A 288,358-nucleotide genomic window follows, 5' to 3' on the forward strand; every position below is an offset into this window, starting at 1 on the left:
TGGCTTTGGTTCACCTCTCACCCTGGGGCATGTCCTTTGCTCTTTCCCACATTCTCTCTGTACATGTGGCCCAAGCCCCCCTGCCCTCACCCTGGAAGCCTAGCACATTTGCAGATCCGTGCTAATTACACAGCAACGTAAAACTTTATATGTGGTTTGTTATTTTACATCCAGGAACATGGTCCGCAGCTTTCATTACATAAAGCAGCTGTGTGTATATTTGGGGTCTAAGTGCCATTTAGTGGTCAGCTTGATGGTGTATTTTGTTTCAAGCATCACATTTCCTTTTTCCCTTTCCATACTTCAGTAGGGTCCTAAATAGAGGAATGGAGTCTGGCACAGCTTGGGTTAGAGTGACAAGCAAGTCCTAAATGACAATTACCCTCTATCCTAATTAGATGGAAGGCATACAGAGCCCAGAGCTGCCATCTGTGGTGTGGATGTACTCCCTAGTGACGGTGTGTGCACAAGTGTGTTCTCAAGCCAAAGTGTCATCTGCCCTGCTACCTGTGGCACACTCTCCCCGTTTGTGTCTTGGAGCGAAGGAAGGGTTTGGCAGACGTTTAGACAGATGACTTTCTAACAGTCAGCTACATGACTGGAGTGTGCCATTGCTCCCCTCTGAGACACGTCCTCATCTTTTAAAATAAGGACAAATAGCTGGAGAAACGGTACAGATGGTAAAGCGTTTACTACACAAGCAGGAGGACCAGGGTTCAGATCCCAGCATGCACATAAATCTAACATACACCTGTGATACCAACCCCGGGGAGGCAAAGACATGAGGATCCCTGTGGCTTGCTGGGCAGCTGGGTGAGCTACTTTTTTAACACCACCTCTTGGTCCCTAGCCAGGACACTCTCCTTGCTCCTCCATCTTGTCTCTTTCACCACTGTCCTTACCTAGAATGAAAATAAAAGTGGGTTTTCCTCGGTTGAACCAGTTTGACTTTCATAGACCAGTTCAAATCATGTCCACTCCAAACAAGTGCCCTGGAATCCCTGGCTCTCACTATCCCTGGATTTTTATGAGAGTACATCACCCAGCCTTTATATGACTCTTATAGATGGTGCACAAAACGCCTAATCATTATGGTTTTTTCTTTATTTTAAATTCTTTTTCCCTTACCATGAAATATTTACTGAAAAGATTATAAGTGTTCAAAGCAATGATTTTAAAAACATATAGACAATGCCTAATAATCATGACAGTTAAACTCAGAAGTACACACCATGCTATGGGAACTACATATTATTAGGTCCCCAGAACTTATCTTGTAACTGAAACTTTGTTCTTCTGACCAATCCTTGCACTTATTGCTATAAATGTTAAGTTAGTTCAGCCATTATTTGTTTTAAAGCCTGAAGGTTTTCTTCCTTGCTTCCTTGCTTGTTTGTTTTTATAGCAAGGAAGCAAATATCACTTTGGAATGTGTTTTCAAAACAAATTAAATCATCTTCTCAAACAGATCTCAACCCTCCAGGACATTGCAACAACACTCACTGAAATGCCTCTGGACTCTGGACCTACAGGTGTTTCTTGTTCAAAAGTCACAAGTAGCTGGCAGAGGGCAACTCAGTTATACCACCAAACATAGGGAGACGGTACAGGAAAGCAGAGTCATGGCTATCCCTGAGGGCTGCTCACAGGCAGCTAGCCTTGCACACCTCCCATCTGGAGCCTGCACTGTCAACCACGCTCTGGGGTATCTGCAGTTTTTGCAGAGCTAAGATTGTCTCTTCTGATGGGCAGTGTCAAACACTTTCCAACTTCCTGCATAGTCCTTGCTGGTACCCATGGATTCTGACCATGTCTCTTCTAACTGTCCTTCATCATTCTTTCCAGTTCCCCTAAAGCACCAAACACAAACTCACTCTTACTCCTGTGTACATGCAATTCCCATGGGCCTTAACACCCTCTTTTTCTTGCCCAACTCCTGTTTATTCATTGGTTGATTGCGATTTGGGGGTGGGGTAGAGAGGCTCTATATGTTCAAACTCTCCAGCCCAACTGCTTCTGCTTCCAAGTGCAGAGGTTACAGGAGGTGTAAATGCCTGTGTTGTGTTTTGTTTTGAGCAGGGTGTCCTGAATTCATCATGTGGTTGAAGAATCTTGAATCCCTGATTCTCCTCCGCCCACCTTGAAAGTGCTAAGATTGTAGGCACTCACCACCATACCAGTTTCCTACTCACCTCTTAAAGATTTTTTTTTTCACTGACTTGATTGTGAGTTTGAAGGGAAACACTGATTGGACTCAGTAAGTCAAAAACAATACCAAAGGGAGGACACGGAATGGAGAGGGAGATTTCTTACCCAACCTCACCGTTCTGGCAAAGATCTCTGCTGATATGACTTCTACTTGCTTCCCCAAGCTCTGTTTATTTGTCTCTCTGTCCTGTCTACTGGGTGGCAAGCTCCCTGAGGGCTAAATCTGGGGTTGATTCCTTGTATCCAAGGGTTCTCTACTGAACTGAGCAGAAGCAGTGTTAGTTTTAATGAATGCCATCCTGCTTAGTAATTCTGATGATCCCTTCCTATACTTCTTTTTCTACTTCGGTGACAGAATGCCCTTTGGCCAGTCATCTCAGTGTCTGCATTTTTCAGGTGCTTTATCTCACTCTAGACTGTTTTCAACACTGCCTGTCCTTGTCTGATTCTTCTCCCAAATCCCAGATGCAACCTTATTCTTTATTCATCAAGAATGAACTTCCAAGCAAGGCTGAGATTAGAGAACACAGAGCTTGGGGTTAGGGATACACGCTGGCTATAGGAGCTTGAAGTCAGAATATTGAGACGGCTACTTCCCTTGATCCGGAGGCTAAGTTCCTCATCTCTCACCCTGGAAGGGACACCCATCAACAGAGCAGGGCCCCTGAGGCCAACTTTGTTGGTTTAGTTACGCTACAAGGCTTCTGCTTCTGCCCCTGCTGTTACAGCCTACAGATTCCTGGTACCAATCTGATTGAACAACTTAATTAAGATGCAATAAAAGAAAAGTGGTCCGGATGTGCCCCGAGGGAGATCAGTCTAGAGTCTGCAACCACTGCCCCCTCTCTTGAGCCGGGAGCCCTTTCTCACCCAGCCTAAATGCCCCAAACTGGCAATAGCCCCCCCCAAAAAAAGAGCTTTAGTGTTTGGTACAAAGACTCTTAAATGTTGGTCACTTCACCAGCTTGTCTATGCTGGTTGTAGGTCACCTCAGGTCATTGTCATGTCCAGAGAGAATGTCCAAGTGCCCTGGTCTCTAGTATTTAGTACTTAGCACAACCCAGGGTTTATCTCACAAGACCAATGGACGTTGGGGAGGGGGGGTGCCTGTAAATGGCACACTGAAACTGAGGGAGAGATGGCTCAATGGCTAGGACAGCAAACCCTCCTCTAGCAGAGGATTTGAGCTCTAGCTCCCATATCACCTGAAACTCCAGCTCCAGGAAATGCAACAAATGGCCTTCATGGGATTCTACACACATGTGGCAGACACACAGATACTCACCCATAAATAAAAATCAATTCTTTAAAAGACCCATAGAAACCCATGATCTTGTTTATTGTTTTGGGCAGCAGCTTCAGAAAACAAAATTCATATACCATACACCTATTTAAAGTGTGTTTTGCTTTTTTTGTCTGTTTGTTTATTTTTGGTCTTTTTTGTTTGTTCAAAGTTGGGTAATCATCACTATTTGAGATTTTTTCTTACTACCCCCCCAGACCCCAACATTTCTTTGGTACGATCTCTCCATCTCCTTATCTAGCCTTGTTCCGGGTGATGGCTATCCTGTTTTCTGCCTCTGTACATATGCTCACTTCAGTACTTTCTGAAGTCAAGTAATATTGTATTTTGAATATGCCTCTTATAAAAAAAAAAACTTATGTCTTTCAAGTGTATAGCCTGATGTATTGACACATCATAGTTGGCTTTCCACTCGCTAGCTGATGGACAGTTAGGTTGTTTCTCCACTCTGGCTGCTTCGAGAAACACTTTAATGCATAGAGATTTGTATTGATATATGTTTTCAATTCCCTTGGATTGACACATTTATTTTCTTATCACACACATTGAGTCACTGAAAAACAATGAGGCCAACAAGAAGGCTGGAGAGAGACTCCAAAAGGCTGTGGTCTAAGCCTGTTGACTGCCGTAGTCGATGCAGTAAAGGAGGAAGTTACAGCATCTACCTCTGACAATCAGCTGCCAAAACCTTTATGGTTTTAGGGGAGAAGATCCGGTCCAAGAGAACTTTTATTTGACAGACAGGGTGAAGATGTGAAAAGCTACTAAGTCATAGTCGTACATACCATCACTCTAAGTTTGATCTCATCGGATTTGTAGTCCCTGTCTGCTACTTCTACTTCCCCGGGGAAGACCATATCCCCGCTTTTCCAGAAGCAGACCCTCACTCTCTAACCAGCTTACTCTGTTCTTTCCAAGCACATGGGTGACTTTGTAGGGGGGGGGTGGTCTGGGTCTGGGCAGTATCTCTCAAGGACTTCTCTTTCCCTTTGTCACAGCTGCAGATCTCAAAGCTCCGTGTGTGTCAGACAGAGCTACTACATTATGCCCTTGTGCCCTGTTTGCTGGGCACTCTGGCTCTACCATACACCAAGTAGAGGTGCGTGGCTAGGAGGCTGAGCAGAACAAATTGCCCTGATACCTAGCGGTTTGAACTGTAGGCCGTTGCCAATATCCATTCTCCTCCTCCTCCTCTTCCTCCTCCTCCTCCTCCTCCCGCTGCTGCTGCTGCTGCTGCTGCTGCTGCTGCTGCTGTTTCACTCAAACTTTGAGCATTCCTTTCTCTAGGGGGCTCCATGTGCAACGGAAGCAGGAGTGGAGAGAGGGGAGAAGAGCCCTAGGATCAGGCCTTGGCGCCCACTGGTCACACCACCTCTACTCTGTTCCCTCTATCATGCCTCCCTGTAAGGAGCGATAGGCCCTAGCCACTTGCAGCTTCGAATCTGGGAATAACTTCCCATGACGCTATACATACAAAGGCAAGCTCTCAGGCCTGGCATGAAGACGCAGGTTTCAGCCACCGTTTCCTGTAGGCAGTTCCTTGGAGTCCTTTTCTCTCACTTTTACCCCTTGGCACACGTGGTCCATGTGCTTCACCCCCTTCTATTGGCTACTGCCAATTTAAAGATCTTAAAGATCACCTCCTAGGGCTCTGCCCTGACTCCAGAGCCTTGAAGTGTCTACCCAAATCCTGTCCTGCTGACTGCTTTCTCTCACTAGGCCTTGCAGATGTGCTCTGACAAACTGGCTCATGTCCCCAAATCTGTCTCATCCTGATAATTGGACTTCTTAGCTTGAGGTGCACTGTGCCTGCATTAGGAGCCTGTCCTCTTCCTGCCTTTCCTCAGTCTTCAGCAGTGACTGTATTGTAATTGTCTATTTGCATATCTGATCTTGTCTGTCAGCTACAGACTTCTGACAATATCACCTAATTTATCTTTAACCTCCAATGCCAGGATAGAGCAAATCTTGTTTAACAACGGCAGTGTGTGTGTGTGTGTGTGTGTGTGTGTGTGTGTGTGTGTGTGTACACATTCAGAGAAACAGACAGGGGATGAGTGGCTGAATGGAGCTTCCAAGGAATTCTGATGACGATTATTTTATGTTCTTTAGACATGTTTTACTTTAATGAAGTGAGTCTTTGCAGGGTGCCTAGGAACACATATGCCAGAGTTAGGCACAGCAGGATGACAAAATGTAAGTAAATACCACCATCTCATTCTCTGATATACCTCGAGGTGTCTACCCAAATCCTGTCCTGCTGACTGCTTCCTCTTGCCAGGCCTCGCATATGTGCTCTGAGAAAGTGGCTCGGTCTCCAAATTTGTCTCTGCCTAACCACTGGACTTTCACCTCTTAGCCGGAGGGCCACTGAGCCAGACGCCCTCTGGCGGTGGCGCTCAGGAGCTGCGTCCCGGCAAAGAGCTGGAGAGAGGAAAGGAGAGGGAGGAGGGAGGAGGCGCAGGCAGGGGAGGAGAGGAAAAAGTTGCGCTGGGAAGTTTGGAAAGTTGGGAAGTGGCTGCTGCGGGCTTCGCCTCCCTCCGCGCGCGTGCGAGAGAACGAGCGAGCGAGCGAGCGAGCAAGAGAGAGAGAGGGAGAGGGAGGGAGAGAGAGCGAGCGCGGAGCCAGCGAGCGCCTGCTATGCCCGGCAGACCCCGCCTCGCCGCGCCCGGGCGCCGAGCTCGTTCCGACTCCCTGCGGCCCGGCCCGGCCCGGCCCGCCGCGGCCCCGGCCCCCCGCCCCCCGCGCCGGGTCCTCCCCTCCCCCGCCCGGCGGCCCCAGCCCCCCGCCCGGCCCGGCTCCGCGCTGCTCTCCCGCCCTCCTCTCTCCCTCCCTCCCGGCCGCGGAGCAGCATGGCGGAGCCCGGGCAGCGGCCGCGCGGCCGCCCGCCGCCCCTCTGAGCCGGGCTCGGGGGCAGCCTGGCACCTCAGAGCCGACCCCCGCCCCGCCGCGCCCTCCGCCGCACTTGTCCCACTGCGCGCCCCCTGGAGCGCCGCGCACCCCTGGGACCTTTGCGCGCCCCGGGTGCCCAGCATAACCTGAGTTCCCCTGCTCACCCTGGGATCTCAGGACTACCCCAGGAGCCCCGCGTACCCCTGGACCCTGACGAGGCTCCAGGACCCCCACGCGCCCTAGGACCCCTGCGCGCTTGCAGAATTCCGGGGCTCGGCCAACCCTGCTGCGCGCCCTGGTGAGGGGCCCCGCCCCAGAGGATCCCCCTCTTCCAACAGACGGAGCCCCGCCCCAGAGGGACCCCCAGGTCCGACAGGGACATCCAGCCACGCCCCAACGGGCTCCCAGCATCTCGCGCCTGGAGCCCTGTGCTCCAGAAGATCCTCGGTGCCCAGCTGGGGGCTCCCCGCCCTGCTGAGGGGGCGCTGCCCAAGAGGGTCCCCCGCGTCCCGCGGGCCCCGGCAGGATGCACGCCGCCTTGGCGGGGCCGCTGCTAGCCGCCCTCCTTGCCACCGCCCGCGCCCGCCCGCAACCCCCCGACGGAGGACAGTGCCGGCCGCCCGGATCGGTGAGCGAGCGCCAGCCCCGCCACTCTCCCGCCTGCCTGGACTCTCCTGCGTGAGGGCCAGGGTTTGGGACCAGCCTTCTTCATTCAGCCCACTCGCTCCACCTCCGCCCTCTGGGCACAGCCTGGGCTCCCTTCCCTAGCATCTGTCCTCCCGGGCTCCAAACTCTGAGCCCAGCCCAGCCCAGATGGTTCCTTCTCCACAAGCGGACAGTTTCCTCTAGACTTTTGGTCTTGGTTGGACAGTCCCCCTCTCTGTGCCAGCTTCTGACTCTCCTCTTTTATCCTACCTTTACCCCTTGGTCTCTTTCTGTCTTCTGACTTCATCTTCCCAACACATAGTGCCCTTTTCTACACCCTGACTTCCAACCCTTTTGCTGTTTCATTCACGCTGTACCCCAGGCCAGGCTTTCCTCCCTCTCCTCGACCCTTTTGCTGGATTCCCTGTTGCTGATTCTCACTTCTCTCCCTCTTACCCAAGACCCTTTACCAAGCACCTATTGTCTCAAGTGCCCCTGTTTCCTGAAAAGTGGCTAGAGACCAGAGGGAAGAAACGGAAATGACAGAATGAACTTGCTTGTCTAATACTTTCCCTAGGAGACCAAGTAATTATTGCTTCTCCCAACTTTCCTCTCCAAACTGGGAATCTCTTGATTTTTCCTACAATGCCCTTGTCTTCAAATATCGATTAATGCATTGCCAATCATCCTGAACTGGAGGCCCAGAGACCAGAATACTGTTGCAGGATCTTTCTGTGCTACCCTATTAGCAGGGCATGGGTTGGCCTTGGGCAAGGTGCACAGCTAACAGCCTCCTTGTGCAAGAAACCAGCTGGATAGTTAGTAGGCACTGTCTATTGCGAATTCAGTTTTATAAGGTTTGTTGGTAATGTATGGTTCTGTTTCCACCAGCCACAATCAATACTTTAGTTTGTGCCCAAATCAGGTAGGAATATCTTATGAGTAGACCTAACATTTGTTAGTTGTCATTCCAGGGACTTTTATAGAGGGAAAATGGCTTTGCTTGGGAGATAGTCCCCTACTCCTGTTTCTTTCTAAATTCTAATTGTTTACAGGGAACGGGGAACAACCCTGGTATTTGGGCCCCTACTCGAGATACACAGCCCCTGGTGTGTGGCTAGGTCACAAAAAACGATAGACTTGGAAGTGGAGAGCCAGGTATCCATTTTTGGTGGGGAAGTTCAGAAAGCACCCCGAATATGTACGTTTCTTGGGGTTAATTTTATGAAATCCTCCCGGCATCCCCAAACCAGCAACTGAGACTTGATTTGGCTTTGCAAGGTTTTGGAACACTTTCTCATCTATGGTGTCTGCGAGTGGAACAAAGTAGCTAACACCAGTGACCTGCCCTCCAAGGAGAAACCCACCTACTCGATGAGTGGGAAGTAGCTGCTGAAATAGGTGTGCTATTTTTAATAGGAGCTCTGCGTTCAGAGTGCCCTTGGCATGTGTCTTCTAATGGCTGTATTTAAAAGTTATATGACTTCCTCTTTTCTTGCCAGAGCAGGACTCTTGGTCCCCCATCTCCCCACCCTCCACACGAAACACCCTGGTGAAGGTTTGGCTTGGCTAAGCATGAATGTTCTCAGGTGGTGTGGCAGTCCTTCCTTGGCTTTCACAGTGAAAGCTAGTCATAAAGAGAGGCTCCTTTCGTTGCCCACTTCCTCTGTGCCTGGCACCGCTCTGAGGGCTTCAGATGTGTATATGTTCTGTTTTTTCACTCCTACCAATAACTCCCATTCTCACCCCCATTTTACAGAACAGGAAACTGAGTCTATGGGAAGTAAAATGATGCACTGCAAATTATTCAACCAAGAAAGGACAAAACCAGCATTTGAATGTGGAACGTTTAGCTTGGAGAGCCCTTGCCAGGTGGCCTCTGCCTTCTGGCCCCATCTACCCCACCATCTCTCGGTGTGCCAACCCCGGCTCTGCTCTGCTGCCCCTGGCCTCACTGATCTGCCTCTCTTCTTCTTTCTCCTTGTAGCAGAGGGACCTGAACTCCTTCCTGTGGACTATTCGGCGCCATCCTCCAGCCTACTTGTTTGGCACCATCCACGTTCCTTATACCCGAGTCTGGGACTTCATCCCCGAGAACTCCAAAGCAGCCTTCCAGGCCAGCACTCGTGTCTACTTTGAGCTGGATCTGACGGATCCCTATACCATCTCGGCCCTGGCCAGTTGCCAGCTACTGCCCCACGGCGAGAACCTGCAGGACGTGCTGCCAAGGGAGCTCTACTGGCGCCTGAAGCGCCACCTGGACTATGTGAAGCTGATGATGCCTTCATGGATGACACCGGCACAGCGAGGCAAGGGGCTGTATGCTGACTACCTGTTCAATGCCATTGCTGGTAACTGGGAACGCAAGAGGCCCGTGTGGGTGATGCTCATGGTGAACTCCCTCACAGAGACAGATGTGCGCTCAAGGGGTGTGCCTGTGCTGGACCTCTACCTGGCACAACAGGCTGAGAAGATGAAAAAGAGCACCGGGGCCGTGGAGCGGGTTGAGGAGCAGTGTCACCCTCTCAACGGGCTCAACTTCTCCCAGGTAGGGACCCGCTCGCTCGCTCGCCAGCTGCCCTTGTTGTCCCACAGTGTCTGGCTCTCTGTCATGCTCCAGCAGACAGCCTGAGCCAGGTCCCATCCTCCCTGCCCCCCCCAACCCCAAGAGAAAGCAGCTCTCTCTGGTCCTGGATAGGAGCTGTGCTGCCCTACTGGGGTCAGGGGAAACTACTTCGTGCCAGAGTTTGGGTGTTTCTTTCCGTTTCAGTGGTTCCCTGTTGGGGATATCCACTCTCCACCTGCTGTGCTCGCCTGAGCAGAAAGAATTTCCCTGAGAGCATCAGAGTGATTCAAAACAGAAAGAGGGAGTTGCCCGTTTGGGGCAGTCTTCCCCATGCCCTGGGGGCTTCAGAGCACAAGGCTGTCCTGAGGCTGTTTGGACACACACCTGTGGGTGTGTTTATAGAAACCGGGCGAAGGCGTGGTGATTAGGCTGTGCTGTCAGGGAAGGTTTTGTGGACTTGGCCTGAATCAGCTACTGCTTTGCTGATTAACACTAAGTTCTTCATGATTCTCTGGGCCTTTGCTAAGCTCTGGGGCTCTGGGGCTGCCTCCCTAAGACTGGGGGGGGGGGGACTTCCAGTCAGCAAGGAGAGTTTATGGGTAATAATTTCAGAGAAATGTGTTTGCTGAAGTTTGACAGTTCTGATTTCTGAATCTAGGGAGTAAGAGAGAAAGGAGGGGTTTAAGAGGTTTAAAGTCTCTGGCTGTTAGAGACCTGATTCAGCAAAATGTCATTAAAAGCCTGTCTCCATGGGCAGAGGTCATTCGCAACTCACTAGTCTCAGACTCAACTCTGAGGCCCTGGGAACAATGAGTTCACATCTGTGCCTAGAGAACAGAGCTGTCAGCCCACGATGGGAGCTCCAGGACTTGTGGCTCCTACACGGAGGCCCCAGTACAGGATCTGGTTTGATGCTCTAAGTGAAGTGTGATCTCAAGACATGTGTCCTTATCATTAAGGAGATAGACTCATAAAGAGACTGGACCCCAGACTCTATCCCTGGAACCAGACCCAATTGCTCCAGAGATGTTGCAAGTACGGCACCAGGGAACTGCTGTTGAAGCTGATCTCCTTTCCGAGATCTCTGGCCTTTGTTTTTCCAGGGGAAATGCAATATTGTCCCCAGGGAGGTAAGAAGCCAGATTGATTTGCCGGCCAAATGAAAGCCTGGTTTGTGAGTTCTCCTGCTGGCTCTCCCATAATTGTGGAGTCCTTACCCAGAGGGCCCGGTGGCAGGAATATTGGGGCAGTTAGTCACGCCCCGCAGGGTTCTGACTATGCCTGCCTCCATCTCCACGGGGAAAATCCTGTGCATTCTCTGCCCCAGCGCCAAGCCCTCTGAACAGAGCGGCACTTTGCTTCTGAAGTGACTTTCCCCTCGACAGCCCCATAGCTGATATTATCTGTGGCAGAGAGTCCTCAGCACTAACCTCCCATCTCATTCTGGGGGCAATTTTGTGGGAGGCCTCCCTGCCCGTAGTCCTCATGTCTGGCCCCCCTAGATATCTATTTTAGGGTTGGGAGGTGAGGGATCCACTATCATTCTCTTTGTACCAACTGCAGGGGAACCTGACAGGGGCCTAAGGAAGCACTGGAGCTCTCTGGTTAAACAGTCCCTGGCTTTAATCTGTCTCTCTTAAAACAACAAAACTATCTTTCTTCGGGAGTCTGGAAACACTGCTGTTCACCCAAATGACGGCTCTGGTGGGTTGAAAACATTTGCTGCAAAGTGTGTGAGCTTATGTTTTAGGAAAAGTTACTGAGAGCCGCTCATCGGCTAGCAAGGAGCCTGCTGACAGTCTCCAAAGCCTATGTTTGAAGATCAAACAGACTCCAGTTTCTGTTGCAAAAACACTCCCACCCCACCACCAGCCTGGGCCCGCTCTTCAGATTGTTCTTGGGTCCAGCTTCTTGAAAGGACTGTAACAAACAAATCTCAGGCAAAAGAAAACAGGAGTCCACTTCTTTCCTAATCTACACAGCCTTCACCACCTGCTCCAGAGCCTGACAGCACCAATTTGTTCTCATACCATTTTGGAAGGAGGTGATGAAACCCCTCCTTCATCCTCTTGGGCAGCCATGGGCTAACTGGGAAGAGTGGGAATCCAGAACCTGGGCAGATGTGGTTGGTAGAGATCTCCAACCTGGAAGTCAGAAATGCAACTGCTTTCTCAGTAAAGTTGTATGCATGCACGCGCAGTTTGATAGGAACATCTGTGATGCGTTATTGGGCTGAAATATCTGTTATGTGCATCAGGTTTTTTTTCTTTCCTCGAAGCATTACTGTTATTGCAAAATGGGGGGGGGGGGGTTGAGCAGTGAGCAAAAGGAAGATGAGGAAAATGCTTAGAAGACAGCTTTTATGCTAAAACCTGAGATTTCAGTTTTAATTTTATGTTTTTTTTTTTCTGGGTAGAAATATTCATTTTGCTTACTAGGTAGAGAACAAAGTTTTATTTGGACTTATGGACAGGAGGACAGGGAACCTTGGGAAGCTGGTAACTACTCAGTTTGCAGGAAGAGCTAGCAGGTCTACTGGCAGGTTTTGACCTTAGATTTCGAAAATAAACTCAAGGTGCTAAAATCAGTATCACCAACATTTTACCATGTGACCTTGGGCAAGTCAGTTCCTCTCCTTGGGCTCAGTTCACCCTGCCTGTGAAATCAGACACCAGGATTAGGTCATCTTTCATGCCCCTTCCAGCCCTGACATTCCATAGGACCATTCTAATCAATTGCATGTGCCAGGCACCCAGCAGGAAGCTCCGCGTGCATTTCCATTTCATTGAATTCTCCTTGTAACCCTTTGGCTTTCTAAGGTGGGCACCTAGTATGGTTGAATGACTTGCCCAAGGCCACATGGCTAATAAGGAACAGAGCCAGTCTGTGAGACTCTAAATGACTGAAGAACTTCCTATATGTGGTTTCTGTTCTTGGCAGGGAGTCTTAGTGGGCTCTGGGGCAGGAGAAAAAGAGATCTACATATGAAGTGGGCATGCCTGTCTTCCTGCAGCTATATCCACTGTCCAAGCGTTGCTAGACAACATGAAGCCAGACTGTAAATGGTGGGAGAGACTGCAGTTCCATAACGGCAGTGCTCCAGCAGGCTGAGGGGGCAGATCACAAGTTCAAGCCTACCTGGGCTGCAGAGTGAGTTCACAGCCAAGGCAACCTACTGAGACCTTGTCTCAAAAAGCAAAGTAAAGAGATGGTTAGGGATATATAGCCCAGTGAGAGGTACTTACTAGGTGTAAAGCACTAGACTCCAGATTTAATCTCTAGTACTACAGAGAATGTGATGGCGGCAAGCCCCTGCTTTTGGAAGCCTAGGGTGTGTAAGCCTTCAGGCCAGATCTTTTGACAGTCTTAGGACCTGGAGATCCTTATCAGCTTTGCTTGCTTTTTCCAGGAACTGATACTGGCTGCCACTACTTTCTCTGGGGCTGTGGTTCTCAACCTGTGGGTGGTGACCCCTTTGACAAACATGGATCTCCAAAGTTATGATTCTTAACAGTAGCAGAATCACAGTTATGAAGTAGTAACAGTATGATCTTACGGTGGGGGGAGTCACCATAACATGAGGAACTGTATGAAAGGGTCACAGCATCAAGAAGATTGAGAACCACAGTGGGACTCTCAATCCTTCCTCTTCTGCACACTATATGGTAGAGGCACTGATGGAGAGCACTCTGCTGGTCTTCCTAGGTTTGGGAAGAGAACAAGTCTCACACTGCCCTGTCCGTCGCTGTGTTTTACCATCATGCCCTGGCGCTATCTGGTGTCTGAGAACCTGCCTGCTGAAAGTAAACAAAATATTTGTAAAATTCTTTAGTCTCCTCCCCAGGGAATTAGAAATCACAGAATCAATTGCTGAGCTCCATCTCTGTGCTGGGTGCAGCATTGGACCTCAAAGGATATTAACTCCAGTCCCCAGGGAAGTGCTAAAAGCTTTATTGTCATATCTATCGTAAAGACAATAAGCTGAGACTTGGAAAAGTCAGGTTATTGGCTTTGGTTACATAGACAGGATCAGGGGATTAAGAACACCCATTGCTAAAACCTATACTCTTTATTCTACAAGGTGGATTGATTTCGTTTTGTTTTTTCATAGTTCATGATATTATCTGGTGAATATATACATTATATATGTATACTATATATATATATATATACATGAATAGGTATATGTTGATAAAGTAAAATATAAAATACAAAAAGAAAAATAATTTGAAAGTACTAAAGCTTTTTCTCACTGACTTAAAAATTAAATCTTAATGTATTTTAATATAAGAGTTCCTAAAGATGTTCTGGGTACCATCTTCCAGAAGTTCATCTCCAGCTTCCCACGATACTCCTATGAATATAACCCCTAATTTAGGCTAAGCCTGTAGAGTTGAGTACTAAATGGTCTTCTGAGTTTACACAGATAGTCAGAGATTCGGTAAATGTGTCTGGTTCATTAACAGATAGAAAGTGCGTTCTAAATAGTTTCCTGATGAATAATTACTGATGGCCAGTAACTATATGCATCTTTTATCCCCTTCTGTAACCCAGCATGGGTAAGAAAAATGAATGTGTGAAGAAAGGTTGCATAAACCACAGCAACAGACCCCCCTTTTGTAAAATTTACCAGCTTCATGGCTTCCTGTAGGGACACAAAATAGCAAAATCATCAAGTGACTTGTTCTGGTTCCTTTGAGATACTACAACAAAACATCTTGTACTGAGTTATTTATAAACTTTGTTCATGGTTCTAGAGGCTTTGAGGTTGAAGATCAGGGTTCCAGAAGATTCAGTATGTGATGAAGCTCGTACTTCAGAGATGGGATTTCTCTGGTGACATAGATGGGACTACATGGTGTCAAGGGACAAGAGAGAGTGGTGACTTTCCTTGGGCCTCTTTATTAGGTCAGTAAATCACAAGGCTCTGTCATGAGTCAATCTCTGTCAGTCAGAGCCCTATCATCACTCCAGGGGTGAGGTGTGAGCTTATGAATTTTGAAGAGAGGCAGCCATTCAATACATATAGCATGGGGAGTTCTGATTCTAAACTAGCACCCCATTTCTACCTTGTCAGTGACTTCAGACTAGTCGCTTTCCCTCCATGATCCTATGTTATCTCTTTCGTTCCCATCACTGGATAGAGCTAGGCAGTGCCCAGTGCCTGCTTTCTTCTGCTGTCTGTAATTCTCATGTCTGGCTCTACACCTTAAAGGGTCTGAGCCAACCCACTCCACAACTTTAAGCTTGACTTATTCATCTTTGGCAGGCTCATCTTTGGCTGGCCATGGCCAGTGCTTACCTGTCGGGAAGCTGGTTGGTTCCCAGGAGTGGGTGTGAGGGATCCTGCTGCCAGTCTGCAGAGCAGAGAGTGCCTCTTTACTGTGGCATATTCTGCTTGACCCCTGCCCAGGCTTGATTCTCTTCTTCATTAAGGTTCACCACTTTCTTCAATTTTTTTTTTTTTTTTTACTCATTAACTAGAGCAGCCACAGTGCAGTGCAGTGCAGTACAGTGCAGGCAGGATCTGGGCCAGAGACCTGGAAATGAATGGCATAGATTTTCACCTGCTAAGAACCCATGACCTCTGAGTGTGCATTGCTTTTGTACCCTGAGAGGTGGGTGTGGCTAGTCCTGCTTTATGCTAGAAACTCAGCTACACAGTATCTGAATATTAGTGGTTTCTGTGTCTTGGTTCTTCCTCCTTCACAAGACCCTGCTCTTCATTTTGCCCCCGTCACGTGTCCAAAGCTCTCAGAACCAGTCACTAGCTCCCAGATTCTCCAACGATGCCTATTCCTGAGGGCTGGTGCTCTCTCTGAGCTTCTGTGGCAGGCAACCCTCCAGTCCACATTGTAGGCCCCTCAGCTTGCCTTCCATGAGACCTGAGTGCTCACCTTTGGGTGGAGGAAATAAACACCGGCCATGCAGCCTGGGCACTCGGGGTGGACCTCAGGTCGCTGTCTTGTCTCTGACATTCTTAGTCAGGGGGTAGATTTACCCCAGTCTGCTCTCAGGGAGCTTACTGTAGCTCTCGAACCAGGCCTAGAAAACAGGATTTCTTATACTTAAGCCCACCACCCCTGCCATGCCTCCCACTCACAGCCCTGTGACCAGGAGCTGTTCTGGAACTGTCACATGGGGAGGCTGTTCCTATGTTAACACAGCTTCATAGGTAAGCATGGAGTGCTTCTGGGTCTAGGAGGCAATTTGCAAAAAAAAAAAAAAAAAAAAAAAAAAAAAAAAAGGAAGGCTTCATCTTTCCATCTTTCTGGTCTTTTTGACCTAATTGACCCAAACCGTGGTATTTATGTCTTGTCTGAATGGAGGCCAGAGAGTCAGGTGGCAGACACAGAAGCAGAAACACAGGACAGCTTAGGTATCTCCATCAAAGGACAGTGAGTTCCCAAAGCTGAAGGTGATGAAGCTTGAATCGTAAACTCACAGTAAAACTTCCAGGCTCAGGACTTCTCTACCCAGGAGCCCAAGCTCTGAGGCTCAGAAAACCAGAGAATGGTGAAATCTTAGAACCTTCAGCTCTGAGACATTTTTGGACCGGAAGAATCTTCACGTCATGAAATCCTAGCCTCTGAGCTTTGAAGCATTTTCAGCTCATCAACGCAGACTTCTAAAATCTTGGAGTTGGACGGGGCCATTTCTCAAGAATTCCAAGAAGCCCCATCTGCAAGCATGTCTGATCTCCTTCCCCCACAAGTCACTCTCCGCTCCGTGGCCAGAAAGCCATCCTTACCGCCAAAGCACTTTCTGATGGAGATAAAACTGTGCGCGTGCCTTTGTTAATAGTTCCCATTTGGACTTCTCTCAAAGCCAGAAAGGGGTTGCCTAGTAAAGCAGCTTTCCTGGGGAGGAAACTGAAGAATGCTGGCAAAGCACCACAGCTGCCAGCCCAGGGGCTGACGTTCCTTCCCCTCTGAATTTGCTTCTAAATATTACCCACTTCACTCCCTTTTATCTCCCATCACTGGCTCTCTGTCCACCCACTTAATCCACAGGCAGCCGGTGGCCCAGCCTTCAGCTCTGCTTCATGGCTGCCAAGCCGTCTCGCCAGGGTGCTCCTCCAGAATCCGCAGGCTTTTAAATCTACGCAGTATATCCTCCCTCCCTTAGAAACACAGTGGCTTCTGCTGAACCCCCTCCCTCTCCAGGAATTTCCTCCTTTTCTCCTCTGCTTCCGAATCCCCTGATTTTAAAAAAAAAAATTTTTTTTCAGGCTCAGCTCAAAGCTGAACCTCTTCCAGGAAGTCTTCCTAGAATGGCTTGAACTAGTGAAGACTTGGCCCGGAGATTTCTTTTATGGCCATGCCACATGTAACGTTGCCCTCTGTGGAATTCTTCATACACTTCTATATTTGACTTTATTACTTGGGCAGACTTTCTTTCCTGATTCTAACCTAGTCCAACATGTATTCACAAACGATTGCAAAACTGAGCCAGGTATGCTCCAGGTTGGAAGCCCATCTCTGTGGGGTAGCCTGGGCTGGGTGTTGGCTACACTTGCTAAAAGGTGAGGCTTCGCTAGCTTCTGTGTCTCAGCATCGTCCCTGGCATCCATGAGTCCCTGTCAGACTCACCATTCTCTATCCTAGTAGATCTTGTCATCTTCTCTTCCTTATTTGCCATTTATGATCAAAACACCTCTCCCCCACACCAGAAGTGCCACAGCATCTTTTCCAGGCTCATCTCCCTGCAATGTCTTTTGACATCCAAACATCTAATTTTGTCCTTCTGTGATCCTTTGGTTTGGGAGGCTCCGATAACACTGAGATAACAGCTTTCTCTCCTCCCTCAGTACGATCCTTGGTCAGTTCTCCACATTTTATCTCATCCTTCCCCTGCTACTTGAGGACCCTCCTCACTTTTCGGCTGTCTAGCTCCTGACCTGAATGGGCTGGCCTTGTTTAAAGCCAGCACTTTTCAAGCAAGGGCTGCTTCATAAAAAGACTTATCTTTGGTCACTGGGTTATGGAATGGCACCATCTGATAGTTCAGTAGTTTACGTTTAGGTGCAACAATCTGGCTGACTATGAGCACTGAGTTTTGAAAGGCCTGATAGATAGGTTGTACTTGGCCCACAGGGAATGCTGGGCTACCCTTAAAGAGAACCAGGAAGTCATTAGAGGAGGCCCATACATGCCTGGGCCCCATGGCTGTCTCTGCAGGACAGCCTTGAACTTGGCATATGTGTACTCTACACCTATTGCTGGGGCTGTTCCTCCTTACTGATCCAGAAGGAGTTTGTCAGCACCTCACCAGCATCCCCTGTCCTACAGGCAGTGAGCATGCACATCTCTCTACCCCAAGTGCCCAAGCTTGCTCTCTCCTTATTCCTAGGCTTCTTTCTTTCCTACCCACTGGGTCAAGAAGGGCATTAAGAACACTGAAAGTTTTCTTTCCGTTTGCCATGACCTGGGAACTTGTGTTCTTTGCATAAGACTCCCCTGTTCTTCATCATCTCAGCAGCATCCTGGTTAGATTTTTACCCTCAGAAGCCCATATTCATTCCTACCAAAAGTCACTTAGACACCATGGGAAAGATTCAGTTCAGTAGTGCCCTTCATTGGGAAGTATTCCATATGTTTATTAGGACCACAAATGACCCCAGGCAAGTTACACACCCTGTCTTTGTCTTTGTTTCCTTGTCTATCAACCTCATGGGGGTACTTTGTAGGTTGATTGCTCTAAAACACTGTGGTGTGGTATTTTATTTTTCATTTTTAAAATCCCAATCAGTGTACAGTTCTCCAGAAATGTTTCCAGCTCCTATGTGTGCCTGACATAGATGATATGAACTAGAAGTGGACATGAGGAACACCCACACTGATGTGTGCTGGTGTATGTGTGTGGGGGGGTAGGCATGCAGAACACCCACACTGATGTGTGCCAGTGTATGTGGGGGGGTTAGGCATCCAGAACACCCACACTGATGTGTGCTAGTGTACGTGTGTAGGGGGGTGGACATCTAAAACACCCACACTGATATGTACTGGTATGTGTGTGGGGTGGTAGGCATCCAGAACACCCACACTGATATGTGCTGGTGTATGTGTGTGGGGGGGGGTAGGCATCCAGAACACCCACATTGATGTGTGCTGGTGTATGTGTGTGGGGGGGTGGGCATTCAGAACACCCACACTGATGTGTGCTGGTGTATGTGTGTGGGGGGGTGGGTATCCAGAACACCCACACTGATGTGTGCTGGTGTATGTGTGTGGGGGGGTAGGCATCCAGAACACCCACACTGATATGTGCTGGTGTATGTATGTGGGGGGGTAGGCATCCAGAACACCCACACTGATATGTGCTGGTGTATGTGTGTGTGGGGGGTGGGCATCCAGAACACCCACACTGATGTGTGCTGGTGTATGTGTGTGTGGGGGGGTGGGCATCCAGAACACCCACACTGATGTGTGCTGGTGTATGTGTGTGTGGGGGGTGGGTATCCAGAACACCCACACTGATGTGTGCTGGTGTATGTGTGTGTGGGGGTGGGCATCCAGAACACCCACACTGATATGTACTGGTGTACGTGTGTGGGGGTGGGCATCCAGAACACCCACACTGATATGTGCTGGTGTATGTGTGTGTGGGGGGGTGGGCATCCAGAACACCCACACTGATGTGTGCTGGTGTATGTGTGTGGGGGGGTGGGAATCCAGAACACCCACACTGATGTGTGCTGGTGTATGTGTGTGAGGGGGTGGGTATCCAGAACACCCACACTGATGTGTGCTGGTGTATGTGGGGGGCGGTTTCCTTTGTCAGGCAGAGAGAAGTCAGAAAACAAGCTTGAGAACACAGCATGCACTGAACAGGTTCCTTCCCCACACTTCTGACTGCAGGATACTTCCAGGAGCCAAGAGGAACCCCTGAGAGTACAGCCCTGCCCAGAATCCCTGGTACAAAGATAAAGGGCAACACCTCACAAACCCCATTTAGTCCTTCCCCCCTTCCACCCTATCAAGGGTATTTATGGTTTTCTGCTGTACATTACTATCTCTATGGACTTAATGTGCCTTAAGTGTCATTTAAACCTTGAGTCCGATTTGAAAGACCCATTTAGGAATAAAGATAGAGTGGGGAAAAGCCAATTAGAAATCAGGCTCATTTTAAAAGCCTTATTTCTCACAAGGCTCCATTCTTTGAGCTAGTTGGCCTTAAGTTTGAGAAATGACAAAAGTCTACCTGTCAATGACCTTTCCAGCTATTTATGTCCCAGTTGCATGTGCTCCCTTGAGCTTTTTCTCCTGTCCTAGAACAGCTAAGACACCCCAACCCCCCAGTCCCTTCCCCCTTGCATCCTCCACACCCCATGTTTCCCTGTGTGGTTACTGAACTCAGAAATGGTGCTGGATTTGCTTTCCGGTCACACCAACCAGGTGTTGGGACTATGAGTGTGTCCCCCCATCTCCATCGGTGTAGATACAACATCACTAGATACAAGCACTTTTGAGCACTAGGCTCTGCATGCAGCTTGAAGAACTGGAGTCTGGTCACGGGTTGGATAAACTGATATACTTTGGGACACCTCCAGCCACAACACTCGGTCACTGAGCTTGATCTTCACTGGGATGTTTAGCTGGCCCTGCTGTGGAGTCCCCATGCTGAGGCCAGCTGCTGGTCTTGGAGGTGATTTTAGGTTCTTGGCTTCTACCAGAATAGTTTTGCTGGGAGGGTGGTGAGAAAGGAATGCCAGCCTCTTGGTGGAGGTGGCTTTGAAGTGCTCTTAGAAATGGGAATGGAAAGGGTGGTCCAGGAAGAAGGTGCCAGAATGGGAAACTGTAGGAAGCAGGACTAAGAAATCCTTCCCACCCCCACCCCCTTGCTTTATCTTTGCCCTATCTCTCCGGTTCTCAAGATGGCTGCTCTGAGGTACTCACTATTGTGTGCTAGGGTTATCACAGTAAATTTCTAAAACAGACCTGGGAGGTATTATTTCTCCAATTTTAAGGAAATTGAGAATAAAATTTCTCACAAGTGAGGACACCTAGGTTTAGACTTAACTGGTTTGATGCCTTAATTAAGAAGCCGGTCTGGAGTTCTCTGCTTTGACTTGGTGAAAAGCATAGGACTCACCTCACTGAGGACGCTGTGAGGGCCCAGTGATACCTGCAAGCTCAGAGTATTAGCTGTGGTGGTCTAGTGGTCATTTTCATTAAAACTGCTGCTCTTTTGTCAGGCAGCCTGTGTACTGAGGTTCAGAATTTCATCCTAAACTAAAGACAGTCCTCTGTCCCCATGCTTGGTCTCCCATGCTCACACACTGTGTTGGCTTGGTCAGCCTGAAGGGATCTGTGTGGTCTGACCACCGTGTGGCCATGACCATCTGTGGCCTGGTCTCCAGGACAGGGACAGGGTGATAGGAGGTTTTGAGAGGCTCGGGTTGGAGGCTAAGTGGTGTCATGTGTTCTGATGGTTATGAGGGAGGGACCCTTTCTTTTCTAATCATCCTTTATCTCCACAAGTAAATAAACAGCATCAACTCAGAGTTCCTGGGGGCAGGGGGAGGTAAAGCCTGAGGCTCTTTATTAACAAGAGGCCTCTGCTCTTAGCACTGCTCAGCCATGTGTAGTTGCTTCTTCTTCCTCCTCCTCTTTCTCTTCACTCTTTCCCCTCCTCTTCCTCCGTCTTTTCTTTTTCCTAAAGTGAAGTTCCTAGAAATACTTCCTTGACCAGATTAGTTATTTTAAAATGTTTCATCTATCCATGTTTTCTTCATTCTTCTTTGGCAAAAACCCATGGGAATTGGCCAGATTCAATTCCAATTACTTGGGGGGGGGGGTTGAAGATGACTGTGGGAGTGCTGGGAGGAGGAGGAGTTGATGTGACAATGGTGGTGTGAAGAACAGTCCAGAGTTCTTTCTATGCACCAGCCCACTTCATCCTTAAATTAGGTTTTGGGTAGATCTCAGCCTCCTTCATGGATCATGAAGAAGGTTCTGAGAGATGGTTCACTTGCTGGAGTCATGCAGCAAATGAACGGAGGGTCTGGAATTGAAGCCATACAAGTCTGGTGGTTGGGAGACTGCTGAGTTCCATCCTGAGGAGGTCTGCTTGCCCAGAACCGGGTGAGGGGACTAAAATTCAGGGCTAAGAGCAGAGGCAGAATCTGGCAGGCAAAGGAAGACAGCTATGCTCAAGACAGGAATGTAGAGGACATGAAGACTGTCCTTCCATAGCTACTGCTGTGTGGATAACTAGGATGCTGCCCTGAGGTGTTGTGTGGCATAGCAGTACGGACCATGAATGTCTGTCTCCCTGTGACTCCCCTTGAGATCTGCCAGATGGAATCTACACGTGGAATCTACCGCACAGAGTGTTGCTTCCCACCTGTCAGTCACTGTTAAGTACTACTTGCAGATGGCAGGGGCTTGACTAGGGTTCACGTCATCTAGAGGTCCTATGTCTGCTTCCAAAAGGGCTAAGGCTGCACCGTGTTATCCAGGAGAGTTTTATGATTGCAGATACTTCCGTGACTATGGCAAACAGCCCCCCATGAATGCTTGGGTGGGCTTTAGTCTGAGACTACCTAAGCTCAGTACTGAAGGGCTAGTGGCAATCTCCAGGTTCAGAAGCAGTTGCAGAGACACACATGACTGCATTGTGGAGCCCTGTCAGTCCTGCTAAGGTCAGGCTTAAGTGCATTGGCAGGAACCCTACTTCACTATTGTGTTCTGCATTTCAGAAGTTCTTCTGGTTAATGACTGGCTCACTGGTTCATTTATTCATGGGTCTCAGACTAGAACACCTCACCCAGGCTTGCCCATGCATTCCTAAGCCCTTTGGCCAGAGAAAGCCTCTGTTCTGTGAGACTGTGTCACCTGACCTTTTGTGCCCACTGTTGTCCCACAGCAGACATCCCAGCTTCTGGAAGTCCCAGTCCCCTTAGATGGTGCTGCAAGGTGGTGTCTGGATGGGTCCAGCTAAGCTTATTTATTATAGTGCCTTTGGGGAAAAGCCTGACTCTGTCACCACCATTTCTAGTAAAGCTGCAAGAGATCACGCAATCCATGAATTTCATAGGATTTGCTTAAAAGCAGGCTGAGGGGAATGTCACCTTTTCACAGTAGGAGTGACCTGAGCCCTATTTTTTTGAAGGCTGCCTGAGCAGACGTGGGATACTGGAGAGCCTGCCATCCACACAGAGTAGGCACTCTGGTTGTATATCAGATGGCGTGTACCAAAGCGGGCTTTCCCTTAGCTAAATCCCTTTAGTGCTGTGGGGTTGGTAAACCTGAAACCACACCCTGCCTGCATACCCTCCTCCTCGGTTGACTCTGAACTGCCCAGGAGAGTGCCATTTTGTTTGCTATGTGTTTATGATGTTCTGACTTCTCCAGTGTACTGAAGTTCTTTGAAGATAGGAACCTCATTTAATGACCTTGAGTTTTGTCGGGGCTTGGCTGTAAGCACATCCTCAGGGGTTCTGTGCAAAATGAGCAGCCACATCTCCATATCATCCCCTGAGTATGTGGGTAAAAAAGCAGAATGCCCCCATCAGCACCACTGATGCTGCAGATGTTCAGCTCTAGATGTCAAGAAGGGCAGTAGTCACCTGCATGTTCTACTTCGGCACCAGGCATTTGAGCTTTGAATGGCTCTAGCCACTGCAAGCGCTCTCCCCTTCTCATGCTCTGATCGTTCCATGCATGGAAGGGATCTTGCCAGCCCTCCCCGACAGTCTTCTTCTTCATGCTTCTGTGTTTTTTTTTTTTTTTCCCAGGGCATGGATCAGAGCTTCTGTTTGCTGGTCATTCCACGATCCTCACACAATATAAATGAAATCTGCTAAAACCAATAAATTCAAACCATGTGTGGGGCGTTTGGGAGGAGCCAGGACGTCAGAGGGCCACAGTGTGAGGTGATGTCAGCTCTGACGGCACCCAAGCTGACTTGTATATGAGAAAAGTAAATATCCAAAGCCGTAAACAGCCCTGGGTCTCCCACTCTCACTGGGATTCAAAGGCGTTTAATAGGAACACACACTCTCTGTTTCTTATAAACAGAGCCAGAGCCTCTATGTGTGCTGACCTAAATTCTGTGTTTTCAGTCCAGGCAAGCCAGCCAGGCATCCTAGTCATAGGCTGCAGACAGGCTGGGCCGTCAGCTTGGGTTCCTTCTATCTGGTTTTGGCAACTGGACTAGCATTTGTGCTTTGTAAAGAACGGCTTCTCCTTTTCTTTCTTGTGTACAGCCCTGGGTGTTTGCTAAGTCTGTCTGTGTTGCTTTAACAGAATGCCCTGGGCTGGCTATCTCGGAAACAGCAGAAAAGATGTTTCTGTCTGTTCTGGAGGTTGGGAAGATCAAGGTGTCAGCATCTGGCATGCCTGCTGAGCAGTGGCTTCCTGGTTTACAGATGGAAGCTCTTCGAGGAGTGCTCACATGGTAGAAGGCAGGGAACTCAGGTCTCTCCAGTCCTGTTTAAGAGCCCTAATCCCACTGCTACACACATCCCCAGGCCCTGCTTCCTAATAAAATGCAGGTTAATTTTAACATACAAAATGTTGGGTGAAGCATTCAGACTTTGACATGATAGCAGTGGCTGGAATGGGGGGGGGGTCACTCCCAGCCTTCATGCACAGAATTGTCCATGACTGCACATTAAGCCACAGCTTCTCCATTTCTTCTTTAGAGCCCTGTAATGTTAAGTTTCCTGTAGATACTGACTCAGAAGCCCAGCAGCATCTTTATAGACACTACCTGCTTCAGTTCCTAACCCTGTCCCCTGGAACCTGTCTTTTTCCTTGTTCGCTAAGTCCTTTGCTGTTTTTCTTTCTATTCTGCAGCTCTTGGCTTCAGAAGGAGTCCCCCAAAAGAACAGTCAGATTGGAGGTTAGGGGTCTCTGCCTGTCAGCTGTGGGGACTTCCGGGAGTTTCCACTGTGTTTTCACATATGTGAGATTAGGATGAGCACGCTGCCTTCTCAAGATGGCTGCCCGGATAAGTGGAGCTCAGACAGGCTGACCAGCCAGGGTCATTTCACCCTGCTTTTTCTGCAGCTCTAAACCCTTCAAATGACCCCTTGTAACTTGGACATTGAAGAGAAAACACCCATTCATACTGCCTAGAACTGAGTGGTCCAAGCTTACACAGTCAAATACATAGTGAGGTCAACAAAACGGATGACACCTGCCCCATGTCAGTGGATGATAGCCTTATCCCCTTCCTGGTTCTCATATTTTGCCACAGTATGTAAATCATCACCCTGAGAAATATACACACAGAAGGGAATTATTCCTTCTATGTGTATACGGCCTTATGATTAGCTTAAGCTGAAATTTTTAGTTAAAATAAAGGAATTAGAACCGGTGATGGGGCTTATCCAGGGTTTGCAACATACCAAAAGTCCCAGGTTTTATCGCCAGTACTGGACAAGGAAGAGGAAAGAAGGAAGGCGGAAGTGAGGGTGGAAAGAAGAAAGGGAGGAAGAAGAAAAGATAAAGAACAGTGGGTTAGCCTTTCTAACACCCTCCTTCCTTAACTCTGTCCTGCCTGCTGCTCGAGGGCAGGAACTGTCAGTGAGCGCCAGTGACACCATTCTCCCCTCCATCTCCTACAGGTACTCAAAGGAGGTTTCCCGGGAAAAGTCCATCCATCTTCCCTTTGCTCCCGCGGCACCCATCCACTGGGCAGCCTGTATATTACACTTGCATATCGCTTCTCACCACACCAACTGCACTAATACAGAGATTTGTGTCCTGTTGTCCTATCTGTAGCGCCTAGGACATACCAGGCACATAGCAGGCAGCCAGCTAATGTTTGCCAAGTGACTGAGAGGTGACAGACAGGAAACAAGCAAGAAGTTTGGGGAAGTAAATGAAGAAGACAAACCAAGGACAGGGTGGGGAGAGTGACTGTAGCTGTCTCTGCGAGGCTGGAAGAGTAGAAAAGTAGGGTCCCGGCACCTTACATCCACTCTTGTCTTCATCTACTAGCTCTGAGCTCTTGCTATGTGCAGGGCCCTGTGGCACAGGTCGAGATGAGGCAGTCACAGCTTGTCCCAGGAGGTTTGCTAGTCAGTAGAGGAGGGGACATGGACAGAAGCAGCATCTTAAAAGGAAGAAAGAAGAGGTGCTTTCTGGTCTGATCTGTATTCAGTGGCCAGAACCCAATTTACCGGCTTTCTCCTCCCCTGCCCATCTGTGTGACTCCATAGAGCTCTAATTTGACTACTCTCTGCAGTCTAAACTCTGGCCTTCCTAGAGTGTGCTCACGTTGCCTCTCCAGGTCCTGTTTCCCAGTCTTGCTCTTTCTACAGAAAGCCTTCCTTGGCTGCCCCAGCTCCCAGCGTCCAGCTCCTCTCTCTGAGCACTCATGCTGTCTGTAGCCTGTCCTCCATCATTTGACCCCAGCAGAGAGTCTTGCATTTATTCACATACAACAGAAGCTGCCTGAGAAGCTCCACCAGGCTCAGGTGCATAGTGGGCCTTTGGCAGCATGCTTGTGGCTGATGGGTTTGAGAGCACAGGAAACAGTGACTCATCATCAAAGAGGGCTGGCTTTGTTGTTTTTGTCATTGACCCAAGCTCCCATTTAGCCACTGGTGGTTCAGTTAGGGGATAGGCTGAGACAGCCTTTACTGCGGTTCAAGTGCGTTTGTGAACAAAGAGATCGTGCAAACGATCTGCCCCAGACAATGTTTAACAGACTTCAGGAGCTGGACTGTTTGCTCAGAAAAATTCTTGTAAAGCACACGAAAATATCGGTGCAGTGTTTATTGCTGCACATTCGTTCGCTGAGCAAACGTGTTTTGGAAATAAACCTCTGACTGGAGAACAGCTTGGAGCTGTAGAGTTATTACTGGGGGTGGCACTGATTGCTCCTCCCATCCACCTTGCCCATCATTAGCATCTTACATTAATTGCGTGCATTTGTCACAATTAGTGACCCAATATTGATAAGCTGTGATTTCCTAAACCCTACACTTCACCTTCATTTTCTTAATTTTTCCCTAATGTCATTTTTTTTTCTCTATTGTACAACCTCCCTTGGGTGCCAAAGCCCACCACTGTCATCTTTTGGACTCTCCTTGAGAGTATGAAATGACCCTGAAAGTTTTAAATGTTGGCCCGATGCTTGTCCCTCCAGTAGGGTGTGGAGGCTGTTGGTATAGTTTGCTTCTTACAGTTAGACTGAAATTATGTTTTATGGGAAAGGAAGGCCACAGAGGCAAACTGTTGCTCTCACCATAACACGGCAGGGCACTCACAGGAGATGGATGCTGTCTTTTGTCACCTGCGTGAGGTAGTTTCTCAGGAGTCTCCCCAGTCCTCCCGTACTGTGCACTCTGGAAAGAGGTTGCTGTAAGCAGTCCATGCCTGAGGAAAGAGAGGAGTCACACTCCTTCAGCAAGTGTGATCTGAAGCCCTCACTGTGTGCCAGGCACCATGATGGGTGATGGGGGGAAACGCAGGAACGGAGGAAGTCTTCCTCTCTGTAGAGCTTTCTCTTTAGTAAGGGTTTAACAGTGACAATTCAAATGGTTCTAGGACATGAATACTGAAGGCCAAGCTCCTCAGACATGTACAACACAAAATGAACGGAAATGGAACCACATGTGCACAGAGTAGTGTCAGGACATGGATCAGAGGGGACATTCATGGGACCTCACTGGGCCTGCAGAACAGCATTGGGTTTTTATTCCAGTGGTGGAAACCATTGGTCTGAAGCATGGAAGATATTCATCATCATCATCATCATCATCACCGCCGCCTCCACCATCATTATTTAATTTATTTTTTAAAAAGATGAATGTACCCTGGGGTACTTAGCGGGAGTTGGGGTGCATTAGAAATCAAAGTGGAGAAAGCTAGGAGACCAACATGGGTGACACAGGAGTTGGCCAGGTAAGGGATGGGGGTGGCTTAGACCTGGGAACCAGGTCAGTAGAGCTGCCTTTGTTTTGGAGGTAGAGCACACAGTGTACCTGGTGGATCACACATAGGGAGATTAAGAAACTGCTGCAGTGCTGGCCTGTTTGGGCCCATAGTGGAGCCACTAGCTAAAATATGGAGGTGGGAGAGGAGTACAACTAGAAAATAAAAGTATGTATTTATCTGGTCCACCCAAACCCCCTTTGTTGGGTAACATGACAACATGTCTAGCAGCTCTCTAAATTACATCACATGCTGGGAGGGACTAGAATAGTTTTCTGTGTTGGCTTGTGTGCCATCTTTCTTGGTAGTCTACATTTTGAAAAATGGGCTACAAGTGTGGAATGTTCATGGAGAGTGATCCTGGATCCTAGTTAAGAACATACCGGTCACCAGGGGCCCTGGCCTTAGGGATCACATCTTGCTGGACTGAGGCTCTATGTGCTAGGCAGTAAGCACAAGGACTTCTGGCCTCTCCCAAAGACCTGCACAAAGGAATTTCTTTTCAGTAAGCAGATTGGTTTGGGCTGATGTATGTTTCCAGTAGATTCCATCATCAACTCTTACTGACTGCCAATGGCAGTGTTGTGCTTTCTTAGACATGGACCCCTTTCTAGTTGGGTACATGAGACATCAAGGAAGTAAAAGGACAGAAAGCATATAGAGCATGTCCAGCAAAGTATCCACAGCCATAAGAACAGTTAGCCTCAGGACAGGAAGCCCTTGTCTTCAGAGATCAGATCCCAGAAGGGATGAAACAGAACCATCACCTTGAAGGGTTTCAAAAGCACCAGGTTATGTGGACAGGGTTTCTCTTAGGAAATTGGAGAGAAAGTGGATGGCTTATCCAGCAGTGCCAAGGTCAAAAGAAATGCTTGTTTTCATCTGAGCTATTGGAATAAAGTGCCAAAGACAAGTGGCTTCGTGGCAACACATATTTATATTTTACAATTGTCTTAGGGTTTTTATTGCTGTGAAGAAACTCCATAACCAAAGCAACTTGGGAAGGAAAGGGTTATTTAGCTTATATTTCCACATCAGTGCTCATTATGGAGGGAAGTCAGGACAGGAACTCAAACAGGGCAGGAACAAAACCTCAGGAACCGATACAGAGACCGTGAAGGGGTACTGCTGACTGGGGCCTGGCGATAGGGTTCAGCCTGCTTTCTTATAGAACCCAGGACCACCAGCCCAGGAATGGCTGGTCCCTTCCTGTACTGGCTGGTTTTGTGTCAACTTGACACAGCTGGAGTTATCACAGAGAAAGGAGCCTCAGTTGAGGAGATGTTTCCATGAAATCCAACTGTAAGGCATTTTTCTCAACTAGTGTGGGGTGGTGCCATCTCTGGGCTGGTAGACCTTGGCTCTATAAGAAAGCAGGCTGAGCAAGCCAAGGGAAGCAAGCCAGTAAGTAACATTCCTCCATGGCTTCTGCATCAGCTCCTGCTTCCTGACCTGCTTGAGTTTCAGTACTGACTTCCTTTGGTGATGAACATTTATATGGAATTATAAGCTGAATAAACCCTTTCCTCCCCAGCCTTCTTCTTGGTCATGATGTTTGTGCAGGAATAGAAGTCCTGACTAAGGCAATTTCCTATCAATCACTAATAAGAAAATGCCCTATAGGCTTGCCTACAGCACCATCTTATGGAAGCATTTTCTTATTTATTTATTTATTTATTTATTTATTTATTTATTTATTTATTCACTCATTCATTCATTCATTCATTTATTTATTTATTCAATTTGGACTAGGTGCATCCTCTCCCAACTGAGGCCAGACAAGGTATCCCAGTTGGGGCAAAAAGATCCCTAGCAGACAACAGAGTCAGGAACAGCACATCTGCTACATATGTGTGGAGGACTGAGGGGAGGGGAGGTTCATCCTTTGTGTGCTCTTTGGTTGGTGGTTCAGTCTCTGAGAGTCCCCTGAGCTCTGTCCAGTGTTTGGCTATGGGGCTCTGCATCTGTTCCCGTCAGCTATGGGTGGAGCCTCTCAGAGGACAGTCATGGAAACATTTTCTTAATTAAGGTTCCATTCCCTCAGAGGACTTTAGCTTGTGTCTAGGTGACATAAAACCATGCATCATGACAATCCCGAAGGCTGGAAGCTTAGAATGAAGGCATCAGCGCTCTTTCTGATTGTAGGCTGCTGTCTACTCATGACTTCACGGGTTAGAGAACAGAGCAAGTTAGCTCTCTGGAGCTGTCTTATAAGGGCTCTCTAATCATTCACAAGGGCTTTACCCTTATGACCTAATCCCCTCTCAGAACCCTCCCCTCTCAATACCATCTAGTCAAGGAGCAGTGCTGGAAAATGGGTTGTTGAGCAGGTGAGTGATTGAAAACTAGATTTTTACCAGTGCCTGAAGGGTCTGCAATGCAAGATTGGGCGTCAGTGGTTTCTGTGAACAGAGGGGGGTCCACCATTGGATATGACCAGTGTGTAGAGGAACTGGTGGAAACCAGATCTTGAAGAAAGATATTTGAATCTCTAGCCAGTATTTAATTTATTATAATAATAAGGATCCTGCTAATAATAACAATAATTTTTATAACTACTTAATTACTGTTTTTTTTTTCTTTCTTTTTTTTTTTTTTTTTTTTGCCAGAAAGGCCTGGTTAGCTTCGTGCTTGGCCAGCTCTGTATGTGATTAGAGACTATTGACTTATCTTGAGATTCTGTTGTTTTCTTCTCTTGCTGGTCTCTCCGGATAGTCCATCTCACTGTTGGCTCTTGGGCCTGTATGTACTCCACAAGATACCACAAAAGCACAATCTTTGACAAGGTAAATACGCCAAATCCTTATTATAACATTTAACCACTTAGGGAGGGTTTTGGTGTGGGGAGGGGGTGGGTGGGGCAGTGGGAATGGAAAGAAAAGCCCAGATTGCTTTGATTAGCTGCATTTTTCTCTCTGGGTGAATGGGAAGGCTTTGGTGGGAACCTCAGCATTTGAGCCTGTTTCCAGGAAAGTGAGGGACCTGGTGGTGAAGATTCGGGAATCTTTGTCCAGAGCACCCAGGGTGCTATGACACTGGGTCAGGTTCTTTCAGAGATGTAAAAAACACATGCCCATCTCTTCTTCTTGCTGGAATGCAGTGTCTGTAAGGCAGCTGAGAATTTAGGCTGGACAGGCATCTGTAGTACAGACATCCTCATTGGTTGGATCAGCCTTGCATTACACGGAGACTCAATTCTTAAGAACTTGGGTTGGTGACAGATCATTTCTAGGGCAATGCTGGACTTAACTCAAGGCCAGCTTCCTGTGAGTTTTCTCAGGTTGTTTGTTTGGTTCTCCATCTTGGGCTGGGAAAAATGAAACTCATATGATACTTAGGATTAAGAGTTTATTTGTATGATCAGGAGAGCAGACACACTGCAGCTGCATTGTTCAGTAGTCTGGGCTAGGATTTAGCATATTTCTGTACATAGATTCTTAGTTCATGCACTGAATGAAGTATTGGGGGAGTACACTGTGTCCAAGCCCCTCAGAAGATAGGATATATAGCCATAATACAAATCAGCCTTTCCATTTCTTCTCTTTATAAATATGGAACACTTTACAAATTTGCATGTCGTCCTTGCACAGGGGCCATGCTGATCTTCTCTGTATCATTCCAATTTTAGTATATGTGCTGCTGAAGCGAGCACCAGCCTTTCCATTTTCAAGACTGACAACTTCTTTTATTTTTTCCTGAAATGGTATATTGGAATTTAATGATTCTCAACCTGTGGGTCATGACCCTCTTGGGATTACATAGCTGATATTTACATTATGATTCATAACAGGAGCAAAATTGTGGTTATAAAGTAACAATGGGATAATTTTATAAATGGGGGTCACTACAACAAGAACTGTATTAAAGGGTTGCAGCAGTAGGATGGTTAAAAACCACTAGAATTAGATGACATTATTGTTCACAAATATTCACACACATATACACATTCCTCCAGTCTCCAAGGATGTGGGATTTGTTCATGTGACTGGTTTCATTACTTTGGTAGATGAAATGTGTTCTCTTGCCTCTTGACTTTAGCCTTGGCCAGGCAACTTACTTTGGCCAAACATTAAAAAGCAAGCAGAGCCTTTGATGTGATGTGCACACTCAGTTGCGCTCACCCTCTCATGCTACCACTTGCTCTGTCTCTTCAGCCGGAGTCCCAGAATGCAGATAAAAGGTCTGAGTCCAACCTACATGGGCAAACTCAGGCCAGGGAATGCCCAGCTTGAGTACAGTCTATCCCCCAATTGATGCATGGGTTAGAATAAATAACCATTGCTTTCTGTCAGAGCCTTGGACTCATTTTAAGCAAAGCTGACCAGTATGTCGCAGCCATGGAGTAGAACATAAGTAGGCTGTGGATAGAAGAGGAAGTGGGGACATATGAGGGTAAGAACACAGACTCCAGCTCATTCTCAGAGCATCTTCAATGCCAATACAAAAAAATTGGGTGATATTCCAGCAGGTATTGAAAGTCATTGAATGGAGAAGGTATGAGATCCCAACCCAGTTATAGAGGGCAAGTCTGAAAGTAAACAAAGAAGGGTTAAGTGGTCCCAAAGGACCTGTTGGGAAGTTGTTAGTGTTTGCTTTCTAGTTGACCCTAGCCCCTGCACTAAACCTTCTAGTAGGTACTTCAGAAACATTTGGTAGGTGAAGAAATGTGTAAGAGAATTGTCTAGGCATTTGAGAATCAGGACTTAGTGTAGATATCTCTAATAATTTATGTCTTTGTTCACCTATTCACTTCCCTATTGAATTCTTACAGTTAGAAAGTGCTTGTTTGGGGGGCCTGGGCTAGATAGCCTAGAGGGAGAGTCATGGCTACCTTCCCTGTGCTCTTTGAAAAGGGGCTCAGGTCACAAAGGAGACAAGACTGGAATATGCCAATGAGGAGTAATGGCAGAAAAAGTTGGCTACTAGGAAAGGAAGCTTCCAGAAAAAACATGGCGGTGGAGTTCCTGTCATCTTTGGTGACCCCACTGGGAGCAAGACAGTGTTGCCTGTCCATCTGCTGAAGTCAAGGGCTAGTTCTGCAGGGGCCCCAGGTCTAAGAATGATTACATCCGACTTCCCCTTTAGGCCACATTTTTAATGTCTCACTGCCCTAGCTCTTTAGTCTATGTGTCTGCTTTGGCTAGGTCCTGGGGTGTGTATGGAGAAACATGGATGTCTGAGGAGTTCACGGTCTCATGATTCCTAAATTCTGAAAGTATGCTGCTCAGCATATTGTAAACCTCTCCTAACCCATGTCTTCATCTGTGAAATGGCCACAGGAAAGCCTGAATTCAAATCCTATCCCACTACTAGTTATGTGACTATGAGAGAGTCACTGTGAAAGGTGGTATAGTTCCCCTGCACAGTGACAGTTCCAGGGCATAGATGTGTGACAGAGGTGTAATATGACCTTAGAAATTCCATCTTGTTAGAGAGCACCCAGGACTGCTTGAGATGAGAATAAATTCCCAAGTCTATGCCTTGCCTGGAATTACCAGAGTCCTTGCTTAGATGACCTGTGAACACTTCTTGAACCAACTCTAGGTTGAGAAACTTTAAGTTCCTGTGTGTAGATCTCCTTGGGTATAGTGTGTATCATCAAACAAAAGAACCCTCAGGCTTCAGTGCTTACTGCTTAGCTGGGAATGCTAAGTATCCCACTTCCTGTGATAATTGAAGAGGGACGATGCTTGGAGCTTAAGGTGGATGGTTCTCAAACTCCAAGGGATTTATTAGGACAGAGGTCTGCAATAGCATATGGGGCAGATCCACAGTGGACTGATACGATCTTTAGGTTACAAGAGCAGATTTATTATTTGTCATCTATTCAGCAACTTCTTTCTGAGCACCTTCTCTGTGTCAGGGAGGGTCTTAGTTGCAATGTTGTAATTGCAGTTGTCAATCTGTACACTGTTCAGAGCCTTTATTAAACAGACACTTTTGGCCAGTTCATCCTCTAGCTGACAAGACAACTATGAGTTATTGTTCCTCCATGGTCACTCACATCCAGTATTCTGGCCTTGAGCACTTGGGGACTGGGGTCATAGCAGTAAAATGACAACCATTGCTGCAGGAATACACATAGTTTACCTTCTTAGAATCTCTCAGAAAATGAATTGCTGAGCAAATTAGAATGGTAATTACAGTGTGCATCTGGGTCATGAACACAGAGTTATCACAAGGCAAGAATGTTGTTATGAATCAAATATTAACATGCTAATTGCAAGAGTTCTTATCTCTCTAAAAGCAGTTATTAGAAGTGTCTCCAGCAGGTGATCTTTCTGCCTAGTTCTTGTTACCATGGGAATCAGTCATCCAGGGGTAGTGCCCAGCGCATGCCCATCACGGCACTTCACATTACACTCACCAGTATCATTTGTCCTTGAAAACTGTGCTGTGCACTGGAAGATAACACACATTGAAACTCAATTAGGCAGCCTCAGCATAGAATGAGCACCTAATAAACCATAGCCCCTAGTTATCAAGATGTTAGCCAAGGCGCTGAACGGACAGCTTTTAAAAGTATGTTTTTACTGTGTTCAACATCTGACTCTTTTCCTTGGAGACTTGGTGTCTCCAGTTGCCTTGGACCTCAAACAATGAAGAATAATAGAGTTGCCTCTTCTCTGGATGACCCTAGGTGGCTGTTGTTCTCCGATTCCTGAGGCCTTTCCCATCAGAAACAGACAGATCATTTTTATTTCTTACAGAAGCTGTCATGCTTCCCAACTGCCTCATTGCTTTCAGTCTTCAGTGCACTTAGAAACCAGAGAACCAGTTCTATTAAACGTAAATTCAATCCATAATTTCAAATGATGCTGTGGCATTCTTCTGGAAGTAAAGGACATGAGTGCAGTGGGTTAGTAACTTTTTGTCTGTCTGTTTGAACATTTGTTCTTGATATAAGAAGTTGCTATATATGGGACTTACTGATCACATGAGGTATGTGTGTGCTCATGTTAGTTCACATACATACATGTGATAGGAGGTGATTAATTCAGCTAATTTAGCTTCAGAAGGATTCTCTCTATCCACAGGAACTCAATCCATCCCTCGTGGCTCTGTTTGGTCCATGAAAGTGTCTGGTGTCTTAGAAACCAATGTCTCATCTCATTAAAAGAAGATTTGGCTGAGTGACAAGTGTGGTCTTAGAATAGCTGCCTTGGGGACCTGAGTTCCTATCACAAGAGTAGCACCAGCAAAGGACAGGCACCAACTCATTTAAGCACATGATTGATTGAGAGGATCTAAATATTTCTGAACTAATTGATCCAGGTTTTGAACTTTGAGGACTTTGGAATTATGCTCAAAACACACTAAACTATCTAACTGAATGATCAGCTCAAATGTTTTTCTTTTCTTTTCTTGGATATTTTTTATTTACATTTCAAATGTTATCACCTTCCCCAGTTTTCACTCCTCAAACCCTATCCCACCCGCCCTGCTTATATGAGGGTGCTCTCCCACCCACCAACCCACTCCCTCCTGCCTCACACCCTTGCACTCCCCTACACTGGGGCATTGAGCCTTCACAGGACCGAGGGCCTCTCCTCCCATTGATGGCCATCCTATGCTACATATGTGGCTGGAACCATGGGTCCCTCCATGTCTACTCTTTGGTTGGTGGTTTAGTCTTTGGGAACTCTGGGGAGGGGTCTGGTTGGTTGGTATTGTTGTTCTTCCTATGGGGTTGCAAACCCCTTCAGCTCCTTCAGTCCTTTCTCTAACTCCTCCATTGGGAATTCATTTCTCAGTCCAATAGTTGGCTGCAAGCATCTGCCTCTGTAATTGTCAGGCTCTGGCAGAGTCTCCAAGGAGACAGCTATATCAGGCACCTGTCCGCACGCACTTCTTGGCATTAGCAATATTGTCTGAGTTTGGTGACTATATATGGGGTGGATCCCCAAGTGGGGCAGTCTCTGGATGGCCTTTCCTTCAGTTTCTACTCCACACTTTGTCTCTCTATTTCCTCCTGTGAGTATTTTGTTTCCCCTTCTAAGAAGGACTGAAGCATCTGCACTTTAGTCTTCTTTCTTCTTGACCGTCTGTGAATTGCATCTTGGGTATTTCAAGCTTCTGGGCTAATATCCCCTCATCAGTGAGTGCATACTATGTGTGTTCATCTGTGACTGGGTTACCTCACTCAGAATGATATTTTCTAGTTCCATCCATTTGCCTAAGAATTTCATGAAGTCCTTATTTTTAATAGCTAAATAGTGCTCCATTGTGTAAATGTACCATTCCTCTGTTGAAGGACATCTGGGTTCTTTTCAGCTCTGGCTATTACGTATAAGGCTACTATGAACATAGTGGAGCAGATGTTCTTGCTTTTTAAAGTCCATTCCCTGCCCCCTTTGAGATTGAGCAGTGATATGTCCTATGATACACACCATATGTATATGTAGGGTCTGCATATAGTTCAGGTGAGTTGACCTCTTGCCAGTGGGATGGACTTGACTTAGGTTCCTGCTGCTTCTCATCAGGAGTCAGGTAAGTCTCATCCTCATTGCATGATAACCTAAATGTGACCCTTCTTGCCTTAGCTTTACCACACTCAACTCCAAATTCCCTCTGACTGCTGGGCAAGTGTCTCTGTCTCCCTCCCTCCCTCCTTTCCTCCCTTCCTCCTCCTCCTCTTCTTCCTCCTCCTTCCCTCCCTCCCTCCCCCGCCTTCAGTTTGAAAAGTTAATTTTCATCATTTTGGAATTCATGGTGAAGGTCATACAGTTCTTCAGTGTGTCCATGGGTAATTTCTGTGGACTCACCCACACCTCCAATTGTGGGTCAGCCCAGGTTTGAGTCTGGAACATGCTAAGATCACAGGGGGAGCTCAAACGTGCCTCCTTAGCCCCCACGCTTCACTCAGGTAGACATCGAATTCATAATGTGACCATAAGGCTCCCTTTGCATCTGTTAATTTCCAAATTGGCTTGTTAAATCTATACATTCCAGAGCCGCAGTCCAACATTCCAGGGAACCTTTCCACGGGCGATCAGAGCAGGCGTTCTTTCCACCAGAGTTTGTTTAAGGGAAGGGAATGTTGGGGGTGGGGAATCCCCAAGAGCAACTTGCCTTCATGTCTATAGAGACCTCAGATTTCTGCCTCACAGTTCCCAAGGCCCCTGTCCCTCTTCTGCTCTGCCAATTATCTCAGTCTGTCCAGAGCTTGGGTCTAACCCAAGTTTGCTTCCTCGAATGTTCCTTGAGTCCATACTGCAGACAAGATATTGTCAGCTTGCACTCTTGCCAGAGCATCAGCACAGTGCACTCCGGGAAGTTCTTTCTGTTTCCTCTCTGCACTGTTGTTGGGGACACAAACATGCAAGCGTGTTTGAAGCATCAGCCGGCTGTTGCCAAGGGAGGTGTCAATCTTGCTGCCAGATGGGTACAGAATGTACCGCACATGTGAGCTGGGCATTGGAGATTTTTAGCTGGAATTAATAGTTGCGCAAGAACTATAACCAAATAAATAAATAACTCAAGAGTTTGAAGCCTTTGTATCAATTCCCTTGATCTCTACCGCTGAATGCTAGTTTCTTTCCTGACTTCCCTTCCTCTTCCTCTGCCTGTCAGAACTCCTTCCCCCTTTCAGGACTGATTGAAGCTTCTCTAGCATTCTTACAATTCTGTTAGAAAAAATAGCCTGCTCTTTTTCTCTGAGTGCTTGGGTCCCTAGGAGGCAACTCAAGGCAGTGTGATAAGGCCCTGGCCTGTGAGTCAGGAGTAATGGGTTCTGATCTCCAGCCTTTCTGGTCTTTGGGCACCACCTATAACCTGGGTTTTGCAGAAGATCATTAGATGATGTTTGAGTCTTGTCCATGTACCACTGATTACACGCCTCCGTCTTTAGCATACATACCCTGTACGGGCATAATGGACGTCATCAGTTTTAGTAGCAGTCATTAATATTAGGAACCTGCTTATTACCATTTGGGAGACGATGCCTCAGATAATTGCATATGCATATTTAGGTCAGTTTGTACTCAGCACTCGGAGCCGCCATAGTAGCTACCGGTGGTGAGTGTATAATCAGCACATAGCAAACAAATGAGTCAGTCCTCTTAGTACGACAGAGACACAGGTCTGCTCCGAGCACCCAGCTCTGAGGTCAGCTGGGCTCAGCTAGTGCTGGGCAGCAAGTATAAATCCCATTATGTGATACACACGTAGGTACTCCTTCTCTGTGTGTGTGCAGCCCCAGCCTGGGCTCCTAAGCCCCTTATCCATGGGAAAATGCTATAACTGAAATTCCGGGGCCGTGTACTGTTAACAAACAAACAACAGACCAGCCAAACCAAGCAAACAGCAAAACTGTGGGGATGCCTCACAGGGATGAATGGCTTGTCCTCCTGGGTGCCCTCAGCAGGGCTCAGGCTGTGCCACCGTGGTTCTACTACGTAGGATAGGCGTAGACATGTAGAGGTAAAGAGCCAATAGTCTGAAGTCCATACTCTGTTCTTGAGGCAGCTTCATTGCTTTGTGCCAGACTCCCCGTCTGGGAAGATGTGATAGGACCCACTTCAGGAAGTGCCGTGGAGAAAGCAACACATACCGACCTGTTCCCTCCCCAGGAAGCTCTCAGCAGCCATTCTCCTGTGTGCCTGCAGCCCCTATCTCTGCACGGTGCTTCTCTTTCAAGCACCTTCATCACCTTAAGGTTTACAGGTCTGAGGCCTCGGTGGCGCCATGACTGTGGCGCCACAGAATGAGACACTAAGTGGGTAGCAGCTGTTTCCAGAAAGAAGATGGAGCAAGTGGAGTCTGAAGAGAGTTTGAAGTGTTTGCCTATGCTCTTTGTTGGAGTAGAAGGGGAAAAAGAAGAGCCACCGAGAGAGGCCGGCCGGCCGGAATCATCCCTGTGCTCCTAGGAGCCTGTTTCCTACTGTTACCACACGATTTCAGTTCAGCTCTTCTGCCTTTTCTGTGTTTCATGCATCTCCAGTCACTGAAACCCTTTAGAGCTGTAACTTGAATTTGTAACTTGGTATAGAGTAGGCCCTCAAGAAACGCTGTTTGATGGAGATGTATCTGGCTGTAACACGAGGATCATTAAAAGAGGAGAAGCTGTCACTATTCAGAGAGCAGAACTGTGTCTGCCTCTAAGAAGCTGCTTAAGCACTAAGCAAGACTCCAGGGTGGACCACCCTTATCAGTGCCTAGCTAAAATTTTCATTTTCTAAGTTGTTGCCAAAGTCAAACTAAGCTCAGCACTGGTCTGACTTCACTACCTTATCTGGCAAACTTTGGGGGTGCTGATTCATTGGCTTTAGTACTCTCTTTAGCAAGTTTTGGGGGTGCTGATTTGTGTGCTGTTACATTGTTTTATGTCTGTCTAAGTTCTCCAATGAGAGAAAGAAGGGTGTGGGTTGGGAGGGTGAGGAGGAGGGAAGAATCCGGGAAGCAGATACTGTGGTCAGAATATATTGTAGTAAATCTTAAAAAGTCTATTTTTAAGATTTTCTTTTGAATATGGGCTCAGAAATTTAGAGGAGCAGATCCCCAGTTTCCCAAATGAGATATGAAAGAAAAGGGGCCTTTAAATGCCAATAGCCAAAAAAAAAAAAAAAAAAAAAAAAAAAAAAAAAAAAAAAAAATATCGGGGAAAAAAAAGCTGGGGTGGAAAACTCAGCAGTAGGTGAGTACTTCAAGTAAACAGGCACACGGACACAGACACACACACATACACACACAGAAACACAGACACACACACACACAAAGAGAGAGAGAGAAAGAGAGAGAGAGAGAGAGAGAGAGAGAGAGAGAGAGAGAGAGAGCGCCTTGGAAAGTGAGAATAGTGAAACACAGGTTGCCTGATCACATGCAGGTTCCTGAGACTGAATGGTCCTCTGAAGGCCATCATACCTATCCAGTGCTAATGCCCTGATTACTTCTGTAAGCAGAGAAGCATCTGTCTGAAGATGGATGAGGAATGAGACTTCAGGAAGGTCCAGCATTAGCAAACTTACCATGTCCATTTGAGGCCTGTGATTCTAAGAGCAAGGATGTGTGGCTTGAGTATGCAGCAATATTGAGGGCCAAACTCTGACAGGGACACCATCAACATTTGACAGTATGCAGCCAAAAAGCTACGAAAGTGTCTCCACCGCTCCAGGGAAGTAATTGGGCCTTTGCATGTATGTATACGCTCAATTTCCAGCTGTCCTAATTTTTCTCAAAAGCTATTTCTTCCCCAGAAATGATCCAGGGTGCTCTGTGTCTCTTCTGTAACAGGATAAGTCCTGGATCCCTGGCCCTTATTGCTCCATCTCCGTAGGCTGGAAGGGTGGCTCTCTGTACCAGTTTTCAACCACATACTGCCAGGACTTATGAAAATTAAAATAGGGCATGATGACCATAGCCCAGGGTGACCGTGTGCCCTGAGGCTTGAGCTTAACCCAGTGATAGACAGACTGTCTCTCTGAGAGCATGCCAAGGCTTTTCTTGTGAGATGGAAAGGAGAGTCTAGCCTTGCAGGGGTTACTGTCCCCTAATGAGAACAGTTCTGTAAGAACAGGGTGGTTGGACTTACTCTTTTGATGTCCAGCAAAAGAGGAATGAACAGAGAAGCCACAGGCTACAGGTGCCATAGTGGCTATCACTATGCATTGCATGCAACCCTTGAGGGGCTCACTGAACGGTGAAGGTGACAGGCGCTCTCTCTCTCTCTCTTTCTAGCTCTCTCTCTCTCTCTCTCTCTCTCTCTCTCTCTCTCTCTGTGTGTGTGTGTGTGTGTGTGTGTGTGTGTTTTGAGTGCTATGATGAAGGGGTGTGTCTGAAGTCCATCAGTGTCAACAAGAGTCTTAGAGGAGCAGGTTGGGTGGGGGGGCAGGAGTGAGAGAGAAATTATTTTAGTTGCGTAAGGCAGATCCAGTGGAAGGTACCAGAAACCTGAAGCAGTCAGCATGCTTGGCTTGGAGCAGGGTAGGCTTAGCTGCCCTTTGTACCCTGGGAGCCCATGCCTCAGTGGAGCTCAGCTGTCAGGACGCAGCAGTGGCTGTTGTGGTCTGGCTTAGCAGAGGTTAGAGGGAACAGCAGCATTCTCAGAAGAAGCACTGAGCTGAGGCCTCCATGAAGGACAGAGCTGGACATGAAGGACAGCAAAAAAAAGAAGCAGAGTAGCAGGCCAACAGCAAGAACCAGCAGCAGGGGCAGCACAGCACGGAGGGGTCCTTCGGTGGCACACTGTGCCATGGCCGGTACCTTTCGGTAGTCAAACTCACTCCTCTAGGCATCAACAAGACTCAGCTGACTCTGAGTCAGCAGAGATGCCTGCAAAAGGCATGGCTACTCTAGTCAGGGCACTGTGGATGTCAAGAGCTTCAGGCATCTGGCGACAAAGGGCCTGGCACTAGGTGGATTCTTTTTGCCACTCTGGGCCTCAGTTGAGCCATCTAGCAAACGAGGTGTGAAAAGACTTGCCACTCCATCAGCATCTTACCTTGTAGCTTGCCACAAGGCCCATCACTCCTGGGATGTCTTTAGAGTTGGGTGAGGAAATGCTGCTTTTTTCTCCCCTGGGTGTTTGGAAGAAGTGTGCAGATGGAGACAGGAATGGCTCCAGAGCCAATCCCAGACAAGATGCAGGTGAGGAGATACAAGCTCATGGAGCCTTGCTTAGCCACTCTCCTGCTTCTAGACCCTCTCCTCTGGGGGAATACCTTCAGCATTTGTTCCTTTGAACTTGAGAACTGCCCTTTGGGCCAGGCCTGCCCCACTTCCAGACTCTTTTAGGTCAATGACCCTGTGCCTGGTACCTACAGATATACCATAGGCCTAGGACAGGAATCCAGGCAGGCCCACCTGGCAGAGGACCCTTCCTTACCCAGGGAGGACAGCATCCAGTCTGCTGAGGGCCCAGGGTCCTGGCTCCAGTGTTCAGAGCTCACTGAGGTTTATTTATTTATCATTTGTTTGGGGTGAAACGGGAGAGAATCGGATCCATTGGGCTCCTCTAGCAGCAGTTGGTGGAAGAAAGGCATGTCTGTTTCTCGCAAAAGAATCCCCTGAATTGTGGCCCCAGCCCCCTTGGTTGGGTTTCAGCAGACAATGTGTTCCTTTCTCCCTTTGCCTGTGGCTCACCCTGCCTGCCCGCCGCCTGTCTGCCCTTGGTCCAGTAGGCTGTCTGCTGCCCACTTGGCTTGGCAGTGGGAAGGGCAGGGCAGAGAGGCCTGAGACCTGGCCTATCAATCCAATCTGCCTCCTGAGCTGGCAGGGTTTCTGAAGTCATCCTATGTCCCTGGGACTCTTCCATAAGAATGTCAGTTTCTCTGCTTTAAAGATGTGAAGCCCCCTCCCTCCTTGAGTGAAGACCAAGGTCTTGGGTCTCAGGTAAGTCCGGGTCCAGGCCAGCCCTGCTACCTGCTTTCCATCACCGTTTTCAGATTGTAAAGTAGAGATTCCAAAGCAGTGCGTGATGTACCAAATTTACATAGCAAGATGTTGGCCGAAATATTTCCCCTGCTCTGGTTTGAGATAAAGAGGCCGAGGGTGACGGATGAGTTCTCTACCCCTTTGCCTGCACACAGACGTGGCTTCCTCCTTTTGTAACCTGGCAGAAAAGCACAGAACCACACCTCCTCTCGGATTCGTTTCCTGTTAGCCTTTCCATGGTCAGCAAATGCTTATTCCTTCATTTTTTCCACTCGCCTCACTCCATCTTTGCTGTTCCTTCTGTTCATCCCACTCATTTTTGCCCGGGGCTCCCCTGGGGCCTTTGCACATGAACTTACCTGCTTGGGGCTCCTCTCTTCAGCAGTAATAGAAAATAAAAATAATACCCACCCTTTCCCCAATGCTCAGACTCCTCGATGCCTTACTTCTGCTTCACTTGTGGCTTCCAAGAATGGCCTGTGAATATCTTAGCCTTTTAATATTGTCACAAGAAAGACATATAAAAAGTGCGCAAGAGCTTTGCTAACTCATGGGGGCTGAGGACCTGCAGACAGAGGAGGGAGATGCAGGGTAAGCGAAGGGGCCTGCGGAGGCCTGGCTCAAGGTGGGTGGCCCAGCTAAGAGCTTGTGATTGAAAAGCAGAGAGCTGGACTGTAAGCAATGGAGGGGAAGGGAACTAGCTAGGAATTTTGAGGAAAGAATCCAGAGATTAAGGGGGGAGGGAGGAAGTGAGGGAGGGAGAGACAGAGACAGAGAGACGGGACAGAGACATTGTCTTCATTTGTCACTTAGGAGGATCTGGGAAATATACAGAGGCAAGAAGACTTCACTCCCCCTTTCAGCATGCCATGTGCAGAGTGAACCATCTGGGTGAGGTCTGAGACTGGATTCCCTCTCTTCTGCTCTCTGAAAATGAAATGAAATGAAGACTGTCTTGTTTGTTGAACCCAAAGGGTTCAGACGAGCAGGGAGGTCTAGACATTCGAGCTTTTTAAAAAGAATCTGAAGGATGGGGCCTGGCGAGACAGCTCAGTGACTAAAAGTGCTTGCTGCCAAGACTGAGGACTTGAGTTCAATTCCCAGGATCCACATAATGGTAGATGGGCACTGACTCCACAAGTGTCCTCTGATCTATACACACATGACATACATGAATCTATTATGGTATTTCTAAACCTTAATTTCCTCACTATTAATGTGCAAAAATAAACACACACACACACACACACACACACACACACAGACACACACACCTTCCGTAACCGCAAGTTTGTGCTTTCAAACACATGTACAAACACATATACTCACACAGCATCACAACATAATTAATAAAAACAAAAGACAAAATCCCTGAAGGCTGCATTCTGCTTTTTAGTGTTATCTCCTAGCCTTTTGGAGACAAAATGCTAACAGCCTGGTGGAGGTTCGAGTTCCACCAGGGACTCAAGGGTCTCAAGGGATTCTCAGACACTGCAGGTCATGGGGGGAGCATTCTTGCCTGTCTAGGAAGTTTTATGTTTTGCCAGTCTCCTTCCTACCTTTTCAGTGCCATTTGGTTTACTAGCCATTAGCTGGTCTATCTGCTCCCCCTAAAGGCCATTCCTAGAGTACTGCCACCCAGGACATGTTCTTAGGATGCCAACAACAGCCTAGAGGTGTAGTTCCACTGTTCCAGAGCCCACTGTCATTGTTTCCTAGTCTTTGACTGCAAGATGTTACAGCTCGCATCATCTGGGTTTCCAGCCACTCAGCCTCAAGATGCCAAAGCCCATGACTCCAAAATCCCAGTTTCCTCACTGTTTTAAGGGTCGCGTCACCAAGGATCAGGAGCCATTTGAGGTGCTGCTATGACCTTAGTCTGTGGTAGCTGGCCTGCTCTGTAACTTGCTTTCTGCCTGAAGGGTGTTAGACTAGAAGTCTGCTCTGCACCTGGGCTTCTTCTACAAGCCACCCCTTCCTTCATGGGCTCAGCGTCCTCACTTGTCAAACCCAGGCAGGAAGGAGAGTGCTCTGCAGATGTGGGTGAGTCTGTGCCGATGCTGTCAGCCCTGCTCAGCCTCAGTACCAAGACACGGAAAATCCAGCTACTACCCTGCTTGTTTTGGCTTCTGTTTGTGCCATGGACTGTTTCCCATCCCTTGCTGTTTACCAAAATTTTTCACTCTGTAGACTGGACTCCTCCAGGTCTCTCCTTCACTCTCCTCAATTGCCCTTTCCCTGGGTACTTTCCATGAGTGCCCTTGTCATAAATCAACCCTCTTCTGCCTTCAGACCTGTTTAGAACTCTGCTTATAAAATATGCCTTCTACAGGAATCATACATGTATTTGCTATATAATTTGTTACCCCAGTGACTGTCACTCATCTGGGTGTTTGAGATCTCATGGCATTGAGTGACCTTGGGTGGGTCTCTTGGCCTTTCTAAACCTTAGTTTCCTGAGTACTATTGTGAAAAAAATCAACACACACACACACACACACACACACACACATACACACACCCCTTTGGTATCTGCATTAATGAACAATGACAGAGAGTAAAGCATTTAAAGCAGCTGCACTTAGTAGGTGCTCCTCAATATCAATAAAGATTAAGATTTTGAACTTCTGTTTGGAAGTCCCTATAAGAGGGAGACCACCTTAGATGGGGTTGCTTAATGGCTCTAAGCAGTTTTGTGTTTGTATTCTAAATACATAGAGATGCATTTAGAGATGTAAATGAGAGATGTAAATACTCAAAAGAAGACGTAAGATGGCAGATAAGCACAGAAAAGTGGTGAACATCTTTAGTTATTAGAAAAATGCAAATCAACCTGCCAATGGGATAGTATGTAAGTACAGAAATAGCTACCCCAAGGGTTGGTGAGATCATGAAGTAGCTACAAATGTACACAGTGTGTCTAGGGATGCAGTGTTGCAAGCATTCTGGTAGACACTTCTTCAGAGTCCAATAAAGTTAAACATTCACTGACCACACTCAGAGGTTCCAGTCCTATGTATTTACACAAGCGTTATAAAGACTTAAGTTCAAATACATTATATTTTATATAAAAGTGTCACCATGAAACCCATTACTGTGTGCAATTAACATATACTAATACAAAAAGCCCTTGTGTGCACCAGGTAGAGTGTTGTACACTAATGAAAGCCATCAAAATGTCCCGAAACCAGGAAACTGGTAAACTCTGGTCCATTCACACACAGGAGTGCTGCTCTGCAATGGGAAAGATAGAATGATTGACAAGTGCATCGTGTCTGATATGTGTGATGCTGTGTGAAAGAGTCAAATTCAAACAGCGACGTGCCATATGAGTCACTTATGAAACACTGTGGGAAAGGCAAAGCTGTACATAAGAGAGAAAACAGAAGTGGTTGCCAGGTGTGGGGACGAGGTTAGGGTTTCCTACAGAAAGACACAGGGGAGTCTGGGGAGGGCGTGGGAATTCCTTTATGTGTCAGTTTGGGTGGCAACTTGACTATGTTTTATAAATCAAAACTTACAACTGTGTGCTGAAAGGTATACCTAACCATGTGAATTATGCAAAACTAGAATAGTGAAATTCGAGGGTTAGGAAAGGCAGAGGCAAAGGCAGATGCTTGTTGGCCCCAGTCAGATCCTTCCTCAAGATCTGTCTCTGAGACCAGCCCCAGAGCGTCCAACCTGGGATGCGTTGGGAATTATCACCATGGCTGTGGAACTTAGCCACAGCCTGCTCCTGTTCTGTCTGCCTCTCTGTCCCTTCACCTACTTACTGTACTACCATGAGAATCTAAAACAGAAATATATGCAAGCTCCTTCCTCCACTGTCTCTCTTGCCTGTACCATGAAACCTGAATCCATCCTGTAGCCCATAGATCTACTGAGATTAGTTCCCATGCCCACCTGATTTCCTAATCTTTTCTAAGGTTCAGGGACATGAACCACTACTACTGTGCCAGGCAGACTAGTCCTCATGTTGGTGATTTAGGGGAACTGCTGCCTATATCAAGAGTCCCAGCCCTCTTTCTCTAAGTTTGTTTGCAACCTCCAGTTCTCCCCCAAGGTTCTTCTTCCAGGGGCAGAGCTAGAGACTTTTATTATCCATGCTGGTCACACACCTCTGCCTATAGCATCCATAGTCTTCTGCTCCTCACAGCTTCCTTCAGGGACATCATGATACCAGGTGCAGGAAGACTTGCCAGTGTCCCCTGCCAACAGCACATGTCAGCTTAAAGGCATGGCTATCCCTGCCCAGTTACTCCAGGGGCAGCCTTTGCTTTGAATCTTCTTATTGGCCTATGAGATACTGTGAAAGCTTCAACATGCAACTTTTCAAGCTTGATACTTCTGCCTTCCTCTACCCTCTTCTCTTCCTAGAGTAGGGCTGCGTCATAATCTGAAGGTGTTCCCTGTCTGCATGTATGCCTTGACTTCATCTTGTATAGGCATTGCTCAAAGTTGACCACTTGTACCTCTGACTGCCTTGGCGTTTGCATCCCAAACACTTCCCAGTAATTACTCCTTTCCCCCATCTACTGGTCTTTTCTTCTTCCAACATCTCTGAATTCTTGCATTTATTCATTTACTCAGCAAGTTAGACTTGCTATCTAGGATCTATTATCTGCAGCTCAGTGCCAAGGTTGTCTTTTTCCCACGAAACTCAACAAGATCTAACTTCTACACACACACACACACACACACACACACACACACACACACACACCCCACACACACACACACTCACAGAGAGAGAGAGAGAGAGAGAGAGAGAGAGAGAGAGATTCACTAGTTTTGTATCCTGTGCATCCCATTCCTTGACTCATGTGTTCCCATGTCATGCAATGGCATTCCTGTTCCTTCATTAGCTTCCTTTAAGGCCTTCTACATAGCCTGCCTCGGTGGCACTTAGCTTTCACTATTGCTCACAGCAGTATATGGCATGCACTAGGTTGCACAAACTAGTTGAGTTGTCTTGACTACATATTGTCAGGATTGATCAGAAAGGTTAATGTGGGCTATCAAGCAACGTCACACGGTGAATGCTCAGGGTTGCTCTCTGAGTTCTACTTAATGGCGTGGCTCATCAGCTGAAGGTATTGTTGTCCTCAATACATAACCATATGTAGTTGGAAGAGACAGAAGTGCAGATGTGTATGTCTCATAGGGCCACACACTAGGCTGGAGCCAGGAGGATGAAGCTCTAGTCTGGGGTCTCTGCTGATGTAATGCACTTCCTTCCTGGGACTTAGTCTCCTCACATCTATTTAAAACTTAACTTGTTTCCTGGGATCTTACAGGAGTAGGATATTTCAGTATGAATAGACTCTTCTCCACGAAGCTTGTGATATAGAAAGTAGAACATCATTGATCACTTTATTATGATGTTAGTTACAACTTACACTTTTTCCTGTGGAGCTGTATAGATATCTTCCATCTACAGTTGGCATTGTCAAAAAGGGAAAGGAAAAGCTAATATTTATTAAAGGGTAGCTATGTGTCATGATCTTGTGTTAGAGTACACATCTAGGTTTTCATTAAGTCTCAAAACTCTATTCTTCTATTCTTATTTCTTTATTGGTAGGCTAGAGTCAGAAGGAGGCAGAAAAATTGCTTCAATATTCAGAAAAAAAAATAATTAGATCCTGAGCTCACTACATCTGGTCCCAAATATGGGTTTGAGTTCTCAAAATAGAAAACTAAAGTCTAGTGAAAACTGAATCTCATGACACCTATAAATATAGAGGTCTGAAAAGCATAGCGCAGGAGCCTGCTAGTACCCTGTTGTCCCCATCCACTCTGCCTAGTCATCCGGTGGTTTTGACCTCTTCCCCATCCATATACCTGTGGAAGGAGCATAGCAATGCATCTGCCCCCTGGATCATTAACAGCTTCAAATATGTTAACAACCAAGGAAGGATCAATTAATTAGTGCTTGCCTGCTATCTAATAAGTATGCATGACTATTAGTAATTAATATTATTACTGTCTTAGCCTAAGATGAGTAGAAAATGGTCTTCCTTTGTTCAAGGAATGGCCCATTGGAGAATGTCACTGGGATGCAGTTCCAGCCCCTTTGACTTCTGTGTTGCCTACACAGCTTGCTGGAGTAGTGTTACTGGGTGTTCCAGCAAAACACAGAACAAGTAATAGCAACGGAGCTGTGGAAATGCCACTTGCCTGCTCAGCCCCTTCACCCCACACCTCCTAGGACTTTGCTCTGACGTGCCTCAGAGCTCTGGGCCCATGAGCCAGATATAGCTCTGACGGGGGTCTCCAAAGAGCGTTCATTTTCATCTGTTGGTGGGACTGTGCCAGCCTGGATGGAACATTTGTCATCCTTTAGAACTAGGGAATCTGAAACAGAAGTGGGAACTTCACACTGCTTCTCCAGCACCAGATGGGCGTAAACTGGATGGTATCACCTTCCTCCCTGATATTTGCTCACAAGAATGGCAGTTACTGAGGTGGGGCAGGGGAGCTAGTACTAATTTGAGAATAGTGTTCTTTTCGCTCGGAATGATTGAGCAGGTGATATTCCAGCCACTGTCCCAAGAACTTCCCAACCATCCATTCATTTAATCCTCATACTAGCATCTGTGAATATCCTACCTTGCAAATGAGAAGTTTGAGGCAGAGATGTGGAATTATTTTGCCCAAGGTTACACAGACAGTGTGTAGAGAGAAGGATCCTCTCTGGAGGCCAATCAGCACAGTTCACATGGGGTTCTTCCAACCCTTCTTCAAGCTTCACATTGCCCAGAGAGGTAACAAGAATTTGTAGCCAGATTTATAGGTAGGCGAATTTGAGCCATGAAGAGACTTGGCTAGGTTTATACAGAATATCGGTGGCCTATCAGTTTCTTTGACCCATTATGGGAGTTGCTTTTTTTCTCCACTAGAGTGCACGTGTAACTTTGCCTGAGTGTGTCTCCAAGTGTGTCCATGTGTTTTCATGTTTCCTCAAGTGTGTCTATGTGTTTGGTGTTTGTGTGGGCTTCACACACACACACACACACACACACACATATATACACACATACATATGAATATATATATATATATATATATATAATTGTATCTGTGTATGCCTATGTAACATGTTAATGAATACACATGTATCTATGCGTGTATATTATGCTCACATGCATGCAGACATTGTTTAGGATGGAGCTGGCGGTTTAGCAGGAGGAACTTTATACCGTGTAGCTGGTGAAGATGCAGAGGGACTTTGAACTATGAGTTCTAGACATTCTGCTTCCACCACTAAGGACTTCAGTAAGTCCCCTCTGCTCCCGAGTCCCTCTGATACCATGAAGCCAGTGCCATGTGAGAAGCTAAGAATCATTCTGTGCAACCCAGGCTTGCCAGTGAACAGTGAGGGGTCTTCGAAGAGGCATACGATGTTTGGGACAGAGACAGCCAGCCCGGGATTGGCAACTGCGGGCAGAGAGTATCATTCATGTGCCTGCTGCTCTTCTGGGCTAGGGTCCAGAAATAGCTGTGGTGAGAACTACATTTTTAAAGTGGGTCTTAATGTTTTTCACTGCTGGAAAATATGCCATTATGGGCATTTTCCCTCCAGATTCCTGGACCGCCATGCCCCCAAGTTCCTGCCCACATTGCTCACTTTATTTGCTCTGACTGAAGCCTGTCTGTTTTCATTTCTGTGTCTGTCCCGCCTCTGTCCCTTGATCGTGTGCAGAAGAGCTGGGCTGTGGCCTCCCTGTCTGTGCTGAGCCTTGCGGGATGAGACTTTGGTTGTAGCTGGCAGGCAAGGGCTTACCCAGGAAGCCATCCTGGCAGATAATGGCAGAGTGCCACAGCATGCTCGGGAGGCTACTCTGCAGTTGGATAAAGGAAAGATAGAGGCTATTTTGCCACATACAGAGTGCTTCGGGAGATGGCAGTAATAACACAGACATGTGTCAGTCTCAGGCTGGTCCTTGCCAAGGTGTGCAGACCGCAGCAGACACCTCTGTGACTGTGTGCCTTTTCCCTCAGGTATCCAGTGCTGTTGCACTATTATCTGTCCACAGAGCACAATCGGCACCCACCAGGTTCCATCCTCCTCATGACCTTCACTACCACTTGAAGACACTTGCTTCTGAAAGACTCATGGAGTTCATGGACCACCTGACTCCCTGTAGCACAAGGTGCCTGTGATCCTGGAGTATAGTCCTATCTTGGTGGGGGCCCAGTGCTAATAAGCACCTTCTTCATTTCACCTAGAAGCCAGGGCAATGTCCAAAAGGTTTAATCTTGAAGCCAAAATCATAGGGAAGAACAGTGGTTGAAGGACATTGAGAACCTGAAGCCCACAGCACTGGCAAGTCTCCAGATGGAGGCTGTATGGTGACTTGGGGTCAGAGCGAAAGAAATGAATGCAGTGGTATTGACAATGGGACACCAGGTATGGTGTGAGACAACTGGGTGGAAGGTTAGAGTGTGACAGATTCTCCATGACAGTCTGAGCCACATAAGCTTCTGATTTTGTTTGGATCTCATAGGCTTTGTTTTGGATGCAGTGTGGAAGACAGAATAGAGGCAAGAAGGCCAGTGAAAAGGCTTTGGGAGAGCCCAGAAAGGAGGACTAAAGCCTAGACTAGAGAAAGGTCTGGTGCCTAGAAGTCTTGAGTAGACACTTAAGCGAATGACTTGGGCAGAGACTAAGTCATTTTGGCCTTGACTAAGTCATTTGTCCTCCCGGGGCATCCACACTCCTGTCTGTAACCATGACACAGAAACTGTTAATGTGAGTGTTAAGACTGTGAGCCGGACTTCTCACATAGATGACCTGGGGTTAAGAAACCTAACCCCTCATGGCTGCAGTGATCCTCTCACGGCATAGCGCCTCCTGGACACAGCACCGTTCGCAGATTTGTCCAAGAGACCACAGACCTAGCACAGTGGCTGGAACAAAAGCAAGTCTGCGTAGCTGTAAGTGAGCACCCATGCGACTTGTTACTCTCACTGTGCGATTTTTGTTTCTGTCAGTTACAGTCTTTTCTTGGGATAGAAATGGCTGCGTGCTATGCATGTGCCATCTCAGCACTTAGGAGGCTGAAGCTGGAGAACTACGAGTTTCAGGCCAGCCTGGGCTACATAGGCACGCTCGTCTGAAAACGGCAGCAAAGGTCTCTCCTTACCATTCCATGGGAACAAACATTTTAAGTAGAATTGTGTACATGGTGCTCGGCACCCATCATAAATACTGCGTGCAGCTGGCTGCTCATGCAGTGACCACTTTCCGTTGACATTTTGTCGCCTTGAATACCTTCAGAAGCTTTCTACCTGCATTTAAAATGCTATTTTTAGATGCCAAACCCCTTCCAACTCGGGTTTGATTAATTGATGGTAATCAGAGAATTCTGGGGGAAATTAAGAATTCCAGATTCTTCTCCTGAGGTCACAGCAACCTTGTTACTTCCTTCAGCATGTCGCCCCCAGGCACCAACTGCTGGAAACCTTTCCAGCTCCAGGTTCTCAAGCAGAGCCATCGTTTCTTTCTCCTAACCCTCTGTGTCTATAAGAATCTAAATTCATCCACATAAGTTTCTTATCCAACCTTTGCAGAGAAATTGTCCTGGAGTTCTGCTCCGAGATGAGTCTCCTGGCCTCAGCCAGGACACCTTTCTGTCTGTCTGCAGTGTGGCTTCTGTCACCCGGAGCTCTGTATGCACGGCTTCTCTCTATAGGTCTCAAATGCTCTGTTCCTCATGCTTCCTTGAATGGAATTCAATCCAGTCCACTGACAAAGGGGGCACAGGATCCCAGTGGGAGGAAAGTGGGAAAACCCTTCTGGCCCCTCCTAACCTCAATTGCGGAGAGCTTCTCTGGGGACCCCACTCACCTTCAAATAGTGACACAGAAAACAGGCCATTTCTCTAAGCAGGAGATAAAAATGTCTTTCCCTTTGTTCCCATGGCTGCAAAACAAAGACCAAAGCAAGTAGAGCATGCGCCTTCTGCTACTCTCTGTGAACCTTCACTGCCTTAACGTCCAGCTCAGGGTTTGAGACAAAAGGTACCAGTGTTTTTTAATAAATGACTGAAGATATTTTTACAGGACCATATTTCGGAGCTGAGAAAAAAAAATTTTTTAAAGCCAGTTCTGACACTTCAGTCCCGAGCTCTGTCTCACTTGGCCTCTCACTTCCTCTTCTGGCCTTTCAGTAACGTCATCTTTGAACCCATTCACGTACCCAGCACCCCAAATGAGAAGTATCCTGCAGACAGCCGGTGTGTGCCGTTTTTCTCCTTTCTTCTTCCAGGCCTGACTTCCCCTCGGCCTCACCTAATTTCCCTCAAGTCTTGTTTTGTGGATCTGTGCCCAAGGTTTGGTGGCTACAATATGTAATTTAGGTCCCATTTGCGGCTGGCAAAACATATAATGCCAACAGAACTGGAAGCTGATAATATAGTTGCCGACCGCTATGGGATTGGAGTAAGAAGATGGGTTTTTCTTGTTTCCTCTTTTAAAAAGGAAGTTGTGGATGTGTGAATGCCCAAAGCCTTCATTGAATCTGGGACATCAAATTCCTCCCTCTCTGAGTTTGGGATAGTGCCTCTTGTCACTGACTACAGTTGAAGGAGAATTGGCACCAACAGAGAAGAAAGATTGTCCTCGAGAGAAATACCTATGTATAAACATGGATGGCCAGTCTCCATGACAACTCCTTCCTTATCAAGAGTCTCTGGGATCACACTTACATCAGTAAGCTTGTTCTTAGAACTCCCATGCTAAACAGTAAATAATAGGTTTGAGGCTGCCTCAAGCTCTCCAGGTCACCTGGACAAACCCCTCCTTTTTCTGGATGCACTTTCCTCGATGATAATGATGATGATGATGATGATGATGATGGTGATGGTGATGGTGGTGGTGGTGTTGATGATGGTGGTGGTGGTGGTGGTGGTGGTGGTGGTGGTGGTGATGATGATGATGACAGTGGTGGTGGTGGTGATGGTGGTGGTGGTGGTTTTGCTGAAGGTGATGACCGTGATGGCCATGTTGGCAATAATAGTGGTAATTATTATCATGATGTGTAAACACCATGGCCAAAAGCACCTTGGGCAGAAAAGGGTTTATTTCATCTGACAGTTGTAATCTGTTATGAAGGGACATCAGGGTAAGAACTCGGGGCAGGAACCTGGAGGCAGGAACTGAACCCAGCAGAGACCATGGAGGAACACCGATAACTGGATTGCTCACTCCTGGCTTGCTCTGTTTACTTTTTTATACAGCCCAGGACTAACTATGGCACTGTCCATGGTGGACTGGGCTCTTCTACATCAATGACAATTAAGAAAATTGTCCATATAATTACTTATTTAAGGGTCTTCTTTCCAAGGTGGCTGTAGCTTGTCTCTAGATGACCAAAAAAAAAAAAAAAAAAAAAAAAGAAACTAGCCAGCACAGTGGTGACGATGATGATGGTGGTGGTGGTGATGGAACTGATGCTAATGGTCTTTATTAATTGATCAATATATTGTTAATGTTTTCCACATATTCATTTCTTGCCATATTCCAGATTTGTACATCCTATTAGAAAAAAATCAAGTACTAATGAATTAACATAGCAAAGATCAAACAGCCCCCCCCCCCAAGTCAAATAGCAGGATGCCTTTGTCAAAAGAAGGATTTCATATATTGTGAATGTTCCCACAGGTCTCAAATATATTGGCAGTGTGGTTTGAGGAATTCTTGTCTTCTCTTATGCCTTCTCCTTGTGGGGCTAGAAAGACTCTGTCCTCCAAGTTTCAGGCTCAGCTTGTCCACAGGTCTCTGCTGACTTTTCCCCAGAGGTGGAACTCCTCACCTGCCTTTTCTTCACCCTCAGTCTCCAGGGACCATGTCTTCTTCTTTCCTGCCATGCACACATGCTAGTCTACTGTGGGCCCTTCCATGGAGAGGCAGAGTTTGTTCATTGCTCTCTTGCTGCCACATGATAGAGTTGCTTTTAAGGTGACTTGCTATTAGATCACAAGCAGTCAAACATCTAAATAATGATCTCTCTCAGCCCAAGAAATCCTTTTTCTCTCTCATTAGCAGTTTTTCAAAGACTCCTTCCCTATCTGCTGCTATGACACCACTTAAGAAAGGGAGCGCGTCCCTGCCCCATCCTGATTGTTCTTCAACCCAATTTCCTACTCTTAACAATTCTGCGTGGCAGCAGCTTGGACCCCTGTGTGTATGGCATCCTCAGAGGGAGGAAGTAATTTTTCCAAGATCCCACATTAAACAGTAGTATTAGAATTTGAACACAAGTCTTCCTGTCTGTAAATTCAATTCATTCTCTGTCTGTGTCTGTCTTTCTTTCTCTGTCTCTGTCTATCTCTCTCTCTCTCTCTCTCTCTCTCTCTCTCTCTCTCTCTCTCTCTCCCTCCCTCCCTCTCTCTCTCTCTCTTTCTCTCTCTTTCTCTCTCTCTCTCTCTCTCTCTCTCTCTCTCTCTTTCTCTCTCTGTTTGTATGTGTGTGTGTATGTGTGTGTGTGTGTGTGTGTGTGTGTGTGTTTGTGTGTCTCTGTGTGTCTTTATTTCTCAAATTCCATATTATATAACATGATTGGACTTTGGGGATTTCTCCTCTGCCATGAGATATACTTTTAGACATAGACATACAGATACTGGAATTTCTAGGCCACTCCAGTGTCAGAAGAGGCTAATGAGAGATGACATTTAAAATGAGGACAAAACCAGGAAATCCAGGTCTTTGTGTCCCTGTTGAGATGCAGCCCACAGCCCTGATTTCTGCAGTCACATCTGGCTCATTCAGACCTTTGTCTATTGCATCTTTGAGTCTGCTTTAATGGTTCACCAGTAATAAGAGGCTGCCCTAATGTGTTACCTATTGTGTCACAGTAAGGCTTTCTTTGAACAACAGATGCCCAAAGGTCTATACCCTTCGAGAATATGTGTGAGTGAATGAAGAAGATGCTGAGGTCAAGTTCAGTTACAATCATTACAGTTCAAGTTCTGCTTCATTATTTGACTGTGGTTTGACTTTGGGCAAGTCACCAAACCCCTTGGAGATTTTTTCCTCATCTATAAAATATGTCTAATGACCATGACCTACTGAGAGAGATGGAGTTGAGACAATGAGTTATGACACATTATGTTTGGAAAGGAGGAGACCCTTGATAGATATTAGGCATGACTGTTATTGTGTGGAGCTTGATGGGAATTACAGAGATGGGGTCTGCTTTCTACCTGTGGAAAATAGAGAAGTTGGTACAGAATGTGACATCATTGCCATCCACCCCTACCCCACCCCACTATGGTTTGCTGGGTAGATGGAGAAGAGGATGTGGGCGGGGTGGAGCCGTGTGCTTTGGTACTGCTTCTTCACTGTGTGTGTATCATCCCTTAGCTCAGACCTGACCTTGCTCTATCCATGAGACACGGGACAGGCTCATCCTACCATCATTTCAGGACCCAGACTCTGACTTTTAGGGACCACCAGGTCCTTCCCCTTACCTCCCCACTCTGAACTCTGAGTCTAGCCTTTGACCCTCCTCCCTGAGAAATGTGGCCGGTGACAAAAGAGACACAAGTCCTATTTGTGGCTTTATCAACTTTGGAAACAGATCATGGGAATTCTCAGAATCTGGGCCCCCTGCCAGAGGCATTTATAATCAGACATGGAGCAGTCATTAGAGCAGAAACAGTAAATTATAACAACACCACCATAACCCCACCCCAGAGCTGATGCACATGAGAGGAACCCAGTGTGCAGTGCACCCAGAGACTCTCAGAGGCTGGCTTTTTCTCCTACAGCTCAGTGCCCCAGCCTTGCCATATTCAAGCTGGACCCAAGACACATACTGTAAGCAACTGTAGCTTTCAATATAGGGTGGAGCTGGGTATGGAGTGTGGAAGGGGGCTTGGGTGGAGAAAGGGTTCTCCACAAGAACATTCCAGATCAGGCCTTAAAGCAAGGTACAGTTAGTGAGCACTGTGGGGAAAATAAGAAATGTGGTGACATCTCTTATTCTGAAATGCAGTCTACAAGACACTGCCTTTCCTTAAGACTAATTTTTCATGCTATAAAGTGAGAACAGTAGCAGTAGCCATGACACACGATCATTGTAAAGATTGGTATGTCATTCAGTGTTAGCGGCCAGTAAGTAAGCACGGCGATTCTTTTCAGCTCCTTCCTACCCTCTGCCTGTGCTGTCTAATACACCAGGCACATTTTAAACTCAGAGAAATGCTTCAAAGATAGAGGGGCCAATAAAGAACTTCTTAAAGAATTCCAACAGCACAGAAAATAATCCCAATAATTGATATACGGGATTACATAAAATTAAGAAGCTTCTGCATAGCAAAGGAAACAATCGCCAGACTTGCCAAATATGCACACATGTGGAATAAGTACCAATGATATGTAGAGAACTTCAGAAATCAAACATCAATATATGTCATACATATATACAGATAATCCCACTAAATAAATACGGAAAGGGAAAACCAAATGGCAATGTTGCTGGTGAGGACGTGGGAAAGTGTAAGTGTGGAAATGAGCGTGGAGGCTTCCCCAACAACCTAAGACAGGAGGTGCCAGGTCTGGGCATATAACCAAGGATTCCATATTCATACGGACACTTGCGTATCCATAGTCAGTGTTGCAGGATTCACAGTAGCCAGGAAATGATCTAGCCTAGATATCAGTGCAACAAGAAAATGAGGTATGTACTCTCAATGGATTATAGGCAAATGAAATGAAATCATGACATTCACAGTAAAAACATCATGTTGCGAAAAATAAGCCAGACTTAGAAACATTAGAACATTAGATTTTAATATAAGTGTGTGGGGGTGGTATTTTTTTATACTTAATTTAGTGTGTAGTTGGAGGAGGTCTGCAGAGGTCAGAAGACAACCTTCTGCAATATAGTCTTTCTTTCTGTCATTTGTGTCCCCGAAACTGAACTCAGGATGTCAGACTTGTCTGAAAATTCCTTTAGCCACTGAACCATCTTGGTGACCTGAGGAAGAGAGCTTAAGGGAGGTGGGGCATTGGGAAATAGAAAAGCAGTGAAGAGAACAACTGGCAAAGAAGTGAGCCAGCTGGAGGGGAGAGAGGGCAAAATTTAGGGATCAGGGAGAAGAGCATTATAGGAGGAAACTGTATGAAGATGCTATGGTAAAACCCCTTTTTGAATGCTAACCTGAAATTTTAATTAATTAATTAATTAATTAATTAATTTTTCAGAAGTCAAATACTTTAAAATCATTATCTCAATTACACCAGCATGTTTCAAGGACCCAGTAGCCATGTGCCTACGTTACATGTATTGGACATCTTGGGCCCAGAACATTCCTGTCCTTAAAGAACTAGACACTTTTGCCTCCTTCACAGTTTGTTTACTGCCTAGGAGAAGTTTGGGCCAATCAATCCCCACTGGGCCAGGTTACCAAGATGTTTCTGACTCTTCTGCCCCTCAAGAGGCCTATTGTGCACCAGTAACGGCAGGTAGGAAGCTCAGGCCAGAGACAAGGCCACCCAAATGAGGATAGAGGGAGTGATTTTCTGCAGGGCCACATTGAAATCCCGAGTTAACATTTAAAGGATACAAAGTGCAGGGTGATGTTCTCAGTGGAGTGGCCTGGATGACAGTGTGTCCTACAATACCAGGCTGATGGCAGCATAATGTGTTTGCACACGGGGTACTGCCAGAGGCATTGCTGCCAGAGCATGAGGTCAAGGCAGACAACAGGGACTCCCTCGTGAAGGGCATGGAATGGCTGCAAGGTGAGAGCCGGGCTTCCCTTCTACTCTACCGACTTCAGGCTCTGCTCTCAGAGGGGCTCAGACCCAGGGACTATGCTGGATGACCAGATCACATTGATTTGAGCCCCAGTTCCAGGACTACTAACCCCAGTAGTTGCTGGAACCCCTGTTTTCTAAGCTGGTTACTTGGCAGTTTGGAAGTTGTACAGCCCTCCTGCCACTGCGGCAGCCCTGGAGAGATGGAGACAGTTTATCCCTATGCAAGAAGAAACAGAAACGTTCTCAGAGTCCCTAACCTCACCAATGGTCGCTCGTCTCTGACCACTGCAAGTTCTCACATACCATGGCTGTGACAGGATGAGCTACAATCACGTGGTAGCCTGCTACCTTGCTCACAGGCTCCTCCCTGAGATATGGACCTCTGCTCCTCTGCTGAAATTTTGCATCATTACCCATCCTGGGTAGTCACCAGCATGTGAGCTGTGTGGTCCTCTTCTAGAAACTTCCTTCCCAAGTCCCCTCCCAGGTCCTCCTCTATCTCCCTGATTTCCTATAGAACTCAAGTTCAGTGACTTGAACACCCTCCCACTTTCTTCTCACCTCCCCCACTCTTCTCAGCTCTGTTCCACCACTGCTGTCCTGAGACCACTTTTCATAAATCTGATCATGCATGCCCTGATTGACAGACCCTCCTTTCAGATACTCCCACCCCCTTCCATAGCCTTCAATCCCGTGCTGGTATGTCACTTGTTTTGTGTGTTTATATTACGGACACCCACAAAGGTCTTGGGATTTGGGCCAGGATTCACGGGAACTAGATAAATCTGAACCAACTGGCAACATGGTTGGTTACACCTCATGTTATATTGCTAGTGTTGAGCTGACCACTAGGAGCCTTAAATTTTACATGCTCATTACCAAACTTCCGTTCAGGTTTCCCCTCAGGTTTCTCGAAGCCTCCCCTCCCCAAGTTTAATCTTGGTGAATGCCTCAAAGCCGAAGTGCAGGAGCTCATCTTGAACTTTTCCTCTCTGCTCCAAGACCAGACTGTGTAGGTAGGTCAGCTGCACTGAATGCTACATCCGCTCTCTGCTAACTTCCCCAGCACTGCCATCTTGTCCTGGCCATCTGTGATCATGGCAATGGCCTCCTAGTAAGTACCCTCCACAGTTATTTTGTAGAATCCACAGTGGTCCAGCATTGAGCTCGGTCAGATCTCCCTTTACATGGAGAATCAAGCCTAAAGCCTGCTGTAGGCTCCAGGTTTTCTGTTGTTGGAACCTGGTGGATCTCTCTGTGACTTGCCATCCTCCCCCCCAACCCCCGGCAGCCTCTCCATCGTCCTCCAGTTCTCTTGCTGTTCCACTGCTCCTCACAGGAGCTCCCATTCCTCCCTCTAGGCCCTCACCTGGCAACTCATCTCTGAAGCCTCCCATGTCTGCCCTTCCTTAAAGCCTGTAATCAAAATTATCTCCAGAGACATCCTCAGAAAGTAGTTTTCCTAACCCCATGTCTCTTTTCTCTGCTTCTTCTCTCCTGGGAAGGAAACAGATGGGGGAGGGGAAGGGTTGTCATGACGTGGCATTTTGAACTATCTTTTGCTATCATAATGAACCATCCCAGTTCTAGTTTCTAAGCTGCCAGCAAGGCATTGATGCAGTGGGGCGCTCATCCTGTGAGGTCTCTGGTGTACTTGGCTGTGACTACAATGACACGGAAGCTATGTCCTAGGGCATACTCTCAGGGGATACTATCTAGTGCCTCCAGAAACATGGCTCCTCACTCCAGAAACCACTCCTCAGAGTGCTTCCCAGGAATCCAACAATGCAAATCCCACTGATGTCAGAACCATTATTCTTGAATTCTGAGCCAGAAAACATGAAGAGTTTTACGTCCACCCCAGTCACAGTAGAAAACTAAGATCCCAGACACAGAAGGTGCCTCTTGATGCGAGTAGCCCCAAAGATCACAAGTGGTCCCTGCAGTCTGCTTCCCTAACCCCTGCTCATCCACTGCTTTGGGTGTTTGCATCATTCTCTGAGATGCAGGCTCTGAGAGGGCCACAGACTTTCCTCCCTTATTAACTCTTTCCTGACCCTGTTCATAAATTGCTTGGCAAAATTGTAATGAATAAACCAGTGGCCACATGAAGAACAAAACACTTGTTTCTTTCAAATGTTTGGTTCCTTTGAAAACATTGGAAATAACCATTTTTTTGTTGTTGTTGTTTTTGCTTTATTTTGTGGAACCCTGGAAGGCTCCAAAGCTAAAAAAACACTAAAGAGGCTCCATTTTTGGCTCTAAGAATCTGAAGCTGTGCCTTTCTTTCCCCACCAGAAACCACACCATGCTTTTATTTCGCATCTGGACAATTGTGTCAAGAGGACCCGTGCACACGGTCTTTGGAAGCCCCACAGTGAACAGGGCACATAAGGAGTGTTTGTGTTCTGTCAGGGCTCTGGATTAGTCCCTCTCCCCCTCTGGGCCTTAGCATGCTCACTACTCAGGGCCCTAGACGTGACAGAGGAGTCGATGACTTGCAGCTTTTCTGAATTCTTCTCCAGGACTAGGGCTGCCTAGAGGTTCTAAATGGGGAATTAGGCTCTATATGTATGCTGCCAACAACAAAGTCACACTGTCACACAGCTGCTTCTAAGTCTGTCCTTGGTGGAGCCTTAGAGAGGAGGGGAGGGAGGGAGGCCTGGCTAACCATCACTAGCATCTTGTTCCCTCTTCACATCCCCAGGCTGACAGGGACCTTGGCCTGTACAAACTGAAGGACAGGGGATTGCCAGAGTGAGCCAGGAGCTAAACACTGGTCCACAGGGCTCACGATTCAGAGATGTGGAGAAGTCCACACCCCCGAGGAAGGAGCTGCACTATGCTCCTGCCCATCTCTGAGGCTATGACTTTGCCCAAGATGACTTTCCTCATAAATCTTAGGCCCCCTGGTCTTTCTCTTTTTTGGCGTCTTCTGTCTGACATGGCAGGCGTTCGGGAAATTGAACTCTAAACCTTTGCTGGCCATGTCTTACACCTTCAGGTAGGAGGGCTGCTGGTGTGGGTTATGGGAATCGTACAATATAGTTCAGTCTACACTGCACATGAGCACATAACTGCCTGGGTGCTGAGATCTGGAAGAGAAGTGAGAGTCAGAGTGGGGGGGGGGAGGGAAGGAAGAGGAGAAAGTCTTGATTCAGGTCCATTTTTATATGAAAACACTGCAGGGAATCATAGCAGAATGTAGCTCAGGACAGCCAAAGGAGAAGCAGTTTCACAAGCACCACTGAGTGATAGGAACTTCTTATAGATAGAAGGAACCGCATGTATGAGAGCCCAGAGGACAAAGCGGAGTATTGGGAAGCTCCTGGAAAACAAGGAGATGCTGGGAGACACAAAAAGAGGCATGGGGGAACCATTCTGAGAGAGGGACTATGTGGGTAAGGAAGATAGAAACACAAAATGCTGGAGGAAGGATGTATGTGGGAGTGGGTATGGATACAGTGAGCAGGGAAGGAGAGCTCAGGCCATAGTGACAAGGACCTAGTGGGAGGCAGCAGACATGGTTTGGAGAGATGGGAATTATGACTCCAACTAGTAGAGGGTTGCTTTGCTGTTTCCAGACATTAGACAGTCTTTTTTTTTTTTAACCAGGGTTTGTAGATGGTAGGAAAGAGAATGGTGTTGGCCTTTTCTCATACAATCCAGTCCCAGCCTCACACAGGGACAGAGGTTCCTCGAGTCACTTAAAGTCTCCCCCCGCCCCCGCCTCGTGCATGTGTGTTTGTATGTGTGTGTGTCTGTCTGTCTTTGTCTGTCTCTCTCTCATATGTATGTGTGTCTGTCTCTCTCTGTCTCTCTCTGTCTCTCTCTCTCTCTCTCTCTCTCTCTCTCTCTCTCTCTCTCTCTCTCTCTCTCTCTCTCTCGTGTATGTGTGTGTGTGTGTGTGTGTGTGTGTGTGTGTGTGTTCAATGTCTACCAGGTCCCAGGTTGGAATGCTAAGCCCACAGACGAGGACACTGGCTCACAGCACAGACAGCCGTCTGAGGGCAGCTTTGTAAAGTGGAAGCAAAGGATTCTCAGAAGAAGGGGACCGAGTGGTACTTTGTATGCATTAGATGGTGAAAGATGCCTGCTGTCCCAGGCTGTGGCGATCATGTGTGGAAGCAGACAGGAGTGGGCATGCCAATGGAGAGGGGTAGACTGAGGTGTTCCTAAGCTTCTCACGGTCTTCTTCGGGAAAGACATGATGAGGTACAACCCAGGGTAGGGCTCTGAGACAGCGAGACTCCAGAAGATGGGGATGAGCTAGCTGGGTGAGGCCACCACCACTCTGCACTCCCTACTGAGAGCCAGGACTTCCTTTACGTCTGTGTTCTGGCTTAGCCCTGGCTGTGCAAGAAAAAACTGTAACATAGTCAACAAGCTGAAGAAAAGTCTGGACAGACTTTATAGGAAGAATGTCTCAGACAAGAACAAAGTCCTGGAGGAAGAAATCAGCCATGCTCACAGACCTGCCAGCCATCGGGTTTAGCCAAACAGGGCAAATGTCAGACCGAGAGACTCCATCCTTTTAAGTTTGCTCTTAGGGAGTTGCCTGGACATCAGTTTCAAGACAGATGTCAGCATTTGACGTGTTTGAGGAGATGGGGTTTTTATTGGGCCTTGAAAGGGGCCAGAAGTCAGACACATGGATGGACATATAAGTGTACCAGCTCAAAATGAGGGCCAGAGAAATATCTCACCCACACTTTCAGAGCGCTCCATGTGCTGCACCTCAGTACCAAACTAACTAGTTTGAAGACTGACTTCCTTCTAGAAGGTTCCACTCAGACCTTTTCAAAATATAAGCCTTAAGTGTTTGAGTGCCCCCCTGTCTGTCTGCATTGCTGGAGGCAGAAAAGCAATCTTTTCAGAGTCTTGGGCCCCACCATTCCAGGTGTGGAGCCCAAAAGCTGAGGGAAACCGAGAAGGCGAACTCTGTGATCAGGAAGTATGTGAGGGGGACATATCATACAAGAGATCTGCTATGGAAGATCATCCGGTCCTCACCAACAATGGAGTTTATCACCCCTATTTTACATATGGCAACGCTAAAGCTGAGAGAAGTTACCCAGCATTCTCCCCAGGCCACAAAGATTATTGACGTCACTGAGGGAGGAGTTCCACTTGGGTCGCTCTGATTTCTGTACTGCACCACTTGCTGGCCCCATACCTGTCATTTTTAACTGTGGTGTGGAAGAAATGTACCATAGCCTCTACACTGGCAATGTGAGAATGACTGCATACTTGGGACTAGAAAAGTATCTCTTGAATTTGACTGTGGCCACGAATCACTTGAGGACCTTGTTAAATTACAGATTCTAGTTTATAAGGTCTAGGCTGAGGCATGCCCACGTGCCCAGGACACTTTCAGTCTCTAAAGCACATCCTGAGTACCAAAGGCCAAGCCATCTTTAATGGCCTCTTGACTACCAATATAGATGCTGACCGGAGTGAGGAGCAGAAATTGTGTTCAGACCACATTGATTCTTGTGATTCCTGCCTATTCTATCCAGCTTCCTGGAAGAGGGCAGGCAAGAAAGAAATGTCTCACCTTATAGATGAGGAGTCAGGTTTTGAGTTAAAACAAGGCTTGCCCTACTATGTCACAGCCTGGTCCTGGCTCAGCTTCCTCCCTTGTCATTCCTGCTACTGGAGTCTCTGTATTTCTCCCTTTCAGTAGCCCTTTCTTAGCAACTAGTTGGAGAGACAGCAACTCTACTAGGTACACCCATCATAGGTGCCCATACTTTTTTCCTCCTAACAAAGCATCCTTCATGGCTTTGGAGATTTTCTGCTACAGGTGGCTTTGGCATGTGTCTGTTCCTTACATGAAGCCTGAGACTGAATGGAGCCTTGCTTTCTGGAGGGAGGTTCCAGAGCAGGCGCCAGCTCCACCCGGGAAGCCGGTGCTCCTGCCTGCAGGCTGGCTCCACCCCAGGGCTGGGCATACCATGCTCACACTCTTGGGATAGCTTTGGGCTTGTTACTTGGAAGCGTAGATGTTTACAAATGGATTTATGGGTCCCATGTTTACCATATTGTCAGGGAAACGGGGCTGTGAGAGACTGAGTCACCCAGAACAGGAAGACAGAACCTAGCATCTCGGGTGGTCTCTGCCACCCAAGCCCAGGGGCTACTGTTCACACATGCCAGAGAAAAGTCCAAGTCAGCCCTGTCCTACAGCTCTGACTGGGACAAACCCCATTTACAAAGCCCTTTATCTTCTTGCCTTTCTCCATTTTAGTTTTCCATAGGCTTCTGGGATACTTAGAGTTCTTTCACACACACGCACACCGTCTGCTCTTTCTGTGAAGGGTGTCTGCCTCATGGTCATGTAACCCAGCGCTTGCCTGTATTGTGCCTGTACATATATGCATGATATGTTGTCTTGATTTTGTGTGGATTTCGCTTCCCATCCACTTCTTGATCCTAGGAGCAAGGTTTTATACCCAGCTTGCACAGTGGGTATACATTCTCAGTGGAATACATAGCTTCTAGAATGAGCCTTCTAGAATAGGAGGAGGGAAAGGGCAAAAATTCTGACCTCATGGAAGTCACCTTGGCTTTTTTCCTCTGTGAAAACCATTGAGTGCTTTGATCCCCCCCTTTCTGCCATCCTCTTTAGTCCTCATGAAACCACGAGTTTCTGTGGCTGTACCTCTCAACAGAAGAGGGAATGGGTACTCAGCTCTTACCCATAGCTAGAAGCCTCTTGACAGAATCCAGAAGTGTGAGTGAATTTTCAGTGAAATAGTTATAGCAGGACAGGTCCCCATAGGGGCTGACTGGACTAGCAGTCCTACTATGTGAAAGCTTTCTAGCAAACCAAGACAAGTGGAGACGAAACACTCCATTCCTTCAGCCTCCAGGAGCCATGACTTGATCAGACATATGCAGAGAAGATAGTAAACATAGAATTGGAGCTATGCAGCTCCTTGTATGGGGTACAGTCATCCAATCCCCAATTACCTTCAAACTGTGGTTTCTTTTTCCTCCAGAATGTAGTAAGAGCTTAGTGGATAAGGATCCTCTTGTTTTCTTACCTCTTGCTTTCCTTTGAGGGACAATAATTTCATTTTTATTATCCACAGCTAAACATGGTTTGCCAAACACATTCAAAGAAACATACAGACAATTTACGAGAATTATCAGGAAAGTTTAGGAAAATGACCTTTTATATATTCACATATCAAAATCAGTTATGTTTCTATGTATCAGAAACAAGTGAAGCGTGAACGTTATATAACTTTAGCATTTCTGATGTCACATTTACATAGAGAAAAGCTTAGCAAAAGAGGTACACTTATCCCAAAGCCCAACGTTAGTTAAGCTAAGAATTAGGCAAAAACATTAGTCATGTTTAACACATGCTATGTAGTGACACTTTGTGTGTGTGTTTGTGTGTGTGTGTGTGTGTGTGTGTGTGTGTGTGTGTGCATGTACACAGGTGTGTAATCCTATCTTTTAAGCCCTCAGAAAATCTTTATAAAACAAATAGCACAACTCCAGGGTTTCTGTGTCCTCTGAGTTTCTGAGATCTGCTCTCAAACACACTAGGGTTTAAGTTAAGGTCTTTGATGCATTTTGAATTGACTTTTGTGCAGAGTGGAAGAAGATCTAATTCCATTCTTCCGGAAGTAGCTATCCAGTTCTACCAACACTGTTTGGTTACTAGGCCTTTTGCTAGCAAGTGAAGTATTAAGTGGCTATACTCCCATGAGTTTATTTCAGGGTCCTCTGCCCTGTTCTTTTGCTCTTCATGTCTGGTTCTATAATGTCTGTGGCTTCATACTGTAACTTGAAGTCAAGTACTCTATAGTTTCCTTCAGCCATGTTCTTTATGTGCAGGATTGCTTTGACTATTCATGGGAGGTGGATTTTCTTTTGGTTGTTTGTTGTTTGTTTCTACAGGAAAATTTGGATTTCTTTTGTGGTTCTCTAGAGCATGTTATTTGGGATTTCAATGGAATTGCTCTGAAACTGGTTACTTTTGGTAATATACCCATTTATACAGTATCAATTCTGCCTATCCAGGAGCATGGAAGGTACTGTATCATTTAGCATCTTCTTCAATTTCCTTTTTCCATGTCTTAAATATTTTATTGAAAAGCATTTTACTTGGTTGGGTTAGTCTTACATAATTTGCTTTTTCTTTCTCCTATGCTGTTCCTAGCTTTAATGGCATATGTAAGTGTGGCTGCAGGCATAGGTATTGTAACCAGGAAGGGGACCGCACAGGGAGGGGGTGTTGAGAAAGAGGGAAGATAAATAGAGCATGTATAATATAAAATTGGAAAAGAAGCTGCTGAAGCTAGGAAGGTTCAAGAATGGTGGCCACTAAGCAGTGGATAAATGTATACTGGAATGTTCCACAGGCTGTTGGAAACTGTGGAAAAACAATCCAGGAACAAGATCTTTCATCTTCAGATGAGAAATAGTACAAGGGTTAATTTTGTGTGTCCACTTGCTGGGTCACACAGATTTGGTCAAATGATACCCTTGTTGATCTTACTAGTGCATCTTTTCATATGACACTAAATCAGCAGGGCTTGGGTAAAGTGTATTACCTCCTTAATGTGAATAGGCCTTACTAAATCAAGTGGAGGCCTCAGGGGCAGCAGACAGACTACTTTGGAGAGGGATGGAATTTTGCCAAAAACCTTGGCTTCTTGCCTGGACCTCTGGTCTGCCAACCTGCCCTGAAAATTAGGGTATAGTCTCATGAACCAATTCTTAAAACCAATCAATCAATCTCCATTTATGTACCTACCTACCTACCAACCTATCTATCTACTTATCTACCTATCTATTTACACACACACACACACACACACACACACACACACACACACACACACATACCACATCAGTTCTGCATCTCTGGAGAACTCTAACTTATACAAGCAGAATCGGGATTTATTGTCTAGAATGTCCTTGGCCCTGAGCATTTGATTCACACTCAGAGGGGAAGCATCATAAGCTGAAGCCTACAAATAAAGCAAAGTCATGAGATTGCCCTTAAAGATGTGAGTAGCATCGTACCAGAGCCCAGTTGCAATCTCTTAGGTAAAAGATGGTTTCAGTGAAGCCTGCCCTACTCACGGCTCCTGACAACTTGCAGGAACCAGACTTTGGAAGGCCATGCTTTCCATCTTTGGAACAGGACTAAGGGATGACACTAGATCACCCTGAGCAGGTTAGGTTAGAAGAAACTCAGATATACACGGAGCACAGAAAGTAGTGCTGTGCAGATAGGCCAAAGGTAGACTCTGTCCTAGAGTCAGTGAAGAAACTAAAAGAGCAGCTGATCCAGCTGTGAGTAGGACTCCAGCCCATTCCAGCCTGGTCTGGTCCTTCTCTTGTCACATCTGCCCCACACCCAGGTGGCTGCTACCAGGATTGAGGTGGCCACAGTTGTGTGGCACATACTTGCCACCCTCAGTGCTCATGCTCTTAGTTTAATATAATACCAGTGACTAAATGGAGGATACAGAAGGTCCAGCCTCAGAGTGTTCTGCAAGCAGAGCAGCTTCTCTCTGTGGAAGGAACATTCCCCGGGACCTAGAACCTCGACAAACCTGCCTGGTGTGTACTGGGTATAGACTCTATGCACCCCTTCGTCAGTCATGTCCTCTAGTAACTGAGAAGTGTGGCGAGGGAAGATTAGATCTGGACAAATGCAAACTTCTAGAAAGCTCTCGGGATTGTGACATGCAGGGGAGAAAACACAGAGGCCCTGTCTGTCCAGGATCTCCGGAGTCCTCTTTACACCCACCTTTGAACTGCTTGTTTGGATTTCCGTTGTAGTCGTGAAGAGGTTTCAGAGAACCTGATATTATTAGGTGCTGCAAAGCCGATTGTCTCCGCACGTCTCTATTATGTACAATGGTGAGTGCCACAGACTCTAACACAATGCCAGGAGACTCCGGCACTCTGGTTATCTTAGGTCTCTAACAAAAGTCTACACAGACATATACATAATAGAGGCCTAACATATATATATATATATATATATATATATATATATATATATATATATATATATATGTGTGTGTGTGTGTGTGTGTGTGTGTGTGTGTGTGTGTGTGTGTATGTATACACACACACACACACACATATGTATACACACACATATCGAGAAAAGGAAGGGAGCTAACACAGTGAGTACCTTGTATGTGCCCCTTCTAAGTCAGCACTGGATACTTAATACTATACACTTACTCTTGTTCTCAAATACGTAGTGGGTTTGAGGTCAACCTGGTCTACATGAGACCCTGCCTCAAAAAACTAAGCACAAATATGCATCACATTTTGAAATGTTTCTTGATCAAAGTTTGTCTCACTACTAGCTTCTTAAGAGGGAAAGTTATAGAATGTCTTCAGAAGCTAACCACGGGCCTGATACGGGCCAGGGAAAGTGAGTCACACCTTTCGGACCACACCTAGCCAGCCTCTTAAAGGGGTGCTTCCAGTAGGCAAACACTAAATGAAATGCTCTCCCTGAGTTTCAGTGAGGACAGTGTCTCCAGACTGTTCTGTGGTTTACTGGCAATTGTGCCTGACAGTTAGGGGTTCAGAAACTTAGGCTTTGTGATGTGACCTTTGGCTCATCTCTTCCCCTCTGGATGTCACTATGTTTGGTGTATAAAAAAGATATTAGCACCCACTTCTTCACGTCTTAGAGACACTTGGGACCATGCATGGGCAATGAATTATGTCACCTGGTTCTCAGAAAAACTTATGATCAGGCACTATTATTCCCTGTTAAAACAGCTTTCAGTGAGGAGGCTCTTGATGGAGTTGAAGCCTGACTGGTGTCTACCTCCCCCAAAAAAATAGTGAGTTGCTGACTGGGTTGCTAGTCATTGTTGGGTTCCAGAGTGCCCCCTAACACTCTCAGCTTTCTTTGTCTATTCCCATTCTCTGGCTTTCTAACCCAGCACTGTACTCCTCCCCGGGAAGCCCTGTAGACATCTCCTTTTGAGAACTGGGTACTTAGTACTACATACTTAACTCAGGGTGTATGCTAGAAGAAGTGATAGAGAGAGCCAGTTGGAGGGAAAGCATTTCCGTCTACCAACCTCCTTAGAGATCTTCTGAGTTTGTTCTACTAAAGTGTCCTGACAAAGTACGTGGTTCAGCCTAGGTCTCTTGTTTTGCATCCATGAGGACTGAGTCCCATACAAAAGCCACCACGGGCAAGCAAGCAACTGTGGAACCAATGTTCTTTGCTCAGTTTCCCACAAACATAGAAGGTGGGGACTCCCTTGCTCTCTTCTGCCCCTTCCTGGCTCTGCCTGTAGCTCAGGGCAGCCTCCAAGATGGATTTACCCATCCTACATTTCTGGAGTTCCCTGTAGTAAGAGATTTGTATTCTTCTGGGGTGAGTAGCTCCCTGTGGTGGGGGCTGAGACATATGGCTCATCTACTGATCAAGCCGGGCAGCCACTCTTTCCAGTAACACATTCCGTCACCCCCGCCTTCGCTGATTATTTACTTCCCTTTCCATTAGTTCATTTTCTTGTGTATCCATTCACACGAGCATTGACCCATTCATTCGTTTACTGGCCCATTCATTTCACGAGCCCAAAGAGAGCACCATGACTGGCCTAATTAGGAATACTCATAATAAGCAGAGAAGCATAGCACAAAATGACTAGAGGTCAGGCAGCCCTAGAGGATCATAGGCTCCAGGGGGCATGACCAACTGGAGAATAACAGGAAAGCCACCTCAAGGGTGAGCAAAAGCGCTCCAGATAAAGGAGGAGGAAGGAGAAGCCTGTCCTTCCTGGGGCCACTCATGTCTGTGGAGTCTTGCCCCCTCTGACCCTGGAAGCCTGGAAAGAACCACAACCCAATCCGAGGATCAGCTAAAGCTCCTGAATTATGTTTCCTTCCCTCAAGCCCTGGCTCAGTGACCTTGGCCCGTGGTTTCTCCGGGCTGCCAGTATTGTAAGAGGGAGTCTGGTTGGGTGTGAAGAGCTCAGTCTACTTTCTTCCCAGCCCAGTTTGGCTCATGGCCAGTCTTGAAGATTATTATCAGGATGCAAATTTCCATGAGACTGTTACTACCTCTGTTTGCCTGCCTTAGAGGAAGAAAAGAGAGGGACAAGCGTACTAGCAAGTCACTGAGAATCTCTTTCTCTGGAGGACAGTAGTTAAGGCTTTGAAATCAGACAGACCTGGTTTCTGATTCTGTTTCCCTGACTGGCTCTGAAGCCCCGGACAGCAACACTACCCAGGCCACCCCCAGAGGCTGTGTTACATAGTGAAGCATCACACTCACAGGCTTGATTATGAGTTTCATCCACACTATTGACTGGTAGAAAGTCTGCCAGCTTATGTCCTATTCACCCACTTGCTATGCTTGGATGGTGCTCTGGCTCTGTGGCCGGGCAGGGACTGCTTCAACTATGGATTCCCAGTACCTTGGGCTTCTGTGTGACCTCCTGAGGTAGTCCATGTTTGCATTGTGCAGACAGTATAATAAACCAGAATCGGATACTCCAGGAGGTCCCAGAAGCTCAAGAGAGGGGACATGGCAGGAAGGTGACATTCTCATCAGCATTCCTGAGAGGCGACTTCTTTCAGAGGTGAAGCGACATGTCTGGCTGGTCAGTTACTTTATTCTGACTCTTAATTCATCCACATGCAAAATGGAAGTAATACCTGCTTTATGAATAAACAGGATATTGTGTTCACTGGGTGGTGTGAAAGGAAAAGGCACTGCTCACAAACACAGAACTGAACCCAGAGTCCTAGCTAAAGCAGTCACCTTGTGGCACATGCCGATGAGCAGTGTATGTCATAGTTTCTAGTAGAAATTCAGAATCTAATGGGAAGAGGCGAAAGGGGGGTAACAGTACTGTTTCTATCCCCTTGGACTTTAGAAGAATGCTCTGAGTGACAGAGATAATAGTTTATCTTCTCCATACCTCCGTACCATCACTGGACCAGACACTGTAGCAGAGTCCCCAAACTATTGGACAAGCATCTGGATGTGAATATCACTAATGGATTTAAGAATTACTACCCTGCCCAGAGGCCTACCATGAGCCTGTGGAACTCTCTTCACACCTTGCTGGCCATGATCTTCCAACAGAGTCCTTGGGGTTGGTGTTCCGTGCGATGGACTCAGTTTATGACATCTAACCCAGTCCCCGAGTCTGCTCTGCCAAAGCAGTGGCCCACTTAACTGCTCAAAGCCTGTTATCACATCTATAAAATGGGAGAGTTGAGCGTGCTCCATAGCACAGATTTCAGTGAAAGAATTAAACTACCCAGAGCTTCGACAGAGGTGGCTGAACGTTCTAGATTGTACCTCTTAATCACAGCTGGACTGGGGAGAGGGGAGAATGCTGAATTGGATGAATATGAAGAATAATAGGAAGAAGAGAGCACTGAGCAAAGGGCGGTTTGAGTAGAAGAGAGAAGGACATTAAAGGGGGGGTGCAGAGTCTCCCATATAACCCTGTCTAGTCGTCCCATGCCTGTGGCTTCCCATGCATTTCTCTTGACACATGAAATTTCTCCCCATCTAGCCACTATGCAATTTCCCCATTTCCTGTATCTTGTGTACCATGGCTTTTCAGCTGTGCTTGACTTCCAAGACTCAAGGAAGTGCCCCTTCTCCTGAAAGCCCTCATTGACAAATAGAGTTCCCAGTAATCAGAGGCTCCAGTCCTGCATGCTTTCCCAGTCCTCAGCTGCTGAAACTTCATAGCACTCTTCAACAGCCTCTGCATTTTGATCCTTACTGCACACTAGGAACCCCTGAACCCCAGTACCACGTTTGGCTTACCTTTGTGGTTCCTGGGCTCCTAGCAGTAGCTGGCACTTTTTGTATTAAGTTATGGAATGTTCAATGAATGAATAAAGGATCAAATGAAGACATGACTGCAAGAGGAAGCAGTGGGGTATCTCTTTTGTAAGGGCCAGGTTGTCTGGTGCCTCCTAGGCAACCCCTGGAGACCTGGAGAAATAGTGTTTTACTCCCATACTGAATCCCCCCGTCCCCCGCTAAGCAAACACAGTCACTGCCAAGGGCCTTCAGGACTTGCAAACCAGGTGTCTCCTGGAGACCTAGCATCCAGGCACAGCAGCTTGGGGTCAGTACCTGGGGATAAAGAAGAGGAATGGCAGCAAGCCACACCATACACCTGCAGCTCCCAGAGTCCAGCCTCAGAAGCATCAGCCCCTTTTGTCATGGGAGACTGAACCTACACTGCCTCCACGAGCCACTGCATCATGATACCCTTACTCAGCACGGGCAGATACACAAAGATGGATACCCGGCTCTGTTTTCCCAACTCTACCAAAGTGAAGGAGCATTTGGTATCTGCAGTCACCTAGCTGAGGACCCTTCTAAAAATGAGGAGTCCTGTAACCTCATTTTTCTTCTTGGAGTCTAACCAAACTCATCCTGTCCATGAGGTTTGAACCGGCTGAGGGATGATAGCTTAGTGGTGTATGAGTGGAGCCCAGGGATCCTACTCTGGCTCCAGCATCCACAGTTGACAGGCTGCGTGAACCTTGAGCAAGGTGTTGCTGGCTTTCCATCTCCTGCTTACCCAGACTCCTGGAGCAGCTCCATGACAACAGGGCCTCCACCCTCCTGTACTGCCCCCCCCAACCCTCTTCTCCCAACCTTTATGTAAGATGGCTTCTCTGCCTGCAAAGCATGACCCAGTTGTATGTACCCTTTTTGTATGAAGACATGTTTACGGTGCCTCTGCTGTGTACCAGACACTGTTCTCAACACATACTCGTGCCTGTCCTCTTAGGCTTACTGGCATCCCTGTTGACTGATACATCTACCCAACCTTGGGGTGTTTACCTATATCCTGGAGTAGGCCTTTTCACACCTGCATGGCTTACAACTCATAGTAGAGGCTTCTGGTAGTAGAGGCTGGGCTTAATCACTTGTGTGCGCAGGGTACAAAGGACTATACCTGCATAGTTCACTACTGGTTCTCCAGCATCCTACCTACAGCCTAGTACTGCCAAGGTCCAGTCAGTGCATACCAAAGAAGAAACGGAGTGGGCTAGAGAGGTGGCTCAGTGGTTAGAAACACCAGCTGCTCTTCCAGAGAACCTGCATTCAGTGGAGTATTTATACAAACCCCGCTTGCTCATCCCATGGCCCTCGCAGGGAGGGTTCGTCTCCTGTCACCTATTCTCCTTCCACGTGGAGACTCTGCAGAGGGACCAGGTCCCTATGCCCTGAGTGGCTTGTCTTGGGACGAGCCCAGACCAAAAAAGTGCTACAGCAATCATCTCTTTTTGTACTGGAGCCAGTTCCTTGCTCCCCACCCCTGATTTCAATTATCCAGCTGCACACAGCTGCTGAAACTGCCTCCAAGCACAGCAGCCGGCCTGACACTGCCTTCATCATTTACCATATCCCTTCACCTTGCACATCTCCTCCTCTCCTTCCCTAGCTCGGTCTGCTCATAACCACTCTGGACTCTCCCAGGCATCTCCGCCTCTAACTCTGCTTTCCCACATGTCTACAAGAACCCTGCTCCATCACCGTGGCTAGGACCAGTCATCCTTCCCTTTCCTTTTTTTTTTTTTCTTTTATTCCTTTTTTTCCAGTGAGCACTCCACTGGATTTGCAAGACCCAGGTGAGCATCTCTCGCCTATTAGAAATAGTGTCAGTTTTCATGGCTGCAGGGTGTGCTTGGGTTACTCCCAAGCATATACTCTTCCAGCCGGGACAACCCCTGGAAGCCTCACCCTGTTCCCTGGGGTGGAGCATGAGAAGGGACAGAGAAATCAGAGCACTGAGGCCTAGTATAGAGAGGGGAGGCACAGCAGGAACAAAACGACTGTCCCCAGATATTCACCAGGCTTTCGTGTAGCAGAGAAGACAGTGTCACAGAAGCTAGAACTGACCCAATGGGCAAAGAGCAAAGTGAGACTGTGGCTGCCCCTGTCGGTAGCTGCCCTGGAACTTGCATTTGGTGACCAGCAGCCTCCTGTGAAATAAGAGGTGGCCTGGCCCCTGCTGGGAACTACTGGGAAAGCACCCCAGATTCCAGATGAGGGAATGACTTGGAGGTCCTGAGCTGCCTCCTAGCTTCACTGTTAAGGATGAGTCATCTCTGCGGAGCCTGGCTTGGCCCTGTCCTGTGGGGATGTGCTGAAGTGCTTTCTCCCGGGGCATGCTGACCCTGAGAAAAATGGGAGGATTGCCCCTGCCCACAGTGACTGAGACACACACACACACACACACACACACACACACACACACACACACACACACCAACCCCTCCCCATGAGTCGGCACTCTACTGCCCCAGGAAATGTTACAAATGTCCTTTTCCACAAGAGCACATGCTGGATTTTCCATGCCGCCTCCAGCGCATTTTCGGGAAGTCCCAGGTGGTAGGGATAGCAGCTGAGACCCTCCAGAAAGGCCAACGATCCAACAAACCGAAAGAAGGCTGGCTTTTATTTAGTCATAAGTACATATACATCTCAACTTTTGAATACTGGAAAGGAAAAAAAAAAGTCCAGCAAACCAGAAAAACACACACATCGCTTTGCTTTGGAGGGTAATTACTCTGAATTCAGTTAAACCAACTTGCTCTAGCTAACTAGATTAGTTTACATCTTGTGGTAGAAAAAGAAATACAAATTACTTAGATTGCAATAAACCATGTTTTTCTAACTAAGTAGATTAGTTTATATCTTGTGGCAAGAAAGGAGAACCACTCAGCAAAGACTGCTGCTTGCTCATGCCCACTTGCTTGTTCAGGGAAGACTGTTGCCTCTGATCCCCCAGATCCCCCTCACCCACTTCTTCCAAGAAATGCTAAGAACTGGGCCTGGGGAAAGGAATAAAAAACACATTGAGCCCAACGGCCCTGAGACTGAAGCAAGAGCACTGAGACTTCATACTGTGTGCAAACTGTTTTCTCCAGCAAAGCATTGCCTGTCCCTCCTACTGTGTGCAGCCAGAGCCTGGGCCCGAATGAGTGGGACCAGCTGCTGGAATGTAAGGCACAAATGCCACCTAGGACCCATACTTATCTTGTGCCCAGCTGTCCCCATTTTAAGACTGGAATTAATTTATGAATTAGGGGTTCTTCATCACTTTGTTCCAGAACTTGCAAATGGACAGACAAGGGCAGAAGGAGGACAGTAGAGGAGGAGGGACTGCCCTCAGGACACAATGTATTGACAAGGAACCATGGGGACACACAAATGGATGTCATCCATGTGTGACAGTGTCTGCAAAGTGATTTTTTGAGGGGGGGGCATACCAGGAGGCATTGTCCTGAGTAAATCCAACAGTTTCAAATACTTGGTGAATCTTTGGCTTGTCATTTTGTTTGTGGTTTGTTTGTTTGTTTGTTTTTCATTTTGTTTTGTTTTCCTAAGAAGAAAAATACTTGCTGCCTGAGGCCTGTGCCTTTTGGATAACTCTATTCTTCCTATCTGATGCCTTCAGTCATAAAAAGGGGGCGGGGTGGGAGTGCAGTTATAACTGTCAAGCGCTGAGCACTTTTTGAGGAGTCTAGCTTTTTGTGGATGGGGTATACAGAGAGGTTCCCCAAGGGTCACTCTAGTAGAGAAAGTCATTTTACCCATCAGAATGCCACCCATGTCTTACACCCCACCAAGGCTTTGTCTCATCTAACTGTCACGGAGACCCTGTAAGTCTGTTAAAAAGAATGTGAATTTGATTTACAAGCAGAGTAGTTTTATGTCAGACACTTATATTTCCTCTTGTGAAAATCCTGGCTGAGAGTACTCCAGGAAGCTGGGAAAGGTTTAGAGTCCTTTTACTTTATTCTGCGGCCAGGCATTTTGGCATTTTCTGCTGTGCAAGGTGGTCCAACGTCCTCTCTGCGTTCCAGACCTAGGGGAAAAAAAGCAAAGCTTGGGGTTAGACTCATGAACTTTCTCATACCTGTTGGATACAACTCAGTCTCTTGGTTACTCTCATCTCTAAGCTCACTTCTGGGTGTCTGTGTTCCCAGATAAACGTGAGGAGAGCTGCGAAGGAGGCTGGATGTGCATAAGTGTTGTACGCATTAGGCTTGGGGTAAAATATTCAACAGTTCATATATGAAAGATAACAAGAGAAAGTTCTGTGGTTTACTTATTTACAATTCAGGGTTTGGGGATTTGGAGAGAAAGCTCCTGAACTCCCATTGAGTGGACACATGTGTGTGTGTGTGTGTGTGTGTATATGTGTATGTGTGTGTGTGTGTGTGTGTGTGTGTGTGTGTGTGTGTGTGTGTGCATGTGTGCGTGTAGAGCTTTGTAGCTGAAGGTCATCACCTTGTTCTCTAACTTTTGGGGTGACAGTGTGCTCTCACTTTTAATGCCATTGTAGAACTTTGCTAGTTTACCATTGCTGCTTCACTTTGGTAGATAATGGTCAGGCCAACCTGAAAACACAGAGCTGTGGTGCTGAGAGGAGTCTAGGCTACGGAGTCAAGCTAGGCCTTCTAAGGAAATCCTTTTCCGGGGACCCTAGAGTTAGATGAGTTGGTTAGTCAGTCTAGCCCCTGGTTCTCAGACAGGTTACCTAAATTCTTCACATGGATTTCCTTTCCTGGAAAATGACACCTTTCTTACACAGCCCCACTGAGGATGACAACATGTGTACTTCAGCAGAAGAGAAGCACAGTAAGGGTGAACTGAGGGCCATCAGTAGGGTCCATGAGGCCAGGCTTTACAGTAGAAAGTTAGAGTCAGCAGGAGGTGATGCTGTACAGCTTAGAAGAAGGCAGAGCCTTCCTCATGTCGGCTCTTCTCTTGGCCTAGACTATGCCCATTTTCTAGAAGCTGAAGTTGTACAGAGCTGTCCCAGGAATGGCTGTCTTGTATACCTGGGATACAAGGGATATCTGTGTCCCTCCTCCTAAACCATTTCTACTAGTGAACTGAGATCATGTGGTCTACAGGAACTGCTGTGTCCATACTGGGACACTGGTGGTACTTGGATATTTGGGCAGAGCTGGCTCCTTACTCATTGTGGGTTAATGACAAGTTCCAGAGGGTTGGAGGAGAAAAAGCTACAGATAGAATATAGAGGGAAAGGGCATGGAGGGGTGGCAGGGAATGAGGGAAGGGAAAATAGGAGACTGTGTAAAAGCCAGCCTAGGACAACCAGGCCCTCCTGTGAGGTACAGTTAAACCAGAGCAGCCTCAGGAATGGGTAGGCCCCATGGACTCCTAATTTGTCTAAGTTCACCCTGTCAGTGATCACTGATCCAATTAGAAGGATTTGTCTTTTTTCTCCTCTTCAAAATCAACTGTACAAGTATGTCTTATTGTACAGTATGTAATCGTTGTACGAGGCATAAACAAAAGATTATAAAATTCCACCATCTGCTGGAGTAACCACTGTTAACATTTGATGTATATACTTCTTGACATTTCCCCATGTGAATCTGTGTCTTCCTATACATGGACATATAAATGAATACATATTTAGAAAACCGAGATCATTCCTGGTTGTGCTATTTGGAAACCTCCCATGTTCAGGTCACCGAGTGTCATGAGCATCTTCCCACTACAGTAAATACACACCAAACCATCTTATTTTTAGTGGCCATAGAATGCATTTAGACATTCCCCAAGTTCCACGGTTTCATGGCAGAGAACACTTATCAGGTTAGAGTTTTATTTTGTTTGTTTGTTTTTTTTTTTTTTTGGTTTTGTTTTTGTTGTTTTTTAAATGAAGAAGAAGAAATCCCGAATATTTGAAGGGAGAGATGAGGTAATACCTCCCACCTCTCTAGTCTCACATTTGCCAAGCCACCCCAGTCTGCTTTGCCAGGCAGAGTCTAAGATGCTCCACCCCAGTGAACCCCGAAGTCCCTGACTTCATTGTACAAAGACCCTGAGGGCTCACTTTCAATCAGTTATTGCAGAGATGGAGAAAGAGTCATGTGAACTCTCAGGATGATTTCCTACTGCCCTGGTTTCTAGAGCAATGACTCCTTCTTCTCAGTTTTTCTTTTTCCCCAAGGCCTGGGATTCTCCTCTGGCGGAAAGAAGGGTGGAACTTACACTCCACTAGCCCCTAGCTACAAACCCCTAATGACCATGGTGAAATGAAAAAGGATCAGGCCTGAAAGGCTCCTCGCCCCCACCCCACCCCTGCTATGTTAACAGGGTAACTTCCAGCCCTGACATATATCTGGGTCTCTTTCTCCATCTGTTAAAGGGAAGAAAAAGAATGTGAAATGTGTCTGGTAGTCGTGTAACGCAGGCAACGCTGCTTAGTTGACTTGGAGATTGCTGCTTAAGCATTTCAAGCCTGAAATCTCACATGCTTCAAAAATCTGGATTATTTTTTATCACTGACATGAGGCTCCCAAGTGGAAAATTCCGTGCCATGAAACTTTATTTCGTGTGCAAAATTATTTAAAATAATATACAAAATTTCTTCAAGATATATATGTATATATGATATAAATACACACACACACATGCACACATATATATATTACGGTGTATAAGAAACTACACATATCATATATGAAATGTACAGTAATTTCACTTTTAGACTTAGGTCCCATACCTGCTCCCCCAATCTCATTGAACATAAGCAAATATGCCCAAATGTAACACAGCCTCCCAATTCCCAAATGCTTCTTCTGGTCCAAGCACCTCAGGTAAGGGCTCTATAGTCCATATAGTGCCTGCGCTTGGTTTAATATCTCATCTCCTCAAGGCCTTGAGAAGGGCTGGAGAACAGATCTGGTCACCATAAGCTTCCCTTGTAAAGAGTCATATTAGTAGCTCCACCCAGCTAATGAACAAATGCCCGGTCATGAAAGAAAGTGTTTCTAATAAGCATGCAAGTGTATCTGCCAAGGCAGCCCGCCCCACAGCCCCAGCTGCTGGAGGATACAGCATCCTGTGTGAACAGCCCCACTTTTGTGCTTGGAACATGCATGTTATTGGAGCCAGACGCCCCCTCCTCATGCCAGCAACAGGCTGGTGTTCACATGGGCTGTCCATTGTGAGCAGGCAGAGACTTCCAGCCTGTTCCAGAGCTGAGACCGAAACTGTCAATGTCCAGGCCTAGAACTGGACAAGCTTTGTGCTGTCCTTGGTCACTTTGTGCCTGATGCCAGATAGGAATGGACAGCACAAGAGATTGGTGTTGGCAGGTCCCCCCACTGGGCTCTGGCTCCCAAGAGCCAGGCTGAGGGACTTGTGTTTTCTTTGCTGTGCTATTAAGCTGTCTTTTGCTTTTAAGGTTCCCAGACCTGTCATAATACAGGCCATCCTAGCCAAGATCCTGGGCCCCTGTTCCTTTGAACCACAGGGGCAGCTGTAGAGAAATCCCACTTTTCCTGCGGTGTGGCTGACAGCCGGCTGACAGCTCACAGCCAGGCTGCTACCAAGCAGGTTACAAGCATAGAGAGGCTGGGAACCAGTCGGTCCCCACAAGGGCAGACTACGGAACTCTGCTACACTCAGACCCTGGCAGGGGATCACACGGATGAGACCTGGCTGTAAGCAAGCGCCACAATGCAGTCAGAGCTCCTACATTCTCCGAAGCCATGACTTCAGGGAGGAGCCTGTGCAGATGTCTTGGGTTGAGTCTAGCTGCAAGATGTCTTTGCTGTTGATCTTCAGCAAGTTCCTTAACCTCGCTGAGCATTGCTTTTATAAAGTGAGGGGAAAAAATGGTTCATCTCACAGAGTTGTTAGTAAGGCTAAATGGGCTGGCTATGTGTTTCTTCTATGTATCTCCTAAAGCACTAAGTCTAGTGCCTAGCACACTGTATGTTTTCCTTTCCTGGGACCCCAGTCAGTGCTGAGGTGGCCATGGGAATGGGGAACACTCAGCCTCCTGTGGACAGGAAGTCTATTCTGATTGATTCCACTTGTCATGGGCCTGTGATGAGTACGTCCTATGTTCTCGGTCCCTGTTTGCTTGTTTCTCAGCACAGAAAATCGAGAAGCAGCCGTGCTGAGCCTGCCTCTAAACAGGAGAGTATCTGGCTTGTCAGGGTAGGACTGGAAGGTGTGGAGGGTGGGCCTGGTAAAATTCTGGGTAACATTCATCCAAAAGTAAATCCTTTCCCCTTTTTCTCATACTCCCTTCCCTTCTTTACCGCTTTGTATATGTCTGCGTGCATGTCTCACAGCATGAACCAGAATGAGAAAGTCTGGTTGGGGAGAGAGAGAGTACTGGAAGAGAATGGGAGAGGAAGCAGAGGGACAGGTATGCAGAGGCAAACAGATGAACCAGAGGACTGACAGCCCAGAGAGCCGTGGAGTTAAGTGAAGGATGTAAAATGGAAATTTCCCACTTTGAGTGGAGGCCCAGACAGGGGTCACATACAGACACCAGACACTGATACAGTTTTACTTCTGCTGTGGTGTGAGGGGTGGAAATCCCGCTTCCTCTCACACTGCAGTCAGGTAAAACTCAAAGACCCTTCAGATGTCTGGTTACCATCCTCACCCTCCCGTACCCCCTCCCCCCACTCCCCACCTTTAAGCCTGTGGCTCTGAAGTTGGTTACCATTGTTTTCAATACCCGAAAAACACCCCTGACCAGACCCAGTCATGTATCTCTTTTAAAAAATGAGGGGATTAGGCTTACTTTTAGCACACATATCTTGAGGGAGCTGCTGTTCTCCAGGTACAATCTGGACACACCCTTTGCCTGTTGAATCCAACCTTTCTTCCCATGAATTTAGCTTGCAGCCGTAACCTGCTCCAGTTTCTGCTATGAGAGTTTTATCCCCACTTCTCCCTTTGACAAGGGAAGACCCAGGGAGACTATTGTGCTTGCCACAGACAGTCCCAGGTTTTGACCCAGGGGCCAGCTTCTGTTATATTAGAATATGTTGAACTGAACGGGTTTCAGTTGGCAGGGGTGTGATGAACCCAGGTCGTTTCCATCCTTCCGCATTGCAGAATGGAGTGAGATATCCTGAAAATAAGGTGGGTGTTACATGAGGAAGACAGTGCTTGCCTCAAAGGGAGAATGACACAGAGCGGGAGGGTTTCTGCTGGGCAGGCTGGGGAGCTGGGGAGCCTATGGACGTGGTGGAAGGAAGCCCCGAGCTAGGCTGAAGATCAGCACAGCTTCCCAGGTTCCCCTTCCCCTACATCACCTTCTCGACTAGAGGCCTCTCAGACCTGACCTTTCATTTCCCCACTACAAACAGCAACTCCTCTGGTGCACACTGTTACAGCTTCCTGTGAAGGCCTCACGCTGGTTTATGATTTGGGTGGTATTGAGGAGCACAGCCTGCCTCTCTTCTTCAGCTCTATGGAAGCACCACACAGGGCCTGGCCCAGTGGATATGGCCAGTGGGTGCCTGCCGGACTATAAGGCTGATCTTGTAGCCCAGTCCAGTGTGGGTTAAGTAGGGGTACATGAGATCAATAAATATTTACTGGGTGTTAAGTTTTTAGCCTAATGTAGGAATTAGCAGCCATTCTCACTTATGGTAATGAGAGGCATGTGCGTCCCCTTGGGGGTTGGGGTAGGAACTCTCTCCATCTGACTGCAGACTGGAATCCACCCTGCACTAGCCCCTGACTGGCCCTAGCCAGGACACCCTAGGAAGCTCCTTGGAAAGGGTGTGTTAACAGTTGTGACTCTTCCCTAGAAGGTTCCCAGTGTCTTCCTACCCTCTCTTTGCTCAGCTGTGTGCCGGGTACAGGGGAAACTGACCGTTAAGAACAAGGCTTCTTCCCCTGGCAAGGATCCCCTGTCCTCAGATATGATCCCAACACCACTTGCCACATTTTCTCAGAGGCACTCCCAGAGGATCTCTAAGGAAGACAGAGCTTGAACAGTACACAGAACCATGGATTTAGAGGTGTGCAGGAGCCTCCAGGTTTAGGGGTGTGTGCAGAGCTGCCTTCAGGGGAAGAAGTGTAGAAGGTCCCGGGTATGAGGGGACAGAAGATGTAGGTTATGTGATGAACAGCCTTTAAGGGTGTCGTCCACAGACATCAGTCTGCTGGAAACAGAGATGGACACAAATACGCAACGTTACATGATGGCTCCTGCAGCACAAGAAAGCAGTGAGAGAAGGCTTCATCTCCAACAGCAGTGCAGAACAAGACCCAGGAAAGGAATAGACAAGGCTAGAAGCAGAACAAAGTCTGGCCGGCTGGAGAGACCAGGATAAACTGAGTTGACTTGTGCCATATGGTTCAGTAGCTACCAGCTACGTGGCTATTTTAATAGTTAAATTTGGGGGGGGGGGGTGTCTGGAGAAATGACTCAGTAGTTAAGAACACGGGCTGCTCTTGCAGAAAGGATCTGGGTTCAGTTCCTATCACCCACAAATCAACTGACAATGGTCTGTAACTCCAGTTCCAGGGTGTTCAACACCCCTTCTGGATTTTATGGCTTTTTTTAGGAACACACACAGTGAACATACATACATGCTGAGAAAACACTCATACACATCAAACAAAATAAAACAATTTTTTTTAAAAGTTAAATGGGATTAACTCATTGCCAGAAGTGATATCTCAGAGATATCATGGGACCCCAGGTGTCCTTGGGAATGCAGCAATCTCAATCACTCTGCCTCAGTGAATCAGCCTGTGGTTAGGGCCAACATGGGAAGATGCTGCTGTGTGCCGCTTGCTTGGTGTCTTGGTTCATGAACAGTCATCACCAGGACCAGTATGGGGACCTGACCCGGTGACAGCTGTACTGGAAAGGGAAAAGAAGAGCAAAGGACTGCTCCACTGACCAGGAGAACTAGGATTGATGGGAAAGATGGACTGCCTTTTCCTTGGTCACCCCACTCCTTATTCCCCAAGGAAAGCATTCCGAATGTTCAGTTCCAAGGTTCACCTCCTCCATGAAGGCTTCCCAGATTTTCTAAGGAACCTCAGCTACCTCTTGGCCTGGATTTTTATTTTTATTATTATTATTAGACAGGTACCTTAAGGTTGCTTATATGTCAGTCTTCCTACTGGGGCCCTGTGTTCATTGAAAACCCAACCTTTTCAGTTATTTGAGATCTTGTATTAGGCTGGACCACCCTTCATCATAAATTCACCTCCTACAACTGTCATGGGTCAGTGTCAGGATTACCTGTCCGTATGTCAGTGCCTGCATTAGACCTCAGACTCCTTGAGTGCAGAGGCCACATCCTGTTGTGCTCTCTGACTTTCCTGATGAATGGGGGATAACAAGAGAGTAGAGACTAGCCTATGGCAGTGAAGAGAGCCTGTATGCTCCTCCCGGCCTCCAACTTCCTTTCTGGGCCCCTGGCTCCTGCTGATTGCTGCAGAGAAGATAATGGCAGATCTCTTTATTTCTTGGACCAGCCTCCAGGCAGAAGGACTTGTTCAAAGTGCCACTTGGTGACTCTTGCAAATTGTGTCTGACAGCCCTAAGGAAGGCCAGGCCATCTGCCTTGCCCCTCCCGGGATGGAAGGGGCTAAGGTATTAGGTTTCCACTCCGATCCACACTTTGATGTTCAAAGCTGTTTAATATTCATTAAACCAGCCCTTCAGTTGTAATTGCGGTCATTACCCTCCCTTTTATGATCGTCTGTAAATGTTATGGGACAGACGGCACAGCTATCCTAATGAAGGGGCTTGATGATGGATAAAAGGTTGAATAGAGCCCTTCTTGCTGGTCTTCTTGCTCCTTGGCACCCACTCCTGCCCGTGTCTGCCTCTTTTCTTTCTGAAAAGGCTGTGTTTGGATTCGGAGAGCAGAATAACGATAGAGGGGTCAAGGTTAGCTAATTTTACCGAGACAAAGGCTCGGACTTAACCTGAACTCCCAACAAGCCTGGGCCTTGCTTGGGGCTGGCTTGTATGCTACCTCTGACATAGACTGATTTATGGCCTGGCCTGCTCTGATTGGGTTTTACGTTCTCCATTTAGAAAACACGGGGTTTTAACAGGTTAGGTCCATGGAAGGACTGTACTTTGGGGTTGGAGCCAATACTGAGGGGAAATTCAAAGTCAAAATTTTGATCAGAATTTCCATTTTGTCCCCAGGATCTTGTCAGTGTGAACCTCCCCAGTGGTCAGTTTCTTTACCTAGAAGGAACTAGGAAATGCAGTGCCTACAGATTGTGTGCAGGTCCCTGTAGAGCAGGTGTGCGCTGCCTTGGAAGAATGTGTAAAACAAAGTGTGGTGCCAGGGTCCTGCCAGTCATACACAGCCTTGCCTTCTTCCTGAACTCCTGCCAAGAGCAGTCAGTGCTGTGGTAAGAATACCACATCTGCCTGGGGACTGTGACTATAATACCCTAGTAGATGGTAGAGTCTGTAGCTTGGAGGGCAGTGCGGTCTTTGCCTGCTTCTCCGGTCTTACCTTCTAATAGTCCTTCATGCACCACTCTGTGGCCTTTCCAAGGGTCTCAGGCAAGTTGTCTCAGAAACATGCACAGAAGTTCTGGGTACATGTTTCAGGAGGAAGCAAACTGCACAGAGCTAAGAAAGGAGTCAAGCCAAGGTGCCGTGCTAGGGAGTTTACTATGGGGAAAACCATTCATTACACCTATCTGGGTTCCATCACCAAATGTGGATCTCACCAGATGTGAGTCATTCCTAGAGGGCAGAGCTTTGGTGAGGCACCTCTGATACCTGGAGGCTACATTCTAACCATACCACTTGCAGCGGAGGCATTCTTACATCCTTTACTTATGCAGAATGGGGGTTGCATTGTCCTGTCAACCCTAGCTAATGGTCATTATTATGGCCATGCATCATCTGACAGGTTTACTCCTGTCCTCTGTGATCGCAAACCACATCTCTCAAAGCTCCCAAGATCCATGGGTAGATCCAGGAAGACAAATTCCTCTCCTCAGGTGGCAGTTTCTCACAACTAGCATGATGATGAGAGAGAGGCTCTCAACACTGTCCAGATGGCCTTGGCAGGGCTTTTGTGACTCCCCAAGATGCCACTCAGGTTAGCTGCTGTTTCAGGTGTATATCATGGGTGTCCTTAAAGAGCTAAGTCTGGGCTTTTTTTTTTTTTTTTTTTTTTTTTTAATGTCAGCAGGAAGCCCAAGGACACTTAGTTTACTGAGAGCCACAAGAATATCCATGGACCTGGAACGGAAAATCCGATAGAAAGAGAACTATATCTGGGTGGATTAGCGTGATAATGATGAAAGTTCAAGGGGAGCCTGGCTGGGCCCAGCTCATGACAGACCCAGCAAGTTAGCTACCACCTGCCAATGAATATGTAGATGACTATAACCTCCTCCTACAACAAAGAGGACATGGAGTGGCTGTGTGGGTGAATGAATCAAGAAATGGAGCATTGAAAGAAGTCTAAATTAATCTCATTTCTTTATCAAAGCCGTTGATACAAATTCCATTTAGAACTGGAATCTGGGAATTCTACAGTGCCATGGGCATATGCACGTTTAACACCCTGGAGGGTCCTGGAGCAGTGTCCATTACCTAGCAAATTAGTGTCTGTGGAGCAAAACATAAACGTTCACCAATGTGATCTACATTAGTGCATAACGCACTGTGAAAACTAAGGTCAAGCTACCAAGAGCCTGTAGTGTTTTCTGACTTTCCTAGTTGTGGCTCGATGGTGGGTGAGAGGGCATGTCACAGCAGGGTTGGCTCTCTCTGGCCTCCTGACTGCTGCCTGTGTCTCCTGGACTTGTATCTTAAGCTGTCCTTCAGTTCTCAGGGTCTTTTTCTTTCTCCACCTCTAAAGCAAAGTTCAGTCACCTGAGGTCAGTGGGAAACGGAGCCTCACCCCAGCTCTAATCACACTCATTAGCACTCTAGTGGCATCTAAGTGAGAGGGTGGTGACTTTAATCAGGGGGAGGGCTGGAGCAGGCTGAGCTCAGAGATTCCTGGAGGCCACCTGGGGAACCAGAGGTTCTGTCTGTTTCTAGCCATCCTTAAAGCTGGGACCCAGAACTGCAGAAGCCTCAGCTGCCCAGTGGCCTCACCTCACCTAAAACAGTTAGAGTAAAACTTTTACCAACTTAGACACACACACACACACATACACACACACACACACACACACACACACACACACACACACACACACACAACCTTCTAGGTGCTCTACCAAAGGGAGGCACTGCCCCCACCCCCCTACCTGGAAACAGCATTTATCTTTCCTGCTCCTTGGTCCAGTAAGTTCCTCTGCACCTCAAAAGGCCATGTTTCAAGTTGAGCCTTCTGTGTTACCGCAAGAGAAAGCTGTACAATAACCTATGAGGCACACAAGGAAGAGCGACACCATCCTCTCTGATCATCTCCTACCTGGCCGCAGCCTCCTGGCTCCCATTTTGTCTCAGATGTGCTGACGCCATCTTCCTGAGCCATGCTTCCCTCGGAGTGGGCAGACAGCATGCTCATCTGCGTGCCTTCACTCCTGTGCTCCTGCTGGATGAGCCCTCCTCACGAAACTGTAGCCCTGTGCTCTTGCCTCACTGTTTGCTTTCCCCCATTTGCATCGTGAGCTGTCAGCAGGCTGTGTAAGCTCACTCCGTTTGCTGCCTGACCTATCCCAGCATGCCCAGTGCACTATGAGATCAAGAGCAGGGAATTTGTTCCGCTGTGTGCTGCACACTGTGTGCCTAGCACACTGCCCAACACAGAGCAGTGGCTCAACACGTATTTGCTCTCTGATGCCTCAGAAACTTTATTTAGAAGTAACTCCTTCCTCTCCATTGTCTGTTCAACTATGGTACTTAGATGGGGCTCTCTGAGAGTTACCTTAAATATCTCTACTTGTAAAGAAGTCCAGGCCTATGTGGAAAGAAAGCTGGCCTTGTCTTGCTTCTGCAGGTACTTTTGCCTTGGTTATCTTGTCTAATCTTTGTGACCATGGATTTCCATTTAGTTGCCACGCTCTGATGCTAAGAGTAGTGGGGCTCATAGCACAAAGCGACAGGACAGAACCAGGCACACCTGACCCCAGGTCAGCTTCTCTACACTGCGAGGGGAAAGGGCGTCTGAGCGAATGAACTCAGCCAGTGTGTAGGAAATAGGCTGAAGCCTGATATCAGTGGCCCCACACACTGGGCCACTCTTGCTATGGGACTTTGGGCCTGGTGCGATCTGAGTTTTTCTGTCCTGACCTTTCAAAGCACTGATTTCAGCCTAGAGTGAGACTTGGCACTTTGGGCCTTGGTGTTAGAGACCAAAGAATGTCGTGCCTAGATCACAGTCAGAGTGACCCAGCCTATCCTGAGAGTGAGAAATGGGTAGTTCAGCTCTCTTTGGACCCAGAGTTTCTTTGTTAGCCTTGGGCTTCCACAGTCCCCATTGCTGCCTTCCCTAACCCACCCTCTTGTCTGTAACCCTAAAGCCTTGGGCTCCCTACCTCTCTTTTCTCTGGGCCCCAGGCCAAGCCTCTACTGGCTTCCCTCTGCCAGCCTGTGAATGTGTCTTTGTGCGGTGGCCCTGACATGAGGGCCTTCCTGGGAAGGTGTTATTTTAATATATGAAGGGCAGTCATTGCGTTTCATAAAGATAGCTTGTTTGGAGGGACCAGCAGGGGCCCAGGAGAGATCACACTTGACAGATATAGGGACAGCCTGTGGTTTGGGGACTAGAAATCACAGTACAAGCCTGTGCAGCCCAGTGCTGGGCACCATACCCCTGACAGGCATCATTGGAATGAGGCCTGCTGTCTAGGGTGGAGTTACACAAAGTCTGCCCCCTCGCACTGGTGGGGGCAATTACAAATGGAACAGCATGTGATCGAGAGAAAGCCATAAGGACCCAGGGCTAGGCCTTCATGTTTGCAGGAGCCAGAGGCAGGGTCTGTGCCAGCTCCATCCTGGTCCTTCTCTCCTAACTAGGAACCTGAAGAAATCTCTGCCCCACGGGTCTCAAGAACCCTAGCAGATCCCCCAGGGGTTTTCTGTCACTGTCATTCAGAAAGACTTAACCCACCCTCCCAGAGGGACATGTTGAAAATAAACGAGGATTGAACTTCGTCTCCTGCCGCCTAGGGCTCTACAGCCAAACCTGAGTGATGGACGGGGTGACAGAGATTGAACAGAGCTAGCTCCAGAACAGCTCTGGTCTGCTGCAGAGCAAAACACCTGGTCCTTGGGGGAGTAAGACATAGAGGTGGCTGCACCAGCTCCTCCCTGACAAGGAGCCTTTCTGTGCTCAGGAGGAAGGGAGGTGGGCAGGGACAGCCAGTCCCGGGGCACCTACTGCCGACCATGAGGTTGTTGAACTTGGAGATGTGTGTGCTGCTTGTTGCTCAGCAGAACAGCCCACACACTGCACAGGACTGCACAGAGGGACCAGACGCAAGAATGCATCACAGTAGCTGCAGAGAAGGAATATGGTACAAGAAATTTCCAAGTAGAGAGACAGGAACCAAGTGGATCGGTTTGACCATTTGTACTTTCTGGCTCATCCTCCACATATGGAGTGCCGGTCAAACTGGGAAAGTTTGTCTTCTTCCCTCTCTTAAACAGTCTCTTGGCAAGAGTCAAATCCACCTTTGAGGATGACAGAAGAGTCACAGAGCTGACTTCTGTGTATCAAAGGACCTCTTTGATGAATACATTGAGATAGCCCATTATACAGGAGCCAAGGTTGGGTGGACTGGTGGGTGGACAGGAAGGAGGCCAGCAGTCTGGCTCCTACCCTGCGTTGGCTCTTTCTCCTGCGTGTTGCTTCTGTGGAATCTCTGTGGTTTGTGGTCATGTCTGCTTTTTTCAGGGAGGGTATGTCATCTGAACCACACCTGTGTCCTTAGCACTCACTGGAGAACATGCATCTATGCTGTGCAGCAGACTATAGGATGAGTGACACACCATGAGCAACCCTGCAGCCACGTGCTTTGTCCCTGGCTTCCACACCCTCCTGCTGAAAAGGCATGCTTTCCCCATGGAGCCCTTGACAGCCACAGGGCTCCCTCCAGCATGCTCAGAGTGTTCTCGAGCACTGTGCCCAGGTCTCACATCCCAAGACACCTCCTGTCACCTTGTCTCAGTAACTCACCCTGGTCACATTCTGTTCCCATATCCTGCTCCTGTGTTCTTTATGGAATTCATCGTCACTGAACAAAGTCCATGCTTAAGAATAACTGAAACTAAGAACTGCCCATTTTTCTTATCCGACCAAAAATCAAAATGGAAAATAAATGAAAAAGAATAGCTAAAAATAACTGAACCCGTGTTCTGAATCAGGTATTGTTCAAGACACTTTGTGAGCAACATATATAGGCCCAGTGACCTAGTTCCGTTCCATCTCGGTATACAGAAAACGGGGCACAATGTTCAGTAACATAAGCCCAGGGTCAGGCTACTAAATGTTCGAACCAGGATGTGAGCCAGGGCGGTTTTTCTGTCAAATCTGGACCCCGTGTACTTCTGTCATCCGTATCCACTGTCCTTCCACCCAACGCTGCTTATGCTATATCCCTCAGCGCCTGCCATTTTCTAAGCATCCAATGCATTTCAGTGACTGAAGGAAAGAGCAAATGAATGAATGTTGGCTGAGATGAGGTATGAGGAAGAACACAGTTTGTTCTCAGAGGATGCAGGGTTCTGTAGGTTACATACGACTGGGGTTTTAGAGATCACTCTTCAATTGTGACTTACTCCAGGCCTGGAAGATCATTACTTCACAAAACCATATTTTGAAAACCCCCATCATCAAATCCAAATTCCTAGAACAGCCAGAGAAGTTAAGGTCTCATAGAACCTTGGGAGTTCGCACACATGCCAGAACCCCTGCTCTCTGCATAGAGATTTTTGTTTTTCTCAGACCTTTTCTTCATCCCTGGAACAGCTCTAGGAAGGCATAGAGAGAGAGAGAGTACAGGAGAGCAGGAACTTCCTGAAAAGTGATCACCCAGGAGACAAACCCTGAATGAGGCCAAATTGGTCAGTCATCATCAACCTGCTCGTTAGAGACAGAGGGAGACTTCATTTTCAGAACCAGTTCCAGAGTGTATTATCACCACAAACTGCCCATCACCTCTCAGAAAGCAAGTACTAGACTGAGAAGGGCAATAACCCATAGAGAACAAAGTGGGGGTGTTCGGGTGTTTTTTAACTTTATTTTTATTTTACGTGTGTGAGTGTTTTGCTTGCTTGCACATGTGTGCACTGTGGGTGCCTGGTACCCGCAGAAGTCAGAAGATTTTCTGGAACTGTAATTACTAGGGATCAAACTCAGGTCCACAGTAAGAACAATTACTTACTTCCTTAATTACTGAGGAACCTCTCTGGCACCCAAATTGCTTAAAAAACTATCCAAATATATATGAATATATATATATATATATATATATATATATATATATATATATATATATATGAATGACTTAAATGTATATTGCATATATAGCCAACTGAATGAAAATGGGAAGCAGAAAACAATAAGGAAACCTGAAACTTTATCTGTTGCTCCTGGTAACTGAGGGGATGGTGAGACTTGTCTATCAGCTGAGGAGCCATCTGGCCAGACAATGTTATGGATGTTATGTCTGGCCTTGATAGAACTGTCCCACTGCTGACCTCAGGGTGGCTTCTGCCTGGTGCCCAGAGTCCGTGGCCCCGTCTGTGAGGTTGCCTAGTGCACATAAATCAGTCCCCGCCAACTTGCTTCTTTCCCCTCCTATGCCTGTGGATGCCCTCGTAAACATTTAAAAGCCTTGCTCGTCAGACTACACTTCCCAAGGCTTTAAACTGCAGCCTGGGCTCATGCCTGCTGCTTCACTTGCTGGACCTGTGAACTGCCTTTCCCCTGACAACTTCCTTTTCCTCCGAGTTAGCTGCCATTGCCTCTTTTCATTCAAACTGTACAGCCTCTTCTCATTTTCTTGCCCAGTCTTCCTTGACCAAATAGTGTACTGTATCTTAAAGCATTTGCCGCACAGAATGGCCACTCTCTCTTCCTCTCTCATCTCAAATGGTAAGTGTCCAGGTTTTTTTTTTTTTTTTTTTTTTTTTTTTCTGCTGGTTCCTCTTCTCCCTGACCTCCAAACTTTGTAGGGTTCCAAGCTTGAGCTTCAGGCCTCTTCTTGTCTCTCTGCACTTTGTCATAGTCTCTTCAGCAAGGACTCTACACTGATATCATCGGTCTCGGATTCCTTTGTATGAACTCTCCAGAATCACTTATCACTTGGGTAGACTCTCCACTTGAGTAGCAAATCCCCGTGTCAGACTTAATAACCTCAAAACCAAAGGGTCATTCTCCCCATCACTGCCCCAGCCTGACTCAGCCTGGCCAGCTCCATTCTACAAGTTTTTCAGTCCAGAAGTCTGAGACCCACCCTGGAAGGCTGGTTTCCTCCGAATACTTCACGTCCAAACCATACTTTGAACATGTGGGATTCTACTGTTTTGACACCCTCCTATGACCCAAGCCACCATCACCACCTGCGTGTGAGATATAGCCCGAATGGTGTTGCATTCCCAACTCTGATTCCCCACTTTCCAAGGCACCTGGAACTGTCCTTCAAACCATGATCAACTCATGCTTCCTCAGTCAAACCCTCCTTGGGCTTCCATTGTTACCACCAGCCAAACGCTCTGCATAATCAGCCTCCTGCTTCTTCATCCCACTCCTCATCTGCCCCACCCCACCCTCCACTCCACCCCAGTCACGTTGGTCCCTCGATTTTTTCTGGGAATATGCAAAGCATATTTCTGCCACTGTCAACAACCCTTTGACCCAAGTGGTCAGTTCACATCTCCCTTCATCCAAACCTTTTTAAAGTATCCAGAAAAGACCACAGAGGTACCTGAACAGTAGTAGCTTTTGGTGTCCACTGTCTCTGCTCTCTGAAGTATTGCTCACAGCAGTAGCTCCTACATGACATTTATTTATCAACTGCCACCTGCTGAAACAAGCCCTCTGGAAGAACTGAGACTTTTCTTGCTTGCAGTATGGTCAATGCTAGCACCATCCCCGGCATTCTTACAGTTGACATTTCCATGGTGTTGCTATGTGCACTCAGCACTAATCACATCACTTACAGTAATAATCCTTGTAGTTCTCACAGAAAACCATATGAGTACTATGAATATCCTCATTCTGAAGATGAAGAAGTCAAAGCAGAGATTAAGTTCCTCTCTGGAGGTCATACTTAGCCAGGACTGGGATTTTACAATGGCTTGTTACCACTGTCTCCTGTGTTTCTCTATGAAAAGCTCTAAAGGGGTTCCAGTTATTACTCCAGACTGTCTCAGGTGAGGGTGGGATTATCCCTAGAGCTTCCTACTTTCCATCACAAAGGTATAGGCATGACTCCTCCATAGCTGGACATTGTTTTGTTCTTCTCCTGGACCTATTAAAGGAGGGCCTCCAATAGATACATTTGAGTGGGTGTTCAGGAACCATGGAAGAAAGAACAACTAGCTTTGCTTAGGGGATTCTTGAAGGCTCCTAGAGGTGTTTGTTTGGCAAAGCAGAGGCTTGAATCGGCAGGCCAGCTGACCCTTTGTCCATTTCTGAGTATGCAGTCCCACAATGATATCCTGAGAAAATGTCACTCACTTCTGGGCACACTGGAGACTGTTAGTGTTTGTTATGGGCTACCATCGGTTTTGCCCAGGAGAACAGAAACATCAAGGGGCCAGTATGGTTTTAGTACAGTGATGACTTCTGTTATTGCTGCTGCCTCTAGCCTGTCACCATGGCCAGTTCTACAGTGCCACCTCTGTGACCACATCAGCCACTACCACCACCACATCAGAGGCAGAGCTAGATGTTGGGCACCGCCCCCCTGCTATTACACTCTTCACAGCATGTCTGTAATTGCTACCCAACTGATCCTAGGACCAGCTCTGTGGCTGGTCCTCCCAGCACTTTAAATAGCTACCAAACTATTATTAAAACTGCTCACAACTATTAACAACTCACAGATATAGCTGAGCCTACGGTTTGAAAGTCAGAGTGGCACCCATGCTTGCTTTGACTATCACAGCAGGCTGGCTATTGGGTCACAAAGGACACTTTTCTAAGATGAGCAAAGGGGACATAGCTATTAACGTTCAGCAAGTTAATAACAGCCAGGTAACACAAAGCCTATAGGGGATATAGCAGAGTTGGCAGAGCACTTGGCTAGTATGTGCAGGGCCCTGGCCTCAATCTCTAGCACCATATAAACCAGATATGGTAGCATGCAATCCTCTAATCCCCTAATCTCAACATTCAAGAAACCAAGATCAATTTTAAGGCCGACCTAGACTACACAAGACCCCTTTTTAAAGAGGGGGGGAGGGAGGGAGTGAGAGGGGGGAGGGAGGGAGGGAGGGAGAGAGAGAGAGAGAGAGAAAGAGAGAGAGAGAGAGAGAGAGAGAGAGAGAGAGAGAGAGAGAGAGAGAGAGAAGTAAAGGTGGGGTGGGGTGGGGGAAGCCCAGAGAATCAAGGAGGCTGATGGTTTAAGTTTTGGGCAACTCCATGCTAAGCATGTTTACAAATTTTTAAATCCATTTCAACTGTAGAAACATTCAGAAGTAAATTTTGCGTTCTTAATTTACAAAGCTAAGGCCCACTGAGAGCAAAGGTCATATGCCTGCTTGCCCAGCTGGTACATCGATGTGTCTTACTATTTGTGCCCCAGAGACAGAGAAACCTCATCCAGGAGAAATGCTAGTCCAGGATTCCAGAGACCTGGAGGGTGGTCTTCCCACTGTGTCCTCAGTTATAGTCCCCAAGGCTTAGTGCCTGTGTATCTTTGACCTAGTAGCTTAACCTTTCGGGGTCTTGTTTTGACAATCTCCTGGTAACGCTGGCCTTATGCCCTTCTCAATGTGTCTAGGGATAATGCACACTGAATTTATCACCTCTAAAGACCCATCTGTCCCCAACCCTCTGAGGTTCAAGTTCTTGTTGCTAGTATGACACTGGCTGTGTTCCCTAAGCCCTGGGAGTAAGAACACTCTCTGTTCCAATGACAAATAAGAACAACTGAAGTTTAGAGATAAGGAAATACTCGGCTTCTGTATAGCAGAGCCAAGCCCTGAATCAGGCTCCCAACGTCATACTTGGCAGTTGCTTGAAGTTCGGGAGTTCAGCTGTGATATAGGCTAACACACAGTAGGTATACACTGGGTTCTCTCTGTTAGGCTCACATTTTCTATGGGGAAAAGGAGGCATGGCTTCTCATCTCTGTGTAGTCGAGAGATAGATGTCCTGTTATTTACTCCAGAGAATGGGATGACAGCAGAGATACTGAGCAGGGACTAGAGAACTATGTGCCTTGGGGACCAAACTTTAGGCAACACTAATTGTCATGACAACAAGACATCCATATTCAATGGCTTCATAGCCCCAGTGTAGTGTTTGTAGTGGACCAAGAAAACCCAGAGGACCAGCCCTGTGCAGAGCTCCCAGTAAAATAGCATGCATCATACTAGGGAGAACCTTAGGGGCTAGGCTTGGCAGCAACCTCCAGTCTCTAAGCTAGCCTGAATCATGTGGCCTTGTTCACCTGCCAAGGAAGCTGTCTGTCCCAGAGGAAGAGGATATGGGTTTGGCGACGAGGTAGCAGTCACTGTCACACACAGTTTGGAAGTGGTCAAGAGAAATTTTCCCAAAGAAGTGACATTCTAGAGGAGACCTGGACAGAGATAAAAGGGAACAGTGGCAGGTGTCTGATTACTTTGGGCTGGGAGCCACAGGCCCAGCTGGGGAGGGCAGCAAGCACTTTGTGGAGGATGTCCTGAGCCCCACTCCTTACCTCCCAGCATTTCTAGGGTGCTGCACCTGCAAGTGAGAACTCTCTTGGGAACAGAGTGGGACACCCCTCTGGGTAGAGGCCCTGCTTCACTCTCAAACTAAATAAGGGAATCCCATGGTCTCTCTAGAGAAGACCCAGATGATCATGCCAAGGTTACTTATTTACTGCTACTTTGTAGACCCATCTGACTAGACTAAGATTTTAACCCAAGATTTAAAAGAACTAGAGATCAAAAACAGATGCTCCTGGAAGACGCTCCAGCCTTCCCAGCCGTCTGGGGACAGGACTATGGAGGAGAAGGCCATTCATCACAGAACTGTGCAAGCCCCCGTTCAATAATAAACAGATGTATTACAGGGAAAGGAAGGGATGGGCGTCAGCCCAGTGATTCATTCGTCTCCCTTTCGAAGTCACCTTCATCCCAGGCTTCAGAGGGCAGGCACGGGCGCTTTGATGCAGAGGCATCATGTCAGGGAAATGGAAACATTTCACATTGTAAATCCTCAGATTGTCAGAGAAACCCTAATGAGAAAGGAGACTGGCAAGGAGCACCCAGAGCTGCTTGAGGAGGGGGTGCTCAAGACTGAGAGACAGAAACGTCAGCTGTCACTCTGTTGACGTGCTTTCACTGTTCTGCACTCTCGGGAGGCAGGCAGTTTTCCCAGAGCCCCTCGGGGCTGGAAACCATGGCATTTAGAAGTTGGTTCAAATGCTTTGGTCAGTTGAAGCCACCTAGGGCTGAAACTATTTTGGAAGGTCTGAGATTTGAGTCTGATTACCTCTCCAAACAAAAAGCTCTTGATATAGATTTAGGAGAAACTGAGTCACAACTCCCAAGCTCTATTTTGTTCAAAGCCACAGATAAAATTATTAGTCGTGAAGAGTGTACCTCACTACTATCAGAAAGAGATAGTAGAATGCCAAGGTAAAGATGGGGACAGGACTCTCCACAGTCAGTCTTACCTACAGAATTCTATTTCTGCACTTGCAAGTGTATGGCCTTGGGCAAACCATTCAGCCTCTCAAAGCCCCAGATTCTATGTTGCAGAATGGGACTGGCAAAGTAATGACTACTGGGGCTGGACAGAGGGCTCCGTGACTAAGAATGCTGCTGATCTTCCAGAAAATCCCATATTCCATTCCTAGTACCCATTTTAAGTAACTCACAACCACCAGTAACTCTAGTTCCAGGGAATCCAATACCCTCTTCTGGCTTCCATGGCTACCTACTACACACGTGGCATTTACTCACATAGGCACGTGCACATAAATAAAAATAAATCTTGGAAAAAATAACAACAAAAAAGAGAAATAGCAGCTACTGTTTGAGACTTGGAAGGAGTGAGCTAATGCAATTAGGGAACTCAACCTGTTAAAAATTGGCTCCTGTTCCTACTTAGGAACCTCCGCAGTAGAACAGAGTTATTTTTAAAAGGCTGTGCATGGATGGAAGCATGTTCCAGTGTGTTTGTGTGTGTGTGTGTGTGTGTGTGTGTGTGTGTGTGTGTGTGTGTGCGCGCGCGCGCATGTGTGTGTATGTGTGTATATGTATATGCATGTGCACATCTGTACATATGTGAGTGAAAAAGGTTCCAGTGTCTTCTTCTGTCAGTCTTCACCTTACATACTGAAGCAAGTGTAACTTAATTTTTGTCATGTGCTTGCTTCTCCTGTGTCTACTTCCGTTAAACATTCCTTCACGAGTCTGCCTTCATCTTTCACCTCTGTTGACAGGAAAACACTCCTTCACATGTGTACTGCAGCAAAAATGCCCAGCCAACTTTCCAAAGAACCCTTAAGTTTCTAGTTCAGGCAAGGCTCTTACTGAACTAAGGACTCATTAGTTCATTTAGTCTAGCCAGCCATGAATTCTTTGTCTCCACCTCCTACTTCCTGGAACTAGAAGTGGGCCACCATGCCCTTTCAGGTTTTATGTGGGTTCTGAGGAATCTGACCTGCAGTTCTCATTCCATCTCCTTAGTCATCTTTCCAGAGTGGGGGACAGACTTTAGCCCATTTTACCTTAGAAAGCACTGGGAAAGGCCAGCCCAGTTCTTGTGGGGGCACTGTAACACAGCCCCTGAATTTGTCACCCAGAGGTCTCTCTGCTCTTTTCCACACTGTCCACTCACCATTATGCAGCATCTATGATAAGATGATATAAAGATGCTCGAGGTACCAGAGAATAGTTGACCATAGAAATAGACTAATAATATTTAGAGTTTCTCTGTGGACAGAGTCCTGTGGCTCTAACCTCCAACCCATTGTTTTTCATTAATCCAGTGAAGTGTCCAGTAGCTTGGAAAGGTAGAGAGAAGAGAATAGAAACCTCTGCCTGCTCCCCAAGGGAAGCCTACAAGAGTAGTAAGGGTAAAATCACCCAAGATGCAAAGCAATATAAATTCCCTATGTGGGTCAGAGCAAGAATCTTTCAGAAGACAATCTGGTTTGTAGATTGATATTAAGGTGATATATGATTGGTCAGTGGAGATGTAGGCAGAGGAAAGATAGGAAAACAGAAGAGGGGGTGGAGAGAAAGGAGATCAAGATGGAGATGGAGAAAGCAGACCTAGATCCTAGTGGCCATAATTGGCAATAGGTAGATATGATTATTTTAAAGGGATTTTATAGGTCTTTTAATCCCTTATAAAAAGGCAGTTTGTATCTTTGTCTGTTGTATGTAATCTTATTGTGTAGAAGTTTTGTGGACTGAGATTCTATTATATAAACCTACAGTGAAAAGCAACCGCGCTTTGGAGTCATGTTTGTGCCGGGCGGGAGTATTCATCCAACTGCAGAGGCAGCCAGGGCAGGTGGAATGTGTGGAGAGGGCAGCTCAGACCAAGTGACAGAGTTCGTGCATTTGGCTCTTTATTAAGGCAGCACCCTCAGAGTGAGACCTCGGGGGCCAATAAAGAGATACGTCATTCATTTTAATATTTACTGCAACACTAGCTAGGTTGGTCATGGAGAGCTCCCTGGAAAAGGGTGAGTTCAGTGAGAAATTGGATTTGAACTAAAGAGTTGGATGATAAATGGGACACAGATTTGAACCTGAGGATGGTTCTGGGTGTGAGGAATCTGATTTGTATCTGGACCGGTATCTCTAGCATCAGCTGAAGATCTGCCATTGACCCAGCAACAGCACAGTTGCCTTCGCTCTCTTCCTTTCCCCTAGTCTTGTCCGGTAGCTGAAGAACAAAGATCCTCTTCGGCTGTATGCCTGAAGGTTGAAGGCATTCCAGACCCATAAATATTATTTGCAAAACTAACTGGTGCATAAAACTAGACTTTGATTAAATATTACAACCAGCGTTTGGTAATGGAGCATGAGACTGTCATTTATCAGCAAGCAATGTGGACATAATAATTCATTAAGCTCCTTTGAGCAGTACCTCAGCCAAGCGCTCAGGACAGAGAGGCCGGGTAAGGTTAAGTTTTGTTTCAACTACTGCAGGACTCCCTCCCAAACTGCTCCTGAAAACCATTAGCTCCCCAGGAGGCCCAGGCTGCTGCCCTCCAAGTGTCCCGGCCACTGAGCCACTTTAAAGGCCTCCATTTATCACCATGAACTCTCTTGCTTTTCCCATCAAGCAGAGATTTGAGAAGGTTGTGCATGGAAACTGCCCCGCTTTGTTTAGACACTGTTCTCTCCCTCCATCATAGGGCCCACATTTGGAGGATCTTACTGTCCATTCATTCAGTGGTGCTCCACAGTTCCCATGTGGTAGACACAGTGATCAGGACTGGAGATTCTAATGGGCAACACAGACAAAGGCATTACTCTCTAGAAGTGCACAGCATGAAGAGGGACTGAATGTAAGCCAAAAACAAAAAACCAAAACAAACAACAACAACAACAACAACAGAAATAGATATCATGCAGAGGTGCAAACTGTTAGAGTGGATGTCCTAGGTGGCCACCACAGATGGGCTGGGAGTCAGGGAAGGCTTCCCAGAGAAGGTGGGATAAGGTGAAAACTGATGGACATTTAGGAATTGGTTACATGAGGAGGAAGTATTTTAGGCATGGGAACAGATGTGCAATGCTCTGGAAGAGTGAAGCATCACTCTTTGCAATAGCTGGAATTACTTTGGTCTGAGTGGAGCTTAGAAGATGAAGCAAGAGCTGATGAGAGTTGAGGCCAGAGCGATAAAGTGACTAGTCCACAGAGCTCTTGAACCTTATCTGGAGCTGTCATGTAAAGAAGGTGGCATATACAATAGACTGAGCTAGAAGAATTGAAACAAGCCAGACACCCGTGTGGCTCTGGACGCCCTCAGCAGGCATGTGGGCCCAGGAAGTAAATGTTTAGATAGTTGGGTGTGCTGCTGAAATGACCACTCCTAAAACTCTGAATTGCTTCAAAAGACAGATTTATTTCTTGCATGTACTGTGAGACTGTCACATTTCATCAATGGACCTCAGAGCATCCATTATGGAGAAAATGGAGAAGGAAAGAAGGCAGATTTAATGCCTGCACCCACAGTCACCCAGAAGCAACCAGCACCAGTTCCAATCACATCTCATTGGCCATAAGAAATCCAATGAGCACCTCCATTTCCAGCAGGATTGTGGAAGTCACCTTACAGGGGCACAGAACTTTCAGAGTCAGACTGTTGGCAGATCACCCTACAGTAGAACACCAAGAGGCTGACATCTGCAGCTTCAAATTATATAACCACCCCAACATTGATCCAGAGGTATCAGTCTTAGTCACAGGTCACCCGCATGCCAGCTCTAGAAGATTGACACAATGGTCCCTTCTAAGCCCTCAAGCTTAACTTCCCTCAAGTCACCAGAAAGTGAGAAGTACTAACTCATTCATTTCTGAGCCTAGAAGGCAGTATAGGTATGCAGTTCCCAAATGCTTTGTGTGTACTTTTTACTTTCACTAACGTGAACAATACAAGTGAGTTGCTAAATACAAATTAATCCAGCAGACACTTACACATCCAAATGGGACATCATGGAGATGAAGCAGTAGCTTCACATTTGCCACCCCTGTGAGCATCTGCCTCCCTGTAGTTAAAAAAAACAAAGATTATAAATATGTTTTTCTTGGGTGATGACTCCAGATAAGCCCTAGGGCATTTGTTTATTCTGGGGATGGGATACAACCAAAGGCTTCAGGTTTCTGGTTTCTCCAGGATCACAGAGAAGGAACCCAAAGATACTCCCAGGCCCCTCCCCTCCCCCATCACTGTCTCCTCCTGTCTCTCTGTTAGCTTTTCTAGTCTTGACCCTTTGTGTCTACCTTCTTATCAACAGGTTTGAATTTCCCTGGAATTGAAAATATTACTGTGGAATAGTAAGCCATGCCAGGAAGCTTGTCGGGTAGAGTGGGTTGAGACCCCGGAAGCTCGGTGGGTGCACATCTGAGACAGTAGGTGCCTCCCTGCTTCCTGCCAAATTCCTGACCTGGAATGTGCCACACTTACCACATAAGGATATGTGACCTGTGGTCACATAGGCCCAAAACAGAGCTCATGAAGTACTTAGAGGCCCTGAGGCATTAGCATTCCCTTCCCAGACATTTCACCCTGCAAAAACAATATTTAATCTCAGGTCCACCCTGAGAAGTTGGTACTGGTATGGCACACATCCCTTTTCCATGATGAACAACCAAGAAACAGTTTGGAACCAAATTGTCTCTTTCATTAAGAACCACCATGGGGCAGGTACGGAGCAGGCCTTTGCCTACAGAGCAGCTGTCTAAATCTTCCATAGAAGGTCCATCTACGTTCCTAGCCATAACTGCCACCAAGCTAAGGACCTTTACTGATGAGCAGAGCCAGACCTCCCATTTCCCCTGGCTCTGGGCTATTAGCAGTCCCTAACCCCCCACCCCCCATGACTCTGCTCTCAACTCCTTGTGACCCAGCAGAACCTAAATAAATGTCCAGGAGTTTGGGAGCACCCAGTCCCGGCCCCTGGTCCCCCGGACACTTTTTCCTAACTCCTCTGTGCCATTGGGTACCCAGGGGTCTGGGCTTCAGTTTTCCTACATCTCAGACTGCGTCTCCCCACTCCCGAAGGGTGTTGTGGCTTCCCTAAAGCCCAGGTAAGCACAATTAAGCTCCTCATATTTTGCCTCCCCAGCAGCCTTGCCCTGTGGTGGGGCAGAAGGCAGACATATCACCATAACTGTTAATGAACTTGAACACCAAGCCTAGTATACCAATTGCTCTGGGTAGATTCGGTTTTTTTGGTTTTTGTTTGTTTTGTTAACTTTATACAAGCTAGAGTCGTCTGGAGAAAGGGGATGTCCAATAAGGAAGTGCCTCTATCAGGCCCGTAGACATACCTATGGAGCACTTTCTTGATTAATGACTGTAGTCAGTGCCACCCAGGACCTGGTTTGGGGTTGTATAAGAAGCAGGCTGAGCTAGCATGGAGAGCAAGCCAATAGGCAGCATTCCTTATTGGTCTTGGCTTTAGCTCCTTCCTCCATCTTCCCACCCTGCTTGAGTTCCCGCCTTGCTTCCCTCAATGATGGACTACAGTAGGGATGTGTAAGCCAAATAAAACCTTTCTTGCTCAAATTGCCTTTGGTCATGGTCTTTCTCACAACAATGGAAAACAAGCTAAGGCAACAGTACTTTGCGCTAAAGAACCAAGGCAAGAGCTCAGGGAGAGCAATGATGTGGGGTTCAGCCCTGATTTTGCTGTTCTGATGTGGTACAGGCTTGGGCAGAATATATCAGTCTAAACCTTCATCATCTCTGCTTCAGCCTGGGGGATGGGGGAGGGCTGCTGTAGGGATGCTGTAAGGATGTAGATGCATCATCATAAGTGATGAGGATACTAGAGTGACGTCATTTGTAACTTTTCCAAAAAAAGACCCTCACTCTTGGTGAAAACTTACCTTGTCATTGACACCTCCAAAGTTATACATCAGTGTGTCCATAGTGGGAGCTGAACAGCCCTGGAATGATCAGCTTTTCTAGACCCTTTTCTCAACCCTCATGGTCACTGGCTCCCTCTGTGGACCCTCACCTGCTCACCTAGATATGTAGCTTCTGCTTTGACCCCAGGAGCCCCCTTCCTTAGACTCTCAACTTCCTCAACCTACACATGGCCTTTCCCTGATGACCTAATTTGAAAATCTTGTGGCCTCTGCTGCTCTATACAACGATTGATACACAGTCTGGAGCAGGGCACTGTGGGACCAGCACTGGAACCCGCAATGTCAAGGCCATCGTCGGTGATTGCTTCTGCACGTGAGCTCTCTGTTCGGTGCTCAGCTCAATGCTACAGACTCCAGACTCCAACACCTCCATGCTTGTGGCAAAGTCACAGATTGTCTGAAATAGCCATCAGACTGACCTGCATTTGACCCCTACAAGGAAGGTGGGGCAGTGCGTAGAGAGGAGACCAGAGACTCCTGCTTCCCTGCTAAGGTTCTTGCAGGAGTCCAGTCTGTAGCTGACGGATGAGGCTTGACTGAGGCAGACTCCACAGGGTCAAACTAGGAAATGAGGAGACCATTTGTAGGTACATGTCCTGAGGGAAGATCCTGAGACTCTTGGAGCAGGCGCTTAGGCACACACATGCTTACCGTAGTGAGGCCCTTACACAGTGGCAACATGCAGGGGGAGGGGAGATTGGACAAGACATGCTTCTGCCTTTGGAGCACAGTGTTTATTGGTGTTTACAGTGGGAGTGGAATTAATTAAATGCCACAGGGCCTCCTTGGTTGCCGAAAATAAACTGAACCAGGACCCCAGCAATGCTGCCTGCTGGTCGGCTTGCCTGAAGAGAAACAGGGCTGTTCTGCTTCAGAGGACAGAGGCATACAGAGCTCCCATACTGGGACTGCTGTGGCAGCTGTAGCAGAGAGCATGGCAAAATCAGATGTGGCTCAGAGCCCTGCCTAACTCCTGACAGCTGTACAGATGCCCAACCAGGCCACATACAGCTAACCCAACACAGACAGACAGACAGACAGACAGACAGATGCTCTCTCTCTCTCTCCCTCTCTCTCTCTCTCTCTCTCTCTCTCTCTCTCTCTCTCACACACACACACACACACACACACACACACACACACACACCAAGACACACAGAGATGGCTTCATAATCAGGAAGCTATAGTCTCTTCTTCAATTTCCCTAAAATCATGACTTTGGTCTGTCTCTCTGCACCTCAGTTTCTTAGCTGTGCAGTGGGATATCAGCAGTACTGTGTTCTAAGATAAGAAAATGAGCTTAATGTTCTCAGTAGAGCTTCGTCTGTGTTCTGAGCACTCCATAGTGTAGCTGGTGTGATTGTCATTCAATATTCTTGGCCCTCTCCTAGGGAACCCTGGAGCCCTCAGACATATGAAGATAAATACGGACCAAGTGGTCCATAAAATCTAAAAGGGCAGCTTGACCTAAGACTGTTCCTCTATCTCCTAGTTTCATTTCTTACCAGACTACTGTATAGACTAACACCCAGGAGGCCTATACTTAGACATTTACCATCACTGCTACCACCAGCCCAAGTTATCATAGGCATATTACCAAACCATGCAGAGATGAGGAAAACCAAAGGCATTCTTGGCCAAAGAAGCAGATGCTATGTGGCATAGGTTTTAGCCACTAAAACACACAGACTCTTCTGTGGCTCTCCGGGATCTGTGGGCCAAGGTCCAACCTCCTGAGCCTGACCTATGAATGGCCATGCTGTGCCTCTCTCTCTTTCCCTCTCTCTCTCCCTCTCTCTCCCTCCCTCCCTCCCTCCTTCTCTCTCTCTCTCTCCCTCCCTCCCTCCCTCCTTCTCTCTCTCTCTCTCTCTCTCTCTCTCTCTCTCTCTCTCTCTCTCTCTCTCTCTCTCTCTCTCTCCCCCCCTTCTCTCTCTCAATCTCTCTTTCTTCTCTTGTCCACTTGACTGCTTCTGGATCAGGGAAGGTAAAAAACAGGGTTCTGAACACTGAAAAAGAAATAAAGGATAACAAGTAGAGGCCTAGGTGTGTGTCATCCTTACTACTTTGAAAATCCAGTTTAGCCCTCCTGGCTTATTTTGAGAAGCAAGAGGCTGTTAGCTCGATCCTAGAAGCAGACAGTCTTAGCTCTGGTGGCTCCATACTGTGGGAAGGACAGGCCCAGGTAAGACTTTGTTGGGTTACTTTATCCCCAGGATACATTTTCTTCATTCGACCGCTTCACAGTTCAATGGTCAACCCCTCTGTACTCTGTCCTCCCATAGCCCCTTCTGACCTCACCAGTGTCCCATGCTGGTTATAATCTGATCCCTTAACTGGGCAGCTTAAAACAACCTCAGTTAGCCTACAGGATCTCTATAGCTATCATTTCTTCTTTCAAAAAAATAAAAATAAAAAGACTTAAAACAAGCAGGATCAACAGCCTGGTTGGTTGGCTAATCAATTCTCTTAAGCAGACTTCACCATCATGGATACTGAAGGTGGCAATGTAGCCTGAATGTTCAGTGTCCTCCGAGCTCCCATGGTGGCACTGTTGGAAGGTGGACACAGCCCCAGTTACTTCAGGTTTTAACACTACAGCTGGGTAACCCATGTGTCTTGCTGTATTGTTCCAGTGTCCTTTCATGATATGGTCCCTTCTGAGTAGATGCCATTGTTTCCTTACTCACTCGCTGACCACAGTTTACAACCATGTCAATAGCTGCATATTCTCTGTTTCTAGAAGACTATCATATTTTTTATCACATCTCTATTTCTGACTTTTAGGTGACTGTAAGAGTCTATAAATGGTTCTACTTCAGACATCACTTGGGGCAATGGTCGCATGCCTCTAACATGTGGAAATGTCACTCCAGAAGGATGCACATGGCTCTAGGTATACAGAGATTGCAACATCCCTTCATGGAAGTTCCCATTAGTCCCCCCTTTTTGACACCAGCAAATACATATAGTACTGTCGTTAAAAGAAGAGAGGAGGAAGTAAAAGGGAATGAGGAAGGGTGAACACAGGCACAGATATAGCTGTCTCTTATAGAGGACCAAAGCCAAGGGGGCACTGAGGTTTCCCTAGTAGGAGTCTCGTCTCACAAAGCTTCTAAATCCTTTGCTACAGCTGAGTTCTTGGGCTTTGAGCCTTCACTCGTATGTCACCATTTGTAGAGTCCTTTCCAGTTGCCTGTGTCGATCTACCCACAGTCTCTCGCTCACTCCTAACTTTCTTCTTCACCCCTACTTTTATTTCCTCCAGTAAGCATGATTTATACCATGTTCTCTTTGTCCTCCCCTGAGTGTACTTTAATATGAACAAGGCCACGTACGCCTCTCTCACTTCTAGATCTACCTGGCACCTAAGAAGAGCTCAGTAAACACTGGTCATTACCGGATTGGTGAATGAAGAGATGAATGCAGGAGTGGCCCAGCCTGTAACCCAGAGCCAGCACGGAGTTGGCACTTACATGCATATTTAACAAGTGATCACAAACATGAATGAGCACTGTTTGCTGTCATCAGTCTTCTGAATAATGGTAGCACTTACTGACAGCCCCCACCTCACCATCCTCCCAGTTCTTTTAATACTTATGGGCAGGTCCTGGACCAGAGGCATTTCTAGAATATTCAAAAGTATGCTTCAGGGAAGCCATACTGTGGCTTTCTTGTGTGCACCTGTAGCTAGCCTTTTTTCCAGAGAACTCTGATCCTAAGGCCCCAGGGTTTCCTAGCCCATTCCCACCATGGCCATACACAGAGCCCTGTTTCCAGACTGGCCCTGTGCCCTTTATCATAATGACTCTATGCTCCTGGACTGAGAGCAGCAGGCTTGTCATTCTGCACCAGTGGTCCACAGTTTTCAAAGGTTTCTAGGCTCGCATGCCCCATCCCTGGATCTCTGTTTCATCCTCTCCTAATCGTGGCAATGATGACATCACGATGTTCTCTGTAACAGTTTACATGACTCTTTCCCATGAGTCATTTATTTGATTTTTCCCAGCAGCCCTGTGATCTGAAGGCTTTCCCCCCTACTTGAGTTGACAGCACTGAGACTTGGAGGGTGAACAACTTTTTCAAGGTTATATGACTACTCAGTACAAAGCAGGCATATCTCCCTCCTAGTATTCTTTACAGCCACAGTAGGAATTATGAAGTGACCCTTTAGGGGGCTGGAACCCCGTGGAGCAAAGGGAACACTGTTTCTTTTTGGTTTCCACAAGCCTTGATTCTCAGTTGTGGAACATCATGTCTGTCTTGGGTTTCTTCATATGTTTATTCTGTAAATACATGCTAAAATGTTTCTGTAGCTCACGGTCCAATAGAAAGCTCAGCAGGAGTCACAAGAAAAAAGACATGCACATACTCAGAGGCCAGCACATTTGACTGGGGTCTCTGTCGGGGCACAGGGTCAGGCTGTCAGACGGCTTGGGATATTGAGAAAGTACAGTAACATCCCCAAGGACAGAGTAGCTGAAGGTTGACATTTTAAGTTTCATGAGCAACATATACAGAGTCAGTGTATATGACAGGGATGGGGAGGAGAGAGAATGGTAAAGAAACAGAGACTACAGAGGACAAGTCCTCATAGAGTAGGAATTTCCATCCTCCACTGGGCTGAGGACCAGACTCCACAGAATGCTGGCATTCTGCTGACTCTGAACAGAGTCGGCTTCCTTTTGGGAGTGGGTCTCCTGTGGACAATACTCAGCCTGCCCTAGACACATTCCAGACCTCTCATGGTGAACTTGAGCCCCACAGCTCGGACCCTGCCACAAATTTCAGTGCTCTGTTAAAGAGCCTATCTCTTTCTGTCATCCCAATCTCATCAGGATGTGTCAGCCAGGGGAGACGTAGGAGGAGCTCCCAGGTAAGAGCAGAAAGACTTCTGAAGACACAGGACTCCTCATTCCTGGGTTCTCTCTCTCTCTCTCTCTCTCTCTCTCTCTCTCTCTCTCTCTCTCTCTCTCTCTCTCTCTCTCTCTCTGTCAATTTTTCCTCATCTCTCAAGAGCAGAGAGAAGAGCCTATGTGTTGATTTTTTTTCTCCCTTATTCCTCTATGTTTGCATCTCCTATCTTGTTACTTCTGTGAAAGGCCGTATAAGGTACTATACAGAAGTGAGGAGAGGTAGAGACAGAATTTGAATTCCCATTTTCATAGCTGCAATAGCCAACCGTCTTTCTGTATTTCTTCTCATAGCTCCTTGAACAGCAGTTGGGCATGGTGCCAGGATTCTGACTATTGCTTCCCACCATGCTTTTCCCAGTGCCCATGTAAAAACTCCAGATGGCAGATACTTGTCTCCATGTAGCTGAGCATTAAGCTTGAGATGCTCTCTCATGTATTTACATAGAACCTTACAAATGACCATGAACTTATACCAGGGCCATGGTGACCCAAGTTGAAAGTCACTGTACTTTTTGGTTGACACTATCTCCCTGTCTCTTTGCATAAACATACAAGTTACCTTCATGCTGGCTCTTTCCTGAAGTAAGTCAGTGGGATGTTCCCCCAGCCTTCTCTTCTGATGTTCCTTTACCCTGAACCCTCCTCCTCTTCATGTCTACTGGAAATTCTTAATTAGCCTTTTTGAAAGCTTGTTTGAAAGCTGCCTTTTTGAGTGTGTTTCCAGGCTATTCACCTACTAGCCATATTGTTGGTTGAAAACTCAGCATCTCCTGCCATTCCCACGTCTTCATGAACTTATGAGCTGTGCACTCTCCCCTGACCCCATGATGCAGGCTATACCTTTCTCAGCAGCTCACAGTTCAGCCATGGTCAGTGCCAAGGCATGTGACAGAAAGCTCTCGATCTCATTGTCCCCACAGCACTGGCATCCTTCCTGTCCCATGTTATGAAACCCAGTGTTTTATCTTGAAAAGCCAAGAACCACTTCATTGAGCATTCAAATATTTCACAAGCCCATGGCTAGAGTTCAACTTTTGCATGAGCTCAAGTGGGTTCTGATCTAGTAAAATAACGTCCTAGGGGAGGTTCTGTTCCTCGGGGCCTGGCTCATAATAAACAGTCTGAATGCTGCTTCCTTGGGCTCTGTATGGTCACTGAAGTGTATATTGTTACACGTGAGTTCAGACCTTTCCCCCAAGAGTAAGCAATCAGCTACGTGATCACACCCACATGCACACACACACACACACACACACACACACACACAAATCTGGGGGTGTAGATACAACTGAAAGATGATACCAAATCTTGAAGGACAGCTGATGTTCTCTCTTACTCACTACCTTGGCCCTATGGCTTGTTCTATATCGCACAGTCCTCTCCCCCAACCAAACACTACCTGCCTCCCCTGCTTCTTTACTTATGAAGTATGTATGAACTCTTGAGACAATAAGCACCCAATGGATGCAGCTGCTCTAAACCTTCTAAGGAAATCTCACCGTCCACAGTCTGATGGGTTTCCAAGTCGACACTTGTTACCTTGTTACACATGTGTCATGGCTCACCCAGATATCTCTGGAAGCTCCTCAGTAGATGAGGGCTTAGGAAACTGTCTGTCCTTTCGCTCTTCTCCTTCCTTGGGAAGCCCCTGATCATCCCAGAGGGCAGTGACCTCATGAAGATCCACTCTGTGCTGGTGCAAAAACATAAGGACTGTCAGGAGGGCAGGAAGGGGTGAATCACTGAAGCAAAGAAGCACCGGGCCTGAGGGCTAAGGACCAAGATCCTTGAGTAGTTCCCCCTCTAACCTACCCATAGGTTGTAAGGGTCATTGCCTGAGTTTCTGTGTCTCACCTTTCCTATCTGTGAGGTAAAGGAAAGGACCCTGACATCTCCTGTGCTGACACCTCCCTGGTGGGCACAGAGCATCAGGCATAAGCCTTCAGTGAAACCGGCGCACCTAGTGTGAGCTGTCTTCGTGTTGGCAGCCATGAAGGGTTGGGAACTGTTCAGGGTTCAGTGTCCTGCTTAGCTGACATCCTGGTGGCAGAGTGGGGTGAGGGGAGGTTCTTTCATTTTATATTTTAAAACTGTAGATTTTGGGGGTGAGTGACTCTCTTGCTGTCTGTGAGCTAGTTGTCCCTGACCAAGTTTCAATCCTTAGTCTAGATCTGGTCCTGGTTAGTGTGGGTATAGAGGCCCAGGGAAAGTCATAGAGGGCAAACTTGTCAACTGCTACACTGGGTTTTCTGGACATCCTCCCCCATCTCCTGCTCCCACTGTAGTAACTCTCAGTCCTCTCCATTCCCTCAGCAAATGCTTACCTCGGTTTTCTTTAACTGTAGGATGGGGATGTTGGTAGCTATTCCATGTGGTCATCTGTGAAAACTAAGAGAACCTAGCCCATGTAATACTCAAAGTACCATCTGGCATGCAGGGTGATAAAAATTACCTAAGTTAGACATCCTTGCTATGACTCTGAAGGCTCTTACACTGTTTGCCCTAATTTAAGAAAGTGTCTCACTGAAGTTCTAAAGCTTTCTGAAATGTACTGCTTCTCTCTCCACCCAGATGCCTTTCCCTGTCTGATCAGATGGGCAAATGTCCACTCCCCCTCTATCCTCAGATCAAGCCGGTCCACCCTCTCTGAACCCAAGTGGAAGAGCCTACCAGATGCCATGGTGTACTTCATCCACATTAAGCTGACATACTGTCTTGTCATTTGCTTCTTCACTGGCCCTTGAGTCACTGAAGAGAAAAACCCATACCAGAATCATCTCTGTGCTGACACAGGACAAGGTTTGGGGCATGCCATAAAGAACAAGAGCGGAACATGTGAGCAAGGCTTTTGATGACAAATGACATAGTAGGGGGACAGGCAGAACAGAAATGGAACTCAGGAAAGGAACTCATATCACTGAAGTTGGTTTACAAGGAGTTAGGAATTGAGGAAGGAGGGATGAGGCTGTGGACTTTTGGGCTAGTTTTGAACGTTTCTTAGAGGAAATCAATTATTCTGCTAATTCCTATGGGTTTTCTTTTGCAACTCAGCAATGTCATGTTTATATAGTTTGCTATGTGGGTTATAATCAACTTTGGCCCAGGTCTGCATCTCTAAGGTGATGGAGTTCCACCCAGTGCTCCCAGGCTCCTGCCCTAACCTGTATCACATCCTCCACCCGGAGATGAAGATGCACTGCTCCCCTACGGCCACAGGTGGGATAGGAACACAGGAGATCTCAGCCAGCACACTGTGGGTGAATATTTAGCTGCAGGTTTCCTGGGCAGCTAGACAAAGACACTCATTATCTGTGGTGAGTAACTGAGCTATTAGTCCAGCTCTTTGAAACCAGTTGCGATAATTACGTCTGTTCAGATTTCTTCACAGTTTCTGTATCCTGGCTGACTAATACCCTCAGGTAGCCTTTGTATCTGATGGACATTGAGCATCAAAGGGTGTGGAAATCAGTTTGTGTCGGTCCAGGGATGGAACCTGTGTCAGCGGGCTTGACAACAAGCCTTCGCCTCTTCTTGATGGTTCTCTACCACTAGGGATAACAGATAATCAACGTAGAGACTAGAGGCTCTTGGGAGCCTGTATACTATCACAGCTTCACCTTTCCGTATGGACACATGTCACACATCTGCTTATCAACCCCATTTCAGTGGCTGATTCGTTAGTTTGCCCTCATCCTGTATATGAGGTGCTTTCTGCTCAAAACTAGAAAACGTGGTTTTTCTTAAGACCAACAAGTCTTAAAATGTTGTCTTTTTTCTATCTCCTACTAATCACAGCATTATCTATACTTCTTCAGTCAAATTGTATTGAGAGCCTGAATGATATGAATATATGTGACTATTTTAACTAGTGCCTACTTGCAAGATGGGAGAAATGAACACCTTAAGAGAGAATTCTATGATAGGAGTTTTTTATGGAGGGTATAGGAAGAATGTAAACCCAATTCATTTGAGAAGAAAAGAGGGGATGAAAAAGGAAGGGGACCAACCAGAGGGCTCTCCCCAGGGGACGTAAACCATTTCTCTGACCACTGTGTGACCCTTACAACCAAAGTCAAGAAAGCAGATCCAGGAAGAGTAGTTGGCTTGGTCACGGGCTTCAGTTTGCCAACAAATAAAGGAAGACATGTCAAGTTTTATAAAAAGCCGGAGAGTACATGCCAAGCTAGGGAAACTGAGGTATAACTCAGAATTCCTATATTCTTTTTGCTGATTGCACCTGACCAAAGAAATAACTCCTCACTCTGGGCCACACTTCAGAGTTTACAGAACAGCTCAGGGTCTCAGTCTATTGTCTTTCTCACTTGTGTCCTTCTCTCCCTCCCTCCCTCCCTCCTTCCCTCCTTCTATCCCTTCCTCCCTCCCTCCCTTCTCTTTCTCTCCATCTCTTCATCTTTTCTTTCCATCTTCCCTCCAGTGTTTACTGAAAAATAGCACTGGGTCAGGTGCTCCACTAAGCTAAGCAGGGCAAGCCACAGCGGCCTTGACTTCAGAAGTTCAGGTTGTTTAAAATTAGAACATGACACAGTTCCTGCGTGTACCAGATGCCAACAGTGCTGGGGACGGCAGAGCTTCTCCACCTCAATGTTTTCTATAAAAGCATTTCCTTTTCTTCATTTCACGTTGGGAAAGAATTCAAGAGAGAAAGAACAAGGAGCTGGTGTTTTCTCAGGAATCTGACTCACCTCCTTCCCCCTCCAACAACAGCATCCCCCTTCCTGCCCCTGAGGTATGAAGGCAAGTCCAACCCCATTCTAGGCCTCCCCAGCATCTTCTCCCAACAGAGCATCAGTTTTAGTGGTCCATCTCCAGAAGCTTTGTTATTGATTCCAGCCACATTTTGCAACACTCCGCAGGCTGCTGGTGTTTAAAAGCAACACATTTCACATTTGCTTTTTTGAGCCCCTTTCTTGTTGTTTCCCACGTATTTCCAGTGAATGAACAGATTAGTAAGTGCGTCTCTCTTTTTATTTTTTTCCTTAAAGGACAAAAGTTAAACATCCTGTTCTGACTGCAGAGAACTTTTAAGGTTTCTGGAATCCATTAAAACGCAAAATGTCACAGGAAAGTTATTCTGGAGCTTGCAAAAACACAATTTTACACTTCTGATGTCCATTGAACATGTTTGCCTGTCCTTGGAAGGCATCATCATTTCTTTCTTCATTCCCTTTGTCCTCTCTCCTTCCTTCCAGAAACATGGAAGGAAGCCAAATGTGTAATGTTAAGTACTTTACAAACATTCTCTTTCTTAATCATCAAACAGCCCCTTTGTGAAGAGATGTGCTGGCTAACTTGACCTGGGTTGCCCAGCTAGGAAGCTGTGCGTGAACCTTTCACCTACCTTTCGCAGCTTTCATTTTGCCCCCTGCCTTTCCCTAGCAGTTCCTGGATTCACACACTGAGGCTTCTTCCCCAGTCTCTATAGAAAGGTGGATGTAGATAGTGGAAGCACAGCCACTAATGTGGGCTAGAGGAGAACCAGGATTCCTGCCTTCCCTCTGGGATGAAGACTATCACCATCTCTAAGTGATGTGCCAACTGCAAGCTTTACAAACCTTACAGGTGAGATGGAGCACAGAGCATCTGGGTCCACAATCTTATAAAGGCCACTGTCGTTATACATTACACTTCTTGGCAGGACACAGGCAGGTGCCTCTGAAGTTGGACAGTATGGTAAATGTAGGGAGATCTCTCACCTCTGGAAAGGTCCAGATTGGCTATGACAGAGCTCAAGAATGAGGGTCTAGCTAGTTACAGCTTTGCAGTCAAAAACTGTGTCTTTGAAATCTGCTAATGGCCTGTTCCTGGACATCAAGGCCCCCAGGGCCTTCCAGCCTGCCTTCATTTGAACTCTTGTTAGAAAGTGATGGAATAACAGGCCTGGACTGCACGGGAGGAAGGGGAGGGGTCCGACGGGGAGCACAACCAGTAAATTGCATCACACGCACAGCCAAGTTCTGAAGCACGTGAGGAACACAGCCAAAGGGCCTCCTCTGGAGCAGCCCTCACCCTCATTCCATTGTGTGCCTGGGGCTTTTTCCAGGCCTCTTCTAGCTGGGGAAGGGCTTGGGAGGTCTATGCTAGGGATAGTGCAGTTGAAAAACAGGGGCACTGTCTGGCTGGGTCAGTTACTGGCTTAGAAGCATCATAAAAACATCTCTCTCAGAGCATGAACCCTGTCTGGGAAGCAGAAAGGACAGGCCGCCTCTTGGCCTCACAGAACTGACCCCAGAGGAAGAGAGGATGCATGGAAACAGGTCACACACAGTCAAATGAAGTCTCTTGATCCTTCTCTGATCTCCCTAGAAAAGACTCCCTGGGGAACTTGCATGGGAATGCTTTCTCTCTAATCTTAGGCAGCCCTGAGCTCAGATGCCTTGCCTAATTCTGAGTCCCTAGAGCTTTCCCTGTGACTCTTAAGGAACAGAATACCTCAGAAAGTCATGGTGGGCTCAAGACACAGTCCCTCTTGTGCCCGCAATCTATATGTCAAAACAGATATCCATAGCATAAGCCTGGAAGCCACCAAATACATGGACAGGGCTCAGCTTCTGCTTGCACTCAGGGCAGAGTGCTGGTCCCTATAAATGAGTTCTTTGACCATTGTGATGAATAACAGTTGTCCTAATAGCCTAATAGACTCTCCATGTTCATTCAGCGTTTCATGTTTAACACAGTCTCGGTGTCTACCTTTACAGAGCAATAGCCAAAGCCCAGAGGATGAATTTATATTCATCCATTGTTTCTATAACTGTAACTGTAGTTAAGACTCAACAGAGTCCAAACCATTGTGTGCATCTCTTCCCAGTTTATGTTTGTTTCGGAGCAGTTTCCTGGACTGAATTATCACCACTATTCAAAGGAAGTATCCAGCACACTAGACAGGAAGACATTTAGAAACTAACATATGGGTGTACAAAGCTGTAAAGTCCAGCACTGAGGCAAGGAAACTTAGAGTTTGGTGCTAGCCTGGGCTACTTCAAAAGGCAAAGGAGGAGGGGAAAGAGTGAGAGGGAGAACACTCAGTGGATGCAAACTCTTACTTTCCAAATGAGAACATCGTGCTTAGAAAGAGGACAGAAACCAGAGGTATACAACCATTCATTTGTGAGTTTCATAGCCCTGTTTCCTTGATCTTTTTATTCTTTTGCATTACATGAACGATCAAACATGGAACAAAACTCTAGGTCTTATGCTTTCAGTGAAACTTTGTCCTGAGTGTTAGCTGGCCAGGCAAAGCAAAAGCGCAGCCTCAGGCAGGCCAGGTGCATGGAAAGTCAGCTTGTAGGAAAAGAAGAGTCCAGAAAAGGGGAGTTGGCTGGACTGGTAGTTCATCAGCAAGGAGGACACTAATCCTCAGCTCCCACTACTAGTTTGCTATTCTTACCCTTGGGTCATTGGTATGACTGCCCACAGAGGAAGCCTGAGCCCAACTGTGATCCTGAGAGCAGACGTGAGTGTTGGCACATAGGAAGAGTGCTCCTTAAGGTTGGGAACAATTTTCCAGACTTTTCATCCTGTTCTGGAGGTTCCTCAGCAACCCCATCTCTTCCAGTACTCAGGGCATCCTGCAGACTACACGTGGCTTTCTGCAGTATTGTCCAACCCCAGTCTTAGAGTGCACTGGAGGCCAGGGCCAAGGACCCAGCTTTAGTGGTCTGCCCAGGGCAGAAAGCAGCAGGGACTTAGCATACCCAAGGCAAAGTCCAGAGGCTAGCAAGTATGGAAGGAGAAACTTAAATCCTACCGGAGTATCTGCACCTCAATCATTATCCAGCTCGTGGGGATGAGAAAACAGGGGTTCCATGTTGCTATACAAGCACATTCCTCTTACAGTAGCATGCCCTGTTCAGGCAAAGGTCACTTGAGACTAGTCCATAACTCCCTCTGGATTTGGTAGACCCAGTGTTCTGGGGCCACAACAGCAAGCTGGGAAGGAAGGTTTTGGTAGAACTCTAGCTCCAGTTGCTTTGTCACTCAAGACATAGCTTCAGTTTTCTTATTTGTGAAATAGACACAAATATCCACTTTCCGGACCCGCCATGAGAAGTAATGGAATGAGGTGCTGCTCTTAGCTCAGAATTATGTGGTGGAGGGGCTCAGTAGGTGCTGTCTGTTCCCACCCTCTGAGACATTTCGCTGGCCTCAGCCTCCATTTTGAGGGAGGACGTCTGACTCTTTCCATTGCTGTAGTTTCTGGTGCGGATGGCCCCTTTTATGACCATGGGAGGATCAAAAGAAAGACTGTGGAAGTGACGTTTGGATAGGAGGAAATAACTCCACAGAAGCTCTTCTGGGTGGATAGAAGTAAGTCCTGACTCTCCTGGCAATCGAGCCAAAGAGAAGGACAGGAGAGAAGGGAAAACCTCAGCCTCTGATTTATATCAGCTCTGCTCAGATCTGGACTGCACTGAGTGATGTCGACACCCAGATGGATGGGGCAAGGAGAAGAGAGGGTGGCAGTAGATGTCAGTAGGTCTCACCAGTAAGCCTGGGCATCAGTTCCATGTAAGTGCACCCACATGGCAGCCTACAACTCTCTGTCACCTAATTCCAGGGTATCTATCACCTTCTTCTGGCCTCCACAGGCACTAGGCGTACACATGGTGCATAGACAAACATGCAGGTAAAACACTTATACCCAAAAAGTCAAATAAAAGCTTAAAATTCGAAATGTAAATGCATGTGCAGGCTTCTGTATCGCTGAAGATCTTTTGGATGAGCTTTATTTCTTTTTGTTTTTTAAGAAACAACGCAACTGACTTCCAGAGCAGCTCATATACTTTTCATCCCTTTTTTTATGAATAGGATTGTATTTTTTGTCAAGTACTTTTCTCTATCTGTCTTATTGTGTATTTTTTTTCTTTTGTGCTGTTGATGAGATGATTTACATTAATTGATTGTTTTAACAAATTGTTTCCACTTGTAACAATCAAGTTGCTGATATTTTGCTGAGGATTTTTGTGTTGGTGTTCATAGGTGATATTAGCTTCATAATGTTTTGGTCTTGTCTGAGTATTAGATAGATGACCTCACAGAGTAGGTTGTGAAATACTCCCTTTGCTTCTGGGTTCTGAAAGAAAGTAGCAAGTTGGTGTAACTTATTCTTTGAATGTTTGGTAGAGTTCATTGGAAAACCTGGTGAGCTACCCTGGTGCTTTTCCTATAGGAAAGTAAGTTATTAATTTGTTATCTAATTTTTAATTGAGATATGCCTATTTGAATTATCTCTTCTTGTTTGAACTTCAGCAGATTGTCTTTTTAAGAAACTGGGTATTTCCTCTAAGTTATCAAATATTAAAACATAGAGTTGTTCATTAAATTCTATTATTGTAATTTTAATGTTTGCGGGGTCTGCAACATTTTTCCTACATCATTTCTGGTATTAGCATCTTATCCCTATTACTGGTTACTTGGGAAGGAGGGGCATTTTGTGCTTTGTAGGATATTTCCCAGTACCTCTGGCCTCTGACTGCTAGAGATCTTGAACAAACCTTTCCCAGTTTATAACAACCCTCTGGACATTGTTGAAATTTTTTTCTTGGATTCAGAAGTGGCTAAAGAACCCTCAAGTCACATGTCATGTCTGTGCATGATTAAACCATGCCAGAAGGGATCATTGGAATCATCTAAGCTAGACCAGGCCCTGTCTATTTCAGATGAAGGTTAAGAAACATGAGCACCAAGATCCATGGGAGCCTTATGTTAACAACAAAACACTGGATCCCAGAGGAGAAAACTGCCTCACCTGCTCTCATTCAGGGACCCAGAACCTACCCTGATCTCTGTGTCATTTGTCAGATTTGGCAGTTGGGACCGTTTCCCAGAAGTCTCGGGCCGCTAGATAGTCTGTGGGGTGTAGTGACCCAGTTTACTCCAGTCACTGTACCAGGTGCACCTGCAAATAATCACACAGCTGTGATGGCTCGAAGGAAGAAGAAACTTCTTAAAGCAAGTCACTGTAAGCTAACTGGGAAATTTTCAGCACGGTTTTAAGGTATCAAAATACCAAGAATAAAGAGGAGAAGGTAGTGACTTCAGTCCATTCTGAGTGACCAGCCTGGGCTCTCCAGCAGAGAAAATAAAAGCTTTGGGTTGCCAAAAACCATCACAGCCTGGCACCTTTGCCCACTGGAGGCAGCTGTGTACTCGGGATTACGCAGTATGATTGGACAGGTTCTGAGTCTACTTCATCCAACTTGAGCAATTCGGGCAGAAGACCTCACCTCTGAACAGCCATCAAAGTACCAGGTGGATTGTGGTGAGGGAGGAGTAAGCTCATGAACAACTAAGGGTTGGTTAACCACAAAGAGCTGCACCCAGAGGAATGAGCTCAACATCAGTGGAGGTGGAAGGCGCTGAGGTTTACCTCATGAGGCCATTGGGTGAAGCCTTGTCAGATGCATCTGGACAGGTGAAAAACCAAGGTGTAGAATCACTCTGCCAGAAGGATGTAACCCCCAGTGGTTTCTGCCAAGCTCTGCTCTGTATCTGCTGGAGCAGACAAAGCCTCCCAACCCTGTACTCAGGCCAGAAAGGGACCATCTCAGGAAGAATTATAAATTCTGTACTCAGAGCTTTCTGGGTCAGAACGAAAGCACAGAGTACCAGGCAGTAAGTACCTGACCCTGTTGTCAGATCTGGCTGTTAAAGAGAAGTGCCAATGGAGGCAGGCGGGGAGGCCTAAAGTTCATTCCCTCCATTTACCAGGCCCATAGCATTGGCAGGGCAGGGGTGTCAGGAGAAAAGGACAGGGCAGGGTAGTGAACATGGGGGGCGGGGGGGGGAGATGGGAACATGTCATGGCCAGGCCCACAGAGCTGAGTCTCTGAAATAAAACACCCTGCCAGTCTCAGGAAGGACCTCTTTGTATCTGAGGAAAGGAAGAAATCCCCGGAATCTCTTTTGCTCCTTGAGCACCAATTAGAGCTCTAGCTGTCTGGCTGATGGCTTACCTCCCAGTGGATTAAGCCCTGTGTATGAGAAAACACATAGCACCATGTGTGTGGAATTGGGAGCTGGGAACATTTGGCTTTGGTCAGGCAAATAGGGTCACCCCAGGGTCACCCCAATCCCCATGACTAGAAAAAAAAATCTTTTTGCTAGGTCTAGAAACCCTTCCTGCCTCCCTGTAACCTGCAGCCTGGGGCCCTATCCCAAAGTGTCTGCAGCCAGTTTCTCCAGTTCGGTGAAGCTGGCCTCTCTGCCTGCCTGCCAGGCTTCCAAACAAAATGGGTTTCATTCTCTTCCCATCACAGCTCAGCAAGAAGCAACATGAGGCCCAGAGCTGCCAGCTGACGTGTGTGTGTGTGTGTGTGTGTGTGTGTGTGTGTGTGTGTGTGTTGTGTGTGTGTGTGTGTGTGTGTTGTGTGTGTGTGTGTGTGTGTGAGAGAGAGAGAGAGAGAGAGAGAGAGAGAGAGAGACAAACTCTGGGATTTGCATCCCTTTGGTGAGGCTTACCCTCACCTGTCATTGAACAGGATGCAGCAGAGATCATTAGGCATCCTCTGAGATATGAGGTATGGGACAGTGTCTAGAGAACATCAAACTGTTGCAAAAGTCCTGTTCATTATGCGCTCACTGTTTGTCACAGTGGTGTTCAAAGAATGAAACTGCAGGGCTGCTCAGATCCTCAGGAATTTGCTCATCCTTCCACAACTTTATCGTTCTTGATTCAAGGAAGGCTTCTTCCAGTTGGCTTCAGTGGTCTTGCACACAGATGACTTAGGTGACACCTTTGGGCAAGGGCAGAGCAGTACCCCATGGCCTGGATGTGGCTCATTGTGCCTGAGTGAAGTACCCATCAGGCTAGGGTGATGAAGGCCCAAACTAAGTACTGAAATTGGCTTCCTGGAGGAGGAAGGCTTTAAGAGATGCTAATTAGGGGTGCTTCCTCAGGTTGCCTGGACTGTGGAAAAGGAGGCTTTATCACTTCAAATGCAAAAGCACAATGTGATGGTCAAGATCAAAGGCAAACCTGAGCAGCCTTGGGGGGGTGTGAGGGTCACAGCTGGCCAGGCTGCCTGATTGGCTCCCAGCAGACTCACAAAGTGAAGATGAACTGAGGTGAAGGTGATACTGTAGCTGTCACCTAGCCAGCTATGGCTGTCAGGAAGCCACCTGGGCTTAAATTGCCACAAAACCTGTTTCCACGGGGATTTCCGGATACCAGAGGAACAGAGAGAGGCAGCCAGTCCAGCAATCAGCGGTCAGAAATCCTGGCACTTGGAGCCTCCCTCCTCCTAGCTGGCCTCTCTGCCCATGAGACCTGGTCTCATCATTTATCAAGATAAAATCCATCCCTCTCTGGGCAGTGGGAGGATAAAAAGAGCTTGTGGGAGTAATAAATCTCCTTTACCATAGGTGGTGAGCAAGGAATTCAGCCCAGGCTCTGTTCTTGAGAAATGAGAGGCTGTGTGCGGACAGTGTGGAGCCAGGGCGTGGGGGTGGGCTGCACTGGGCCTAAGACCTAGCTCCAGGACTCAGCTTCCGCAGGTGGTAAGACAGTCTGCCCAGTCCAAACTTACTTTGGATCCCAGAACTGGCTGCCTGTACTACCCAATCCTTTCAAGACTTGATTCCTCGCCAACACCTTCTGTATTTACTTACTAAGATTCCTAAAGTACCTTCTGTGTACTGCATGGCATGCCCATAGTGGCCCGCAAAGACGACAGCAGGTGAAGGAGTACCTCTGCTAGAAACATACAAGACCCCTCCCAACAAGCACTGAGAATGCCACAGCCCTGTCCATAGTCAAAGATATACTGGTTCATCTCCTGGCTATGTGCCCAGGCTGAACAGTCTGGTGGGCCTCAGAGTGGATCCAGCCACACACATGAACAGGGGCTTGTCTGCCTTGGAGGGAAAAATGGCATTTTTCCACATGCCACTTCATGGTAGAATGGTACCAAAAATCACCAGAAGAACGGAAGCAACCTGGGCCAATGTCCATATGGAGATGTCTTCAACCCTTCCTGCTGCTGTTGCAGAATACTTTAGAGTGGGTGGCCTAAACAACTAACATTTATTTCTCTCAGATCTGAAAGCATGATTAGACTCCAGTGAGAATCAGCTTTCTGGTCTACAAATGGCCATCTTCTCTCTTTCTTTCCATGACCTCACATGGAAGAGAGGAATCGAGCTCACCAAGGTCACATATCTAATAGCATCCCACTGGAAGCTAGCATTTGGGGCATTAGGGAAGCACAGTCATCCGGTTTGTAGCAGTGGATAAACAGGTGGATCCTGTAGTCCCTCAGTGCAATAGCAGTTAGAGTGAATGGCATGGGAGTTGGCCCCTAGAGCTCTGGGGGACAATATATGCGAAGCATAGGACCTCTACACTCTTCAGCATCTACAAACTGAAAGCTAGATTGTGGGCTGCATGCAAGTGATCAAAGGCTTTAAGAGGTAGACAGAAAGAACACAGTCCAGCCTTGCAGGTGATGGCCCCTAGGGAGGAGAAGAGGTGCATAGGACCCTGGAGGACCATCTGACCTCTGATTCTACCCATGGTATTTCTTTCAAGAGGTATGACGTGAGTTAAACAATAGAAGATCCGCGTGTCTAGGGCTTTGTGGTACATGTGTATTTGCTAGATAATTTTCTCTACTTTTATATCTATTGAAAACATTTTTTTTCTTACCCCACCTTGGACTTTATATGTACTAGGCAGGGCCACTACCACTGACCTTGAAATGCTTCATTTTAGACAAGATGAGACGAGACTAACTTGGAACCCACATGAACGGAGCACAGGCCTGAAGACCAAGCGCCACTGAAGGAAATGTACTGAATCTAACCATACCTAACTTTCCCATCATCCTGCATATTATCCCCACTTCACAGCAGAGGAAACAGGTTCAGAGAGGCAAACCACTTGCCTAGGATCACACCGTTGTTCAGTGGACGGCCTAGGCTTTGGACTCTGACGTACATGACTCCAGGCCCACCCCCCTGTCTCACAGAGCTGCTTTTATTAATAAAATATGTTACGTTCAAGCACCAGGAAAGACGGATGTTAGTCTGGAGTTGGATGAGAAAGCTTGCCAGAGCTCCACTTCTCCCATCTGCAAAATGCAAATCGTGACACTGGTTCTCTGGGTAGTTTATCAGCATCCATCATAATTTCTTTCTAAGTGGCCTGCAGAGCCCTACATTCGTGCTTGGGATGTTCACTACCAAGCTGACCACGGGCAGTCAGCCAAGTGACTTAAGAGAACATTTCTAATCTATTTGGATTATGAAACTCCAAAGGAGGCATCTCATAATAGGGGATAGCCTAGATCATCCCCCCACTTCTGTCAGTGAGGTAAGAGAAGAGGATAGAAGAGACATTAAGAAAGTCTCCTGAGGGACGGAAGAGATGGCTCAGTGGGCAAAAGCACTTGTTCTATAAGCGTGAGGACCTGAATTCCAATTTCTAGGACTCCAGAGCAAACCAGAGATGCCTGGCTATGTGCGCCTGGAAAGCTGGAGCTGTGGGGGATGGGCACAAAAGGAAGCTGGGGCTTGTTGGCTGCCAGCCAAGCTGCAGTCTGTGAAAGGTTCCTTCTCAGGGGAATTAGGAGGACACTGATAGAGCAGGACACCAGATGTCCTCCTCTGAACTCTACATTGTTATGACCATCAGGATCATACAAACATCCACACACATACAAGTGTCATCACATGCTCACACTTGTACACACACATGCACACACATAAGAGAGTATTTGGTCCCCTCCAGTTGCCCGTCTCCATTTTCTGGGTTGTCCCCAGACTATCTTCTAATTCTGAAGGCAATAGGCACTGTGCTAAGAACACATCTTCTTCCTTTCATGCTCAAGAGTCCACCTTCATTTTACAGATGTTCTGAAGCTTGACTTGCACGAGATAACACAGCTAGCAAGGAGTAGTGTTATAATCTGTGTGAATTCAAACCTCTGTTTGTGGTTGTCAGATCCTATGAAATGTTCACGAGATACCCAAAAGTGGCCAGAGAGGTTCTTCCAGGCAGCAGAAGCCTTTCAGGGACTGAGTGTGGAAACACCGGATCCTACTGTAGGGAGAAAATCCACTCAAGCTGAAGCCTGGAAAAGAAGCAAGACAAGAATAAGGGGACTCAGGTAGACCATTGTAGTGGACCAGGCAAAGAGGGCTTGAGCTTTGGGAGGGAGAGAGGGAAAAGCAAGCCGTCCTACAGAGCTGTTTAAGTAACTGGTATGGGGATGAGTGGGCAGGTGGATAGGTGGGTGGTAAGATTTAGGAGAGAAGAATTAGAAGGTGGCTCCTAGGACATCCCATACTAACCAATATGGTCACCGAGCAGACCCCAAGCTTGTGAAGCTTTTACATTTTCCCTTTTATGACTCTCCTGGTTCTGAGGTGTGGAAAGAAAAGGGTCAGAACACTAAGAAATCTCATCTGACCTATCCCTAACTCTCAGGCTCCAAGCCCAGTGGCAGCTGCCCCATGGAGACCTGCTGGACCCAGCATGCCTCTGGAAAGATGTGCAGGGCAGTGGGAAGCTGGGCTGTCCAAACACAGATGCTGCTGGTAGTGAAACCCAGTGTGTACCTGCAAATATTGATCCTGCCCCTTGGCCAGCTCAGGCCACTGCTGGACAATGCTAGGGCCCGTTGACGGGTTTCGGCCCCAGGCTGCAAGCTGAGGAATGTGGATATCTAGGAGGACATGTTTGCTCATCCTCCGGAGCTTGACATTCCCCAGTGTGACCAGTCTCCAGTGAGTGACCCTCTGCCCCAGCCACAGCCAAACCCCTGTTCATGATATTTACACAGCAGCTGCTCTGCTTAGCCAGCATTCATTAAGAAAGTTTTTTTTCCCTTTGTTATACCGTTTTCCAGTCTTTCCTATGCTTCTTCTTTACCTGCTCTGTCACCTCTGACTACTGTGGATGCTACAGAAGTGAAATCTAGTATCAAAGAGAATGTGAAGCTTGAACAGGTCTTTCAATGAAGTGTTACTTACCATCATTCGTTTTGAGGGTGACCATATAATGGTCAATGGGATGTACAGCTTTGGGGCAGGTATTCGTGTAAATGGTACTTCATTCAATGTCCCAGGACAAGGTTAGGCAGATGGTCACTATCATCAAAGGTCATCATCTTCACCCTAGAGATACTATAATAGTGCCTGTGCCTCCTAGATGAAGTCAAATAGCTTACAGCCAGTGCTGTGAACCCAGTAGGAGTGGCTAAGCACAGAGGACACTTGGACAATCACAGTGGCTGTGTAAGTTCACTGGTGCTGCAAGAGAGCTGCAGTTCCTGGGGGCTCTGGCCAGACATGGCTGAAAGGTAGGGAGTGGCCTTGCTGAACTTTGGTAAAGGCCAGGATTCATGGCGCTGTGTGGATCCATGAGACCTGTTTTCGGCATTCAGAACAGACTCCCACCATTCAAAAGAAATCACAAAAATGAATCCATTAGTGGATTGAGAGTTGTGGAGCCCAAAACTCAATTCACTTCATGCTCCATTAAATTACTTAGGCCTGGAATTCCTCCCCTTCAAGACACCAATAAAGGCCACCTTAGAGTCCTTATGAGTACAGTTCTTGGGGACAGGATGCCCTCAGGACCTATGCAAAAGCATCTCTGCTCTGATACCCTCTCAGCCTCATCTGTCCCCAGCTTCTTTCTGGGTTCAGATGTCATTTCTGAGATTCATAGAAGTTTCATGGGTATTTGGATTAAGGGTTATCCTGTGGACAGTTTCTATCTTTGTGTTTTGCCTCCCCAGCTATGAGGTAACCTGATAGTGCCCCCAACATGTGTCTGTACTGTTGTGTGTTTTGTCACATCTAAGACTCTTGTCAGGGGCCACTATGCTAGTCACATTGACTGAGAATATAGATTATAGAACCAAATAGCCAAGGTTTAAATCTTACCTCTGCCATATGGTAGCTGAATGATCCCAGCTTGTCTTCTGGTCCTCTGCTTCCTTAATAGTCCTTACCTCCTAGGACCAAGTGGAAGCTTCTGAAGACATGTAGAGAGGTGTCTTCAGGTCTGGTACAGTCTTTTCTTGGTATCTGTAGGAACAAGCTCCAGGACACAAAAGCCCTCTATATACAATGGCATAGTATTTGCATATAACCTACACACCTCTTCCTGAATACTTATAGACTGCTTGTAGACTACCTAAAATATGTTATACAAAGTAAATGCTATGGAATCTGTTGTTATACTGTATTGGTTAAAGAATTATGACAAGGCAAAAGGCCTGTCTGTGGTCACTATAGATGCTGGTGTTTTTTTTTTAGTCCTCGGTTGATTGAATCAGCTGTTTGTTTCATGGAATGTTATAGTCGCCCTAGGAAATCTGGATTGATGCACCCATTGTCGTTGGAAACAATCAGTACCATTTGCCTAAGCAAAATGCCAAAGTCTCCAACTCTAGAAGAACGCCTGGCATTCTTTCATCTCAAGTACAAGTTCAGCCAAAGTGGTAAAGTGCTTACCTAGGCTCTGCGGTCAATATCAGTAGTAGGGGAAAACAAAACTCTGAATTCAGTTTTTTCCTCTCTCCAGATCTAGATCTTTCCCCCTCCCATGAGCTGCATATGAGCCCCCCTCTCCTATGTGTGCTCACATGTGCATGTGCACCCGTGTGTGTGTGTGTGTGTGTGTGTGTGTGTGTGTGTGTGTGTGTGTGTGTGTCTGAATGTGCAGGCACTTGTAGGTACACATGCAAAGAATCCTGCATCCTCGACACAGGCCTTATAGGTACGTTGGCAAATGAATGTTTATTGAAGCAATGACTAGATTCATAGACTTCTGTTCTTTCAAGGCTTAGAGGCCTCTCGAGGTCATTTTGGTCAGCTTGCCATATAGTATGATGTTGGAGTCTTTCCTCGACTTTCAACAGTAGCTCAATCACCGCCCTTGCAGATAAGCTTGGCACTGTCAAATAGCCTACTCTCCTGAAACAGCAGTGAACATGAGGAAGTCCTCTATCAGCTGTCACTATGTAGTGTCCAGATCTTTGTCCCTGGCTTGGCCAAGGACAGCTGTGTTAGCTTCTTCTGGAAATCTGAGACATCCTCTGGAGACCTGTGACCTATGGTCTATGCTGTTGTCCATTGACACGTTTGTCTGTAGTCCAGCCACCTCACAGCTGAGGGTGGGAAAAAGATTTTCTTCTACATAAAGAAGTAGCTCAACAGCTCAAGGAAGGGGATTCAACCTGAGTAAATGCCTTGGGTTTTGCAATTCTCCTGTGAGTCTGTGGGCCAGTGCTGGCCGGGTCAGCAACTTCTTTTGGAAGGAACAGGCCTGTGAAACCCTGGATTGAGCCAAATGGCCCATCAGGGGATTCTACTTTTGGCTTCAGGGGTTGAGCAAGAAGACTGTTGTATGGGGGACTAGTGCTGACCGCAGCTGTAACAAAGACACTAGGAGCCAAGCTTCCTTGGGGGCTGCTTGGCCTGCCCTCCTCTGCTCCAGAGCTAACTGTTCAGGCCCTCCCAAGGCATGCCAGCAAAGACTCGCAGTGTCTGCTGCCAAATAGAAATCTGCAGTGTGTAGCTGCTGTCTTCTCAAAATGTACGCACTGGCTGTTGAGGATTTTGAGAGACGCTCGTGTGCTTTTCTCCATGGTGGGAAAAGTCAGAACTGGGAGGCAGAAGACTCAGGTTCAAGTCTCATCTGGTAGCTTTGATAAAGTAATGTCTTATTCTGCTGGTACTGCTATACCAAGGTACTGCAGACTGGATGGTGCCATCAGTTGGAACTTAGTCCTTCATCCTAGAGGTGGACTTCAGGATCCAGGTGCTGGCAAGGCTGGTTTTCCCCAAGGCCTCTCTCCTTGGGTTGCCGACAGCAGCCTTCTTGTTGTCTTATCACGTTGTTGTCCTGCTGTATACACCCCTGAAGTCTATGTGTCCCCATCTCCTTTCATAAAGATGGTGTTTGGGTTAGATTAGGACCTGTATGACGGGCCTCATGTCGGTATGGTTACCGGGAGAACATTTCATCTCCAAAAGCAGTTGTATTCTAAAAGACTGTCATAAGGTGGGATTAGAGGGACACAGTGCAACCTGGAACATCCTCTTAATAGATTTTGGTTCTCAAAAATCAAATGCAGTCTACTTGCCTGGCCAGGGAAGACCTTAAGACATTCCCAGTGTCCTGATCAACCCTGGACTGATGCAAATCTCAAACTAGGCAGCAGACATGAAACCTGCAGTAGGTTATATGACCTCTCAAAGGTGAAAGGATGAATAATAGTATAACAAAATTGATGAAGGTCATAGTGGTGTGTCCTAAGAGGAGAGATTTAGAGGCATGTGACTATCTGAGAAGACAAACAGATCCTCTATTTTCTGTGGTCAGTAAGAGCCAGGATTTTGGGGGGGGCATGAAGTTTGGACTTGGCAGCCATGATTCACCAGCACTGCTGCTCAGGGGAGGAACTGAAAGCAACTAGGTAATTGTTGGGGTAAGAGTAAGGTGACCTTGACCTACTTTCCTCCTCTTCCAGATCACCACTTCAGCATTAAAGGAATGCTTCTAGGCCCTTGATATCCTCATTGGTTTCATGGACAAGGGAAAAAACCTTAAAGTAGAAGAGCTCTGTGTGCTGCTGACAGCTGTAATGGAGCTGAAGGAGTCTTCAGGGGCGAGGGCTGGGTCAACTGTTCTCTCATGACTATGGCTGTATAATCGGCTATGGGCCTATGACATGGCCCATTTATACAGTTTGTGTAGCGTGAGCCCTGGTCCTGGTTACATGTCTACTTGGAGAGATATGAGTGCAATAATTAAGAATCACACTTAAAATTGAGGGCACCACTTTGTGGACCCTTTCCTTCTCAGTGATGTATTTCTTATTAAGCCAAACTGCTGAACAAACCAGTCTACCTTATCAGAGCAAAGCTAGGCCACCACTCCTGACCTCCAACTGTGCTTTGTGGTCTACAGGCTAGGGGGCCGGGGCAGGAGGCCATCTTCTCCTGTTGGCAGTAGCAAGGAACAGTAAGGGCAAAATAGCCACAGGAGATAATATCTCTCCAAAGCTCTGTCCCGGGCTTCAGGCACGCAGGTAGCCAGAATTTATGGCTTCAACCCCACCCCATGTCATTAATAAAGTAAAATTAGCCCTCTCTGGGTGAGGACATTTTTCACTGGAGTCTGAGAGCTGTAATGAGGAGCTATCAAAGCCCCAAAGTGCCATAAGAATTTTATATGCCCTGTTTCCTACAAGTTCTGAACAGCTTGGCCAATTTATAAGGTAATGATTTTTCCATCCATAATTTCTTTCGTATGATTTTTGTAATGTCGACAATTTCCCTCCTGACTGGGCTTCACACCACCTAGTTGAGTGGATTAAGGTAGGCCAGGGTTTGGGGGTTTCACTGAAGGCAAAAAAAAAACAAAACAAAAACAAAAAAAATATGCAAAAGCTGCTATGCACAGACCACAGCTTGTGCTGTTTCCAGCAGCACCTGGAGGACTTGACTTTATCACACCGGGCCTCAGTTTTCCCATCTGTCTTGTGGGATAGCTGTATGTTGTAACTATGTAACTGTATGTTGAACACTTCATTTGCCTTTCAACCCTTTATATCAGGACTTTCAACCCCTGCCAGGCACTGTGCTGACACTGGGGACATAAAGGTAGTTAAAGTGGAACCCCATGCTCAGAGGAGTTAGATATATAAACACAGGTTCATGAGGATGTAGGTGATGAGTTCTTGGGGTAGAGTGATTTTGCATAGGATATCTCAGAGAACGTTGTCTACTTGCCTGACCAGGGGAGACTCTTTTAGACATTATCCTCAGTGTCCTAATCAGCCCATAATGACACCTTGGCAGTGAACTTAGATGGCCTGAATGCTGGACCACCCCCACAGGATCCTCCCCCCTACACACATCCCCACACCCCTCCACAAAATACTTCTGAGGAAGAGTTGTTTCCAGAAAAATAGCCTTTATTCCCTCTCCCGTTTTTCCTTCCTAAGGCCAGTGTGTGTCCAGATGCGCAGGAGGGGCGGGAATGGGAGCAAAAATCTCTAGAAGCCCACATACAGTCATAAATCTGTTCCTCTCCACCACCCTTTGATCCGAACACTCCTCTTCCCCAGAATCAATGCCCAGGAGGCAGTTAGTGAGCCAGGGCTCAGAGAGCATCTAGCCCTCACTTTTGGTTGTTTCTGATTGTATATGCATGCATACACACACACACACACACACACACACACACTCACTCACTCACTTTAACCTAACCTGGCCTAAATTAGGCAAAGACAGAATGTCTCAAAGTATATGAATCATCCCCAGCTTACTAGAGCACTGGACTCCCATTTGGTCAACACTTACCACATCCATGTACCTGCTTAACAGGGTTCAAACTGTAAGACACCGTCAGACATTCAGGCTGCAGGATGCACTGGTTCCCTGTAAGTATTGACCAGGTACTCCAAGACTGAGCCTCCATATTCCAACCACCATGTTGTTTTCCTCCCTGCACCTACTAAGCACTCAGAGGTAGGGCCACTATCAGTACCTTTGGTAGGTGGGAAATAGAACCTAGCAGAGTCACAGCCCAGGACCGAAGTCTGTGACTCCTAGAAGGACACTCAGTGTTTCTGCATATGCTGCTCTTGTTGCTGAGCCCACACCACAGATGTACTAGCTAGGTAGTGGGGCCTTCATGAACGGGCCTGGAGGCAAACAGGGGAGGGGCATGAGCAGCTCTTGGCACCCCTCTTTTCCACCTCTCAGAAGTTAGTGCATTTCCCTTGGAAAGAAAAGCCACTTCAGCTTTCCTGTAATAAAGTTTTCTAATTAAGTAGAGAGAAGCATGCTGGATGCATTAACCGCATCTTAGTGGTGCACTGCCTAAGCTCCTTCACTGAGAGATTTTTAGGAGTCTTTACACAGCAGCTGTTAAAGTACTGCCGGAGAGCCAGACATAGGCCTACGACTGGCCGTATACTCAGACCGCTTAGCAAGCTCATAGCTCCCCGAGCACGGACTCCAGAGAGAAGAGACCCACTGTGTGACTTCAGAATACAGCTAGTTAGTTTACGAGGCATCATCTACTGAGCACCTACCTACACATGCCAGGCATTGTTCTGGGCATTTCCCTAATGCATTCATTTCCCTTGAGAAATCCACAGGTTAATGAAGGAAAAACATATCAGCAGCTAATTAGTTGCATTACAAAAATGTACTTTTCCACTCCCCAGAAATAACAGTTTTTAAAACACACCACCTCTGACTACATGCTCTCAGACCTTACACCTACAGTCCCTAAAGGTGGACTTTAAGCATTCAGTGATGTCTTTGCCACACACACTCATATTACTATCCCCATTGTCAACAGTGCATGCTCTGAATGAAATCCCTCTGGTCCGTCTCCCTGCTGGGTGACCATGAACAAACTACCTTCCCTCTCTGAACCTGTGTTTCAGGAGGCACAGCATGAGACTAACAGACTGCCATAGCTTATTTTGAAATTTCTCAATCATCATGTCTACAAAGCACTTAATCCAGTGTCAGACACTTTAATAAGAGCAACAAGAAGTGCTCACTACTGTGGCTATTATTTTCCTAATACCCAGAAGAGGAAATTATGGGTTGGGAAGTGAAGTGGGCATGCTTGGTTAGATTTAGTCTTACATGCTAGCAGGAGATCCTAACTCATCTTCAGTTTGTCATCACGCTAATGGACCTGCCTGTCTGCCCGGCCAGGGAAAAGTTGAACTTTGCTTGTAGGTGGGAGGATGGAGGTGTTCTTGGGACCCAGTAAGGCCAAGCTGGTCACAAGCTCACACTGGAATGGCATCTGAAGGTGTGTGGACAGGGAAAGAGACATTGAGCAAATGTTGCTGTCAGATAAAACCCATCGGAACTCATCAGAGAGGGTCATACCCTCCAGAGGAGACCTGCCTAGTTATAGTTCTCCCAGTCCAGAGCCTCTCCATTCCTCCACTGTGCTCCCGGGTCCACACTCCCTTCTACATTGGCCCCTTATGATGTAATGAGTTCTGTCTGCTTTACATTTAGAGCAGAATTTCTACAAAGTTGCTGCATGTGCATGAGCCACATCTGGGCACAGCTAAACATAAGCGCTCATCTCGGGGAATGGCCCAATAGAAGGTGGCAGAAGTGATGCAAATTTGAACTGAAGGACTAAAGGCAGTCAGGGTAGTAGGCACAGGGCTGTGAAATAACAAGTCAATGACACAGAAAAGACAGACCTCACAGCTGGGCTGCCAGACAGGTCTCAAGTCATATGGACCTTGTCTAAAATGGAGCCCCCAAGAACCACCTTCTCTACTCCCAGGGAGACATGTGCACACATGATTCTTGTGAGCTCTTAGAGACAGAGACCTATTCAGAGGGTGATCTATAAAATCTCGTGGCTCACACTCATGGGCTTATATCAGTCTTAAAAGTGCAGTCAGCATGGTGTTATTACATGGAGACTACAGAGGACTGTGACATGATTTACTTGGGTAATTAACTGTTTGCTGTGCCCAAACTCTAAGCGCATGACCTGCTTCTGAGCTCTACCTTTCGTGTGGGATCCAAAGACATGCAAGAACTAAGAATGAAGAGGCAGCTTCTACAGGGGCTTTCCTTCCCACATCAGGACCAAGGTGGGGACCCCACTAGAGTGGTCCATCAGCCATGCTTCTCCGTTTCCAAACAGAGCCATTATGAGTTGGAAAGATTACGGACCTGAGGCTTGGTTCCCTTCCCTTCCTGTCTACCTTAGCCTATGAATGTGTCAGCCACCCAGTGACCTTTGCTCAAGGTGACAGGTTTACCCTCTGTCCCTGATCTCTAAATGCTGAGGGTATCAGAGACATTTTCTCAAATCTCTTCTTCCCTATGCCTTTGTTTACCTTCAAAGTCATCTCCCACTTCCCATCTCCACCTTGATCTTGGACACAGACTTTACCTCCAGAGGCCTCCTCAGCATCTTTACCTGTTTGTCCAACAGACACTTTGAAAAGAACGCATCTCGAGCTGAGCTTTGAAAGACCCCTGACTACACCCACACTGTATCACCCACAGTCTCTGTACCAGAGATTCTTTTCCCAGTTACATCAACAACAACACAGTCAAACTCACTCTTAACTCCTCTTTCTGGCCTCTTCTTTCCAGTTTGTCAGTGAGCTCTATGGCCCTTCAAATATACTCTGAACATCCACAGCTCACATCCTCCTCCACCAGCTCCTCCGTCCAGTGCCCACTATCCCTCCTGGAGTCTCTGCAGTAGCCTGGGCTCCCTGATTCTACTCCTGTTATTTGCACCTCTCCTCCAAACAACAGGCAGAGAGGCATCATAATCAGGTGAAATGTCCAGCTCAGGGGTGGAGCCTTTGCTTCTCATTATGAGGCACTGGTTCAAATCCAGACACTGCAATAACGGTCATGATACGAGTACAATGCGGTGTCCATTAGATCTTATTACCTGTAGCTAAATGGGCTAACAGCTTCCCTCTTACCCAAGGAAAAGCCTGTGTCCTCAGGAAAAGCCCAAAGTCCTACATGATAATCAGGACCTTAACCACTGTCCCAACATTGCTACCCATTTGACCTCGCCTCCCTGCTCCTATCCCAACCCCTCCACTGCGCACAGCCACTCTGGCCTCTGGCTGTCCTTCACATGGGCTTCCCATGCTTCGCCCAAAACGCTCTTCAGAGAACTCCATGATGGATTGCTATCTCTGTCCCTCCGTTATTCTCATCTCAGAAAAGCCTTCCCTGCCCAACCTGACTAAAACAGTACACACATACCCCAAACACATGCTCTCTGAACCCCATCTCCCTCGGTGTCACTTTACACAGGTTCTCGCCCTCAGCATGCAGAATATGGACTTGTTGGCCCCTGAATCTTCCACTAAAATGGTGCCCCAATGTGGTAAAGTTTATCTCATTCATTGCTGTTTCTCTAGACTCTTAAACGGTTTCAAACTGGGTGGGGCACGTTCGTGTGGATGAATCACCCTAATTAACTGTCTTGTAAACACTTCGGAGAAGGAGAACAGAGCCGTGAGAGGTAAACCACGTGTATACAGTTGCAGGGCTAGCATGTGGCCACCGTGGGGCTCCCTTTATTTTGGGCTGCATTTTTCTGCCATAGAAGACACCTCTTCCTCCTGGAGTATGGGCTGCCAAGCTGTGGAAGCTTTCTGGAGGGTCTGGCACTGAAAGGGAGAAGGATCTGATTGTAGGAGTAGAGTAGTCCCACCTCTGATGGGAAGACTTGGAGAAAGTGGGTGGTGAGGCAACCTAGGTGGAGTGCTAGGCATGGCTCTGAATGGTGTAGCTAAACAGAAGTCCCGGAGCAAAGTCAGAGATGGCAAGATGAGTGACCCGCGGCCATGGGTAGCCTTCGCCTTGCATTCCGGTGTTTTCTGACAACATTCACGGTCCACAGGAGCCTTCACACAGAAAAGCTGGGAAAGGGAACCAAATGTCACACTAAGTCAGGGTTGTTAAGTGTCCATCCTTCTTGTCAACGGGGCAGAAGAGACGATTGGCGAGACATAGGGTCTGTGCCGGGAGACCTGGTTCTGTTCACGTCTAGCTCCAGAAGCATCCAGTTAATCTGTCCACCTCCTCGCCAGCTGATTTTGTGTGTCTGCTGTGGGTTTCCCCAGTTACCTCTGCCCGTGCTTTTCCACTGGGCTGTAGGCTTCTTCTTACTTAGCTCTTTCTCCTCTCAGATTGCTTCTCCCTGGGAGCCTGGGGTTTAGGTGGGCATGACAATGTGTGAATAAAGACACAGTTCCAGGACTCAAGCTCTGGTCCCAGCACTCCTGCCAGCCTCAGGACACATAAGGGTCTGAAGGATCCCCATGTGGGCAGGCAGAAGCCTTATCTTTTTCTTGTAGCTTCTGACACACCTAGCCTACCTTGGGAGAGGATCTAGGTAAAAGCAGACTGGGTTTCAAAAGTTTCAAAGTCACATGTGAGCCCCAGCATTGGTCCTGAAAACAGTTCCACTGCGTAGGTCTAGCATCTCGGCATTCTGAAAGCCAAGAAGACTTTCTGGAGGAAGAAGATTGTAACAGCGTGGTGACCACAGTCAAGTCATAGCTTGAGTTGAGGGCCATCCATGCTTACACTGAAGCAGTGGTTTTTGTTTCTCTCTCCTTCCTAATCCTTGAGAAATGTCATCATGCCCTAAGTTGATTTCTCCTCCCTGGGCCCCAATTCAGGCAGAAGCTGTGCTGCCAGCAGGGAGTTTGGAGCTCATAACTCAGCTGTGGGCAGGGCCTGGGGGGCCTGATTCCAATTAAAGATGTCAAATGTATTTATGGATTATGCAATCAACAGGTATGCGGCAGCCTCAATAGCCAACAGGGCCACCCTGAAGATGGGCCTGTAATTAATTAATCCCAGTGGGTCTGCCAAGTTCTGCTTCCAAAATGAGTCCTTGTGCTCAAAGGGATGCTGGGGACCAGGGCTTATTTCTAATTCTGTCTTGTTTTGGGAGGGACAAGGAGCTGGATCTAGAAAGTCTATCCGCACAGAATAAAAGAAAGACAGACACAGGGGACAGGGACTTGACTCATGTGGACCACTTTCCAGACAGTGGTGTGACCTGGAACAAGTCATAGAATCCCTGAAATTGAACAGGATGGTGCACACCTCCAAAGGCAGCAGATGTGGAAGGGCCTCCTGCAGTAGGTGCCCACTGATTGTTGAATGAGTGAAAGAAACACCCTTGGAGAGGGTTTGCTTCACTTCGCCCAGTAGCAACCCATCTGTAGACAGCAGTGACTGCTACCAGGCTATGAAAAGGGGCACAAACTCTTCAAACCTTGCCTCTGAGCTAGACTTTTCTCCCTATAGAATGGGATTGCCGGGCCTGCCCTTCCGTTCTTTCCTGCCCTTGAGCTCTCACAACTTAATGGAAACCCAAACAGAAACCTCAGATGTCTTTGCTCCACAGTTTAGGCTCTGGCCAGGTCCTGGATTGGATCCTAGGTCCCAGGACTGTATATGAAGACATGATTATTCTCAAGGAAGCCCCAGTCTGCATGAATGTGGATGACCACTCCAACAGAGACAGTCCGTGTGTTGATGATGGCAGCAGTGAGCTCAGCTTTTACCCTGTTGAATGCTGTGCCCAACACTGCCCACTTGCCAACCTGCCCCCTCACCTTCATCCTGCCAGGTAGGCAGGTCTCCGGTTAATGGCTGGAAAGAAGTGTCAGAGATAGACAAGGTAGTGTGACCCGTGTCAACATGGAGGTTTTAGATGTTATTGGTGGAGGCTATGGTAACAGCAGTAGTAACAGAGGGAAGATGCTGTTGTGACAGCCCCATCATTACACATGCCACATAGAAGCTGGGCTCCTCCAGAGCAGTCCTGTATTGAGAATCTTTCTTCTGTTCTCTCGCTCCTTCCTCACATCAGAGGCATGGGTTATATTTCATAAAGTTCACTCTGGCTACAGGGAGGATATGACCACTAGTCACAGGAGGGGCCAGTGTGGGAAAGTGGTTATGGTACTAAGGACATTTGGGTAGCTGGGAGGCAGATCAGGGGTGTTTGTGTGTGTGTGTGGGGGGGGTAACGTATGTCAACATGTGATGTGGTGAGATATGAAGAGACAGTAAAAGGGGCCAGGCTCCTGGAACCTGCCATGGAAACATAGTATGCAATGTCTTCCCCACTTGTCCCCTACTGGGTCATGCTGTATCCATCAAAAGTCGCCAGTGGCATTCTCATCGTGAGCAGACTGCTAGGAAATGTGGCTGTACAAATGACGTTTGCCCCTGGGTGTCATATTCTGCCGTCAGAGTACTATACCACTAATAACCTCACTGGAGCCCATGCCACTTCTACGCTGGGTTTTCTTCCATCCTGCAGGACTTGAAGTTGAGAGAAGTCGATTTCTCCAGTCCCTTATCCACCAGGAAAGACAGCCTCTGTGCTTGTATAGAGCCTGCCACCACCTTCATTCATCCAGGAGAGGCAAGGGCAGGAACCTCTCTCTGCCACAGCAGCAGACCAGGTGGAGCTCCAGCCTTAGCCTTTCACTGGGCATCTTTTCTATGTCCTCTCAGAAGACCAGGGTGTCGGTCTCGACCCTATAAATAACCCTCCATCTGCCTTTCTCCCAGACAGGGTCCCAGGGGTACCCAGTGCACCCTGAGCTTATCTAGGTTCTTAATCTTCATATATCCATTACCCAGCTTTTACTCAAGATTTTCTAGAACTGACCACTGGTGGTTTACACTATGCCACTATCTGGGCATGGTGGCACATGTCTGTAACCCGAGCAGTCAGGAAGATGAGGCACAAGGACAAAGAGTTCAAGATCAGTCTATCTTAAAACAAACACCTACCCACAAAGGGATACATCTACTTCAGTGTATGATTTGAGTGAATTTCTAAACCTTTTAGTAACTCACCACAGAAACCTGTGCCTAACATCTGCATGTTACTGATCATAAAACAGAACCTTAGAAATGATCAGTGTATTGACCAGGGACAGCCAATTGGCTATAGACAGAATTGAGCCTCTCAGAATCAAAAGAACCTTCCCAGATGACCCGCAGGCTCTGCTTATTGTGTGACTTCCTTTACCTCCAGGATTGAAGGTCACCTCCTTATTGAGAAGTCCACTCTGTGCAGCACAGATTAATTACCTCAGAAGCCTTGGCCTTCTTTGCCCTACCTCCTAAACAGAACAAGTAGCATTTGCTTTTTAGCTAGCATCCTCCCATGTCCAGGGTGAGTTGTTTCCGGAAAGTTTGGCCTGGCTCAGAAGATGGCCACAGATGTGTCTCAGAAGGAAACCAATGCTCCTGGAAGGGGAAGGGTGACAGAGAGGATAAAGTTGGAGTGTGCCTTCTCCTCACTGTTGGCCTACTTCCTCCTGGTGTTGAATGTGTGAGCGCTTAACTGAGCCAAAGCAGGCCTCTACTGCCCTCCCTGGCCTCCCTGGGACCTGGAATCTTTTCTGGAGTGGCTAAATAGTTTGTGGCAAAACATATGAGCCCTGACGGCACTGGTCCCACCAATCTTGTGATAGAACTGGAGTCATGGTGGCATCTACCCCACAGAGTCCTTGTGAGGACAAGAGGAGCAGAGATGTGGAAAAGCCTACCCAAGTTAGTATCACCTCTCTGCCTTCTCTGTTCATTCACGCCTGTGAGCAACTGCTTCAGCACCTGCCCTCCAAGATGGTTCTCCACTCATCAGAAGTACTCAGGAGGCTTTTCTCTGACTTCTGCAGAAACCTGGAGGGACAGTTGGTATAGGCAGTTAGGAGGAGAATCTAAGGCTCTGGATTTAGACTCAGTTGAGAAATGAGTGAGGTGGCAAGGTAAGGCACATGGAAGTCTCTGGGTTAGTGTCATGCTGGAATGTGTGGGGAGACTACCAAAGTCATCAGAAAAGAAGGGAGGCAGTGCATAGTCTAGCGAGGATGTGGTGGTCCCTTTAAGAGATTGTAAATAGGCCCAGTCACCCTTGAATCCCAAATATGTCCCTCAGGGCCAAGGAACCCATTCTTAGCTAGATGTCCTAATGTGGGAAAAACGCACATCTGCTCCCTCTGGGTGCCAAGGTTATGGCATTTCCTGCTGAAGAATCCATTATATTTCTGAGTCTGGCCTTGAACTCTCAATGGATCCCACAGTGACTCCTCTCCTGACTCCAGCTGGGGTCCCCCGAGCCCCCGTTTTCTCCATTATGGAATGTGCTTTAACAGGAACTTAGAATTTGGCTTGATGATGAAAAAAAAATCATCCTTCAGAAGGGTTCCTAACCCTAATTCCTAATGTCATAGAACAACTCAGTTGGTGACTAATTCTATCTTTTTATATGTGTGTAGTCTCAAAGTTCATGTTTCAAAATGTAATCCCATGTGATTAGATTCAGGGTCGGAGCCTTTGAGAAGTGATTACATCATGAGGATGAGGTTGTCATAAATGAGATTAACATGCTTATAAAAGAGATTCCAAAGAGCTCCTTTGTCTCCACCCCCTCACCACACACACACACACCCCATGGTTTTAGGACCCAGTAGACCTTGTGAACCAAATGAGACTTCACCAGACACCTAATCTGCTAATGCCCCAATCTTGGATTTTGCAGACTCTCTAACTGTGAGCAAAGAACATCCTTTGCTTATCAGCTACTTAGTCTCTAGTGTTTTGTTTTCATGTATTTTTTTAAAGTCTTAACTTCTCTATTTTTGAAGGATAGTTTTGCTAGATATAGAATTCTTCATCTGCAGCATCTTTTAAAAATAAATTGCCTTCCAGCTTTCATGTCTTTTAATAAGAAATCTGCTGTGAATTGTATTAAGCTGTGCCCGGGGTCAGCTCTCTCCTGTCACTGTCAAGATTCAGTCTCTGTCTTGGGTTTTTAACAGTTTAATTACTATGTGTCTATTTATATATCTCTTTGAATGTGCCCAACTTGGAGGTTATCAAGCTAAGGGACTATGTGGGTTTGTTGCTTAATGACTGTGAGCTGTTTTCAGACATTACTCTTCAATCAATATTCCTTCTGATTCTTTCTTTCTATTTCTTCTTAATGTTAACACACTTATGGTGTCCTATTTTTCTTCATTATTTTATCTCTCTCCTGTACTGAAAAATTTCATCTGGACTTCCTTCAGGTTTGTCAATTCTCTGATGAATAAAAGTGTATTGCCAGCCTTTCATGAAGTTTTTATTTCAACAGCTGAGCTTTGTCACCATATCATGCGTGGGCATTTACTGGATTTATAAATGTCTGTATGTGCACAGATGTATATGAACATACATGTATAACTGCTGCTCCTGTTGGTGCCTTTTATGAGTTAGTTACTTTTTAAGATTTATTTAATTTTGTGGGCATGAATCTTTTCTCTGCTCTTCACACATGTCTGATGCCCACTGAGGTCAAATCCCCTAGAACCACAGTTACAGGTGGTTGTGAGCTACCAGGTGGGGGCTGAGTCCCTGAAAAAGCAGCAAGTGGTCTTAATCTCTAAACCATCTCTCTATCTCCAATGCCTTGGTTCTTTAGACACTGTTTCTTTCTTTCTTTTTTTATGTGTTTTTCTCTTTTTTTATTAGATACTCTGTATTTACATTTGAGATGTTATCCCTTTACCCTGCCCCCACTCCCATCCCCCCTCTCCCTCCAGTTACCTTCACAAAGGTGCACTCCCTTCTTCTTTCTTTCTTTTACACATAAATTAAGTAGTTTAGAGTCCTTGCTTAGAAAATCAGGCCTCCATACTTCTTTGAAAATATTTCCAATTAAATACTTTTTGTATTTATGGGCTATATATTTATCATTTCTATGCATGCCTACTAATTTCTGGTTGCAACTGGGCATGTAAAATAATATGATGCCTCAACTCTAGGATATATAGGTCTACCCTCATCAGAGTTGGCTGTTGTCAGTTGACAGTGTTTAATTGGTGGCTTTTCAGAGCCAGTTCTAGCATTCTCGTTTCATTGACGTATGTGGACATCGAAATCTCTGCTCAGTCCTAATGAGTGGCTAATAGGTAGACAGAGATTTTCTTAAATGGCTAAAGCCAATAATCCTTCCTGAAGAGCCTTTGAGTTAGTCAGAGACAAGAGCTTGGAGTCAGTCATTTCAAGTCTTTCCCAAGCCAACACAAAGCATATTGGGACATCCCAATGCATGCACACTGCTTTCTAGATTCCCAGGAATCTTTCGGGGTTTCTCATTGCCTCAGACTACTACAATGTTAACCAATTGCCTCTGGTTGCTTTCAGCGAACACCCTGGGCAAAGGCTATACAGCCTCTGCAATGGAGGCTTCCAGAAAACCGCCAGTCATGTCAGATAGTGAATGTGCTCTAGGAATGGAGCTTCAGAGACATTCCTCTTCGCTGTGCCCCTTTTAGTAGCAGCCAGGCAACTGCTCACTGCAGTTGCAGGGGATGATTCTCACAGCTACCGATGAGGCGGTGTGGGAGAATGGAGCAAGCTAACATGCCACAGAGCATGTTGTTCTTACTGGGAGCTATTTTTCTTGATTAAATTTTTCCTGAATCGTGCAAGCCTTTGGTTCATATCCAGAGTTCCGAAAAAAGGTTGATTCTGACAATTTGCCCAGTGTTCTTTTTGGTTTTGAGGAGGAAGTTTTCAGAGGTCCTTAGCCCGCCCTGATAGCTCGCTGGTAGCCAACACGAGCCAAGAGGGGAGCTGGCTGTAAAAGGACTCAAAGATATATTACATGCCCAAAGGCATGGCCATGACAGTAAGAGTCACAATCTTCAGAAGGGAGACTGAAACGCAGATGAGTGTCATTAGCAGAGGTGAGACCAGCTTGCCACAGCCACCTTGAGGAAAGACTGAGTGGTTCCATCTGCCAGTACCATTTGTCACCTCAGACCTTTAACTAAGACCTCAGCGTTTTCATCCAAAGGCTCCCTCTAAAGGAGTCATGTTCATGTTTTAGGTTTCAAAGAATCACACCTTTGGACCTGTCAGACAGGGCCCATAAGTTATACACGTAACTGTGTTCTCACATGCAGTGCGCCCTTTCCTTCTGACCTGGTTCCAGACCAAGTAAACAGTCTCTAAACCCTCTCAAAACCATTCCCCATTGCCTGGCCCAAATATTTGTCCTTAAATAAGCTCATATTTTCTAACAATCAAGTCCCAGAAGTCAAGCCAGATTGATTCTGCCTCTTATCTTAAACATGCCCAGGACACATGCACCTACTTTTTATACCTATAATACAAGAGATGTTTTACTCAATAAACTGAGAAGGCTAGAAACCTCTGACTGTAACACTTGGTTCAACCACTTTCTCTGAACCTACCTCTCGCCAGTATCCATCACATTTACATTTCCTCCATAGCGACCCTAAATGTAAAATAGTCAAATAGTATGTTGACTCTTCTCCATGCATCCAGACTTGCTTACACTCTGTGCTGGAGCGCTGTCAGTCTCTGCTGTAGGATACTTTGGACCTGATCAGGTTTTCTGATCATCTTACTGTGGCCCTTCAAAATGAAGCCTTGGTAGATATGGAGAAGTATCATAGCTAAGGTTTCTATTGCTCTGCTAAAACTCCCTTGCCAAAAGCAACTCAGGGAGGAAGGGTTTATTTCATCTTACAGGTCTGTAGTTCCTCGGTAAAGTCACAGCCGGAACCTGGGATCAGGAACAACGTGTCGCAGAGGCCATGGAGAGCGCAGCTTACCGGCTAGCTCACTGTGTTTTCTCATAGTACCCATAAGTACCTCCCCCAGAATGACTCCCACATTTCATCAGTCAAGAAAATGCACTGCAGGCTTGCCCACAGGAACATTTTCTCAGTGGAGGTTCCTTCTTCCCAAATGACTCTAGCTTGTGTCAAGTTGACATAAAAGTAACCAGCACAGTAAGTATATGACAGGAAAAGAAAAAGAAAATTGCATAGCTCTCAAGCTCACCACTGTTTTTATCTCTAAACTCCTCACAATCAAAAACTTAAAAGGCCCCTAGAGGGGTTATACTTGTCGCCCCTCCCCAGCCCCAAGGGGTTGCTACAGTTATTCATGTTCTGAGAGACTACATGCCTCCCCTGCCTCATAGTGAATATCCATTTGACTCTGGCCAACCTGGGCCTCTCTATCAGTACTTCTGACATCCAGCCTTTGTGGGTCTGTCCCTGGGACAGATGGAAACCAAGTATATCATTTTTTTATGGTTTGAAATATTCTTTATTTTGTAAACATTTGTGTTTAAAATAGATGAACCCAGCTCACAATTCATATAATGGACCCCAGGGAAACCAAGTATATCATAAAGCAGAAACTGTAGAGGGCATGGGTCCTCAGCTGTCTGTCTCTATGCCTAGACTGGTGCCAGGGCACAGTTGATGGTCAGTAAACGTCCTTCGAATGCATGCATCGTCTTAAGTGTCGATAAAAGATAAGTGATAGCTAGCTTTGAAACACGAAGAAGGTATGAGCAGAGAGGGCCACATGTACATGTCATGTTCCAGGCATGTTTTAGATTCACTTTATTCCCATGTCTTCCCTGAGGAGGAGTGGGAACAACATATAGACACCAAGAGAATGTGCCAGCTTGCCTAGATCGCCCAGATAATTAAGTTGTCAGCTGGGCATTTGCATTCAGGCACCTGGTGGGCCAGGAACCAGCTTCTCCATCCTCCACTGCTTTGGCTGCCTGAGTTAGAAGAGGCCTTAGAACTAGTTAATTCACTCCCCCTGGCTTTATGGGGAAGGAACAGGGAGTGAGTGATAGCCCTGCAAAGCAGCTCGGCTGCTGGACTGTCATTCTTGGCACTTACAAGTTGCCCAGAGCACACACCCTGTGAGCTGACAAAGGTCCCAGAACCCAGAAATGTGGACACATGCCTGTGAACACACAAAGACATTCATGCTGCGCCTGCCACAGCAAAGGAGCCCCAGGCTCCTCGAAGTGTATTTTAAATCCATTCTGACTCCCCAGAAAGTCTGGTTTTGTTATTCACTCCGACCTTTTAAACTTCATGCAGTCCTGCATTTTTCCCAAGGCCTAGGTAGGACCTGTTAATAATTGTGCTCTCCCACCGAGGCGCTGGGCCACAGCCGGCGTTCTTAGTGCTGTAAAAGCCAGTCACCCCAACTGCTGGCAAGCTCACCCCTCTCCAGATGATCAGAAGGAAAACTCCAGCACCCCAGTCTCTAGCCATGGGAAAAGGAGGCTGCCTGCCTGCTTCAAAGGTGAGGACAGGTGGTCCAGCAGTGACTATGGGCTGAATAAAAGCATGCGAGGGCTGGGGGCATGTGGCTGAGTTGGGCCCCCTGCCTTTAGCTACTTTCTCCTCTCTCTGAGCAAACATCTCTGCAAATAAATCTCCCTTTCTTCCTTTCTCTCTCTCTCTCTGGGTTACTGCTTCAGTTTCATTAGAGACTCTGGAAACATTCTTTGGGCTCAGCTGAGATATATAATGCGGAGAACAGAGATTTACTTCATAACCCACAAACTATTAAAAATATTAGTGTCCCCCAGAGAGTCTCTCTTAAAGACCCCTGCTCCCTTTCTGCCGCCCTCTCCCCCTGGTTCCTAGTGCCAACAATAATGCAGGCGGACTGGTCGGAGCCATTTCCTTGAAAGAAAATAAAGAAGAGATAACAGACCTCGGAGAAACCTCTCTTTGTGCCTGAGTAACATCCGTCATTCTGTATGTCTGGTGAGAGCTTTACTCTCATCAAAGCCCCTTTCACCACCAAATATCTTGTCTGATCTCAGAGCGTGCAGAGCAGGGTCACGTCCCCTTTGTTAAGAGGGAAAATTAAAATCAAGGAGAAAGGGGGTGATTTGGCTTTCAGGCAAAGCTGGGACTAGAACACAGTTCCTTCTGATTCCCAGCCTAGGAAGCTTTCTTTTTATTAAGAAAGCCCTATTGTAATTATTCTTTAGATAAAGACTGTTGTAAAATAGAAAACTATAGGCTAATTACTAGCTACTTTTAATTAATTTTTTTTATCATTGTGAGTGTGGGAGGGACGAGAGGAGGAGAGAGAAGAAACAACTTTGAGTATTGGCACTCACCCTCCACCTTGTCTGAGCCAGGGTCACTCCTGTAGACTGCATGCTTGCTGCCATACAAGGATTCTTCTGTCTTCACTTCCCGTCTTGACATAAGAGCACCAAGATTACAGATATGGCTACTGTATTCAGCCTTATATGACTTCTAGGGTTTCACATTGAGTTCCTAATGCTTGCACAGCACTGAGCCATACCCCAGGCCTCACTGGATTCTTTAAATTGTATTTTCTGTTTCACTGACACATAGTAGCATATATATTTTATGAGATATATTGTGACATTTCAATACATGGATGCTATGAGTATCAGGTCAAGGTAACTGATACATTGTCTTATACCTCTGGCATTTTTTAGCATTTTTTGGTTCACCCGTTTATTTATTTAGGAAGGTGTGTGTGCGATGGTGCATATGTAGAGATCAGAGGACAATTCAGGGAGGTCAGCTCTCTCCTTCTTCCATGTAGGTCCTAGGGAGAGAACTCAGGCTGTCAGGTTTGGCACCAAACACCTTTACTGTCTGAGCCATCTCACTAGACACCTCAGGCATTTATCCTCTCTCTCTCTCTCTCTCTCTCTCTCTCTCTCTCTCTCTCTCTCTCTCTGTGTGTGTGTGTGTGTGTGTGTGTGTGTGTGTGTGTGTAACATTCAAAATCCTTTCTGTTAGGTATTTGGGGTATTCAGTTAATCATCAGCCATAGTTATCCTGTCTGTGGTGGTACAGAAGTGAGAAGTTCTTCCTCCAATCCAACTGCCCTTGGCACCCACTGACCACAATCCAGCCCTCTCTCCCCACGCTCCTCAGGCTCTGATTGCTAAGGTTCTTTTCTTCTGCTAGGTCAACCCTTCAGATCACTCATAAAAGTGAGAATATATAAGTTTGTCTTTCTGTGCCTGGTTTATTTCTTCAACAAAATGCCTAACAGTTCTATCCATGTTATTACAAATAACAAAATTTCACTCCTTTTATGTCCAAATATTAATCATGTATAAATAACCCGTTTGCTTATCTGTAGACACTCAGGTTGAGTTCCTATCTTGACTACTGGAAATAGTATGTCAGTGAACATGTGCAGACGTCTCTCCAACATAATGGTTTCATTTCCTTTGGACATATACCCAGTAGTAGGATGGCCAGATCATGTGTTTTCCATTTGCTAAGCTACTTTTGAACTTTTTTCCCTGCTAATTTACATTCCCACCAACAGTATATGACAATTCTCCCTTTGTATCCACACTGGCATATTTTTTGTTTTGGTTTGGTTTGTTTTTTTCTTTTTGCTAGTCATTCTAACTGGAGTGATAGTTCATTATGATTTTGATACATTTGCCTGATCACTGGTAATGCTAAGCACTTCTGGATGGTTTTTTCATACAAATGGATCTATAAATTTAATTTATCTCTTGATAGCAATGCCAGGTCCATAAGTATCCCCAGACTCAATCTGTCCTGATTATCTAGCTGCTGGTCTAGTATTGAATGTCATTACAAGTAACATATGTGTTCTTTGTTTACCAGTGAGATGTTGAGGAGATGCACTGAGTCCACTTTGGGACTAAGATGCAGCATGAGAGGTTAAAGAAGGTGTGTAGCATTCAGTTTTTGCTACTCTACTTTAAGTTCTGCGCAGACAAAGCTACAAGCCCCTCCCAGATGCCCTTGGATCCATGGATAAATAACAACAACAACAACAACAACACACACACACACACACACACACTCCAGTTAATTGTAAAATGCCTTTGCTAACTCAATGACTAGGCACTCCTAAACCTCCCCTGCCACATCAGGTATTGGGTACTCCAATCAAAAACTCCCATGACTAGTTGTCTTTATCTCCTGCTGCTACTGCCTCCTTCTTCCCTAGTTCTCCCAGTTCTCTCTGAGTCCTCCTCCTCAATTCTAAGTGTCCTATCCCATCCTCAGTCATTGGTTGCCAGTATCTTTATTGATTAATCAAGAACCAGTTGGGAAACAGGACCTTAGATTCCAACCACTCTCTACAATCATGAGATACTGGACCTTCAGGGAGGTCTCATCTAGGATGAAGCCATTCTGGGACACTCGGTGAGGCTCCAGGAAAAACAGAGCACGGGAAAGAGTACTGGCCAGACAAGATGGGGATTCTGGGGTTACATTCAGGTGTGATTTGCAAAGATGGACAGAAGGGAGGTACATGGAAAGGAGTTGAAGTGAAATAGAGAAGCAAATTTAAGATCTAGAAACTAGAGGGAAATGGTATTTTGACAAATCTACTGGTAATCCTAGCATACTTGTGGTATAATCATGGAGTATCCAGTGACAAGAGACAAAGCTATCTTCCCTGATATTCAGAGCTGAAGTTGACTTTCTCCTAAGAATAGTGGAATATAGCACAGGACTTATGGTTGGTAGTATTTTATGAGCATTTTGTGTTGTGTGTGAATTTATTTGTGTAGTGCTCATTGAATGTGTTATAGATGCCTGTGTTCCAGACTTTTACAGAGGAAAGCAGGAGATAGGGATGAGGAAGGGAGGGCAGAGAGGCTGTCTGAAGGATGGGGAGCCTGGAATAGTGGTGGGCTGAAGGCATGAAAGGTAGATTTGGGAGTTCATTACATTAGGAACTGAGAAGATAGAGACCAAGTTGTCCTCTAGACCAGGGCATCTATTCCTGCATGTGAACCTAGATTATGAGAGTCCTACACTGTGTGCCACACATCTTCCCAAAGCCTGTTAAAAGTTTTTATTCTCAGAGTTAGCAACAGCAAAATATTTAAAAGGCAGGAAGTCCTTAGGGGCCATGTCCTCTAAGGGGATTGTGAGATGCTTTGACTTTATCTTCCTCTTCACTCTTTTACTTTCTAGACATGACATGAACACTTTGCTGTGCTCTCCCCACATTGTCCTCCAGCACCTCCACCAGAGACCTAAAAGCAGCAGTTGTCCTCAGTCAGTCAGGATTCTTCAAACCTACGAACCAACATAGCCTTTTTCCTGAGTATTTTGTTATAGTAATAGAGAATGGCAAACACAAGCACCGTTGAGTGTGAGCTCTAACATCTCAGCTCACTTAACTACCTTTGAAACGGCTGTTGTTCCCAATGGTTATGACTCTTTTTGTAATCTTCCATGTTAATAATAAGAGTGAGGAGGCATTTCTCATTATTGCCAAAATGTAGGTGGCTATTCCTTTCTGTCCCCTAGCTCCTGTTCTCAGAACATTCAGACTGACAATGAGAGAGGTTTTCTGAATAACCATGTTCAGGTTGCCTTCTGCTTCCTCGGGACTGGGAAACCTCAACCACACCACCAGGAGGACAGAGGGTATCTCAGAATTCAGGGGGAGGGAAATGCTTCAAGTTTGTGCATTCTTTGTCTCTACTCCAAAGTCATGTCACTGTAATCTAAAGCCTCCATGAAGAGTGTAGAGACTAAGGAATTTGCCATGTGCCCTATAGATATTATGCACTGGAGCCATGTGTTCCTTCTGAAGATGGAGCAGGTAAAGATGCTACCTGGTAGTTGGAGAGATCAAGCCAACTCTTGGGGCTGTCTGCAATGCCCCCTACCCCTCTCCTTTCAAATTTCTGGAACCCCCGACAAGCTTCTGAAGAATTTTAAAGAATTTTTATTTTATTTACTATTTTTTGGTATGTTTGGTTCTTTTTAATTAATTTATTTATTTACATCCCAAATGCTGCTCCCCCTCTTGATCCACCCCCTCACTTCTGGAGAATTTGTTGCTGTATCCAGAGGCTAACACTGAAAAGCCTGCAGAGATGGGTGAGATCAAAGAGGACAAAGCATGCTGAGCATCCTGAGTGGGAGCTCCTGGAAGGCTCTCCTCACCACCCTGTAGACACAACCTCCTCAGCTGCTTTTGTAGGAAGCTCCCACCCTTTGATAGAAAAGGCCTGGAGGGTCCATGCTTTACTTGGCCTTGCCTAGTCTCCCAGCATGTGAGAGTCACTGCAGAAACACAACACTCAGCCCCTTGGCCAGGTACTTTCTAGAGGCTCCTAAACTACCTCTTCTCCCGGAATGGCTCCCTAGACTCACCCTTTACTCCGACAGGAAACTGCCGGAGTAAAGCCAAACCTGTACTCTGCCCCTGACCTCAAACCCTTTAAACCCCAGAGAACCTCCTTTCCTAAAGAAATGGGAAAGAAGGCTATATGCAGGGAGCCCAGCAGTTTCCTCCTGATTAACACACACTGAACAAAGCACAGAAAGTGGTAACATAGTGTCTCTCTGAAAAGAGCTGTTTCCAGGAGCCCTGTGTTCCAGCCCTTGCAGGGCTCAGAGTCCCATCCCAGAAATCCGCAAATCTATGAGAGAAAAAAAAAAAAAGATGTCTAGCCTAGGTGGGTACCCACCTGGGGGTAGTGTGATAGGAAAAGCTTCAGCTTTGTATAAAAAAACAGGGAAAGCTGGCGACGATACATGGCTTAGTGTATGGTGGGCACATGCTTATATGTGTGTGTATGCTCATATGTGTGCATGGGTGTGCATGGGTGTGCATGGGTATGAATGCCAGAAGTCAGTCTAAAGTGTTATTCTTCAGGAGATTAGGCTGGCTGTCCAGTGAGCCCCAAGGATCTGTCTCTGCTTACCCACCGCTTCGATTACAAGTGTCTGCCACTGAGCCTGCCTTGTAGATTGACTTTTCAGAACCCCAAGGTATGTGAGAAATGAACACAAAGATGAGGAAGTAGTGAGAGGCCATTCAGGGTTCCAGAGAAAGAGAGTGCAGCCTCTGTGTTGCTATGAGCTGGTCATTCTAATGGTAACAGGTTACGGCTTTCTTACTCCAAACTTCGATGTCGGTGTTTATAAGCTGGTTACTTCGTTTGATGCAGATTTGGCAGTGCTTCAGAGAACACCAGCAGGCCGGTCTTCATTTCTGCTCATGTTTCATGCAGCGGAGGAATCCGGTTTGCTCTCCTCCCACAGCCCCTGCTCACTCAGCCACTTTGGAAAGGCCATTGCTCAGGTAAACGTGGGATGGTCACTCAGTGTCTTCACAGGGCAAATGAGGAGAGAGTCCATGCTGGTCAGGATGGTCTCCCCAAGTAGGCAGCCATTCCTAATCACGGGTGCTGAAGGCCACGTCTGGCCCAGGGAGGGTGTGAGCTGGGCTCCCTGGGCCTTTTACAGACTGTTTATGATGTGCGGCTGTGGTAACTGCCCGTGATTAGCCACTCTGCAGGCCACTCAGGGCCAGGAACAATGGGACAAGCAGAAGGAGAGGAACTAGTAAAAGCTTGGGAGCCTCAAATGTCACCCTCAGCAATTCATCCTGCACCTGTGCCCGGATTCTGATTTCTAGGCCTTCTCTCCCACACAGTCCGTCTCTGCCCTCATTTTCTGCTGCTGGTGGGTTTGAGATTGGACTAGACAAGACATGACCTTAAGAGTCAGGTAGATGCAAGGTAAAGGGTCACTTGCCACTGCTTCTCAGATGATCTTTGTGTCTGAGAAACCTGCTGCATGGTTCTGGGCTTGGCTTTGTAAAGTGGGCATGGGCATAGCAGCCCCACCCACCCACCCACTGTGGCACTAAGATCTCTAGGTGGGAAATCATGTGCCACAATGTAGTGGTCAGTGACGGTGGGCTTGCAGGAGTGCAGAATTTAGTCTGCGTAACTTTGGGTAGAGCTGGAATCTTAATCCATCATTCTCTGACAACTCAGTCTTTGCGGAAGTGGGAAAATTTAGTTTATGGGTGTCAATTGCTTAAAGATATGGGTCTTTCCTGACACTGATTCTCTTAGTAAAGGGGAGAAAAAGGAAGGGTATGTGATCATGGGTTCTTGGGAAATCTCTCCAAATTACAGAAAGGATGGGGGGGGGGGAGGCGTTGCTTCCTTTTCCTATAGTCCTTGATCCTGCTCCCAGCCTTGTCCAAGTGTCCTAGTCTGCTGAGTGACTCACTGTGGGTCATGATTTACAGCACCCCCTTAAGACTGGCACACTTTGCCAGGAGGAATTCTGGGCTCAGGAAGGATAAGGGAGCTGCCAGCCTGCCTCCCAGGACCAGAACAGACCCATTCTCTGTAGTTCCCTGAAAGCTGTTCACATTAACAGACATCTGAGACCCTCGTGACTGAAAGAGGGTGTTGATGCGTCCTGTGTTATGGCCAGGCCTGGGTAGGTCCCTGATTCCTAGAGTTTCTCAACTGCCACCCTCTGCACAGCTTTCCAGCACAAGAATTCTGAGATGGGCATTATGGTTCTTGACTGCTGGCTCCTGCCTCTGCCTTGTGGGGACACAGGGGATGGGCCTAAAACAGGAATTCTCCAGCTCTTGGCAGCCTGTGTGCTGGTCCCTTATACCCATCTCTGCTTACCTGAACAGCAGAATGAAGCCTTGCCCTCTCCCCCACGCCCATTCTCAGTTTGGAAGGAGACTACCTTCCTCCTCCCAGACCACCAGCTCCGTCTGCCCCAGCAAAAGTGCATACTTGGTCTTTTGAACCAACTGTACCTACTAAGAAGGCCTTTCCCAGCTGAAGGCACCAGCAACCTTCCCATCAGCCAGAGAATGCAAGCAAGGGCAAGAAGACCAGGCGAGGCGAGGAGGCCTGCCTCAGCAGAGCATGGCTGGCGGAGCTCCAAGGTTTCCCCAGACCCCAAAGCCTGCAGTTCCAGTCAATGACCGGGGCATGACCCTGCTGGGGCAGAGAGGCCCTCGTTCTCACTTAGGAGTGAAGTCAAGGCGGCTTTGCAGTACATTGCTCCAAGAATGTGCTGACAGTGCAGCAGCTTGGCCGGCTTTCCACCGAGTAGCTAGGGACCATCCCTTTGCCTCTGTGTCTGCACCAAGGCTCCAGACCACAACCTATGGCATCTCAGGGGCCTCGTGAACATGACAAGACCTTAGTGGCTCTGCCGGGCAGGACCATTGCTCTCTGGCTTCCTGCAGGTCTTACCAGCACCATGTCTTTGCTGCTCTTCCATCCAAGTGAGGAATAAATCCAGCCCTGGGATGACAGGTCTTCAAAGGGAGCATCTCCAAGACCAGGATCTAAGGGTGTGGTAAAGGTGCCACTCTCCTTGTAAAACATGCTGCCCAGGGCCACAGCTCTTCCAGCAAGACTGCTGGGTAGAAGCAGTGTTCCACCATCGGCACAAATCAGTCATACTGTTATGGGTGGTAGATATCAAAGTCTGGAGGTCACTAGCTCAGATTTCCAGGTCCTTAGGTTCTGGAACAACAACCTGGGCAGAGACAGATGAGTAACTGTAGAAGCAGCGACCCAAGAGAGAAAACCGCTTCCCAGGACAGAAGTAGACCAGAGCTGGAGAAGAGTCAAAGGCTCAATAGATAGACCCCCTCCCCCTGCCACTGTGAGAATTCTGATTCTTTTACTCAGTGCCCACTGGCCTTTTGCCGGCCTTCCGTAACATGCTCAACCCCTACTTCCTCCATGCCCGACCTCTTCCATGCCGCCCGTGCCTGGTGTTTCCTTGTCTTTCCTCTGCCGTTGGTTTTTATTATATGTGGCACTCTGAGCCCATTGAGTCTATCTCTCCAGCCACACTTCTTCAGTCTCATTGTCTGTCATTGCCCCTTCCCTCACCCCGCTTCTGCCACACCCATCCCCCAACTGCTGATGGGAGGGAAGGGAAAGGAGCCTCGGAAACCCTTTCTGGTCATTTAACTTCTGCGTATTTCCTCATCTTTTAAAAGAGGTCTTGGTGATACCGCTTAAAAGGAATAAAAACATGACATATCACAACCTGCAAGAAAAACACCCATTTTACTGAGGGGAAAATGCTTTCACAGAGACCCAGCATCCAAATCCAGGGCCCCTGACTAAGCCAGTGACCAACAAAGTCAGAATGAACTCCATCCTCAGTCCACTAGCCCAGGGCTTTTCAAGGTTTGCCCACTCATAATACCTTTAAACAGAAATTTTTACACAACCCATGGTATGTAGGTATATAGAATAGATACAAAAAACAGATATTTACTGATAAAAGATCACAAAAGTTTTATGTATTTTGTGTGTCAGTGATTTGCATGCGTGTATGTGTATGTCTCATGTTCTTGGAGGACAGAAGAAGGTGCCACATGCCCTGGTACTGAAGTTATATGGATGGTTTCGAGCTGCCGTGTAGATGCAGGGGACTAATTCTGGGTCCCCTGCATCAGCAGCCAGTGAGTGTTCTCTGCAGCCCCAGGAGTTTACTTTAAAGCAAGTCTTTGGTATACATGTGAGTTTACTGTTTATTAGAGGTGAACATGCATCTGCATGATTAGATGAATGTGCTTGCTCATTTTTAATAAAGGATTAAGTCGTGCCTGAGTACTTGGCTCTGTTGTCTACAGAGCATCTTCAACATTTTTCAGGGCTTAATGGATACTTTGGTCTCATAACCATCTATTCAGGAATGCAACTGTGCATAAATACATAATACGAAACGGCAAGAGCATGTTTCGGGCTATTTCAGAACCTGTTCGAAATTCTGTCTTAAGCCCAAGCCAAAATTCATTTAATGGTTTGTTTTAAATGAAACTCAAGTCAGCAATATAAATAATTTTAAAATTCATACATTCTGACACAATAAAATCCAAAGATATGTTAACGTGATACTTACGTGCTGAGGAGTTATGGCTGGCAGGAGAAAACTGTCAAGCCTTTGTTTCTAGAATTAACCCATTGTGTCTTCACAAGCAGAGAAAGCTGTGTGTGTTCATAGGAACTCTGCAGTTTTTTCACACCGTGAAGCCGTCTGCATCATTGACTGGGTAGAGGGGTTTCCAGTGGCATCCATCAGCATGCATGGCATAGCATGTGCAGTGCAGGGTACAAAACTGAGTCGTCCATGACTGCCCATGCCCACGATGTAACATGGGTCAGGACTGCCAGAATCATGTCAGGTTAAGCACACATTTGATTCCTTGAAATAATGTTTGGTCATCACAAGTTCAGGAATCTTTTACTTTGCCAATTGTGTGTGTGTGTGTGTGTGTGTGTGTGTGTGTGTGTTTGTTTTCTCCATATCCAATTATATAACACAACAGAAAGTTGCGACCCACAATTTAAGAAGGTGAGTGCAAGCTGACCCTAAGCCCCTCACACCTAGGGTCAAAGAAGCTTAGCTCCATGAGTGATGAGGGGACTGTTCAAGACTATAACAGCTAAATATCTGCCCTTCACCCCAAGACCCAAAGCCAAGTAATGGTAGCCTCTGGGGTTCAATATACCCAGAGCCAAGGCCAAGAGCTCAATTCTCAAAGCTGAGTCACAAGGGTGTGGGAGAGGAAGAACACACTGAGAAGTGTTGCCAGTGGACAGGTCAGGACTGTAGATATGTATATGTGGACAGCTAGAATTGTGTAAGATAGTGAGAGTATTCACACCAGGACATGTCCAAGCACGGGGGCTGCAGAAGGCATCAAGAAGAGTTTCGGTGTCCGCATATGACTGAGTAGTTGTGCGTGGTGAGAGCGGTGAGTGTTTACAAGAGGGTGTGCATGCCATGTGCAGGCCCTGGGTGGGCAGTGAGGTTAATTATGTTTCTAGTTGGCTGAGATGTGCTCAGTGATGCCTTCTCCCTCCAACCCAATGGATGTTTGCCTCCTCGGATGTCTACATCCGCCTCTTTGGAAGACGGGTGCTGACAACCTGAAGCATGTGGAAGAGGTGATGAAGGGTGGGGTGGCCGAGGGAAGGACTGACTCACAGAAGTATTTGTGGCCACAGGTCTCTCCAGCCTTTCCAGAATTACAGGGTGCAGATGAATTCTGGAGAGTCACAGGCCAGACTGAGACAGACAGGCAGACTCCTGTTTCATATAAGGAGGGAGGGTGGGATGGACTCCTGTCAGGACAAAGATGTGTCCCAGCCATCTGAGCGTCTGCCTAGAAAATACGCTGCCAGACTAACCCCACATCCTGAGCTCTGGGGACACTGATGCCTGATTCCTGAGCTTGATCTGGCTACAGAGACAGACTGGTTCCTACAGGCTCACTATGCCCCAAATAGCTCAGGGCTTTCTAACATGGGAGTGAGCATTTGGAAGAGGTAAACAGATTATCTTAACTGTGTAGGTGAACATCAACCGTGGACCCTTGATTGCTGGGTGTGAGACTCAGCCTGCCTCCTAGCTCCATAGAAAACAGAGCTTTCTGTAGAACAATTTGGGCGGGGGGGGGGGAGTGACTATGCCTTTCTAACCTCTGCCTGGCTGGCTGTTGACTGCCTGTCTAGCTACCTGCTTAGCACCATCATGTGCAAAGGATACACTAAAGTTGTTAGGGCCTTGATAGGAGAGCCAGTGGAAACTTTCAGCATAGAGCTGAGTCTGTGCAGCTGGGGAGAAATCTTCTAGAGGAAACCAACCCACATGCCCAGAGGAGGCTGAGGGAAGACTCAAAGACTCAGGAGAAAAGAGAATTCCAAGGTTATCTGTGTGACCTTGGCAAGCTGTTCAACCTCTCTGGACTTTAGTGCTGTTGCCTTGGAAACAAAGATCTGGCAAGCAGGAGTGTACGCAGTGAAAATGGACTTGAGACTAGCAGGATAAGTCTCAGGTCTATGTTATAGAGGAAGGAGGCTAGCCCGGCTGGAGGGAAAGGGCAGCCTAGAAGCAACATCCAGCTTGCCCAACACTCTGGCCTTGATGAGAGCTTCCCACTTCTCCTTTCCATTTCTTCTCTCCATGAGATGCTCTTTCCTGCGGGACCTTGAGGCCGGCTGGAGAGCAAATCAATCCACAGCTCCATAGACGTATTGTCCCAGGAGATGTCTGAGCAGACTTCCTCATGCTGTGTGAACTTGGTGACTTTTTCCCTCTCTCAGCTTTGTAAAAATGAGCAGTTGACCTGTTTGGTGTCCAATACCAGTTTGCTCTTCCCCAAGTACTGACCGCCTGAAAGGATGGAGCCTGGACACGGGGATACAGCTTTGCATGAAAAGGACCAGGAATGGTGATGAAATGAAATGCCCAGAGTGTCATCATTTCATTCATTTATGAGGCACTTGGCTTGTTTTCAGTGCCAGAGTTAGAGATGTGTTTATGAATGGAAATCACCTCCAATAAGGGAGGTCTTTCTGTTTGGAAGGTGGCACAGTTATGTGGGAGACAAGTCACTAATAGAATGTGTTTAAAGATGTAGGAGAAGGGATAGCAGAGAAACTGGCGATAGAAGTACCTAGGAAGGGGTCCAAAGAGAAAAAATAAAGGCCAGAGGGACAGATTCCTCTTCTATGGCTCCAATGAGATGTTGCCAAGTCCAGATATCGCCTGTGCAAATTTATTCTGAGGTCCCTGGTCTTTACTGCAGAAAACACCGCATCCAAGCCCACCTCGGAATCCTATGTGCCACCAGACGCCAGGGCTGGAAAGAGTGAGGTGGGCATCCCTGAACACTGATTAACTTTCAAGTTCCTCTGCTGTGCTGGGTGCAGCTGAAGTTTTAGCAAGTCTCCCGGGATCCCGGGCAGCTTTAGCTTCAGCCTGAAAGAACTATTAAGATCCAATCAAAATAAATAAAGTCGGATCCAGGAAAGCGACGTGTTTGTGACTGCAGACCAAACACTCAGGATATTCATGCAGAAACCCAGCACCCCACTACTTGCAGAGACTTCTTACTGGCCTGACATGGAACCTGGAACCCTACTCACCAATACCTCCTCTCAAAGACCCAGAACCATGGTTCATAGCCAGGGCCTCGCTGTGGACTCAGCAGAGACTTGTGGTGAGTGAAGAGAACAGGCAGTCCCATAGATTGATCACAGGAGGTGTCTGAACATGTGTTCCCATGATACATGGCCAGGCTGGCAGCAAGGAGAATCCTGACCACGGGCAACAGAGCACATGATCTAACAGAATAAGGAGCCTGGTGTGGTGTACACACCCGTGATGCCATCACCAGGGTGGCTGAGCCAGAAAGATCACAGATTTGAGACCACATAGTGAGACTGTCTCAAAAAAGGGAAGGAAAAGGAGGACAAAACAAAAAAAAGGATGAAAGAAGAGGATGAGGGAGAAGACTCCAGAATCAGTGGTTCTTAACCTTCCTAATGCCGAGACACTTTAATATAGTTCCTCATTGCTACTTAGTAACTGTAATGTTGCTACTATTATAAATGGAAATATGAGTATCTGATATACAAGATATCTACTATGTAAACCCTGTGGTGGGAGGGAGGACTGTTCACCTCAAAGACAGTTGAAAACCACTGATCTAAATCCTAAGAGAGTCAAAGACAGTGAATGTGAATGCTAGCCTGCATTGTCACCAGGACCCAAATGAGTCAAGCTAAGATGCAAACCTCTAGACTAGATACAACTAAATATGACTAGATATGATTAGATACCCATGCATAGTTCTAGACAACCAAGTGAAAGAAATGAAGGCCAGGACAAAGCTCAGGAGAGGCATGGCCATCCCTGATCTTTCCCACCTCATCTCCCTTCCTACCATTACTAGATATTTGCTGCTTCAATTGGAATTCCTCATTGATCCATGGAAGAGAATCAAAGGCCTATAGAGAGAAATCACCAGCAATACCAGAGGCACCTGCCCATTCTTAAGGTTCAGAGCAGCCAACAGGGAAGCCACTGAGAACACAGCAGCCTGCTGAATGCTAAGTGCACTGGCCCTGTTGGAGACCAGCCTGGAGCAGCTGTTTTCTCCACAGGCTCAGGCTCTCCTCTTTGACTCTGCCTGGCTCCCTGCTTCCTTTTGCAAGCTTCCCAGAGTCCTAGATGGTCACTGGCCTCCTGTGCCTGCCCTGAAGTCCTGCAAGCCCTCCTTCCCTCTGCCTTGCCCCCCATGCAGCAGCTCAAAGGCCCCTTGTGCCTGCTGAGGCCACACGGCCTGCACACAGAGCTGGTCTCTTACCTCATAAACGGCTAATTTATTACATATTTTCTGACGCTGTAAATGGGAGAACAAAGACCTTTTCTCTCTCATATTTTTGTTCAATTATGTTTGTGGGGGAACCTGATCCCCTTCAAAGTGGGGGCTGGGGCTGCTGGTCTGGAAACCTCCTAAGCTAGCTCCTGAGCCAACAGCCCACAAGGGTGACTGAGGCCTGCTGGGCCTGGGTGCCAAGAACATGGTGGGGAAGGAGGTATTAGGAAAGACTGGAAGAGCAGCTGCCAGGCTGAGAAGGAGCCCAGATGAAGGTGGACTCCCTCAGGGAAAGGAACCTCCTCTTCTCAGCCAACCACCACTGTGCTGACCAGAGCATAAAGGAGAGGCATCTTATCACTGAGTTGACAGTCATGTGTCAGGGGCCACGGGTCGGGAGGGATGTGCACCTGGAAAAGAAGTTCCATATTGAGAATCCTGGGCTATTCCTGAGAGCCTCTGGTCTGGTTCTGAACTTCTCAGCCACAGTGAGGCTCCACCTCTGGGTTCTCAGCATACCCCTGCCCCTCTGCAGTACACTTACTGGTTTTGAGCCAGGGCTGTCACCTGTGCCTAACGCAGGTGGGCGCCCTGAAGGTGTCACAGCTGTGTCCTAAGTACCAGGGATGGAAAAATGAGTAAGGGGGGATTGTTCCCCTACTCTTGTCATAGTTGCAAAGAAGGTGATAGGGCCATTTTAGCACATGATAAAAATCCTCACACATTCTTCATTCATCTACCACTTGCTTGTATGACCTTAGGCAAGTCACTTGCCTATAGTGTTTCCTCTACCCCCACCCAGTACAAAGGAAGTAAAGATGAAAGCTATCTCCTAATTGTTGGAATGCGCACGCACCAAAACGGGCATAGAAATTTGTACAGTGCCTAGCATAAAACAAGCATTGGTAGTTGATAACACTACAAGACCTCATGTGTGGATGAAGACAAACTATCAGTGCTCAAAGAAAGAGGAAAGGAAGTAAGAGCGCTTGGAAGGAGACCCCCTACAAAGCCAAGGAAGGAATCCTTTCAAGAGATGGTACTTGAATTGTAGCTGAAATGTTAAAGTTTTATGGCAAAACAGAGGCATGATAGGAAAGGTGTATGTGGACCATCGTGTGCAAAGACCCTGAAATGTAAAGGAAGCAGCACACTCAAAAGCCAAGCTGTAAAAGCACATGGAGTTAGTTAAAATTGCAGGGCTCGGGGAACAAGAGGCAAGGGAAACCAAAGGACAGAAGCAGGGCCTTAAGGATCATGGAGAGATGGCACAGAAGCAGTTTGTCATTGTTTCTAGAGCACCGGTGTGCTCCCATTTATGATGTTCACAGTCCACAGCATCCAATGTTGGCCTGTCAGCTAGGGATGCTCAGAGTACCAGATGAGGTTCAGCCCCTGGGCCTCAAGACCTGAGGTCATGGTGTACAGTGTCCCCATGGAGAAACAACAGAAAAGAATGAACTGAGGACACACACACACACATACACACACACACATACACACACACACACACATACACACACACACACACACACACACATATGCACACACACACACACTCACACAGCCAGGTCACAGAGCCCAACCAGCTAGTCCAAGACCAGATGATAGAGGTAGAAAGGCCACTTGGTGTTGGTTTGTAAGCAGGACTAAGTCATATCAATGTCTCCAGGACTCTAGGACAATACTGGCTCAGGTCATAAGCCATGTGGTTGACCAAGAATCTCTCTGTGGCTAGAATAGTGTGATTCTATCCTGTCTCTTGATCTCTGTCTTTCCTTTGCACATGCACAGACCCACACAATCTTATATATCACTCAGAGACCTCATTTCTAATCCCAGGGCAGAACAATGCTTTGGTATGTGTCTGACCCTTCTGGTCACAATAACCTAGAAAAGGAACCCCTGACTGGATCTAGGACCTAGGAGATTGCAAAAGGAAGGCACAGACTGGGGATAGGCTGAGACCAACGAGTCCAGGGTCCCAGAGGAAGGTTAAGGCAGGGCCATGAAAAGCCAGCATAGACCTGAGGCCTGGGAGAAATTTCTGGCCAGGAGCTGAAAGGATGGGGGGGTGGCCTTCCTGCCCACCTGAGACGGAGTCTGAAAGCACACAAGCCCTTAAAATCTGCTTTGATGTTTTCCGGGAAGGTTGTATACTCCTTGACTGTCAGTACCCAGGGTCTCATGCAGCACCACAGAGCCTTCTATCTTTACTTCCACTCTGAGCTGCCCTTCTCCTGTCTGGCTGCTGCCCAGGGTTGGGTTTTAAAAGAAGAAGGGGGCAGGAGGCGAGAGCTCATCCTCAGACAATGGGGTCAGTGCTGGGCCATGAAGGATCCTCGAAGCCCTGACCAGAGTGCCCTAGAAACCAAAACCAGGAGAGAGCTGTGGTTCTCACCTGTTTCCAGTCTCCCTCCACATCTCCAAAGCCTGGGCCATGGCAGGAGTTCCCAGCCTTTCTTGGCCCTAGAACTGAATCTGCCTGCTGCTCGCCAGGGTGCCGTCTAATCTTTCTTTCAGGCACTCCAAAAGTGGGCTTCGAAATCCAAAACCTGGCTGATCCTTCTTGCTCCATCAGTTCAGTTACCCTGCCTTCTGCCAGTAAAGCCTGAGGTCTGGATCTTGCCTCTCAGCACCAGGTCCACCCCGTGCTCTCCTCCATCAGCCCTGATGCTGTCCTCCAGCCCAAGGCAGCTAATGACGCGGCTGCGGAGCTGTGAGGTCCACCCAGATGCCTCTCCTTTCCTGTGGCTGCACTCAGCCCTCAGAGGAGCCACAAAGCACCTTGTTCATCTGCATCACCTGCAGGTTCTTTCCCTGCCCCTGCTGTATGGCAAACACATGCTTTCACAGTGTACCTGCTAAGGTCACCATCTTCCAGAGTCCCTGGTTGTGGACTCCAGTGGCACAGAGGCCACCCCTTGACGCTGGCCTGAACATGAACTGCTTGATCGCAGCAAGTCCTCTCCGAGTACCACTCCACACCTGGAACTGATTTGGTCTGTCAATCAAGCAACCAGCACAGCCTAACCAGGGACACTGTCCGTGTTTGCTTGCACTCTGGCCCCGCCTCTACACCCCTGCAGCAAAGCCTTTGAAGACCTCCCCAGCTCATACAAAGCAAGTGTTCTGTGTGAGTCCCTGTCCTAAGGAAGGAATAGGTAATTGATTAGGTTTTTTTTTTTAATGCTATCCTCAAACAGGCAGGATTAATGTTTTACACACACACACACACACACACACACACAGATGCACGCACATACACACCTGAGGATGCATAAGCTAAGGCCCGGGTTTCCATGGTGTATAAGCACGGTCAGGTCTGAAGTCCATCAGAGCCTTTTCTTGTCCTCCATTGTTTATATCGAAAGCATTTGGCAATGGTGGCTAAGCAGACTAGCAGGAAAGCTGTTACCATTTCTCTCCATTCTGTGGACTCAAAGCCAGGTCCTCCCACACTGGGTCCCCAACAGGTGTCCGCTCCAGTTCAGCCCTCCCCAGCTATTGCTCAAGGCCAAGGAGAGCAGAGGTCCCCACACAGCTGGTGAGCCTGGGAGGCCATTTCTCCCTCCTCTGTAAATGGATAATTGCCGTGTGGTCAGACCAGAGGAATTAGAGGAGCCCTCTAGGAATTCCATACTGATTTTGCAAATGAATGTGGAGTCATGCCTTTTGATGTCCAGGCAGCTGTGTCAGCAGGGCAGGTCTGGGGCTGAAGCAGGGGTACATGTAGCAGGCTTGGAGTCCGTAGATGCAGCTGCTTAAGTACAAGAATGAGGATGATGGTGATGGTGGCTGCCCAACCCATCACCTCCCAGGGAAACTGCAGTCTCCCTGTATCACTCGCTCGTGCCTTGTCTCCATCCATGGATGCTCTGCAGGGAAGACGGACAGGGTTCGCCCACCTCTCTGCTCCTATTCTGACACATCTCAACAGACTGCCTGTCTATAGGTTCTGACCCGAACACATGTACTTACTTCCCACCCCACCCCATGCTCTCTCTCAGCTCAGCAAACATCACCGCTAACTTCACCTTCCTGGACTGTGTCAGGAAGCCCCCATGTGCTCTGGTTTCCATTTCACACTAGCCTGTCACCAGGCTAGAGCCAACTGGCTCTCCTCAGCTTCATCCCTTGAACTTGCTTCCAGCTTTGTAACTGGGAGTCTTGTCTAGATGCTTTCCTGTGACTTTATAGTGTGCCTTCTTTTCTGTTTCTCACGTGCAGTGTAATGAATTTAGAGGTTCAGGGGTCATGACCTCTAGGAACAGATGGACACCAGGATGAGCATCAGGGAGAATGCAGTGGGTTCAGAAAGAAGAGCCACAGCACAACTAGGGAATCCAGCTTAGAGAATGTGGGTGGGACTGTCACCTCCTTTCCTGAGCCTTAGGCTCTCTGTCTATAAAATGAGGTCAGTAATACCAGCCACCTATCGAAAGGACTCAGCATGCCAGGAACCATGGTCTGTTGATTTATGAAAGGAAGCTACCATAGCCAAGGATATCAAGTCCTGGAATAGGGCCCCAGAGCCAAGAGCTACAGCCACACCTCACCTCCTCTGTCGTAAGGAGCCTGCTGCCTTGCCGCCATCTTCCTGCTGGTCTGCAACACAAGATCCTGGGTGCCACAGTCTCCTTTAACCTGTCTGTGCTGAAAACAAAGGAGGTGTCCTTCCTTCATAGGACAGAGTCCACACAGACGCCTTCTAGAGCCCATTGCTCACCAGCCTCCCTGCCCAGCAAGCACAACTCAGCTCACATAGATGATTCGGCTTGAAGGGCGGGTGAAGAACCCCAGTTCTAGGGTGGGCTATGGGAGGAACCACTTGGGCCTCAGAGGAGAAGGGAATTGAGCGGATTCCCACTTCAGGCCAGCGGAGTGTCTGCTTCCACCACGAGGTCCACTCTGTAGAGTCCACAGAACAGGGACATTTGTGTGTGAAATTGGGTCCATGGGTCTCTGGGTGCTCACTGGGAGTGGGAAGAACAGGCAAAGCTGACTTGCCTTCATGCTGGCTTCCTCCTTCATGAATGCCTCCTTCACTCCACAGCCAACACTTACCAACAAGAGATCTCCCTACCCCCACTCTCTTCCCCATAGCCTTTCCTAATCACCTGCTTCAGACTGACAAGATAGCACGTGACCCCAAATACCTACAAATACACATACACACCACACACATAACATATACACACCACACCACACATGTAACACATACATAGACAGCATTCCACACACATAACACACACGGACACCACACCACATGCCCACACATACATACCCCAACACACACCAACACACTGCACACACACATACCACAACACACACATAACACATACACAGACACCACACCACATACACACACACCCCAACACATACACACTGCACACATACCCCAACACACACATACACTGCACACACACACACACCACAACATACACATAACACACATACCACATCACACACATAACATATACACACCACACCACACACATAACACACAAACACACCACACTACACATAACACACACACACCATACCACATATACCACACCACACACACATACACACCACACCTATGCATGCTCACATGCATGCAGTCCCTTTCTTCCCCTCTCCTATTACTTCTCTCAGGGCAAGTATTCTCCTAATGTGATGAAGGCTCTACTAGGTCAGGTGCCTTTGCTGGCTGTTTACTATTGTACTTCTAGCCTGTGCCAGGAAGCTGCTGTGAGTGCTCTGTAAGCCTTCAGTCAATGAATGTGTAAATTGGTCCCTGTCACAGGTGGGTAAACCAAGGCCTCAGGAAGAAAAATGATCCACTCTGGGCTTCCTAGTAACAAGTCAGACGGTAGCTAGATCTCTGGTCCCTGAACTCTCCCTAAGTCAGGCCCCCGCTCCGGGAAACCTTGTATTTATTTGGATGCCTGCTGCTCTATAAGCTGGTATGTTCAGACAGAATCAGTGCTGGAAGCCTGGGAGACCACAGAGCCAGGCCTGTAGTGGGAAGCTAGGAAGTAGTCAGTAGAACTTTGGTGCTATCTGTGGGGCACAGAAAGTAATCCAATAAACTGCAGTGCCAGCCCTGAGGGCTGCAGCCTCTGTATTAGTGCCCCTCCGCCACGATGGTTCAGCCAGGTAGGCGGACCTCCACTGCTGCACCGGATGCTGACGGAGTGGTCGGACCTCAGGCCCAGGATAGCAATACTTCTCTATATGGGTCCTGGTGGGGAGCTGCCAGGGTGAGAGGGTCATGGGATGGCTGATGCCCTCAGCTTCCCATGCACTGACATGTTTACTTTAGAAGTATCTCTCAAGTATCTACTATGCATGTGGCTGGCACTGTATTCTCCCTAGGGAATAGCCAAGGCCAAGCTGGACAGTCTACATAGTGGGAGGCTAGTGATTGGACCTTTCCCCTCCTCGTGTGTCAACCTTGATAATACCTGATAGCCAAGGTGTGCTGTCTCTCCAACACACCCTCTGCATGTGTGTGTGTGTGTCTGTCTGTCTGTCTGTCTGTCTGTCTGTCTTTCCAGTTAAACAATCAAAATATGGGGCCCTATGGTTAGCCCCAGCTGTTAGTGTCTGTCCTTGTACTAATGGATGAATAGAGTTGACTCAGGTGGCAGAGGGAACCCAGGACCTGCCTGTTGTACCTAAATCTGAATGCCAGCCTAGTTCTCCAAGAAGAGAACTTGAGAAGTAACTTCACCATCCCAAGGGCCTGTTTCTCTGTTTGTCACATGGGAATAACAATCCTCATCTGGAAGGGTTACAGTATAAGATGGTGCATGTCATCTGGCTTGCTTGTTAACTCCAGCTGCATACACCCATCACTCTCCTGTGTGCTCAGCTCTACCCGTCTCCTCACTTGTCTTCTGCTTCCCACCATGTGTGCACGGGGCCTTTGTACCTGCTAGTTTCTCATCCCTCCACTCCCCTGCCCCCCCTTCCTTGATTTTTTTCTACTATTTTTGTTATTCAATAAATGGACCAGTAGAAGGTATGTTCACATGCCCATCCCTGCAGCTGATTCCAACCATGAGCAGCACAATGGAAATATGTCCATGGAAATGAACTGTTATCTGATTCTGTGATTGTATACATATCACAGTATGTGTACAACCTAGAATCCCAGCCTTCTGCAACCTAGGCTATATGGTACAAGCTATTGGCATTAGCTACGATCTGCACAGCATGGTACTTATTGTACAGAATATTGTAGGTTATTTTAGTCCATGCATCTAGATGCAGAAAGAGTGTAATAAGAGACTAGGCCATAGATATCTGGCTCTACTGTAGTTTTATTAGGACTTGTTCATCTGTGTAGTACACTATTGTTATCATTATATAGTACATCTGTATGATGTATGCATGCACGAATGCATATGCATGGAAAGGATATAAAGACAGAGAGAGACAGAGATGCACAGAGAGGCAGATATTTATTTCAATGAATTGCCTAAATGGTATAAAAGATAGCAAATCCCAAATCTCCATGATTGGCAGCAGACCAGATGTCAGGAAGAGTTGACACAGCGGTTCTGCTGCTGACAAAGCAAAAAGTCACTTTTTCTTAAAACTGTAAGTTGGTTGAAACCCACCCACTCTATGGAAAATGACTCATTTTCTTCAGCACCTACTAAATTAAATATTAATCATGCCTAAAATTATCTTTATGAAATGTCTAGAAAAGGGGGTAGCCTACTCATAAAAGGTACTTGCAAAAATACTCACAAAATAATGAAGTTAGATTGATACCTTTCGCCTTCTACCAAACCAAACTCAAACAAGATCAAAGACCTTAGTTTAAAACCCAAAACACTTAAATTTACAAGAAAAATATCGGGATGCTCTTTAAGGTATTCAGGGAAGCAAAGCTTTTTAAACAGAATACCAACTCCCAAGTGTCAACAGATTGGACTACATGAAAAAAAAGTTTTTCTACGACAAAAGAAATAATGGCAGAGTTAGTCAATCAGAGTGGGAGAAAAATCTGCCAGTCACGCTTCAGAAAAGATGCTAATATTCAGAATTTACAAAGAATTGCAGAAATTAAAAACAGAAGGAATAAAACTGCTGGCAAAGAAATGGCAAGTGGACTAAAGAGACACTTAGGAAGGAAGGAAGGTAGGAAGGAAGACAGACAGACAGACAGACAGACAGACAGACAGACAAATGGCATGCCTTTAATCCAAGAACTCAGGAAGCAGAGGCAGGTGGGTCTCTGTGAATTTGAGGCCAGCCTGGTCTACAGAGTGAGTTCCAGAATAGCCAGGGCTATGCAGAGAAACCCTGTCTCAAAACACAACCAATCATATGGTGTGGCTCCCCAACCACATGGTTGGTCTTCCCTTCCATCTATGCTCCTCTGTTTGTCCCTGTATTTCCTCTGGTGAGTGTTTCTAAGGACTGAAGTATCCACATTCTGGCTTTCTCTTTGAGCTTCATAAGGTCTACAAATTGTTTCTTGGGTATTCTGAGCTTTGGGGGCTAGTATCCACTTATCAGTGAGTGCATACCATGAGTGTTCTTTTGTGATTTGGTAACTTCACTAAGGATGATAGCTTCTAGTTCCATCCATTTGCCTAGAAATTTCATGAAGTCATTGTTTTTAATAGTTGAGTAGTACTCCATCGTGTAAATGTACAACATTTTCTGTATCTATTCCTCTGTTGAAAGACATCTGGGTTCTTTCCAGCTTCTGGCTACTATAAACAAGGCTGCTATAAACATGGTTGAACATGTGTCCTTATTATATGTTGAAGTGTCTTTTTGAAGTGCCCAGGAATGGTATAGCTGGGTCCTCAGGTAGTACTATGTCCAATTTTCTGAGGAACTACCAGACTTATTTCCAGAGTGGTTGTACCAGCTTACAACTCCACCAGTGGAGGAGTGTTTCTCTTTCTCTACATCCTCACCAACACCTGCTGTCACCTGAGTTTTCAATCTTGACCATTCTGACTGGTGTGAGGTGAAATCTCAGTGTTGTTTTGATTTGCATTTCCCTGATGACTAGGAAGGTTGAACATTTCTTTAGGTGCTTTTCAGCCAGTGGGTATTCCTTAGTTGAGAATTTTTTGCTTAGCTCTTTACCCCATTTTTAATAGGATTATTTGATTTTTTTAGAGTCTAATTTCTTGAGTTCTTTGTATATGTTGGATATTAGCCCTCTATATAATGCAACCACGAAACCCAGTCACTGTTGCTGGTGCCAAGACGTGATTACTGACAGGAGCTAGATATGGATGCCTCCTCAGAGGCTCTGACAGAGCCATACTGATACAGTTGAGGATGCTTGCAGCTAACCATCTGATTGAACATGGAGACCCCAATGAAGGAACTAGAGAAAAGACTGAAGGAGCTGAAAGGGTTTGCAACCCCATGGGAAGAACAACATTATCAATGAACCAAACCCTCCAGAGCTCCCAGGGACTAAAACACCAACCAATGAGTACACGTGGAGAGGCCCATGGCTCCAGTTGCATGTATAGCAGAGGATAGTATTGTCTGCTATCAGTGGAAGAAGAGGCCTTTGGTCCAGTGAAGGCTCGTTTTCCCAGTGTAGGGGAACACCAAAGTGCTGAGGTGGAGAGGGTGTTTGGGAGAGGGAGCACCTTCATGGAGGCAAGGGGAGAGGAAAAGGTGATGGGAGTGGGGGAAGGGGGATACATTTGAAATGTAAATACAGAGACTACCCAATAAAATAAACAATCAAGCAAACAATAAAAAATGTGTTCAGTATTCCTAGCCACCACGGAGATGCATCAAAACAACTTTGTGATAATACCTCACCCAAGTCAAAATGGCTATCATCAGCAAATCTGATTATGATTGTTGGAGAGGAAATGGAGAGAAAGGAACTCATATCCATGTTGGTGGGGATGCAAACTAATACAGTCATTTTGGAAATCAGTTTGGAGATTTCTCAAAAACTTTAAAAATTGAACTACCATGACCCAAGTATTTCCTTCCTGGGTATAATCTCAGAGAAGTCCATACCCTGCCATAGAGATATTGGTACCCACATATTTATTGCTACTCTATTCACTATAGAAAAGAATTGGAATCAAGCTCATTGTTCAAATAGATGGGTGGATATGAAAACTCAGTGTATTTATAAAATAAAATACATCTCAGCTCTAAAAAAAATAAAGCTTGGAAATCTGCAGAGAAATGGATGGACTTAAAAATGTATAATATTCAGTGAGGTCACACAATCTCAAAAAGAAATAAACCACATGCTCTCACTCACATGCAGAGTCTAGCTAATAATAAATGTATGTATGTAAACACCTGTGCATGTGCATACAGGATGACAGGAAGAAATGAGAACAAGAAAGGCTACAACTATAAGGGGTGAGGAAGGACTGACTGCAGGTGCCGGACAGACAGATGTGAGTTATGAAAGAGGCTACAAAGCTAATTGTTTTTCTCTATGTCTGTCAAGGACTGCTGTTTGGTTGGTTTGGGTGGTAGAAAGTGCATAAAATATATCCAATACCAAAAGTGTAAAATTTAATGTGAAGCTTCACAGATTTCATTCTGAATACCAATTCTAACTGCGTAGAGTTTCATTGAATTGTACGGACTCTTTGCTGTGTGATGTTTTATCTGCAAGGATTTTTCTTTAAATAAAAAAAATTTATTTAAGGAGAGAAACATCTAGAGAAATATTTTACTAAATCTCTGGAACCTCAACTGAGTCTATTTGACACAAAAATATTAACCCCACTTGTCTTCTTGTCAACTTGGAACCCATGTGCATATCTTTAAACCATACCTTTGCTTCAGATAAGGACAGGGCAGAGACTGTAGCTCCCCTTAACTTGGAGCAGCTGTCATGTATACAACCAAAATGTTGTAGGTCTACCCCAGAAAAGGATGCTAGACACTCATCCACTTACTCTTTCCCCATGACATCCTGGAACTAGTGTGATGTAAAATTAAGGCCACTGAGACATCAAGGTAGAGACAGTTAAGGGGTCTGTGCTATATGATAAGAGGATGAAGAAGCAAAGCTATCTGAGATAAATACACCCAGACATGCCTTCACACTTCCCTCTCACACAAAATAAACATATTCAGGGCTTCGGACACTTGTCTACTAGCACCAGCAGAGTCCCCAGCACCGCATAAACGTCGGTTGTTGGCTCATGTCTGTATTCCTCACATTTGGGAAGTGGAGGAAGGAGGATCAGAAGTCAAGGTCATCCTTAGCTACATAATTAGTGCAAGGCTAGCCTAGGTTACACACGACTGTATTTATAGCAAGTACAGACTCTGTTGTTTCTTGGGATTGACCACACATGATGTCTCTGTCACTGCTCACCTGCATTTCCTTTGCTTTAGGAAGAATCTCAGCTTCCAAGGTTCAGAACCTGGCTGGGAACCTAGACCACCGTTCCCAGGGTTCGTGGAAGGATCTTTCTGAACACAAGTGCTGTCATTTTCCATTGATTCTAATCACAGGGGATGGGAGCATTGTGTCACCTGAAGAAACCTGTGTTCTGCATACTCTCTTCCTCACACTGTGGGGAAAGCAAACCAGTTCTTTGCATGTTCAGGACCCAGTCCCTCACTGCCCTGACTGCTCTGCTCACTTTGTGGACACAGAGGTATCCCAACCCAAAGTAACCAGGAGGCAGCTTCACTACCAGTTCAGCAGGATCAGCACTGTATCTCCTCCATGCTATTTATTAATAGTTTACTGGTGGAATGTCCCTTCTGTGTGTACTTAGGAGGGATGCAGTGTGAGAGTGAGGCTTTGTCTGTGCTGACCTTGCCTGGTGCACTGGTACCTAATAGATGCTCAGTGAGCATAGTCAACCTGCTTAGGACGTCACTGTCATCACTCTGGGCTCCAGTCTGGGTAAAAGTCCTCATTAGTCATCCCAGACCCTTATCCTCAGGAGCCAGGCCTGTTCCAAGAGCCCTGGGTCCAAATCTTCCCTTCTGGTGATATGGTGACCCCATGAGCATAGGCCTAAAGTCTCACATCCTAGTCTGTCTAGGATTATTTGCTGGACTTTTCTGGAACAATAAACCTGTTTCTAGCCTCCTGGAACCTGGTTTTCTCTACCATAGTGGTCTGTCTGAAGCCCTGTTTAGATTCCAAGCCTACACTCAACAGACGCCTCCGGCTACCTTGTGTCCCGTGAGCCCTGATGAAAGGGGCGGGGTCAGTAGAAGATGCACAGGGTTTCTTGGTGACCAGGGTGGCTGGGACTTCACACAGGCATCTAAGGGGGAATGAGGCCTTCTACTCTTCACCCAGTGTTTGTTATTCCATGTCATAGCCTTAGCATAAACATTATCCTAGTGTGGACCACTGAGGCTCCTTGTGAGGAAGGTTTGTTGTTCTAAGGTGGCTGGAAGTAGAAGGCACAGAGACCTGGGGAATTCTGGGAGTTTAAGAGGGAGGCAGAAGTTGGAGTAATATTTCATTCTAAAGCTTGTGCCTCTCTCACCCTTGCGTGAAGGTCAGTGGCATGTCTGCTCCTCTATGAGTTCCATGTGTTTACAAATCAAGTCATATTTCCCCATCACTTTGAGTCCCTGCTGAGAGGCTGCTGGAAGTCAGTGTTGAAGAAAAGAAGGAAAGAGAGAAAGAAGGAAGGAAGGAGGGAAGGAAAGAAGGAAGGAAAGAAGAAAGGAAGGAAGGAGGGAGGGAGGGAGGGAGGGAGGGAGGGAGGGAAAGGGGGAAGGAAAGAAGAAAGGAAGGAATGAAGGAAGGAGGGAAGGAGGCAGGGAGCTGGATGGGGATAGAGCTTCCCTTTGCTTGTTGGAAGTACCAGGGATGCTCACAAAAGAGTTCATACACCTAAAGTCCCGTTTGTATTAAGCCAGACATCTGAATACCTCAGGCCTATCTTTTATGAGCAGTGCAGCCTATCACCCCCTTTTCTTCTATGGCACCCATCTGTATACCCCTGCTGTGTCTCTCCTTGACAAAAAGAAGGGAGGCTACCATTAGTGGTGACTGAGAGGACATGTGCCAAATGCCCATCTCACATCTCCAGCCTTCTCATTTGGGAAAGGTACTTAATGTTTCTCTGCTGTGCGTTTTTTTTTTTTTTTTTTTTTTTCAATATTACATTGGAGCAACTTTAAAGATTAAATGATCAATCCATTAGGACTTTGCAATTACATAGTAAGTGCTCAATAAAGCCAGGGGTTTTTGTATGAATGTGTGATGACTTCTTTGTAAGCAGGAAGTGGGGAGCACATAACTCAGGGTTGGCATCCTTTCTTCTGTAGTGTCTCCTGAGTGTGTGATTTTGGTGACATTGGGGTTCCACAGGGGACACAAAGGCAGAGTGCTGAATCCATCCCACAGGACAGGCACCTCCAAAGTGGCCTGTGGATGGGTAGTCTGTATCTGCAGGTACCAGATACAGTTTAATGTCACAAGCAAGCTGAGGCATGCAGAGAGCTCTCAGACGGCCTGGCCTTGGCTTCCTGTCTAATGCTCCAACAGTAAATTCCCCTGGGTGCTTTACAGTGATCCAGAGAAACTGTGGGTATGGCTGTGCCAGTAGACATCAGAAGGTCCTGCATCAACAGCCTTTTGGTCCAAGGCTGGGACCCTTGGTTGGAGTCCACTCTGCCCAGCTCACTGTAGGGACTCACATGCACTCCATCCTATACCTGGGATGCTGTCCCCGCTCTTCTCTTACATTATGGGGGCATAGAGTGATATCAGGGGTCCTTAAATTGGGTTCCAGGGTACATGGAAATTCCTGTATCAAGAGAGCAATGATTCCCACCCTCCTGCCTTCTTTATATCAACCAAAACCTTTACATCTTTATCTGTTCCACATTCAAAACCCCAAATGAGATTTTTTTTGGGGGGGGGAGGCAACAACTATAACAATAAAAGAATTCTACAGCTAAAAGCAGTTTGAAACCTCTGCACCAGGTCATTTCTAGGGACCCTCTCTCTCCCCAGCACCAAGCTAGGAAGATTTGGGGCTATTTCCTCCTAGGTTTTATTTAACAAACACATACTCCGTGCTCACTTCATTCAAGGACTGTTCTTAACACCCTGCAGCCTGGAATATACTTAATCTCCTGGAATACCTCCCAGCTTCATGAAGGCTGCGCCACTGGAGACCTGACTTCATGAGTCAAGCAGGGTCCAGGGGAGACATTTACCCTCTAGCCAGGTCTTCTGGCACCCAGGCTGATGACCTCACCCCACGTCGTCAGGTGGCGCCTTGGCCAGGCTGATCTAAGAAGTAGCAGAGCAGGTGTGTGCAGCAGCTGGGTGTGGCCACAGGAAGTCCCTCTGTCTTAGGCCCTCAGAGGAGGAGAGTGAATCAGCTCGACACGGACACTTTCACCGGAGGCATGTACCCTGTGGGAGGAAGTTCTCGTTGCCTTAGCAATGTCCTCAGCAGAAAGCGCCATTGCCTCCTGTAATTCATCCCCAGCCACCACACTGCCATCGACACTCTGCACCAGATGGCTGCAGATCTGATTTCAGTGGTGGCAGCCAAAGCCCAGGGGCCTGGAGAAGGTCCAGACATGGGGCGAGGGGTCTGACCTCACCTTCAGCCCTCTCATTAAGGGGAGCAGTGGGGGTTGCTGTAGCTCATGCAGTCCAGTTTTTTTTTTTTTTTTTTTTTTTTTGCCATTAACAAACACAGAGAGGACCCAAGTGTGGCCTTTTGCCTGTGTCACCATGTTGGCCTGGCCCTGTGTAGCTATTTCAAAAGCTTTTTATTCCGATTATGTGCCTTTGGGAATGTCTGCCAGCCTTCTAGATGTTTTTCTTCAGGGCTTCCTTTGAACTGTGAAGGAAACAGCAGGTCCCCAGGTCCTAAGGAGAAATGGAGATCAGAGTACCCTCTTTTCCCCAGGCAGTGCTGAGGGCTGTAGATTCAAGGGCATTTCCTGTTGAGGAAACCCAAGCTGCTGTGAGTCTGGCCCTTAGACACAACGGAAAGCGAAGATGCACACACTGGTGGAGGAAGCCTGGTGCATCAGTCACCTCTCTCTGAGATTGTGCTGTGTAACAAGAGTGCAGAGCTCAGGGAGCCAGGCCCAGTAGCTTCTCAGCTCCACTGATCTTGCTGGTCTCACAGCTCTGGGAGTTGGCTATCTATCCACGGGTGCTACTGGCAGTGTATGCTTTGCTCTTTGTACTTATTGCCCTCTTTGTACTTATTGCAGGGTGGGGTCAAAGGCACTAAGTATAGCAAGGGGAACCCGGATGCTTTTCAGGGTTTCTTTTGTGATGCTTACAGCCAGTGTCCTATTGGCTGAAGCAGCCTCAGCATCAGAATGTGTGAGATCAACAAAGCCCCTTGGTTAGTCAAAAGAGTCTGGAGTACCAGGATCTTGGGATGCAGACTCCAGCTCAAGCCATGTGGGTAAAGTGTCTTCCATGCCTTGAGCCTCGATTTTCCCATCTAAAATTGGGGTTGTTTGCCAGGCCTGTGCCTATAACCCCAACACTTGGGAGGTAAGGCAGGACTGTGAGCTTAAGGAAGCTGAAGCAACACTATAAAAACTCGGAGGCTGAAGCAGATAGTCTCCCAGGGCTTGTGTATCAAACCCCCGTGTTCCGTGGGAGCCATAACCTTCAAACGCTGCTTAGAAAGTGCCTGGGTGCCTGGAGAGATTCTGATTGCAGTGCAAAGGTGAGTTCTGTAGAGCGACTCTGGTGCTGGGAAATGGCATCCCTGGAGCCAGTAGCCCAGCAAACAGAGAGCATGGAGGGTGCATCGGCTGAATGCATGGGAGGATGAGCTCCAGGGATCCAGCTCCTGAGACCTTCTGAGCCTTGCTACACAACCGGGGTTCTGTTTCCTTTTGTTTGCTCCTTGACCTCATTTAAGGCTTACTCCTGATTATAAACTGGGCTTGCTTGTCCTAGAACACCACTAAACAAAAGGAAGCCAAGGAGTCAAGAGGAAGGCTGACCCCAGACTCCAAACTCAGATGGTCTGCTGTGTCATACGCCTTCTATTTCACACCTGTAGACCCAAAGTTCAGTGGGTGGAAGGCTGGTCCCAGAGGCCAGCCAGTCTGTGAGCACAGCCCTGATGTCCCTCTCTCTCCTCGGCCAGGTGCTGTTTGCCCTGAACCAGACTCTGCTGCAGCATGAAAGTGTGCGGGCTGGGAGCCTGCAGGCACCCTACACCACAGAGGACCTCATCAAACACTACAACTGCGGGGACCTCAATGCAGTCATCTTCAACCATGACACATCCCAGGTGAGGCCCTCCTCCCTTCCTGCCCTGCAACACCAGCTGGAGACAGACCGACACGATCCCACCTGGCCCTTATCAGGTGCCTACTGTACAGTGGGCATAGACCAGCTCCTCTCCAGCTATAATGACCAAGAGCTATTGTTGTCTCCTTCATAGAGGGAACACTGAGGCTCAGAGAAGGCAAGAGACTGACTCACTTAAGGCTGTACAGCTTACTGTTAAAAAATATCAAGAACAGCAACTTGAAACAGAAGACCCACAGAAGAGTAAATACCAAGTTACTATGAGCTTGGTCCTTGTTCTATCTCAGAACCTTCTGCCTTGATTCAAATCCTAAAGCTAAGATTACAGACAGGGTAGCAAAGCCCCCAAGTAGGACCCCAAAGAGCTGAGTTTGGCTCGACCCTACCTAAACATTACCATGCCTCCTCATTGATCTAACAAACTCCAGGACACCCCACTCAGCATTCAAGGTCCCCTGAGATGTGCCCTCCGGTGGCTTTGTCACAGCCTACACCCCCACCCTCACCAAGCACCCCAGGCCTGTGAGATTTAGAGCTTGTTTTTCAATACCTCTGAGCCTTTATCCAGGTTCTTCCTCTTCTGGTTTTCTCCAACTTAATCACGGGCATTCCAGTCCCCACAATGGAATCAGATACTTCCTGAAGCACCACAGTTTCCCTCAAGGTTTTCTCTGTTGTGTGTGGTATTTGGGCAGGGTTGGGAGGCTTATCCTGTGGTCCCCACTGCTCTGGAGACCACTTGGTGCCTGTTGTAGAGTGCTTGCCCGTGAGTGACTGTCAACACTGTAGGTACATCACTGTCTCCATCCACTCAGAAAGCTTGGATTAGGCAAAGGAGGCCTTGTTACTTGTTTTGTACCCTTGCGGCTCTCATTTTCCCAGGGTAAAGCCAGCCAGCGTCTGCAGTGGCCTGTGTGTTCTTCCTGTTCTGCCCCTGCTCCTGACCCCCTCTCCTTTATACACCAGGACCAAAGTCCACATGTCATCCCAAGAGCCCACCTGTATGCATTTGCCTTCTCACTGACTGTTCCCTCAGCACAGAGGCAGAGATGCTTCTGCCAGGTGTCACCACAGAGCCCACCCCTCCATCTTCAGGGACCACCAGCTCCATAACACTAGCTCCATCCATTCTGCCTGAACCTCCCCCTCTCCCTTGAAAAACAAAAAACAAAAAAGAACCAACCTCTTATTACTTTATTATGGCCTGCTTTCCTCCATGGTCTGGAAGACTCTCTAACACAACATACTTTCATTAGTGACTACTTACTGTCTGCCCCTTCTTGGAACACAAGTTCCATGAGGGCAGAATTTGGGTCTATCATTAATTCATATGTCCCTTCTGGCAAGAGCAGTCCCAAGTAGGACACTGTCAATATTTGTCAAACAAAATGAAATAGTTTGAAAATGTGGGGCACAGTGCACAAAGGGATATGATGGGGAGCCAGAGATGACAATTCTCATGGCACGTTCCCTCTCACAAAGAAACTGGGAGAGCCAGGAAGTCATTGCCTCATATAGACACCCTTGCTCTGGGGGCAGAAGAGCTGCAGCCACAGCCCAACGCTCTTTTATAGGGGTCTGCAGCTGAGGCTGGGGCAATAGAAAAGGTTCCTACAAATTAGGATGCCACAGAAGAACTTACATTGGCCGCGGACAAAGGAGGAATGTTTCAGCTGTGAGCACAGTGTGTAAGCAAGCAGAGACCTAGAGGAGAGGCAATGGAGAGAGTTCTGGTTGGAGGCCAGCCAGGCTGGGGCCACAATGTTCTGTCTGTGCTTGCCACCCAAACCCAGACACAGGCTCCCTGAGGGCAGGATTGAGCGGCTCATCATCCCTTGGTCCCCACTGCTCTGGAGACCACTTGGCGCCTGTTGTAGAGTGCTTGCCAGCGAGTGACTGTCACGTACAACACTGTAGGTACATCATGTACTGAGAGAAGCTTAGAGGATGGAAGAAGGAGTCCAGCCCTTCCTGTGGAAGGCTCCAGGTCTGAGAACTCTAGTCTCCAGGTGGAGGAGGGAAGAGAAGAGGTTGACACTATGAACGGATAGGTTTCTGACCAGGGTCCCACTTCTGGTGAGTCTCATCCTAAATCCACTGGAGGTGGTGTTTGAGAGATGATGCTCTACCAGAGAAAGGTCTTGGTGGCAAGTTGAATAACTGGCTGTGATGTGGTACGTAGTCCACAAGGCTGACTCTCTGGGAGAGAGACGCATGGGGTGAGCTTGGGGGTTGGTCAATTCAGTTTATCTTTGAGCCTATGCCCAGAAATACTGCTAATCTCTAATGGCAGTAGCCATGTCCCCCAGCAGTGCAAGTGGTCCAGCCAGATTGGAATTATAATCCAGGCTATATATGGAGTGCACAGAAAACCTGCTCTACTATGCAGAAAAGCCAGAGCCATTGGGGCTTGAACCCTACCCCTACACATCATTCTATGTGGAGCTCTATCAGCTGTCAAAGGCCATAAGGGGTGCCCTCCCACTGCCCGGTGTAAGTCTGGGAGCATTCAAGTCCGAGAGATGCCCTGGATACAGGGATGAGATTGATAACATAGCCTTTGGAGGCCAGGATTGAACAAGTGTAGGGCCTGAGGCCGAGTGCCTCTTACCTCCTAACTGTATACCTCCTCACTCCACCATCCCCACCCTCAGCAGTGACTGCTCCCTGATACTGCAGCTGCAGGTCACTGACATTGTTAGTGTTCAGAATGGGAGGGCCACACAGAAGTCCTCCCTGAAAAGCCTGTGGTCCCTGGCCCCCTGAAGGTCACAGTAGCCACATATATGTTTTATCCAAACCATAGACAGTAGAGTATTGTTGCTTGGAGTCGAGATAACTAACAGGAGCACAGCAATATTCTTCAACCACAAACCTGGCCGTTCCAGACAATCCAGACCACGTAGTCACACTTCAAGACCCCTCTGTGAACCCTGCTTCCCTCCCTGTCCTCTCCCACTGCACATTCCATAATGTTCTTACAAGAGTGGCTGACTCCTCCACTGGGTTGGGAGTCTCATGGGAGACAGCAAAGGTGCTGAGGTGGCCCCTAGCCGGACATAGGGCAGGACCTAGGGAGGCTCTCAGAAGGTATCTGCTGGGTAGACAGGTACAGGGAAGTGGGTAGTTGAGTATCATCACCAGATCTGGGCACTTGGCCATCCCTAGCCACAGGTCAGCGGAGCCTACACTGAATCCCTCCCCAATGACCTCACCCCAGCCTTGCCTACCCCATATCTTTGTCACCCCATCACACACCAATCTCTCTCAGGCTCTAGAGACATTCCATGATCTATTCGAAATGTTATCATATGCCCTCCACTTAAACTTGTCACAGGAGATTTAAGGCCCCAGACAAGTCTAATGACATCATTAATTTGCTTTCCCCCAGCCCCCAGCCCTGGCTCAAACCCAAGCCTCATCCTTGGCATGGGGCCAAAGTCCATCATCATGAGTCTCACAGAGAGTGCTAGACAGTGACTGGAAAGCCCAAGGGACACTGAATATCCAGTCCTACATCTTCATGGTTTTGAAGTTTCACTCTTTCTCTTGTTCTTATAAATAGCTTCAGTCCCCCTGGGGAGCCCTTATAGAGATGCACCTTGTCGGCAGAAAGTGAAGCAGGAAAGAGGGGTACCTGCTCACAGATCCCATGATCCACGGGAGAAAGAAGGGGATCAGATCCTCTACCTTCACATCTGTCTGATGGTTCTAATGGCCATCTGTCATCTCTGTAGACCACCCTTCACTGGTGACCCATAACATCACACAGGAAGGTGAAAATGAGGGGTGTCATTATACATATACTGTGTGTGTATACAATAGATAGATATAGATATAGATGATATAGATATAGATATAGACATAGACATAGACATAGACATAGACATAGATATAACCCAATATTGTCACAGTGCCTCACTGTGCTAGCATTTTTCTAAGCTGGTCTCATTTAATCCATGTATTAAATCATATATGTCACCCTGTTACCAATAAAGAATGTGAAACTCAGAGAGACCATGTGACCTAGAGAACACCAGGCAATGAAAGACAGGTGGCAGCCCAAGTTGCGCTGCCTGTGTGACCACAAGACCTGTGCTCATCGACACTCTTCCTCAACTGTCACTCATCCTGCTCACCCGTTCACTTGCTCTCTGACTTAACAAACACTACTGTGTAGTACGGCTTGGCCTTCTATCTTCTCCCAGACCCCATAAATGGAGAGAAGCCTTTCAGAGGTGTATTTCCAGAAATAATGCTTCTAGTCGTGGCCTCTCTGTTCTCCACCCTGACTCAAAAATCTTTAGCGTCTCCTGTAACTGCATCAAGTCAAGTGTGACCTGTTCCATCAGGGATGCCAGTCATCCCAATGTGGAGGAGGAGAGGAACTCCAGTTCCTCATTTGTCTATCTGCCAAGCAAGCAGAGTCTGGGTGCCAGCTCTGCACTGGCCTGGGCAAGAGCAGGGCTGCTGTGTGTCACTACTCACGTTGAGACAATCACGTCACGTCCTTCTCAGTCCCAGAGTAGTGAGTCAGGCTTCTCTGACAAAGGAGCCATGAGGCGCAGGTGCTCTTACCATCCACTCCTCCCACGGGTCCTTGGCCAGCAGTGCAGAGGCAGATGTCCTGCCTCCTCGAAAGCCCTCGGGCTTCAGACACTGTTGATGCCCCTATCTTCCTCCTCCATGGCTGTAAAAAGCCATGTGCTTTGGGGAAAAAAGCCATAAAAATTGCCTCTTCTGGGGGACTAAGATCTCTAGGAAGTTGGTATCTTCGGGCACACGCTCCCCCTCGTGGTTCAGTGGGGATGAGTATTTTGTGATTTGTGCTTGGCGAGGTGACAAAATGAAGAATGGAAGATGTCCTATGAGCAGGAGCTTGCAGGATGCTATGGAATAGAGGGATGGGTAGGAAAGACAGTGTCTTCTGATTCACTGCCTTACTTTCCCCAGCAGCTCCATGCACAATGTTGGCAGAGATGGCGCTTGAATGGCTGGACCTACATTCCAAGCCAGACAGATGAAACAATAAATAATAACACAACCCAGAAGGGGCAGTGCAATCTCACATTCAAGTGTGACCCCTGATAGGCATCTTCCTTGTAGCAGGTCCTGCGGACTTGGAATGACTGACTTTGTCCTTGAACTCCGGGATCTCTCTGCCTAGTTCAAAAGCACATCCACAAAACTGTTGCCAGGCTGCGGGCTGTGTGGAGAGTGACACAGTAGGAGAGAGACAAGGACCCAGAACTGTAAAGATGGACAATCTCTAGGCAGTTTATTCCACCATCAGCAGTCTGGAAGAATCTGTGATCCTGGGATAGTTTTCAAGAAGATTCTGGAAGTTTGAAGCCAGATGGGCAGACAGTGGCTCAGTCAGGAAAATCTGAAAGTTCTGCCCTGCTCATCTCTGTATAGCAGAGCGCTGAGGGCAGCCACAGTAGTGGCCCTCATCTCGTTTAATTCCTCCTGTCACATCGGTCCTTCTTACAAATGAGAGTCGAGGCTCAGCAAAGTGGAGTTCAGTATACCCAGCATTGTAACTGAATTCAAAGCTCAAATCACCCTCACCCCACGCCTTCTTGTCATAGCTGTCATCGACACCCTCTTGATGAACTGTGTTTCTTGTTCAGGTCATGCTGGCTTCAGGGCTGAATGAAAGACATAAGGAACCCAGCAAGGCCTCAACACCCCGGACCCCAACCTCCAGAGAAATACCAGGCAGATCTGGGTGTGAGTCTTAGCATCTGTCTTAGCTGAGCTCCATCATACACTGTGATCACACATGTCTCAGGCTCTTTCTCTCTCAGGCTTGCTTCACATGTACAACTGTAACAATGCTCATCTTTGAGGGTATGAGGGTCTATTCTATGGCTTCAGAGAGGTAAGTTAGTCACCAGTCATACCTGGGATGTGCCCTACTCCATCAAGACCTAAAGGTTGTTCTGTCTTACCATTGCAGCTACCCAACTTCATCAACACCACCCTCCCACCTCATGAGCAGGTGACAGCCCAGGAAATCGACAGCTACTTCCGCCAGGAGCTCATCTACAAGAGGAATGAGCGCATGGGAAAGAGGGTCATGGCGCTGCTGCAGGAAAATCAGGACAAGATCTGCTTCTTCGCCTTTGGAGCAGGTTTGGCTCTGACCTCTACTTGTCAAGGGATAAGCTGAGGCCCAGAAAAGAGTATGAAAGCCACATGGTACACAGTAGTAGAGCTAGGACCCTAGTGTTTCCCCGGCTTCTGACCACGTGTTCTCTCATAGCATCTCCCTTAACAAGGAAAGCACCCCCTGCCTTGTCCAGGTTAATTTTCATGGCTCTTTCAAGTGCCTGGTGGACATATGTGAGCCCAAAACAATCTTTCAGTGCCCACCCCAGCCTGGACCCACTCGACCTAGAGCCAGGGCTAATTCTAAGCATCATGTGGCCTCATGAGTGAGGGATGGAGACAGTCCACAGTTGTAACTCCCACTCTAACTGGGCCATGTGTCAGGTCACCTTAGCTGGTACTTTCCCAAGGGTTCAATTTTTCTCTTCCGTTAATGGGAAGAACAACATTAATGATTTAATAAGTCTAAAGAATTCACATGTAGTTGTAAGAATGAGTGACATTTAAATAACCTTCCATACGGTGGGGATCAAGAACGGCAGATGCAATCATCATTATCACCCTCATCATCACCATTATAATGAACTTAAGCATCACCATGGCAACACAGGACATGAGCTACATGTTTCTGGGGATCTTTCTTCTCCTGCAAAGGGATCTAAAGATGTTCCTTGGGAGCCCTATTCCTTCTGTGTTCCTCCTCACCCTTCCTGCTTTGCACTGGCTGTCTGCAATGGCTTCCTTGGGGCCAGGATTGTATGCAAGTTCTGTGTTAGTCGGCTTTGGTCCAGTGATTTGCAACAACCATTTGCTTCTTGCCACTTAAATTTGTAGAATCCACCCATGTTTTGTAAAAATTTTTAAAATAGCTTATAGCTAGATGTGATGAGGTTCACCAATAATCCAGGTCTTCTGGACACAGAAGCAGGCAGATCTCCGAGGCCAACTTAGTAAATGTAAAGCTAGCTGGGGATATATAGCAAGCCCCTGTCTCAAACAAACAAGATGGCAGCTTATAGATGTGCTCATCAGCCCACTGCTCTGCCTCCTTCCCTATGGCCTTTACACACACCCTCCAGGCAGGCCAAGCAGTCAGTCCAATGCAAGATCCCCTGTGGATATCCAGACTTTGTAATGGGGCTGTCCAGTCTGTCTCTGCACCTCCCCTGCCCCCGTTAATCTCCAAAGCAGTTGGGGGTAAGAGTTGGGAGTATATTTATCCAAGCTATTCTTCCTGCTTCTGAGTCTCCTTCAAAGTGAGGCTCATAGGAAGGTCTCAGACATGGATGCAGGCTTTTTTAAAACAGCTCATGAAGGCCATGGAAATAGCACAGAAAGAGCCCTCAGTGGCTCTAATATGGCCCACTGTGGCCTCCAGCAAGTCTTCTTCCCTCTTATGACCTCCGTTTACTCACTCACACAGAAGAAGCTGGCTTTGACTTGAACTGTCTTGGATTACGGGCTGTCTAGAATTCTGGCACAAGTGTAAGGGACAGGTGTGGTCTCCCAGGGGATCTGGAGGGGTCTTCTGAAGGAATCCACAAGAGCAGAACATATACTAATACATAAAGATGGGAGTATCACTCTCCCTCTTAGGGAATATCTGCAGTCTCCCTGGTGTGAGCCATATAGCTCCGAGGACCTGTGCAAAGTCCTTCAGCATCCCTTCTCTCAGTCACCACCAGCTGCCTCTAGGCAGTGCATTCTGTGCTAACTGGCCTTGCGTGAATGCAGAACGGCAGCCACTGAAGTCCCCTAGCTCCCTAGTTACTCAGATTGAAGGAGGCCCCAGACAGCACAGTCACTGAGGGAGGCCAGTGAGAGAACAGTTTGGCCCTCTTGAACAGGCCCTAAGATGCAGCTATAAGATTACTCAGAGCCGGGTGGTCATTTGTACCAGCTTTCTCCTATGGCTGAAAGCCTAAAGATGAGAGCCTAAAGATGCAGAACACTGACTTTCCCATGATCCTCCAAGCCTACCAGGCACAACCATCCACTCAAGCGCTCTTTCAAATCAAAGCATCCTGGAGTAGGGGGTTGGGGGGGAGCAACTTGTTGAGGATAGCAGCAGGAAGGGATCTCAAAGTCCTCACTTGGAAGCATTAAAAGCTGGTAGCTCTGTTTAGCCCCACATCCATCCACATTGTTTCTATATGGGAAATAGTTTGGCATAGTTTAAAAAAAAAAAAAAAAGATAAGGGACAGGGTGCTGCCACGTTCAAGGCAACTTCTTAAAGTTTCATTACCTAAGTGAGATGGTTGAAGACACCAGTATAGAAAAGGGGATTCTAACAGGGTCATAAAGAAAAGGAAAAAGGAAATGGAGAGAATCCATCTCAGGCAGAAGAGAGCACCTCCTCAGCTAAAGTATGTAGAAGCAGGTAGCTGATGGCTTCCAACCAGGACCACTCTTTTAGCTGGAAGGTGAAGTTGGAAAGGAAGACAACGGGCTCTTGGTTTGAAGAGGGGAAAACCTTTGATGTGAATACAAGAGAAGCTGAGCACAGATTTGACAAGGACAGGAAGTTAGAGTAGATTTAACTCTTCAGCCATCTGTGATTATTTGCTATCGGGTGCCTGGAGTATGGTGCTCTGAAATGCACATCAGAGACCAGCATGAAAGAGTCCTGAGCGGTCCCTAATGTCTGCCGGGACCGAGACTCTAGCAGGTACTTGCCATGCACCTGCTTCCTCTCCTGTCATCCAAGACCCATAACCCTATCAAGTTGCAACACCCAAAAACTAGGATTTGAAAATGGACACTGTGGCCAGCTGCTTTCTGTGTTTACCTGCACACTGCCTGCTCAGTGGCCATCCCCATGTGAACAAACTATACGTGGCAGGGCCCACAGTCTCAAGACTGCTAGCAGATTTTTGCCAGATTTTATACAAAGACACGGTGAACCAAATCATACAGAATTGAGTATATTCCTTCAGTCGCAGGGTACCTCACAAGAAAGGAGAGATGAGAGGGAGGGAGGGAGGGAGGGAGGGACAGAGAGAGAGAGAGAGAGAGAGAGAGAGAGAGAGAGAGAGAGAGAGAGAGAGAGAGAGAGTTTAGACCTCGGCACTAGGAGGAAATAGTAGTGTTATCCTAGGAAAACAGATTTTCTTGTCTGTTCATTTGTTCAGCCATCCAAGAATCTTGTAGCATTTTTTTTCAATAATAAAATGCATGGTTCAGGAACTGGAGGAGATAAATTGGAAGCATGAGTCACCAGCAGGTTGTGGGGCGGGGAAACAGGTAACCTCTGGGGCCCATTTATTTCCAGCTCTAGCAGTTGGAAGTTGTCCGTTTCTGTGTCCCTAGCATAATGTAGTGTGGATAAAGCCCATGCTTCTGGCACCTCAGCATCCTTGGATCTCAGTGTTCTACTGCTCTAATTGCTGGTTGCAATACCCTGGCTCTCTAGTCTCATAGCATTCCAACATTCCATCATGGTTTGTTTCAGTTGTTCCTGGAGACTTGGGAGTAGTATGGAGCCTAGCAGAACCTGGACATGCCTCCCAGGGCAGCCACCAACTGCCCCACAGGAAGCAAAGTCCAGACAGGAGGCAGGCAGAGTCGGAGACAGGAATCTATTGCTCTGAGTATTGGGACATCCAGGACACTCAGCCTTCAGGCTGCTGAATGGCATTCAGGAACCACACTTATAAGCCTGAGGCAGGACTTCATGGAAAGATGTACCATTAGCACACCTTAGCTAAAGGCAATTGTGTTGGCTGAGATATGGTTCAGAGATAAACCATTTGCCTACATCAATCCAGCACCACCGAAAAGGAATGAATGAAGAGACTGTCTCCTGTAGAAAGCACACTGTCCTGTTTGACAATCCACTCATACAGCCATCACACTCAGGACCTGCTGTAAGGATTGGATAGAATAGCCCTTCTGTTCCATTTGGCAGGTAGGGAGGTACACACAGGACACAAGAGAGCCTCCTAGCTCCAGTGAGGTGATGGTGATGACTTTGTTGGGGTGGCCAGGCTCCCCCAAATATTCAGCTGCTGCTTGAGCTCTTCGTCCCTAAGCTCCCAGTGTGGAGCTTCATTCTGACCCTCTGCTCAAACAGCACAAGGTCATCTCTTAGCTCAAGTTTCACCCCCCAGAACTTAAGATGCTCTTTCCTCCCTTGTTGACTGAATAAGTGGGTGAATAAATGTGATGCCCCTGGGGTATGCAAAGCAGAAGTGCCAGCCACTCCTAGCTTACCCCAAGAACATTTGAGCCAGAACTGAAGTCTCTGCCCCCATGGTAGGAGTTAGGGGCTCTGGAAACATGCATGTTTTAGAAGGTGAGACTACAGTAATAAATAAAAGCCTGAGAAGCCACTAGAAACAGAATCCGAGGGCCCAATGAGCAAAGCACAAAGGGTGAGGCAAGAGGCAGAGGCTTAATGCTAAGCAGGGTTTTGGGGGGGAGGGGTAGCAAAAGGTGAGGAAAGGCTGTGAGAAAAGTAAGCCACAGCAAGAGTTAACTCAGGACCAGGAGGACAAGGAAGGGAAGCAGAGTGGTGATGTGGGAACAGCTTGCCTTCTGAGCTATTCTTATAGTCTTCCCAGGGTCTTCCCACTCCCTTTGCACAAGGGACCCACAAGAGGGAAGGCATTAGGTTGCTTTCAGCACCTGCATCCCACATCCCGTGCTTGTTGGCAGAGGCTGACTCAGAAGGTGTCCTAGAGAAGGTGGGGGCTGGTTGAGGTGTCCCTATGCATGTCCAGAGGCCCTCCATTTTTTCTCATCGTCCACATAGTCCTCAAGACAAGACCCATCCTTCCTTTCATTTCACCTGCTTCTCTACTCACCACCTTGGGCCAGAAGCCCCTCAGAGCTCGCAGATGGTCCAAGGACAGCAAGCCTGAGTTTGGAACAGAGTCTGCACCCATGGTAGTTTCTTCCCCTTACCCACAGCACCCATGTTTGCCCTACTTCCCAACACAAACATGAGGTTAAACCTTCCAGAAGTGTTTCAGAATTCCCAGCAGTGCAAAAAAGAAGCCCTGTCACAACACCACACAGGCATCTAGAGTGGCCATCTTGGTAATGACTACCATCCTTGGCCAGAGCCATTCCCGTTCAACCCAGAGCATCCTGACCGGCAGAGCAATACCCCCTTCTGGCTTGTGCCTGGATAGCCTTTCTTTGAACAGGACAAGTCAATAGGAACTGCGGGCCACATTCCCCAGGTTGTCTCTAGGGCTGTGCTGTAGGCAGAAGATCTGAGAATCCCAGCTATGGGCTTAGCTGGATAGTGCTAGGAAAGCAAGAGAGGAAAGAGATAGACTAGAGTGTGGCCTTTGTAACTAAGCTGTAGGACAGCCCAGATTTCCCCTGAAGTGGCTCTGGACTGGTCAATGCCCTCATTTCTCTTGGTTTCAGAGCCCCTCTGTAAGTGGCCTGGGAGTCTGTGAGTAGCACATGAATGGCTCAGTGCCAGAAACAGCTTAAATAGCCTGTCAGTATAACCTTGTACGGCCACTACTACTCCAGGACCTCTGGCTCCTCTGAGCCTGCATTCCTCCAAGGACAGGGCTCATTTCACACCAGATGAAGAGCTAGAAGAACTCCATAGCACTGCCTAGAAATCTCAAGAACTCAGATTGGTGTTAAGTAACAGTGAGGCTCAGGGCTGTGTCTCAGTTAGAGTTTTATTGCTGTGAAGGGATACCATGACCACAGCAACTCTTATAAAGGAAAACATTGAATTGGGGCTGGCTTACAGTTTCAGAGGTTTAGTCCGTTATCGTCATGGCAGGAAGCACGGGAGATAACAGGTAGACAAGGTGCTGGACAGGCAGCTGAGAGTTCTACATTTTGATCTACAGGCGGCAGAAAGAGACTGTGTCACTGGATAGAGCTTGAGAATAGGAGGCCTCAAAGCCCACCCCCACAGTGACAAACTTCCTCCAACAAGGCCACACCTCTTAATAGTGCTACTCTCTATTGGCCAAGCATTCAAACACATGAGTTAATGGGGGCCAAACCTATTCAAACCACTACAGACAGGATGAGCCTCTGTCCCTACATATGTCTCTAACCAAAAGGAGGTCGTAGCCCCTGGGATACTGAACCTCAGGAAAGAGCCTGGTGTTATGAAGAGTGATTGCCCTAGTCACAGCTGGGACCTGCAGTCATGAAGCCCATTATCAATGCCATCCTAGACTAGCCTGAACAGACCCATCTGTGGTCATCTGGCACCAGAAGGAAGAGGGCCATTCCTGACTCCCCTTAGCCGCCCACAAGCTAGCATGCATTAGATGCCCGTAAAGGTTTTTAAATGAAGCAACGTGGTCACCAAGTCCTCAGGACCAGCTAGCCAATGCCTTTGGAGCTTCTACCTCAGTCTGAGTTACCCTGAGTCACCCTCAAAAGACAGTTGTCAGAAGACACGCCGGCCTCCTGACCTCAAAGCAGAATGCTAACTTTGAAAGCGTCTGATCCCAGTGACCTAAATGCTTCAAGCTCAAGGTTATAGAACCAATGGATACCTTGATGCAGGAAGAGGCTCTTGCTAAGAGGAAATTCACACCGGGTGTCCACTTAACAGCTGTCAGATAGTGACAAAAACCCCAGGGCACAGGCTGCTCCAAACAGCAGCCTCCCCAGAGCCCGGAGGCTGGGCATTGTCTGGGCAGCCACCTCCACAAATGCCTTGCTATGGACACACCCGAGCCATGGCTAGACACAGACCCAGCTCTGCCTTTTATGCCTATGTGACATTGGGCAGCCGAATGAGAAAATGAATCCAGACATTTGGCACACTCTGCCTGCCAGAGATGGAGCAGGTAGTTTGTCACTCAGGGTGTTTGTGTCCACCTTTGCCACACTGATGGCAGAGCAGAGACGGTCTTTCATCCATCGTTACTTATGTATGCCTGGCATCCCAGAAGCTTCCCCATAAGAGCACACAGCAAAGTCTACTAAAGGAAAGGGGCTGAGGTCCCACCTTTGCGTCACCAACTCCTGAGGAGGTCCTTGCTTCCCTTGCCACCCCTCAGGAAGTAGAACGCTTCTCCAAGGCTGTCAGACAATTGCTAGGCAGTATTTTCTGGTCCCCTCTAGAGTCTGCTCTCTTCCCATCCTGCAGCAGAATTCCGAAGCTTGTCCCTCCTGCTCTAGTGTTCACAGTACCACTCACCATCATTGTCAGCACACAGGACGACGTCTCTTCTTTGTGACGTTCTCTGGTGCCACGCCCTCACAGCTACCCTCTCCATCCTCCCTCTGACTTCATTTCCTGATCCTATGCCCCTTCACCACTGCCCTGTCTGTACCTACCTCTCCCATGGGTAGAGACCACAGTGTATCTCAGAACCTGGCATGGGCTGGCTATTCAGGCCTTCTCAAGTCCATCTCCAATGAACTGAGTAGGCTCAGCCTTTTGATGGGTGACTGTAGAGCAGGAGAGGAAGCCCAGGTCAGCCAGGTCCCCTCCACACAGCTCTGGATAGACTAGAAGCCCTAGTGCCCCTCATTATCCACCCCTCCTGTCACACTTCCTAGGGAAAACAAACACGGCTCTGGTTTGATATCCGGCCGGAGGCCCTGGCAGTGAGATTCACATTTGAAAGTTTCCCTTGCATTAATTTCAGACGGAACATAAATACGGACTTGGGATGCCTCTTCCAGGAGGAGAAAACTGGAAACCCGCATGCTCACTGGAGAGAAAACATGTGTGCTGGCCGAAGGCACCCGCGTTACTCTGGAGCCTGTGCGGGGAAACATCTGGTTCTCTCCTCCTCCGCCACCCAGCCCCCACTGCAGTCTTGAAATTGCCCAGTTAATTGGCGCATTGTTCATGCTGAGCACTTGACACACTTCCCTCTCCAATCTGCTGAACCTTGGAAGGTACACACGTTTCTGACCATTTCCTGCCCCCAACCATGACCTTGGCATCTCTGCAGCTGCCAAGTACTTCAGAGTGGGTGTGATGGAGCTTGCCATGAACTGGATCAGTTCTGGGGACAAGCCCAAAAAGCCTTGCCTCGTACCAGCTGTGTGACCTTGGACAAACCTATTCCCCTCGATGAGCCTCAGTTTCCTCATCTATAAAGTGGGAGCACCTTCAGTGGCTACTTGAGGATGAAATGGAACAGCGTGGTCTGGAGGCTTCTAAATGTATTCAGGTCACCACCTGGTGAAACCGTAAGTGGGGGGCAGGAAGCCAGGTGGTACAACTGCATATGGGGAAGCTGAGACACAAAGAGAGAAAGGAAACTACCCAAGAGCACAGGGTTCATAGATGGGCTGAGTATTGTGCCCAGATTCTGCCCTGCCCTACCTGCCCATGCTAGAGGGTCAGGTGGGGCTGGCACACTATACTCTCTGTCCTCTGAGCCTGTACACTGGCACGGCTCATCATATGCCCAGAAGAAATGACCCTCTCCTCAGCTCTGAAACATCCCATCGCCCCTTTTCTGTTTGTAGGTAGATGTCTGTAAGTGGCCCCATAGTGTTGAAGCTCTGAACTCCTAGAACCTGAATGATCCTGATGACTATCTAATACTGCCCATCCTGGGCCATACCCCCACTGCATCCTTTGCTTCGTGTCGGCCCCACCCCCATCTGGCTACCTTTCCTCTTCCCTTTGCCCTCCCTGAAGTTGTTGCCACATCTCTTACACCTGGTCTCTAGCCCCTCTTCCCTGTCCTTCTCTTTGGCTTCCCAGGTCCTGAAGTCTTCTCCCCCACACTCGCCCCTCCGCCTCCACTGATAGGTTGTCCTTCTGCTTTTCTTCCTACTTCCCTCTTCTTGTCTCCTTGGCGCCCTGTGCCCTGCCCTCTCTTTCCTCTTCTGTTGTCCTCCCTGGACTCGGCAAGTGAAATGGAACGTGTCTTCCTGCAGAGAGCTGGCCAGAGAACAGCTGGAAGCTGATGCTGGAGGGAGATGCTGAGAGGTGGCCAGGAGCCCCAGGGAGGCTGGGCAAGCCAAGCAGGCTGAGCCCCAACATTGAGGGGCCCCTTTGGAAACCTTCCACCACCTTACCGGCAGGTTCCAGCATGGGGGTGGTGCCTTGTTCAGAATTTCCAACTTTGGAGACAAGCGTAGGCGCTGTCTGCCAACTCCTGGGGACAGCATATGCTGGACCCTGACTCTGGCCTGTAGAGGGGCCAAGCTCCGAGGATTGGTGGGATCTTGAGGAGCGTCACCAAGGGCCAGGGCTGGGCTATAAGAATGGGGGAAGCTTGGGTCTCCAGGGGACAGGATGAGATCATGGAAAGGATGTGGAGTAAAAGGCTGTGTCACTCATTCATTGAACAAACATTCGTGAAGCCATGGGGGTTAGCCAGATTTCGGCTTAACTCTGGGGACAAACATGAGTCAGGCATGGCCCCGCCCTCCAAAAGCTATATCCCACCTCCACCATCATCAGCCCCATCAGGTGGCTCTGTGAGAGCACCAGCACCTTACAACAGAGTCAGCCAGGGCTGTGGGCAGGTCAGGTTAGCTGCAGTGGGAAGGGACTGAAGAGCAATGCAGTGTGGCTGCAGGGTGGTGGTGACTGGGCAGCCCCTGTGTTAAGACGAGACACACGGGGTCTCTGCAGAGTGTGGAAGGATGACTGAAGCGTGTCCAGCAGAGGTACAATGGTGGCATGGAGAGAGGGCAAGCTGGGCCCGTGGGCCCCGTGGGGAGGGCTAGGTAGAGATACCCATGGGCCGCTGAGGTCGTCATCACTACTGTGAGTAGCCAAGGGGCAAGTAGAGCAAAGAGGAAAAGAGGCCAAGGGCAGGTTTCACAGCTCCTGTTTGGACTAGGCAGGAGAAAACCCACCAAGGGTGTTGCAAGTAAGGACATGGTGACAAGGGCACAGGCCAGAAGAGGCTTGGACACTAAGAAGCTGCAACTGTGGGTCTGATGAGACTAAGCACCAGAAAGGGTAAATGTTGGGGACACTGGCTGGGCTACAGGATTACATCACTGGGTTCTGGGTACAGACAACATAAAAGGGTACCTCCTAGGGTTGACAGGGAGCATGGGGGAGAAGTACCATTCTCCCATTCCAGGAGGAAGGATGAAAGGGAAGAAGGTAGAGATTTGAGCTCCACCTGTTTGCTTTCTCCATGTATCCCCCGGACTAAAAAAAGGAATTCAGTCCCTCAGCCTTAAGGTTAAGGGGATGCCAGGGCTCTTAAGCAGACACAGGAGACCTCCAGAGCTCAGAACCAAGCAGCATCCCTAGAGGTCTACACCACAGAAGCCACATAGAGCTATGTTAAGCCTGGGCCCTCAGACAATTCACAGTATAGCCTCCGACAGTCAGTGGTGTTACCTGCTTCTCCTGGACATCATGTAATTCGGAGGTCTCACTGGTAGCTCTTGGGGACTTTTGGGCAGATGTGGGAACCACAGTTGGACAATTGGAGCTTACCGTTAAAGCCAGTTCTCCAAAGAAGGAGAGGGGGACTTATTGTCAAGAGCAGAGGCCATGAGCTCCTGGCAGAGTCCTTCCTCCTGGGCACTTGCTCAGGTTGATTTCTTATCCAAGCCACAACCTCCTGCCCAAGGTCGATACCTTCCACGGTGGGCTGAGCCCTCCTGTATTAATCATCAATAACAAATTTTTAAAAAGCTCCACAGACATGCCCACAGCCCAGTGTAATATGATAGAGGCCATTTCTCCTTTGAGGTTCTCTCTTCCCAGGTGACTCTGGTCTGTGTGGAGTTAACAGAAACTAACCAGCACACAGGCAGGGGGTTGGGGGGAGAGAGAATCAGGGCTTGATGTCAGCATGCCAGGGCAAAGTCAGAATCTGGGGGACCTGTGCTTTTGTCTCTTCAGGCGTAGAGATCCCTGCCTGCCTCAGAGGAAGAGGGGGGGAACATCTATTCAGCGGGTGTTAAATAAAACAAAACCTCCCCCCAACCCCCGTGGACCATGGGCTAGGGAAGCCTATGTCCATCCTGCATGCCAAGCCTTCCCTCGGACAGAGAAAACTGGCAGGTAGCCTCTGCATGCAAGGACTCAGAGGAAGCATGGCACAGGCTGGGGCAGCGCTCCTAGCACCCTCCCTGTGTGCTGATACTTCCAGTCACCTCCAGGGGGAACCACAGGAGCTCTGCCTGGCCAGCTAGGGAGATGTGGCTGTGTTTCAAGCTAGAGGAGCAGAGGGCTGAGGGTGGTCCTGCACACTTCCTCTGACTCAGGAGTTTGTCTGTTCCTATCTGCTTGTCTACTGTGTTCTCTACCTCCCTGGGGCTGTCAGCAAGCTGACCTTCCTGCTTCTCACCTATCACCACCATTCATCACAGGCAACCGGCGTCAGGGGACAGTGATTACACACACTGCTTAAATGGCCAGGTTCTGAGCTAAATGTGAGTAGGATGGCATTGTTACCTTTGGGACCAGGAGTCAGGCTCAGTATCAAGAGATCCTGGAACACTTGGGAAGCACAGGGCAACCCAAAGTGCTCATATGACAAAGGTAGGGAGACTGAGGTCAGGAGGGAGAGAAGGGACAGGGTCTAACCCAGGCTGTTTCTCTGTCCACATTCACTCTGCCTCCACAAAACTCTCCTACTCAGAGCCTAAAAAGTAAAGGCATCTTGCCTGTACCCTGGTGAGGGAAGGCCATCCCTTCTTCTGGGATATGGGCTGCATTGTCTACCTGTGTATTTATGGTATCTTGTACAAAACAGATGCACCACAAATGCTGGGAGGTGAGATGGACATTACACACACACACACACACACACACACACACACACACACTTCTGGAGGTTACCTCAGAAGGTGCCTCCTCTAGGTCATTGTCAAATGTCTGCTGGGTCCTACATTCAGGAGGGTTTTTTGGCTTCTCAAGTACCTGGGTTTCCATGGGTAGATAGTGAAGAAATGAATCTAAATGCTTAGATCCACCCAGCACATGCTAAACATGTGTAAGACCCTGCCCATGTATAAGGCTGTGGTAAGGTGGCCTCTGCCCCCTGGAGGGCTCTTGGGGAACTGGGGAAAGGGAGGCATGAGTTGCTCAAAGTATTTACAAAGAGGAGCCACAGATCTGCTGGAGCTGGGGGTTTTCGTGGTGCTAAGCCTTTCGTGACTGTTGTAGGCTCTCCACTCCAAGTGAACAGGCACTAGGGTCAGCTTAGTAGCATTAGGCACAGTCATGAAATAGGTGGCACTTGGGAGCCTTTACTGTACCCCAGCCCCTGTTCTGCGGAGTCCTCGCAGGCTAGAGCAGGTAGTTATAATCACTCCCACTTTACAGGCGAGGAAACTGGAGCATTAGAGGTACAGCCTGTGAGCATCAGAACTGGGATGTGGATACAGGCAGGGTGGACCAGGTGCACATCTCATCACTGGGCAATGATACTTGGATTTGAAGGAACCCTGTTGCTAAAGTATGGGCATCCTGTGTCTCAATGCCAATTCTAAAGACCACTGGGGGACCTGTACTGGTATCATTCATTGGCTCAGACACAAACCCAAGGGATGATTATCTTCTGGATGACAATCTGACATATGGCTGAGCCCACACCGCATCTTATGTTCTAGGTCACTTTCTGGGGAACAACACTGTCATCGATGTCCTAAGACAGGCAGGGCTGGAGGTGGACCACACACCTGCTGGGCAAGCCATCCACGGGTAAGCATCAGGATATATGGTGGCATTTTGGATCTGGCTCGTGGGCTGCCCCCTGATGACCTGCTCAGACCTAAGGGTAGAGCTGTGATACAGACTGCTGTGAGATGGGGTCTGGTGAGAACAAACTGGACCAGGCACTGAGGTGCTAGACAGAGTGAAGAGGCTGCTATGCAGTCTTGCTGGGATCTCCTGGTGCAGTGGGAACAGGAGCAGAATGGGAAATAACAAATCTTGGAGTTCAGATACAAATAGATTGGACAGAGGCATGGGCGACCTCAGTTATTCCCGAGAAAGTCAATAGACAGACAGCCCCTGAATGAAGATGGGGCCATGGTAAGAAGAGGCTACAGTTTGGTTTCTTCCCCATGTCCATCCCCACTGCACGACCCTTTTGTTGCCTCACCTTCTTCTGGTCCTGCTCCGTTGCTTCCTCAGACTGTACCCCTTCCTGGCAAGACACTCCCACTCTGCCCATAGAGCCGTTCTCCCAACCTCTTTCTGCCCCACCCACCTGGACTTTTCCAAGGATAGGGATCAGCTCCACCTCTCTAAGCATCTACAGCGCCAGCATCAGGCAGTAACCAGGCTGGAGATCTCCTGAAACTCTGAGGTCAGTGTCAGGCTCCTCAAACTCAGAGACTGATGCTCCAGTCTTTATGTCGGAACCTTCTCATCAGCCCTCAAGAATAGCCCCATTGTGATTTGAATCCCTGTCCTTATGGTTACAAGACCCAAAGTCTGAAGAAGGATTTTTTTAAATCACAGCCAAGTAGGCAAGTGGTATTGGCTGCTGAGTCTGCATGGGGCTTTAGAGCTTCTAACTCATGGTCATAGCCTGGCAAGGCAGGAACTATGAATACTCCTGATGTAGCTGGGACATCTGAGCGTATCGTGAACTCACTTGCAGGACATCTTTGTGTGACAGTCCCCAGAGCACAAGCTGCCCATACCATACCACATAGTTCTTTGTGACTTCTACGGGAACTTATGAACCTCAGTTGTGAGGCTCCATTTCAGCCTCCCATTACTTCCCATGAGCTCCACCAGATGTTTCGGAGGGGGCTAGGGCAGGTGTAAGGGATAAAGGTGACGTGGGGACAAGGCATTCCTCTAGTCCCCTCCTGTTCTCTCACTTCACCCTTCTGCCCACACTCCAGAGCACGTTCCCCTTGAAGCTCATTGTGTGTGGCCAGGCAGGACAGGGGAGGAAGGCAGTCTTCTATTCATCTTGGAGATCAGGCATTAGAGGAGATCCCCTCTTCGGCCCCCACGGACTCAGTAAAGGCTCTGTTCAGAGGATTCTCAGCCTCAGTCTCCTGTGTAGAGAATGAAGGACCTGGCAGGGCGGGGGGGGGGGGGGGGATAGGAACTCTGTGGAGGCAACAACAATAAAAGCCATCCTTGGCCACAGGTGCTTCCTGTAGCTTTCTTTTTTTTTTTTTTTTTTTTTTTTTTGTCTGACTGTTTTGAATTATCTCCTCAACAGCTGCAGCATCTCCAGTAGCTTAGACCCTGGGAGTCTGGAGTTGCCATGGGGGTGGGGAGAGGATGAGCCTATGTCCTTTTTCTCTTCAAAGAGAGAGAAGCCCCTCACCCACTCACTGTTGCAGGGTGTCCTTTGGGAGGATTGGCTGCTTTCGGCCTGGGTACCACCTCCCTCACAAGCTGTTTGCATGGACACAGTTCCCAAAACCACTCCCAACCCTCCAGGGCCAGATGTCCCCAAGGAATTCCCTTTGGGCCCCAGGAAGCAAAGAATAAAAGAATGTCTGCAGGATGAGAGGCATACCCTACTTTGAGCACAGATTCCACAAATTTGACTAAATGACCCTTGAGGGCTTCCATAGTCAGGACCTTTTGCTGGGTGGCCCACATCAGAGAGGTTTGGTAGGCACCGGGCACTGGGCTGGGTCCTCAGCTCATTCACACCCACGCCATTCTGATGAAACAGGCAAACAGCATTCCTCCATCCCCTATCTACAAACACAACTCATACATGGGAGTTATCACAAGGGTTGTAGACTCAATTAGCCCTCAGGTTGTGCTCAGTGACAGCCCTGTCCCACCTCCATTCAAAAGATGATCAATAGACATCCAGTGCACAGACAGCTGGATGAATTGTTAACACAAGCAGCCTGAAGAGCATTAACTATTCAAGGCCTGGGCTGCCTACTACTGCTGGGCACTATTCTAAACCCTTCATCTCTGTTCACCTAGAACCTCACAATGTTCCCTGTAGGTACAAACCATCACATCCCCACTTTACAGAACAGGAAACCAAGACACAATGAAGTTCTGTAACTCACCTAGAATCCCTCTGCTGGAGGTACTGCTGAATAAAACCGTGGTTGAGTTCAAATATGAGCATAGACCTCGTTCTCCACCCAGCCCCTCCTTCCGTCTGCCCTTGCCCCTCTCTCTCCCGTATGTTGGTGTTCTCAGCGATGTGGCCACCGGATAGCCTGTGTGTTTTACTCTGTCTTCACTTTAGGTATGGGCTGTAAGCAGTGCGGGTGGGGCATCTGTTTAGGTCACTGCTGATACTTACTTTCAGAAAGATGATAGAATGAATCGATGCTCTGTCTCTCTAACAGAAGTGTTCCCCTGGGTCCCTCCGTCCTGTTCCCCTTGCCTAGAAAACAACCCCTCCACACTCCCCTTTTACACATGGCACACTCACATTCTGTTTCACTTTGCAGTTTTGCTGCTGGGAGCCCAGCTCCCCCTCCTGAGAGTACCTCTACTGCCAGCCCAGCTCCAGCAACCCCAGCTGCTGCCATCCCAGAAGCAACCTCAGCCACCCCCACCACCCCTCCTGAGGAGGAGGATCCAGTCCTGTCCCCACACCTCCTGCTCCCGGACAGCCTAAGCCAGTTGGAGGAGTTCGGAAGGCAGAAGTGGCGAAAGAGACTAAACAAACACCAGCGGCCAAGGCAGTTCAATGACCTCTGGGTCCGAATCGAGGACAGGTGAGCAGGGAAGGGACAGGTTGTCTAGGAGCTCCTTGTCAGCCTTTCCTAGGGCTTAGTGACTTCCACAGGTGCTGCTCTGAGCAAGGAGGGACAAAGGTGTCAGAGTGGCCACTTAGAGGCAGGCTCTTCCCTGACTCCAGAGGATCTCCATGGGCATCTTTTGGGGTGGATACATGTTCCCATCTCACTTCAGAGCTTTATCCTCAACACATGAGCAGGCAGAATTCTCTGCAGTTTAAAAGTGGCATGGGCCTGTAATGCTGGCTCAAGAAGATAAGTTCGAGACCAACCTGGGCAATTAGTGAGAGTCTATCTCAACATAAAACGTAGAAAGAACTCTGAAGATGAAGCATCGTGATACAGTACCTGCCTACTATATACAAGGCCCTGGCCTCAACTCCCAGAACTGCTGATAATTAACCAGTTAATTGATTAAAATTAAAATGAAGAAGTGGAGGCTTCCTCAGGCACCACTAACAAATGTCTGCCACGCCTGGCCTGCACCTGTGGACTAGAGGTGAAAGCAGAGGCAAACATGGCAGGCTGGATATCTCAGAAGATGTCAGACCCCTACGCTGGGAAAGTATGGGCAGTGCCATTATAGCAGGGAGATTCTGGAGGACCCCCACCCCGTGAGAGAAAGGAATACTAGGCAAAGGATGCTGTGGCTCTCAAGTTTTACTGTGAGCCCTGCTGTAAGCGGGCAGATACAGAACACATCCTAAGGTGTTGCAACCCCCTTTTCCACATACCCTTCCTGTCAATACCTCCTGCACTGTCACCAAGGCTCCCATTGCTCCAAGGCTGTCTGTCCTCCCCTCCCCCACTCCGTTTCTCTGCAGAGCAGTCTCCCTAAGTCAGTGGTATGGCAGAAGTCTCTGCATATAGTGAAGAGTGTCACTAGGGAATGTCTCAGGAAGGGACCAGAGTCGTCCTCACTGCAAAAGGGAGTCCTAGATCTGATGCTTAGACAGTGGGACCTCAGAACCCATAGTCCCTGTCTGGATCTTAATGCCATCCAGAATTTTCCTCAGCATCATGAACAGAACCACCTTAGGTACTTGTTAAATAATCATGTTTGTGTGGAGCAGAAGGGCAGAGTTGTCAGGGCAGAAGCCTGAGACAGACAGTATGTGCTCTGGGAAGTTCTAAGATGCTCCAGAGAGCTCTGGCTCAGTTTTGCATTTATGAACATGAACCAAGGTCTGGAGCCAAAGACATTTTCCCAGGCCACTCAGGGAACCAGAAACTGATTGGTACCTTCTACTTCCTGGCTCTTCTACAGCTAGTGACAGAAGTTTGATGTAGTTCATGTCTCGTCATAAAGGCATGGCATGCACTATCATAAAAAGACTGACAATGAGTAGGCAGCAAAGCCACTGAGCCTTTACGTATTGGTGCCGGTGCCTCCCCTGAGCCATTAGATAATGTACTTCTGCAGAGACCTCATCAACCCTGCCTCCCATGGCAGCAGCATCACTAAGTGGCTGAGACACACAAAGATCAGGTGCCCAGTAGGGGCTACCCAGCTGCCTTAAAGCCAATGTTTCTATTTCTGCACAAACATCATGACCAAGAAGCAAGTTAGAGAGGAAAGGCTTTATTCAGCTTACACATCCACGTTGCTGTTTATCACCAAAGGAAGTCAGGACTGGAACTCAAGCAGGTCAGGAAGCAGGAGCTGATGTGAAAGCCATGGAGGGATGTTGCTTACTGGATTGCTTCCCCTGCCTTGCTCAGCACGCTTTTTTATAGAACCCAAGTTTACCAGCCCAGGGATGGCACCACCCACAGTGGGCTGGGCCCTCTCCCCCTTGATCACTAGTTGAGAAAATGCCTTATAGCTGGATGTCAATGAGGCATTTTCTCAACTGAGGCTCCTTTCTCTGTGATAACTCCAGCTTGTGTCAAGTTGACACAAAACCAGCCAGTGCACCAGCCTAACTGAGTACAGGAACCTAGAGTTTTAAAGAGCTGCATCCTTCAGTTGTGGGAAAGTTTGCAGGCTACTAGCAGTCCACTAGAAGCTCCAAACACTCTGATTAGTCAAAGTCCCGGTCAGTGGAGAAATCTAACTCATGGAGTAACAGAGGGCTAGGCTGTCTACTCCAGAAAAGTGTCCCCAGCCCCTAACTCTATCTGAAAGCAAAATATAGACAAATGACATTGGACAGTTTCCTTTCCACAACACGGGATCTGGAAAACAGACCCTGGCTTCAGGGAAAGAAAGTAGCTTTTCTTTGGCAGAGGGGAGCCCCCTCCAGCCCAACAGGTAGGGCGGGGGTTGGCTGACGCACCTCCCTCTGCCCAGACTGGAAGAGAGGGCTCCACCAAAGAGCAGTCTGTTAAAGTTTCTCACTGCTTCTTGGGAAAGAGCAGGCCCTGTGCTCTCCCGAAAGCCCAAGTGCAACACACAGGCTCCCACACTTAAAGGATTTATTCCACCTTCCCAGAGCCCCCAAATCTTCAGTTTTCTGAGATGAGGCAGGGGACAAGATGGAGCTCACTTGCAGCCCTTCTGACAATACACATTTCTTAGAACTATTCCACTTCTCTGTTCCTAAATCCAACAAGAGCCAGCCCTCTGCCTCTGCCTCTTCCTGCACATCTTTCACCTACATACACTCCCGCAGCAGGGCCCCTGAGGGGCCTCTGGTCTCAGCTCTCACTTTGCACATCACATTGCTCAGTAGCAATCCTGCAGTGGCCCACTAGGATGCTTGCCTGCTTCGGGGCTCTCACCTCCTTTTCTGCCTTCCGCTTCCACTGGACCTCACCAGGCTACCAAACTGTTCTTGCTTCTCTCTGCTTAGGGTGGCATGCCAGTGGGCCTTTGTGGGGCTCCCTCTGTGCCACTGACATCTAACATATCACACTGTAGTCCTAACAAGAGTCACAGAGAGCAGGCCTGTTTGGCACGGAAGGAATCTGAGTCATCCAGGTCAGTGATCATGCCGAGTGACAGAGGCTCAGAACTGTCATCCAAGTCTAACTCTTGGTTCATGTTTGTCCCCCACCATCTAAGTGTCTTCTTATCTTCACCTGGCCAAGAAGTCCCATCGGCCCTAGCCACCCATGGGAGCCCTTTTCTTGACACCGTTACCAACCGGACATTTCTTCGCCTTTGTTTCTAGATCTGGTCTGGGTGGCTCCAGGTCACCTGAGGCCTCACTTGGTGGGGGGGTGGGCGTGAAAGGTCTTAGACTGTACACTTGAGCCTAAGGAAGAGAGAACCAGGGATGCGGGATGTGAGTGCCTGGCTGGGAAGCCACCTGGAGCAGGCTGGCCTCCCTTCACCCCTCATTACCCCAAGATGTAAACACAGTGGAGGAAGTTTAGAGTAGCAGCAGCCTGTGGCAGGATGATTTATGGGGACTCGTGGAGAGGGCTGGTGTGTCCACAGATGGATGCATGGCAGCAGAGCACCCACAGGATTCCCTTACCTCTGAGCACCAGATAGACAGGCAGCAGAGAAGGTATGACCAGGGTAAGCCAGGACAGAGACCATTCCTGTAAAACATGGGCCTGTGACAATCCTAGTGACACCTTCTGCTGCCTTAGGGCCTTGGCTAGTTTCTGACGACTCTCATTCTCCATGTCCCCAAGTCTTTAAGCACACAGGTGTGTGTGTCTGTGTGTGTGTGTGTGTGTGTGTGTGTGTGTGTGTGTAAGAGAGAGGGAAGGGAGGGAAGAAAGGAGGGATACAGAGGGATAAGGAGGCACAGTGGCTGGCACATCTGAGTTAGAAGCATGTTGAGGATGCACAAAGGTAAAGAAGAGGACCTTCTGACTTTGGGCATTGGTTAAAGCCAGGCTCAGAGGTGAGCATCAGTATCTGGCAGACAGAACCTTGGTGAGCGACATTAAGCAAATATGGGCCATCCAAGGTGCACATGTTAAAGTCCTGGAAGATGGGAGGAAACACAATACTGATCAAGAAGAGCTCCACAGGCCTCCTGTCCACTGCCCTCCCTTCTCCATTCTTCTCTCACATTCTTCACACCGCTGTGGCCCAGGGTAGCTAGAGTGTCCTTGTGAGGCCAGAAGCCCTTCTGAACTGTCCCCATGAGGATGAGAGAATGAAGTCATTCAGTTACTAAAAAGCAAAACTTCTCTGAAAGAATCAGAGTAGTGCTTCAATCCCACTCCATGGGCTTGAGAGTAAGAGGGTGCTTGTAAAGCCGACATCAGCCCAGTAGTGACCCTGGCATAGCGACTACTAATGTTGTTACTTCCCGAACCTCTGCTCTGGGGTGTCTCAGGCTTCCGTGTGCCCTAGGCTTAAAGCCATCAATGAGCTATTGGTTGGGGGCTGTGAACCACCACCCCAAGTTTAGCAGACATGTTGGGTACACACCTGCCACCTATTACTGTGGATTAGTAGTGGTTGGCGGCAGCGACAGATGACTCCCAAGGCATTGTCACTGAAAAAAACCCGGAAGTCTCCCATCTATGGGCCCATTTTTAGGATAGAAAGTCCCTTCCACCTCTGGCCCACTGTGAAACTAGTAGAAAGCATCAGATGGTTAGCCCACAGTCTCCAAGGCTGATGCAAAAGTGAAGGCACTCCTGGGGAAGAAGATCATGGCACATGATGTAAAGGCCCCAGGTACTGAGTGGGCACGGGGGCGGGGGGGGGGAAGCAGCCAGCAAAGCAGGGTAGCTTTGCCTACATCTGATTTCTTGGCCCAAAGATGCCAAAGTCCAGCTGAGAATCACAAGTTCTCCTCCAGCATCTGGTGTGGAGGATCCTACCATACAAGCTCTGCGTTCTCCAAGGGTGATGCCCCCTGCATCTCTCCAAGGGTCTCTAAGGAAGTAACTGGATGCTGCTCTCTTCAGCCACCCTCCATCACTTCGCAGAGACTCTGCTCAAGCCGAGGGGCTTTCATATGTGTTTTCAAAGAGTAAAGAGTACATGTGTGCCCACCAGACACAGCTTCTCATGTTAGCTGTCAAGTGAAAGTCAGTGACGCCCAGTGGAGAAGTCTAGAGGGTTCCAGCAGACCCCTAGTGCCAGAGTTCATCCAGGGAGCCCCCAGGAAGGGGTGGCAACGGACAGTGCCTGGTGCTAGCTTCCCTTACCTGTACTTCTCCTTGGACTTCTGCCCGTAGTCTTACTTCTGGCTGTTACTGCTCGAGAGAAGTTCAAAGTCCCTGAGCCCACTCCTGCCCCTTCCTTGTATAGATTGGAAAACTGAGGCCTAGAACATAATGTGGGTCCAAATTTACAGATTTGCCAAGGACACAGCCCAGAGCTGTCTTCGAGCAAGCCATTGTGTGTGTGTGTGGGGGGGGGGCTTCCCATACTTGGGGTCCTGTCAGCTCACAGCAGACTTGGCCCCTCAACGCCAGCCATCTGCGGAGCCTGGGAATGTGCAGTGTGTTTGGTTTGGCCTCTAAACCGTTGTGCCATGAGACAATTTTCCCCAACATAAGCCTGAAAGGGGGTGGGGACCTGGATTGGGGGCCAACTTGTGAGCAGAGTAAGCTGGGAGGAAGGAGGGAGTTTGCACTCTTAGGGGCTTGTCCCCCCTCCCCCGTCCCACTTCATTTTCCTGGGACTCTTTCCAAGCAATAAAAACCCCACTTGGGCTCCAAGGGAGAGTTTTCATCTTTAGTTTTCAAAGTGTGAAAGAAAACACCTATGGGTGCCTTGTGAGACATAATTCCCGTTTGGTTTTGCCCTACTAGCAAAGGGCAGCCTCAGCCCTGGCTCCAGCCGCTTCACAGGGCACCTGGCCCACTGCCCTGAAGTCAGCCCTCAGAGCCTCTCAACTACCCAGGCTGGGACACACAGTGGCATGGAGACACAGACGTGTGTGTGTGTGTGTGTGTGTGTGTGTGTCTGTGTGTGTGTCTGTGTCTGTGTGTGTGTGTCTGTGTGTGTGTGTCTGTGTCTGTGTGTGTGTGTGTCTGTGTCTGTGTGTCTGTGTGTGTGTCTGTGTCTGTGTCTGTGTGTGTGTGTGTCTGTGTCTGTGTGTGTGTCTGTGTCTGTGTGTGTGTCTGTGTGTGTGTGTCTGTGTGTCTGTGTGTGTGTCTGTGTCTGTGTGTCTGTGTGTGTGTCTGTGTCTGTGTGTCTCTGTGTGTGTGTGTGTCTGTGTGTCTCTGTGTGTGTGTGTGTCTGTGTCTGTGTGTGTGTGTGTCTGTGTGTGTGTCTGTGTGTCTGTGTGTGTGTCTGTGTGTCTGTGTGTGTGTGTCTGTGTGTGTGTGTGTGTGTGTCTGTGTGTTTGAGGTAATGACCTCTTCTAGACACAGACAGTAATCTCCTCTAGGGGCTACAATCAACAGGGCCTCGGTCTGACCCTAGAACATGCACGTCAGTGTTCAAGGTCTTATCAGGAAATAGTGAGCATCGCTAATGCTCAGCATCCTTGCCACAGAAGCAGTTGACCCCACTGCATCTCATCTTGCTAAGAATCCTCATCTCCTTCACACTCAGTAGAGACTGAACTACGGCATAGAAAAAGCACTAAGCAAGATGACTGTTGTGCTCTTAAGTACATTGTAATGCAGGATGTTATTAATTGAAGGGCAGAGAAATAAAAATGTTAATGATCTGTATATTTTTAAAAGGCTTGCCTATATCTCCCAGGACCTAGGATTGAAACCTGTTCTTTGACTCTCATTGAACAATTGCCCGACGATGGCAGCGTGGTTAGTGTGACCAGATCCATGTGGTTCAAGGCCAGCACGGCAGGAAACAGAGCACACTGTTTCTGTGAGCTAAAATGTACTGTGCAAGCCCCACCCCCACCCCTGTTTTGCATACATACTATGTAGGAGCACTATACCTGCATTTCTGAGAGAGACAATGGTCTTTCCTCTCCTGCCCCATGGGTCTACAAACCTACTTTGCCCCAGAACCTGATAGCCAGTAGCCTCTCTAAGACCCCCTTGCTGAAAGAAGGTGCTAAGTCCCATTTCGAAGGCTTATTGTGAGGATGGTAATCTTGTTTGAACAGCTGGTGTGGGGGATGCTTCTACCAAGGCAGATAGGATGATGTGGTGAAAATTAAAGTGTGTGTGTGTGTGTGTGTGTGTGTGTGTGTGTGTGTGTGTGTGTGTGTTCTGCAACCTTCAACAACCTCATGGGGAACAACAAGGTGTAGACAGACCACCAGGAGACAGGTGGAAGCTATACTCTGGGGACCTCAGTTGACTTTGCAATTGTTTCTGCCTGGAATCCGCCCTCACAATCGGTCACAGGTGGGCCCATCCTGTCCTTGGGAGTCAGCTGAGCTGGCCATGGGATTCTAGACTATTCTGCTTCCCTAAAATATCTGCTAAAGCTAGAGCTGAACCCAAGCTCTCTTGCTAGGAGGAGGCTGCTGACGGTCCCTGCGTTCCCTCCTTACAGCACTACCATCTCGCCACCTCCGATGCTCCTCCAGCCTACCCCCAGCTCTGAAACCACTAAGCCCTTCGTCAAGTCCTCACACCAACTCCAGCAGCAGGACCCTGCGGGGCCTACCAGCAGCTCAGCGCCTACACTGGGTCTCCTCCCTGCCATCACTGCCTCCATTGTGATCCCCTTCCTACTACACACCCTCGGGCCTTCCTGACCTCGACCACACTTGCAGAGAAGCCAGAGAGACCACAGGAGCCTTTGACCGTGTCCGTCATCTGACACCATCTCAGAGGGTGCTGACACCTTAAGGCAGTTCACATAGGACAGGGACCTTAGAACACTAGAGCTTTATTGTACTCAAGTTACATCTTCTTTTTTGTAGAAGGTCTTAATTTCCCATAGTGCTATGGGGCTCTTTTGTAAAATATGTGTCCATATTAAAAAAGAAAATGTATTTATTCTATTGATAAAACTATTTTTATGTAGCCTATGTTATAGTCCCTGAATTAGCCCCCACACCAACCCAGGGAAGGGGCCCAGGTTCCCATGATCTCTGTGACCTGTGTGGACTGTGGCTTGGCTTCTCAAATTGTAGGGACCTCTGAGGGCAAGAGAAAGGCAGCCCCAGCTTATGTGAGGCTAGATTTCAGAGCCAGAGGCAAGGTGGTCAACCATCCTTCCAAACACTGTCCAGCTCCCAGAGCAACAATGGAAGGAAGGAAGGAAGGGAGGAAGGGAGGGAGGGAGGGAGGGAGGAAGGAAGGAAGGAAGGAAGGAAGGAAGGAAGGAAGGAAGGAATGCTGCTATTTTGAAGTTCTGTGTGTCTGTGGACTGGCCTCCAGGGTTCCTGGTGGGTTTTTCCATTAAAGTGGAAGACTGGTGCTGAGGGAAATGAACCCAGTCCTGTGGCCAGATGGCTACACTGAGACCCAAAAGGTGAATGGGGTTACCCAAGGTCACAAAGCAAGTGGGTGATCTATGTTTCAGTGACACTGGTCCAGCTTCCATTCAAGAGGGCTGGTAAAACCACAGCTGAGAAGTAAGCTGGGCAGATGACGGGAATGGGCAGGAGTGGGCACAGAGCAGTCTTGGGTGTCATGGAGCTCAGGAGCCTCCAGTTGTGGTAATGACGATGGTAAAGAGACCCACTTGCCAGAAGCCTACTGTGTAATATGACCTCTAATTCAAAGAGAAGAACCCCCAAAAAAGAAAAAAGATGCACTCAAGGTGTACCTCCTATCCAGCCCTGGATCAGGTGATACAAAACTGTCCTTATTCCATTACTGTGCTCTATTCCTGTTCTTTCTGAAAGGAGAAGCATGGGGGGGTGCAATTTCCCAAACTGGACCCCTCCCAGGCTTCCTATGGCAGGCCAAGAGGCCATTTCTCCAGTTCTCCCTACTGGCTTCTGCAGCCAGGAACCTCTGGCTGGATGATGAGCCAGCATGGGCAGGCAGGGAATTGAGACAGAGCCCTTCCATTCCCAGGGGCTGACTGAAGACACAGTGGGCCAAAGCCCTAAGTTCATTCAAAGCCAGACTTGTGGCTCATTATTTAAGGAGTCCTCGATCCCGAGAGCAGAAAAGAGCCCTCACCTGTCAACAAGAGTAAGAATAATGCTAAAGTCCAGAGAGAGGAAAGGCCTCTCTAAGGTTAGGTACAGCTGGGACAGGCATGTTGACTCCAGTCCTGTTCTTTCACCTCACTGCACATGGGTTTCCCTGGCAGGCTTGATGGCGCCTGGTTGGCTACAGCACCACCATGCTTAGGTTGGCAGACATCTCTCTTCTGAGATGGCAGGATTCTGGGTAACTCGTTGCATAGTCAGGGGTCCCACGGGCATCCTGGCAGGCAGCAGAATTCTTTCCAGCTCTGCCCCAGTGGACAGGTTTAAGCCTGAGACCTGGCAGAATTCTGGAACTCTGCTTCACAGGGTCCCGCCAGTCCCATGGGCACCACACTGTAAACTAAACTTGACCTCAACCAGGACTGGAGTCAGTTTATCCTTGGCAAAAAAAAAAAAAAAGTGACTTCCTATTGCTGAGCGGGAAGGGGCTTAGCTGACTTTTAAAGCAGGCTCAGAAGTTAGACATCAAACGGATCGTGCAGAGCGCTATTGGGATGAGATAAGTGTAAAGGAATTGGAAACACACAGGCCAGATTCCCCTGTTTGGGGCAGAGTATGGCATGAGATGTATGGAGATCAAGCTTGAGGTTAATTAAAGATGAAGCATTTAGGGAAACAGTCCAAGCACCTGACCGTGTGCCCAGACCTGTGCCAGGCATGGGGCCAAGATGGTGAATTAATACAGCATGTAATCACTGTGCAAGCACAGTGCCAGGGTTACACACATGGGCTGAATTGTACCCATGCTTCTGGGCCCAGAATTCACCATCAACATGGGAAAAGTCGGGCTATCCTGGGCTACTACTTCCCCAGCCCCAACATCAGGCCACTTGTCTTCCCAGACCCCCTTCTTAAGGAAGATTGGAAGGGAAGGAGGTGTTCCAAACTCCCTTCCTCTGCCACATTTTAAAGTTTTTAAAGATGATGTGCCCTGCTTAGTAGCACATGTCTGTGATGACTGTACTTAGGAGTCTGAGGCAAGAGTATTGTTAAGTTTGAGGTCCAGACTGGGAAGCATAGTGAGTTCTAAAACAGCTTGAGCTACATAACCAGACCCTATATGAAAAATGGAGGGAAGGAGGGAAGAAGGAGGAAGGAAGGAAGGAAGGAAAGAAGGAAGGAAGGAAGGAAGGGAGGGAGAGAGGAAGGGCAGGCTAAGCCAACAGATGAACAAAATTCAAGGTTGCATTGGCTTCAAAGGAAAGAGCCATTGCTGGTCAGGCATCTATGGCCAAAGTCTCCTGGCCCCTGGAGATCTTAACCAAGCCAGGGTTTAAGCAAGTAGCAAACTCAACTTGCTGGCCTACATCCTAGGAGACCTTGAACAGAAAAACAATGTATGGCTAGGCCACATACACTTTCCTTCCTGCTCTGGAAACTGACCAGTAGTCCATCAGCAGTTTCTCAGACTTCATGTTCTTGCTAGCTAGACTCATAAAACACAGAGCCCAGTTCCCTTGAGATTCCCATGAGTATTTTTAGGACTTTCATTTTGATTTTGAGGCAGACAGAAAAAGATGGAAGGCCTGAGGCCCAGCAGATTTAGTGACCAGCACTTAGTGGGGGTAAAAGAACCAAGGCAGTGCAGGTACCAACCTCAGGGGTCAAAGATACAGAGTCTGCAATGTGTAGACAAAGGGTTACTTAAAACACCTTACAATGAAAGATCCAAGCACATTTCCCTCACATGAAGTGTGGTCACCTGCTATGTCCTGGCTTCATCCAGACTTTGGCAAGCCTGGAAACCCAGGTACTTTGTCCCACCACCAAGCCCACTGCCCCTATCACAAAAGATCCCAGAGAAGAGAACTGCTAGTTTTAAATTTGATGACACCCTAAGTGGCAAAAAAAAAAAAAAAAAAAAAAAAAAAAAAAAAAAAAAAACAACTTGGGGGTAGTAATAACCATGAAGTAAACACCAGACCCTCTACTTGGTATTCAAGACCCTCCATGATCTCACTCAGCTGACCTTGCTGGCCATATTTCATCCCTCCTACCCCAGCCTTACAGATAAAATCATATCTGTTACTTGTAGAATAGACATGGTGGTGTATTACACATGCTGCTCCCCAGGGGAAACTCTCTTCCCTTCTCCCAGCCATTTATCCCATGAGAATAACTGGAGCAGCTTGCTCCAGGATATCTCCATGGAGACCTTTGTACATTTTCAGTACTCACAACCACACCCACATTCCAGAGTTAGGGCTATTTAGATGTGGATTTGTTCCCTGTTGGGAATACAAGCGAAGCAATGAAGTGGGTTGTGTGTCTGGTTTTTATGACCTTCAACACAAAGGTGATAATCTGTAGATGTGCTGACAGGGAGAAGGGAGGAAAGGAGGCAGGAGAGAGGAAGAAGAGGTTGGAGCTAGGAAAGGCAAAAGGCAGCCTTGGCTTTCTGAGACAACTTCCACATCCCTAGCTGGTGAAGGACAGACAGCACCCGAGGGTAGAGCTCTACTGTGGGAGTAGACGCACAGTATGCAAGGCCCCAAGGTCCACTGACTGAAGATGTGGTGGCCAGATGGAAATCTTGGCAAAGGACTGGTGTAAATGCCATGAAAGTGCCCCTGGCTTTGTGAGGTTTGGGTTCTTTAAACATTGTTATTTTTCCAAAAATTCATCTAGGCAGCCAAAAAATATCACCCTGGCTGGCTGTCTAAGCCTGTAGACTCAGTACTCAGTCAAGCCTTCCTACACTCCTCCCCCAGTCTTACACAGCCCAGCCAGGCTTGCCATGAACTGGCAGAAACCCCTGTTGCCCTTAGGCAGGGGACCTCTTGGGGAGGAGATGGCTGGATTGAAACCCTGCCCATGACTCCAGCTCGGAGCCACTTCTCTGTCTATGCCCAACCTTAGGGAAGGGAAGCCAGGGCTCATAAGGACCCTTGGGACTCTCCCTGGTTCTTTCCAGGGAATGTCAGCTCTTCAGTTCTGTCTCCAAAGGCAGACTGGGACCTTCCCCTCTAAAGGCCTTTGCTTGCTGCCTGGGGAAGCCCCAGAAAATCTTGGAGCTTCTGTTTCTTCATGGACCATAGAGAGAGTTTCCTGGGACCAGGAGGGGAATTCTGTGTATCATATAGGTACCAGGCCACCATGATGGAAGCATGTGACAGTTAAAAAAGCATAACTTAAAGGCCCCTCCATCCTAAAATCTGCCTTGAAGAATGTGGTTTTGAATAGGATCCAAGTCTAAGGTTCCTGGTGTGAGAGACAGGACTCTTAGACTGGAGTCTTCCTGGTTGCCAGGCTGAGGTGGGCGTGGCTCTCAGCTAAAGAAGAGGGAGATTGGCCTTAGCTTTTGCCCAGTTCTGTGTCTCAGATTTGTTGGCTACCCCACTGTGCCTCACTGTACCAAGCTGGCTTCAGCTCTCACCATACTTTGGTGTTATTTATCACCTCTTCCTTCACCCCTGCCCCATGAGTTGTCATGAAGAGTTCTTTAAGAGTATAATAGAAGACAAAGAAAGATGCTATTAATGTTATTTTGCCAAAAATATTTTTGTAGCATAATATATTAATAAAAGATATTATGAACTTGACCCTGGCGTCTCTGTTTATTTCTCCCTTTTCTTTCTGCAGGGAACATCCAGGGAAATGCCTGGCTTGTGAGGGCCAGGGCCTATGACAGTGTGGCACAAAGAATGTGAATGACCCTATTTTCCATGCACAGATTTGGGTGTGGGCTGAGAGGGTGGCTTGAGCAGGGACTTCATAGGTGCAGAGGACCAGCACCAGCACCAAGGGAGGTGCATTTGACCCTTGCCAGGCAGAGGGAGCTGCCTGCAGTTTAGAGCAAGACTTGTTCAGCTGTGTTACATCCACGTTGACCTGTGCCTCACTAAAGGTACCTTCCTTCTGCTATCTCCTATCTCACCAGGGTCGAGACTTTTCCTTATCGATCCCCCCACCTCTGAGCTCTCCTTGGCTCAGGCCTACCGGGAAATTGCTGCCAGCCACATCACTAGCCCTCTGGTTTTCTCTATGCCCTGCAGCCACAGTGAGCTCGGCAAGCTACAAAAATGACCATGTCTCTTCCTACTTTGAACACTCTTCAGTCCTTCCCCAGTATCTTGGCAAGAAAAAAAAAATCATCCAAGACCCCTCATGATCCAGTTCCTTTTTATGTTTCCAGGAAGAAAACCACTTCTCTGTGTTCACTCTCCCAGGATGCAATACTCCATTTTCATTGCCTGGTCTTCTGCCTATTGGCACTGTCCACCTTATCTTAATACATGTTGTTGCCAAACCAGCGGGATCTCTGCACCTCTATGTCTCACCCATTGATCCTTGGACTCCTGTGTACCCTACATGTACCAGCTCCAGCCGTATCTGCCTCAAGGAAATTTCCAACCCCTGACACCTAGCTGTTCCCACTGCCCTCTGTACCTCGGGGACTGATAGGCTAAGACTGTTGACATGTCCTTGGCTCCTAGTACATGCATCTCTCTGTGTTGTCACTTCCAAGCACAGTGGCTGATAGCTGCCACATAGACACTGTCTAGAATGAATGCTTGAGGAATGATGGAGTCCATAAAAAAAGGAAAGAAAGAAGAGGTGGGTGGGTATCCAACAAGACGCACTGAACCTTTCTGCCACTCCAAGTGTCAACTCCTGGGATCTTCAAGTTTCACCAGAGAAAGTTCCCAGAACTGGGGGATAAAGGAGGCAGCCACTACAAAGTTGGAAGTCAAGGGGTAAAGAGATAACTCAGCCAGTAAAGCATTACCCATGCAAGCATGAGGGCCTCAGTCCAGCCCCTGGAGCTTGATTGTTTTGCTTTGTTTTGTTTTGTTTTGCTTTTGAAGAAGCCAGGCATGGTGGTATACATCTGTAATGTGCAAGGAGCTGAGGACAAACAGGTCCCTGGGTTCACTGGCCAGCCAGCACAGCCTACTATGAGCTCTGGGCCAATAAATACTGTACGGGTGGGCCCATTTCTAGGCATGGATGTTAATGCTACAAATGGTATATAAGAAAATGTCCAGAGCATTTAATTCTAGAGTCTTTTCATCTGCAGACTTTCTATACTTTCGCTCTACTATAAAGATGAAGTAACTGGGTACATGGCTGACCACATGGCATGTCTGATCACGCGGTGTGTCAAGCTTGGAACCCACAGTCAGGCCCCAAACCTATTAGTCTCCTAAATATTTTCTCTCTGCTATTCTGGAGATAGGGTGCCATGGCTATAAACTAGGCAGAGAAAGTGTTGGCATCCACACTCTACAAACCAAGTGGGTGAAGTCAGGACCCCACGAGGCCAAATATCCTGGATTGCACCCAGGATTTTGTTGCTTCTGACAACTGGAGAATGGGGAAGCTCCAGGGAATAAACTCTGCCCTGTTCCCAGCCCCTCTGAAGTCTTCTGGGGTGACATCAGTAGTAGAATTCTGATTCCTGTTATGGACCCAGCCATGTGCTCTGACCACCTATTTTTTCCCTCCCAGGAGCCCTATTTCTCAGTTCAAGTATTCCCAGAAGAAATCTGAGACTCAGAAATGGGGCATGATGGGAAGGGTAGCTAATAAGAAGAGGAACTTCTTCAGGCACCTGCCAAAGTGTTTTCTACATGGCAACAGATGACAAAGGGGGATGCTCGGTGTTTGCACCTAATGTGCCTTGTGCTCCTCACCAGGAAGCCCTGACCAACCCTTCTGTTCTGAACAAATGACAGGGTAGAAAACACCACCACAGCGGTCCATCTCTGTAATACAGCCCCAGGCAAACCTTTCTATACCGCTAATAACAAGTTCCAAACTGACCCCTGGAGGAAGTTCGGGAAGATGGCTTTCAGCTCTGTGACAGGGAAACCTTCCTAGGACCCATCCCCATTGGGACAGGTGATTTTTTAGAAAGAAAATGTTTGAATAGGGGCTAGGAACTCTCCATGGAGACGGGAGCTCTACCCCAAGCTCTTTGTGTTCTCTTTCCCCTTTCCTCCCTCTCTCTATGCCCGGCCTCCTGACCTCTCTCCTGTATCCTCGGTCTTTCTTTACCATGCCAAGTCCTTTGGGAACCTTCCATAACTCTTGGGACATCTGGGGATAAGCCATGGTAGCACCAGCATCAGATGGTGTCCTATAGCAACCAGCCTGTAGGGATGAAGTCCACAGACCCTTACTTTCAGTCCTAGCTGGACCTTGGTCTGTTTTGTGGCTTCAGGAAAGCTCTGCTCATCACTTTATGTGTCAAATCATAGCACAGAATCCTTCTCAGAAAGAACACCATCTCTGGAAGCCCGCCTCCACTGGAATTTGAGGTTAGAAGAAAAAGCAGCTTCTCCCATCTCTAGAGGAAGTGGAAAGAAAGCATTCTGTATGAATAATGAGATAATTTCTGTATCTCTCTTGACAGAGAAAACTAGGATAAAAAGAAGAGTGATATCATAGTTTTCTGTTGCTGTAGCAAATACCTGAGATAAATCTGTTTATAAAACAAGAAGGTTTGTTTTGTTCACAGTTTGGAAAACTTCAGCCCACTCTTTTGCTCTGAGCCTGTGTCATGGTAGCCATCACTGCAGAATCACTCCCTGGCAAGAAAGCAAGAAGTAGAGACTAAAGCCAGACCTAATTATTCCCCTTAAGGAGCCCAAAGGTCTCCTCCCAGCCCTTACCTCTTAAATCCCTGCTGTCTCTTAACTCCACTTGGGATTAAGTCTTTAACATGTGGGCCAGTGGGGGATTCTTAAGAACTAAGCTATAACAAAAGTCACAGAGCACCAAGGATGAAGAGAGGCCCAAGACAGACAACCTCTCTTTCATGGAGAAAATCTGCAAGCAGTGTTTCCATATCTGGACCTCGAAACCCTGCCCTCTTCTGTAGGTCTCAACTGCTAGTAAAAAGTGGAGGGAGACGGGCTGATTTGAATGATCAAATAGAAGGGAGGGGCAAGTGGCAATCTCTGGGACAGGGAGGTTGGGAAGGGTTGGGCAAGAAGACCTTTGCCAGCTGCTACCCAGTAGGAACAGCCTGGTTGTCTATGCTGTGAGTAGACAGGAAGAAAAGCAGAACCTGCCAGGCCAGGGGGCTAAGGGAAACTGGGCTTCAAGCTGTGCTGAGCCCAACTAGAAGCCTTCTCCCTCTGTGCTGGGCATGCTAGCACAGGACAGAAACCAAGTGCAATTGCTAGGATGGGCACAGGGTATGACTCCAGCTGCTGTTCACACAACCATCAACCAGGCAAGCAGGCAAGCAGGCAGGCTACTGTCCTATGACACTAGAAAATAAAATTAATTTCAGAAATTCATTTTTATATTGGTTAGTTGTATACTTGGAAATCAATTCTTGGAAATTAATCAATGCCTGTGTGTGTGTGTGTGTGTGTGTGTGTGTGTGTGTGTGTGTGTGGTGTATCTTTTCCTCTTTTTTTTCACTTTTTGTCCCCCTGATAAAGAGGTATAGCATTTCCAACCTGAAAATCTAGTTCCTGATACACACTGTAGCAGAGGTCAGGAAATAGCTGCAGCTGAAGCTTCTGGAATATTCTACATGCAGAGTGCAGGCTTACCAATAGCAACAGAGGGCCTGTACCAATGCAGCTGAGCTATGAGGCAGAGGCTCTGGAACACTAGTCTGTGAACAGCCAGGGGCCACAGCAGCTTTAGAATAGAGAAGTGGCGTGTTGCAAAGTAAAGCTGATGCCCTGGAGCCAGTCTATTCTTCTACTGAGCCTTACTGTTCACATCCTTACAATGGGAGAATATACCCAGAGCCCAGAGTTGCCCCAGGAAGTAAAGTAGGCACCTCTGTGCTTTGGAGAGAAACCCATTGCTGCTGGTGTCAGGACTAGGAGGAGAAAGAGGGGAAAGGCTATTTGCTGGACTTCCTGCCTTAGGTCTGGTCACAGAAATGGTATGAGCCACATATCCCAGAGTCCCTTCTGGTGCCCCACTGGGATCCCCAAGAGGAATGTATCTGCAAGTCTTTTCTGCTCCTTTCTTCTCTGCATCAACCCCACATCAGCTACACCCCCACTAGCATTAGGGTTTTTGAGGTGTTTAGGCTTAGGTGTCATGGGCTCCCCTACATTCAGTGGCTGTATTAGATTGTGACTATGAGCTTCAGGTGACCTGAAGGGGCAAGGTTCTAAACTGGGATGTGGAGAGGCAGGCTGGCTCAGGCCCCTCACTGCACAGAGAAGGGCCAGTGAAGAGGCAGTATGCCTTTGGGGCGCTGCATATTTGGGGTATGGGCAGGAGTTTCAAAGCCCGTGGGCTCCTCTTCCAGCTGTGGCACATTGTGGCTCACAAATACCGAGCAGCGGCTCAAGTTCTGCAGTGTTCCTCAACTTCGCAAACCTTCTGCCTCTCAGAACCTGAGGCAGTGGAGCCTCGTGCAGAACACTGAGAGCCAGGGGCACAGATACGTTCATCCCACAGAGACCCTGTGGTGACCCTGCTGTGCTCCCAGCCGAAGAAATGCTGCCTGTCTTCCCAGAGGAGTCTGGGAGCAGAGGGTGCTGTGAGTACTTCCTGCCTCGAGGGCTAGCCGGTCCTCAGGGAGCAGGGATACTATGGAGGGCCCATTGGTATCTCTGCCTCCTCGCTGTCCACTTCCTCATAGGTCAGATCACTTCCTAGACCTCCACAGACTCTCCAGGTAGGGTCTCCAAACACATGTCCCATTTCTTCCCTGAAAATCGGGCTCCAGGCACCTAGAGTTAGCTACTCCCCACCCCACCCCACCCCGAGCGTGTGTCTGGTTTCCCAACCCCATCTTCCAGTCCCACTGTATCTCCAGCTTGCTGCCCCACTCTGCCTATTTCCAACTGAATGTTTCCTTCCTGTTGCTCAGGGTCTAGCTGAATGTCTACCTCCTAGTTAGACGTCTGCCCTGGCACCACCCTTACGCTTAGAGTGCCCTCTGAAGTTTCTGAAGGTTCTGCACCGCCAGTCTCAGAATATGGTTTTCTATACATCTAAACATAAAAATAATGATTTTATTTTTTTAAAGCAAAGCCCTGGGCCTGATCCATGTTTCCATTCCCTCAGTGACCAGCAAGTCTTTAGAAAAGGGAATGCGTTTATTTTATTCATTCTAAACCTGGAGTGAAGCACCATCCAGTGTGAGTGTTAAATTTTGTTCATCAAAACCAAAGCACTGGCTGGAGTTGTAGATCAATGGTAAAGCACTTAGTGTGTTTAAGATCCTGGGTCCCATCCCACCAAAAAATAAGCAAATAAATAAATAAATAAATAAATAAATAAATAAATAACAATATGGAAAAACGGTGGCAGCCACCCACCTCTATCTGTAAGTTAGCTTCTAAATATGTTTTTCTCTGGTGGTCATACCTCCACCCATAGGTACCAGGGGGTAACATGAGTTTGGGGCACATAGATGCTGGGGGCACAGGGGTTGTGACTGTGGATCTAAGATGTTTAGTAACTTGAAGAGAGACTTCTACAAATAATTGCTACGCTGCCACAACCCCACCCCACCAACCCTGCAATCCAGCCTCAACAAACATTCCCAGGAAAGTCTGCTTGTATTATCTGAGCCTAGAACTTAAATCCACCTCAGATAAACACAGCGTGTATGTTTGTCAAGTTTGAATGCCCACTGGTGTTTAAAGGAAAAGCTATCACTGGCCAGATTGGAAGCAGGCTATTCCGAGGCTTTGTTCCAAACTTTACCAAATGCCAGCACTTCCAATACTGTCCTACAGAGGTTATGACAGTGTGAGAGCCACATGTACCTGCCTCCCCAACCCCCCCCCCATGTGTTTTATCTGCCACGATGGCAATAGAGGTGAGCCAACTGTGCTAGCTCCACAAGTGTGTTGAACACAAATATTAACAAACAAAACCATCTCCCCTCCTCCTGCTGCTGCTGCTGCTCTTCCTTCAACTCTTCCTCTCCTTCTTTCTCCTCCAGCTCCTCTCCCCCACCCCCTGCCTCTGCACTTTCATGTTCTTTCTCTGTTTTTATCTTTCTCTTCCTCCCAGTCATACTGACAACTTCTCTGACCCCCTCCCTTCCTTGGGACCAATGAACTCGCCCAGCCCTACCTGAGAGCAGCTTCCCAATAAACCTGCCTTTAATATATTCTAAAATTAGACAGACAAACAAGCAAAACCAAAATCACACATTGGTTTGCTTCAAACTATTTTTTTTTCTTTATAGCTATGGCATTAGGTTTGGTTTTGTTTTTTAATCGTTGCATTGTTTGGTTGGTTGGTTAGTTGGTTTTGTTTGGTTTTGTTTTTTTTTTCCAAAACATAGAGGACATTCTAAAATGTTTGCACGGATGTAAGATATCGAATCTCAAAGTCTGAAGAAACAGTCACTGCTCAGCACGTTGAGCCTTGAGAAATGACTTCCAGTGAGCCAGTGGCTAGAACCAACGTGCATGTGTCCGGTTTCCCTGTGCTCATCACTGTGTGTTCTTTCTAGGGAACGCTGTATTTTCATCTTTGCTCCCAGAGAGGAAGGTAACACGAGGGAACACTACAAAGGCTGGCCTGGGTCCCAAGGCCTGCCATGGCCGCTTACTCTTAGTTTGTCCTTGAACATGTTCATGAAACCTCAGTCCAGGAAGCCAGAAAAATAAAGGTTGCCTTTACAAAGCCAGGTTAGTGAGAGCCAAGACAGCACCCTGGAGAGCTTCGAATCTGCAAACTTGACAGCAATGTGTGACATGGTGCCCCCTTGAAAGACAAAGCAGGTGCCCCATAATCCTTGCAACTTCACTCAAAGACCCCAAGAGGCTAGTTTAGACCTCCTTGATGTTTCCAGTTCTGCTTTGCCACTGACTTCATAAATATCATCAGGACTGAGGCTCAGTTTCCACCCTGGGAAAAAAATGTAGAATTGAAGCAGATATCTGCAAAGTATTGTCTAGTTTTAAGGAGCTAAATTTTTTTCTCTAGCTTCTAACCCCTTAGAATTCTAACTTCTAACCTAGTTTCTTCTAGCTTCTATGTTGAGATTCTGTAAACCCCACCCCTTGGTTACCTAGCAACAGCAAGGTATACCCCACCCCTCAGTAACCTGGCAATAGCCAGGTACACTCCACCCCAGTGACCTGATACTATCCAAAGGGCTGCTTGCCCACTTCTTTCTCTCTGTCTCTCTCTGTCTCTCTCTCTCTGTGTCTCTCTCTCTGTCTCTCTCTCTCTCTGTCTCTCTCTCTCTCTCCCTCTCTCTTTCCCCTCTCTCTTGCTCTCCAGCCCTTACCCGTCCTCTTCCCCTTCCTTCCCCCCCTCACTCTCCCCATGTACTCATGGCCTGGCCTCTACTTCTCTACTCCTCTATTCCTCTGTTCTCTCTCCCTCTGCCTCTACTACCCTCTTAACACCCCCATGACCTAAATAAACCCTATTCTGTACTATACCATTGTGTGGCTGGACCCTCAGGGGGAAGGGATTCCCAACATGGATCCCCCGGAGGCATCTCCCTTGTCCCCAGGCCTCGTTGCACCTCCATGGGCCATATCTACCCCCCCCACACACACACACATTCTTCATTCTTTTCCTAACATTGTTGCTGAAACCGGGATGTCACCTTGTAACAACATTGGTGCCCCGTGTGAGATTAGACCGGATATCTCTTTTTCCTTTCATTCTAACCTTTTAATTCAACTGCCAGATTTTTAAATCATCTCTTTAGAAAAAAATGTTTTTTTAAATCCTACTAGCCAACTGCCACCTGTGTGAGCTCTCTGCCTGGCCAGTTAGACCATGTAAAGCTTCTCCAGGACATGCCAGGGAGCTCCAGGGACACGTGAGAGGCACTTCAAACACTCCTAGACAGAGACACAAGGTCAGCATCTATCAAAGAACAGAGAACAGGCTTGGGGTATGTGGAACTAAAGTCAGGAAAAGCAGCCACACAGGGGTGGGTCGAGTATGGGAAGGCAGGTAGAAGGGACCCCCTTCCCCAGAAGTCACAGGTCTGATGCTGTGTGGACAACAAATGTGGAGAGAAGACAAGAGCTCCACCAAGCTTCTCATCTGGAAAGAAGCAGTACTTGGAGGTCCAGACTGCGTACCTTGGACTTGATCGGTGATTGACTTTTACCAAAGACGTCTTTTTCCTGAATGACGTTGTTGTTCCGAAAGCATGTAGGAGTGGCTGAGCTAAGGAAATAAGGAGGCATAGAAGGTTAGGTCAACTCTCCCAGCAGGCTCAGGCCAGTTTGCCAGAGCAGGGAGAGAAAACAAACACTGGCCAGATGGGGCCAGATCAGGCACCAAGGATCCTGCCGAAGGCCCCTTAGTCTCCATGCTTGGCTACACATTGATCGCCACAGGACTGACTGGTTTAGTCCGGGTTAGAAGCTCCTCCCAGGCTCACCATCATCCCTCCTGATCCTAACTGCCTAGGGAGTCCAGCCAGCAAGAAGTGTTCTGCATGTAGTGAGTTTTGCTTCATAAGGCACTCCTTCCTTCCTAGAGAAATCTGCCCAGCCTGCTGCTCTGGCTCCAATATCACACTTCCCTTTCAGCTTTTGAATTTCAAAGCAAATCTGAGACTGACTGCAAACAGATGGATGGGGTCATAAAAATCCCCAAGCAGGGAGCAAAGAGGCTCGGGGCTATAAAGGAGAGGCTCCCTGGAAGAATGCATGTACCCATGCTGTGTCCCTCCTGCTCTGCCCCAGTGAGCTCTCTGCAGAGGAAAAACACCACACATAGCTCTCTCACCTTTCTCTCTCCAAACTCTACCAGTCTTAAACCTCAACTCCATTCAATTTCACAGGAATCTTTTTGTGGCTTCCTCTCTCAGACTATAATCTTCCCCCTCCCAACCAGCCACCAGACTTTCCCTGGAGCATAGTGCTTTTAACTTCCTGGACTCGTGTTATCGATCATATCCACTTGCTATATTACTTGCACAGAATTTTACATGCCTTACCGCTCCAAATAGATTCTAGGCTTAGGATTGAAAGAAAATTCTCTCTCTCTCTCTCTCTCTCTCTGTCTCTCTCTCTCTCTCTCTCTCTCTCTCTCTCTCTCTCTCTCTGACTAAGCCAATTTTGAAAAAATAAACACCAACTAGGTACTTTACATGGTTTGAATGACAGTGGACAAAAGTAAGTAGAGTCACCACTAGCTAATGTGAGGATCTGTTATAAAAACCTTTGAAGAAATCTCCTACTGGAAGAGCTTAGGGCACTATCAGGGCGCTTGGCTGTTCCTCAAAAGAAAATGACTGAACCATCTCAGATGAAGGGGGTCTCAAAAGGGACACTGAGATGGATTGTTGGGGGCATGGAGTTTATTAGAAGAGTCATTAATGCCATGGACAGACAGACAGGTAAATAACAGCCTAGCTGGAGCCCCAGAGAGAGTCCAGACCCCAGCACCAAAAACACACTGCATGGAGGGGCTCTAAAGAGAGGAATCAGAGCCCACCTGGCAGACGTGGAGTCTCTCTTTATCCCGTTCTGAGGGTGTGTAGGCTTCACCCTGCCAGCCAGCAGCCAGGCTCTCTGATTTCTGTGCAGAAGGCAAGATGGGGAGCAGGACACATGACCATCAGTAGCAGTTTCGATGGCATCTCATTTCTCCAGGTGAGAGATCCCACACCTTGAAGTCTTTTAGCTAGGGTTTCCGGAGACAATGTCTCAGTGGGGGGCCTGGCTGCATCTGTGCAAAGGAAAAGCTGCTATGTGTGCTGACCTGAGCAGCCGCTGGAGTCTGTGCAGTGTGTGCTGTGTGTGCAGTGACTTCATTCAAAAGGATGCCCTATTGTGTCGGCAGGGTGAAGAACACTTCCTCTCGGCAGAGAGAACAAAGAGACTGAGCTCAGTACACGCTGGGTAAAGAGGTAAACAGAGTTGAACACCATTGGGGCTTTAGAGTTGTACAGACCTGAGCTCATTCTGATCTTTGTAAGTTCAGTCCTGTGCAAGTAACTCAACTTCTCAGTTTTGGATCTGTAAATCAGAATGGTAGGAAAATCTATTCTCTGAGCTTTCTAAGGGCTGGACACGTATCACCTGGTACCTAAAGATCAAAGCCTTCTTCCCAGTATCCTTGAAAGTGAAGATCTCATCCCTACTTTAGAGAGGAGGAACTAAACTTCTGTGAGGTGAGATGGTTTGAGCATGCTCACTCAGCTGATGTCAAACTCCACAACCTGCAAGAATAACTACTCTCCAGGCCTTAGATTCTCATCTGAAGCAGTTAAGATGAGGGAACTAATGTCTTATGTAACAAGATGTTGGATTTTTTTCCTAGTATCTATGAAACACAGCTGAGGCTCCAGAAATAAAGACTATGTGTCTCTAGTAGAGAAAGGAGTCAGTCCACCCTGCTGGGCTCACTGAGGTAGGGCAAGACTGGTTCAGAACTTCCCACACCAGCTGCCAAGTAACAACAACCAATGGAGATGCTTACCATCACTGGCAGTGATGGGTAAAATCCATTGGATCTACATGCTTGGCTCTACAGGGCTGTCTATAGCTCACTGGAGGAGTGGTTGGGAAAAAATGAGTCATTTCCTTTTTTACCCCACCAAGTCAGATCAATAAGCGGGTTACATTTGGAAGCCAAGCCACTGGAGTGGGCCACACAAGCAGAGGGAAAGAGGAATCCAAAGCAGATTGTCATGGGGTTCTGCCCTCAGCTATTCTAGGTAATCATTCTTCCTGGGTCACTTGGAACAGACGGGGGAGACCCATCTCAGAAATCAGTGATGTGGCACTTCAGAGTGATTAAGCGTAATTATGACTGTGTTAACTACATAGCAAGTTGTGTATAATTTTCATTCCAAGGTATGGCTAAAATGCTCCCAAAATGAAAGTCAAGGTTACTTTAAAACAACAACAAAATACCCTGAAGGCCTTGTGGTGTAAACACATCTTAGCCGGGTTTAAACTCTGGAATCAGGTGGTGTAGACATATCTAAGCTGGGTTTAGATTCTAGAGACAAGAATGAACACAGTCAGCATTTCATAGGAGTTCATTTCAATAATAAAGCCCTCAGAGGAGACCCTGAGAGATGGCTTCTCTCTAGCTCAAAATAAGATTTTAATTCCTAGTAAAAAACCAAAAACAAAAACAAAAACAACAACAAACAAGGCGGGGAGGACTTTCCCTTCTCTGAGGAGAAAGGAAAGAGGCATGGGCGGGATTAATAAGAGTAGGTCTGGGAGGAGAGGAGAAAGGATGAGGCTGTGATCAGGATGTAAAGTGAATGAATAAATTAATAAAATATTTTAATCCACTCCGCACTGAAGCCTATGTCTCATGTGGGAAATGACAGTATCAAACATCTACAGAGCTGGATGTGGGCCCAAGAAGCTGAAGCAGGAAAATCTTGAGTTCAAGACCAGTATGGGAAACATAACAAAACTCTGCCTTGAAAAGTCAGACCCATGTACACACATTCATTTGTCTTGGGCCTTCGTTCACCCAGTGTCTCACCAGGGGCTGCAGTTAGGTTCCCCCTCGTGCCTCCTACCAATGACCCCGAGAAGCCAACGCTCCCGGCTCCAACTTACAGACAGGGATACTAAGGTTTTGAGAAGTGGCCGAAGAGCATCCTGGGCCTAAGTCTCCCCCCCCTTCCCTTCAGCCACTTCCTAACTGAAGTCTGAGGAGAGGCTTTCGTCTGTCGAAACCTCAGTATCTATGCCGACCCCTTCTCCTGACTCACCTGTGCTGCCATGTCACATGGTTCTCCTTATCCTTCCCTGAGGCCCTGGTATCTTCCTGTGTTGGGGCTTTGCCCTTCTCTCCTCTGCCCAGGGTATTCACCCTTCTCCCAATATCTGCCACCTCCCTTCTGCCCTCCGCATGCTCTGAATAACAGCTGCCTCTCAGAGACATCTCTGGGCACCCCATATGAAATGATGCCCCTAGACTCTTTCCCTTCCCCTAGATTAAAATTAGGGTTTTATTTTTTCCCCTCTTTCGTATCAACAATCACCTTGGCAGTACATTGTAAATCTCTTTATGAGCCTGACATCCATTTCACACCCCCATGAACACACAACCCCTGTGACTGACACCCTTCCTGACTCTCTACTGCCCCATCTCCCTGGTATGACTCAGCTGCCTCTCAAACTCTGTGTTGACACTTGAAAACTCTGATGCAATGAGGTTGGACTTCTCGATTTTAATGAGGTGTGAATAATTACAAAGTCCAGCTGAGGCTCCTATTCAGGAACTTACCCACGAGCCAGATCTCCTATGCACATTCGGTGTGAGTCCCCAGCCAGGCCATGAGGAGCCACAGATTAATAAAACATGCTCCTTGGAGTGCAACCAGAAAGTTTCACTCCAGAACTTTCTGGCCTCCTGTGAGGGGTTCACCAACCAACAGCAAGCCCTCTTGACTGTGGACTGTGCCACTTTTAACTACAGGTCACCGCTAGAAACAAGCCAGTTAAGACAATGCTAATGTCGTGAACAAGTAGATTGAGTCTACCTGTCTGCTCAGCCCAAGACAGACGATGGGAACACATGAAGAATGTGTCTCAGATCCTCAAGAATCTTCTCTTCCGTCTAGTCACGAGACTAACCCATGACAGTCATGCTTTGGGCTTTGAGTTAGTGTATTAAGTCTATAACAAACAAATGTGAAAGAATAAATAGCAAGTTGCAGAAAGAGAAGAGGAAGGTAACAAAATACCGTAACATCAGGGGCTTACCCAGCAGAGATGACCTCAGAGGCCTATCATCAATTCAGAGGCAGCATCATTGGCTCACAAGCATCCAGTGGAAATCACTGGGGAAGTTGAGACAGTCAGCTGCAGTTCCCAGTTGAGCTGCTCTCCGGGACTAAACTTCTGCTTCTCTCTCCCACTGTAGGCATTTTGTTTGAATAATTATTTATTTATATTTCAAGTGTTTTCTCCTTCCAGGTCTCCCCTTGGAAAACTCCTCACCCCATCCCCCTCTCTTTACCTCCCCAACTCCCTGCTCACCCCTCCAGTATCCCCCTTCGCTGGGACAACAGGCCTACACAAGACCAAGTTCCAATCCCCTGGTTGATGCCAGATATGACAGTCCTCTGCTACATATGTAGTGGGAGCTATGGACCCACCCATGAATACTCTTTGGTTGATGGTTTAGTCTCCGGGAGCTCTGTGGGGTCCAGTTAGTTGATATTATTGTTCTTCCTATGGGGTTGCAACCCCCTCCAGCTCCTTCAGTCCTTCCCATAACTCTTCCATTGGGAACCCAGTCTCAGTCCAATGGTTGGCTGTGTGTATCTGCATCTATCTTAGTCAGGTGCCAACAGAACCCCCAGAGGACTACTGTCTGCAAGCACTTCTTTGGTATCAGCAATAGTGTCACAGTTTGTCTGCAGATGGCATAGATCCCGCAGTGGGGTGGTCTCTGGATGGCCTTTTCCTCAATCTCTGCTCCATTTTTTTGTCCCTGCATTTCCTTTAGACAGGAACAATTCTGGGTTAAAGATTTTGAGATGGGTGGGTGGTCCCATCCCTCTATTGGGGGCCATGTCTATCGACTGGAGGTGGTCTCTTCCGGTTTTATCTCCCCACTGTTTGGGATTTTGGCTTCTGTCATCCCCATTAGGTCCTGAGAAGCTCTCACATCCCTGACATCTGGTTCCCCATCCCCATTCCCTACCTTTCACTGCTACTTATTTCTGTTCATTCTCCTGACCCTCTGGACTTCCTTCCTGTCTCCTCCCATACCTGACCCTGCCCTCTCTTTTTTTCTCCCCTCCCCCTCTCCCACCAAGACCCCTCCCTCTTGCTGCCTTCCAATATCATTCTGTTCCCCCTTCTAAGTAGGAATGAAGCATCTACACTTTGGTCTTCCTTCATGTTAAACTTCAAATGGTCTATAAGTTATATGATGGGTATTCTGAGCTTTTGGCCTAATATCCACTTATCAGTGAGTACATGCCATGTATGTCCTTTAGGATCTGGGTTACTTCACTTAGGATGAAATATTTTAGTCCCATCCATTTGCCTACAAAATTGGTAAATTTGGCATTTTCAATAGCTGAGTAGTATTTTATTCTGTAAATGTACCACATCTTCTGTAGCCATTCTTCCATTGAGGAGCATCTGCCTTGTTTCCAGCTTCTGGCTCTTATAAATAAGGCTGCTATGAACATGGTGGAGCATGTGTCCTTGTTATTTGTTGGAGCATCTTTTGGGCATATGCCCAGGAGTAGTATAGCTGAGTCCTCAGGTAGTACTGTGTCCAATTTTCTGAGGAACCAGCAGACTTATTTTCAGAGTGGTTGTACCAGCTTGCAATCCCACCAACAGTGGAGAAATGTTCTTCTTTCTCCACATCCTCACCAGCATATGCTGTTGCTGAGATTTTGATCTTAGACATTCTGATTGGTGTAAGGTGAAGTCTCAGGGTAGTTTTGATTTGCATTTCCCTGATGACTACGGATGTTAAACATTTCTTTAGGTGCTTCTCATCTGAGATTCCTCAGTTGAGAATTTTTTAGCCCTGTATCCCATTGTTAATAGGGTTATTTTGTTGCCTGGAGTCTAACTTCTTGAGTTCTTTGTATATTTTGGATATTAGCCCTCTATTGGATGTAAGGTTGGTAAAGATTTTCTCCAATCTGTAGGTTGACATTTTTTTCCAATTAACAGTGTCCTTTGCCTTGCTTTTCAGTTTTACAAGGTCCCATCTATCAATTCTTGATCTTAGATCTGAGCCATTGGTGCTCTATTCAGGAAATTTTCTCCTGTACCAATATGTTAGAGGCTCTTCCTCACTTTCTCTTTTATTAGACTCAGTGTATCTGGTTTTATGTAAAGGTTTTTGCTATCCTGGGTTTTTGGTTTTTTGTTTTTGTTTTCAGGTGAAGTTGAGAATTGTTCTTTCTATCTCTGTGAAAACCTGACGAAATTTTTGATGGGGATTGCATTGAATCTGTAGATCGCTTTTGGTAAGATGGCCATTCTTACTATGTTAACACCATCTATACAGGAACACAGGAAATCTTTCCATCTTCTGAGGTCTTCTTTGATTTCTTTCATTAGAGACATGAAGTTCTTGTTGTACAGATCTTCCACTTGCTTGGTTAGAGTGACACCAAGATATTTTATAATATTTATGACTGTTGTGAAGGGTGTTGTTTCCCTAATTAATTTCTCAGCCCATTTATCCTTTGTGTAGGAAGGCTACTGATTTGTTTGAGTTAATTTTATATCCAGCCACTTTTCTGAAGTTACTTATCAGCTGTAGGGGTTCTCTGGTAGAATTTTTGGGGTTGCTTAAGTATACTATCATATCATCTGCAAATAGTGATATTTTGACTTCTTCCTTTCCAATGTGTATTCCTTTGACCTTTTTGTCTTGCCTAATTGCTCTGGCAATGACTTCAAGTACTATAGTGAATAGGTAGGGAGAGAGTGGGCAGCCTTGTCTATTTCCTGATTTTAGTGGCATTGCTTCAAGTTTCTTTCCATTTAGTTTGATGTTGGCTACTGGCTTGCTGTACATTGCTTTTACTATGTTTAGGTATAGGCCTTGGATTTCTGATTTTTCCAAGACTTTTAACATGGAGGGTGTTGTATTTTGTCAAAGGCTTTTTCAACATCTAATGAGATGATCATGTGATTTTTTTCCTTTGAGTTTGTTTATATTAATTATATAGATGGATTTCATATATTGAACCATCTCTGCATTCCTGGTATGAAGGCTACTTAATTGTGGTGAGTGATAGTTTTGAAGCATTCTTGGATTCTTTAGGAGAATTTTATTGAGTATTTTTGCACTGATATTTATAAGCAAAAATTGGTCTGAAATTCCATTTCTTTGTTGAGTCTTTGTGTGGTTTAAGTACCATAGAATGAATTAGGTAGTATTCCTTCTGTTTCTATTTTGTGGAATAGTTTTACAAGTATTGGTATTAGGTCTTCTTTGAAGGTCTGAAGGCTTACCTATGAACCTGGTTGGAATGGACCTCCTAGGAGTCAAGCAGTCTCTGGGTGTAGGAGGGGGTCTGGAGTGCTGGCTTTGCCCTGGGCAGAGTTGTAGGCCAGAAGCCTGTTAGAAATGCTTTTTCTTCTAGCTGTTCCTGAGGACATGATACTTTTACTCTAGGTGTATTTTGCTGTTCTTTTCCCTTTCTGTCAGAGTGGGGAACAGGGACAACCCATCTATTGGACACAAGGTCTTAGAGGGTTCTTTAAGACTACCATATGGAAGCTGGAAAGATGACTCAGTGGTTAAAAGCACTGACTACTTTTTCAAAGGTCCAGAGTTCATTTCCCAGCAACCACATGGTGGCTCACAACCATCTGTAATGGGATCTGATACTCTGATGTGTCTGAAAACAGTGACAGTGTATTTGCATACATAAAAGAAATAAATCTTTCAAAAACAAAACCACCACCAAAAACACAAGACCTACCATGCTAGGCTCTGAAAGCGAAGAATCAACCTGCTTCCAGAGCCAGTTTCTCACTGACCTCAAACAGCACAGAACAACCCACAAGTACATTGTACTTTACAGCATCCCAATTGTAAATGCATATGCTGAGGGTGGTGATTTGCAGATAGACGGAAAACTGGAGAGTAAAGAATTGACTTACAAGCTAGGGATGGAGCAGAGCTCCAGTAAACAGAAAGGTGAAATGGGACTGAGCAGGGGCAGGTGGGATCTCTGCCTAGGTGTGGGGCTCCCTGCTATGTGCTCCATTCCATGGCCCCTCTCAAAGCCCTAGACAGGACATGGATTAGTCTCTTTGCACTACATTATTTCAAGAGGGCAAGCTCACAGGAGAAAGTTCAGGGGTGGGGGCTGGGAGGCTGGCCTGGCACAAGGCCAAGATGGCAGGGAAAGTAAGAGGGGGAACAGCAGGTAGACGAGACGGGCTTTATTCAGAAAAACAAGTTGCTTTTCTCGAGTCTGACTGCAGGTCGGGCATGCATGCTATGTCTGCCAACCTACCCCCACCAGCCTAACCCAGGACTGGCCGTCTCCACGTCCTACACAAATCGCCAACACAGAGTTTGGAAAAGCACTGTGGGAAACAAGCATTCAGATTGCAAAGCACCCACAGGAACCCACCCAACCTGGAGAGCTAGAGTTCAGTAAAGGAGGACAATCAGAGAAGGCCTTCCAGCAAAGACACTGCAGGGGCTGTCGCCGTCACTCCGAGGACAGGGGGGATCTTCGAATGCAGCTGGTTTCATCAGGACACATGCCCCACCCATCTTGTGCTTCTTCGGCCCAATCAGCCCTTCCTTCTGGTTTTGTTGCTGCTCTTTTATAGTTCTTTCTGACTACTGTGGCCTTCCTTCAAAAGGGGGAGTCTGCGTCCTATTTCACTGGGCCCTTTGGTTTTAATTTCCTCTGCTAGCTGTCTGACCCCAGATGCCAGGTCTCAGACACTCCAAGCACTCCCATGCTCTCCTCCTTGTCTCCGCCAGGAGAGGACCTTCAAGGCTCATCTTCCTACTCACATACAGACTCCAGGCTTCTCCCTTTACCTGTCCTGTGTCTTTGCATCATTCATTCATTGCCCTTCTCCTTTGCCCTCAGCCCCTCCCCCTCCTTAGTGCCTTCTTTCACTATAAAAACAGCATCAAGTATCTCTCAATGTCAATAACATGACAAGATAAACAGCTGGATCCTAAACTCAGAAACGGTGAGCAATGTACTCTTTGGGGTTCTCTAAGAAGCAGCTCTGCTTCCAAAGCCAGTTTGGACTTATACTGGTGTTTACTCAAAGGGACGAAGAAAAAATGAAAACTGTTAATTTTGTACTTGAATTAAATTGATCATTTAGTCTGACCTCTGGGAAGATGTTTTTCCACCAGGATGCTGACCACAAACATAAGGCCACTGGCGACAGACACACTGTAGCTGACATACAGTGCTCCCTTAGCCAGAGGTCCACCTAGGACATTCAAGCCCATACAAAACCTCATATTTGACTGAAAGTTGCACCAAGCACTAACTAACATTATTACCAATGTAGGGGAAAGTAATCCATGGTCGAATCCCTAGTATGTGCACTCTCCTACATCTCTAGGCTGGAGATTCAAATTAAGCCTAAAACGAATTGCTGGTATTCAAGTGTATTGTCCGACTACATCCTTCAGCAAAGGACATAGTCATCCTGCTCAGCTTAGCTCCAGACCATCCCCCATCACAATTAGGTTCTCTCCTGTACACACTGCAGAAGATATTTAGTGAGTCTCTTCAGCTACCTTTGTCTCCCCGAGAAGCTATGTGAACACTCCCATCTGTCTCTTGGATTCCAGGGTCGACTTTAGAATTGGAATTTAATTTTTAAATAGTATTCTTTTAAAATAAACAAATAAGTCTCAAGGGATGTCACATCTACCTCTGTTAAACCAATCAGCCCACAGTAGAGACAGTATTGGTGACCACACCTGCACGTGACAGAGGGCCTGTTGTATATCAGTCAGTCACACTATGAAACAAATGACCCACATTGTAGTAGCTTCAACTGTAAGCATTTTCTCTGTTCACATGTTGCCATTGACTGTCCTCAACTTAGCTGTTACAATGTAGATTCTGCTAAGTTCATGTCCACAATGCAGAGTGGCTGAGGATGTTACTTCTTGGGGAGGCTGAGAGCTAGTAACTTCCTTTAGCAATCACCAAGACACAATATCCTTTAGGTGCACAAAGTCACCTATGAAGATCAAGTCATAAGGCTGAGCAAAACTTAACTGAAGGAGGCAGCTACTCCCCTCACTGTGAAAATGTGTGGCAAAGCCTGTGACTATGGAATCCTGCTAGATGGGGTAAAGAATTGGGACCAGAAATGAAAATTATCCCGGTGGCCAGTGTGTTCCAGCTGTCTGAGACTGTGGGTGTCCCTATCACTCGGAGAAGGTAAACCTCTCCAGCACTTGCATGATGAGTCTGAGGCAGGGGCAGGATCCGAATGCAAACCTCTGGCCCTTCAGTCCATACTGGCCAGGCAGTCATGAAAACAGCACATGGACTTGAAGTCAGGCACCCTCTGCACTCACTTATCCACTCAATAGATACCTAGCCTGCCACAGGGCGCCACAGAATCCTTTAAAATCCATTACCCATTGAATATGATCATTTCCTCAGAAACTTGCCAGTCCCCATGCCCTGCTCAGGTCTGCCCTGGGCTCCTGATGAGAGCTCTGCAGTAAGCTGTCAGTGCTAATCTGTCAGACATCAGCCTCCACTGGACTTCAGTGTCCACCAACCCCACTTTGTCTTTCTTGCCCCTGTCTTCTAGCCCTCCATATAGTATCCACCGCATTCCTCAGTCCTCTCCACCTCTGACACCATGCCCCGCTCTCAGTCTGGTACTTGCCTCCTACTTCACAGTAAAAGCCACACCTTCTGAAGAAAACGTCCCCTGAACCTCTGTTCACACACCCACCTCATCTTTCTCAGTTTCTGCTTCCCTTACAATACTTCTCCTCCAGCCGAGCGAAGATTCTCTCCCCTCACTCCTTTTCAGGGTTCACATCGGCCCTTTTCCCTTTCCTTAACTGGTTCCTACCAAGCAGATTGTAAGCAGCAACATTTAAGCATACACCGGTCTTATACACCTTAAAAATGAATCCTTTCCTGGAACCAGCAGCCCCTCCCAGTTGCTGCTGGGTTTCTTAGCTGTGATTATAACCAAAGCTTATAACCAAAGCTGGGTTTCTTAGCTCTGATTTGGACAAAAATAAACCAAAGATGCTGGAACACATCACAAGGAGTCCTGTACAAAACTGCTCATAACTGCCTTAGTCAGAGTAGCCAAACACTGGACATGACTTTAACTCCTACAGTGGGTGGAGAAACGTGATAAACACAGCGGCTACTTCTTGCCGGAGGGCAGAATCGCTACTGCAGACCCACACACTTTCTTCAGGGAGCAGACATTTCCTTGCTCAAAACGGAGGGAAAAGAAGTCAGATACAACACCCTGAGTTTGTATAAAACTCTTAAACAGGGAAACTAACAGCTCTATCTAGCAAGGAGCCCCCTGGGGCCAGGGATTTAGAGAGAAACTGGACGCAAAGTGGTACAAAGTAACTTGTAGGAGTGACGGACATACACAGGCTGATTGGGACAGTGATCCCAGTGGCATGAGCATTTCTCAACACGCATTAGATCACACCACAGTGACTTAAACATGAGAGAGGCACACAGGTGATGGGTAGGTGGATAGATTGAGTCCCTTGCCAGGAAAACAGATTGAGTCTGCTTCTACCATCTCTTTCTTCTCCTGTAACTCCCCTCTCCCTAGTGCCATGGCAACACCCTTTCCACCTCTTGCACCCTACCATCATTCCCCACTGACAGTCACCAGCTCTGCCTGTCAGGACTTCTTCCACAGCCATCATCACTATAGAAACATTCCTCTGAGAATGGGGGGTCCTTCCTCTCCTCTTTTACAAGCCCCAGATTTCTAATTTGGGCTGACACTTGAGCCCTGCCTTGGGCTCCTCCCAGTTCCGGGTCAGCCTTGAAGACCTGGTACCTGCCTCGTGTTGTGTGTATTGAGAGTTAGGCTTGCTTCTCAGAAATACTTCACGTCAGGGAGTGCTCCAAACACGGGAGAATGAAGCTACGGGCAGCTGAAATGAAGGGGAGGCATGTATTCTTCACCTCCCAAAAACTCAAAAGCGTTGTCTCCCCTGAACCCTCCAGTCCCACCTCCTGCACACTGTCCCATTGAAATCTGGCACATGCGTTTCTCATTACTCTTCCAAATTCATCTTGTTGACATCACCAGCAGCCTCCCTGTCACTTAATCTAACAAACACGCTCATGTACTCGTCCCCCCAAACTCCCATCTACCTACAGGTTTCCGAGGCTCCATCTCATCTGCAGCTCATCTCTTCCCTTTCTCTTCAGTCTACTTTATGGGTATACCTTCATCTGTCCCCCTAAAACACTAAGCTCCTCAAGGCCCAACCAGTCATGTCTTTCCCGGTCCACATTTCTTACTGGTGACTCATGGTGATTTCCCTAGCTCTTTCCTCCAAGCTTCAGAGCTGCTTAGCATCCGTACTTTGGAAGACTCTAAAGCAAAACACTGCATTCTCCTCTTCCTTCTAGGATAACAGAGGGAAAAGCCATATGGATCCTACAGAGGGAAAAAAAAAAAAAGTCTCAGCTTTAGCCCCAATGAGTCCAGATTTGATAACTGCTTGAGTATCATCTGGCCACAAACCTATTTTGTGAAACTCACCCCAATGTAAGTTCTGGGGAAACGCACCCTGGTAAGCATTTGGGTCAAAATACCAAACGTATTTGTGCAGAATCCCACCCACAGAGCCATAGCCACCAGAGCAAAGTCCCAGCTTGAGGAAAGCCACACTAGTCTAATAGTACCTGATGCCAGCACGCTCCTCACAAGGAAGAAGGGGCAGAGTGGACTCACTGCCCGTGGCAGGCAGGCCCTCAATCATCCAGTGGGATGACCAGAGGGAGAAGGCCCTCACTGTGGCCTTGCCTGAGCCAAGGAAGGGGTAAGAATATGACAGTCCCTACAAAGGTATCAAAAATCAAGTGACTGCTCTTCTCACCCAAACCTGATCATTGTCCAAGGGCTCCGGCCTCTGACACCAGTACCAATCCCTCTTGGGGCCAGGTGACCACCCATACCGCGTCCTCAGTCACCAACTGTGATCTGTCCACTTCATTCCTCTGGGACTCGTCTCCCCAGTCCCACAGTCCCTTCCCTTAAACAACTGTACTGCTCAATACACACATGCTCACAGGTGACCCCCTAGGCCATTTCCATCCTTAAACCAAAGTCATCTTCTCGATGAACAACTTTGTACCCAGCTCCCACCTTGCTCAAAGCCCTCAACCAATTTCTGTATTCTCAGAATAAAGGACAAAACCTCATGTTGTGTCAGCTGTAAATCCCCTCCCACGTGTCCAGCTGACCCCCCAGAGCACAGACCTCCTGTGTAGCTAGGCTCCTTCCATCATCTCTCTCTGTCCTTGTTCACTCTCAGCTTCTTCAAACCTCAGCTCCACAGGACAACCATTCTTAGCCATGCTCTCTCCCAGACTATCTCAACTTTTTCACTCCTGGCCCCGAGCGTTTGTCTCAAACACGTCATTGCTTATTCGCACAGGGATCCACTAATGTTGGCCATTCTTGCTTCTCGTAACCTACATGGTCTCAGGGATGCAGCTGCTCGGCCCACCACTTTAATTGTGCCACACCATTACAGATCTCGGGTGGGACTTAGTAAATGCTCATTGGATGAACAAATGAATGGATGAATGAGAACTTAGTCTAGCTCATCTCTTCTGAACCAAGCACAACCTGTGCCCTCCCTCCCTCCTTCCTTCCTGTTTTCATCTGTTTCATCACATTTGTTTTCCTTTATTTCTTTCCCTCTAAAATTCCCAGTAACTTCCTAACACCTCAGCCCAAAACTTTTGCAGCCACAGTGCCACCTAGAGTCCACCCATGATATGGGCCTGTCGCCAGGAAGTCTTGACAAGTCCAGCCCAGTTCTGCTTTGTCCTTTTCCATACTATATTCTGGATCTACCTTCGCACCTTGATACTGCACTTTCCTGGCTATGAGACCCCGCTGTTCCTTCAGTCCCGAGTCCCCCAATGGAGACTTTAAACAGAAAACTGCAGCGGGGCAAGGAAGAATGTGGGTGGGGCTTCCAGTGATATCTTCCTCTGGCATCCTATCTGCCTGCCCTTCCCGGTGGCTCTGCGGGTATGTTCCTTTCCGCTCACCTTGAGCCTATCATTCAACTGATATTACAACCCCACAACTCTTTAGTGAGAAGCAATCGTGCTTAAGGAGCCAAGCAAGAACTCAAGTTTGACTTGCTGTCGCCAAGGAGATCGTGCCAGAGGAAACAGCTGCTTCACTTACGCGAAACTGCCGGCTCTTCTCTAAAATTATCATCCCTACTCTGCAGTTTAGAGCAAGTATTTTAAAAGCCCACGTGGTGATCCTATCAGCAGATGGCCATGCATAAGGGCAAAGCCCATCTTGGAGTATAATGGTAAGGAGGCAGAAAGAACCAACCTGCCCCACCACTGAAGAATGGGTGTGGAGCCGCGGCATGCGCAGATCCTCGCATAAGGGTGTGTGGTCGAGGTATTTAATAGTAAATAGGTAGAAACAACTATCCTGTCCCACAACTGAAAACTGGGTAAGTAATTATGAGGTATGCATCCTTAATTAATGCACTGGAGTGTTTTTACCATAGCATGAAAGCTGCTTTGTAAGCTAAATTTGGGTCAGAAAAAGAACACAGCACTTGCACTTGCATGCAAAGTGTTGTCTCCACCACGTGAACGAACAGTAGGTGTGGAAAGATCTAGTACAGACAGATATCCTCGGTCGTTATCCTGGGGGTATTGTTGCTTAAAATATCTGTGGTGAGCTTATTTTAACTCACAGTGAAAGTTACAATAAATCTGAAAAAAATTTTTTGAATGAACTGTGCATAATAAATATATATTTACATAGCTTTCTGAATCAGAGACTCAAACTGAGACATCTTCAGACATTTCTTCTCCAATGCTCTGAGGTCTTCTGAGACTTGTCAGACTCGAGGTCAAGAAACCCAAGTGTCTCTGCCTTTTGAGGGCCTCAGCCAGCATCTTCTGGGTGCTTGGTGATGTGGTTGGACCCTGGTGATAGGGAAGAGACCACTCATCTCAGTCTTGCTTGACTGCTTCTCCTGACCGTAGCTTTGAGACTCACTTCAGCCACACCTTGTGTTGTGGTCATGTAATTACAGAAGCGGTACTGAGTGGGTCTCTAGAACCAGGCACCAGGTAGAACATTAAAAGTCTGCCGACTCTGACTGAGTCCCTCTGTGCTTGGTACTTGCAATTACCCTGCTTCATTTAAGCTTCACCCAGTGATGAGGATGATGGAAGTATTACAGACATTTATAGAGATGAGAGAAGGGGAGGGGAGGGGAGGGGAGGAGAAGGGAGGAGAGGAGAGGTGAGAAGATAAAGGTTAGGGGAAGAGGGGAGATGAATCTGGAATAACACTAAAAAAAATATTGTTTTATCTAAGTAATCCCCCACCAGATACAAAGGTGGATTAGTTTTAAGCGTTGTACTAATGGGAATTAGTATGGGTGAGAAGTTGTGGACTCTTGAAGTAGCATTTGAAAAACATAGGTAGCCAAATTAAGAGTCCAGGAGTTCAAGACCAGCCTGAGCAATATTCTGAGAACCCATCAAGGAAAAAAGAGGGGTAAGAGGAAGAAGTGGGAGGTCATAGAGGGACCCTGTTATTTATTTATATTTAAAGACCTAGGAAGAAAATTCAAGTGATAATCTCCATAGACTGTGATAAAACATTTGATAGAATACAACCACTCTTGATGAGAATGTGTGTGTGTGTGTGTGTGTGTGTGTGTAATAGAAGTGAACCCATTGCACTGGTTCTTAATACCAGACATTTGGGAAGCGGTGGCAAGAGGATTATGGGTTCAAGGCATATCTGGGCTGCTGAGTGAGTTCAAAGTCAGCCTGGGTAACTTAGTGAGACCTCTGTTTCTAAAAATGATAGGCAGATGGGACTACTGTGTAGGAGTGGAGTGCTTGCCTAGCATGGTCAAGGTCCTAGGTTCTGTACCATATCTATTGTGGTACAAAGGAATGTATTTCTAGTGACATTTTCATACCATACCACGTGCCAGTGTCATCTCTGCTGTCCCAGAAGCACTTCCGCTGAGCTCCAAAAGAAAGGTAAGAACACCTGCTAATAGCATTATTGCTTTCTCTATCTTGGAGATTCTTGCTACAAAGATAGAAGTGTAAAACTGCTTCTCCTCTACTCTTTCTTTAAGATAGATTTATTTGTTTGTTTGCTTGCTTGCTTGTTTTATATGAGTACACTGTAGCTGTCTTCAGACACACCAGAAGAAGCCATCAGATTTTATTACAGATGATTGTGAGCCACCATGTGGTTGCTGGGAATTGAACTCGGGGTCTCTGGAAGAGCAATCAGGACTCTTAACCACTGAGCCATCTCTCTGGCTCTTTATTCTCTACTTTTCATATTTCTTTCCTCTTGAGAGGAAAAATATTCTTCCTAACTACAATACCATCCCTAGCTTCTTTGTCCATTTACTTTGGGGGAAATAGGTGGTTTAAGAGCCTTCCTCCTGGGGAAGACCTGGCCATGGAGATTACACACTCATTCTGCTCTCACCTAGGCTGTAATCGTACAGGACCAGCTACTGCCACCTCCCCACATGAGGGGACTAACCTCTGCTCCCACATAGCCCTGGGGTCAGCAGACTAGTCGGTATTAGAAAATACCCTGAGCTAGAGGGGCCCTGGTGAAACACGGGTGGCAGGAAAGTAGAGTGGGAGATACTGGTGATGAACAGCGTGGGGTAGGGATGGGGTTGGGAAGACAAGGGAGACAAGGGGGCAGGGATGGAGAGTTAACCAAGGGAAGGATGTATGAAGGAGCCATATGGAAACCGCCTATTTTGCAAGTCCATTAAAAGGTATGGATTTAAAAAAAGACAAAGATATCCTGCACGCCTGGATAACACTGCTTTTGGAAACATTGTTTATTCTTTAAAAATCTGAGTTTTGAAATACTTCTTAAAGTATTCCAAAGTATTCCACATATGGAATACTTTCTTATGAACCATTTGTCAGGGAAGCCCCTCGGGTCCCCAGAATGACACGGGTTCTTGAATTTGTCTTAGTTGTTCATCAGAACTGGATAAGACCCTATTGCCAAACTCTCCATACTCCTTGCTTGCTAAATACAGAGAATGGAGTTGAAACTGAGCTTGCTTCTCCCTGCTACCTAGCTTTTGGAGTGCTGGCAGGGAGTGCTGGGCAGGAATGCCATCCATCCACACTCTTACGTAACTATAGATTCTACGAACTCCACATTAAACTTCCTGGAAGGATATGCTGTAGTAACCAAGAGTACTCTGATTGGATTTGAGGCATATGCTCAGTGGTAGATAATCCGTGCCTAGCACTGTAAACTTAATTAAAAACTTAGGGAGGACATAGGCTTAGGTGGGTACTCACTAGTATCTAGATAAATTGACCTGTCATCAAACTGAGTTCTAACTGTTTATGTATATACTATTGGGAAGATCCAAGTTTCAGCCTTAGTCAGAGGGGTCTCTCTCTTTCTGTGGTGATGGTGACAGTAATAAATTCAGAGCCCTGTGGCTGTTCAGGGTTGAGCACTCATCCCCAAACAAGAGAGTTATGCCCCCCTCTAAGGCTCAGTTAATGTCATGGAAAATGGAATAGAGAGAATAGAAAAGGAACATGGAGAAAGAATGTAAAATATTACCGTCAGATGCAGCCATTGCAAACCCACAGGAGCTGCAGTTCTCTACACCAAACCTGCACAAGCTTGGGCCTGTCAAGCACCAGTCCTGCACTAAGAAGGGTACTACTCTTTCCTGTTGAACTACTGACTGCTACTGTATTCTGAGGGAGGAGCATGTATTGTTTCCCTTGTGTCCCTACTTTCAAACCATCAAGATTCCATGGATACTCCTGTCTAAAACTCAGTGGGTCACAAAACAAAACAGAAAGGCAAAAATGGGTGGAGCTTATGGGAAAAGGGAGGGAAATACAAATGCAAGAGAGAGAAGAGGGACAACCACTCTGGAAATCAGTCTGGCGGTTCCTCAGAAAATTGGACATAGTCCTACCTGAAGACCCAGTTATTCCACTTCTGGGCATATACCCCAAAGATGTTCCAACATACAATAAGAAAACATGCTCCACCATGTTCATAGCAGCCTTATTTATAATAGTCAGAAGCTGGAAAGAACCCAGATGCCCTTCAGTAGATGAATGGATACAGAAAATGTGGTATATTTACACAATGGAGTACTACTCAGCTATTAGAAACAATGACTTTATGAAATTCCTAGGAAAATGGATGTATCTAGAGACTATCATCCTGAGTGAGGTAACCCAGTCACAAAAGAACAGACATAATATGCAGTCACTGATAATTGGATACTAGCTCCAGAAAGCTCTGAATACCCAAAAAACAACTCACAGATCATATAAAGCTCAAAAAAAAAAAAAAAAAAAAAAAAAAGAAAAGAAAAGAAAAGAAAAAGAAAAGAAAGGCCAAAAAGTGGAAGCCTCAGTCCTTTTAGAAAAAAAACAAAAACAAAAAACAAAAAGTGTATAGCACCCTCTCAGAGTGTGGTACACATAGACCTAAAATCATTAATAACTCAAGAGCTAAGAAGATATCCTTGTGGAAATTTTTGGTATTTAAAAGTCATTATGTTTAATCTTTACACACCAAGAAAACTTTGACTATTTCTATGTTACATTTTGTTTTACATGTACTTTATGCTCACTGTAACTAGTAAGATTTCAATGCATACTAACAAACCTTTAAAAAAATCAAGTACTGGCAAAAATATAGTCATACAGTTTTATGCCAAAATGCTTTTTAAAATCTGTACATGTATCACCATTTTTAAAAATAAAATTGTAAAAGAATATATATTAATAAAAAATGAAAAAAAGGAGAGAGAAGAGGGGAAGGACAAGAGTAAACAGAATGCATGATAAGCAGCTGTGCAGTTGTCAAAGACCAAGCTCAATCAAGGATGACTTAATAAGTAAATGAAAAGCTCTTCTTGTCTCACACATAACACTGGTGATAACTCGCCCTCCTGGAAACTGCTATACTGTCTGTGCTGGTTCTGAATATGAGCAGGGGGAAGGTAGTTGTTATCGGGTGCCCACGAGACACCACCAGTATTAGCCAATACAGTTGATAATATCAAAACCAAAAGCCCCAAAATATGTATTAAAAAGAAAAGAAAGGAGAGAGGGGAGGGGAGGAAAGAGGAGGGGAGAGCTGGTCATAGTCGTACACACCTGTGGTTCCAGCTCTCAGGGGCAAAGGGAAAAGATCTGGAATTCTTAGAGTATCTAGGCCTTGGAGTGGTGGAGGGAAGCAGGCAAGGAGGGAGGGAGGGAGGGAGGGAGGAGGGAGGGAGGGAGGGAGGAGGGAGGGAGGGAGGGAGCGAGGGAGGGAGGGAGGGAGGGAGCGAGGGAGGGAGGAGGGAAAAGGGAGGGAGGGAGGGAGGAGGGAGAAACAGAGGGAGGGAGGGAGGGGAGGAGGGAGGGAGGGAGGGAGGAGGGAGGGAGGGAGGGAGTGAGGGAGGGAGGGAGGGAGGGAGGAGGGAGGGAGGGAGGGAGGAAAGGATGGAGGAGGGAGGGAGGAGGGAGGGAGGGAGGGAGGGAAGGATGGAGGAGGGAGGGAGGAGGGAGGGAGGGAGGAGGGAGGGAGGAGGAAGGGAGGGAGGAAGGGAGGGAGGGAAGGATGGAGGAGGGAGGGAGGGAAGGATGGAGGAGGGAGGGAGGAGGGAGGGAGGGAGGGAGCGAGGGAGGGAGGGAGGAGGGAGGGAGGGAGGGAGGGAAGGATGGAGGAGGGAGGGAGGGAGGGAGCGAGGGAGGGAGGGAGGGAGGGAGGAGGGAGGGAGGGAAGGATGGAGGAGGGAGGGAGGAGGGAGGGAGGGAGGGAGGGAGGGAGGAGGGAGGGAGGGAGGGAGCAAGGGAGGGAGGGAGGGAGGGAGGAGGGAGGGAGCGAGCAAGGGAAGATTCCTGTAGAAGATGCTGTGTAATCGGGGAAACTTACAATACCAACAGTAAAGATAAAATATCTAGGAGTGATCAGTAGAAATGCTCGAGATCGATGTGAAGAAAACTTTAAGGCACTCCAGAGAGGCATAAACACACGCTTGAACAAAGGGAGGGCAGAACACATTTCTGACTGAGAAGACGCAACATCATAAATATGTCAGTTCCCTCTAGGTCAAGATCGTGTGTCACGTCATCCCAATGGAAAGATCAACAGTATTTTTAAACAAATAAGTCAATCCTAAAGTTTATATTGCAAAAATATGTATGCAATAATATTCCAGAAGAGCCTGAAAGGGAGGAGCACTGAGGACTGACCTGACCTGCACTTGAGGCGGTGCTCACAAAGCCACATTTATTAAAACAGCTTGTCCCGAGTGCACAGACCAACAGAACACAATAGAAAGCACAGAGCAAGACCAGACACATATGGAGCTGTGTATTGTAAAGCTGGCCTCTGAAATCAGTAGAGAAAATTCATCAACAGTCACTAGCTGATATGGAACCAACTAGGTAGCCTTCTGCAGCATCACCTTAGCCCAAATGGCTCAAAGATTTGAACTCAAGATATGAATGTTCAAAAGAAGGAAAGAACAGTTCTTTAATTGGAGTGAGAATGGCCTTTCTACCTAAGATAAAGACAAAACATTTCAAGAGAAAAAAAAAAACATAAATTTGACTGTAAGAAAACAATAAATTTTCTTCAAAGTATTTAATGGTAAGAACACTCAATAAAAATATCAACAGTTTTTCTTCAACCTCACAAACCCTAACATTCATATGGAAATAGTAACAATTACTCCTAAGGAATTGCAGGACAAATATTGGGTTAGGAAAATACTTTCCTCTCATATCACAATTTCCTTTACATTGGAAGCTGTAAAGATCAATTGAAAACATGAACAGTATACCTAGGGAAAGTGTAATATTCAGAGTTAGAGAAAAAATTGCTCTAAAGTCTAAGAAAAATGTTCATTGTCACAGTAATCAGAGAAATGAATATTAAGACCTCACTAAAATCTATCCTACCAGACTAGGTGCTATAAAAAAGCTCTATACTATTCTGTTGGCAAGATGTGTGGAGCCACCAGCCCCACATTGTAAAGGGATCTAACCAAGGTGGCTTGCTCCCCTTGGGAAATTTTGTAACACTGACAAAATACATAGTATATCCCAGGAGCCCTGAAACCATACCCAGGGACTTATCCTGAAGATATAGTTACAGGTAGGCAACAGTGTGGTTTGTGCAAACAATTGTTTTCCAAAGCATCTCTTATAATAACAGTACATAACTAGAGACAAGTAACTGGTAGTCCTATGGGAAGGTTAAGTATGGTGAAGTATATCTGCCGAGGCTATTGTTTGTGAAATTCTATAGGGTAAGCTGAAAGATACATTGTAGAGTAAAAAAAGTGAGCTAAAATGTACAGTGGGCTGCCCTTTGTAACGTCCAGGAAGCAGAAAAGGACGATATATTCACGTTCACTTGCAAGTGCGTAAGATGGCTGGAAAGCATCACAAGAAACTCATGGCACTGGATCTTTTGGGGGACCATGGTGGCAGGCACCTGGAGCTGGCCTGAAACGTGCCTTCTACTGTGTCACCGGGAAAATCCTGTGATACGGGGTTAGATAGGCATGCTTAAAGGGGGTTGTAGGGTTGGTTCTGACGTAAGAATTGCAGGAGAAAACACAGACAGTTAAAGATGTTCTGAGTGTCCCTCTTTCATCTCTAAGTCCTCCCACCTAAATATATAGGCCATCTCCACTGCATTGTGAGAAATGAAGGGGACAAAATGATGGGGAAGAGGACACACCCATGCTTCCCAAGGCCAGAAGTGGAAGAATGGTGTGTGACTGTTTAGGGTCTGTGGCTGTGATGAAGCACCATGACCAAAAGCAACCTGGGGAGGAAAGGGTGTGTTTTGTTTCCATTTCTTCATCATTGTTCATTATCCAAGGAAGTCAGGCCAGGAGCCAGGAGGCAGAAGCAGACAGAGCCTATTGGGGAAATCAGCTTAAGGCTTGCTTCTTGTGGCTTGTTCAAGTTTTTTTCTTATAAAACCCAGGACCACCAGCCCAAAGGCTCCCCCACTTACAGTGGGCTGGACCCTCCTCTATAAATCACCAATCAAGAGAATGCTCCACAGGCTTGTCTACAGCCCAATCTTATAGAGGCATTTTCTCAACCGGGGTTTTCTCCTCTCAAATGACTTTTCAAGTTAACATAACACTGGCCAGGACACAAATCCTAGCAGATCTCTAGAGGTCTGAAACCACCACCTCTGTGCCAAGCGATACAGAGAAGTGTTGTCTCTTAAGGTGAACAGTTCCATGGCTTTCAGAGAAACCAGAACGTAAGAATAGCTGTGGATCCTCCTGCTCTTCCTAGAAAGCAGGACTGCATTAGAGGATATTAGTGAAGTATTTTTAAACAAGGATCCAGCTTCCAGTGTCTTCCAGTGGCAAAGTGGTGGTCATCTGACCAGCACACAGAAAAGTAAGAGGGGCAGGAGAAACATGGTTTATTACATCAAGGTAAGTTTAGAAAAATCTGTGAATTCTTCATGGCACCCAAGTTCATAAAGTGCATACTGGAAGGTGGTTATGGTGGAAAATCAAGCTTAATAACATGGAGTCACTTTTATTATTTCTCTAAGTTGGACGATGTGGACATATGTGTAGTTTGCTTTCCTAGAAAATGTCTTCCTTCGTAAAGCATTGTTATCTGTGTTTCTAGCTATGGAAACAGGAAGGAAAAGTCACCTGGAACCATGAAGTCAGGAAAGAGAGAAGAAAACATGAGGTGGAAGATGAGCCCCGCTGAGGCAGCCAAGCAGGCAGCCAGTGTGCCCGCCAAGCCAGGTGTTCCCCCGTGATGAATTAGCTGCCTTCTTAGGGAGGAAAAGAAACATGCAGACTCAATCCCTCATCTCCTAGGAAACCTCCAGATGACCCCACTAATTATAAGATAATAAAAGAATCTAGAAGCCCTAAATAATTCTCACAGACTAGATCCATCTGTCACCATGACAGGACAATGGGTTGTGTAACTACAGCCAAGTGAGACTCGCAATGGTCAGAGTTTGGAGAGCAACCTCAGGTTGCAGTAAAACAGGAGCTTGCGGGAATGGCTCAGATTTACAAGTTTTACTGGTGGAAAAACTGAAGATTAAGCAGGAGAAAACTGTCCAGCCTGTGTGCCGGGGGCTCGTTTGTCAAACTCTTAGAAGATGGTACAATGTCCCCCTACCCAATCGGAGATCAAATTGGCTGCTACCGTATCCTGCCCCTTTCCAGACTTTTCAATCTGGAAGATAATTCATACTGACTAAATACAAGAATAAAGCATCTAAAAAGTTAAGAGGGCATTAACACTGAGTGTAGAAATAATAGAATAACCTAATTCACCAGTACTTTTAGGACAAATGCAAGTGGAAACGCAGTCATAAATGTGGGGACTGTTTGTTGGCTTTGCTTTACTAGTGAAACAGGAATCTCGTCTTGCCTGTGACTCACTATATTGCCAAGGTTGGTCTTGAATTTCTGATCCTTCTGTGTGCTGAGATGACATGTTCTCTGGCATTTCCACTTTATGTAGTGCTGGGGACTGATTCCAGGTTTTTATGCCTGGCGAGTTAGACAAGCAACTGGCTACCACCTCAGTTCTCTTGAGTTTTTAAAAATGACGGGGCACAGACATATGCGAGCATGTATGCACATGTCAGTGCACATGTAGAGGCCGGAGATCAACCCCAGATGTCGTTCCTCAGATGTCCTCCACCTTGTTTTGGCTTTTTAGACAAGGCCTCTCACTGAGCTGGAGCTCACCAAGTAGGTTAGTCTGGCTCACCAACAAACCCCAAGGATCCACCTTTCTCTCCCTCCCCAAGGCTAGGATGACAAGTGTTGGCTACCACGTGTGGTTTCTTTAAACGATTGTTTCAAAGAATTGAATTCAGGTGCTTTCATGGCAAGCTCTTTATCAGCTGGGCTATGCTCTAGCCCAGAATAACTTACCTTAAGGTGCATTTTACAAAGCAACAGCTGTGGATCTTTCTCTGCAAGCCCAGATACCCCTTGTTCATTGCTTCAGCTGTCTGCATCCCATATAAGCAATCCTAACTTCAGCAGCTGAATCAGTTTTAATCTTTCTTTCTATCTCATAGGTTGAGTCAGGGAGGCTGCCTAGGGAGCTCTGCTCAGTCGACTGGTCACTTGAACACTGGGACACTGGGCAGTTTGGTGGGGGTGGGGAAGTGCAGGGGCATGGGACTGAGGAAGATTCACTTAGATGTCCAAGACTTGACAGGATAGCTGGAAGGTTGACTTAGTGTGACCCTGTGTCTTGGGGTGCCTCTTGTGTCATGAAGACCATCAGACTTCTTACCAGAGCCAGGGTGATAGATCTGAACTACACAACTTCATTTCTGCCTCAGTCTAAGGGTCAGAGTAGCCATAGGTCAAACCACATTTAAAAGGACAAGACAGGCTGCATACACATCTTTAATACAAGACCAAATCATTCCCAATTTTTCTCTATCCTTAAACACTCTTTCCCTGAAGATTGGGAAACAGGTAAAAGATTTTGGCTTGGGACTAGTTAGGAGCTGTCAGTGATGATGGTAGTTAACCCTAAGAATTTTATTGAGTGTTTACTGGGTGCCTGGCAATGCTATAAATATGTCACGTGTTTGCGTTATTGAATCTTTGCAGCACTCCTGTGAAGACTCTGCTAGCATCTCGTGTGGGGGTTAACAGGCTGACTCATCTGACCGTGCTCCCTCTCCCTAGAACCAGGCCTTACAAAGAGGGAATCCTGAAGCTTCCATAGATGCAGGTGATGAAGAGCCATTCTACACTAAACAGGGGACTGAACAATGTCTCGAGAACACGTCTCAGTGGGCAGGGCCCACATTGTGGGTGGCAAATAAGATAGAGGAGAGGGAAAGTAGGAAGGCCGATCAAGAGACCTCATGGTGTAGATGTGAGGAACCATGAGAGATGGGTGGGAGGAAAACTGAAAACTAAAACAGATGAAAGCAGGAGCTGAAGGTAAGAAGGCAAGACTTGAAGGGTTAGAGATAGAGTGGACCCAGGAGGAGTTTCAGATACAGGGTCCCCATCGTTGTATCCCAGGTCTAATGTAGACACAGTGGGGTACTGAATAACAGAGCTCTACCCCACTATAGCCCCTTCTCTGAAGAAAGGACAAAGTCCCTCCATGGACTCTCACATACTTGTGTAGACCTTGGAGAAATCAACGTGTTAGTGGGCAAGATGGCAGCCAGCAAGAAGAGACCGCCCCCTCCCAATCAGCACATTTGAAAAAGGCATATTCCCCTGAGAGGTGACTCTCGGGAGCCTGCCTTGGCTAGAGTATCCCAGATACATCCCTACACAGCCTAAACACAGGTCAGTGGGTGTAGGAGAAGACATGGGTTTGGTTAATTTGGAGGCACATAGCTTCCCTGTGTTAGAGTTTACAGGGTGAGCATGCATGAGCCACCAGAGCCTTTTGCCTGCTGTCCTCCAGCCCTGCATATGGCAGATACTCTGTGGTCTACATTTGTAAGTCACCCCAGTCACTTAAGACCAACCCCCAAGTCAGTGTGACACGAAACACTTGTTAAAAGCTTCCACGTCAAGTAAAAATCAGTCTGAATCATAGTTCTGGGACTACTGGCGACGTGAACTCGGGTAAACGTCTACCCTCCCCGAGCTGTTTGCTATACAATAAGGTACTTCCCATACCTAGCACAGGGACCAGGGCTTAGTCCTTACTGAGCAATTAACAGCAATAATAATACCAGTGTGCCCTGCCTTCTTTGCTTTCATTCTTTCCCGGTTCCCACTGGCCTCTTCCCTCTCCCCCACCCCACTGTGCAGCTGAGCAGGGTTGGAACAATGGTGATGTTTCCTCTGTCCTTTCTGTCCCTTGGATCAACTCTACCTCATGGCACTCTTTCCCACAAGAGAGTTAAACAGCTCAGAAACTGGAGCTGAGGTTCCTGCTCCCCCTTCCTCTCCCCAGGACCCAGGCTGTGCTGGTCAGGTACCCATAGGAGCACAATAAAGGCTGATTGGGCTAAATGGGCAATTTACAGCTTCTCTTTGAACAGGCCTTAGATGATTACCTTTTATGAGGCTTACACTTTAGACTTAAGACGTAAAACAGAAGCTCGGGATAGGAAGCAAATAATGGGATATTTTATGTGCTGTTCTGGAACAAAAGTCCACAACTTTATTGCAATGGCTGTTAAAAAAAAAAAAAAAAAAAAAAAAAAAAAAAAAAAAAGAGCGTGATTGGAGAAACTTTGATTGAGAAGCACACATGGCAAAAACCCCGGGTCAGGAGAGGAGAGGCTGTTCCAAGTTTCCCACCCTGTAGCGCCACCTGGCCAGGCCTTATACTGTGTCTTCAAAGGCAAACCTGGAAACCATCTCCTACACCATCCCTGCAGCAAGACCTTCTCTGTCCTAACTATGGTTCCTGGGTCCTCACATCTAAAATACCTGCTTCTCGGGCTTCAGTGATTCTAAAATGTTGATTCTCCAAACACAGCTAATCTAGGATGCTGAAGTCACATTGTCCAAACCATCTCCAGACTCTGGAGTAGAAAGGGTGTGATGGTTGCAGGCGTAGACCTAGAGTTTGGAGGCCTGGATTCAAGTTTCCACTCACTGCTCATTAAAATGTGACTTAGGGGAAAAAAATCACAGTATATAATGAAAATAAAGGCCATCACTGGGATGAGGTGTTGAAGAGAAAGGGAAGAAACTGCTCACAAAGGTGCAGCTGTTGTGTCTGACATGGAGAAGCTCTCCAAAGTTGGATGATATTGTTAGTGTTCCAACACTCGCCGAACAAACGGTCTCAACAAAAAGGGAAGAGAGGGAGGGGGAGGGGAGAGGGAGAGGGAGACAGAGAGAGAGGGAGGGAGAGAAGAAGGAGAGAAAGAGAAAGAAAGGAAGGAAAAAATAAAGGAAGGAAGGAAGGAAGGAAGGAAAGAAAAAAGAAAGAAAGGAAGGAAGGAAGGAAAGAAGGAAGGAAGGAAGGAAGGAAGGAAAGAAGGAAGGAAGGAAGGAAGGAAGGAAGGAAGGAAGGAAGGAAGGAAGGAAGGAAGGAAGGAAGGAAGGAAAATCTAAAACGTGCTGCCACATAGAAGTGCCTGAAATGTGTTCTGCAGTACCAGCAATCGAGGAGCAGGGTTGTCAGCATAGCCGTGGCCACCAGAGGGCAGGCTCGGGTTGCTAGTCTGCCAGCCCTGTGGGGTCCAGGATAGGCTGTGGCGCCAGCCCTTCTCCCCTCCTCCTGCTCTTTTAATTCTTTCTTCTTAAGGGAACAGAAAGCTGGGGCATAGGAAGAAGTGGTTGCCATTACTACGTTTTTCTGAAAACTTGAAACGGGCAATGCAAAACGAAAGGAGACCCTAAGAGGTGTGTGTATCTGTTATGAAATGACCTCCATGTATGCCGTCTTAATACCTGGCTCCTGGCCGAGGCCTGGCCTAGGCCTTGGTGTCAGCGTGTTGAAGACTTCTCCATTCTCCAGTTACTTAGTGTCTGACCCCCACCCACCAGGTGATGCTGAGCTTAGAAGGGTTCGAGGGTTACCCATAGGCTGTTCGATGCAGAGACCAAGATTGAGGTGTGAACCTTCCAGAGACAGTGTCTTGTCCTGGATAAGCTGAGCCTAGCAGAGGCTAGCCCAGCAGTGACCTAAAGGAAAGCAGGTAAGAAAAAGTAAGAGTCTGTTTTGGGGTACCTGACTATTATATCTCTAAGACCACCTCTTCAACAATTCTTGGGAAACGGATTTTAAAATGACACTCTGGAACCCTGTAAAGAAAGGATCTGACCCATTACAGAGCCGGGGCCTGAAGTCAAGGCGGTATACCCAAAGCAAACCTAGCCACAGCACTAAACAAAACGATGCGGGCTACCGATGTTCCCCTGCAACCTTGGCCAAGGCTTATTGATATCTGGCCTTCAGGTGCCTTTTGAGGACTAGGGTCAGTTGAGACAGCAGGATAGGGCCTTGGGCTGGGGCACCCAGCGGCGCTTCCATACCTGGGCGGCGCTGTGGCCAATATTGACTTTTGTAAACACCATTTTGCACAGAGCTCAGGGCTAGGGCGGGGGGCGCCCTGACCCGGGGGCGGAGGCAGCGGCTCCGCATTTAGACGAGGCCATTAGCAGCGATCGATGACTGCTGCGCCACGCGCTCTGGCCACTGGGCGCTCCCAAATGAAGGTTAAGTTTGCTCTGCGCCCCTGCGAGGCAGACCATGCGCTCGCATAATGGCCCCAGGCCCGGCGGCGGTCCAGGTTAAGCTCAAGCGGTTGCTGGGGAGGGAAGCGGCTTGCTCACAGGCAGGGAAGTCTGGGCGAGTGTGCTTTAGATCCCCCAGTGTGAGCGCCCTGGTCTGGTTCCCTGTGGGTCACTTGCTGGGCTCTTGTGGCATTTGTCTGGTTGTTTGGTGTGTGCTGGGTCTCTGTGTTGGCTTCTGAGCACCCGTTGGAATGCATGGTCTGTGGTTGGTGTGTGTGTGTGTGTGTGTGTGTGTGTGTATGTGTGTGTGTGTGTGTGTGTGTGTGTGTGTGTGTGTGTGTCCAGCCTGGTCCTCATCATCTAGAGGAGCTGCCTGGCATTCCTGGATACTATTTTTCTAACTATCCACCCTCTCTATCCAGCCTGGATCTCATTCCTTGGAGCCTAGTGACCCTACTCTAGACCAACAATGACCTGTCCGCGGATGTATTTGTGGTGCCTGGGCTGTGGGAGTGCACTGGACGCTGTGTGTGACCAAGGGCACTGCTCTTCAGAGTTGATGTGTCTGCTTCCGCAGCAGCAGGTTGAGTAACTCCAGGCTGGAAAGTGTCCCCTGGGCCCTGTTGAGTGTTCTCTCTGTAGCCCAGGCAGCTTTGTGCCACAAGCTGACAGCGCCAGGCCATGTTTCCTGGCTGTTTCATCTGCCAGCTCCACCTCGGATTGAGGACAGTTGCCACTTTGCATATTTTATGAGTGTCCCCCAAAGTGCCAGTGCTTCAAAGCTGTCACATTAATGATCATACTTACTCTTCTCTCCACTTAGTGCAAATGAGGAAATGGAGACTTGGAGAAGGGACCGACTTGGCAAAGCACTGAAAGCCAACCAGCAGAGGAAGTGGGGTTCCAACCATGCTCTTTGCACCAGACCTCTTGCACCATGCTGGCCTAAGGCTGCAACCTTGGGCACCAGGCAATGTGAAGTGCCCAGCTCCTTGGCAGGCAGAGGATGAGAAGAAGAGTGAAGGCAACAGCCTGGATGTCTCTGATCTTTTGCAGCCCTGCCTATCCCGCTGTTGGAACTGAGCAGGAGAGGCTCGAAGATGAAAAGGGGGGATTGCTCTACTCAACTTGATGTCAGAGCAAAAGAAGCAATGTGCCACTGGCCCTGGTCTTGGTTTTTATGCTGTGTGCTACGGAAGGCCATGTTCTAGAAGGCAGTCATCGGATTGTGATAAAGAGATGGGAAAGATCCCCAGCCTGTCTCTCCACTAGGAGCTAAGTGCCTTATTAGCTGCGTAGACAAAATCCTGGTTCTACCATGGCCCAGACCCTGATCAACAGAAGTCTGGTAGAAGACTGAGCTCTGAGCAAAAGCAGTAACAGTTTTAGTAGAAAGGGCTATATACTAACTCCTGGGAACCTAAAAGAATATCAGTAGACATATTGTCATAGCAGGTGACCTAACAGTATTTATATCTTCTGCATCGGTGTCCCTGGGAACAGAGAAGGGATAACCGGAGAAATATGAGGTTCACTGTCTTTGTATAGGGTGTTAGCTAGATGCCCTGGAACCGGATTCTCTTTGGGGGTCCTGATGACACAGAGTCTCTTTAAGACAGAGTTAAAGAGGTCAGGTGCCCAGTGGAGTGGGTGGTTCAAAGCTTAGATGGATGGACTTTTCTGTAGTGGGCAGCTGACGTGGAAGCATGGTGCAGAGAGGGAAGCCACACGCTAGCAACAAAGACAAGATCAAGCCAGCAGAGGATAAAGGTGCTGCAGATGGAACACAGGGTAGTGCCCGAGAGAAAGGGCTAATGCTGAGCAAATCCCTCTCTAGCCCATGACTGCTCCTGTGGTACAGAGTGAGGACCACCCCTCCCTGTTCCAGGAGCAGCTCTCTCCCCACTCTGGGGAAAGGCACATGGTAGAAAGGGAAAAGGCCTTGGAGCTGGCAGACCAGCTTCTTGTAGGCAGATACCCTCTGAGTGACTCATAGCTCTTTAGCTGCCAAATGGCAGAGGAGTCACAGGCCTCACATCTACTGTGACACTCCAGTGATGTCATGCACTGCAACCTGTGGCTCATAAGGAACACTAGACAAACAGAAGCTCTCATCCCCTGAGCTTAGATCCAGCTGGGTCAACATGGTCTGCTCTGTCTCTCCCTTTGGTCCAGTCTGCGGGCTCTTACCCACCTCAGCTTCACCAGAGCCTGACCTTCAGGAAGGTTCAGTGGGATGAGGGCCTGAGAACTTCTGGCATGAAGATGGATGGACCCAGGCCATGTGAGTGAGACCCAGAAGAGCCCCACCCCCACCCAAAAGTGCAAGGAGGAGCCAGGGGAGGGAACAGAAAGACAGGACTAACCTCAGGAGGGGCAACAGCTTGAACACATTTTTCCCAGTTGAGGAGGGTAGAGAATGACTTCTCTGCTGAACTTTGACCTCCGAGTCACATATCTTCTTTGAACTGTCAGGCAGCCCCCAGCCCTGTCACTCTCCATCTGAGCTAGGCCAAAAGTGAAACTCCAGCCCTGCCCTGGAGCAGTTCCCATGAGCTCTATGCCTGGATGTCTTGTGGGGGGGGGGGTGTCATATCTTCCAACCAAGACCCACCATACACACCATGCCCAAGCTCCTGAGCTTGACTGCTTTAACAGGCTAAGGTCCATGGTGGCTTTTCTCCAGCCTGGAAAGGGAGAGTCAAGGACTGGCCAGGAATCCTGCTCCTCACCACACCTATAGAGACCTGGAGAACTTGGGGAGCTTTCCTCCCCACACTCTGTGGGCTAGTTTCCCTGAAGAAAGGTGCCATGCATGGAAGAATCATATGAGAATGAAAGGACATAGCTTGACATATATGCTTCCTTCCCTCACCTCAGACAATGGCCAGAGGAAGGGGAAGCCTGCCCTCTTGCCTCCCCTGTACCAGCAGTACCTCCTCTCACAGAAACTTGGGCACTGAAGAAGGACAGGAATCCTACCCCAGTTATACTTGTGAGGAAGCCAGGGTTTATAAGATTAAGGGAGTCTGTCCAAGAACAAAGTGACCTAGCTTCCAAGTGGCAGAGCCAGGACTGTAATGTAGGTTATATGACCAAGACTCAGCAAGTCTGGCTGCATGCAGTGAGAACAGAGAAAGACTGAGAGTTCAATAGGCATCCCAGGGTCTCAACCCCATACCATCTGCTCACCAGAGAGCACAGGCTGGCTCCTGGGAGGGAGTCTCCTTGTACAAAGTTGGAAGGGCCTATAATCCTACACCACCCAAACCCAGAGTTCCCTCCTGGTGTATGTAGTTTCTGTGTCCGGCCACACCCAGCATCCAGAAGTGTTCTGTAAATATTTGTTGGATGACTGAGATCCCAATTCTTTCTAGAACATTCATGAAATAAGCAACAATGATAGATAGGGGAAAGCAAATATGGGAGATAGAGATGGATTGATGTGAAAGACTCACTAAGTTTGTCAACTGAAATTTTTCCTTTTTATTCTTTCTTTCTTTTTTAACCTATTACCCCCCCTTCCTTTACTACACATAGACATTGGTGGTTTGAATATGAAATGCCCCCTATAGGTATTTGAATACTTGGTCCCCACTTAGTAGTGCTGTTTGGGGAAGTCATAGAACCTTTGAGAGATGAAACCTTGCTAAAAAAGAACATCACTTTTGGGAGGACTTTGAGAGTTTATATTAGTGGTTCTTAACCTAAGAGTCTTTAGGGGAGTCACATATCAGATATCATGCATATCAAATATGCACATTACAATTCATAAGAGTAGCACAATTATAGTTATATAACAATGAAATAATTTTGTCATGTGGGGGGGGGCACCACAACATGAGAAACCATATTAAAGGGTCACAGCATTTGGAAAGTTTGAAAACCACTTGTTTATATCCTTGCCTACTGCTCTGTCTTTGCTGCTTCCTATATGCAAATGAGATGTGGTCAGCCTGCTTCCTGTTTTTGCTGCCAAGAAGTAGGAACTGTTATAATCCCAATTATCAGATCTGGAAACGGAGACCAAGGAATTAAGTAGCTTTTTTCAAAGTAACTTAATGTTGGGGTTGGGTTGGCAATATGGTTAAGTGTGCAAAGAAGCTTGCTGCCAAACTTGAAGAGGAGAGTTCAATCCCATAGATTCAAATGTTGAAAAGAGAGAGCTGACTCACAAATTGTCCTCTGACCTCCACACATGTTCTTTGGTGACACCCACCCGCACAATGCATGTGATAATTTGAAAGAAAGTGGTGGGGCCCTGACTTGCATGTGGTAGTCGAACTTCAGAACAAAAGAGGAAAATCTGTTTCAGCCGCAAATGGCTCACAGATGACAAGCTAAGGTGTGTGTGTGCAGTTGAAGCTGGACAGGAGACAGACCTGAAAGACTCACAGGGCTCTCTAATGTGGAGATTTGGAGCAGCGATTTCCCTGTCATTTCACGATTGCTATCTGTGTTGCCTCTGTCTGTGGGACACAATGAGCTATTTTTATAGGTCTATACGAGGTCCAGTGTGGCGGTGCATGCCTCTGCTCTTAGCACTTAGGAAGCGGATGCAGGCAGAGGTCTGTGAGTTTTAGGCTAGTGTGATGGCTTGAATGAAAATGGTTCCCATAGATTCGTAGGAAGTGGCACTGTTGAGAAGAGTGGCCTTGTTGAAGGAAATGTGTTACTAGGGGTGAGCTTTGAGGTTTCAAGTGCGTAAGCCAGACCAAATCTCTCTCTCTCTTCCTGCTGCCTGCCAGATCCAGATGTAGAATTCTCAGCTACCTCTCTAGCACCATGTCTGCCCACACACTGCCATGCTTCCTGTCATGAAAGTCAATGAACTAAACTGGATTGTAAGCAAGCCCCAGTGAAATGCTTTTCTTTATAATGTTGTAAGTGGAGTGTCTTCACAATAATAGAAACACCAAGACAGCTAGCCTGATCTACATAGCGATTTCCAGGCTAGCCAGGACTACCTAGTAAGACCTAAAGGGAGGAAGGGGGAGGGGAGGAAGGGGGAGGGGAGCCTATACAGAACAGGGATAGCATTGATAAAGGAGGCAAAGTTGAGATGTCATCTTACCCGCCTGTTTCTGTAGCTCTGAAAAGCCAGAGAGAAGAACACCGGAGAAGCATCGGTGTTCTGCTCCTTTGACCCACACAGAGAGAACCAGTAGGCTGATCCCCGCAGCCCTGGGCTGATTCCTCCATTCAATCAGCTCATTTTCACTGCTTGCTCATGACTGAGCAAATAACTAATTCAAACGCTGGTCTCAGTGTGGAGCTGACAAGGGACCCCTGACTAGAGGGTCGTACAGGACCCTCCTCAGCAGATTGCCCTACAAGCACCTGCAGCTCTTCCTCTGCCTCTAGACAGTGGGGGCTTTTATAGTTTTTCCTGAAGTCAGAGGGGAGAGGAGGGGTTACCAGAGCTTTTGGGGGGACAGGGAAGGGAGAAAGGCTAGTCAGTGGGTACCAGAACAGCAGAGAGGGAGAAAGAGCTGGCTGCTGATGGGTTACAGCACTCTGGGTAACTTTTGTTGGCAACAGTTTCCTAAATGCTGTCACACTAATGATATATACATATATACAATTATATAATATATATACAATGTGTATATTATATATATATAACATCTATCTTGTATACACAATGTTTATATATATTTATAATTATTGGGTGTCAATTTTAATGTATAATCTTGATTGTCTTGCTATTAGCATTGATGGTAATTAAAAAAAAAAAAAACCCAGCATCTACACACTCAAATATCTTTGGGCTGACTGACTGATATAAGCTAATTACTTTCACAAACTAAAGACATACTTAATTCCTACTCTAGGCCACATGTGTGATGTGTAGTGTGTTTAATATTTTAACTAAATAGGGCAAGAAAGGTATTGTTTGTGCATTTCACTGATGAGCAAAGCTCTGTCTAGATGATGCTGGAGTCAAATGGCTGACAGGTGACTGAAGCAGGTCTAGAACCCAGATGTGTCTGTGTCCGGTACTCTCTTCCACAACTCAGTTTCCAGATGTGTCCATACCCAGTACCCTCTTCTCTTCCACAACTCAGTTTCCAGATGTGTCCATACCCAGTACCCTCTTCTTTTTCACCACTCAAATTCCAGATGTGTCTGTGCCCAGTACTCTCTTCCACAATTCAAATTCCAGATGTGTCTGTGCCCAGTACTCTCTTCTCTTCCACAATTCAAATTCCAGATGTATCTATGCCCAGTACCCTCTTCTCTTCCACCACTCAAATTCCAGGTTGATTTGGAGGTAGGGGGATCAAGGGAGGATTAAGACGATTCTGAGAGAATAGATATAAGCCAGGCGTTTCAGTTTTCTATTGATGCCTAAGGAATTACTGCAAACTTTGATGTTTACAGGAAATGTATTGCCTCATGCTTCTGTAACTCCAAGATCCAAACAAATACACTTGACTCCTCTACCCAAGGTCTCACAAGGTCAAAACCAAGATGTCAGCTGCCTGAGGTCTTATGTGGAGACTAATGAGATCCAAGATCAACAAGGTTGTTGATAAAATCCATCTCTTTCTCCCACTTCTGACAAAGGTCTCTGGCTCTTGCCATTATCAGTTCCTCCAGCCCACACATACCCCTTGTGGTCCCCTCTATTTCAAGCCAGCAGGAGCCTGCTGAGTCTTTTTCATACTTCAGTGTCCCTAAGTTTTCCGCCAGCGGTGGTCTCTGACTCCGAGCTCCTCTGGCAGTTGGAGGGAGCCTGTGATTGTGCTGGGACCACCCAGATGACCAGACTACTACCCAGTCTTCCTTCAACTGTGACGTGTGACATAACCACGGAGAAGAAGACGCCACACTCAGAGCTCTGAGCACACCTGGCACAGGCTTGCTCAGTGGTGAGTATGCCACACTGTCTTCTCCTTCTCTACAGAACGCTCTTCAGAACCCTTCCCTCGGATCCACTCTCAGAGCCTGTTCCATTAAATGTACAGGTTGCAGCTATTGTCACAGGACATCCTTCCCAGTGTGTTTTAGGAACACCCCACTTCTGCTGTACAGGAAGCTGTGTGGTAGTGAAGGGCCCGGGAGCCCATCCAGATAAGTGGTGCTGGAATGGAAGACCCTGGGGGTCTGAAACCTTCACAAAGCATCATGGGAACGCTGGGTACCCAAATGAAAAAGGCATAGACAAAGAAGGTAGAAAAAGAAGAAATAAACACTAACCAGCGGATTCAGCCTTGTATCTGCAGAGAAGTTTAAGTTCACATCGCTCCATTTCAGGGCTCCCAAAGCATCCTCAGTAAAAGTCAGTGTGTGCTAGAATAAGGTGTGTTGCTCAGTTTCCAGTGACATGCATCCAGTGGGGAGTCACCGGGTGGGTTGGGATGATATGGAGTCTGTGGGATTGGATGCACACATTTGGTCAAAAATAGAATGGCCTGCTGGATTCCAAGAGCTGGCCTGAAGTGGTACGTGATGCTTGTGTATGAGAAAGGTGAGTTAGGAATACCTTGATAGAGCTGGGCATGGCTGGGCATGGGTGAGCTGGACAGACTTGAGGCACACTGGATGGAACACCCAAGGATGAGTTGGGATGGTTGAAGGGTGGGCTAGATTGGACCCTGTTAAACAGAATGGAGTACAGGGCAGGTGGGGGCTTCCTTGGTCTCTAATTTCAGGGACAGAATTCACTCTGGGTCATTCAAGCAGAAATAAATGTAGTAATGGTATTGAATGGCTTACAGAAATATTTGGAAAGCTGAAGAAACAGACTCTGGGCTGCATCCTCAGGAGCAGCTCCTGAAGCTGGGCTGCAGGGGTGGACCACCAAGGCAGCAGCTGGTGGTGCAAGCATCAGGAAACCATCTGCCAAGAATGGAAGTTGCTGGCCCATCTCTGCCTCCAGAAACAGGCTCCGCAGCATGTCCACAGCAGCCAGACACACACCTCACCGTGAAAAACCTGACAGCTTTCACCTCCAGGAAGGGGGATGCGGCAAGGAAGTTCTCTGGATAGACACCACAAGATTGTGGAGCTGCTCCCAATTGCTAACGCTAGGTAGTGGGGACACGGGCACATGTCTGCTCCTCTCAAGACAAGCAAGCATTTGCATCTACAAATGTGTCTTAAATGGATGCCTCCTTCCTGTGACTTCACTCTCAGTCCACAGCTGAATTCAAGCCTGACACTATATGGCGTTTGGTGAAACCCACCTCACATTCATAACTAATGACAGGGTCGTATGGGAAATGCAGCTTTGGGTTTTTCAGCCCATGTGGGATCCAAAGCTCACCAAGAGAAGAAAAAAAAGTGTGAAGTTGGACTAGGCAGGGGTGGGAAAGGGCTATGATGGTTGACTGGCTGAGCTAGGCTGGGTTGGAGGTGTTCCATGTGGAAACCACAGTGAGGCTGTCATTTGGAAGCTGGTGCCAAGCCCTTTGAGTCAAATAGTGTCTTATTCAGCTGGAGCTAGGGAGGTAGGTCTCAGAGCATGACCTCATTCAGTGTCACACCTCAAATTGGCTTTCTCTCTCCTTTTTAGTCCCAAGCCCATTAGCCCTTCATTCAAGCCAGACCCATCCCTAGGCCTAGGACAGCTCCGGTGTGCAGCTCAATCAACTCTGCCTTGCTTTAAATGAAATCTATTCCAGCAAGAGGTTTGGGAAATAAGGTCAAAGCAACAAAACTTACAGGATGTATTGTCTCAGGGCAAAACAAACCCAGCCAGGATATCAGAGCCAGATGCCCCCCCCCAACCTCCATGGGAGGGATTGTGGATTTGATGGAATTCAGGACCAGTTCCGGAGTCCTACAGGTGGTGTGTTCACTGAGCCAAGGAAAACGGGTGCTGGCAAGCATGCGTACTTATCCACGCCCAGAACACTGAGAACGCTGCCTGTGAGATCCGGGCTTTCCAGTCAGCAAGGGATCTGTAGTGTAGCTGATGTGTGTTTTCAGAAGAGCGCTGTATTCTGAATGCCTACTCTAACTGTAAAAAAGTACACCGAGGTGTATAATATTTGGGTCTGTGTGATATGTGCATGTGATACCTTTTACTTGAAATATGTTTATAATAAAGTTTTCTATAAGTTCTTTATAATAAAGAAGAGTAAGGCAGAAGTCCCTATACAACATGTTCAGAGAGATAAGATGCCTTGCTCAACAACACACAGCATATCTAGGAATAGCATTTGTTACCGCTGCTTACATAAACAAATATGTCCTCGACTGAATCTACTCCACAAGATACATAATTTTCCCATCTTATTTGTGGTGGTAGCCTAAGCAGGTAGAACATACAACAATGGGCACTTAATATATTTAATATAAGTAAATAAATTTATTAAATAAATGAATATTGACACCCATACATCAGAAACCTGTACTCATTTAGTGGTCACACACAACAATGTACACAAACACACACACACACACACACACACACACACACACACACATTGTTCCAAGATCTTGAAGTCCCACCTCTGCTCCCTGGAGTATCCTGGACCATATTATAAGTTCTTGTATTTCCTAACTTGATGGCTCAGAGTCTAAGAAAGAGACTTCTGTACTCAAATCTCTGAGCATGCCGGCACAGTTGTCACCCCACTGTATCTGTTTTCAGATAGACATTCTTTGGGCATATTGAATGGGGACACCAACTACAGCTGTAAACAAACCTGGTCTTCCAAGAAAGGACAGTTCAAGAGGACTGCCTTTTACTCAGACGATCAGCCCTCAGAACATGAAGGCAGACTGAGATGAATCATTGTACCCATCTTGTTTCTATAAGGAAATGATGGCTCCTAAGGAGGTTACTGAATTGCCTAAGGTCACATGGCTAATAAGCACAAAGCCTAGATCAGAAAAAATCCAGTCTATATGACTCCAAGGTCCATAGGCATCAGGGACTCACGGTCCCTGGAAGCCAAGGGAAGTCATCTCTCCTTCATATCTGGTCTCTATGAAGTACAGGGCCATGTCCTCTTTTCTCTCCATCCTGCCTCTGTTCTCAGGCAGGGTCAGTACATGGCAGGGGCGGGGGCAGGGAGGGGGCGGGAGGACATTGCTAGCTGTCTCCAACTGGTATTGACAGATAGAGTGACTATTGTAAATGCTATGGTGTTGTGTAATCAGTAGGAAAATGTGACTGTGTCCCCAGAGATGCCGATGGCATTTTGGAGCAAATCCTATCCTTAGTTTTCTGAGCCTGCTCGGTTGAAATGTCTAGGTGACAGGGACAGGCTGGGGAGCTGTGCTACACAGGGCCTGGGCGGGTCACTCACTGCTGTAGTGTCTATCTAGAAACGTGAGAGTTGGAGAAGTCCCTTGAGCCTGGGCATGGACAGAGGGTGTGTGTGTGTGTGTGTAAGAGAGAGACAGAGACAGAGGGACAAAGAGAAAAAGGGAGAGGGGGGTTGAAATTAATTCTATATGGGAATAGGATGGCATAAAGGCCAGAGCAGGCAGGAGCTCTCAAGTCACAGAGTGGCATCTGTCTCAACTGTGGGTTCTTTTCTGTCTTAGGGTTAACACTGCTGTGTGATGTGATAAAACACTGATGAAAAGGGCTTATTTAGGTTACATATCCTGAATCATAGAGGGAAGGCAAGGCAGGAACTCAAACAGGCAGGGCCTGAGGCAGGAGCTAACGTGGTGACCATGGAGGGGTCTGTGTGCTTTCTTATAGAACTCTGGACCACCGGCAGCAGGGGTAGCACCACCCACAATGGGCTGGGCCATCCCATGTCAATCACTGATTAAGACAATGCCAAAGCCCAGTCTTGTAGAGGCTTTTTTTTCACCTGAGGTTCATTTTTCTCAGATGACTCTAGCTCATGTCGCATTGACAAAGAATCCTCAGCATACTTCCCGGATCCCCATTTCACCTTCTGTAAGGCAGGAACAGCTCGTGAGAAGGAGACGTGGTAAGGGCAATAGCACCACAGGGCCTAGCTGCTGCACAACACACGTGTGTTAAGTGACGATGTGGGTGAATAGATGAATGAGTGTGAGCCAGTAGCAAATGGGAATATCAGAGTCAGGAGACTCAAACTGCAGCTATTTCTGTCAGCTGCTGGCTAGTGGCCCTAGGCAAGTCACTTAACCTTGCTGAGCCTCAGTTAACAATAGTAATAATCCCTGCCTCTCGGGTCGGTGAGGGGTTGAAAGGAAGGTGCAGGCCGGAACCACTCCATGGCATCCCGCCACTGTGCAAATGTTAGCTCTAATTATTCTCTGCAATTATGACAACTCCATAGGAGTCCGTGTGTGTGAGGTTCACAGAGAAGCAGGATGTGAGAGTGGGTCTGTGTGACCAGGCTATGTGTGTGTGCAATGTGTGTCTGTATGCATTGTGTGTGTGCACTGTGTGTGCAATGTGGTGTGTGTGTATCTGTGTATGTGTGTGTATGTGTGTGTGCAATGTGTGTCTATGCATTGTGTGTGTGCACTGTGTGTGTATGCAGTGTGTGCACTGTGTGTGTGCACTGTGTGTGCAATGTGGTGTGTGTGTGTGTGTGTGTGTGTGTGTGTGGTGTGTGTTTGGAGATCTGGGGCCATTAGAAAAACCATCATCCCTCTACGTTGTTCTTTCGTTGGCTAAACTCAACCTGCCAGGCTGACATCGGAAACAGGCATTATTGTCGAGTCTGGGGGGACAGGATTAGCGACTGAACTTTCTATTCCTGGAGACCCTCTTTTCTCAGGAGGTCAGAGCAATTTCCATATATTATCCTGCTGGCAGCCTGGGAAGGTCAGGGAAATAGCAAACACATGCCACAAATTCCTCAGATGGAGAAACCAAGGCAGGAAAGGCAGCAGCTGGCAAGACCACCACCGGAAGAACTTTGCAACTGCCTGGACCTAGTCCTATCAGGTCAGAGTCTCGCCTGACTCGCACAAGCGTATTCCTTTAAATGTTAGAGACGCCCACTCCAGTCCCGGCCTTAGGCTGTGTATCAGGACGAAGGTTGTAATGGAAGCCCCAAGTCCCTGACAAATATATTTGCAACCCATTGAAGGGCCTATTTTGCCTCAGAGCTCTTCCTCTCGGGTTGTAGCATCTGCCTCTCACCTCCACTGAGAGATCTGCCCAGCTACAATAAAGAAAGCAGATGCTAAACCAATGTTTCTCAACCTGTGGGTCTCGACCCCTCCACAACACATATCAGATATTTAACATTATAATTAGGTGTTAATGACATTACAGTTATAAAGTAGCAACAAAAATCATTTTATGGCTAGAGTTGCTACAATGTGAGGAGCTATGCTAAAGGGTTGTAGCATTAGGAAGGTTGAGAACCACTGTTCTAAGTCAGTAGAGAGGAAGCTGGAGTTTGGAGGTACCACCCAGTTCTCCACTGCATCTGCTGATGCGGAGGACACAGAGCATTCCCCAAAACTGATCAGAATGAGAGTTATCACAACCTATCAGTGTGTTTCGGGATGGGCAACTGGTGGGTTGAGGAACCTCAGAGGGTGTCTTGGAAGAGTCAGAGCCATGATTCTCAAAGTGGGGTACTATGAGCAGCCGAGGCAGCATGTGGGACATAAGAGGTCCCAGCTCTATAGCCAGCCTCGAGTCTTCTGACTCAATTGCAGCAAGGCGCTCAGCAAGTATTGGCAAGGCTCACAGGGAATCCTGCGGCTCTAGATAAGGGAGCCACGGGGCTTCTCCAGCCCCACACTCCTGGCTCAAAGGGGGGCAGGATTACCCCCTTTTCTTTTAAAACATTCTTAGGTTTTTAAAAAATATTGTATGCGTGCATGTTTGTATAATATGCGTGTGGATAACCACAGAGGCCAGAAGCGGACACAGAATCCCCAAGTGGTTCTGCGACCCTTTAATACAGTCCCTCATATAGGGTGACCCCAACCATAAAATTATTTTTGTTGCTACTTTCATAACTGCAATTCTGCTGCTGCTGCTATGAATTGGAATGTAAACATCGGATATACAATCTTAAAGGGGCCGTGACCCACAGGTTAAGAACCACTGCTCCAGAGCTAGAATCACAGATGGCTGCGAGCTGTTCAACATGGGTCCTGGGAATCAAACTCTGTTCTCTATAAGCAGCAAATGCTCCTAACCACTGAGCCACCGCTCCAGCCCTAAGCACCCAAGTTCTTCCCACTGCGTCACCACTGAAGGTCCCCAAGAGCCCTTCACCCTGACCCTGTTGGGTCTTATCCCCCATAGAACAAGAACCTACCACGTTCTTCACTGTCATGGCCCACCAAGACTTACCCTCCCCGCCCCATTTCCTGAGCATCCTCGTTCTCCTCTGTGAAAGCTGTGTGTGTGGTGCGTACCTAGTGGCTACTGGCTTAGAGCTGATGTGTCCCCATTTTCCAAAAGGACAAGGCCACAAAGCCCTAACGGAAGCCGCACTGAGACACCAACAAACAATTCTGCTCACAGCGTAGCAGCTGCCCCCCCCCCCCCCCCGTTCTGGTTTACAGACAGTCACGGGAGGGATGTAACCCTCAGACCCCAGCACCCCCACCTAGCAAGTTGTCTCAGCAAGCCTTTCCTGTTTAAGACATCTTGCCTTCAGGAAAGTGCCAGGACTTCAGTGGGATCTCAGAAAGTCCCATCTAAAGCCACTCTTCTAAATAATCCTCGGACACCATCCCCAACTTCCGTTTGCCAGAGATCTTGCCACAAGGACCTCATTCCAGAACTTGACGTCCGAATCCTAGCTCTAGGGAGCTGCAGCATTAGAAGGCACAGCTGATCAGACCGGTTCGAGGCTCCATTACCCCCTTGGCTGCCCTATTTATGTAGTGGGGATTCATCCTTGCTCTATCAGCCTCATTGTACACCTGGAAACTCAAGGTCATAGGTACAGAAAAACAAAGGGGTACCAGATGCCCCGGCCTAGTGTGTACCATGCTTCGTAGTTCTACTCTCTGCTACTTAAGCTGCCCGGAACACATGTGGCAAACTGAGGCAGCAGGGTTTGATACCTCCCTCACCCAAGACAGACTAGACCTGGAGTGCCCCCGACCTTGAGCATGGTGCACCTCTGGCTGCGAACGCAAGAGGGCGCCATGGCCTCGCAGCGAGCCAGCTCAAGGCTCTGCCGCAGTACCATTTCCCCTCTGGCTCCAGGAGCTGTGCCCAGAAAGCAATTTCCAGGTTTCACCAAATTCAGAGAGGTGTCTGGAAACCTGGTGAATCCAGGAGAAATAGCAGAGGGAGGGAGGGAGGCTGGGGGGGTGCAGAGTCTAGGCTGGAAATATGTTGTTCAAACAACACGCTACTTCCCGCGTTGTGCGAATTCTGGTGAGACGTTTGACCTCTCTGACCTTCATCTGCACTGGTGGAAATAAAATCTCTCCCCTGCCTCTGGGCCAAAACAGCCGCCAAATGCTCCCCAGCACAGAGATCTCAGTTCAGGCTTGCTGTAAAAAGCGAGGAGTTAGCAGGAATCCCTTTCTGCTCCCCATCCCCTTTAACTCTATCTGAAACCTCCTGGGTTCCCATTTTATGCGCTTGCAAACTAAGGTTCTGGAAACTCCTCTTTTGGTAGTCCAGTGGTTCAGCCACTTATGGTTGGGCTGGTCTCCGGATTCAGGCTCTAGACTACCTTCCTGGTCCGGGATCATCAGCTTGGGTCGTGCTTAAGAGGCCACCAAAGGACCGGAATCCGCAGCCAAACACAGCCAGGCCAGCGTACTCAGGGGGCAAGCTGGAGTGTTCGGACCTCGGGTCTACTTCCAGTCTCTAGCTGGTCTAAAAACCGCCCCTCGGGGTATTCCTGAGCCGCTTGAGTCTGTGGTCCGGGAGGCACCAGAACCCGGGGTCCTATGGGGTCTCCTGCACCCTCCCCCAGCCTTTGCTCAGCAGCTGGGCCACTGCAGAGGGATGGCCGAGTCAGGCCGGCCCCAGCCCGCGCCACGAACTAAGGCTGTTTGCACACTTATAATTAGTGCTAATTGCCCCTGGTTTTCAAAGCTCGCCGGCTCAGGGCGCGAGAGCCAGGCATCCCGGTGCGGCTGCCCTGCGCGTCAGCCCTCTCCATCCGGCTAAGGCCGGCCTTAATCCCGACGCCAGTCACCTAGCTGTGTGTGCCCCAGGGTCTACGCAGCCACCATGTGCGGGCCCGCGACAGTTTTTGTATGCCCAACGCGGTGCATCTGGAGAGGCCTTTGGGGACAGGTTCCGGAAGCCGCGTGCGGATGGGCAGAGGCCGGGATGGGGGCGACAGGGTTGCTCTGCTAGGAAGGAGATAGCACCAGCACCTGGCTCTCGCAGCCACGGCGAGCCCAGCAGATCCCTAAAGTATTGGATGGCTGCAGCTGCGCTGCGCAGCCCAAATGTCCCACACCGAACCCCCAAGCTGTCCTGTCCCGCAGGAACCGGCCACCAGCGTTTCCCTCCTACAGGTGGCAGAGCCCAGGCGCAGAGATGTTAAACAAGGGCGCCGCTCAATGGCCGGCCGAGGTGCAGAATTCAGTCCCTGCTCTAAATCAGAGGGTCTGCCTGCAGAGGTCCAGGACAGTAGCGCTTTGGTCTCAGCTTTGACTCTCTGATCTCGAATCCCCTCCAGCTCTATCGAGACCTGTTCAACACTTAGTACTTCGACCCCTAAACGAACCCCCAGAGCCCAAGGAAAGCCACCACAAAGGCCTTAGTCGAGGTGGGGTGTTGGCTGCAGTTCTCTCCTTCCCTTGCCCTGGAGCCTTGAGCCCACCCTGCTGCCGGAGCCTTTACTTCCTGGGCTCCGGAGAGTGTGTTTGCGGCTGTGTTCCTCTCCGCCCCTTTGCTGTTTTGCTCTGAGTCTGATGACCCGTTGTCCACTGTCTCCTTAGCCTTTGTCCATCATTGCCGCTCTCTCATCAGATCTCTGCCATGCAGCAAACACCCACCACGCCACACACACACACACACACACACACACACACACACACACACACACACCGCCCCTGCAAGGAACACACACCGGCAAAATCCGTCTTTTCAATAAAAAAAAAAAAAAAAAAAAAAAAAAAAAAAAAAAAAAAAAAAAAAAAAAACACGACAACTGGGAAACAGAGTGAATTAAAAAGCATTAACTTAAAAACAATCCATGTGTCTGCAAATTCGTTCCAAATGGCAGCCCTTGGGGTGGGGGGGGGGGGGGGGGACAGGGGTAGCAGCAGCATGTCGGCCACATTTCTAGAGTCCCAGATATATAGGAGTGAGGGGGGCAGTGCACCACACCCTAACCACCTGGGGTGGCAGGGTCTCAGGAGAGGGAACTTCTCTGTGATTCTCATCCTGGACCCTCAGCAGGCTGTTTGGAGTTGCATTTCGGTGTCTGTAGGTCTTTTCCTTTTCCAAATCTTCTCTACGGGAACCTCAGCTCTTCAGGGGCATCAGCCTTCCCAGGACACAGAGCCAACACCCTTTCTCTCTGTCTCTCTCCCTCTCCTTCTCCCTCTCCCTCTCCCCCTCCCCCTCCCTCTCCCTCTTCCTCTCCCTCTCTCTCCTCCTCTATGAAGTCTAGCCTGGCCCTTGCCCTGCTTCTGTTCCATTCAACCCCCTCCTGCCCTCTCGACCACCCAGCAGCCCTAGCTCAGAGGGAAAAGTGGTTAGAGCCAAAGCTTGCCTTGGCCCAGAAAGCCTCCCCCAGGGAGCAGCAGTAAGAAAGAGACTGCCAATTGCTCACCTGCAGCTGTTGTCAAGTTGGAAAGTTGCTTCTCTAAGGTGGCAACTCTGCTGTCCTTGGGGGCCTCTTGCCTAGAGAGGACTTCCCCAAAGGCCACCATGCAGCTTACCCTTACCACTTCAACTACTTTGGGGGTGGTGATACCAGAGGACATCAATTAGGGTGTGTGTGTTTTGTTTGTTTTGCGGCTCAGGAGGTGAACCTAGGTCCTCCTTCATGTCAGGAAGCAGCCTGCCACTGAATACCGCCAGCTCCCATCAGTGAGGTCTTCATCTGAGACAATGGAACTCGGGGGAGGGGGGCGTCCCAGATTTCTCCTCTCTCCCTCAAGGTCTTCTCAGTCAGGATGAAAATTCCGAATCTATAAGCCAGTTGGAGAGAGAGAAATCCTGGGTTCTTAACCTTGTTCAGCTGATGCTACAATCATTTACAAATATGATACTATCAAGATCCTATGTAGCTCAGTGCCTAGTGTATGCTCTGCACAGTGCCACAGAAATGCTGGGTGCTAGATGACTTTGAGCTATGCTCCCACTGCCTTCATAGTTTCTCTATCCATAGCAGGAAGAGATGGGACCTACTCAGCTCAGGCAGAAATGTGTAGCCGAAGCAAAATCTGCTGGGCAGGTATCTGTTGATATTGCTCCTACTGTTTAAATACAATAAGAAGAGAAACTACGGAAGTGGTTGCCCAGAGTGATTTTTCCCTTGAAACAGCAGAGCAAAAAAAAAAAAAAAAAAAAAAAAAAAAAAAAAAAAAGTCATCACTTACAAGAATTGCAGCCGTCCTCACCAAGTTACTGCGTTCTTCCTCTAAGTAATAAAAGATGAGTCAGTTTATTCTTAATGACCACAGTGTTCTGAGTTCACTACAGAGGAAGCCTTTCAGAATTCACCGGCCCCCACTCAACATGCCAGGCCCCAGAGAGGCCTGACAGGGAGTGTATACAATGCTCGCACTGGTTGAGCGGTGAGAATTCTGATTCCTATGCAAAGTCTCCATGCGCGTTGGCCATCTGATGACACTCCTGCTGGACAATTCTTCTGGGTTCTCACTCTGATGCCGATAGGAGCTCTGACTGAAAATCACTAGTGTGGGCTTTGGAGAATGTTTGTTTCGATAGAAATATGTATTTAAACAGCTTTTGTCCCTGTGTACGTGTGTGTGTTCCTGAGAGCTTGCAGAGATGTGTATACTGCATGCATAAGTGTAAAACTGTTGGTATGTGTGTGTACGCGCCTGTGCCGGCAACTATGTACTTCTTGGTGGATATAATTCACCTACAGGTGTGTTTTAGTGTGTTTGTCAGTGGGCTATGTGAAGCATGAAAAACATACCCTCTCATGGGTATGTCCTCTGTGTGTGTGAGTGTGTGTGTGGGTGCGCGCGCGCACACGCGCGCGCAAGCTATGTTTCCAAAAACATTTGTGTGACTATGACTCTGTGTTATATTCATACATGTGAGGAACCATTAGTGCCTATGTGTAGAGATGTGGCATGGGTTTAATGCTAGTCCTACCATGTTTGCAAAGATTTCTATGGTGGGATTCAGGTCATTGGAGTGGCAGCTAAGACTCTGGGTCTCCACTGTTCATGGAGATCCTCTCTTGGAGGATAGAAAGCAGATTTTGATAGTAAACCCAGACTTCTGTGCTGAGCATTCTAATCTGGCAAGTCTAGAGAAAGGTAGGGGGGGCAACTATTGGAATACATTGTATGCTTGACTGTTTCTGAGGGACCCTTGTCAGTCTGAAAGCCTTCCCCTTCTCTGTGACCCTCTCCCACGTGTCTGTGTCTCTCCCTGCTCAGAAAGGTGGTTTGGTATTCAGAAGCCTGGCGCTAACATGTGAACTTCTCAAACAGACCAATTGCTAAGCAAATGCCACTTAAGCTGGGGCTTGGATGGGATCAGTGAGATGAATGACCCATTAGAATAGATGAGGATGGGTCCGGATGGAGATGGACTAATAAGGTTTCCATAGCGCCAAAGACAGGCTGCAGGTCATCCTACACCAGGAAAATTGCTTCCACAGCAGAGGATGAATCCTTGAGTCCCTGCGGCAGGGATCTCAGGCTAGATGAATCCCCTTGCCAACAAGTCTGAGCACCTCTGCCCTGGTTCCCTTAACAGCTACTGTAAGTTAGGGGAAGCAAGAGACTCACTATGCTGAGTTAAGAGCCTACTGTGGTCCAAGTTATTCTCCTCCCATGCTTGTATCTAATCTGCATGCATGGGAACTCTGAACTTATCACTAATTCTGAGCCTGTGACTTTAGCCTTTGCTACAATTTCACATATGCATAAGCCTGAAAGCAGAGATATACGTAAGTGTCCATAAACCTCCACTCAGCATTGATCTCTTTTGAAATATATAATAACAACAACTAACACCAACACAACACTCCGGTTCATAAGCACTGCACAGACCTTACATGCTGATGTTGTCAGGGACTGAATATGCTCCCTGGAAATTCAAGCTAAGGTCTCATACCCCATGTGACAGTATTGGGGGGAGTTAGCTTTAGAAAATAAGTGGACAAAATCCCCCATGGTGGGATGGGATGACTGTCCCCATAAGAAGAGAGTACCCACAAGATAGCTCAGTAGATAAAGGTGCTTGCCATCAACCTCCATGACCTAAGTTCATTCTCCTCAACCCACATGATGGAGAGAAAGAACCAACTCCCAATGGTTGTCCTCTGAACTCCACATATGTACTGTGACATGTGTGTGTACTCCACCCCCAAATAAATGTAATAATCACTTTTAGAAGGAGGAAGAGGAAGAGCAGCACCCAGGCTCTCTCTGCTGGGCAGAGAGATCAAAGCTAGAGGCACACTGATATGAGATGCTTCAGCCCCCAGAACTATGCAAAACCAAAGCTATAATTCAAACTACCCAGGCCTTGATGGTTTGTTATAGCATCATGTGAAGACTCTCCGTGTGTGCTATGAATTAACTGTCCTGGCCTACATGTATACATGTTTACTCTTATATAAATAAAAATTGCCCGTATTGTTCTAGAGAAATCCTGCAGTGTTAGTCTGCATTAGCCAGTGGCTACAGCACTGTTTCCCACACTTACCCACTGTGCTCCCAAGATAGTCAAACAAGAAGGGACTTAATCGTTCTACTTTATCCATAAGGACAGTGAAACCTGAATAGACACTCAGGGTTGCTTGCACAACTGCTAAATGGTTTTGATCAGGATTCGAACTCAAATTTCCAGATCCCCATATGTAGGGATGCATGATCTAGTGTTTAGAGGTCAGAGAGAGACACTTCACTGGAGTCCAAAAAGAACAATTCTGCTGAAACCCACAAAGAAAGAATTGCCGTTCCCCAGGGCCACCTACCTTGTCTGGATCAGCACCTCCTGACTGTGCTAGACAGCTCACTGACAGAGTAGACAGGGTTTTACCAAAGTGCAGATTCACGGGCACCCCCAAAACAGTTAAAGAGTAGCCTTTTGAGTTTGGTTTATAATAATGGCCCAGAGAAAAAGAAGAATATAAACTGTGTTAAACATGGTGTTCAGTTGACAGGTAAGGCTTAGCTCGGTGCCCAGTTTACAGGCATCACAAAAGTTTTCTGTTCTCGGTGCTGAGTATCTTCTCTGGGACTTAGGCTGGGCCTGTGTTCAGCTCATCTTGAGATGGGGGTATATTACATTTGCATCTGCCTCTGGCTGCAGCCTGAGAGGCAGCTGAGTGTTCTGCTTCCTCAAATCCTGCCTCCCCTTAAGCCCTACATCCAACATCCCCTGAAGCTACTACCCTGTCTCCATCAAGAGTGGGGCATTTGGAAAACTCCATCAACTCTGAGCCTAGAGCAGGCTCTCAGACATGTCCGTCCTGGACTACAGTGTGTCTGGCTCCTGCTGAAGACAGATGAAGGCCCTCCAGACAAGCAAACATAAATATTTTCTTTCCCAGCCTGATTCAGATGGAATCTGTACTGTTAATAAAGTGGCAGCTGGCTATCTAGGAGTGTCTGGATGTGGCCTTTTCTGGCAGGGAACATGTCATCTCTCTCTGTGCCCTGTCAGATGACAAGACTTCGCTGGCCTCCTCCTCTTTGGAATGTGCCTCAGATGGCAGAAAGTGGGCAGGGAACATTTGAAACACAACGGGCAGTGATATTTTATGTATGAGGTCAGAAGGGGAAAAGCTGAAACAGGCTCATCTTCCTGCTATGAAAGGTGCTCAAACTACAAGACAACGGGACACACTGTGAATCGTGCTTTGCTACGTGACGCGTGGCCTGGAAATGGAGATGCAAGACCAGGGAAGGGTTTGAAATAACATTTTAGGTTGGAGTCTTCCCTGCCCCCACCTGAAAATAGGTGTTAGGATGGAAAACAGAGCACCTCTTCTGGCCACTCGTCACCAACCAGAGTTGTTTGAAATGAAAACAAAATATTCTTCCTTAAAAGAACATGTGGTTCCACAGTACTGTGAGTTCTCGTCTTTGAGAGAGGCCTTGTGAAGGCCTCATTCACAGCCTGTACCTCTGGAGGCTGCTCTGGGGACCAGCAGGCTGCTGCTAGCGGGTTAAAAAGTACCAGCTGGTGGCTCCAGCAATGACTCACCTACAAGTTTGGTAAATGCTAAGACCCTGGATGACAAAGGCTATAGAGAGGTTCCCCGGGGCCTGCGTTCAAGTCCTGCATCATGAGGTTGCCTTGGAGAAGGTAGCCCAACTTCCTTTGTTTCTGTGTTCCAGATTCCTGGGAACAGTTACGAGGAAGTATAGAAACACAGGGCCACCCCAGCACAGGATTCATGATAGCCTGGCAAAGGCTTGCATGGTATTGAAGAATCTCTTGGAAGTTTCCCACTCCCCACAGGAAGGGCCGAGCTCTTTGATTTTCCACTGGGATTTGATTTCAACCATGTTTCTTGCTGAAATCAGGTGCCTACCAGCATGTCCACTGAATTTATGCCATGCTGTAAGCATCCTCAAATGCTTGTCCAAGCTGCCTTATACACTCACCACACACACACACACACACACACACACACACACACACACACACACACCACTGTACCTCCCAACTGGATGCCCTTCTTCGAGGGAAACCGAACTACCACTTACAGAGTATGTGCCATACGTCAGAGGCTTTAAATTTACAGTGTTAGCAGGTTGGCACTCAGAAAGTGTCAAAGTTTAGAATATTTCAGATTTTGGATTTTCAAATTGGAGTTATTCAACTGCCGAAGCCTGTATAAATATCCTAAAATCCAAAAAAACCTTCAAAGTCTAAAGACTGCACAGTTTTCAGCATACATTTTACAGCATCGGGAAGCAGAAGACCAAAGGAGAGGAAGGAGGACAGTAAAGAATTTCTAGGAAGGAATAATATGGTCATATTTACCATCAAGCAAAGATCACCATACACCATAGAGGAGGTTGTGATCTGGCAGGATGACGGTTGGAAGGAGACAGAAGTATTAAAAAGGAAAATGGAGGTCTAGGAGGGAGATAGGTGTCAGAGAGGGAGAGGATGGGAGGTGTGAAGACAGATGCAGAGAATGTTAGGAGAGGCTACTACAATCCACATAGAAAAAAAAAGAGTGATTCCTTCTCCTACATGGGGAAGAAAGCCCAGTTTCAAGACTTGTACTCACTAATACAAGTCTCAACAATTAAGTTGTTCACCCAATACATGTTTAGTGGCACCACTACGTACAAGCTCTCTCCTAACTGTTGGGACATAGTTGTGAACATAGCAGTAAAAGGTCCCATCTTCCTGGGATTTGTGTGTAAGAGGGGAAAACATATTAAACAAGAAAGTGTGTAATATATTTTAAAATAAATTATAAAAATTCAAAACTGAGGCCAGCTGATGCAGGCCTGAAATACCAGTTGCTTGTAAAACTGAGGCAGGAAAGTCAAAAGTTCGGTGCCTGCCTTGGCTACACAGTAAGTTCAAAGCCAGTGTGAGCAATTTAGTGAGACCAGATGGGGAAATAAGAAGGATGTGAACATAGCTCAGTGGTAGGCGGCTTCCCTGATGTATATATACAGGTTCAATCACTAGCACAGTTACAATATAATAAAAACGAATTCCAAGATGGTGATATAAATGGCTATCCAAGATTTCACATTCCAAGATACAGAAGTAGAGAGAAAGAGCTAAAATGACAGATAGGGTGGCCAGTTAAGGCCTCACCAGCTGGGTAACTTTTCATGTAAGAAAGTCAGCCTACAAGTGTCTCATAGGTCAACCCAGGTAAAGAGCAGGCCCTGAAAGATCCCCTCTGAGCCAGTGGCTTGCTGTGGAGGGTGTACTGCTGGGTGGGGCATCTACAGCTGTGGGCATCGTCTCATGCACAGAGCAAACCCAGTGCCTGCAGCTGGGAGGCTTCCTATCACAGAAGCTCATTCCTAACTGAATTCTAGACTATGTCAGTGGTACTAACCCCCAAAGTCTGTGGTCCCTGCCCCCGTTGCAGAAGGAATGACTTTGGACAATCTTGCCTTTTAGGCAACCCTACCTTCTAGGCTTCTGTCAACAAATAACACATCACATGGAATGTGGTATTTTTCTCCTTCATAATTAACCTTTACTTATTCCTTCCTTTATTTCTCCCAACATCCACTTGCATATTCTCAAATATTCATGTATATATTCATCCTTGTTTTGTTTGCTTATTCCTTTCTGCCCTCCTTTCTCAGCTGCGTACTGATTAATTTTCATTCCTTCTGACATTTATCTCATAAGTAAATGGGACAGAATGGGCAGTTTCCATGCAAGGCTTGCATCTTAGCTCAATGATGCAGATATGGAACAGATGCACACATTATAGCTGTCCCATCAGCATCTATACATCCTAAGGCTAGCTTATAGATCATAATCCTTACATAGATACTCAAAACTACTTATTCACTGAAAATTCAGTCATTATTTTCATGGCATTTGCCAAACCTCTACCAGTGCAAAAACTTGTACCTGATATGTTTCAGAGGACAAGGAATGGGAAAGAGAAAAAAATGATAAATTATGCCAGCCCCTGTCATCCTTCCATTTGCCCATCTATCCATCCACCCATCCATCCATCCATCCATCCATTCATTCATCCATCCATCCATCCATCGATCCATCCACTCTGATAAACCTCTAATGGTGTCGCTCAGCACCAGCTCCTGAGCTGGCAGTGTTGTGACTATAATGACTTGGGGAAGGCTATGTTCAATTGTAGCTGAGCCTTTTCAGAACCTGTAAAGCAGAAATGTTGTTCATCCAGACAACTGAATGACATGAATGGATATGGGGTGTAGGGTCTACAAACACCACATCACAGCTGGGTAAGGAAATTGCCCTGTGCAATAATTACCCTGTGCAATAGCTAAACACACTGCTTTGAGGGAGCTTAAGGCAAACCTCACCAGAATTAATTGTCAAACCAAAGAGTTTTCTGTGCCCTCAAGGAAGACCTGGCTTGGCCTCCTATTGCCAATGGCAAGGAGGCTATGGAGTAAGCAGGCACCAAAGTGTCAGATAGGTTGTTCCTGATACAGTATGATTTCCTGCTGCTGTCTCCTCAGAAGGAAATGCTCCAAAATGCTGGTTAAGATTTCCCACTGGCCCTACATGCCTTATGATTGTGACAGAGCTTTGTGATAGCTTTCATGCCAAATGAATAAAAAAATATGTAGATAAAGCTTTTCTCCTCAACGTAAGTGCTGGAAGGACTGGCACGGAGGTGTTTAGAGGTAGGAAGCTAGTGTGCTAGCATCTGGTAGAGCATCTCTGGTTCCCCTACAAAACTGTAGAGAAACAGAGGCAAGTGTAGGCTCTCAAGGGCGTGGATCATTTGCCATACCATGGGGCTGGTGAGCCCCTCAGGCCACAGTTCTTGCCGAAAGCTGAGACTAGACAAGGATAGAGGGACTTTGAGCCTAACTCTGTGGCTCCTTGTGCCCTCTTGCTGTGCGTGGCCCTATTTGAGCTCCCAAGCCTCCTCTTAGCTCTTCAGGGCTGCTTGAACTTGTCCCTAAGTCTCAGGTCTCCAGAGGACAGCTGATCCCTCTGCCTAGTCAGGAAGCATAGGAAACATCGAATAAGAGCAAAAACTATAGGAACCTCTCAGCACACTTGCTCACATGTAAACACATCTAGCTAATCAAGTACCTTCACCCTCAGGGTCTCATTTCATCTTCAAAAAGCCTGAAGGGACGAGCTAATGTGTGTGAGGCATAGAGTATAACCCCCATTCCACATACACTCAAACCCACATAAGCAAATGGCAGCTTTATTAAATGTTCATAGGGACCCATTACATCAGACCCCCAAACCAGTGTGCTCCAGCCTTGCTTCCCCCAGGAAGGTGTTTTGAATGCAAAGAGCAGCGAGTGGTCCCATAAGTGGAATGTGCTATCTGAATCTCTCACTTCCTTCTGCATCCATGAGCACCTGCGGAGAAGGTAAGGTGGACGAGGCTGAGGCAGGGCCTCCTGACTGCAGCCCAGGTTGTTTCCACTTTACCCACCCTCACCTTGACCTTGAGCAAGGCACTCCCCATTCTTCCAGCCTTCCCATGGGTGGTGGGAACATGTGGGACAGGTGGCTTTGAAGGCCACTTCCACATTCAAGCTGTTGCTGGAACAGATCTAAGGACAGGATATGCAGGTAAGAGATCAGTAACTCCCACTACGATGTGGGTGGAGTAGTCTAACTAAGGGCAGGGGCAGAGGGCACTGAAGCAGCCCTTGACCGATTTCCCAGGCAAGGCCCACTGCCCTCCACTTCCTCCTCCAGCTGGGGGGGGGTCTCCTCCACTTCCAGGTCTTATTGACTTTTGGGTTTACAAGGCGTGTGGGTTGCTAAGGCTTGGGATGATTGCCTAGGGGCCAGACCCGCCTTGGGAAAGCATCCTCCTCAGCCAGGCCCCACAGAATTGGGTGGGTACACAAGCTGGGGTCTCCTAGAGCTGCTTAGAAGTTACAGTGGAGAATCATCCAAAGAAAAAGGGGAGAGAGAAATGAAAGGCTGGTTATCATTCTGGAAAGGACAGGGAGAAGCCATGGACAACTAGCTCCAGGTTTACACCTTGAAGCCCTGAGTTCCTAACGTGACCTGGCTCACCTGGTGGGTGAAAGCTCAGGTGGGTGAGGAGCTTTATGGTGTTTACTTGGTTTATTGGCTCTGGGGAAGAGGATATGAGGCCCAAAGTAGTTTTCTGAAGATAGGACCCTGCAGAAAAGGCAAGATTTATGACTTCCGGAAACCCTCAAGGTTACTGGGCTGGGCATGGTCAGCTCTCCATGGTTCTGTGGGCTTTTCAGAGAGGGGGTCCAAGAGGAAAAGAAGTCTATCCCCCCAAGTTCTCCTTCAATTTTCCCACAGTGACAGCTCCACAGGGTGGGCGGTGCTGTGATTTCTCCATTATTTTAACAAAGCAGAAACTAGGGTCAGGAGACCCCTCTGCTCTGAAGGATCCCTTTCTAGGTCCCACACTTACATAGAGTCTTTGGGCAGCTGTCACTAGAGTGACCCTCAAGTGGGGAAATACCTGAGTCACTAGGGTGTTGGCCTATAGTCACCTGTATGCCACCCCAATCAGGCCTAGAACAACAGCTACTCATATTGTTCAGAGAGGTAGCCACTAGTACACAACCACACAACAAGGGTGCTTGCTCTCCAGGAAACGCCGACTCCACCACGCCTGTGGACACCGGCCCTGACCAAGTAGTTCTGGAAACAAATGTTTCGCTGACAACCCCACTTCACAGGCACAAGAGGCTGGTTCCTGACATAGCCTCCCTGTCTTCAGTGGCCCCTGTTAGCAGGATAGATTGTGTCTCTGGGCTTAATTAAGGGACAGACCATAAATATTCATGTAGCCAAATGAGCCTGGCTCACAAGTGCAGCTGCCTCCCACTTGGGGAAAATTAACATTGTTTTCCAGAGGAGAGTAATGAGGCTGCGCACTACAGACAAGGCTTTTCAACAACCTCTCTAGGACAGAAAGGGACAGCCACACTCAGAGGCCCTGCTCCCTGGGGAATTGTCCTGGCCTCTGCAGACCCCTCTGCTTCCCCAGTGAGGCTCAGTGGGGCTCCTAAAGGGGGGCTTACCAGGGTTCTTGGCAGAGCAGAAGGCTCCTAACTGTTTAGAGAACTGGTTTTAGCCAAATGTTGCTAAGGGCTAAATCCACCTGTCACCTTTGTCAGGAAGACTTACTGGGACCTAATCATACTTGTTTCATCATGACTAAAGAGTTGAGTCATGTGATGGACCTTTTTAGCCTGTAAAGCCTGAGATGCTGACCACTAGGCCTTGGATGGAGAGTTTGCTGGCCCGTAGAACCACCACCTCGTGTTGGACATCTATTACTATTATTAAAAGTCTCACAATTTGAGCTGGCAAGATGACTCAGTGGGTGAAGGCCCTTTGCCACCAAAGCCCAATGACTTGACTTTAGTTCTCAGAGCCCAAGGTGGAAGAAGAGAATCAACTTCAAGTTATCCTTGGAATTGCACGTGTGTACCATGACATACACAAACCCTCACATGCTTCACCACCACCACCACCACCACCACCACCACCACCACCACCACCACCACTACCATCATCATCATAAATAACCTGAAGAATAAATAAACGAAAGCCCTATCACTCCAACATCCACGGTGTCCTAGAAATTGAGAGTTCTCTTAACTTGTGGAATTAGAAACGTCTGTGCAAACTCTAAAACCAGAGTCCCACCTCCACCTTGCCCCTTCCTTAGCTGTGACCATCAGCAAGTTATCCACCTTCCTCCTGATGAGGCTCCCTGACACCCCAAAATAAGTTGGGCTGTGGTTTACTGACAACATTTATGAATTACATATTACAATGATATAAAACTTGCATGTGATATGATTATGGACTACATATTAAAAAGTGGGACCTTGAAACGTTAGCAGCCTTCCCTGCGGTCTGGTCACTAGGGGTGGACTGCAAAGTCAGAACTCAAGCCTGTCTCTCAGGCAGCCCCGCTTGCACCATGTCCTCAGCCTCTCTAAACACTTGCTGTGACAGGGGGCTCACTCTCTCCGTCCCCACGGCGACCCACCCTGAGCATTCACACAGGAATCCGCCCTTTGGCACCTTTGGCTCCTGGTTTGAATAGCTTCTTTACCTCTCTGTAAAGCCCAGAAGGAGAACACACACATTCTTGGGGCTCCCAACTTTTTAGGAGCAGGCCGAGCCTCATGCATTTGCAGCAAACAAGACCAGGGCAGAAATCTCCAGTTTCTGTCCTATTCTCCTACAGGAAGCCCTCCCCGATACCCAAAGCTTCCTTCCATCATTCCTGCCTGAACCACCTCTCCTTGAGACAGGTCAGTAAAAACCCCAGGACTCTCTAATCCTTGCATTCTTCCTGCTGGCTTCAACATGCTGTGGGCTCTGCTCTCTTCCTACAGTTCTGAGCATAACGGAGCTCAGCAAACGCCTTGCATTGAAGCTGTCCTCATGGCTAATCCTGCTTGTAAGAGAATGGACCTGAGACCCATAAGGAAGGGGAACAGACAGTAAGAGGTAGAGATGTCTGCAAAGAAACCATGTGTGCCGGTTACAGGGAAACCCTTCTGCCCATTTCTCCTCATATGGGTACAGAGAGGCAGCTGTGGCTATTGCATACACTGACTAGTATATTGCATATACTCCCAACTAGGGGAGGAGACACAGACAAGCTAAAAGCTGTTAATAAGGAAAATCTCATGTGCCGAACAGTTTTATGTGCATCCTGCCCTAATCAAAGCCCAGGGAAGGTAAATTTCTATTCCTGAGCAGGTTGGATGTCCTGGGGACTCAGGCTAGACCAAAGACAGAAACAACCCCAGGGTAAGGCCTTTAGCTCACCCCAGCAGCCCTAAGAGGCCGGCTCATATCCTTTCAGGGAGTGGAAAAGGAAACACTGGGCCCTTTTACAGGATTTCTTGTGTGTGCCTAGCAGCCTCTGAGGATGGCCGAGCTGCCACGGATGGAAGAAACAGTTTATTTTTCCTGTGAGCCGCCCTGGAGCCTTTCAAAGGTGTGAAGTTCCAGAGCCTGCAAATGCTGACTCCATGGGACTACACAGAGCTCTGCCTGGGCCTCAGAACCGCCCCCCACCCCGAGCCCCAAGATCCAGCTCTTCATGTGCTATGGGAACTCCCCCAGGCCCATCTGGCCTCTCCAGTGCTGAAAGGCTGCAGAGTGACAGGCCAGAAATCTGACTCGGTGTTTATTCACTAAACACTGAGAGAGCCCTCCTGAGTCTCCTCCCCACCCAAAGCCTCTGCTACTTGGGGGGGATGGGGGGAGGGAAGACATTGTCCATCTCCCAGGCTCAGCATACCTGCTATACTTGCCCCAGGAGATTAGCCACAAGAAGAAGCATCCAGACTGGCCCCAAGTAAGAGAAGATCTGGTGAGACAGAAGAAAGAACCGCCACCAAGTGGCATCCGTCGAAGGAGGAGGAACCCCAAGTCCTGTGGATTCTGGTAAGACTCTGGGTACCTCCACCTCCCATGACAAGGTTGAACGATTCCATGAGTTCAACCATGTTGTAATCCTGCAAGTCTATAACAGCAGAAGGGTGTCTCAGGCTGGACCGAAGGGCTGTGTCTGTGTTTCTAGCTCTAGTCTGTCATGTGGTCTGCTGCTCAAATGGGCAGCTGAGCCTGTGAAATGACTGGTTGTGTGCGCACAGAGTGGTCCAGGAAGCTGCATTAGGGTTGTATTTTTTGTTTCATTTGAGGAAGGGTTTTCCTCTGTAAGCCAGGGTAGCCTCCAAGTTCTGATCATTTTTCTCCTTTCGGATACCAAGTGCTGGGACCATAGCATTAGCTTCTGCGTTCAGCTACAGCTATTTTTAAAACTGAACTAACAGTTTTCTGTCTCCTCCTCCCCATTCCATTCTTATAACATACCAGACTGCTTTGTGGGGCTGCTGTGTTGTCTGTCTGAACCAATACCTCATGGTAGAACAGAATACGTGGCCATTTATCTACGACGATGGGACATAGGGCTGAGATGATGGTTCTGCCTGTCCTGGTGGTGTTTTAACTGACCTGGCTGAGTGGGGCCCTGTGATCATAAACAACCTCACATCCCAAGATCTGGAATCCCAGAAAGATCCAGTGGTGAATGTTTTGGGAATAAACCCCATTCTGGTCACCACGAAAGGACACTTCCTATGTCACGGACCTGTCAGCAAGCCTAGCAGGGCCAGCCCTTCACTACCTGTACGTCCTAGTGGTGGGACTGAGACCAGTGGTCCTGCCCACAGTTGTAGGGGCTGCCACAGCCCTGTCACTCTCATGCGTCTTTGTCTAACTGCAGATATGATGGGCTCACTGACTGATGTCCAGTGGGCCTGTGACAAGTCCTCACCCCCAATTCTAGGCACCCAGCTCACCCACCCCCTCCATATCTTTCTAGGCTTCCAGGGAATGAGGTTTCCTCACAAATGGGACATTGCCTTTGTCCCTTTGTAAAGGCTGTTCCCTACCCTCAGCCCTACTGCTCCCAACTCCAGAATCAACACCAGTGGCCCCCGTAGGCCGAGGTATATAGAGCACCGTGTACCCAACGCTGTACTTGAGAATCATGGCTGGCTAGGGACTGTGTTTAGGAGCAGAAGACAGCCTGGAGAATTTTCCTCCCTCCCCTCCCCTTTTTACAGATAGAAAAACTGGGTCAGACAGAGTGGCCCATTTTACAGACAGAGGAACTGAGTCAGACAGGGTGGCCATTGATCCCAAGCTCCTATGCCATTGCTCATTTCCATGTTCCTTTCCTTAGTTCTTGTAGAACTGAGCAGGCATTTGTCAACTGGCTTCACTACTGAGGTGGGAAATAGGTACAGCCACCACAGACAGTAGTCTCAGGAGCTCGGGGTCGTGGTTTTTCTGTTTAGCCTTAGAAATCAAAAGCGAGAGCCATGGAAACGGCCGTTTTAGGTGGAGCGACCCTTGGAGTAAACCGGAGCACCGGCCTGATGGCTCTGAAATGCAACCCGTCGAAGGGAAACAGAACCAAATGGTTCTTTTCCTGTTTCTAATATTTTCACTCCCACAATGAGAGTGTTTAAGGCAACTTCCTACTTGTGGGTGGGCTTCTTGGGGATCAGAGAGGAACTGTGACTTGCCTGAAGGTACACAGCCCATGGGGGCAAGGCTTTGTGGTATGCCTAGACCCTTCTGTCTTGGAATTCCCTGGAGTTTTCAGTTTTCAGAAAACTCTCTGGCTCCATCAACATAGTATCGTTAGAAGCCAGGAAGAGCTGTGCTTTCATTGGCTGTGAGGCTTCCCAATCTGTAAGTGGTTTATTTTTTAAAAATTAAAATTGTCAAATAATAAAAATCCTCCGTTTTGTCTGTAGGATGCTGACTGATATCTTGCCATTTCTGGCCCATATTCCTCTCTCGTATGGAGTTTTGAGGTGCTGTCCATGAACCTGGCGGCCCCGGGACTGCCAGAACAAGCTGGAAGAAACCTTGTATGCTCTGCCTTTACAGAGCTTGTACGAAAGGCCAGACGATCCACATCCAAGCTGTTTATCTCATCCTTCGATAAGCTAGTCTTTCACAGTGTTTGGGGGTGAATGCACTAGGGAGCCAGTGTTTTCTAAAAGGTCAGGGTGTCTCTGTCGCTGCCTGTGTTGCTTTGTGTCTGTCCCTCAGCGATGTAACAGAATCCCAAAAGTTACTCCTCCCACTGATATCTGACCACCCTCTCCCACCGTGCCATCCCCTGCAGGGATTTATGGCTTGGTGAGGATCCTCCACATATCCTTGACATGGATACCAGCATCAACTTATCGCCAAATCATCCTCATCAACCTGGCTTTAATCACCTCCAAACCTGATAACCATCGGAGGCGGTTCATCCCTGGCAAATTATCTAATCCACATGTTGTTCAATTTGTGTAAACCCCAGCCCATGAGGATCATAAAATAAATAAGCATGAAATGGTTTATAGTTTCCAGTCCCCTTTCACCTAGACAGGCTAGGCCGCTCTCTCAGCCTCCACCATGGCCCCCACCTCCTTCCAAGAAAGGATAGATGATGTGGCTCCTAGAAGGACATATTTGCTGCCATTCGTGCCACGGGCCACACACACTCTTCCCACATCCCAGAGGAGCTGAAGCTTCATATCACTAGCATGTTATTCATAGACAGGTCCTGTGAGGCATGGGCATGGGAAATTAAGACACTGGGTGATTTGTAAAATGAAAGTAAGCTGTCTCTCGGAAAAACAGGCTAGTAGGAATTTGTCGTGTTGGAAGGTAGAGCAAAGAGGAGACAAAAAAAGAGGTCGGTAGCTCTAGAGGTTATAAGGATAATAAAATTAGAGTGTATTTACAGACTGTATGCACCAGGTCTCGTAAGACTGTACTAGTGTGTGTGTGTGTATGTCTGTGTGTGTGTGTGTGTGTGTGTGTATGTTTGTATGTATGTACCTGCGTAAGCAAAGGCACAAATACATCTGGGCCAGGAGTGGAGCTGACAGCATGCAAGTCCCCCTCTTTGTCCCTAAATCTTATAAATCCAAAATTCTGGGATTTGTATATCTCCTCTTCTCTCACAAAACAGTGACTGTAATATTCTGCGGTTCTAAGTGCCTAAATCCAAAGTCTGTAATTATGAACTGCTTTGAATCTCTAATTTTGTTGTTCCGGGCTGCAGACATTCTAGTCCTAAGATTCTGTCAGGAAGTGTTCTATAATCAATATTCTAACGCTCCACTGTGCTAAGGCCTCTAATTGTTAACCCATCCACGAGCCCATGCTTCTACACATTATTCATTCATTCATTCATTTTGTTTTTGTTTTTTGAGAGAGAGAGAGAGGTTCTCATATAGCACCCTGGCTGTCCTGGAACTCACTATGTAAACAGACTGGCATCATACTAGCAGAGATTCTCCCGTCTTTGCCTCGCACCACCAGCCCCACTCAGTCCATATTTCTAGTGCTCTTAAAAAAAACAAACAAACAAAAAAAAACCCCAAAAACCAAAAAAAACAGTTACAATTTCATAATCCTCAAATTCCCTAATTTTGATGTTTTGTGCTAAGATGTAAGACTTTCATATATATATACATATATATATATATATATATAAATTATTTTCTTAAAGAATTCTAACAGAATGATTCTAGAATTCTAGGTTTTTAAGACTCCACAAGGCAAAGGTATTTTTCCATTCTACATTCTCCATTTTGAAAACTCTAGTATGGGATTCTCAGACCTGTGATTTAAAAATAGTATAGTAGACCCACAACATTTGTTATGGTTGAAGATTTTATTATTTGAAATGCAGAAACCTCTTATCTTTGAAGGATAAGAATTGAGTCATAATTCATAATAAGACAGAGTCCAGGGATGCTAACCAGGTCCCTGGGATCAGGCAGGGATCTTTGCCATAGCAAAGGAGACCCAGAAAGAGCTGACAGTTCTCGGAGCTGAGAGAGACAAAGGCAGTGGGGAAAGTGAGGGAAGACAAAGGAGATGGTTTCAAGTCGAGTCAGGAGAGGAGATGGTCCCAACACCGGGGTCCTTCCTCAACAGTCAGGTCCCTAAACAACATCTGCCTGATTCCTCATCAGCATTCTGATTAGAAATAGAAGCCTTTAAAACCATCCCTCTCCCTTTCTTCTTCTCCACCAAGGATTCCCATGACAATCATCTCAAGCAGCTAATGAGTTTCAGATGGGCTTCAGAAACCGGGAACCAAAGGGACACTCAGGGGGAAGGTTCCTTAGCAGAGTTTCATGGGGGTTGGGGAGAGACTCAAAGAGAAGAATCTTTTGTAGTAAACAAACTATGGGGCCACACACACCTTCCCCAGGCGTGGGGACAAACCCAAGAAAGAAGCTAGAAGTTTTGCAGTCACTACTTGTTCTTTGTACCGTGTGCTGGTGTCCCCTCACCACCCCCCCCCAACACACACACACAGACGACAGACCTGCATTGCCTGGCTTATTCTTTATTGCTGCTTTGAACTCGAACTGAGTAAAGACCTCAAAGTATTCCGAAAAGGCACCAAGGATTTCTTCAAGCCAAGATGTCACATCGCTCACCTACTAATAACGCACCTTTGCAATTACATCTTCCAAGACCTTGCGACCTTTCAGATGTACAGAGGTAAAGCCCAGAGGCTGACTGCCTATCCTGGAGGGAGCCACTCAGCCACCCTGCGGAGTCCTGCTGGCTGCCAACTCCCTTCTACACCCACAGTCAGCCCAGGACCTTAGGCAGGCTGAGCAAGACTCAGGGACTTTTCCACTCCTGTGCACCAGGGGGCAACCGGGAAGGAGGCAAGAGGCTTAGGCTGGGATATCTCAGCCTTCTTTTCCACATCACTCAGAGTGCCGGGACCTGGCTGGGATTACACAGTGGGTTCTGCGGTGCTCTCAGCCCTCAGTGGCCGGGCAACTTCCGCTGCTTTCAAGGTCTAATTTAGGGATCTACGGAAAGAAGCAGAACATTGAGAAAGACACACCAGTGCATTGCAGAGGGATTCGCAGCCCACAGCCCACTGAAGCTGTTCTGAGCAGAGATGCAGGGGAAAATGCTCCGACAGGATATGTATAGTTTAGGGTTCAGAGGGGTCTCTCCTGTGTAATTAAGTATCTCCGTTTCCTTACAGATATCAACAACAACAATCGAGTTCTCCACACCGTCTAAGCAGGACAAATCCCAGGTTAGGCAGTTCCTGGTGGTCTTTGTACACGAGCAAACACACACACACACACATACATGCAGAGAGAGGGAAAAAAATCTGCCTGGAAGTGGGCCTCTCCAGCCTCCCAGGAGCTGCGCCCCCACCCCTGCGCCCTCCCCTAATCCCCCCTCCCCATTTGCAATTAGAGGTAATCTTTTGTTGCCTGGAAAGTGTAAAAATCACCAGCTTTTCTTTTTGCATGCGTAATATCCATTTCCCCTCCAAGTGCGCTATTTGGTTAGGGAATTACATCTATTTACAAGAGTAGATGTTGCACAAAGGTTGTGTTTATGTGGAAAATTATATCGGTGACACGGGCTGATTGGCATGTGGAGGCTGGGAGAGCAGGCCGAAGAGGCCTCCTCATCAGCTTGGAATAACAAAATGATTGTATTTTCAGCAAAGCTAATTGATCACACACCTCGCTGGGCTATCTGTTTACTCAAAGGCCATCCAGGCCCTGGGAAGGTGGAAAGGAGAGAACAGCGGGCAGTGGTCAGCACCAGGCCAGGCCAGCCAAGGCTCTAGGGGTTTGTAGTACAGACAGGAGATAAAATGTGTGTCCAGAACAGACTTTTAGGGCCTGCAGTTGTGCAGAGATGGGCAGAATCCGTGTTCCCTGAAACACCAGGCCCAGACCAAACACCAGCAATTTTGTCCTTTTTTTGTTTTTTTAAGTTCATGTGGGCATCAAAGCTTTGGGAAAGGGAAGGACAGACCAAAGCAGAGCCCAGAGCCACTGCAGAGAGAAGATACATTCATTCCCTTCCCCTTGTCCTTTTGAGAAACTAACCCCCTTCAGTCAGACACTGAGCAGACTGTATCAGCCTGGTGGGGCAGAGGCTCTGGAAACCTGGCTCCACGTGTATGTCCCACTACTCTTTGCCCTGCGGGTTACAGCTGGCAAAGTTAGGGATCAGCTACAGCGAGGTGCCACTCGGAGTACAACCAGCTTCCAACTGTGCCCTGCAGAACAAGACCCCTCTCCCACCACCTCGGAGGCGGGGACTATCCTCAGGTCTGTGGTCTGCTTCCCTGAGTGGTGAAGAAATGGGTGGGGGGGTGAGACTTCCCCAAACTGACCCACGTGGCTAGCAGCCCTATGAGCCCCACAGCCCGAGCCATGTCAAACAAATTAGGTCTCTGTTACAGTGGCTAGAGTTCCAGTTCCTCCCTAGTGAAAACTCCAGTTGTGTAAGCAGAACACAAAACAATTAAATAAGCAAGCACTTGGGTGAAAATGATCAGTTACAGTAAAAAAAAAAAAAAAAAAAAAAAAAAGCTGTTTGGAGACTCTCGTGGGGACCGATTCATTGACCAGCACTTTGCAAATGTGAAAGTCCTTTAGAAACCACTGGTCAGAAACATTATCAACACCAGCCACGCTGTGAGGCGCTCACCTGGCTGCCTTGCAAACTTCCCATCGGACCCTAAGACTAGCTCCTCTTTTCCAGGGATGCACAGGCACAGCTCCCAGCTTGTCTGCTTCTAACTCTGGTTTGGTATCTTTCCATTGCCGATCAGTATTAGATCTGGTAACTACTTCCTAAAGAAAAGTTAAAAATATTTGAGAACAAATAATAAGAGCTCAGAATTTACTAGAGAAATCCTCGGAGGCCACTGAAACAAAACAAACAAACCTTATTTTACAAGGAGGGAAAGTGGGACCTAGAATACCGTGCTGACTCTGCCTGGCCACAATTCGAGCCTTATTTAGGGCTCTTGTATCAGGTGACCCTGAATAAACTTCAGGTGCTTTGCCCCAATCTTCATTGGGAGGCTTTTCTTCCCTGCACAGGTCTAAGTACAATTTACAATTTGTAACAACCTCCTTCTTCGGGAATCACTGGTCGTGTGTGCTCACACACACACACACTCCTTGGCCCAGACAAGCTGTTAATTAATGTGGCGCTCTCTGAATCGTTTTGTAACTGGAACCGTTTTGCAATGAAGGGACATTAATAAAACCTGAATCCAAATCAAACTTCTCTGTGTACATTATTTTTATTCTGCAGTCAATGCTTTTTATTAGATGGAAAACTTTCACTGTTCTTTTTATCTCTGGCTGTATAGTGTTCTACAATTTAAAAAAAAAAAAAAAAAAAGCAGGGGGCAAGGGGAGCGGCGACCAGTGACTCCAAAGTCTGGCAAAATAATATACTTTCTTGGATGTCTCTGTGTGTTGCCAATTAGCTTTGCTGAGAGCACAGCCCCATCCATCACCCGCCTCTGCGTGGCTGTAATGGAGACCTAATTTGTTTCATATGCCCTGTGCTCAGGCGTTCATCCTTGCCTCCAACCTGCTGAGGAGCCCCTGTCCAAGGAGGAGATGAATGACAAGAAAACCCAAGACAAGCCAGCAGGACTCCTATCAGAAACTGCTCTGCTGTGGGTGGGAAGATCCCAGCCCTCCCAGGCCTGCGGTTCCTCCCACGGGCTCCCCCACACCTCTCTCCTTCATCCCTTCTCTCCTTTCACGACCCAGAAGACCCAAGACTCACAGGCGGCCTGCCGGCGGGGCCCAGAATAGAGAATGGAAAACTGCCTCTTCCTCCAGCTTCCCAGGGCTGGCCCTGCCTCGCCCCTCTCTGCTGTTCCCACCCCCTCCCACCTACTCCTTCCACAAGCCCGACTTTTGAACCTCCAGTTCCCTAGGAATTTTATGAATGTTCAGCACAAGCCAAAATAAACTCGTAAAGAAAAGGCTTCTAAAGAAGGCCGGAGCCGCGTACCGCAAGTGCTAAGCGGTAAATACAAAAGTTCTCCAGGTCGCTGGGAGCTGTGCTCTGGGTGGCGGAAGGTTGGGGTCAACCAAGGGAACGAAGGACAAGGGGAACTATGAGTGAAGACTTCCTTTTCCTCCTTTAAAGGGGGGGGGGGAGGAGCAAACTCCAAGTCCTAGATTCAGTATTTACTTCGTTTTCAAGCCTGATAATCTGCCCCCTCGTTTTTTATTGATGAGCTAGCCCAGAGAAGTGGGGAGATTCATCAAAAGTCACACAGTAAGCTTACAGCCTTGGAGCGCCCCCTCCCTGTGAGACTGTGGGACTTCAGGGTAAGAAAAGAAGGTGCCTAATATAACTCTGTCCACTGAATCTTCTGCCTTGGTGGGATGGGGGACGCACTAGATCTGAGCACCCAGTATTCTGCCCAATGTGTCTTTCCATTACATTTAAAACTCAGTCATGGCACCAGAAAAAGATAGCTCAGCTGGTAAAGACACTGGCACTAAGCCCGTGTTTGATCCCCTGGACCCACACAGATACAAATAGAGAAATGTAACACAAGAATTTTTAAGAATGACGTTCAGCCGCCTGTACCACAACCGGAGGCCATAGAATGGAGTCCCACAGTTCTCACACACCTCCGCCCCTGCCAAAGATATCCCAGCGGACAAGAGCCTGGACCCTGGAAAGAATCTACTGGGATACAATGGGCAAGAGCTCATTGCTCTGACTTCCGTAGGTGTTGGAATCTCCTCTGCCAGTCCTCACTGTGAAGAGAAGCGTCCAACATACCCTCTCATAGAGTGAGGACCAGTGCTGGGGAACCAGGCTTTGCCTCTTCCCTGCTGGAGACTCAGTCCAAGAATACTGGAGTCAGGGAAGGCCCCTAAGGACACGCAGTTAAACTCTTCCCAGACTGAATATCTCCTCTACTTCCTTGACTGTAAAACTGGGACCAGTTCCTCATCAGGGTTCCATACAGTTGTTCCCAGCACACCCCAAGATTTATGTAGGCCAGGCCTGGGCAGGAGCGGAGACATTCGCAGGAGCAGGGCTGCTCTGAGGAGGTCAGATGGACAAAGCAGACACAGGGGACTTTTCCAGGGAGCCAGGATCTACAGAGCTCACAAGGGTCTGGCGAGCTTGGGCTACAGTTGGGGCAACCTTGCTCATTCCCTGGTTCCCAAACTCTATCAAGAGAGATGTGTAAGGAAGAGATGTCAGGGCTGAGAAGAAAGGGACTTGGTGATTGGTTAGGCAGGTGTGTGTGTGTGTGTGTGTGTGTGTGTGTGTGTGTGTGTGTGTAAGAGAAGCAGAGCCAAGACTGACTCAGAGATGTGATATGTGCATTTTCCAGAAGGAAGTTGATAGTCACAACAACACTGCCTGACCCTGATCAAGCATGTATTACATGTGAGACAATATGCTAAGGGTTTTATATATGTGACCACATATAATCCTCTCAGCAATTCTGAGGCTTTCCAGAAGGAGCACGAGAGGGTTGTGGCATTAGCTGGCACTGGTTAAGAATTTATTACATGCCAGGCATTAGGTTAAACATTTTACATACACAACTTCATTTCATCCTCACAGCAATTATGAGGTACTCCTCCTCCTTTATCCTTTATTGTAATACAGCAAGCCAGCTCTGCTGCTCAGCCCTTGGCTTCCCCACCTTGCCAGGCCATGCCCATGTTATTGACGACCCAGGCTTTCGGGCAGAGCTGCTTCTTCCTCTCCCATCCTCCAAGGTCTTCCACATGAGAACTTGGCCTCCTCCACCCAACCCAAGGGAGCTCCAATCCCATCTCTCTGCTTCTCCATCCCTCCGAAATGCTCATGTGGAACTTCATTCTGAGCCAGGCCCTATGGGTCTGTGGCGACTCCTACCTGTCCAAACATCTTTCACTGGTATTTCCTTCTGTCCTCCATACCCTTTCAGGTTGTTCATAACTCCATTGTGCTGAAACCACTTTTCTGATTGCTGTGTGCATGTGGGTCTAGATGCAAGTTCCCCATTATGGGATCATGTGCCCCAACCCCAAATTCTTATGTGGAAGCCCACGTTATTTACTTTTGTGTCGTTATAATTCAAATATCAGCCGGGAACAAATCAAGAGAGGAACGATTTATTTTGGCTCATGGGTTCAAAAGGTTTTTCACCCACCATGTTGGCAAAAACATGGTGGGGTCTGTGGTGACAGGTACACAGGGTGGAGCACACGATGGTGATGAGGACCGAGGTGGTGAAGATGCTGAGGAGGGCAGCGATGGTGTTGATGACATTATCTCAAGATAACAAGACGTCATGTCTCCTCTCACAGCTTCTCTGCCCTTCCTCTTCACACCAGCAGGGACCCACTTACTGTATCCTTTTCTTTCTCAAAAGCCCAGGCATGCTGAGGGCTCTGCTGAGGAGAGGAAAGAGAAGATGATACACAGCTGAGACAGCCTAGCTTAGGAACGGCCAGCCTCTGGCCACATTCAGGCCGTGGAGGAAGCAGCGCAGGCTGTGTGGGTCCCTGCAGCAGAACTGCCCGTGTAAGACTGTCTGTGGGAGGTGAGGCTGACTTTTCCTCAGGCACACCTCAGTCCTACCCAGGCCAGAAAGGGCTAAGCAGTGAGAACACACGCTCGGTGGTGAGAACACACGCTCTGTGAAGTGGAGACTCCTCCATCTTGAGTCTGTTCAGAACGTCAGGGAGAGATTATGTCCTGTATTCACCTGTATTCACCGACCTGGATTCACATCATGTAAATGGACAGCCACCACCAGTCACTGCAGGACTGTGTGGTTCTCCAGGCGGATTAAGAGGAAGGTGCTGGCACCCTCCCATCCTCATCAGGGAGGCGCTGAATCTGGAGACACTGGCTTGCTTGCTCCGGTGCTGCTTTGTAACCAAGACAGGATTCCTGGCCTCTGGAATCTATGCACACCCGCTCCCAACGTTACACACAGGCTAGACCTCAAATGCAAATGGCCCCAAATCTCATCATCCCCAGTCAGTGCTTCGCCTCAAGGAACCTGGGCCTTTCAGCTTTTTTCTGGTCTCTGTTGCCTGCTTCTTGACCCCCTGCTTCTTGACCCGGGGCTTCTACCTCTGCCTCTGCTTTCCTGTTGCCGGATGTATATCTCTGCTATGCAGCTTAAGAAGTGCTTGCTGCAAGGGCATCCCAGAGGTCCTCAGATTCTCCTTCAGGTTCCCAGGTCCCATTTATCCTCTCCACTATTTATTTTTTCCCTTGGGGTGTAAACCCAAATACCAGTTCCTCTAAGGCAGAAAACATGAAGTGCATGAAAGAAACCCAAGCCTTTCCTACTGCACAGAAACCTGGAAAACACCTAGTGAATGAATGAATGAACGAATGAATGAATGAATGAATGAATGAATGAATGAATGAGTGAGTGAGCAAATGGATTGTGGTGGTTTCTATTGAAGCCAAGCTAACACCTTTCTCCTTCATAAGTTTCTAAGGATGCATTGGAGAGGGGAGGAAGGTTGGTTTTTTGAGCTGTTTTCGGCTTGGTCCTCTGTTTCTGTGGCCCTTTCAGCTCCTCCCTCCCACTCGTAATACCCCTCTCTCTAGGATGGAGCTGAGACGACGCCTTGACTGAAAACGGGCACACCACTCCACTCTGCACAGCCCCAGGTGCTCCATGTAGCCCACCCTCAGTCTTCTCTGCTGGAGGTCTCCAGGTCTGTGGCTCTCCCGGTGTCGCTGGCCCCCAGGCCTCCCCTCTCAGCACCAAATCCAGCTGTGCAAACCCCCTTCTGGCCCAAAAGGCCCTCAACCTTGGGCATGAGGGTAAGTGGATACAGATGAAAACTGGGCTGGCAATTTATGGTGTGTGCAGTCCGCTCCCTCCAGGCGCTCCATACGTCAAGGCAAGGCAGTGTTTGCCTTGGAAACTACACAGGTGGGACCTCTTCCGGGCAGGGCACTTGCTCTCCCCTCAGGTGCTGCTGGGGTCGTCCACAGGGAATTCCTGGGAAGGTTTGGTTCACCAGGCATGGCAGATGAGCTTCCATAGTCCCAGCCTCAGCTTGAGTGTGTTCCTGGGGCAGAGTAGGACCGGCAGCTTCGAGGGCTGAAAGAACTCCATGCGGAGTAGTTCCTGCTCCATGATGCGCTGACTTCTTGCTGTCCCAAACTACAGAGCAGCTGGTGGGACACAGAGGAAGGGGTGGGCTACAACAGACACCATTCAGGCAGACACACAAGAAACGAAGCAGAGGTGTTCTGACACAGACAAGAATGTATGACAGCTTAAAAGATTAGAAAGCCACAGGGCAGAAATTATGACCAAGGGGACAGGGCGCCTGCCCAAGAGCAAAGGCAGAAACAAGGAAAGTCAGTGGCCAAAAGAAGAAATTGTGAACCAACCCTGACATGGAAGGGGTAGGTAACTCAAGGGAGAGAGAGAGAAGAGGGAACAGAGGTGGAGGGGGCCACCATGATCCACACAGGAGTACTGCAGGGTAGACATCAAATTTCTGTGATCCACATGAAAGTCAGGACCAAAGTACACGGGCCAATAGAATTCCAGTGTCTGTCACACAAACTTCCCCCAGCGATCCCTTTCTGAGAGCAATAAATCTAGGGCCTCTGGTTGGGTGATGGGAACACAAGTCAGCATCTATGCCCCCGTATGGAAGACGTGTGAGATGTGTTAGTCAGCCCTGGACTAACCGGTTTCATAGGGAACAGAGAGTAATAGGAAGTATCGGGAATCTTGGCCGGTCCAGGGTAAGAAAGCCATTGTGTTTGTTATAAACCTAGACCTTTATGTGACTGGCTATTCGGCCTCTACCAGAGCAAGAGTCTCCTCCCTAAGTGCACTAGTTACTTTTGTTGTTACTGTGTGCAGTGGCTTGAACGAAGAATGTCCCCCATAGGCTCCGGTATTTGAAGACTTGGTTCCCAGTTAGTGTTACTGTTTGGGGGCATTATGAACCTTTAGGAGTTGTGGCCTTGCTGGAAGAGTATCTCACCAGAGGGAGACTTTGAAGGTTTATAACCACTTCCAGTTTGCTTTCTCGGCTTCCTGTGCAATAGAATGTCACCAGCCAGCTTCCTGTTGCAGCTGAGCCAAGCCTGCCTCACGACTAGGGAAATCTTCGGAATCCTAAGCCAAAATAAACTCTTTCTCCAATGAGTTGCTTTGGGTCACTGTCTGTCTGTCTGTCTGTCTGTCTGTCTGTCTGTTTGTCTGCACAGCCCTAAAAGTCCCGACTCCGTTGCAACAAATAGCCGAGAAAAGCAGCTTTAGGAAGGAAGGGTTTGTTTTGGCTCATGTCCTCGGTGTATAGGTCATGATGGCTTGTAAAGCAACTCCAGCACCAGCAGAGAAGTGGAGGAGTGAGGAGACAGATGATGGGGCACAAGTCATTTTATCTTTTTTTGCCCCTTTTTTCTTTCCTCCAGGACTTCAAACCATCAGAGGATGCTTCCCAAAGTTAGGCAGGGTCTTTTCTCCTCGGGTGACTCTCTCCGGAAACAGGTATTCCAAGAAGTGTGTCTCCTATGTGACTTCAAATCCTGTCAAGATAAAAATTAACCATCACTTGTACTGAGCCTCTACCCAAGGCCAGGCGGGCCTCTTTTCTGTGTTCCCCAGCAAACACACAGCCCGGGACTGTGCCTTCCTCAACTTGTGTCAAGTAAAAGACAAAGACAAAATAAGGTGTGCGTGACTCCTTGGGTACAGGGAGGAACCTTGACTGACAAGAGTAGGGGGAGACTGGGCGATCTGAGTAAGGTACCGAGGGGCCCCATCAAGAACATCTGGAATGGGAGGGACAGGCTGAGAGATATGTGTAGAGTTCAGATCCAGATACCCAACGCACTCTGACCTGACCCTGTGTTCTTGTGATCTCTGAAATTTAGGGCTTTGCAGATCAAAGGGTCATATGAATGGCAAATTAAAAAGAGTTTAATTAGGCTTTCTCATAAGAATGTGATGATGGGTTAGTTATGACCATAGGCACTCTTTTATTCATGCACAACCGGAGTGGAGGAAGACATCGCTTTTGAGGGAAAGTATAGAAGCAGGAAAACAGAAGTTGGGGTAAAGCTGGCATCCAGTGCTCAGCACTTTCTGCTTCCAGCCTCCCCCCTGTGACCCCCTGGCTTCACCACAGTCTCCTGCAGAAGATCTCACAGCATGGGTGCTTCCATGATGGTGGTGCGGATCAGTGACAAATTCACAAATTCGCAAAAGCCCTGCCCTGCTTTCCTTTTGTACATTTGGTTGTATCTAACCCCCAAACACCACACCTTGTCAAGATACCTCTGGACCAGTAAAGCGTCGGAACTGTAAGTTCATGTTGCACTGCCATAACCAGGAGGGACACAGCAAACACAGCGGCCCCTTTCCCTCAGCTGGAATCCTACCAGCCTCTCCCATGGACACCTGTTACTTGCAGACTTCTTGGAATTTAAAACCCTACCACCAGGGAAAACAGTCTTCAAAAAATACAAGTGAAAACATTTTAGACAAACTTGTTTTTTGTGGAATCATATTTTGTTTTTTTTAACTTTATTTTTAAAAACAAAAATAAATGTACAGATTTTTAAGCATTTTTGCATAAAAGTATACAAACACATTTTTATAAGGTTGTAGTTAAGTATTTGTGGGTACCTATACATACACATATGTATATATGTAACCATAATATAGGAAAAAAGGTTATTAAATTGAGGAGATAGGAGAGAAACTGGGAGGGGCTTTAGGAAAAAAAGAGGAATGTGATACAGTTCTATTTTAATTAAAATATATTCTTTTTTTCTTTTTTTCTTGATCTTCACACAATCTGTGGGTTGTTTCTGGGGTGTTCAGAGCTTTCTGGGGTTAGTATTCCATTATCAGTGACTGCATATTATGTCTGTTCTTTTGTGACTGGGTTACCTCACTCAGGATGATATTCTCTAGATGCAGCCATTTTCTTGAGAATTTCATCAGGCCATTGTTTCTGATAGCTGAGTAGTACTCCATTGTGTAAATGTACCACAATTTTTGTATCCATTCATCTACTGAAGGACATCTGGGTTCTTTCCAGCTTCTGGCTATTATAAATAGAGCTGCAATGAACATTGTGGTGCATGTATCTTTGTTGTATGTTGGAGTATCTCTGGGGTAAATGCCCAGAAGTGGAATAGCTGGGTCTTCTGGTAGTACTATGTCCATTTTTCTGAGGAACCGCCAGACTGATTTCCAGAGTGGTTGTATCAGTTTACAACCCCACCAGCAGTGGAGAAGTGTTCCTCTTTCTCCACATCCTCGCTAGCATCTGTTGTCATCTGAGTTTTGGATCTTGGCCAATCTGACTGGTGTGAAGTGGAATCTCAGGGTTCTTTTGATTGGTATTTCCCTGATGGCAAAGAATGTTGAGCACTTCCTTAGATGTTTCTCAGCCATTCGATATTCCTCAATTGAGAAATTTTTGTTTAAGTCTGTACCCCATTTTTAAATAGGGTTGTTTGATTCTCTGGTATCTTGCTTTTTGAGTTCTTTGTATACCTTGGATATTAGGCCTCTATCTGATGTGGAGTTGGTAAAGATCTTTTTCCACTCTGTTGGTTGCCGTTTTGTTTTCTTGACAATGTGCTTAGCCTTACAGAAACTTTGCAATCTCATTAAGTCCCATTTGTCAATCTTTGACCTTAGAGCTCGAGCTATTGGTGTTCTGTTTAGGAAATTTTCTCCTGTGCCTATGAGTTCTAAGGTTTTCCCGACTTTCTCATCTAATAGTTTCAGTGTATCTAGTTTAATGTGGAGATCTTTGATCCACTTGCACTTGAGCTTTGTACAAGGAGATAAAAAAGGGTATATTTTCATTCTTCTGTATGCTGAGTGCCAGTTGGACCAACACCATTTGTTGAATAGGCTGTCCTTTTACCATTGAATGTTTACAGCTCCTTTGTCAAAAATCAGGTTACCATATACATGAGGGCTCATTTCTGGATATTCTATTCTATTCCATTGATCCACATGCCTATTTCTGGACCAGTACCATGCAGTTTTCAGCACAATTGCCTTGTAATATAGCTTGAAGTCAGGGATAGTGATTCCCGCAGATGTTTTCTTGTTGTTGAGGATGAATTTCGCTATTCTAGGTCTTTTGTTATTCCAAATGAAATTGCACATTGCTCTTTCTAACTCAGTGAAGAACTGGGTTGGAATTTTGATGGGAATTGCATTGAATCTGTAGATTGCTTTTGGTAAGATGGCCATTTTTAAAATGTTGATCCTTCCAATCCATGAGCATGGGAGATCTTTCCATTTTCTGAGATCTTCCTCAATTTCCTTCTTTAGAGGTTTGAAGTTCTTGTCATACAAGTCCTTCACTTGCTTAGTTAGAGTCACACCAAGGTATTTCATAGTTTTGTGACTATTGTGAAGGGTATCTTTTCCCTAATTTCTTTCTCCACATGTTTGTCCTTTGAATATAGGAAGGCTACTGATTTGTGTGAGTTAATTTTATATCCAGCCACTTTGCTGAACTTGTTTATCAGCTGTAGGAGTTCTCTGGTGGAATTTGTGGGGTCACTTAAGTACACTATCATGTCATCTGCAAATAGTGATGTTTTTACTTCTTCCATTCCAATTTGTATCCCTTTGATTTTCTTTTGCTGTCTAATTGCTCCAGCCAGGACTTCCAGTACTGTGTTGAATAGGTAGGGGGAGAGTGGGCAGCCTTGTTGAGTCCCTGATTTTAGTTTTCCACTGTTAAGTTTGATGTTGGCTATTGGTTTGCTGTATATTGCTTTTATTATGTTTAGGTATGGGCCTTGGATTCCTGTTCTTTCCAAGACTTTTAACATGAAGGGGTGTCGAATTTTGTCAAATGCTTTCTCAGCATCTAGTGAGATGACCATGTGGTTTTTTTCTTTGAGTTTGTTTATATGGTGGATTACATTGATAGATTTCCTTATATTAAAATATCCCTGCATCCCAGGGATGAAGCCTACTTGATTATGGTGAATGATCGTTTTGATGTGTTCTTGGATTCGGTTTGCAAGGATTTTGTTGAGTATTTTTGCATCAATGTTCATAAGTGAGATTGGTCTGAGGTTCTCTTTTT

The 288,358-nt window shown here is 47.4% G+C and overlaps 1 protein-coding gene across 1 annotated transcript; it reads left to right on the forward strand.

Annotated features, from left to right (window-relative positions):
- Positions 1 to 6,929: 6,929 nt before the first annotated feature.
- On the forward strand, positions 6,930 to 199,975 carry TRABD2B (TraB domain containing 2B; the record flags this gene model as incomplete). The annotated part of the gene is made up of 7 exons (XM_080921643.1): positions 6,930 to 7,031; positions 9,036 to 9,596; positions 170,568 to 170,714; positions 176,697 to 176,871; positions 189,348 to 189,438; positions 192,138 to 192,407; positions 199,771 to 199,975. The coding sequence occupies 7 exons, from the start codon at positions 6,930 to 6,932 to the stop codon at positions 199,973 to 199,975; spliced, it is 1,551 nt and encodes a 516-aa protein (XP_080777769.1).
- Positions 199,976 to 288,358: the final 88,383 nt, after the last annotated feature.

This window comes from Micromys minutus (assembly GCF_963924665.1).
Source record: "Micromys minutus genome assembly, chromosome: 9".
NCBI classification, from domain to species: domain Eukaryota; kingdom Metazoa; phylum Chordata; class Mammalia; order Rodentia; family Muridae; genus Micromys; species Micromys minutus.